The sequence below is a fragment of the Triturus cristatus genome, chromosome 8 (genome assembly GCF_964204655.1).
Source record: "Triturus cristatus chromosome 8, aTriCri1.1, whole genome shotgun sequence".
Lineage (NCBI taxonomy): Eukaryota > Metazoa > Chordata > Amphibia > Caudata > Salamandridae > Triturus > Triturus cristatus.
The window spans coordinates 992,069,801-992,358,158 of NC_140591.1; positions in this window are offsets into that span (position 1 = coordinate 992,069,801).

A 288,358-nucleotide genomic window follows, 5' to 3' on the forward strand; every position below is an offset into this window, starting at 1 on the left:
TCACATGCAATAGTCATTTACAGTCAAAAAATTAAACATTAAAAAATTACCATTGCTGACCTTCTGAAGAAAGTTCGACAGGTCACGGGTCATCGTTTTTCATCAGAAAATTGATTTTTTGGACTGTAGAAAAATTGATTCAAAATGTCATTTGGGTTGTGCCTCATGTTGAATAACTACTTTTCAATGCCTCAATGTGACCAAAATAGCCATTTTTACAGACTTTTTCTCCTACTCAGAAGCTTCTATTTCGACCAATTTCAGGCATTAAAATGACTCTAAACACAATTATTTTAGTTCCAAACATGATAATTCACATGCAATAGTCATTTACAGTCAAAAAACTTAAACATTAAAAAATTACCATTTCTGACCATCTGAAGAAAGTTCCACAGGTCACGGGTCATCGTTTTTCATCAGAAAATAGATTTTTTGGACTGTAGAAAATTGATTCAAAATGTAATTTGGATTGTGCCTCATGTTGAATAACTACTTTTCAATGCCTCAATGTGACCAAAATAGCCATTTTTACAGACTTTTTCTCCTACTCAGAAGCTTCTATTGCGACCAATTTCAGGCATTAAAATGACTCTAAACACACTTATTTTAGTTCCAAACATGATAATTCACATGCAATAGTCATTTACAGTAAAAAAATTAAACATTAAAAAATTAACATTTCTGACCATATGGAGAAAGTTCAACAGGTCACGGATCATCGTTTTTCATCAGAAAATTGATTTTTTGGACTGTAGAAAAATTGATTCAAAATTTCATTTGGATTGTGCCTCATGTTGAATAACTACTTTTCAATGCCTCAATGTGACCAAAATAGCCATTTTTACAGACTTTTTCTCCTACTCAGAAGCTTCTATTTCGACTAATTTCAGGCATTAAAATGACTCTAAACACACTTATTTTAGTTCCAAACATGATAATTCACATGCAATAGTCATTTACAGTCAAAAAATTCAACATTAAAAAATTTACCATTTCTGACCATCTGGAGAAAGTTCGACAGGTCACGGGTCATCGTTTTTCATAAGAAAACTGATTTTTTCGGACTGTAGAAAAATTGATTGAAAATGTCATTTGGATTGTACCTCATGTTGAATAACTAGTTTTTAAGGTCTCAATGTGACCAAAATGGCCATTTTTACAGACTTTTTCTCCTACTCAGAAGCTTCTATTTCGACCAATTTCAGGCATTAAAATGACTCTAAACACACTTCTTTTAGTTCCAAACATGGTAATTCACATGCAATAGTCATTTACAGTCAAAAAATTAAACATTAAAAAATTACCATTTCTGACCATCTGAAGAAAGTTCGACAGGTCACGGGTCATCGTTTTTCATCAGATAATTGATTTTTTGGACTGTAGAAAAATTGATTGAAAATGTCATTTGGATTGTGCCTCATGTTGAATAACTACTTTTCAATGCCTCAATGTGACCAAAATAGCCATTTTTACAGACTTTTTCTCCTACTCAGAAGCTTCTATTTCGACCAATTTCAGGCATTAAAACGACTCTAAAAACACTTATTTTAGTTCCAAACATGATCATTCACATGCAATATCATTTTCAGTCAAAAAATTAAACATTAAAAAATTACCATTGCTGACCTTCTGAAGAAAGTTCGACAGGTCACGGGTCATCGTTTTTCATCAGAAAATTGATTTTTTGGACTGTAGAAAAATTGATTCAAAATGTCATTTGGATTGTGCCTCATGTTGAATAACTACTTTTCAATGCCTCAATATGACCAAAATAGCCATTTTTACAGACTTTTTCTCCTACTCAGAAGCTTCTATTTCGACCAATTTCAGGCATTAAAATGACTCTAACCACACTTATTTTAGTTCCAAACATGATAATTCACATGCAATAGTCATTTACAGTCAAAAAATTAAACATTAAAAAATTAACATTTCTGACCATATGGAGAAAGTTCGACAGGTCACGGGTCATCGTTTTTCATCAGACAATTGATTTTTTGGACTGTAGAAAAATTGATTCAAAATTTCATTTGGATTGTGCCTCATGTTGAATAACTACTTTTCCATGCCTCAATGTGACCAAAATAGCCATTTTTACAGACTTTTTCTCCTACTCAGAAGCTTCTATTTCGACCAATTTCAGGCATTAAAATGACTCTAAACACTCTTATTTTAGTTCCAAACATGATCATTCACATGCAATAGTCATTTACAGTAAAAAAATTCAACATTAAAAAATTACCATTTCTGACCATCTGGAGAAAGTTCGACAGGTCACGGGTCATCGTTTTTCATCAGATAATTGATTTTTTGGACTGTAGAAAAATTGATTGAAAATGTCATTTGGATTGTGCCTCATGTTGAATAACTACTTTTCAATGCCTCAATGTGACCAAAATAGCCATTTTTACAGACTTTTTCTCCTACTCAGAAGCTTCTATTTCGACCAATTTCAGGAATTAAAATGACTCTAAAAACACTTATTTTAGTTCCAAACATGATCATTCACATGCAATAGTCATTTACAGTCAAAAAATTAAACATTAAAAAATTACCATTGCTGACCTTCTGAAGAAAGTTCGACAGGTCACGGGTCATCGTTTTTCATCAGAAAATTGATTTTTTGGACTGTAGAAAAATTGATTCAAAATGTCATTTGGATTGTGCCTCATGTTGAATAACTACTTTTCAATGCCTCAATGTGACCAAAATAGCCATTTTTACAGACTTTTTCTCCTACTCAGAAGCTTCTATTTCGACCAATTTCAGGCATTAAAATGACTCTAAACACAATTATTTTAGTTCCAAACATGATAATTCACATGCAATAGTCATTTACAGTCAAAAAACTTAAACATTAAAAAATTACCATTTCTGACCATCTGAAGAAAGTTCCACAGGTCACGGGTCATCGTTTTTCATCAGAAAATAGATTTTTTGGACTGTAGAAAAATTGATTCAAAATGTAATTTGGATTGTGCCTCATGTTGAATAACTACTTTTCAATGCCTCAATGTGACCAAAATAGCCATTTTTACAGACTTTTTCTCCTACTCAGAAGCTTCTATTGCGACCAATTTCAGGCATTAAAATGACTCTAAACACACTTATTTTAGTTCCAAACATGATAATTCACATGCAATAGTCATTTACAGTCAAAAAATTAAACATTAAAAATTTACCATTTCTGACCATCTGGAGAAAGTTCGACAGGTCACGGGTCATCGTTTTATATCAGATAATTGATTTTTTGGACTGTAGAAAAATTGATTGAAAATGTCATTTGGATTGTGCCTCATGTTGTATAAATACTTTTCAATGCCTCAATGTGACCAAAATAGCCATTTTTACAGACTTTTTCTCCTACTCAGAAGCTTCTATTTCGACCAATTTCAGGAATTAAAATGACTCTAAAAACACTCATTTTAGTTCCAAACATGATCATTCACATGCAATAGTCATTTACAGTCAAAAAATTAAACATTAAAAAATTACCATTGCTGACCTTCAGAAGAAAGTTCGACAGGTCACCGGTCATCGTTTTTCATCAGAAAATGGATTTTTTGGACTGTAGAAAAATTGATTCAAAATGTCATTTGGATTGTGCCTCATGTTGAATAACTACTTTTCAATGCCTCAATGTGACCAAAATAGCCATTTTTACAGACTTTTTCTCCTACTCAGAAGCTTCTATTTTGACCAATTTCAGGCATTAAAATGACTCTAAACACACTTATTTTAGTTCCAAACATGATAATTCACATGCAATAGTCATTTACAGTCAAAAAACTTAAACATTAAAAAATTACCATTTCTGACCATCTGAAGAAAGTTCGACAGGTCACGGGTCATCGTTTTTCATCAGATAATTGATTTTTTGGACTGTAGAAAAATTGATTCAAAATTTCATTTGGATTGTGCCTCATGTTGAATAACTACTTTTCAATGCCTCAATGTGACCAAAATTGCCATTTTTACAAACTTTTTCTCCTACTCAGAAGCTTCTATTTCGACCAATTTCAGGCATTAAAATGACTCTAAACACACTTATTTTAGTTCCAAACATGATAATTCACATGCAATAGTCATTTAGAGTCAAAAAATTAAACATTAAAAAATTACCATTTCTGACCATCTGAAGAAAGTTCGACACGTCACGGGTCATCGTTTTTCATCAGAAAATTGATTTTTTGGACTGTAGAAAAATTGATTCAAAATGTAATTTGGATTGTGCCTCATGTTGAATAACTACTTTTCAATGCCTCAATGTGACCAAAATAGCCATTTTTACAGACATTTTCTCCTACTCAGAAGCTTCTATTTCGACCAATTTCAGGCATTAAAATGACTCTAAACATACTTATTTTAGTTCCAAACATGATAATTCACATGCAATAGTCATTTACAGTCAAAAAATTCAACATTAAAAAAGTTACCATTTCTGACCATCTGGAGAAAGTTCGACAGGTCACGGGTCATCGTTTTTCATAAGAAAACTGATTTTTTCGGACTGTAGAAAAATTGATTGAAAATGTCATTTGGATTGTACCTCATGTTGAATAACTAGTTTTTAAGGTCTCAATGTGACCAAAATGGCCATTTTTACAGACTTTTTCTCCTACTCAGAAGCTTCTATTTCGACCAATTTCAGGCATTAAAATGACTCTAACCACACTTATTTTAGTTCCAAACATGATAATTCACATGCAATAGTCATTTACAGTCAAAAAATTAAACATTAAAAAATTAACATTTCTGACCATATGGAGAAAGTTCGACAGGTCACGGGTCATCGTTTTTCATCAGACAATTGATTTTTTGGACAGTAGAAAAATTGATTCAAAATTTCATTTGGATTGTGCCTCATGTTGAATAACTACTTTTCCATGCCTCAATGTGACCAAAATAGCCATTTTTACAGACTTTTTCTCCTACTCAGAAGCTTCTATTTCGACCAATTTCAGGCATTAAAATGACTCTAAACACTCTTATTTTAGTTCCAAACATGATCATTCACATGCAATAGTCATTTACAGTAAAAAAATTCAACATTAAAAAATTACCATTTCTGACCATCTGGAGAAAGTTCGACAGGTCACGGGTCATCGTTTTTCATCAGATAATTGATTTTTTGGACTGTAGAAAAATTGATTGAAAATGTCATTTGGATTGTGCCTCATGTTGAATAACTACTTTTCAATGCCTCAATGTGACCAAAATAGCCATTTTTGCAGACTTTTTCTCCTACTCAGAAGCTTCTATTTCGACCAATTACAGGCATTAAAATGACTCTAAAAACACTTATTTTAGTTCCAAACATGATAATTCACATGCAATAGTCATTTACAGTCAAAAAATTAAACATTAAAAAATTACCATTGCTGACCTTCTGAAGAAAGTTCGACAGGTCACGGGTCATCGTTTTTCATCAGAAAATTGATTTTTTTGGACTGTAGAAAAATTGATTCAAAATGTCATTTGGATTGTGCCTCATGTTGAATAACTACTTTTCCATGCCTCAATGTGACCAAAATTGCCATTTTTATACAGACTTTTTTTCCTACTCAGAAGCTTCTATTTCGACCAATTTCAGGCATTCAAATGACTCTAAACACACTTATTTTAGTTCCAAACATGATAATTCACATGCAATAGTCATTTACAGTCAAAAAATTCAACATTAAAAAATTACCATTTCTGACCATCTGGAGAAAGTTCGACAGGTCACGGGTCATCGTTTTTCATCAGACAATTGATTTTTTGGACTGTAAAAAAATTGATTTAAAATGTCATTTGGATTGTGCCTCATGTTGAATAAATACTTTTCAATGCCTCAATGTGACCAAAATAGCCATTTTTACAGACTTTTTCTCCTACTCAGAAGCTTCTATTTCGACCAATTTCAGGAATTAAAATGACTCTAAAAACACTTATTTTAGTTCCAAACATGATCATTCACATGCAATAGTCATTTACAGTCAAAAAATTAAACATTAAAAAATTACCATTGCTGACCTTCTGAAGAAAGTTCGACAGGTCACGGGTCATCGTTTTTCATCAGAAAATTGATTTTTTGGACTGTAGAAAAATTGATTCAAAATGTCATTTGGATTGTGCCTCATGTTGAATAACTACTTTTCAATGCCTCAATGTGACCAAAATAGCCATTTTTACAGACTTTTTCTCCTACTCAGAAGCTTCTATTGCGACCAATTTCAGGCATTAAAATGACTCTAAACACACTTATTTTAGTTCCAAACATGATAATTCACATGCAATAGTCATTTACAGTCAAAAAATTAAACATTAAAAAATTAACATTTCTGACCATATGGAGAAAGTTCAACAGGTCACGGATCATCGTTTTTCATCAGAAAATTGATTTTTTGGACTGTAGAAAAATTGATTCAAAATTTCATTTGGATTGTGCCTCATGTTGAATAATTACTTTTCCATGCCTCAATGTGACCAAAATTGCCATTTTTACAGACTTTTTCTCCTACTCAGAAGCTTCTATTGCGACCAATTTCAGGCATTAAAATTACCCTAAACACACTTATTTTAGCTCCAAACATGATAATTCACATGCAATAGTCATTTACAGTCAAAAAATTAAACATTAAAAAATTACCATTGCTGACCTTCTGAAGAAAGTTCGACAGGTCACGGGTCATCGTTTTTCATCAGAAAATTGATTTTTTGGACTGTATAAAAATTGATTCAAAATATAATTTGGATTGTGCCTCATGTTGAATAACTACTTTTCAATGCCTCAATGTGACCAAAATAGCCATTTTTACAGACTTTTTCTCCTACTCAGAAGCTTCTATTTCGACCAATTTCAGGCATTAAAATGACTCTAAACACACTTATTTTAGTTCCAAACATGATAATTCACATGCAATAGTCATTTAGTCAAAAAATTCAACATTAAAAAATTTACCATTTCTGACCATCTGGAGAAAGTTCGACAGGTCACGGGTCATCGTTTTTCATCAGATAATTGATTTTTTGGACTGTAGAAAAATTGATTGAAAATGTCATTTGGATTGTGCCTCATGTTGTATAAATACTTTTCAATGCCTCAATGTGACCAAAATAGCCATTTTTACAGACTTTTTCTCCTACTCAGAAGCTTCTCTTTCGACCAATTTCAGGAATTAAAATGACTCTAAAAACACTCATTTTAGTTCCAAACATGATCATTCACATGCAATAGTCATTTACAGTCAAAAAATTAAACATTAAAAAATTACCATTGCTGACCTTCAGAAGAAAGTTCGACAGGTCACCGGTCATCGTTTTTCATCAGAAAATTGATTTTTTGGACTGTAGAAAAATTGATTCAAAATGTCATTTGGATTGTGCCTCATGTTGAATAACTACTTTTCAATGCCTCAATGTGACCAAAATAGCCATTTTTACAGACTTTTTCTCCTACTCAGAAGCTTCTATTTTGACCAATTTCAGGCATTAAAATGACTCTAAACACACTTATTTTAGTTCCAAACATGATAATTCACATGCAATAGTCATTTACAGTCAAAAAACTTAAACATTAAAAAATTACCATTTCTGACCATCTGAAGAAAGTTCGACACGTCACGGGTCATCGTTTTTCATCAGAAAATTGATTTTTTGGACTGTAGAAAAATTGATTCAAAATTTCATTTGGATTGTGCCTCATGTTGAATAACTACTTTTCAATGCCTCAATGTGACCAAAATTGCCATTTTTACAAACTTTTTCTCCTACTCAGAAGCTTCTATTTCGACCAATTTCAGGCATTAAAATGACTCTAAACACACTTATTTTAGTTCCAAACATGATAATTCACATGCAATAGTCATTTAGAGTCAAAAAATTAAACATTAAAAAATTACCATTTCTGACCATCTGAAGAAAGTTCGACACGTCACGGGTCATCGTTTTTCATCAGAAAATTGATTTTTTGGACTGTAGAAAAATTGATTCAAAATGTAATTTGGATTGTGCCTCATGTTGAATAACTACTTTTCAATGCCTCAATGTGACCAAAATAGCCATTTTTACAGACTTTTTCTCCTACTCAGAAGCTTCTATTTCGACCAATTTCAGGCATTAAAATGACTCTAAACATACTTATTTTAGTTCCAAACATGATAATTCACATGCAATAGTCATTTACAGTCAAAAAATTCAACATTAAAAAAGTTACCATTTCTGACCATCTGGAGAAAGTTCGACAGGTCACGGGTCATCGTTTTTCATAAGAAAACTGATTTTTTCGGACTGTAGAAAAATTGATTGAAAATGTCATTTGGATTGTACCTCATGTTGAATAACTAGTTTTTAAGGTCTCAATGTGACCAAAATGGCCATTTTTACAGACTTTTTCTCCTACTCAGAAGCTTCTATTTCGACCAATTTCAGGCATTAAAATGACTCTAAACACACTTCTTTTAGTTCCAAACATGATAATTCACATGCAATAGTCATTTACAGTCAAAAAATTAAACATTAAAAAATTACCATTTCTGACCATCTGAAGAAAGTTCGACAGGTCACGGGTCATCGTTTTTCATCAGATAATTGATTTTTTGGACTGTAGAAAAATTGATTGAAAATGTCATTTGGATTGTGCCTCATGTTGAATAACTACTTTGCAATGCCTCAATGTGACCAAAATAGCCATTTTTACAGACTTTTTCTCCTACTCAGAAGCTTCTATTTCGACCAATTTCAGGCATTAAAACGACTCTAAAAACACTTATTTTAGTTCCAAACATGATCATTCACATGCAATAGTCATTTTCAGTCAAAAAATTAAACATTAAAAAATTACCATTGCTGACCTTCTGAAGAAAGTTCGACAGGTCACGGGTCATCGTTTTTCATCAGAAAATTGATTTTTTGGACTGTAGAAAAATTGATTCAAAATGTCATTTGGATTGTGCCTCATGTTGAATAACTACTTTTCAATGCCTCAATATGACCAAAATAGCCATTTTTACAGACTTTTTCTCCTACTCAGAAGCTTCTATTTCGACCAATTTCAGGCATTAAAATGACTCTAACCACACTTATTTTAGTTCCAAACATGATAATTCACATGCAATAGTCATTTACAGTCAAAAAATTAAACATTAAAAAATTAACATTTCTGACCATATGGAGAAAGTTCGACAGGTCACGGGTCATCGTTTTTCATCAGACAATTGATTTTTTGGACTGTAGAAAAATTGATTCAAAATTTCATTTGGATTGTGCCTCATGTTGAATAACTACTTTTCCATGCCTCAATGTGACCAAAATAGCCATTTTTACAGACTTTTTCTCCTACTCAGAAGCTTCTATTTCGACCAATTTCAGGCATTAAAATGACTCTAAACACTCTTATTTTAGTTCCAAACATGATCATTCACATGCAATAGTCATTTACAGTAAAAAAATTCAACATTAAAAAATTACCATTTCTGACCATCTGGAGAAAGTTCGACAGGTCACGGGTCATCGTTTTTCATCAGATAATTGATTTTTTGGACTGTAGAAAAATTGATTGAAAATGTCATTTGGATTGTGCCTCATGTTGAATAACTACTTTTCAATGCCTCAATGTGACCAAAATAGCCATTTTTACAGACTTTTTCTCCTACTCAGAAGCTTCTATTTCGACCAATTTCAGGAATTAAAATGACTCTAAAAACACTTATTTTAGTTCCAAACATGATCATTCACATGCAATAGTCATTTACAGTCAAAAAATTAAACATTAAAAAATTACCATTGCTGACCTTCTGAAGAAAGTTCGACAGGTCACGGGTCATCGTTTTTCATCAGAAAATTGATTTTTTGGACTGTAGAAAAATTGATTCAAAATGTCATTTGGATTGTGCCTCATGTTGAATAACTACTTTTCAATGCCTCAATGTGACCAAAATAGCCATTTTTACAGACTTTTTCTCCTACTCAGAAGCTTCTATTTCGACCAATTTCAGGCATTAAAATGACTCTAAACACAATTATTTTAGTTCCAAACATGATAATTCACATGCAATAGTCATTTACAGTCAAAAAACTTAAACATTAAAAAATTACCATTTCTGACCATCTGAAGAAAGTTCCACAGGTCACGGGTCATCGTTTTTCATCAGAAAATAGATTTTTTGGACTGTAGAAAAATTGATTCAAAATGTAATTTGGATTGTGCCTCATGTTGAATAACTACTTTTCAATGCCTCAATGTGACCAAAATAGCCATTTTTACAGACTTTTTCTCCTACTCAGAAGCTTCTATTGCGACCAATTTCAGGCATTAAAATGACTCTAAACACACTTATTTTAGTTCCAAACATGATAATTCACATGCAATAGTCATTTACAGTCAAAAAATTAAACATTAAAAATTTACCATTTCTGACCATCTGGAGAAAGTTCGACAGGTCACGGGTCATCGTTTTATATCAGATAATTGATTTTTTGGACTGTAGAAAAATTGATTGAAAATGTCATTTGGATTGTGCCTCATGTTGTATAAATACTTTTCAATGCCTCAATGTGACCAAAATAGCCATTTTTACAGACTTTTTCTCCTACTCAGAAGCTTCTATTTCGACCAATTTCAGGAATTAAAATGACTCTAAAAACACTCATTTTAGTTCCAAACATGATCATTCACATGCAATAGTCATTTACAGTCAAAAAATTAAACATTAAAAAATTACCATTGCTGACCTTCAGAAGAAAGTTCGACAGGTCACCGGTCATCGTTTTTCATCAGAAAATGGATTTTTTGGACTGTAGAAAAATTGATTCAAAATGTCATTTGGATTGTGCCTCATGTTGAATAACTACTTTTCAATGCCTCAATGTGACCAAAATAGCCATTTTTACAGACTTTTTCTCCTACTCAGAAGCTTCTATTTTGACCAATTTCAGGCATTAAAATGACTCTAAACACACTTATTTTAGTTCCAAACATGATAATTCACATGCAATAGTCATTTACAGTCAAAAAACTTAAACATTAAAAAATTACCATTTCTGACCATCTGAAGAAAGTTCGACAGGTCACGGGTCATCGTTTTTCATCAGATAATTGATTTTTTGGACTGTAGAAAAATTGATTCAAAATTTCATTTGGATTGTGCCTCATGTTGAATAACTACTTTTCAATGCCTCAATGTGACCAAAATTGCCATTTTTACAAACTTTTTCTCCTACTCAGAAGCTTCTATTTCGACCAATTTCAGGCATTAAAATGACTCTAAACACACTTATTTTAGTTCCAAACATGATAATTCACATGCAATAGTCATTTAGAGTCAAAAAATTAAACATTAAAAAATTACCATTTCTGACCATCTGAAGAAAGTTCGACACGTCACGGGTCATCGTTTTTCATCAGAAAATTGATTTTTTGGACTGTAGAAAAATTGATTCAAAATGTAATTTGGATTGTGCCTCATGTTGAATAACTACTTTTCAATGCCTCAATGTGACCAAAATAGCCATTTTTACAGACATTTTCTCCTACTCAGAAGCTTCTATTTCGACCAATTTCAGGCATTAAAATGACTCTAAACATACTTATTTTAGTTCCAAACATGATAATTCACATGCAATAGTCATTTACAGTCAAAAAATTCAACATTAAAAAAGTTACCATTTCTGACCATCTGGAGAAAGTTCGACAGGTCACGGGTCATCGTTTTTCATAAGAAAACTGATTTTTTCGGACTGTAGAAAAATTGATTGAAAATGTCATTTGGATTGTACCTCATGTTGAATAACTAGTTTTTAAGGTCTCAATGTGACCAAAATGGCCATTTTTACAGACTTTTTCTCCTACTCAGAAGCTTCTATTTCGACCAATTTCAGGCATTAAAATGACTCTAACCACACTTATTTTAGTTCCAAACATGATAATTCACATGCAATAGTCATTTACAGTCAAAAAATTAAACATTAAAAAATTAACATTTCTGACCATATGGAGAAAGTTCGACAGGTCACGGGTCATCGTTTTTCATCAGACAATTGATTTTTTGGACAGTAGAAAAATTGATTCAAAATTTCATTTGGATTGTGCCTCATGTTGAATAACTACTTTTCCATGCCTCAATGTGACCAAAATAGCCATTTTTACAGACTTTTTCTCCTACTCAGAAGCTTCTATTTCGACCAATTTCAGGCATTAAAATGACTCTAAACACTCTTATTTTAGTTCCAAACATGATCATTCACATGCAATAGTCATTTACAGTAAAAAAATTCAACATTAAAAAATTACCATTTCTGACCATCTGGAGAAAGTTCGACAGGTCACGGGTCATCGTTTTTCATCAGATAATTGATTTTTTGGACTGTAGAAAAATTGATTGAAAATGTCATTTGGATTGTGCCTCATGTTGAATAACTACTTTTCAATGCCTCAATGTGACCAAAATAGCCATTTTTGCAGACTTTTTCTCCTACTCAGAAGCTTCTATTTCGACCAATTACAGGCATTAAAATGACTCTAAAAACACTTATTTTAGTTCCAAACATGATAATTCACATGCAATAGTCATTTACAGTCAAAAAATTAAACATTAAAAAATTACCATTGCTGACCTTCTGAAGAAAGTTCGACAGGTCACGGGTCATCGTTTTTCATCAGAAAATTGATTTTTTTGGACTGTAGAAAAATTGATTCAAAATGTCATTTGGATTGTGCCTCATGTTGAATAACTACTTTTCCATGCCTCAATGTGACCAAAATTGCCATTTTTATACAGACTTTTTTTCCTACTCAGAAGCTTCTATTTCGACCAATTTCAGGCATTCAAATGACTCTAAACACACTTATTTTAGTTCCAAACATGATAATTCACATGCAATAGTCATTTACAGTCAAAAAACTTAAACATTAAAAAATTACCATTTCTGACCATCTGAAGAAAGTTCGACAGGTCACGGGTCATCGTTTTTCATCAGATAATTGATTTTTTGGACTGTAGAAAAATTGATTCAAAATTTCATTTGGATTGTGCCTCATGTTGAATAACTACTTTTCAATGCCTCAATGTGACCAAAATTGCCATTTTTACAAACTTTTTCTCCTACTCAGAAGCTTCTATTTCGACCAATTTCAGGCATTAAAATGACTCTAAACACACTTATTTTAGTTCCAAACATGATAATTCACATGCAATAGTCATTTAGAGTCAAAAAATTAAACATTAAAAAATTACCATTTCTGACCATCTGAAGAAAGTTCGACACGTCACGGGTCATCGTTTTTCATCAGAAAATTGATTTTTTGGACTGTAGAAAAATTGATTCAAAATGTAATTTGGATTGTGCCTCATGTTGAATAACTACTTTTCAATGCCTCAATGTGACCAAAATAGCCATTTTTACAGACATTTTCTCCTACTCAGAAGCTTCTATTTCGACCAATTTCAGGCATTAAAATGACTCTAAACATACTTATTTTAGTTCCAAACATGATAATTCACATGCAATAGTCATTTACAGTCAAAAAATTCAACATTAAAAAAGTTACCATTTCTGACCATCTGGAGAAAGTTCGACAGGTCACGGGTCATCGTTTTTCATAAGAAAACTGATTTTTTCGGACTGTAGAAAAATTGATTGAAAATGTCATTTGGATTGTACCTCATGTTGAATAACTAGTTTTTAAGGTCTCAATGTGACCAAAATGGCCATTTTTACAGACTTTTTCTCCTACTCAGAAGCTTCTATTTCGACCAATTTCAGGCATTAAAATGACTCTAACCACACTTATTTTAGTTCCAAACATGATAATTCACATGCAATAGTCATTTACAGTCAAAAAATTAAACATTAAAAAATTAACATTTCTGACCATATGGAGAAAGTTCGACAGGTCACGGGTCATCGTTTTTCATCAGACAATTGATTTTTTGGACAGTAGAAAAATTGATTCAAAATTTCATTTGGATTGTGCCTCATGTTGAATAACTACTTTTCCATGCCTCAATGTGACCAAAATAGCCATTTTTACAGACTTTTTCTCCTACTCAGAAGCTTCTATTTCGACCAATTTCAGGCATTAAAATGACTCTAAACACTCTTATTTTAGTTCCAAACATGATCATTCACATGCAATAGTCATTTACAGTAAAAAAATTCAACATTAAAAAATTACCATTTCTGACCATCTGGAGAAAGTTCGACAGGTCACGGGTCATCGTTTTTCATCAGATAATTGATTTTTTGGACTGTAGAAAAATTGATTGAAAATGTCATTTGGATTGTGCCTCATGTTGAATAACTACTTTTCAATGCCTCAATGTGACCAAAATAGCCATTTTTGCAGACTTTTTCTCCTACTCAGAAGCTTCTATTTCGACCAATTACAGGCATTAAAATGACTCTAAAAACACTTATTTTAGTTCCAAACATGATAATTCACATGCAATAGTCATTTACAGTCAAAAAATTAAACATTAAAAAATTACCATTGCTGACCTTCTGAAGAAAGTTCGACAGGTCACGGGTCATCGTTTTTCATCAGAAAATTGATTTTTTTGGACTGTAGAAAAATTGATTCAAAATGTCATTTGGATTGTGCCTCATGTTGAATAACTACTTTTCCATGCCTCAATGTGACCAAAATTGCCATTTTTATACAGACTTTTTTTCCTACTCAGAAGCTTCTATTTCGACCAATTTCAGGCATTCAAATGACTCTAAACACACTTATTTTAGTTCCAAACATGATAATTCACATGCAATAGTCATTTACAGTCAAAAAATTCAACATTAAAAAATTACCATTTCTGACCATCTGGAGAAAGTTCGACAGGTCACGGGTCATCGTTTTTCATCAGACAATTGATTTTTTGGACTGTAAAAAAATTGATTTAAAATGTCATTTGGATTGTGCCTCATGTTGAATAAATACTTTTCAATGCCTCAATGTGACCAAAATAGCCATTTTTACAGACTTTTTCTCCTACTCAGAAGCTTCTATTTCGACCAATTTCAGGAATTAAAATGACTCTAAAAACACTTATTTTAGTTCCAAACATGATCATTCACATGCAATAGTCATTTACAGTCAAAAAATTAAACATTAAAAAATTACCATTGCTGACCTTCTGAAGAAAGTTCGACAGGTCACGGGTCATCGTTTTTCATCAGAAAATTGATTTTTTGGACTGTAGAAAAATTGATTCAAAATGTCATTTGGATTGTGCCTCATGTTGAATAACTACTTTTCAATGCCTCAATGTGACCAAAATAGCCATTTTTACAGACTTTTTCTCCTACTCAGAAGCTTCTATTGCGACCAATTTCAGGCATTAAAATGACTCTAAACACACTTATTTTAGTTCCAAACATGATAATTCACATGCAATAGTCATTTACAGTCAAAAAATTAAACATTAAAAAATTAACATTTCTGACCATATGGAGAAAGTTCAACAGGTCACGGATCATCGTTTTTCATCAGAAAATTGATTTTTTGGACTGTAGAAAAATTGATTCAAAATTTCATTTGGATTGTGCCTCATGTTGAATAATTACTTTTCCATGCCTCAATGTGACCAAAATTGCCATTTTTACAGACTTTTTCTCCTACTCAGAAGCTTCTATTGCGACCAATTTCAGGCATTAAAATTACCCTAAACACACTTATTTTAGCTCCAAACATGATAATTCACATGCAATAGTCATTTACAGTCAAAAAATTAAACATTAAAAAATTACCATTGCTGACCTTCTGAAGAAAGTTCGACAGGTCACGGGTCATCGTTTTTCATCAGAAAATTGATTTTTTGGACTGTATAAAAATTGATTCAAAATATAATTTGGATTGTGCCTCATGTTGAATAACTACTTTTCAATGCCTCAATGTGACCAAAATAGCCATTTTTACAGACTTTTTCTCCTACTCAGAAGCTTCTATTTCGACCAATTTCAGGCATTAAAATGACTCTAAACACACTTATTTTAGTTCCAAACATGATAATTCACATGCAATAGTCATTTAGTCAAAAAATTCAACATTAAAAAATTTACCATTTCTGACCATCTGGAGAAAGTTCGACAGGTCACGGGTCATCGTTTTTCATCAGATAATTGATTTTTTGGACTGTAGAAAAATTGATTGAAAATGTCATTTGGATTGTGCCTCATGTTGTATAAATACTTTTCAATGCCTCAATGTGACCAAAATAGCCATTTTTACAGACTTTTTCTCCTACTCAGAAGCTTCTCTTTCGACCAATTTCAGGAATTAAAATGACTCTAAAAACACTCATTTTAGTTCCAAACATGATCATTCACATGCAATAGTCATTTACAGTCAAAAAATTAAACATTAAAAAATTACCATTGCTGACCTTCAGAAGAAAGTTCGACAGGTCACCGGTCATCGTTTTTCATCAGAAAATTGATTTTTTGGACTGTAGAAAAATTGATTCAAAATGTCATTTGGATTGTGCCTCATGTTGAATAACTACTTTTCAATGCCTCAATGTGACCAAAATAGCCATTTTTACAGACTTTTTCTCCTACTCAGAAGCTTCTATTTTGACCAATTTCAGGCATTAAAATGACTCTAAACACACTTATTTTAGTTCCAAACATGATAATTCACATGCAATAGTCATTTACAGTCAAAAAACTTAAACATTAAAAAATTACCATTTCTGACCATCTGAAGAAAGTTCGACACGTCACGGGTCATCGTTTTTCATCAGAAAATTGATTTTTTGGACTGTAGAAAAATTGATTCAAAATTTCATTTGGATTGTGCCTCATGTTGAATAACTACTTTTCAATGCCTCAATGTGACCAAAATTGCCATTTTTACAAACTTTTTCTCCTACTCAGAAGCTTCTATTTCGACCAATTTCAGGCATTAAAATGACTCTAAACACACTTATTTTAGTTCCAAACATGATAATTCACATGCAATAGTCATTTAGAGTCAAAAAATTAAACATTAAAAAATTACCATTTCTGACCATCTGAAGAAAGTTCGACACGTCACGGGTCATCGTTTTTCATCAGAAAATTGATTTTTTGGACTGTAGAAAAATTGATTCAAAATGTAATTTGGATTGTGCCTCATGTTGAATAACTACTTTTCAATGCCTCAATGTGACCAAAATAGCCATTTTTACAGACTTTTTCTCCTACTCAGAAGCTTCTATTTCGACCAATTTCAGGCATTAAAATGACTCTAAACATACTTATTTTAGTTCCAAACATGATAATTCACATGCAATAGTCATTTACAGTCAAAAAATTCAACATTAAAAAAGTTACCATTTCTGACCATCTGGAGAAAGTTCGACAGGTCACGGGTCATCGTTTTTCATAAGAAAACTGATTTTTTCGGACTGTAGAAAAATTGATTGAAAATGTCATTTGGATTGTACCTCATGTTGAATAACTAGTTTTTAAGGTCTCAATGTGACCAAAATGGCCATTTTTACAGACTTTTTCTCCTACTCAGAAGCTTCTATTTCGACCAATTTCAGGCATTAAAATGACTCTAAACACACTTCTTTTAGTTCCAAACATGATAATTCACATGCAATAGTCATTTACAGTCAAAAAATTAAACATTAAAAAATTACCATTTCTGACCATCTGAAGAAAGTTCGACAGGTCACGGGTCATCGTTTTTCATCAGATAATTGATTTTTTGGACTGTAGAAAAATTGATTGAAAATGTCATTTGGATTGTGCCTCATGTTGAATAACTACTTTGCAATGCCTCAATGTGACCAAAATAGCCATTTTTACAGACTTTTTCTCCTACTCAGAAGCTTCTATTTCGACCAATTTCAGGCATTAAAACGACTCTAAAAACACTTATTTTAGTTCCAAACATGATCATTCACATGCAATAGTCATTTTCAGTCAAAAAATTAAACATTAAAAAATTACCATTGCTGACCTTCTGAAGAAAGTTCGACAGGTCACGGGTCATCGTTTTTCATCAGAAAATTGATTTTTTGGACTGTAGAAAAATTGATTCAAAATGTCATTTGGATTGTGCCTCATGTTGAATAACTACTTTTCAATGCCTCAATATGACCAAAATAGCCATTTTTACAGACTTTTTCTCCTACTCAGAAGCTTCTATTTCGACCAATTTCAGGCATTAAAATGACTCTAACCACACTTATTTTAGTTCCAAACATGATAATTCACATGCAATAGTCATTTACAGTCAAAAAATTAAACATTAAAAAATTAACATTTCTGACCATATGGAGAAAGTTCGACAGGTCACGGGTCATCGTTTTTCATCAGACAATTGATTTTTTGGACTGTAGAAAAATTGATTCAAAATTTCATTTGGATTGTGCCTCATGTTGAATAACTACTTTTCCATGCCTCAATGTGACCAAAATAGCCATTTTTACAGACTTTTTCTCCTACTCAGAAGCTTCTATTTCGACCAAGTTCATGCATTAAAATGACTCTAAACACTCTTATTTTAGTTCCAAACATGATCATTCACATGCAATAGTCATTTACAGTAAAAAAATTCAACATTAAAAAATTACCATTTCTGACCATCTGGAGAAAGTTCGACAGGTCAGGGGTCATCGTTTTTCATCAGATAATTGATTTTTTGGACTGTAGAAAAATTGATTGAAAATGTCATTTGGATTGTGCCTCATGTTGAATAACTACTTTTCAATGCCTCAATGTGACCAAAATTGCCATTTTTATACAGACTTTTTTTCCTACTCAGAAGCTTCTATTTCGACCAATTTCAGGCATTAAAATGACTCTAAACACACTTATTTTAGTTCCAAACATGATAATTCACATGCAATAGTCATTTACAGTCAAAAAATTAAACATTAAAAAATTAACATTTCTGACCATATGGAGACAGTTGAACAGGTCACGGGTCATCGTTTTTCATCAGAAAATTGATTTTTTGGACTGTAGAAAAATTGATTCAAAATTTCATTTGGATTGTGCCTCATGTTGAATAACTACTTTTCAATGCCTCAATGTGACGAAAATAGCCATTTTTACAGACTTTTTCTCCTACTCAGAAGCTTCTATTTCGACCAATTTCAGGCATTAAAATGACTCTAAACACAATTATTTTAGTTCCAAACATGATAATTCACATGCAATAGTCATTTACAGTCAAAAAACTTAAACATTAAAAAATTACCATTTCTGACCATCTGAAGAAAGTTCCACAGGTCACGGGTCATCGTTTTTCATCAGATAATTGATTTTTTGGACTGTAGAAAAATTGATTCAAAATTTCATTTGGATTGTGCCTCATGTTGAATAACTACTTTTCAATGCCTCAATGTGACCAAAATAGCCATTTTTACAGACTTTTTCTCCTACTCAGAAGCTTCTATTGCGACCAATTTCAGGCATTAAAATGACTCTAAACACACTTATTTTAGTTCCAAACATGATAATTCACATGCAATAGTCATTTACAGTCAAAAAATTAAACATTAAAAAATTAACATTTCTGACCATATGGAGAAAGTTCAACAGGTCACGGATCATCGTTTTTCATCAGAAAATTGATTTTTTGGACTGTAGAAAAATTGATTCAAAATTTCATTTGGATTGTGCCTCATGTTGAATAACTACTTTTCCATGCCTCAATGTGACCAAAATTGCCATTTTTACAGACTTTTTCTCCTACTCAGAAGCTTCTATTGCGACCAATTTCAGGCATTAAAATTACCCTAAACACACTTATTTTAGCTCCAAACATGATAATTCACATGCAATAGTCATTTACAGTCAAAAAATTAAACATTAAAAAATTACCATTGCTGACCTTCTGAAGAAAGTTCGACAGGTCACGGGTCATCGTTTTTCATCAGAAAATTGATTTTTTGGACTGTGTAAAAATTGATTCAAAATATAATTTGGATTGTGCCTCATGTTGAATAACTACTTTTCAATGCCTCAATGTGACCAAAATAGCCATTTTTACAGACTTTTTCTCCTACTCAGAAGCTTCTATTTCGACCAATTTCAGGCATTAAAATGACTCTAAAAACACTTATTTTAGTTTCAAACATGATAATTCACATGCAATAGTCATTTACAGTCAAAAAATTAAACATTAAAAAATTAACATTTCTGACCATATGGAGAAAGTTCGACAGGTCACGGGTCATCGTTTTTCATCAGACAATTGATTTTTTGGACTGTAGAAAAATTGATTCAAAATTTCATTTGGATTGTGCCTCATGTTGAATAACTACTTTTCCATGCCTCAATGTGACCAAAATAGCCATTTTTACAGACTTTTTCTCCTACTCAGAAGCTTCTATTTCGACCAAGTTCACGCATTAAAATGACTCTAAACACTCTTATTTTAGTTCCAAACATGATCATTCACATGCAATAGTCATTTACAGTAAAAAAATTCAACATTAAAAAATTACCATTTCTGACCATCTGGAGAAAGTTCGACAGGTCAGGGGTCATCGTTTTTCATCAGATAATTGATTTTTTGGACTGTAGAAAAATTGATTGAAAATGTCATTTGGATTGTGCCTCATGTTGAATAACTACTTTTCAATGCCTCAATGTGACCAAAATTGCCATTTTTATACAGACTTTTTTTCCTACTCAGAAGCTTCTATTTCGACCAATTTCAGGCATTAAAATGACTCTAAACACACTTATTTTAGTTCCAAACATGATAATTCACATGCAATAGTCATTTACAGTCAAAAAATTAAACATTAAAAAATTAACATTTCTGACCATATGGAGACAGTTGAACAGGTCACGGGTCATCGTTTTTCATCAGAAAATTGATTTTTTGGACTGTAGAAAAATTGATTCAAAATTTCATTTGGATTGTGCCTCATGTTGAATAACTACTTTTCAATGCCTCAATGTGACGAAAATAGCCATTTTTACAGACTTTTTCTCCTACTCAGAAGCTTCTATTTCGACCAATTTCAGGCATTAAAATGACTCTAAACACAATTATTTTAGTTCCAAACATGATAATTCACATGCAATAGTCATTTACAGTCAAAAAACTTAAACATTAAAAAATTACCATTTCTGACCATCTGAAGAAAGTTCCACAGGTCACGGGTCATCGTTTTTCATCAGATAATTGATTTTTTGGACTGTAGAAAAATTGATTCAAAATTTCATTTGGATTGTGCCTCATGTTGAATAACTACTTTTCAATGCCTCAATGTGACCAAAATAGCCATTTTTACAGACTTTTTCTCCTACTCAGAAGCTTCTATTGCGACCAATTTCAGGCATTAAAATGACTCTAAACACACTTATTTTAGTTCCAAACATGATAATTCACATGCAATAGTCATTTACAGTCAAAAAATTAAACATTAAAAAATTAACATTTCTGACCATATGGAGAAAGTTCAACAGGTCACGGATCATCGTTTTTCATCAGAAAATTGATTTTTTGGACTGTAGAAAAATTGATTCAAAATTTCATTTGGATTGTGCCTCATGTTGAATAACTACTTTTCCATGCCTCAATGTGACCAAAATTGCCATTTTTACAGACTTTTTCTCCTACTCAGAAGCTTCTATTGCGACCAATTTCAGGCATTAAAATTACCCTAAACACACTTATTTTAGCTCCAAACATGATAATTCACATGCAATAGTCATTTACAGTCAAAAAATTAAACATTAAAAAATTACCATTGCTGACCTTCTGAAGAAAGTTCGACAGGTCACGGGTCATCGTTTTTCATCAGAAAATTGATTTTTTGGACTGTATAAAAATTGATTCAAAATATAATTTGGATTGTGCCTCATGTTGAATAACTACTTTTCAATGCCTCAATGTGACCAAAATAGCCATTTTTACAGACTTTTTCTCCTACTCAGAAGCTTCTATTTCGACCAATTTCAGGCATTAAAACGACTCTAAAAACACTTATTTTAGTTCCAAACATGATCATTCACATGCAATATCATTTTCAGTCAAAAAATTAAACATTAAAAAATTACCATTGCTGACCTTCTGAAGAAAGTTCGACAGGTCACGGGTCATCGTTTTTCATCAGAAAATTGATTTTTTGGACTGTAGAAAAATTGATTCAAAATGTCATTTGGATTGTGCCTCATGTTGAATAACTACTTTTCAATGCCTCAATATGACCAAAATAGCCATTTTTACAGACTTTTTCTCCTACTCAGAAGCTTCTATTTCGACCAATTTCAGGCATTAAAATGACTCTAACCACACTTATTTTAGTTCCAAACATGATAATTCACATGCAATAGTCATTTACAGTCAAAAAATTAAACATTAAAAAATTAACATTTCTGACCATATGGAGAAAGTTCGACAGGTCACGGGTCATCGTTTTTCATCAGACAATTGATTTTTTGGACTGTAGAAAAATTGATTCAAAATTTCATTTGGATTGTGCCTCATGTTGAATAACTACTTTTCCATGCCTCAATGTGACCAAAATAGCCATTTTTACAGACTTTTTCTCCTACTCAGAAGCTTCTATTTCGACCAATTTCAGGCATTAAAATGACTCTAAACACTCTTATTTTAGTTCCAAACATGATCATTCACATGCAATAGTCATTTAGAGTAAAAAAATTCAACATTAAAAAATTACCATTTCTGACCATCTGGAGAAAATTCGACAGGTCACGGGTCATCGTTTTTCATCAGATAATTGATTTTTTGGACTGTAGAAAAATTGATTGAAAATGTCATTTGGATTGTGCCTCATGTTGAATAACTACTTTTCAATGCCTCAATGTGACCAAAATAGCCATTTTTGCAGACTTTTTCTCCTACTCAGAAGCTTCTATTTCGACCAATTTCAGGCATTAAAATGACTCTAAAAACACTTATTTTAGTTCCAAACATGATAATTCACATGCAATAGTCATTTACAGTCAAAAAATTAAACATTAAAAAATCACCATTGCTGACCTTCTGAAGAAAGTTCGACAGGTCACGGGTCATCGTTTTTCATCAGAAAATTGATTTTTTGGACTGTAGAAAAATTGATTCAAAATGTCATTTGGATTGTGCCTCATGTTGAATAACTACTTTTCCATGCCTCAATGTGACCAAAATTGCCATTTTTATACAGACTTTTTTTTCCTACTCAGAAGCTTCTATTTCGACCAATTTCAGGCATTAAAATGACTCTAAACACACTTATTTTAGTTCCAAACATGATAATTCACATGCAATAGTCATTTACAGTCAAAAAATTCAACATTAAAAAATTACCATTTCTGACCATCTGGAGAAAGTTCGACAGGTCACGGGTCATCGTTTTTCATCAGACAATTGATTTTTTGGACTGTAAAAAAATTGATTTAAAATGTCATTTGGATTGTGCCTCATGTTGAATAAATACTTTTCAATGCCTCAATGTGACCAAAATAGCCATTTTTACAGACTTTTTCTCCTACTCAGAAGCTTCTATTTCGACCAATTTCAGGAATTAAAATGACTCTAAAAACACTTATTTTAGTTCCAAACATGATCATTCACATGCAATAGTCATTTACAGTCAAAAAATTAAACATTAAAAAATTACCATTGCTGACCTTCTGAAGAAAGTTCGACAGGTCACGGGTCATCGTTTTTCATCAGAAAATTGATTTTTTGGACTGTAGAAAAATTGATTCAAAATGTCATTTGGATTGTGCCTCATGTTGAATAACTACTTTTCAATGCCTCAATGTGACCAAAATAGCCATTTTTACAGACTTTTTCTCCTACTCAGAAGCTTCTATTTCGACCAATTTCAGGCATTAAAATGACTCTAAACACAATTATTTTAGTTCCAAACATGATAATTCACATGCAATAGTCATTTACAGTCAAAAAACTTAAACATTAAAAAATTACCATTTCTGACCATCTGAAGAAAGTTCCACAGGTCACGGGTCATCGTTTTTCATCAGAAAATAGATTTTTTGGACTGTAGAAAAATTGATTCAAAATGTAATTTGGATTGTGCCTCATGTTGAATAACTACTTTTCAATGCCTCAATGTGACCAAAATAGCCATTTTTACAGACTTTTTCTCCTACTCAGAAGCTTCTATTGCGACCAATTTCAGGCATTAAAATGACTCTAAACACACTTATTTTAGTTCCAAACATGATAATTCACATGCAATAGTCATTTACAGTCAAAAAATTAAACATTAAAAAATTAACATTTCTGACCATATGGAGAAAGTTCAACAGGTCACGGATCATCGTTTTTCATCAGAAAATTGATTTTTTGGACTGTAGAAAAATTGATTCAAAATTTCATTTGGATTGTGCCTCATGTTGAATAACTACTTTTCCATGCCTCAATGTGACCAAAATTGCCATTTTTACAGACTTTTTCTCCTACTCAGAAGCTTCTATTGCGACCAATTTCAGGCATTAAAATTACCCTAAACACACTTATTTTAGCTCCAAACATGATAATTCACATGCAATAGTCATTTACAGTCAAAAAATTAAACATTAAAAAATTACCATTGCTGACCTTCTGAAGAAAGTTCGACAGGTCACGGGTCATCGTTTTTCATCAGAAAATTGATTTTTTGGACTGTATAAAAATTGATTCAAAATATAATTTGGATTGTGCCTCATGTTGAATAACTACTTTTCAATGCCTCAATGTGACCAAAATAGCCATTTTTACAGACTTTTTCTCCTACTCAGAAGCTTCTATTTCGACCAATTTCAGGCATTAAAATGACTCTAAACACACTTATTTTAGTTCCAAACATGATAATTCACATGCAATAGTCATTTAGTCAAAAAATTCAACATTAAAAAATTTACCATTTCTGACCATCTGGAGAAAGTTTGACAGGACACGGGTCATCGTTTTTCATAAGAAAACTGATTTTTTCGGACTGTAGAAAAATTGATTGAAAATGTCATTTGGATTGTGCCTCATGTTGAATAACTAGTTTTTAATGCCTCAATGTGACCAAAATAGCCATTTTTACAGACTTTTTCTCCTACTCAGAAGCTTCTATTTCGACCAATTTCAGGCATTAAAATGACTCTAAACACACTTCTTTTAGTTCCAAACATGATAATTCACATGCAATAGTCATTTACAGTCAAAAAATTAAACATTAAAAAATTACCATTTCTGACCATCTGAAGAAAGTTCGACAGGTCACGGGTCATCGTTTTTCATCAGATAATTGATTTTTTGGACTGTAGAAAAATTGATTGAAAATGTCATTTGGATTGTGCCTCATGTTGAATAACTACTTTGCAATGCCTCAATGTGACCAAAATAGCCATTTTTACAGACTTTTTCTCCTACTCAGAAGCTTCTATTTCGACCAATTTCAGGCATTAAAACGACTCTAAAAACACTTATTTTAGTTCCAAACATGATCATTCACATGCAATAGTCATTTTCAGTCAAAAAATTAAACATTAAAAAATTACCATTGCTGACCTTCTGAAGAAAGTTCGACAGGTCACGGGTCATCGTTTTTCATCAGAAAATTGATTTTTTGGACTGTAGAAAAATTGATTCAAAATGTCATTTGGATTGTGCCTCATGTTAAATAACTACTTTTCAATGCCTCAATATGACCAAAATAGCCATTTTTACAGACTTTTTCTCCTACTCAGAAGCTTCTATTTCGACCAATTTCAGGCATTAAAATGACTCTAACCACACTTATTTTAGTTCCAAACATGATAATTCACATGCAATAGTCATTTACAGTCAAAAAATTAAACATTAAAAAATTAACATTTCTGACCATATGGAGAAAGTTCGACAGGTCACGGGTCATCGTTTTTCATCAGACAATTGATTTTTTGGACTGTAGAAAAATTGATTAAAAATTTCATTTGGATTGTGCCTCATGTTGAATAACTACTTTTCCATGCCTCAATGTGACCAAAATAGCCATTTTTACAGACTTTTTCTCCTACTCAGAAGCTTCTATTTCGACCAATTTCAGGCATTAAAATGACTCTAAACACAATTATTTTAGTTCCAAACATGATAATTCACATGCAATAGTCATTTACAGTCAAAAAACTTAAACATTAAAAAATTACCATTTCTGACCATCTGAAGAAAGTTCCACAGGTCACGGGTCATCGTTTTTCATCAGATAATTGATTTTTTGGACTGTAGAAAAATTGATTCAAAATTTCATTTGGATTGTGCCTCATGTTGAATAACTACTTTTCAATGCCTCAATGTGACCAAAATAGCCATTTTTACAGACTTTTTCTCCTACTCAGAAGCTTCTATTGCGACCAATTTCAGGCATTAAAATGACTCTAAACACACTTATTTTAGTTCCAAACATGATAATTCACATGCAATAGTCATTTACAGTCAAAAAATTAAACATTAAAAAATTAACATTTCTGACCATATGGAGAAAGTTCAACAGGTCACGGATCATCGTTTTTCATCAGAAAATTGATTTTTTGGACTGTAGAAAAATTGATTCAAAATTTCATTTGGATTGTGCCTCATGTTGAATAACTACTTTTCCATGCCTCAATGTGACCAAAATTGCCATTTTTACAGACTTTTTCTCCTACTCAGAAGCTTCTATTGCGACCAATTTCAGGCATTAAAATTACCCTAAACACACTTATTTTAGCTCCAAACATGATAATTCACATGCAATAGTCATTTACAGTCAAAAAATTAAACATTAAAAAATTACCATTGCTGACCTTCTGAAGAAAGTTCGACAGGTCACGGGTCATCGTTTTTCATCAGAAAATTGATTTTTTGGACTGTATAAAAATTGATTCAAAATATAATTTGGATTGTGCCTCATGTTGAATAACTACTTTTCAATGCCTCAATGTGACCAAAATAGCCATTTTTACAGACTTTTTCTCCTACTCAGAAGCTTCTATTTCGACCAATTTCAGGCATTAAAACGACTCTAAAAACACTTATTTTAGTTCCAAACATGATCATTCACATGCAATATCATTTTCAGTCAAAAAATTAAACATTAAAAAATTACCATTGCTGACCTTCTGAAGAAAGTTCGACAGGTCACGGGTCATCGTTTTTCATCAGAAAATTGATTTTTTGGACTGTAGAAAAATTGATTCAAAATGTCATTTGGATTGTGCCTCATGTTGAATAACTACTTTTCAATGCCTCAATATGACCAAAATAGCCATTTTTACAGACTTTTTCTCCTACTCAGAAGCTTCTATTTCGACCAATTTCAGGCATTAAAATGACTCTAACCACACTTATTTTAGTTCCAAACATGATAATTCACATGCAATAGTCATTTACAGTCAAAAAATTAAACATTAAAAAATTAACATTTCTGACCATATGGAGAAAGTTCGACAGGTCACGGGTCATCGTTTTTCATCAGACAATTGATTTTTTGGACTGTAGAAAAATTGATTCAAAATTTCATTTGGATTGTGCCTCATGTTGAATAACTACTTTTCCATGCCTCAATGTGACCAAAATAGCCATTTTTACAGACTTTTTCTCCTACTCAGAAGCTTCTATTTCGACCAATTTCAGGCATTAAAATGACTCTAAACACTCTTATTTTAGTTCCAAACATGATCATTCACATGCAATAGTCATTTAGAGTAAAAAAATTCAACATTAAAAAATTACCATTTCTGACCATCTGGAGAAAATTCGACAGGTCACGGGTCATCGTTTTTCATCAGATAATTGATTTTTTGGACTGTAGAAAAATTGATTGAAAATGTCATTTGGATTGTGCCTCATGTTGAATAACTACTTTTCAATGCCTCAATGTGACCAAAATAGCCATTTTTGCAGACTTTTTCTCCTACTCAGAAGCTTCTATTTCGACCAATTTCAGGCATTAAAATGACTCTAAAAACACTTATTTTAGTTCCAAACATGATAATTCACATGCAATAGTCATTTACAGTCAAAAAATTAAACATTAAAAAATCACCATTGCTGACCTTCTGAAGAAAGTTCGACAGGTCACGGGTCATCGTTTTTCATCAGAAAATTGATTTTTTGGACTGTAGAAAAATTGATTCAAAATGTCATTTGGATTGTGCCTCATGTTGAATAACTACTTTTCCATGCCTCAATGTGACCAAAATTGCCATTTTTATACAGACTTTTTTTTCCTACTCAGAAGCTTCTATTTCGACCAATTTCAGGCATTAAAATGACTCTAAACACACTTATTTTAGTTCCAAACATGATAATTCACATGCAATAGTCATTTACAGTCAAAAAATTCAACATTAAAAAATTACCATTTCTGACCATCTGGAGAAAGTTCGACAGGTCACGGGTCATCGTTTTTCATCAGACAATTGATTTTTTGGACTGTAAAAAAATTGATTTAAAATGTCATTTGGATTGTGCCTCATGTTGAATAAATACTTTTCAATGCCTCAATGTGACCAAAATAGCCATTTTTACAGACTTTTTCTCCTACTCAGAAGCTTCTATTTCGACCAATTTCAGGAATTAAAATGACTCTAAAAACACTTATTTTAGTTCCAAACATGATCATTCACATGCAATAGTCATTTACAGTCAAAAAATTAAACATTAAAAAATTACCATTGCTGACCTTCTGAAGAAAGTTCGACAGGTCACGGGTCATCGTTTTTCATCAGAAAATTGATTTTTTGGACTGTAGAAAAATTGATTCAAAATGTCATTTGGATTGTGCCTCATGTTGAATAACTACTTTTCAATGCCTCAATGTGACCAAAATAGCCATTTTTACAGACTTTTTCTCCTACTCAGAAGCTTCTATTTCGACCAATTTCAGGCATTAAAATGACTCTAAACACAATTATTTTAGTTCCAAACATGATAATTCACATGCAATAGTCATTTACAGTCAAAAAACTTAAACATTAAAAAATTACCATTTCTGACCATCTGAAGAAAGTTCCACAGGTCACGGGTCATCGTTTTTCATCAGAAAATAGATTTTTTGGACTGTAGAAAAATTGATTCAAAATGTAATTTGGATTGTGCCTCATGTTGAATAACTACTTTTCAATGCCTCAATGTGACCAAAATAGCCATTTTTACAGACTTTTTCTCCTACTCAGAAGCTTCTATTGCGACCAATTTCAGGCATTAAAATGACTCTAAACACACTTATTTTAGTTCCAAACATGATAATTCACATGCAATAGTCATTTACAGTCAAAAAATTAAACATTAAAAAATTAACATTTCTGACCATATGGAGAAAGTTCAACAGGTCACGGATCATCGTTTTTCATCAGAAAATTGATTTTTTGGACTGTAGAAAAATTGATTCAAAATTTCATTTGGATTGTGCCTCATGTTGAATAACTACTTTTCCATGCCTCAATGTGACCAAAATTGCCATTTTTACAGACTTTTTCTCCTACTCAGAAGCTTCTATTGCGACCAATTTCAGGCATTAAAATTACCCTAAACACACTTATTTTAGCTCCAAACATGATAATTCACATGCAATAGTCATTTACAGTCAAAAAATTAAACATTAAAAAATTACCATTGCTGACCTTCTGAAGAAAGTTCGACAGGTCACGGGTCATCGTTTTTCATCAGAAAATTGATTTTTTGGACTGTATAAAAATTGATTCAAAATATAATTTGGATTGTGCCTCATGTTGAATAACTACTTTTCAATGCCTCAATGTGACCAAAATAGCCATTTTTACAGACTTTTTCTCCTACTCAGAAGCTTCTATTTCGACCAATTTCAGGCATTAAAATGACTCTAAACACACTTATTTTAGTTCCAAACATGATAATTCACATGCAATAGTCATTTAGTCAAAAAATTCAACATTAAAAAATTTACCATTTCTGACCATCTGGAGAAAGTTTGACAGGACACGGGTCATCGTTTTTCATAAGAAAACTGATTTTTTCGGACTGTAGAAAAATTGATTGAAAATGTCATTTGGATTGTGCCTCATGTTGAATAACTAGTTTTTAATGCCTCAATGTGACCAAAATAGCCATTTTTACAGACTTTTTCTCCTACTCAGAAGCTTCTATTTCGACCAATTTCAGGCATTAAAATGACTCTAAACACACTTCTTTTAGTTCCAAACATGATAATTCACATGCAATAGTCATTTACAGTCAAAAAATTAAACATTAAAAAATTACCATTTCTGACCATCTGAAGAAAGTTCGACAGGTCACGGGTCATCGTTTTTCATCAGATAATTGATTTTTTGGACTGTAGAAAAATTGATTGAAAATGTCATTTGGATTGTGCCTCATGTTGAATAACTACTTTGCAATGCCTCAATGTGACCAAAATAGCCATTTTTACAGACTTTTTCTCCTACTCAGAAGCTTCTATTTCGACCAATTTCAGGCATTAAAACGACTCTAAAAACACTTATTTTAGTTCCAAACATGATCATTCACATGCAATAGTCATTTTCAGTCAAAAAATTAAACATTAAAAAATTACCATTGCTGACCTTCTGAAGAAAGTTCGACAGGTCACGGGTCATCGTTTTTCATCAGAAAATTGATTTTTTGGACTGTAGAAAAATTGATTCAAAATGTCATTTGGATTGTGCCTCATGTTAAATAACTACTTTTCAATGCCTCAATATGACCAAAATAGCCATTTTTACAGACTTTTTCTCCTACTCAGAAGCTTCTATTTCGACCAATTTCAGGCATTAAAATGACTCTAACCACACTTATTTTAGTTCCAAACATGATAATTCACATGCAATAGTCATTTACAGTCAAAAAATTAAACATTAAAAAATTAACATTTCTGACCATATGGAGAAAGTTCGACAGGTCACGGGTCATCGTTTTTCATCAGACAATTGATTTTTTGGACTGTAGAAAAATTGATTAAAAATTTCATTTGGATTGTGCCTCATGTTGAATAACTACTTTTCCATGCCTCAATGTGACCAAAATAGCCATTTTTACAGACTTTTTCTCCTACTCAGAAGCTTCTATTTCGACCAATTTCACGCATTAAAATGACTCTAAACACTCTTATTTTAGTTCCAAACATGATCATTCACATGCAATAGTCATTTACAGTAAAAAAATTCAACATTAAAAAATTACCATTTCTGACCATCTGGAGAAAGTTCGACAGGTCACGGGTCATCGTTTTTCATCAGATAATTGATTTTTTGGACTGTAGAAAAATTGATTGAAAATGTCATTTGGATTGTGCCTCATGTTGAATAACTACTTTTCAATGCCTCAATGTGACCAAAATAGCCATTTTTGCAGACTTTTTCTCCTACTCAGAAGCTTCTATTTCGACCAATTTCAGGCATTAAAATGACTCTAAAAACACTTATTTTAGGTCCAAACATGATAATTCACATGCAATAGTCATTTACAGTCAAAAAATTAAACATTAAAAAATTACCATTGCTGACCTTCTGAAGAAAGTTCGACAGGTCACGGGTCATCGTTTTTCATCAGAAAATTGATTTTTTGGACTGTAGAAAAATTGATTCAAAATGTCATTTGGATTGTGCCTAATGTTGAATAACTACTTTTCCATGCCTCAATGTGACCAAAATTGCCATTTTTATACAGACTTTTTTTCCTACTCAGAAGCTTCTATTTCGACCAATTTCAGGCATTAAAATGACTCTAAACACACTTATTTTAGTTCCAAACATGATAATTCACATGCAATAGTCATTTACAGTCAAAAAATTAAACATTAAAAAATTAACATTTCTGACCATATGGAGACAGTTGAACAGGTCACGGGTCATCGTTTTTCATCAGAAAATTGATTTTTTGGACTGTAGAAAAATTGATTCAAAATTTCATTTGGATTGTGCCTCATGTTGAATAACTACTTTTCAATGCCTCAATGTGACGAAAATAGCCATTTTTACAGACTTTTTCTCCTACTCAGAAGCTTCTATTTCGACCAATTTCAGGCATTAAAATGACTCTAAACACAATTATTTTAGTTCCAAATATGATAATTCACATGCAATAGTCATTTACAGTCAAAAAACTTAAACATTAAAAAATTACCATTTCTGACCATCTGAAGAAAGTTCCACAGGTCACGGGTCATCGTTTTTCATCAGATAATTGATTTTTTGGACTGTAGAAAAATTGATTCAAAATTTCATTTGGATTGTGCCTCATGTTGAATAACTACTTTTCAATGCCTCAATGTGACCAAAATGGCAATTTTTACAGACTTTTTCTCCTACTCAGAAGCTTCTATTTCGACCAATTTCAGGCATTAAAATGACTCTAAACACACTTATTTTAGTTCCAAACATGATAATTCACATGCAATAGTCATTTAGAGTCAAAAAATTAAACATTAAAAAATTACCATTTCTGACCATCTGAAGAAAGTTCGACAGGTCACGGGTCATCATTTTTCATCAGAAAATAGATTTTTTGGACTGTTGAAAAATTGATTCAAAATGTAATTTGGATTGTGCCTCATGTTGAATAACTACTTTTCAATGCCTCAATGTGACGAAAATAGCCATTTTTACAGACTTTTTCTCCTACTCAGAAGCTTCTATTTCGACCAATTTCAGGCATTAAAATGACTCTAAACACAATTATTTTAGTTCCAAACATGATAATTCACATGCAATAGTCATTTACAGTCAAAAAACTTAAACATTAAAAAATTACCATTTCTGACCATCTGAAGAAAGTTCCACAGGTCACGGGTCATCGTTTTTCATCAGATAATTGATTTTTTGGACTGTAGAAAAATTGATTCAAAATTTCATTTGGATTGTGCCTCATGTTGAATAACTACTTTTCAATGCCTCAATGTGACCAAAATAGCCATTTTTACAGACTTTTTCTCCTACTCAGAAGCTTCTATTGCGACCAATTTCAGGCATTAAAATGACTCTAAACACACTTATTTTAGTTCCAAACATGATAATTCACATGCAATAGTCATTTACAGTCAAAAAATTAAACATTAAAAAATTAACATTTCTGACCATATGGAGAAAGTTCAACAGGTCACGGATCATCGTTTTTCATCAGAAAATTGATTTTTTGGACTGTAGAAAAATTGATTCAAAATTTCATTTGGATTGTGCCTCATGTTGAATAACTACTTTTCCATGCCTCAATGTGACCAAAATTGCCATTTTTACAGACTTTTTCTCCTACTCAGAAGCTTCTATTGCGACCAATTTCAGGCATTAAAATTACCCTAAACACACTTATTTTAGCTCCAAACATGATAATTCACATGCAATAGTCATTTACAGTCAAAAAATTAAACATTAAAAAATTACCATTGCTGACCTTCTGAAGAAAGTTCGACAGGTCACGGGTCATCGTTTTTCATCAGAAAATTGATTTTTTGGACTGTATAAAAATTGATTCAAAATATAATTTGGATTGTGCCTCATGTTGAATAACTACTTTTCAATGCCTCAATGTGACCAAAATAGCCATTTTTACAGACTTTTTCTCCTACTCAGAAGCTTCTATTTCGACCAATTTCAGGCATTAAAATGACTCTAAAAACACTTATTTTAGTTTCAAACATGATAATTCACATGCAATAGTCATTTACAGTCAAAAAATTAAACATTAAAAAATTAACATTTCTGACCATATGGAGAAAGTTCGACAGGTCACGGGTCATCGTTTTTCATCAGACAATTGATTTTTTGGACTGTAGAAAAATTGATTCAAAATTTCATTTGGATTGTGCCTCATGTTGAATAACTACTTTTCCATGCCTCAATGTGACCAAAATAGCCATTTTTACAGACTTTTTCTCCTACTCAGAAGCTTCTATTTCGACCAAGTTCACGCATTAAAATGACTCTAAACACTCTTATTTTAGTTCCAAACATGATCATTCACATGCAATAGTCATTTACAGTAAAAAAATTCAACATTAAAAAATTACCATTTCTGACCATCTGGAGAAAGTTCGACAGGTCAGGGGTCATCGTTTTTCATCAGATAATTGATTTTTTGGACTGTAGAAAAATTGATTGAAAATGTCATTTGGATTGTGCCTCATGTTGAATAACTACTTTTCAATGCCTCAATGTGACCAAAATTGCCATTTTTATACAGACTTTTTTTCCTACTCAGAAGCTTCTATTTCGACCAATTTCAGGCATTAAAATGACTCTAAACACACTTATTTTAGTTCCAAACATGATAATTCACATGCAATAGTCATTTACAGTCAAAAAATTAAACATTAAAAAATTAACATTTCTGACCATATGGAGACAGTTGAACAGGTCACGGGTCATCGTTTTTCATCAGAAAATTGATTTTTTGGACTGTAGAAAAATTGATTCAAAATTTCATTTGGATTGTGCCTCATGTTGAATAACTACTTTTCAATGCCTCAATGTGACGAAAATAGCCATTTTTACAGACTTTTTCTCCTACTCAGAAGCTTCTATTTCGACCATTTTCAGGCATTAAAATGACTCTAAACACAATTATTTTAGTTCCAAACATGATAATTCACATGCAATAGTCATTTACAGTCAAAAAACTTAAACATTAAAAAATTACCATTTCTGACCATCTGAAGAAAGTTCCACAGGTCACGGGTCATCGTTTTTCATCAGATAATTGATTTTTTGGACTGTAGAAAAATTGATTCAAAATTTCATTTGGATTGTGCCTCATGTTGAATAACTACTTTTCAATGCCTCAATGTGACCAAAATAGCCATTTTTACAGACTTTTTCTCCTACTCAGAAGCTTCTATTGCGACCAATTTCAGGCATTAAAATGACTCTAAACACACTTATTTTAGTTCCAAACATGATAATTCACATGCAATAGTCATTTACAGTCAAAAAATTAAACATTAAAAAATTAACATTTCTGACCATATGGAGAAAGTTCAACAGGTCACGGATCATCGTTTTTCATCAGAAAATTGATTTTGTGGACTGTAGAAAAATTGATTCAAAATTTCATTTGGATTGTGCCTCATGTTGAATAACTACTTTTCCATGCCTCAATGTGACCAAAATTGCCATTTTTACAGACTTTTTCTCCTACTCAGAAGCTTCTATTGCGACCAATTTCAGGCATTAAAATTACCCTAAACACACTTATTTTAGCTCCAAACATGATAATTCACATGCAATAGTCATTTACAGTCAAAAAATTAAACATTAAAAAATTACCATTGCTGACCTTCTGAAGAAAGTTCGACAGGTCACGGGTCATCGTTTTTCATCAGAAAATTGATTTTTTGGACTGTATAAAAATTGATTCAAAATATAATTTGGATTGTGCCTCATGTTGAATAACTACTTTTCAATGCCTCAATGTGACCAAAATAGCCATTTTTACAGACTTTTTCTCCTACTCAGAAGCTTCTATTTCGACCAATTTCAGGCATTAAAACGACTCTAAAAACACTTATTTTAGTTCCAAACATGATCATTCACATGCAATATCATTTTCAGTCAAAAAATTAAACATTAAAAAATTACCATTGCTGACCTTCTGAAGAAAGTTCGACAGGTCACGGGTCATCGTTTTTCATCAGAAAATTGATTTTTTGGACTGTAGAAAAATTGATTCAAAATGTCATTTCGATTGTGCCTCATGTTGAATAACTACTTTTCAATGCCTCAATATGACCAAAATAGCCATTTTTACAGACTTTTTCTCCTACTCAGAAGCTTCTATTTCGACCAATTTCAGGCATTAAAATGACTCTAACCACACTTATTTTAGTTCCAAACATGATAATTCACATGCAATAGTCATTTACAGTCAAAAAATTAAACATTAAAAAATTAACATTTCTGACCATATGGAGAAAGTTCGACAGGTCACGGGTCATCGTTTTTCATCAGACAATTGATTTTTTGGACTGTAGAAAAATTGATTCAAAATTTCATTTGGATTGTGCCTCATGTTGAATAACTACTTTTCCATGCCTCAATGTGACCAAAATAGCCATTTTTACAGACTTTTTCTCCTACTCAGAAGCTTCTATTTCGACCAATTTCAGGCATTAAAATGACTCTAAACACTCTTATTTTAGTTCCAAACATGATCATTCACATGCAATAGTCATTTAGAGTAAAAAAATTCAACATTAAAAAATTACCATTTCTGACCATCTGGAGAAAGTTCGACAGGTCACGGGTCATCGTTTTTCATCAGATAATTGATTTTTTGGACTGTAGAAAAATTGATTGAAAATGTCATTTGGATTGTGCCTCATGTTGAATAACTACTTTTCAATGCCTCAATGTGACCAAAATAGCCATTTTTGCAGACTTTTTCTCCTACTCAGAAGCTTCTATTTCGACCAATTTCAGGCATTAAAATGACTCTAAAAACACTTATTTTAGTTCCAAACATGATAATTCACATGCAATAGTCATTTACAGTCAAAAAATTAAACATTAAAAAATCACCATTGCTGACCTTCTGAAGAAAGTTCGACAGGTCACGGGTCATCGTTTTTCATCAGAAAATTGATTTTTTGGACTGTAGAAAAATTGATTCAAAATGTCATTTGGATTGTGCCTCATGTTGAATAACTACTTTTCCATGCCTCAATGTGACCAAAATTGCCATTTTTATACAGACTTTTTTTTCCTACTCAGAAGCTTCTATTTCGACCAATTTCAGGCATTAAAATGACTCTAAACACACTTATTTTAGTTCCAAACATGATAATTCACATGCAATAGTCATTTACAGTCAAAAAATTCAACATTAAAAAATTACCATTTCTGACCATCTGGAGAAAGTTCGACAGGTCACGGGTCATCGTTTTTCATCAGACAATTGATTTTTTGGACTGTAAAAAAATTGATTTAAAATGTCATTTGGATTGTGCCTCATGTTGAATAAATACTTTTCAATGCCTCAATGTGACCAAAATAGCCATTTTTACAGACTTTTTCTCCTACTCAGAAGCTTCTATTTCGACCAATTTCAGGAATTAAAATGACTCTAAAAACACTTATTTTAGTTCCAAACATGATCATTCACATGCAATAGTCATTTACAGTCAAAAAATTAAACATTAAAAAATTACCATTGCTGACCTTCTGAAGAAAGTTCGACAGGTCACGGGTCATCGTTTTTCATCAGAAAATTGATTTTTTGGACTGTAGAAAAATTGATTCAAAATGTCATTTGGATTGTGCCTCATGTTGAATAACTACTTTTCAATGCCTCAATGTGACCAAAATAGCCATTTTTACAGACTTTTTCTCCTACTCAGAAGCTTCTATTTCGACCAATTTCAGGCATTAAAATGACTCTAAACACAATTATTTTAGTTCCAAACATGATAATTCACATGCAATAGTCATTTACAGTCAAAAAACTTAAACATTAAAAAATTACCATTTCTGACCATCTGAAGAAAGTTCCACAGGTCACGGGTCATCGTTTTTCATCAGAAAATAGATTTTTTGGACTGTAGAAAAATTGATTCAAAATGTAATTTGGATTGTGCCTCATGTTGAATAACTACTTTTCAATGCCTCAATGTGACCAAAATAGCCATTTTTACAGACTTTTTCTCCTACTCAGAAGCTTCTATTGCGACCAATTTCAGGCATTAAAATGACTCTAAACACACTTATTTTAGTTCCAAACATGATAATTCACATGCAATAGTCATTTACAGTCAAAAAATTAAACATTAAAAAATTAACATTTCTGACCATATGGAGAAAGTTCAACAGGTCACGGATCATCGTTTTTCATCAGAAAATTGATTTTTTGGACTGTAGAAAAATTGATTCAAAATTTCATTTGGATTGTGCCTCATGTTGAATAACTACTTTTCCATGCCTCAATGTGACCAAAATTGCCATTTTTACAGACTTTTTCTCCTACTCAGAAGCTTCTATTGCGACCAATTTCAGGCATTAAAATTACCCTAAACACACTTATTTTAGCTCCAAACATGATAATTCACATGCAATAGTCATTTACAGTCAAAAAATGAAACATTAAAAAATTACCATTGCTGACCTTCTGAAGAAAGTTCGACAGGTCACGGGTCATCGTTTTTCATCAGAAAATTGATTTTTTGGACTGTATAAAAATTGATTCAAAATATAATTTGGATTGTGCCTCATGTTGAATAACTACTTTTCAATGCCTCAATGTGACCAAAATAGCCATTTTTACAGACTTTTTCTCCTACTCAGAAGCTTCTATTTCGACCAATTTCAGGCATTAAAATGACTCTAAACACACTTATTTTAGTTCCAAACATGATAATTCACATGCAATAGTCATTTAGTCAAAAAATTCAACATTAAAAAATTTACCATTTCTGACCATCTGGAGAAAGTTTGACAGGACACGGGTCATCGTTTTTCATAAGAAAACTGATTTTTTCGGACTGTAGAAAAATTGATTGAAAATGTCATTTGGATTGTGCCTCATGTTGAATAACTAGTTTTTAATGCCTCAATGTGACCAAAATAGCCATTTTTACAGACTTTTTCTCCTACTCAGAAGCTTCTATTTCGACCAATTTCAGGCATTAAAATGACTCTAAACACACTTCTTTTAGTTCCAAACATGATAATTCACATGCAATAGTCATTTACAGTCAAAAAATTAAACATTAAAAAATTACCATTTCTGACCATCTGAAGAAAGTTCGACAGGTCACGGGTCATCGTTTTTCATCAGATAATTGATTTTTTGGACTGTAGAAAAATTGATTGAAAATGTCATTTGGATTGTGCCTCATGTTGAATAACTACTTTGCAATGCCTCAATGTGACCAAAATAGCCATTTTTACAGACTTTTTCTCCTACTCAGAAGCTTCTATTTCGACCAATTTCAGGCATTAAAACGACTCTAAAAACACTTATTTTAGTTCCAAACATGATCATTCACATGCAATAGTCATTTTCAGTCAAAAAATTAAACATTAAAAAATTACCATTGCTGACCTTCTGAAGAAAGTTCGACAGGTCACGGGTCATCGTTTTTCATCAGAAAATTGATTTTTTGGACTGTAGAAAAATTGATTCAAAATGTCATTTGGATTGTGCCTCATGTTAAATAACTACTTTTCAATGCCTCAATATGACCAAAATAGCCATTTTTACAGACTTTTTCTCCTACTCAGAAGCTTCTATTTCGACCAATTTCAGGCATTAAAATGACTCTAACCACACTTATTTTAGTTCCAAACATGATAATTCACATGCAATAGTCATTTACAGTCAAAAAATTAAACATTAAAAAATTAACATTTCTGACCATATGGAGAAAGTTCGACAGGTCACGGGTCATCGTTTTTCATCAGACAATTGATTTTTTGGACTGTAGAAAAATTGATTAAAAATTTCATTTGGATTGTGCCTCATGTTGAATAACTACTTTTCCATGCCTCAATGTGACCAAAATAGCCATTTTTACAGACTTTTTCTCCTACTCAGAAGCTTCTATTTCGACCAATTTCACGCATTAAAATGACTCTAAACACTCTTATTTTAGTTCCAAACATGATCATTCACATGCAATAGTCATTTACAGTAAAAAAATTCAACATTAAAAAATTACCATTTCTGACCATCTGGAGAAAGTTCGACAGGTCACGGGTCATCGTTTTTCATCAGATAATTGATTTTTTGGACTGTAGAAAAATTGATTGAAAATGTCATTTGGATTGTGCCTCATGTTGAATAACTACTTTTCAATGCCTCAATGTGACCAAAATAGCCATTTTTGCAGACTTTTTCTCCTACTCAGAAGCTTCTATTTCGACCAATTTCAGGCATTAAAATGACTCTAAAAACACTTATTTTAGGTCCAAACATGATAATTCACATGCAATAGTCATTTACAGTCAAAAAATTAAACATTAAAAAATTACCATTGCTGACCTTCTGAAGAAAGTTCGACAGGTCACGGGTCATCGTTTTTCATCAGAAAATTGATTTTTTGGACTGTAGAAAAATTGATTCAAAATGTCATTTGGATTGTGCCTCATGTTGAATAACTACTTTTCCATGCCTCAATGTGACCAAAATTGCCATTTTTATACAGACTTTTTTTCCTACTCAGAAGCTTCTATTTCGACCAATTTCAGGCATTAAAATGACTCTAAACACACTTATTTTAGTTCCAAACATGATAATTCACATGCAATAGTCATTTACAGTCAAAAAATTAAACATTAAAAAATTAACATTTCTGACCATATGGAGACAGTTGAACAGGTCACGGGTCATCGTTTTTCATCAGAAAATTGATTTTTTGGACTGTAGAAAAATTGATTCAAAATTTCATTTGGATTGTGCCTCATGTTGAATAACTACTTTTCAATGCCTCAATGTGACGAAAATAGCCATTTTTACAGACTTTTTCTCCTACTCAGAAGCTTCTATTTCGACCAATTTCAGGCATTAAAATGACTCTAAACACAATTATTTTAGTTCCAAACATGATAATTCACATGCAATAGTCATTTACAGTCAAAAAACTTAAACATTAAAAAATTACCATTTCTGACCATCTGAAGAAAGTTCCACAGGTCACGGGTCATCGTTTTTCATCAGATAATTGATTTTTTGGACTGTAGAAAAATTGATTCAAAATTTCATTTGGATTGTGCCTCATGTTGAATAACTACTTTTCCATGCCTCAATGTGACCAAAATGGCAATTTTTACAGACTTTTTCTCCTACTCAGAAGCTTCTATTTCGACCAATTTCAGGCATTAAAATGACTCTAAACACACTTATTTTAGTTCCAAACATGATAATTCACATGCAATAGTCATTTAGAGTCAAAAAATTAAACATTAAAAAATTACCATTTCTGACCATCTGAAGAAAGTTCGACAGGTCACGGGTCATCGTTTTTCATCAGAAAATAGATTTTTTGGACTGTTGAAAAATTGATTCAAAATGTAATTTGGATTGTGCCTCATGTTGAATAACTACTTTTCAATGCCTCAATGTGACCAAAATAGCCATTTTTACAGACTTTTTCTCCTACTCAGAAGCTTCTATTGCGACCAATTTCAGGCATTAAAATGACTCTAAACACACTTATTTTAGTTCCAAACATGATAATTCACATGCAATAGTCATTTACAGTCAAAAAATTAAACATTAAAAAATTAACATTTCTGACCATATGGAGAAAGTTCAACAGGTCACGGATCATCGTTTTTCATCAGAAAATTGATTTTTTGGACTGTAGAAAAATTGATTCAAAATTTCATTTGGATTGTGCCTCATGTTGAATAACTACTTTTCCATGCCTCAATGTGACCAAAATTGCCATTTTTACAGACTTTTTCTCCTACTCAGAAGCTTCTATTGCGACCAATTTCAGGCATTAAAATTACCCTAAACACACTTATTTTAGCTCCAAACATGATAATTCACATGCAATAGTCATTTACAGTCAAAAAATTAAACATTAAAAAATTACCATTGCTGACCTTCTGAAGAAAGTTCGACAGGTCACGGGTCATCGTTTTTCATCAGAAAATTGATTTTTTGGACTGTATAAAAATTGATTCAAAATATAATTTGGATTGTGCCTCATGTTGAATAACTACTTTTCAATGCCTCAATGTGACCAAAATAGCCATTTTTACAGACTTTTTCTCCTACTCAGAAGCTTCTATTTCGACCAATTTCAGGCATTAAAATGACTCTAAACACACTTATTTTAGTTCCAAACATGATAATTCACATGCAATAGTCATTTAGTCAAAAAATTCAACATTAAAAAAGTTACCATTTCTGACCATCTGGAGAAAGTTTGAAAGGTCACAGGTCATCGTTTTTCATAAGAAAGCTGATTTTTTCGGACTGTAGAAAAATTGATTGAAAATGTCATTTGGATTGTGCCTCATGTTGAATAACTAGTTTTTAATGCCTCAATGTGACCAAAATTGCCATTTTTACAGACTTTTTCTCCTACTCAGAAGCTTCTATTTCGACCAATTTCAGGCATTAACATGACTCTAAACACACTTCTTTTAGTTCCAAACATGATAATTCACATGCAATAGTAATTTACAGTCAAAAAATTAAACATTAAAAAATTACCATTTCTGACCATCTGAAGAAAGTTCGACAGGTCACGGGTCATCGTTTTTCATCAGATAATTGATTTTTTGGACTGTAGAAAAATTGATTGAAAATGTCATTTGGATTGTGCCTCATGTTGTATAAATACTTTTCAATGCCTCAATGTGACCAAAATAGCCATTTTTACAGACTTTTTCTCCTACTCAGAAGCTTCTATTGCGACCAATTTCAGGCATTAAAATGACTCTAAACACACTTATTTTAGTTCCAAACATGATAATTCACATGCAATAGTCATTTACAGTCAAAAAATTAAACATTAAAAAATTACCATTTCTGACCATCTGAAGAAAGTTCGACAGGTCACGGGTCATCGTTTTTCATCAGATAATTGATTTTTTGGACTGTAGAAAAATTGATTGAAAATGTCATTTGGATTGTGCCTCATGTTGAATAACTACTTTTCAATGCCTCAATGTGACGAAAATAGCCATTTTTACAGACTTTTTCTCCTACTCAGAAGCTTCTATTTCGACCAATTTCAGGCATTAAAATGACTCTAAACACAATTATTTTAGTTCCAAACATGATAATTCACATGCAATAGTCATTTACAGTCAAAAAACTTAAACATTAAAAAATTACCATTTCTGACCATCTGAAGAAAGTTCCACAGGTCACGGGTCATCGTTTTTCATCAGATAATTGATTTTTTGGACTGTAGAAAAATTGATTCAAAATTTCATTTGGATTGTGCCTCATGTTGAATAACTACTTTTCAATGCCTCAATGTGACCAAAATGGCAATTTTTACAGACTTTTTCTCCTACTCAGAAGCTTCTATTTCGACCAATTTCAGGCATTAAAATGACTCTAAACACACTTATTTTAGTTCCAAACATGATAATTCACATGCAATAGTCATTTAGAGTCAAAAAATTAAACATTAAAAAATTACCATTTCTGACCATCTGAAGAAAGTTCGACAGGTCACGGGTCATCGTTTTTCATCAGAAAATAGATTTTTTGGACTGTTGAAAAATTGATTCAAAATGTAATTTGGATTGTGCCTCATGTTGAATAACTACTTTTCAATGCCTCAATGTGACCAAAATAGCCATTTTTACAGACTTTTTCTCCTACTCAGAAGCTTCTATTGCGACCAATTTCAGGCATTAAAATGACTCTAAACACACTTATTTTAGTTCCAAACATGATAATTCACATGCAATAGTCATTTACAGTCAAAAAATTAAACATTAAAAAATTAACATTTCTGACCATATGGAGAAAGTTCAACAGGTCACGGATCATCGTTTTTCATCAGAAAATTGATTTTTTGGACTGTAGAAAAATTGATTCAAAATTTCATTTGGATTGTGCCTCATGTTGAATAACTACTTTTCCATGCCTCAATGTGACCAAAATTGCCATTTTTACAGACTTTTTCTCCTACTCAGAAGCTTCTATTGCGACCAATTTCAGGCATTAAAATTACCCTAAACACACTTATTTTAGCTCCAAACATGATAATTCACATGCAATAGTCATTTACAGTCAAAAAATTAAACATTAAAAAATTACCATTGCTGACCTTCTGAAGAAAGTTCGACAGGTCACGGGTCATCGTTTTACATCAGAAAATTGATTTTTTGGACTGTATAAAAATTGATTCAAAATATAATTTGGATTGTGCCTCATGTTGAATAACTACTTTTCAATGCTTCAATGTGACCAAAATAGCCATTTTTACAGACTTTTTCTCCTACTCAGAAGCTTCTATTTCGACCAATTTCAGGCATTAAAATGACTCTAAACACACTTATTTTAGTTCCAAACATGATAATTCACATGCAATAGTCATTTAGTCAAAAAATTCAACATTAAAAAAGTTACCATTTCTGACCATCTGGAGAAAGTTTGAAAGGTCACGGGTCATCGTTTTTCATAAGAAAGCTGATTTTTTCGGACTGTAGAAAAATTGATTGAAAATGTCATTTGGATTGTGCCTCATGTTGAATAACTAGTTTTTAATGCCTCAATGTGACCAAAATTGCCATTTTTACAGACTTTTTCTCCTACTCAGAAGCTTCTATTTCGACCAATTTCAGGCATTAACATGACTCTAAACACACTTATTTTAGTTCCAAACATGATAATTCACATGCAATAGTCATTTACAGTCAAAAAATTAAACATTAAAAAATTACCATTTCTGACCATCTGAAGAAAGTTCGACAGGTCACGGGTCATCGTTTTTCATCAGATAATTGATTTTTTGGACTGTAGAAAAATTGATTGAAAATGTCATTTGGATTGTGCCTCATGTTGTATAAATACTTTTCAATGCCTCAATGTGACCAAAATAGCCATTTTTACAGACTTTTTCTCCTACTCAGAAGCTTCTATTGCGACCAATTTCAGGCATTAAAATGACTCTAAACACACTTATTTTAGTTCCAAACATGATAATTCACATGCAAAAGTCATTTACAGTCAAAAAATTAAACATTAAAAAATTACCATTTCTGACCATCTGAAGAAAGTTCGACAGGTCACGGGTCATCGTTTTTCATCAGATAATTGATTTTTTGGACTGTAGAAAAATTGATTGAAAATGTCATTTGGATTGTGCCTCATGTTGAATAACTACTTTTCAATGCCTCAATGTGACCAAAATAGCCATTTTTACAGACTTTTTCTCCTACTCAGAAGCTTCTATTTCGACCAATTTCAGGCATTAAAACGACTCTAAAAACACTTATTTTAGTTCCAAACATGATCATTCACATGCAATAGTCATTTACAGTCAAAAAATTAAACATTAAAAAATTACCATTGCTGACCTTCTGAAGAAAGTTCGACAGGTCACGGGTCATCGTTTTTCATCAGAAAATTGATTTTTTGGACTGTAGAAAAATTGATTCAAAATGTCATTTGGATTGTGCCTCATGTTGAATAACTACTTTTCAATGCCTCAATATGACCAAAATAGCCATTTTTACAGACTTTTTCTCCTACTCAGAAGCTTCTATTTCGACCAATTTCAGGCATTAAAATGACTCTAACCACACTTATTTTAGTTCCAAACATGATAATTCACATGCAATAGTCATTTACAGTCAAAAAATTAAACATTAAAAAATTAACATTTCTGACCATATGGAGAAAGTTCGACAGGTCACGGGTCATTGTTTTTCATCAGACAATTGATTTTTTGGACTGTAGAAAAATTGATTCAAAATTTCATTTGGATTGTGCCTCATGTTGAATAACTACTTTTCCATGCCTCAATGTGACCAAAATAGCCATTTTTACAGACTTTTTCTCCTACTCAGAAGCTTCTATTTCGACCAATTTCAGGCATTAAAATGACTCTAAACACTCTTATTTTAGTTCCAAACATGATCATTCACATGCAATAGTCATTTACAGTAAAAAAATTCAACATTAAAAAATTACCATTTCTGACCATCTGGAGAAAGTTCGACAGGTCACGGGTCATCGTTTTTCATCAGATAATTGATTTTTTGGACTGTAGAAAAATTGATTGAAAATGTCATTTGGATTGTGCCTCATGTTGAATAACTACTTTTCAATGCCTCAATGTGACCAAAATAGCCATTTTTGCAGACTTTTTCTCCTACTCAGAAGCTTCTATTTCGACCAATTTCAGGCATTAGAATGACTCTAAACACACTTATTTTAGTTCCAAACATGATAATTCACATGCAATAGTCATTTACAGTAAAAAAATTCAACATTAAAAAATTACCATTTCTGACCATCTGGAGAAAGTTTGACAGGTCACGGGTAATCGTATTTCATCAGATAAATTGATTTTTTGGACTGTAAAAAAATTGATTTAAAATGTCATTTGGATTGTGCCTCATGTTGAATAACTACTTTTCCATGCCTCAATGTGACCAAAATTGCCATTTTTACAGACTTTTTCTCCTACTCAGAAGCTTCTATTGCGACCAATTTCAGGCATTAAAATTACCCTAAACACACTTATTTTAGCTCCAAACATGATAATTCACATGCAATAGTCATTTACAGTCAAAAAATTAAACATTAAAAAATTACCATTGCTGACCTTCTGAAGAAAGTTCGACAGGTCACGGGTCATCGTTTTTCATCAGAAAATTGATTTTTTGGACTGTATAAAAATTGATTCAAAATATAATTTGGATTGTGCCTCATGTTGAATAACTACTTTTCAATGCCTCAATGTGACCAAAATAGCCATTTTTACAGACTTTTTCTCCTACTCAGAAGCTTCTATTTCGACCAATTTCAGGCATTAAAATGACTCTAAACACACTTCTTTTAGTTCCAAACATGATAATTCACATGCAATAGTCATTTACAGTCAAAAAATTCAACATTAAAAAATTACCATTTCTGACCATCTGAAGAAAGTTCGACAGGTCACGGGTCATCGTTTTTCATCAGATAATTGATTTTTTGGACTGTAGAAAAATTGATTGAAAATGTCATTTGGATTGTGCCTCATGTTGAATAACTACTTTGCAATGCCTCAATGTGACCAAAATAGCCATTTTTACAGACTTTTTCTCCTACTCAGAAGCTTCTATTTCGACCAATTTCAGGCATTAAAACGACTCTAAAAACACTTATTTTAGTTCCAAACATGATCATTCACATGCAATAGTCATTTTCAGTCAAAAAATTAAACATTAAAAAATTACCATTGCTGACCTTCTGAAGAAAGTTCGACAGGTCACGGGTCATCGTTTTTCATCAGAAATTTGATTTTTTGGACTGTAGAAAAATTGATTCAAAATGTCATTTGGATTGTGCCTCATGTTGAATAACTACTTTTCAATGCCTCAATATGACCAAAATAGCCATTTTTACAGACTTTTTCTCCTACTCAGAAGCTTCTATTTCGACCAATTTCAGGCATTAAAATGACTCTAACCACACTTATTTTAGTTCCAAACATGATAATTCACATGCAATAGTCATTTACAGTCAAAAAATTAAACATTAAAAAATTAACATTTCTGACCATATGGAGAAAGTTCGACAGGTCACGGGTCATCGTTTTTCATCAGAAAATTGATTTTTTTGGACTGTAGAAAAATTGATTCAAAATTTCATTTGGATTGTGCCTCATGTTGAATAACTACTTTTCAATGCCTCAATGTGACGAAAATAGCCATTTTTACAGACTTTTTCTCCTACTCAGAAGCTTCTATTTCGACCAATTTCAAGCATTAAAATGACTCTAAACACAATTATTTTAGTTCCTAACATGATAATTCACATGCAATAGTCATTTACAGTCAAAAAACTTAAACATTAAAAAATTACCATTTCTGACCATCTGAAGAAAGTTCCACAGGTCACGGGTCATCGTTTTTCATCAGATAATTGATTTTTTGGACTGTAGAAAAATTGATTCAAAATTTCATTTGGATTGTGCCTCATGTTAAATAACTACTTTTCAATGCCTCAATGTGACCAAAATGGCAATTTTTACAGACTTTTTTCTCCTACTCAGAAGCTTCTATTTCGACCAATTTCAGGCATTAAAATGACTCTAAACACACTTATTTTAGTTCCAAACATGATAATTCACATGCAATAGTCATTTAGAGTCAAAAAATTAAACATTAAAAAATTACCATTTCTGACCATCTGAAGAAAGTTCGACAGGTCACGGGTCATCGTTTTTCATCAGAAAATAGATTTTTTGGACTGTAGAAAAATTGATTCAAAATGTAATTTGGATTGTGCCTCATGTTGAATAACTACTTTTCAATGCCTCAATGTGACCAAAATAGCCATTTTTACAGACTTTTTCTCCTACTCAGAAGCTTCTATTGCGACCAATTTCAGGCATTAAAATGACTCTAAACACACTTATTTTAGTTCCAAACATGATAATTCACATGCAGTAGTCATTTACAGTCAAAAAATTAAACATTAAAAAATTAACATTTCTGACCATATGGAGAAAGTTCAACAGGTCACGGATCATCGTTTTTCATCAGAAAATTGATTTTTTGGACTGTAGAAAAATTGATTCAAAATTTCATTTGGATTGTGCCTCATGTTGAATAACTACTTTTCCATGCCTCAATGTGACCAAAATTGCCATTTTTACAGACTTTTTCTCCTACTCAGAAGCTTCTATTGCGACCAATTTCAGGCATTAAAATTACCCTAAACACACTTATTTTAGCTCCAAACATGATAATTCACATGCAATAGTCATTTACAGTCAAAAAATTAAACATTAAAAAATTACCATTGCTGACCTTCTGAAGAAAGTTCGACAGGTCACGGGTCATCATTTTTCATCAGAAAATTGATTTTTTGGACTGTATAAAAATTGATTCAAAATATAATTTGGATTGTGCCTCATGTTGAATAACTACTTTTCAATGCCTCAATGTGACCAAAATAGCCATTTTTACAGACTTTTTCTCCTACTCAGAAGCTTCTATTTCGACCAATTTCAGGCATTAAAATGACTCTAAACACACTTATTTTAGTTCCAAACATGATAATTCACATGCAATAGTCATTTAGTCAAAAAATTCAACATTAAAAAAGTTACCATTTCTGACCATCTGGAGAAAGTTTGACAGGTCACGGGTCATCGTTTTTCATAAGAAAACTGATTTTTTCGGACTGTAGAAAAATTGATTGAAAATGTCATTTGGATTGTGCCTCATGTTGAATAACTAGTTTTTAATGCCTCAATGTGACCAAAATTGCCATTTTTACAGACTTTTTCTCCTACTCAGAAGCTTCTATTTCGACCAATTTCAGGCATTAACATGACTCTAAACACACTTCTTTTAGTTCCAAACATGATAATTCACATGCAATAGTAATTTACAGTCAAAAAATTAAACATTAAAAAATTACCATTTCTGACCATCTGAAGAAAGTTCGACAGGTCACGGGTCATCGTTTTTCATCAGATAATAGATTTTTTGGACTGTAGAAAAATTGATTGAAAATGTCATTTGGATTGTGCCTCATGTTGTATAAATACTTTTCAATGCCTCAATGTGACCAAAATAGCCATTTTTACAGACTTTTTCTCCTACTCAGAAGCTTCTATTGCGACCAATTTCAGGCATTAAAATGACTCTAAACACACTTATTTTAGTTCCAAACATGATAATTCACATGCAATAGTCATTTACAGTCAAAAAATTAAAAATTAAAAAATCAACATTTCTGACCATATGGAGACAGTTGAACAGGTCACGGGTCATCGTTTTTCATCAGAAAATTGATTTTTTGGACTGTAGAAAAATTGATTCAAAATTTCATTTGGATTGTGCCTCATGTTGAATAACTACTTTTCCATGCCTCAATGTGACCAAAATAGCCATTTTTAGAGACTTTTTCTCCTACTCAGAAGCTTCTATTTCGACCCATTTCAGGCATTAAAATGACTCTAAACACTCTTATTTTAGTTCCAAACATGATCATTCACATGCAATAGTCATTTACAGTAAAAAAATTCAACATTAAAAAATTACCATTTCTGACCATCTGGAGAAAGTTCGACAGGTCACGGGTCATCGTTTTTCATCAGATAATTGATTTTTTGGACTGTAGAAAAATTGATTGAAAATGTCATTTGGATTGTGCCTCATGTTGAATAACTACTTTTCAATTCCTCAATGTGACCAAAATAGCCATTTTTACAGACTTTTTCTCCTACTCAGAAGCTTCTATTTTGACCAATTTCAGGCATTAAAATGACTCTAAACACACTTATTTTAGTTCCAAACATGATAATTCACATGCAATAGTCGTTTACAGTCAAAAAACTTAAACATTAAAAAATTACCATTTCTGACCATCTGAAGAAAGTTCGACAGGTCACGGGTCATCGTTTTTCATCAGATAATTGATTTTTTGGACTGTAGAAAAATTGATTCAAAATTTCATTTGGATTGTGCCTCATGTTGAATAACTACTTTTCAATGCCTCAATGTGACCAAAATTGCCATTTTTACAAACTTTTTCTCCTACTCAGAAGCTTCTATTTCGACCAATTTCAGGCATTAAAATGACTCTAAACACACTTATTTTAGTTCCAAACATGATAATTCACATGCAATAGTCATTTAGAGTCAAAAAATTAAACATTAAAAAATTACCATTTCTGACCATCTGAAGAAAGTTCGACACGTCACGGGTCATCGTTTTTCATCAGAAAATTGATTTTTTGGACTGTAGAAAAATTGATTCAAAATGTAATTTGGATTGTGCCTCATGTTGAATAACTACTTTTCAATGCCTCAATGTGACCAAAATAGCCATTTTTACAGACTTTTTCTCCTACTCAGAAGCTTCTATTTCGACCAATTTCAGGCATTAAAATGACTCTAAACACACTTCTTTTAGTTCCAAACCTGATAATTCACATGCAATAGTCATTTACAGTCAAAAAATTAAACATTAAAAAATTACCATTTCTGACCATCTGAAGAAAGTTCGACAGGTCACGGGTCATCGTTTTTCATCAGATAATTGATTTTTTGGACTGTAGAAAAATTGATTGAAAATGTCATTTGGATTGTGCCTCATGTTGAATAACTACTTTTCAATGCCTCAATGTGACCAAAATAGCTATTTTTACAGACTTTTTCTCCTACTCAGAAGCTTCTATTTCGACCAATTTCAGGCATTAAAACGACTCTGAAAACACTTATTTTAGTTCCAAACATGATCATTCACATGCAATAGTCATTTACAGTCAAAAAATTAAACATTAAAAAATTACCATTGCTGACCTTCTGAAGAAAGTTCGACAGGTCACGGGTCATCGTTTTTCATCAGAAAATTGATTTTTTGGACTGTAGAAAAATTGATTCAAAATGTCATTTGGATTGTGCCTCATGTTGAATAACTACTTTTCAATGCCTCAATATGACCAAAATAGCCATTTTTACAGACTTTTTCTCCTACTCAGAAGCTTCTATTTCGACCAATTTCAGGCATTAAAATGACTCTAACCACACTTATGTTAGTTCCAAACATGATAATTCACATGCAATAGTCATTTACAGTCAAAAAATTAAACATTAAAAAATTAACATTTCTGACCATATGGAGAAAGTTCGACAGGTCACGGGTCATTGTTTTTCATCAGACAATTGATTTTTTGGACTGTAGAAAAATTGATTCAAAATTTCATTTGGATTGTGCCTCATGTTGAATAACTACTTTTCCATGCCTCAATGTGACCAAAATAGCCATTTTTACAGACTTTTTCTCCTACTCAGAAGCTTCTATTTCGACCAATTTCAGGCATTAAAATGACTCTAAACACTCTTATTTTAGTTCCAAACATGATCATTCACATGCAATAGTCATTTACAGTAAAAAAATTCAACATTAAAAAATTACCATTTCTGACCATCTGGAGAAAGTTCGACAGGTCACGGGTCATCGTTTTTCATCAGATAATTGATTTTTTGGACTGTAGAAAAATTGATTGAAAATGTCATTTGGATTGTGCCTCATGTTGAATAACTACTTTTCAATGCCTCAATGTGACCAAAATAGCCATTTTTGCAGACTTTTTCTCCTACTCAGAAGCTTCTATTTCGACCAATTTCAGGCATTAGAATGACTCTAAACACACTTATTTTAGTTCCAAACATGATAATTCACATGCAATAGTCATTTACAGTCAAAAAATTCAACATTAAAAAATTACCATTTCTGACCATCTGGAGAAAGTTTGACAGGTCACGGGTCATCGTATTTCATCAGAAAATTGATTTTTTGGACTGTAAAAAAATTGATTTAAAATGTCATTTGGATTGTGCCTCATGTTGAATAAATACTTTTCAACGCCTCAATGTGACCAAAATAGCCATTTTTACAGACTTTTTCTCCTACTCAGAAGCTTCTATTTCGACCAATTTCAGGAATTAAAATGACTCTAAAAACACTTATTTTAGTTCCAAACATGATCATTCACATGCAATAGTCATTTACAGTCAAAAAATTAAACATTAAAAAATTACCATTGCTGACCTTCTGAAGAAAGTTCGACAGGTCACGGGTCATCGTTTTTCATCAGAAAATTGATTTTTTGGACTGTAGAAAAATTGATTCAAAATGTCATTTGGATTGTGCCTCATGTTGAATAACTACTTTTCAATGCCTCAATGTGACCAAAATAGCCATTTTTACAGACTTTTTCTCCTACTCAGAAGCTTCTATTTCGACCAATTTCAGGCATTAAAATGACTCTAAACACAATTATTTTAGTTCCAAACATGATAATTCACATGCAATAGTCATTTACAGTCAAAAAACTTAAACATTAAAAAATTACCATTTCTGACCATCTGAAGAAAGTTCCACAGGTCACGGGTCATCGTTTTTCATCAGATAATTGATTTTTTGGACTGTAGAAAAATTGATTCAAAATTTCATTTGGATTGTGCCTCATGTTGAATAACTACTTTTCAATGCCTCAATGTGACCAAAATGGCAATTTTTATAGACTTTTTCTCCTACTCAGAAGCTTCTATTGCGACCAATTTCAGGCATTAAAATGACTCTAAACACACTTATTTTAGTTCCAAACATGATAATTCACATGCAATAGTCATTTACAGTCAAAAAATTAAACATTAAAAAATTAACATTTCTGACCATATGGAGAAAGTTCAACAGGTCACGGATCATCGTTTTTCATCAGAAAATTGATTTTTTGGACTGTAGAAAAATTGATTCAAAATTTCATTTGGATTGTGCCTCATGTTGAATAACTACTTTTCCATGCCTCAATGTGACCAAAATTGCCATTTTTACAGACTTTTTCTCCTACTCAGAAGCTTCTATTGCGACCAATTTCAGGCATTAAAATTACCCTAAACACACTTATTTTAGCTCCAAACATGATAATTCACATGCAATAGTCATTTACAGTCAAAAAATTAAACATTAAAAAATTACCATTGCTGACCTTCTGAAGAAAGTTCGACAGGTCACGGGTCATCGTTTTTCATCAGAAAATTGATTTTTTGGACTGTATAAAAATTGATTCAAAATATAATTTGGATTGTGCCTCATGTTGAATAACTACTTTTCAATGCCTCAATGTGACCAAAATAGCCATTTTTACAGACTTTTTCTCCTACTCAGAAGCTTCTATTTCGACCAATTTCAGCCATTAAAATGACTCTAAACACACTTATTTTAGTTCCAAACATGATAATTCACATGCAATAGTCATTTAGTCAAAAAATTCAACATTAAAAAAGTTACCATTTCTGACCATCTGGAGAAAGTTTGACAGGTCACGGGTCATCGTTTTTCATAAGAAAACTGATTTTTTCGGACTGTAGAAAAATTGATTGAAAATGTCATTTGGATTGTGCCTCATGTTGAATAACTAGTTTTTAATGCCTCAATGTGACCAAAATTGCCATTTTTACAGACTTTTTCTCCTACTCAGAAGCTTCTATTTCGACCAATTTCAGGCATTAATGTAATGTAATGTAAATGCCAATTTGTATCGCGCGGCAATCGCTCCAAGGAGCATCTAGGCGCCCAGAAAGGACCACCAGATGTTAGGTAGTCCCTATGCTTACTTGACCGAGAACCCGAATTACACTAGGCTTCTGGCAGTTATATCTTGGAGATTAAAGATCCAGGTTTTTAGATGTTTACGGATGTCTATTTCTTTATCCAGTAATCTCAACTGGGGGGGAAGAGTATTCCATGCTTTTGCTCCCAGTACCGCCAGGGATTTGCCCCCTCGAGTTTTGAGTCTAAAACTCGGGACGGTAAGCAGGTTGGCCGTTGAAGAACGCAGTGCTCTGGTTGGACAGTATCTGCTGAATTTTTTCCTCAGATAGGACGGGCCTAGGTTGTGAACAGCTCTAAAAGTAATTAACAGTACTTTAAACAAAACCCTTTTTATAATGGGCAGCCAATGTAATGCCTTGAGGGCTTTGGTTGCAGATGATCTTTTCGGCCATTTTAGAACCAGCCTCGCTGCTGCATGTTGCACCATCTGAAGTTTGTGTGTGACAACTTTATTTGTACCAGCATAGAGGCTGTTACAGTAATCGATGCGCGATGTTACAAGTGCAACCGTAACTGTTTTCCTTGCTTCAAGGGGCAAAAGATCAAAGAACTTTCTCAGTCCCTTTATTACCCCAAAGCACATGCCTGCCACTCTAGCTGCTTGTTGTCTAAAAGACAGGTCAGAGTCAAAATGCACCCCCAGATTACGGGCCGAGTTGGTTGTATGAGGTGGTATTTCAGCTTTTTCTGGCCACCATAATCGTGGGGTGAACTCATTTTTTGGGCCTATAGGCATGATCTCTGTTTTACCTGTGTTGCATTTCAGGTGATTTAGGTGCATCCATTCAAAGGTGGCCGTTAGGCAACCTTTGAGCTTATCCTCCCAGGCTTGGTTATCCTTATCCATTACCAGGATAAGTTGTGTGTCATCGGCATAGGCTATAGCGTCTATGCCAAATGACGATATTAGTTTTATCAGGGGTGCAGTATAAACATTAAACAGGGTCGGGCTCAGGCTCGAACCCTGCGGAACTCCCGTCAACAGCGCTTTTTCACTGGAGCAGAATTCCCCCAGGGTCACCACTTGCCTCCTGTCACTTAAAAAGTTTCTTATCCACTCAAGCACTGTCCCTGTGACACCAGATGTTATTAACCGGTCTAATAGGATGGCATGTGAGACCGTGTCGAAGGCCGCCGATAGGTCTAATAAAATCAGGACGGTATTCTTGCCTTGGTCTAGGGCTGAGCGGATAGTTTCTGTAGTGAACAGGAGGGCCGATTCGGTGGAATGTTGGGCCCTGAAACCTGCCTGGTTGGGGTGCCATACATCACTATCTTCCAAGAAACGAGTAAGTTGTTTATTTACAATTGACTCTGTGACTTTGCACAGAGCCGGAAGTAGTGAGATGGGTCGTAGGTTCGACAATGTGGTGGGGTCAGGGAGTTGTTTTTTTTGCAGTGGTTTCACCGCTGCCAGTTTCCACTCTGGGGGGACTTTGGCTGTGGACAGTGAGGTGTTGACAATGGCATTTATTATTGGATTGGCAATGTCCACAATGAGGTGTAAAAGTCTAACTGGGCATGGATCGAAGGGGGATCCGGATTTTGTTGCCAGAATTCCTCTTTTGGTATCCTCCAGGCTAACTGGAAGGAAAGTTGTCAACTGCGTGGCCCCTTGCCTCACTATATCATCCTCTGTTCTTGGCTCTAATATAGGGACATCGAAGTCCTTCGTCAGCCCCTGTACTTTTCCCTCAAAGAAATCTGCGATCTTATCACAGAGTGCCTGCGAGGGCGGGATATCCTGCGCTAAACATTTAGGCTTATTAAAGCCGTTTACAATTTTAAATATTTCCTTTTGTTTGCTGCTGGCTGTTTCTATTGCCAACGAGAAGTACCTTTTTTTAGCCTGTTTAATTAGCGCATGATAGGCATTTTTTATCCTTTTGTATTTGCTACGTTCTAGGCTAGAGTAGTATTTCCGCCAGCTACGTTCAGCTCTTCTAAGCTCCCCTTGTTTATCTTTGAGATCTCGATCGAACCAGGGTGCAGATGTTTTCTTTCTACCCTGCCTCATTCTGTTTTTTCCCTGCCCAACTGTACCTTTCAGATCATTCATCCATGTTCTGAAACTGATGGGATTTACAGGTACTACCAGCTGGGGTCTACAGTTCCTGGCTATAGTTATAAGTTCTGGGTGGGACAGTATCGTTTTCCATTCATCCCTTGTGACCTTGCTGTGTTCCTTTTTATGATCGTTTTCTCGGTAGGACATAAGGGGAAGCATAAAAGGAATCAGCATATGGTCAGTCCAAATTTGGGGTCTAAGGGGGTTAGTTGTCAAAGTGTCTAGGTTAGTGGCAATGCAGTCTATTGTATGCCCTGCCTCATGGGTGGCTAGGGTGTCTCGAATAGTGAGGCCCAAAACCTCCATGGTTTCCCGATAGGAGGCAGCAGGTGCATCGGTTGTGGACTCTAGGTGGATGTTTATGTCACCCATCAGAGTGAAATTAGAATATCTAAGTATCAATGGGCTGAGCACCTCTCCGATGTTACCCAGGAAGCCAGCACAGGGTCCTGGTGGGCGATAGATCAAAGCCCCCGAGAAGGAGAAGTTATCATTAATTTTAATTATGAAACCCATCCCTTCTGCATCTGTTAGCTCTTGCAGTGGTATCGTCGAGCAGCTGAGGTAGTCCCTATATATAATGGCCACTCCTCCCCCGCATTGTTCATTCTCTCTATCTACTCTTTGTATTTCATATCCAGGAGGCAGGGTGTGAACCACATCAGGGGTGCGCCAGGGTTTAAGCCATGTCTCCGTAATGAAGAGACAATCTAAATTGTCATCTATCAATAAGTCCTGGATATGCTGGGCATGCTTCGGTACAGATCTGGCATTTATTAGGGCTGCTTTAAAGCTATCCTGGGGTGTTGAGAAGGCCGAAACTTGGGACCACAGAAAAGTGTGGCGACAGGCCTGGCAGCTCACTGGGCCTGCCCAGTATGAGGGATCGAGTTTATTTGAGCCACAGCAGGGCTTTGTTTGTAAGGCAAGCAGATCTTGTCTATCATAGCACCTGGGTATGACATTTTTCACAGGGTCCCTGGCCCTGTGCCCGGCCTGTGCGCGGACGGGCGCAGACGGGCTGGACTCTGGCTTGACTCCGGCGTGAATGCGGCGTGCCCGCTGAGCGCGTCCGCTGCGCGGAGTCATAGCCGTCTATTTATATACTATCTAGCCCTACCCAAAATGGCCGCCGCCGTATTCCTTCCGTGTCCCGGCAAGACCACCCTGAACTGGCCGGTTGCTCTGGGGGGAGGCTGAGGTGCTGTCCGTGCAGCGCGGAATTCGGGGGGGTGCAGGAGGTAATTTTTAAAATATTAAACGAATCTATGCCTCCACCCTCATATTGGTGGAGACACGCGCTGCGATAAATCCGCGCGCTGTGCAGGGGGGGGTAGGACACAGAGGGAGTAATATCACACAAGAATATTTAAGAATCAAGTAAAAGCATCTGCCCGGCTCAAGCCTCAGGCATCAAGTGGCATGGTATCTCGAGAACGGAGTCCTTCTACTATTTTTATACTATCTAGCCCTACCGAAAATGGCCGCCGCCGTATTCCTTCCGTGTCCCGGCAAGACCGCCCTGAACTGGCCGGTTGCTCAGGGGGGAGGCTGAGGTGCTGTCCGTGCAGCGCGGAATTCGGGGGGGTGCAGGAGGTAATTTTTAAAATATTAAACGAATCTATGCCTCCACCCTCAAATTGGTGGAGACACGCGCTGCGATAAATCCGCGCGCTGTGCAGGGGGGGGTAGGACACAGAGGGAGTAATATCACACAAGAATATTTAAGAATCGAGTAAAAGCATCTGCCCGGCTCAAGCCTCAGGCATCAAGTGGCATGGTATCTCGAGAACGGAGTCCTTCTACTATTTTTATACTATCTAGCCCTACCCAAAATGGCCGCCGCCGTATTCCTTCCGTGTCCCGGCAAGACCGCCCTGAACTGGCCGGTTGCTCTGGGGGAAGGCTGAGGTGCTGTCCGTGCAGCGCGGAATTCGGGGGGGTGCAGGAGGTAATTTTTAAAATATTAAACGAATCTATGCCTCCACCCTCAAATTGGTGGAGACACGCGCTGCGATAAATCCGCACGCTGTGCAGGGGGGGTAGGACACAGAGGGAGTAATATCACACAAGAATATTTAAGAATCGAGTAAAAGCATCTGCCCGGCTCAAGCCTCAGGCATCAAGTGGCATGGTATCTCGAGAACGGAGTCCTTCTACTATTTTTATACTATCTAGCCCTACCCAAAATGGCCGCCGCCGTATTCCTTCCGTGTCCCGGCAAGACCGCCCTGAACTGGCCGGTTGCTCTGGGGGGAGGCTGAGGTGCTGTCCGTGCAGCGCGGAATTCGGGGGGGTGCAGGAGGTAATTTTTAAAATATTAAACTAATCTATGCCTCCACCCTCAAATTGGTGGAGACACGCGCTGCGATAAATCCGCGCGCTGTGCAGGGGGGGGTAGGACACAGAGGGAGTAATATCACACAAGAATATTTAAGAATCAAGTAAAAGCATCTGCCCGGCTCAAGTCTCAGGCATCAAGTGGCATGGTATCTCGAGAACGGAGTCCTTCTACTATTTTTATACTATCTAGCCCTACCCAAAATGGCCGCCGCCGTATTCCTTCCGTGTCCCGGCAAGACCGCCCTGAACTGGCCGGTTGCTCAGGGGGGAGGCTGAGGTGCTGTCCGTGCAGCGCGGAATTCGGGGGGGTGCAGGAGGTAATTTTTAAAATATTAAACGAATCTATGCCTCCACCCTCAAATTGGTGGAGACACGCGCTGCGATAAATCCGCGCGCTGTGCAGGGGGGGTAGGACACAGAGGGAGTAATATCACACAAGAATATTTAAGAATCAAGTAAAAGCATCTGCCCGGCTCAAGCCTCAGGCATCAAATGGCATGGTATCTCGAGAACGGAGTCCTTCTACTATTTTTATACTATCTAGCCCTACCCAAAATGGCCGCCGCCGTATTCCTTCCGTGTCCCGGCAAGACCGCCCTGAACTGGCCGGTTGCTCTGGGGGGAGGCTGAGGTGCTGTCCGTGCAGCGCGGAATTCGGGGGGGTGCAGGAGGTAATTTTTAAAATATTAAACGAATCTATGCCTCCACCCTCAAATTGGTGGAGACACGCGCTGCGATAAATCCGCGCACTGTGCAGGGGGGGTAGGACACAGAGGGAGTAATATCACACAAGAATATTTAAGAATCAAGTAAAAGCATCTGCCCGGCTCAAGCCTCAGGCATCAAGTGGCATGGTATCTGACTCTAAACACACTTCTTTTAGTTCCAAACATGATAATTCACATGCAATAGTAATTTACAGTCAAAAAACTTAAACATTAAAAAATTACCATTTCTGACCATCTGAAGAAAGTTCGACAGGTCACGGGTCATCGTTTTTCATAAGAAAACTGATTTTTTCGGACTGTAGAAAAATTGATTGAAAATGTCATTTGGATTGTGCCTCATGTTGTATAAATACTTTTCAATGCCTCAATGTGACCAAAATAGCCATTTTTACAGACTTTTTCTCCTACTCAGAAGCTTCTATTGCGACCAATTTCAGGCATTAAAATGACTCTAAACACACTTATTTTAGTTCCAAACATGATAATTCACATGCAATAGTCATTTAGAGTCAAAAAATTAAACATTAAAAAATTACCATTTCTGACCATCTGGAGAAAGTTCGACAGGTCACGGGTCATCGTTTTTCATCAGATAATTGATTTTTTGGACTGTAGAAAAATTGATTGAAAATGTCATTTGGATTGTGCCTCATGTTGTATAAATACTTTTCAATGCCTCAATGTGACCAAAATAGCCATTTTTACAGACTTTTTCTCCTACTCAGAAGCTTCTCTTTCGACCAATTTCAGGAATTAAAATGACTCTAAAAACACTTATTTTAGTTCCAAACATGATCATTCACATGCAATAGTCATTTACAGTCAAAAAATTAAACATTAAAAAATTACCATTGCTGACCTTCAGAAGAAAGTTCGACAGGTCACCGGTCATCATTTTTCATCAGAAAATTGATTTTTTGGACTGTAGAAAAATTGATTCAAAATGTAATTTGGATTGTGCCTCATGTTGAATAACTACTTTTCAATGCCTCAATGTGACCAAAATAGCCATTTTTACAGACTTTTTCTCCTACTCAGAAGCTTCTATTTCGACCAATTTCAGGCATTAAAATGACTCTAAACACACTTATTTTAGTTCCAAACATGATAATTCACATGCAATAGTCATTTACAGTAAAAAAATTAAACATTAAATAATTTACATTTCTGACCATATGGAGAAAGTTCAACAGGTCACGGGTCATCGTTTTTCATCAGAGAATTGATTTTTTGGACTGTAGAAAAATTGATTCAAAATTTCATTTGGATTGTTCCTCATGTTGAATAACTACTTTTCCATGCCTCAATGTGACCAAAATTGCCATTTTTACAGACTTTTTCTCCTACTCAGAAGCTTCTATTTCGACAAATTTCAGGCATTAAAATGACTCTAAACACACTTCTTTTAGTTCCAAACATGATAATTCACATGCAATAGTCATTTACAGTCAAAAAATTAAACATTAAAAAATTACCATTTCTGACCATCTGAAGAAAGTTCGACAGGTCACGGGTCATCGTTTTTCATCAGATAATTGATTTTTTGGACTGTAGAAAAATTGATTGAAAATGTCATTTGGATTGTGCCTCATGTTGAATAAATACTTTTCAATGCCTCAATGTGACCAAAATAGCCATTTTTACAGACTTTTTCTCCTACTCAGAAGCTTCTATTTCGACCAATTTCAGGCATTAAAATGACTCTAAACACTCTTATTTTAGTTCCAAACATGATCATTCACATGCAATAGTCATTTACAGTAAAAAAACTTCAACATTAAAAAATTACCATTTCTGACCATCTGGAGAAAGTTCGACAGGTCACGGGTCATCGTTTTTCATCAGATAATTGATTTTTTGGACTGTAGAAAAATTGATTGAAAATGTCATTTGGATTGTGCCTCATGTTGAATAACTACTTTTCAATGCCTCAATGTGACCAAAATAGCCATTTTTGCAGACTTTTTCTCCTACTCAGAAGCTTCTATTTCGACCAATTTCAGGCATTAGAATGACTCTAAACACACTTATTTTAGTTCCAAACATGATAATTCACATGCAATAGTCATTTACAGTCAAAAAATTCAACATTAAAAAATTACCATTTCTGACCATCTGGAGAAAGTTTGACAGGTCACGGGTAATCGTATTTCATCAGATAAATTGATTTTTTGGACTGTAAAAAAATTGATTTAAAATGTCATTTGGATTGTGCCTCATGTTGAATAAATACTTTTCAATGCCTCAATGTGACCAAAATAGCCATTTTTACAGACTTTTTCTCCTACTCAGAAGCTTCTATTTCGACCAATTTCAGGAATTAAAATGACTCTAAAAACACTTATTTTAGTTCCAAACATGATCATTCACATGCAATAGTCATTTACAGTCAAAAAATTTAACATTAAAAAATTACCATTACTGACCTTCTGAAGAAAGTTCGACAGGTCACGGGTCATCGTTTTTCATCAGAAAATTGATTTTTTGGACTGTAGAAAAATTGATTCAAAATGTCATTTGGATTGTGCCTCATGTTGAATAACTACTTTTCAATGCCTCAATGTGACCAAAATAGCCATTTTTACAGACTTTTTCTCCTACTCAGAAGCTTCTATTTCGACCAATTTCAGGCATTAAAATGACTCTAAACACAATTATTTTAGTTCCAAACATGATAATTCACATGCAATAGTCATTTACAGTCAAAAAACTTAAACATTAAAAAATTACCATTTCTGACCATCTGAAGAAAGTTCCACAGGTCACGGGTCATCGTTTTTCAACAGATAATTGATTTTTTGGACTGTAGAAAAATTGATTCAAAATTTCATTTGGATTGTGCCTCATGTTGAATAACTACTTTTCCATGCCTCAATGTGACCAAAATTGCCATTTTTACATACTTTCTCTCCTACTCAGAAGCTTCTATTGCGACCAATTTCAGGCATTAAAATGACCCTAAACACACTTATTTTAGCTCCAAACATGATAATTCACATGCAATAGTCATTTAGAGTAAAAAAATTAAACATTAAAAAATTACCATTGCTGACCTTCTGAAGAAAGTTCGACAGGTCACGGGTCATCGTTTTTCATCAGAAAATTGATTTTTTGGACTGTATAAAAATTGATTCAAAATATAATTTGGATTGTGCCTCATGTTGAATAACTACTTTTCAATGCCTCAATGTGACCAAAATAGCCATTTTTACAGACTTTTTCTCCTACTCAGAAGCTTCTATTTCGACCAATTTCAGGCATTAAAATGACTCTAAACACACTTATTTTAGTTCCAAACATGATAATTCACATGCAATAGTCATTTACAGTAAAAAAATTAAACATTAAATAATTAACATTTCTGACCATATGGAGAAAGTTCAACAGGTCACGGGTCATCGTTTTTCATCAGAGAATTGATTTTTTGGACTGTAGAAAAATTGATTCAAAATTTCATTTGGATTGTTCCTCATGTTGAATAACTACTTTTCCATGCCTCAATGTGACCAAAAGTGCCATTTTTACAGACTTTTTCTCCTACTCAGAAGCTTCTATTGCGACCAATTTCAGGCAATAAAATGACCCTAAACACACTTATTTTAGCTCCAAACATGATAATTCACATGCAATAGTCATTTACAGTCAAAAAATTAAACATTAAAAACTTACCATTGCTGACCTTCTGAAGAAAGTTCGACAGGTCACGGGTCATCGTTTTTCATCAGAAAATTGATTTTTTGGACTGTATAAAAATTGATTCAAAATGTAATTTGGATTGTGCCTCATGTTGAATAACTACTTTTCAATGCCTCAATGTGACCAAAATATCCATTTTTACAGACTTTTTCTCCTACTCAGAAGCTTCTATTTCGACCAATTTCAGGCATTAAAATGACTCTAAACACACTTATTTTAGTTCCAAACATGATAATTCACATGCAATAGTCATTTACAGTCAAAAAATTCAACATTAAAAAAGTTACCATTTCTGACCATCTGGAGAAAGTTCGACAGGTCACGGGTCATCGTTTTTCATCAGATAATTGATTTTTTGGACTGTAGAAAAATTGATTGAAAATGTCATTTGGATTGAGCCTCATGTTGAATAACTACTTTTCAATGCCTCAATGTGACCAAAATAGCCATTTTTACAGACTTTTTCTCCTACTCAGAAGCTTCTATTTCGACCAATTTCAGGCATTAAAATGACTCTAAAAACACTTATTTTAGTTCCAAACATGATAATTCACATGCAATAGTCATTTACAGTCAAAAAATTAAACATTAAAAAATTACCATTGCTGACCTTCTGAAAAAAGTTCGACAGGTCACGGGTCATCGTTTTTCATCAGAAAATTGATTTTTTGGACTGTAGAAAAATTGATTCAAAATGTCATTTGGATTGTGCCTCATGTTGAATAACTACTTTTCCATGCCTCAATGTGACCAAAATTGCCATTTTTATACAGACTTTTTTTCCTACTCAGAAGCTTCTATTTCGACCAATTTCAGGCATTAAAATGACTCTAAACACACTTATTTTAGTTCCAAACATGATAATTCACATGCAATAGTCATTTACAGTCAAAAAATTCAACATTAAAAAATTACCATTTCTGACCATCTGGAGAAAGTTTGACAGGTCACGGGTCATCGTATTTCATCAGAAAATTGATTTTTTGGACTGTAAAAAAATTGATTTAAAATGTCATTTGGATTGTGCCTCATGTTGAATAAATACTTTTCAATGCCTCAATGTGACCAAAATAGCCATTTTTACAGACTTTTTCTCCTACTCAGAAGCTTCTATTTCGACCAATTTCAGGAATTAAAATGACTCTAAAAACACTTATTTTAGTTCCAAACATGATCATTCACATGCAATAGTCATTTACAGTCAAAAAATTAAACATTAAAAAATTACCATTGCTGACCTTCTGAAGAAAGTTCGACAGGTCACGGGTCATCGTTTTTCATCAGAAAATTGATTTTTTGGACTGTAGAAAAATTGATTCAAAATGTCATTTGGATTGTGCCTCATGTTGAATAACTACTTTTCAATGCCTCAATGTGACCAAAATAGCCATTTTTACAGACTTTTTCTCCTACTCAGAAGCTTCTATTTCGACCAATTTCAGGCATTAAAATGACTCTAAACACAATTATTTTAGTTCCAAACATGATAATTCACATGCAATAGTCATTTACAGTCAAAAAACTTAAACATTAAAAAATTACCATTTCTGACCATCTGAAGAAAGTTCCACAGGTCACGGGTCATCGTTTTTCATCAGATAATTGATTTTTTGGACTGTAGAAAAATTGATTCAAAATTTCATTTGGATTGTGCCTCATGTTGAATAACTACTTTTCAATGCCTCAATGTGACCAAAATGGCAATTTTTATAGACTTTTTCTCCTACTCAGAAGCTTCTATTTCGACCCATTTCAGGCATTAAAATGACTCTAAACACACTTATTTTAGTTCCAAACATGATAATTCACATGCAATAGTCATTTAGAGTCAAAAAATTAAACATTAAAAAATTACCATTTCTGACCATCTGAAGAAAGTTCGACAGGTCACGGGTCATCGTTATTCATCAGAAAATAGATTTTTTGGACTGTAGAAAAATTGATTCAAAATGTAATTTGGATTGTGCCTCATGTTGAATAACTACTTTTCAATGCCTCAATGTGACCAAAATAGCCATTTTTACAGACTTTTTCTCTTACTCAGAAGCTTCTATTGCGACCAATTTCAGGCATTAAAATGACTCTAAACACACTTATTTTAGTTCCAAACATGATAATTCACATGCAATAGTCATTTACAGTCAAAAAATTAAACATTAAAAAATTAACATTTCTGACCATATGGAGAAAGTTCAACAGGTCACGGATCATCGTTTTTCATCAGAAAATTGATTTTTTGGACTGTAGAAAAATTGATTCAAAATTTCATTTGGATTGTGCCTCATGTTGAATAACTACTTTTCCATGCCTCAATGTGACCAAAATTGCCATTTTTACAGACTTTCTCTCCTACTCAGAAGCTTCTATTGCGACCAATTTCAGGCATTAAAATTACCCTAAACACACTTATTTTAGCTCCAAACATGATAATTCACATGCAATAGTCATTTACAGTCAAAAAACTTAAACATTAAAAAATTACCATTGCTGACCTTCTGAAGAAAGTTCGACAGGTCACGGGTCATCGTTTTTCATCAGAAAATTGATTTTTTGGACTGTATAAAAATTGATTCAAAATATAATTTGGATTGTGCCTCATGTTGAATAACTACTTTTCAATGCCTCAATGTGACCAAAATAGCCATTTTTACAGACTTTTTCTCCTACTCAGAAGCTTCTATTTCGACCAATTTCAGGCATTAAAATGACTCTAAACACACTTATTTTAGTTCCAAACATGATAATTCACATGCAATAGTCATTTAGTCAAAAAATTCAACATTAAAAAAGTTACCATTTCTGACCATCTGGAGAAAGTTTGACAGGTCACGGGTCATCGTTTTTCATAAGAAAACTGATTTTTTCGGACTGTAGAAAAATTGATTGAAAATGTCATTTGGATTGTGCCTCATGTTGAATAACTAGTTTTTAATGCCTCAATGTGACCAAAATTGCCATTTTTACAGACTTTTTCTCCTACTCAGAAGCTTCTATTTCGACCAATTTCAGGCATTAATGTAATGTAATGTAAGTGCCAATTTGTATCGCGCGGCAATCGCTCCAAGGAGCATCTAGGCGCCCAGAAAGGACCACCAGATGTTAGGTAGTCCCTATGCTTACTTGACCGAGAACCCGAATTACACTAGGCTTCTGGCAGTTATATCTTGGAGATTAAAGATCCAGGTTTTTAGATGTTTACGGATGTCTATTTCTTTATCCAGTAATCTCAACTGGGGGGGAAGAGTATTCCATGCTTTTGCTCCCAGTACCGCCAGGGATTTGCCCCCTCGAGTTTTGAGTCTAAAACTCGGGACGGTAAGCAGGTTGGCCGTTGAAGAACGCAGTGCTCTGGTTGGACAGTATCTGCTGAATTTTTTCCTCAGATAGGACGGGCCTAGGTTGTGAACAGCTCTAAAAGTAATTAACAGTACTTTAAACAAAACCCTTTTTATAATGGGCAGCCAATGTAATGCCTTGAGGGCTTTGGTTGCAGATGATCTTTTCGGCCATTTTAGAACCAGCCTCGCTGCTGCATGTTGCACCATCTGAAGTTTGTGTGTGACAACTTTATTTGTACCAGCATAGAGGCTGTTGCAGTAATCGATGCGCGATGTTACAAGTGCAACCGTAACTGTTTTCCTTGCTTCAAGGGGCAAAAGATCAAAGAACTTTCTCAGTCCCTTTATTACCCCAAAGCACATGCCTGCCACTCTAGCTGCTTGTTGTCTAAAAGACAGGTCAGAGTCAAAATGCACCCCCAGATTACGGGCCGAGTTGGTTGTATGAGGTGGTATTTCAGCTTTTTCTGGCCACCATAATCGTGGGGTGAACTCATTTTTTGGGCCTATAGGCATGATCTCTGTTTTACCTGTGTTGCATTTCAGGTGATTTAGGCGCATCCATTCAAAGGTGGCCGTTAGGCAACCTTTGAGCTTATCCTCCCAGGCTTGGTTATCCTTATCCATTACCAGGATAAGTTGTGTGTCATCGGCATAGGCTATAGCGTCTATGCCAAATGACGATATTAGTTTTATCAGGGGTGCAGTATAAACATTAAACAGGGTCGGGCTCAGGCTCGAACCCTGCGGAACTCCCGTCAACAGCGCTTTTTCACTGGAGCAGAATTCCCCCAGGGTCACCACTTGCCTCCTGTCACTTAAAAAGTTTCTTATCCACTCAAGCACTGTCCCTGTGACACCAGATGTTATTAACCGGTCTAATAGGATGGCATGTGAGACCGTGTCGAAGGCCGCCGATAGGTCTAATAAAATCAGGACGGTATTCTTGCCTTGGTCTAGGGCTGAGCGGATAGTTTCTGTAGTGAACAGGAGGGCCGATTCGGTGGAATGTTGGGCCCTGAAACCTGCCTGGTTGGGGTGCCATACATCACTATCTTCCAAGAAACGAGTAAGTTGTTTATTTACAATTGACTCTGTGACTTTGCACAGAGCCGGAAGTAGTGAGATGGGTCGTAGGTTCGACAATGTGGTGGGGTCAGGGAGTTGTTTTTTTTGCAGTGGTTTCACCGCTGCCAGTTTCCACTCTGGGGGGACTTTGGCTGTGGACAGTGAGGTGTTGACAATGGCATTTATTATTGGATTGGCAATGTCCACAATGAGGTGTAAAAGTCTAACTGGGCATGGATCGAAGGGGGATCCGGATTTTGTTGCCAGAATTCCTCTTTTGGTATTCTCCAGGCTAACTGGAAGGAAAGTTGTCAACTGCGTGGCCCCTTGCCTCACTATATCATCCTCTGTTCTTGGCTCTAATATAGGGACATCGAAGTCCTTCGTCAGCCCCTGTACTTTTCCCTCAAAGAAATCTGCGATCTTATCACAGAGTGCCTGCGAGGGCGGGATATCCTGCGCTAAACATTTAGGCTTATTAAAGCCGTTTACAATTTTAAATATTTCCTTTTGTTTGCTGCTGGCTGTTTCTATTGCCAACGAGAAGTACCTTTTTTTAGCCTGTTTAATTAGCGCATGATAGGCATTTTTTATCCTTTTGTATTTGCTACGTTCTAGGCTAGAGTAGTATTTCCGCCAGCTACGTTCAGCTCTTCTAAGCTCCCCTTGTTTATCTTTGAGATCTCGATCGAACCAGGGTGCAGATGTTTTCTTTCTACCCTGCCTCGTTCTGTTTTTTCCCTGCCCAACTGTACCTTTCAGATCATTCATCCATGTTCTGAAACTGATGGGATTTACAGGTACTACCAGCTGGGGTCTACAGTTCCTGGCTATAGTTATAAGTTCTGGGTGGGACAGTATCGTTTTCCATTCATCCCTTGTGACCTTGCTGTGTTCCTTTTTATGATCGTTTTCTCGGTAGGACATAAGGGGAAGCATAAAAGGAATCAGCATATGGTCAGTCCAAATTTGGGGTCTAAGGGGGTTAGTTGTCAAAGTGTCTAGGTTAGTGGCAATGCAGTCTATTGTATGCCCTGCCTCATGGGTGGCTAGGGTGTCTCGAATAGTGAGGCCCAAAACCTCCATGGTTTCCCGATAGGAGGCAGCAGGTGCATCGGTTGTGGACTCTAGGTGGATGTTTATGTCACCCATCAGAGTGAAATTAGAATATCTAAGTATCAATGGGCTGAGCACCTCTCCGATGTTACCCAGGAAGCCAGCACAGGGTCCTGGTGGGCGATAGATCAAAGCCCCCGAGAAGGAGAAGTTATCATTAATTTTAATTATGAAACCCATCCCTTCTGCATCTGTTAGCTCTTGCAGTGGTATCGTCGAGCAGCTGAGGGAGTCCCTATATATAATGGCCACTCCTCCCCCGCATTGTTCATTCTCTCTATCTACTCTTTGTATTTCATATCCAGGAGGCAGGGTGTGAACCACATCAGGGGTGCACCAGGGTTTAAGCCATGTCTCCGTAATGAAGAGACAATCTAAATTGTCATCTATCAATAAGTCCTGGATATGCTGGGCATGCTTCGGTACAGATCTGGCATTTATTAGGGCTGCTTTAAAGCTATCCTGGGGTGTTGAGAAGGCCGAAACTTGGGACCACAGAAAAGTGTGGCGACAGGCCTGGCAGCTCACTGGGCCTGCCCAGTATGAGGGATCGAGTTTATTTGAGCCACAGCAGGGCTTTGTTTGTAAGGCAAGCAGATCTTGTCTATCATAGCACCTGGGTATGACATTTTTCACAGGGTCCCTGGCCCTGTGCCCGGCCTGTGCGCGGACGGGCGCAGACGGGCTGGACTCTGGCTTGACTCCGGCGTGAATGCGGCGTGCCCGCTGAGCGCGTCCGCTGCGCGGAGTCATAGCCGTCTATTTATATACTATCTAGCCCTACCCAAAATGGCCGCCGCCGTATTCCTTCCGTGTCCCGGCAAGACCGCCCTGAACTGGCCGGTTGCTCTGGGGGGAGGCTGAGGTGCTGTCCGTGCAGCGCGGAATTCGGGGGGGTGCAGGAGGTAATTTTTAAAATATTAAACGAATCTATGCCTCCACCCTCATATTGGTGGAGACATGCGCTGCGATAAATCCGCGCGCTGTGCAGGGGGGGGTAGGACACAGAGGGAGTAATATCACACAAGAATATTTAATAATCAAGTAAAAGCATCTGCCCGGCTCAAGCCTCAGGCATCAAGTGGCATGGTATCTCGAGAACGGAGTCCTTCTACTATTTTTATACTATCTAGCCCTACCCAAAATGGCCGCCGCCGTATTCCTTCCGTGTCCCGGCAAGACCGCCCTGAACTGGCCGGTTGCTCTGGGGGAAGGCTGAGGTGCTGTCCGTGCAGCGCGGAATTCGGGGGGGTGCAGGAGGTAATTTTTAAAATATTAAACGAATCTATGCCTCCACCCTCAAATTGGTGGAGACACGCGCTGCGATAAATCCGCGCGCTGTGCAGGGGGGGTAGGACACAGAGGGAGTAATATCACACAAGAATATTTAAGAATCGAGTAAAAGCATCTGCCCGGCTCAAGCCTCAGGCATCAAGTGGCATGGTATCTCGAGAATGGAGTCCTTCTACTATTTTTATACTATCTAGCCCTACCCAAAATGGCCGCCGCCGTATTCCTTCCGTGTCCCGGCAAGACCGCCCTCAACTGGCCGGTTGCTCTGGGGGGAGGCTGAGGTGCTGTCCGTGCAGCGCGGAATTCGGGGGGGTGCAGGAGGTAATTTTTAAAATATTAAACTAATCTATGCCTCCACCCTCAAATTGGTGGAGACACGCGCTGCGATAAATCCGCGCGCTGTGCAGGGGGGGGTAGGACACAGAGGGAGTAATATCACACAAGAATATTTAAGAATCAAGTAAAAGCATCTGCCCGGCTCAAGCCTCAGGCATCAAGTGGCATGGTATCTCGAGAACGGAGTCCTTCTACTATTTTTATACTATCTAGCCCTACCCAAAATGGCCGCCGCCGTATTCCTTCCGTGTCCCGGCAAGACCGCCCTGAACTGGCCGGTTGCTCAGGGGGGAGGCTGAGGTGCTGTCCGTGCAGCGCGGAATTCGGGGGGGTGCAGGAGGTAATTTTTAAAATATTAAACGAATCTATGCCTCCACCCTCAAATTGGTGGAGACACGCGCTGCGATAAATCCGCGCGCTGTGCAGGGGGGGGTAGGACACAGAGGGAGTAATATCACACAAGAATATTTAAGAATCGAGTAAAAGCATCTGCCCGGCTCAAGCCTCAGGCATCAAGTGGCATGGTATCTCGAGAATGGAGTCCTTCTACTATTTTTATACTATCTAGCCCTACCCAAAATGGCCGCCGCCGTATTCCTTCCGTGTCCCGGCAAGACCGCCCTCAACTGGCCGGTTGCTCTGGGGGGAGGCTGAGGTGCTGTCCGTGCAGCGCGGAATTCGGGGGGGTGCAGGAGGTAATTTTTAAAATATTAAACTAATCTATGCCTCCACCCTCAAATTGGTGGAGACACGCGCTGCGATAAATCCGCGCGCTGTGCAGGGGGGGGTAGGACACAGAGGGAGTAATATCACACAAGAATATTTAAGAATCAAGTAAAAGCATCTGCCCGGCTCAAGCCTCAGGCATCAAGTGGCATGGTATCTCGAGAACGGAGTCCTTCTACTATTTTTATACTATCTAGCCCTACCCAAAATGGCCGCCGCCGTATTCCTTCCGTGTCCCGGCAAGACCGCCCTGAACTGGCCGGTTGCTCAGGGGGGAGGCTGAGGTGCTGTCCGTGCAGCGTGGAATTCGGGGGGGTGCAGGAGGTAATTTTTAAAATATTAAACGAATCTATGCCTCCACCCTCAAATTGGTGGAGACACGCGCTGCGATAAATCCGCGCGCTGTGCAGGGGGGGGTAGGACACAGAGGGAGTAATATCACACAAGAATATTTAAGAATCAAGTAAAAGCATCTGCCCGGCTCAAGCCTCAGGCATCAAGTGGCATGGTATCTCGAGAACGGAGTCCTTCTACTATTTTTATACTATCTAGCCCTACCCAAAATGGCCGCCGCCGTATTCCTTCCGTGTCCCGGCAAGACCGCCCTGAACTGGCCGGTTGCTCTGGGGGGAGGCTGAGGTGCTGTCCGTGCAGCGCGGAATTCGGGGGGGTGCAGGAGGTAATTTTTAAAATATTAAACGAATCTATGCCTCCACCCTCAAATTGGTGGAGACACGCGCTGCGATAAATCCGCGCGCTGTGCAGGGGGGGGTAGGACACAGAGGGAGTAATATCACACAAGAATATTTAAGAATCAAGTAAAAGCATCTGCCCGGCTCAAGCCTCAGGCATCAAGTGGCATGGTATCTGACTCTAAACACACTTCTTTTAGTTCCAAACATGATAATTCACATGCAATAGTAATTTACAGTCAAAAAACTTAAACATTAAAAAATTACCATTTCTGACCATCTGAAGAAAGTTCGACAGGTCACGGGTCATCGTTTTTCATAAGAAAACTGATTTTTTCGGACTGTAGAAAAATTGATTGAAAATGTCATTTGGATTGTGCCTCATGTTGTATAAATACTTTTCAATGCCTCAATGTGACCAAAATAGCCATTTTTACAGACTTTTTCTCCTACTCAGAAGCTTCTATTGCGACCAATTTCAGGCATTAAAATGACTCTAAACACACTTATTTTAGTTCCAAACATGATAATTCACATGCAATAGTCATTTAGAGTCAAAAAATTAAACATTAAAAAATTACCATTTCTGACCATCTGGAGAAAGTTCGACAGGTCACGGGTCATCGTTTTTCATCAGATAATTGATTTTTTGGACTGTAGAAAAATTGATTGAAAATGTCATTTGGATTGTGCCTCATGTTGTATAAATACTTTTCAATGCCTCAATGTGACCAAAATAGCCATTTTTACAGACTTTTTCTCCTACTCAGAAGCTTCTCTTTCGACCAATTTCAGGAATTAAAATGACTCTAAAAACACTTATTTTAGTTCCAAACATGATCATTCACATGCAATAGTCATTTACAGTCAAAAAATTAAACATTAAAAAATTACCATTGCTGACCTTCAGAAGAAAGTTCGACAGGTCACCGGTCATCATTTTTCATCAGAAAATTGATTTTTTGGACTGTAGAAAAATTGATTCAAAATGTAATTTGGATTGTGCCTCATGTTGAATAAATACTTTTCAATGCCTCAATGTGACCAAAATAGCCATTTTTACAGACTTTTTCTCCTACTCAGAAGCTTCTATTTCGACCAATTTCAGGCATTAAAATGACTCTAAACACACTTATTTTAGTTCCAAACATGATAATTCACATGCAATAGTCATTTACAGTAAAAAAATTAAACATTAAATAATTTACATTTCTGACCATATGGAGAAAGTTCAACAGGTCACGGGTCATCGTTTTTCATCAGAGAATTGATTTTTTGGACTGTAGAAAAATTGATTCAAAATTTCATTTGGATTGTTCCTCATGTTGAATAACTACTTTTCCATGCCTCAATGTGACCAAAATTGCCATTTTTACAGACTTTTTCTCCTACTCAGAAGCTTCTATTTCGACAAATTTCAGGCATTAAAATGACTCTAAACACACTTCTTTTAGTTCCAAACATGATAATTCACATGGAATAGTCATTTACAGTCAAAAAATTAAACATTAAAAAATTACCATTTCTGACCATCTGAAGAAAGTTCGACAGGTCACGGGTCATCGTTTTTCATCAGATAATTGATTTTTTGGACTGTAGAAAAATTGATTGAAAATGTCATTTGGATTGTGCCTCATGTTGAATAAATACTTTTCAATGCCTCAATGTGACCAAAATAGCCATTTTTACAGACTTTTTCTCCTACTCAGAAGCTTCTATTTCGACCAATTTCAGGCATTAAAATGACTCTAAACACTCTTATTTTAGTTCCAAACATGATCATTCACATGCAATAGTCATTTACAGTAAAAAAATTCAACATTAAAAAATTACCATTTCTGACCATCTGGAGAAAGTTTGACAGGTCACGGGTAATCGTATTTCATCAGATAAATTGATTTTTTGGACTGTAAAAAAATTGATTTAAAATGTCATTTGGATTGTGCCTCATGTTGAATAAATACTTTTCAATGCCTCAATGTGACCAAAATAGCCATTTTTACAGACTTTTTCTCCTACTCAGAAGCTTCTATTTCGACCAATTTCAGGAATTAAAATGACTCTAAAAACACTTATTTTAGTTCCAAACATGATCATTCACATGCAATAGTCATTTACAGTCAAAAAATTAAACATTAAAAAATTACCATTACTGACCTTCTGAAGAAAGTTCGACAGGTCACGGGTCATCGTTTTTCATCAGAAAATTGATTTTTTGGACTGTAGAAAAATTGATTCAAAATGTCATTTGGATTGTGCCTCATGTTGAATAACTACTTTTCAATGCCTCAATGTGACCAAAATAGCCATTTTTACAGACCTTTTCTCCTACTCAGAAGCTTCTATTTCGACCAATTTCAGGCATTAAAATGACTCTAAACACAAATATTTTAGTTCCAAACATGATAATTCACATGCAATAGTCATTTACAGTCAAAAAACTTAAACATTAAAAAATTACCATTTCTGACCATCTGAAGAAAGTTCCACAGGTCACGGGTCATCGTTTTTCATCAGATAATTGATTTTTTGGACTGTAGAAAAATTGATTCAAAATTTCATTTGGATTGTGCCTCATGTTGAATAACTACTTTTCCATGCCTCAATGTGACCAAAATTGCCATTTTTACAGACTTTTTCTCCTACTCAGAAGCTTCTATTTCGACCAATTTCAGGCATTAAAATGACTCTAAACACACTTATTTTAGTTCCAAACATGATAATTCACATGCAATAGTCATTTAGAGTCAAAAAATTAAAGATTAAAAAATTACCATTTCTGACCATCTGAAGAAAGTTCGACAGGTCACGGGTCATCGTTTTTCATCAGAAAATAGATTTTTTGGACTGTAGAAAAATTGATTCAAAATGTAATTTGGATTGTGCCTCATGTTGAATAACTACTTTTCAATGCCTCAATGTGACCAAAATAGCCATTTTTTCAGACTTTTTCTCCTACTCAGAAGCTTCTATTGCGACCAATTTCAGGCATTAAAATGACTCTAAACACACTTATTTTAGTTCCAAACATGATAATTCACATGCAATAGTCATTTACAGTCAAAAAATTAAACATTAAAAAATTAACATTTCTGACCATATGGAGAAAGTTCAACAAGTCACGGGTCATCGTTTTTCATCAGAAAATTGATTTTTTGGACTGTAGAAAAATTGATTCAAAATTTCATTTGGATTGTGCCTCATGTTGAATAACTACTTTTCCATGCCTCAATGTGACCAAAATTGCCATTTTTACATACTTTCTCTCCTACTCAGAAGCTTCTATTGCGACCAATTTCAGGCATTAAAATGACCCTAAACACACTTATTTTAGCTCCAAACATGATAATTCACATGCAATAGTCATTTACAGTCAAAAAATTAAACATTAAAAAATTACCATTGCTGACCTTCTGAAGAAAGTTCGACAGGTCACGGGTCATCGTTTTTCATCAGAAAATTGATTTTTTGGACTGTATAAAAATTGATTCAAAATATAATTTGGATTGTGCCTCATGTTGAATAACTACTTTTCAATGCCTCAATGTGACCAAAATAGCCATTTTTACAGACTTTTTCTCCTTCTCAGAAGCTTCTATTTCGACCAATTTCAGGCATTAAAATGACTCTAAACACACTTATTTTAGTTCCAAACATGATAATTCACATGCAATAGTCATTTACAGTCAAAAAACTTAAACATTAAAAAATTACCATTTCTGACCATCTGAAGAAAGTTCGACAGGTCACGGGTCATCGTTTTTCATCAGATAATTGATTTTTTGCGCTGTAGAAAAATTGATTCAAAATTTCATTTGGATTGTGCCTCATGTTGAATAACTACTTTTCAATGCCTCAATGTGACCAAAATTGCCATTTTTACAAACTTTTTCTCCTACTCAGAAGCTTCTATTTCGACCAATTTCAGGCATTAAAATGACTCTAAACACACTTATTTTAGTTCCAAACATGATAATTCACATGCAATAGTCATTTACAGTAAAAAAATTAAACATTAAATAATTAACATTTCTGACCATATGGAGAAAGTTCAACAGGTCACGGGTCATCGTTTTTCATCAGAGAATTGATTTTTTGGACTGTAGAAAAATTGATTCAAAATTTCATTTGGATTGTTCCTCATGTTGAATAACTACTTTTCCATGCCTCAATGTGACCAAAATTGCCATTTTTACAGACTTTTTCTCCTACTCAGAAGCTTCTATTGCGACCAATTTCAGGCAATAAAATGACCCTAAACACACTTATTTTAGCTCCAAGCATGATAATTCACATGCAATAGTCATTTACAGTCAAAAAATTAAACATTAAAAAATTACCATTGCTGACCTTCTGAAGAAAGTTCGACAGGTCACGGGTCATCGTTTTTCATCAGAAAATTGATTTTTTGGACTGTATAAAAATTGATTCAAAATGTAATTTGGATTGTGCCTCATGTTGAATAACTACTTTTCAATGCCTCAATGTGACCAAAATATCCATTTTTACAGACTTTTTCTCCTACTCAGAAGCTTCTATTTCGACCAATTTCAGGCATTAAAATGACTCTAAACACACTTATTTTAGTTCCAAACATGATAATTCACATGCAATAGTCATTTACAGTCAAAAAATTCAACATTAAAAAAGTTACCATTTCTGACCATCTGGAGAAAGTTCGACAGGTCACGGGTCATCGTTTTTCATCAGATAATTGATTTTTTGCGCTGTAGAAAAATTGATTCAAAATTTCATTTGGATTGTGCCTCATGTTGAATAACTACTTTTCAATGCCTCAATGTGACCAAAATTGCCATTTTTACAAACTTTTTCTCCTACTCAGAAGCTTCTATTTCGACCAATTTCAGGCATTAAAATGACTCTAAACACACTTATTTTAGTTCCAAACATGATAATTCACATGCAATAGTCATTTACAGTAAAAAAATTAAACATTAAATAATTAACATTTCTGACCATATGGAGAAAGTTCAACAGGTCACGGGTCATCGTTTTTCATCAGAGAATTGATTTTTTGGACTGTAGAAAAATTGATTCAAAATTTCATTTGGATTGTTCCTCATGTTGAATAACTACTTTTCCATGCCTCAATGTGACCAAAATTGCCATTTTTACAGACTTTTTCTCCTACTCAGAAGCTTCTATTGCGACCAATTTCAGGCAATAAAATGACCCTAAACACACTTATTTTAGCTCCAAGCATGATAATTCACATGCAATAGTCATTTACAGTCAAAAAATTAAACATTAAAAAATTACCATTGCTGACCTTCTGAAGAAAGTTCGACAGGTCACGGGTCATCGTTTTTCATCAGAAAATTGATTTTTTGGACTGTATAAAAATTTATTCAAAATGTAATTTGGATTGTGCCTCATGTTGAATAACTACTTTTCAATGCCTCAATGTGACCAAAATATCCATTTTTACAGACTTTTTCTCCTACTCAGAAGCTTCTATTTCGACCAATTTCAGGCATTAAAATGACTCTAAACACACTTATTTTAGTTCCAAACATGATAATTCACATGCAATAGTCATTTACAGTCAAAAAATTCAACATTAAAAAAGTTACCATTTCTGACCATCTGGAGAAAGTTCGACAGGTCACGGGTCATCGTTTTTCATCAGATAATTGATTTTTTGGACTGTAGAAAAATTGATTGAAAATGTCATTTGGATTGAGCCTCATGTTGAATAACTACTTTTCAATGCCTCAATGTGACCAAAATAGCCATTTTTACAGACTTTTTCTCCTACTCAGAAGCTTCTATTTCGACCAATTTCAGGCATTAAAATGACTCTAAAAACACTTATTTTAGTTCCAAACATGATAATTCACATGCAATAGTCATTTACAGTCAAAAAATTAAACATTAAAAAATTACCATTGCTGACCTTCTGAAAAAAGTTCGACAGGTCACGGGTCATCGTTTTTCATCAGAAAATTGATTTTCTGGACTGTAGAAAAATTGATTCAAAATGTCATTTGGATTGTGCCTCATGTTGAATAACTACTTTTCAATGCCTCAATATGACCAAAATAGCCATTTTTATACAGACTTTTTTCCTACTCAGAAGCTTCTATTTCAACCAATTTCAGGCATTAAAATGACTCTAAACACACTTATTTTAGTTCCAAACATGATAATTCACATGCAATAGTCATTTACAGTCAAAAAATTGAACATTAAAAAATTACCATTTCTGACCATCTGAAGAAAGTTCCACAGGTCACGGGTCATCGTTTTTCATCAGATAATTGATTTTTTGGACTGTAGAAAAATTGATTCAAAATTTCATTTGGATTGTGCCTTGTGTTGAATAACTACTTTTCAATGCCTCAATGTGACCAAAATAGCCATTTTTACAGACTTTTTCTCCTACTCAGAAGCTTCTATTTCGACCAATTTCAGGCATTAAAATGACTCTAAACACACTTATTTTAGTTCCAAACATGATAATTCACATGCAATAGTCATTTAGAGTCAAAAAATTAAACATTAAAAAATTACCATTTCTGACCATCTGAAGAAAGTTCGACAGGTCACGGGTCATCGTTTTTCATCAGAAAATAGATTTTTTGGACTGTAGAAAAATTGATTCAAAATGTAATTTGGATTGTGCCTCATGTTGAATAACTACTTTTCAATGCCTCAATGTGACCAAAATAGCCATTTTTACAGACTTTTTCTCCTACTCAGAAGCTTCTATTGCGACCAATTTCAGGCATTAAAATGACTCTAAACACACTTATTTTAGTTCCAAACATGATAATTCACATGCAATAGTCATTTACAGTCAAAAAACTTAAACATTAAAAAATTAACATTTCTGACTATATGGAGAAAGTTCAACAGGTCACGGGTCATCGTTTTTCATCAGAAAATTGATTTTTTGGACTGTAGAAAAATTGATTCAAAATTTCATTTGGATTGTGCCTCATGTTGAATAACTACTTTTCCATGCCTCAATGTGACCAAAATTGCCATTTTTACAGCCTTTTTCTCCTACTCAGAAGCTTCTATTGCGACCAATTTCAGGCATTAAAATGACCCTAAACACACTTATTTTAGCTCCAAACATGATAATTCACATGCAATAGTCATTTACAGTCAAAAAATTAAACATTAAAAAATTACCATTGCTGACCTTCTGAAGAAAGTTCGACAGGTCACGGGTCATCGTTTTTCATCAGAAAATTGATTTTTTGGACTGTATAAAAATTGATTCAAAATATAATTTGGATTGTGCCTCATGTTGAATAACTACTTTTCAATGCCTCAATGTGACCAAAATAGCCATTTTTACAGACTTTTTCTCCTACTCAGAAGCTTCTATTTCGACCAATTTCAGGCATTAAAATGACTCTAAACACACTTATTTTAGTTCCAAACATGATAATTCACATGCAATAGTCATTTAAAGTCAAAAAATTCAACATTAAAAAAGTTACCATTTCTGACCATCTGGAGAAAGTTCGACAGGTCACGGGTCATCGTTTTTCATAAGAAAACTGATTTTTTCGGACTGTAGAAAAATTGGTTGAAAATATCATTTGGATTGTGCCTCATGTTGAATAACTAGTTTTTAAGGCCTCAATTTGACCAAAATTGCCATTCTTACAGACTTTTTCTCCTACTCAGAAGCTTCTATTTCGACCAATTTCAGGCATTAACATGACTCTAAACACACTTCTTTTAGTTCCAAACATGATAATTCACATGCAATAGTAATTTACAGTCAAAAAATTAAACATTAAAAAAATTACCATTTCTGAGCATCTGAAGAAAGTTCGACAGGTCACGGGTCATCGTTTTTCATCAGATAATTGATTTTTTGGACTGTAGAAAAATTGATTGAAAATGTCATTTGGATTGTGCCTCATGTTGTATAAATACTTTTCAATGCCTCAATGTGACCAAAATAGCCATTTTTACAGACTTTTTCTCCTACTCAGAAGCTTCTATTTCGACCAATTTCAGGAATTAAAATGACTCTAAAAACACTTATTTTAGTTCCAAACATGATCATTCACATGCAATAGTCATTTACAGTCAAAAAATTAAACATTAAAAAATTACCATTGCTGACCTTCTGAAGAAAGTTCGACAGGTCACCGGTCATCGTTTTTCATCAGAAAATTGATTTTTTGGACTGTAGAAAAATTGATTCAAAATGTCATTTGGATTGTGCCTCATGTTGAATAACTACTTTTCAATGCCTCAATGTGACCAAAATAGCCATTTTTACAGACTTTTTCTCCTACTCAGAAGCTTCTATTTCGACCAATTTCAGGCATTAAAATGACTCTAAACACACTTATTTTAGTTCCAAACATGATAATTCACATGCAATAGTCATTTACAGTCAAAAAACTTAAACATTAAAAAATTACCATTTCTGACCATCTGAAGAAAGTTCGACAGGTCACGGGTCATAGTTTTTCATCAGATAATTGATTTTTTGGACTGTAGAAAAATTGATTCAAAATTTCATTTGGATTGTGCCTCATGTTGAATAACTACTTTTCAATGCCTCAATGTGACCAAAATTGCCATTTTTACAGACTTTTTCTCCTACTCAGAAGCTTCTATTTCGACCAATTTCAGGCATTAAAATGACTCTAAACACACTTATTTTAGTTCCAAACATGATAATTCACATGCAATAGTCATTTAGAGTCAAAAAATTAAAGATTAAAAAATTACCATTTCTGACCATCTGAAGAAAGTTCGACAGGTCACGGGTCATCGTTTTTCATCAGAAAATAGATTTTTTGGACTGTAGAAAAATTGATTCAAAATGTAATTTGGATTGTGCCTCATGTTGAATAACTACTTTTCAATGCCTCAATGTGACCAAAATAGCCATTTTTTCAGACTTTTTCTCCTACTCAGAAGCTTCTATTGCGACCAATTTCAGGCATTAAAATGACTCTAAACACACTTATTTTAGTTCCAAACATGATAATTCACATGCAATAGTCATTTACAGTCAAAAAATTAAACATTAAAAAATTAACATTTCTGACCATATGGAGAAAGTTCAACAAGTCACGGGTCATCGTTTTTCATCAGAAAATTGATTTTTTGGACTGTAGAAAAATTGATTCAAAATTTCATTTGGATTGTGCCTCATGTTGAATAACTACTTTTCCATGCCTCAATGTGACCAAAATTGCCATTTTTACAGACTTTCTCTCCTACTCAGAAGCTTCTATTGCGACCAATTTCAGGCATTAAAATGACCCTAAACACACTTATTTTAGCTCCAAACATGATAATTCACATGCAATAGTCATTTACAGTCAAAAAATTAAACATTAAAAAATTACCATTGCTGACCTTCTGAAGAAAGTTCGACAGGTCACGGGTCATCGTTTTTCATCAGAAAATTGATTTTTTGGACTGTATAAAAATTGATTCAAAATATAATTTGGATTGTGCCTCATGTTGAATAACTACTTTTCAATGCCTCAATGTGACCAAAATAGCCATTTTTACAGACTTTTTCTCCTACTCAGAAGCTTCTATTTCGACCAATTTCAGGCATTAAAATGACTCTAAACACACTTATTTTAGTTCCAAACATGATAATTCACATGCAATAGTCATTTACAGTCAAAAAACTTAAACATTAAAAAATTACCATTTCTGACCATCTGAAGAAAGTTCGACAGGTCACCGGTCATCGTTTTTCATCAGAAAATTGATTTTTTGGACTGTAGAAAAATTGATTCAAAATGTCATTTGGATTGTGCCTCATGTTGAATAACTACTTTTCAATGCCTCAATGTGACCAAAATAGCCATTTTTACAGACTTTTTCTCCTACTCAGAAGCTTCTATTTCGACCAATTTCAGGCATTAAAATGACTCTAAACACACTTATTTTAGTTCCAAACATGATAATTCACATGCAATAGTCATTTACAGTCAAAAAACTTAAACATTAAAAAATTACCATTTCTGACCATCTGAAGAAAGTTCGACAGGTCACGGGTCATAGTTTTTCATCAGATAATTGATTTTTTGGACTGTAGAAAAATTGATTCAAAATTTCATTTGGATTGTGCCTCATGTTGAATAACTACTTTTCAATGCCTCAATGTGACCAAAATTGCCATTTTTACAGACTTTTTCTCCTACTCAGAAGCTTCTATTTCGACCAATTTCAGGCATTAAAATGACTCTAAACACACTTATTTTAGTTCCAAACATGATAATTCACATGCAATAGTCATTTACAGTCAAAAAACTTAAACATTAAAAAATTACCATTTCTGACCATCTGAAGAAAGTTCGACAGGTCACGGGTCATCGTTTTTCATCAGATAATTGATTTTTTGCGCTGTAGAAAAATTGATTCAAAATTTCATTTGGATTGTGCCTCAGGTTGAATAACTACTTTTCAATGCCTCAATGTGACCAAAATTGCCATTTTTACAAACTTTTTCTCCTACTCAGAAGCTTCTAGTTCGACCAATTTCAGGCATTAAAATGACTCTAAACACACTTATTTTAGTTCCAAACATGATAATTCACATGCAATAGTCATTTACAGTAAAAAAATTAAACATTAAATAATTAACATTTCTGACCATATGGAGAAAGTTCAACAGGTCACGGGTCATCGTTTTTCATCAGAGAATTGATTTTTTGGACTGTAGAAAAATTGATTCAAAATTTCATTTGGATTGTTCCTCATGTTGAATAACTACTTTTCCATGCCTCAATGTGACCAAAATTGCCATTTTTACAGACTTTTTCTCCTACTCAGAAGCTTCTATTGCGACCAATTTCAGGCAATAAAATGACCCTAAACACACTTATTTTAGCTCCAAACATGATAATTCACATGCAATAGTCATTTACAGTCAAAAAATTAAACATTAAAAAATTACCATTGCTGACCTTCTGAAGAAAGTTCGACAGGTCACGGGTCATCGTTTTTCATCAGAAAATTGATTTTTTGGACTGTATAAAAATTGATTCAAAATGTAATTTGGATTGTGCCTCATGTTGAATAACTACTTTTCAATGCCTCAATGTGACCAAAATATCCATTTTTACAGACTTTTTCTCCTACTCAGAAGCTTCTATTTTGACCAATTTCAGGCATTAAAATGACTCTAAACACACTTATTTTAGTTCCAAACATGATAATTCACATGCAATAGTCGTTTACAGTCAAAAAACTTAAACATTAAAAAATTACCATTTCTGACCATCTGAAGAAAGTTCGACAGGTCACGGGTCATCGTTTTTCATCAGATAATTGATTTTTTGGACTGTAGAAAAATTTATTCAAAATTTCATTTGGATTGTGCCTCATGTTGAATAACTACTTTTCAATGCCTCAATGTGACCAAAATTGCCATTTTTACAAACTTTTTCTCCTACTCAGAAGCTTCTATTTCGACCAATTTCAGGCATTAAAATGACTCTAAACACACTTATTTTAGTTCCAAACATGATAATTCACATGCAATAGTCATTTAGAGTCAAAAAATTAAACATTAAAAAATTACCATTTCTGACCATCTGAAGAAAGTTCGACACGTCACGGGTCATCGTTTTTCATCAGAAAATTGATTTTTTGGACTGTAGAAAAATTGATTCAAAATGTAATTTGGATGGGCCTCATGTTGAATAACTACTTTTCAATGCCTCAATGTGACCAAAATAGCCATTTTTACAGACTTTTTCTCCTACTCAGAAGCTTCTATTTCGACCAATTTCAGGCATTAAAATGACTCTAAACACACTTCTTTTAGTTCCAAACCTGATAATTCACATGCAATAGTCATTTACAGTCAAAAAATTAAACATTAAAAAATTACCATTTCTGACCATCTGAAGAAAGTTCGACAGGTCACGGGTCATCGTTTTTCATCAGATAATTGATTTTTTGGACTGTAGAAAAATTGATTGAAAATGTCATTTGGATTGTGCCTCATGTTGAATAACTACTTTTCAATGCCTCAATGTGACCAAAATAGCCATTTTTACAGACTTTTTCTCCTACTCAGAAGCTTCTATTTCGACCAATTTCAGGCATTAAAACAACTCTAAAAACACTTATTTTAGTTCCAAACATGATCATTCACATGCAATAGTCATTTACAGTCAAAAAATTAAACATTAAAAAATTACCATTGCTGACCTTCTGAAGAAAGTTCGACAGGTCACGGGTCATCGTTTTTCATCAGAAAATTGATTTTTTGGACTGTAGAAAAATTGATTCAAAATGTCATTTGGATTGTGCCTCATGTTGAATAACTACTTTTCAATGCCTCAATATGACCAAAATAGCCATTTTTACAGACTTTTTCTCCTACTCAGAAGCTTCTATTTCGACCAATTTCAGGCATTAAAATGACTCTAACCACACTTATTTTAGTTCCAAACATGATAATTCACATGCAATAGTCATTTACAGTCAAAAAATTAAACATTAAAAAATTAACATTCCTGACCATATGGAGAAAGTTCGACAGGTCACGGGTCATTGTTTTTCATCAGACAATTGATTTTTTGGACTGTAGAAAAATTGATTCAAAATTTCATTTGGATTGTGCCTCATGTTGAATAACTACTTTTCCATGCCTCAATGTGACCAAAATTGCCATTTTTACAGACTTTTTCTCCTACTCAGAAGCTTCTATTTCGACCAATTTCAGGCATTAAAATGACTCTAAACACTCTTATTTTAGTTCCAAACATGATCATTCACATGCAATAGTCATTTACAGTAAAAAAATTCAACATTAAAAAATTACCATTTCTGACCATCTGGAGAAAGTTCGACAGGTCACGGGTCATCGTTTTTCATCAGATAATTGATTTTTTGGACTGTAGAAAAATTGATTGAAAATGTCATTTGGATTGTGCCTCATGTTGAATAACTACTTTTCAATGCCTCAATGTGACCAAAATAGCCATTTTTGCAGACTTTTTCTCCTACTCAGAAGCTTCTATTTCGACCAATTTCAGGCATTAGAATGACTCTAAACACACTTATTTTAGTTCCAAACATGATAATTCACATGCAATAGTCATTTACAGTCAAAAAATTCAACATTAAAAAATCACCATTTCTGACCATCTGGAGAAAGTTTGACAGGTCACGGGTAATCGTATTTCATCAGATAAATTGATTTTTTGGACTGTAAAAAAATTGATTTAAAATGTCATTTGGATTGTGCCTCATGTTGAATAAATACTTTTCAATGCCTCAATGTGACCAAAATAGCCATTTTTACAGACTTTTTCTCCTACTCAGAAGCTTCTATTTCGACCAATTTCAGGAATTAAAATGACTCTAAAAACACTTATTTTAGTTCCAAACATGATAATTCACATGCAATAGTCATTTACAGTCAAAAAATTAAACATTAAAAAATTACCATTGCTGACCTTCTGAAGAAAGTTCGACAGGTCACGGGTCATCGTTTTTCATCAGAAAATTGATTTTTTGGACTGTAGAAAAATTGATTCAAAATGTCATTTGGATTGTGCCTCATGTTGAATAACTACTTTTCCATGCCTCAATGTGACCAAAATTGCCATTTTTATACAGACTTTTTTTCCTACTCAGAAGCTTCTATTTCGACCAATTTCAGGCATTAAAATGACTCTAAACACACTTATTTTAGTTCCAAACATGATAATTCACATGCAATAGTCATTTACAGTCAAAAAATTCAACATTAAAAAATTACCATTTCTGACCATCTGGAGAAAGTTTGACAGGTCACGGGTCATCGTATTTCATCAGAAAATTGATTTTTTGGACTGTAAAAAAATTGATTTAAAATGTCATTTGGATTGTGCCTCATGTTGAATAAATACTTTTCAATGCCTCAATGTGACCAAAATAGCCATTTTTACAGACTTTTTCTCCTACTCAGAAGCTTCTATTTCGACCAATTTCAGGAATTAAAATGACTCTAAAAACACTTATTTTAGTTCCAAACATGATCATTCACATGCAATAGTCATTTACAGTCAAAAAATTAAACATTAAAAAATTACCATTGCTGACCTTCTGAAGAAAGTTCGACAGGTCACGGGTCATCGTTTTTCATCAGAAAATTGATTTTTTGGACTGTAGAAAAATTGATTCAAAATGTCATTTGGATTGTGCCTCATGTTGAAAACCTACTTTTCAATGCCTCAATGTGACCAAAATAGCCATTTTTACAGACTTTTTCTCCTACTCAGAAGCTTCTATTTCGACCAATTTCAGGCATTAAAATGACTCTAAACACAATTATTTTAGTTCCAAACATGATAATTCACATGCAATAGTCATTTACAGTCAAAAAACTTAAACATTAAAAAATTACCATTTCTGACCATCTGAAGAAAGTTCCACAGGTCACGGGTCATCGTTTTTCATCAGATAATTGATTTTTTGGACTGTAGAAAAATTGATTCAAAATTTCATTTGGATTGTGCCTCATGTTGAATAACTACTTTTCAATGCCTCAATGTGACCAAAATGGCAATTTTTATAGACTTTTTCTCCTACTCAGAAGCTTCTATTTCGACCCATTTCAGGCATTAAAATGACTCTAAACACACTTATTTTAGTTCCAAACATGATAATTCACATGCAATAGTCATTTAGAGTCAAAAAATTAAACATTAAAAAATTACCATTTCTGACCATCTGAAGAAAGTTCGACAGGTCACGGGTCATCGTTATTCATCAGAAAATAGATTTTTTGGACTGTAGAAAAATTGATTCAAAATGTAATTTGGATTGTGCCACATGTTGAATAACTACTTTTCAATGCCTCAATGTGACCAAAATAGCCATTTTTACAGACTTTTTCTCCTACTCAGAAGCTTCTATTGCGACCAATTTCAGGCATTAAAATGACTCTAAACACACTTATTTTAGTTCCAAACATGATAATTCACATGCAATAGTCATTTACAGTCAAAAAATTAAACATTAAAAAATTAACATTTCTGACCATATGGAGAAAGTTCAACAGGTCACGGATCATCGTTTTTCATCAGAAAATTGATTTTTTGGACTGTAGAAAAATTGATTCAAAATTTCATTTGGATTGTGCCTCATGTTGAATAACTACTTTTCCATGCCTCAATGTGACCAAAATTGCCATTTTTACAGACTTTTTCTCCTACTCAGAAGCTTCTATTGCGACCAATTTCAGGCATTAAAATTACCCTAAACACACTTATTTTAGCTCCAAACATGATAATTCACATGCAATAGTCATTTACAGTCAAAAAATTAAACATTAAAAAATTACCATTGCTGACCTTCTGAAGAAAGTTCGACAGGTCACGGGTCATCGTTTTTCATCAGAAAATTGATTTTTTGGACTGTATAAAAATTGATTCAAAATATAATTTGGATTGTGCCTCATGTTGAATAACTACTTTTCAATGCCTCAATGTGACCAAAATAGCCATTTTTACAGACTTTTTCTCCTACTCAGAAGCTTCTATTTCGACCAATTTCAGGCATTAAAATGACTCTAAACACACTTATTTTAGTTCCAAACATGATAATTCACATGCAATAGTCATTTAGTCAAAAAATTCAACATTAAAAAAGTTACCATTTCTGACCATCTGGAGAAAGTTTGACAGGTCACGGGTCATTGTTTTTCATAAGAAAACTGATTTTTTCGGACTGTAGAAAAATTGATTGAAAATGTCATTTGGATTGTGCCTCATGTTGAATAACTAGTTTTTAATGCCTCAATGTGACCAAAATTGCCATTTTTACAGACTTTTTCTCCTACTCAGAAGCTTCTATTTCGACCAATTTCAGGCATTAACATGACTCTAAACACACTTCTTTTAGTTCCAAACATGATAATTCACATGCAATAGTAATTTACAGTCAAAAAACTTAAACATTAAAAAATTACCATTTCTGACCATCTGAAGAAAGTTCGACAGGTCACGGGTCATCGTTTTTCATCAGATAATTGATTTTTTGGACTGTAGAAAAATTGATTGAAAATGTCATTTGGATTGTGCCTCATGTTGTATAAATACTTTTCAATGCCTCAATGTGACCAAAATAGCCATTTTTACAGACTTTTTCTCCTACTCAGAAGCTTCTATTGCGACCAATTTCAGGCATTAAAATGACTCTAAAAACACTTATTTTAGTTCCAAACATGATCATTCACATGCAATAGTCATTTACAGTCAAAAAATTAAACATTAAAAAATTACCATTGCTGACCTTCAGAAGAAAGTTCGACAGGTCACCGGTCATCATTTTTCATCAGAAAATTGATTTTTTGGACTGTAGAAAAATTGATTCAAAATGTAATTTGGATTGTGCCTCATGTTGAATAACTACTTTTCAATGCCTTAATGTGACCAAAATAGCCATTTTTACAGACTTTTTCTCCTACTCAGAAGCTTCTATTTCGACCAATTTCAGGCATTAAAATGACTCTAAACACACTTATTTTAGTTCCAAACATGATAATTCACATGCAATAGTCATTTACAGTAAAAAAATTAAACATTAAATAATTTACATTTCTGACCATATGGAGAAAGTTCAACAGGTCACGGGTCATCGTTTTTCATCAGAGAATTGATTTTTTGGACTGTAGAAAAATTGATTCAAAATTTCATTTGGATTGTTCCTCATGTTGAATAACTACTTTTCCATGCATCAATGTGACCAAAATTGCCATTTTTACAGACTTTTTCTCCTACTCAGAAGCTTCTATTTCGACAAATTTCAGGCAATAAAATGACTCTAAACACACTTCTTTTAGTTCCAAACATGATAATTCACATGCAATAGTCATTTACAGTCAAAAAATTAAACATTAAAAAATTACCATTTCTGACCATCTGAAGAAAGTTCGACAGGTCACGGGTCATCGTTTTTCATCAGAAAATTGATTTTTTGGACTGTAGAAAAATTGATTCAAAATGTCATTTCGATTGTGCCTCATGTTGAATAACTAGTTTTTAAGGCATCAATGTGACCAAAATTGCCATTCTTACAGACTTTTTCTCCTACTCAGAAGCTTCTATTTCGACCAATTTCAGGCATTAACATGACTCTAAACACACTTCTTTTAGTTCCAAACATGATAATTCACATGCAATGTTAATTTACAGTCAAAAAATTAAACATTAAAAAAATTACCATTTCTGACCATCTGAAGAAAGTTCGACAGGTCACGGGTCATCGTTTTTCATCAGATAATTGATTTTTTGGACTGTAGAAAAATTGATTGAAAATGTCATTTGGATTGTGCCTCATGTTGTATAAATACTTTTCAATGCCTCAATGTGACCAAAATAGCCATTTTTACAGACTTTTTCTCCTACTCAGAAGCTTCTATTTCGACCAATTTCAGGAATTAAAATGACTCTAAAAACACTTATTTTAGTTCCAAACATGATCATTCACATGCAATAGTCATTTACAGTCAAAAAATTAAACATTAAAAAATTACCATTGCTGACCTTCTGAAGAAAGTTCGACAGGTCACCGGTCATCGTTTTTCATCAGAAAATTGATTTTTTGGACTGTAGAAAAATTGATTCAAAATGTCATTTGGATTGTGCCTCATGTTGAATAACTACTTTTCAATGCCTCAATGTGACCAAAATAGCCATTTTTACAGACTTTTTCTCCTACTCAGAAGCTTCTATTTCGACCAATTTCAGGCATTAAAATGACTCTAAACACACTTATTTTAGTTCCAAACATGATAATTCACATGCAATAGTCATTTAGAGTCAAAAAATTAAACATTAAAAAATTACTATTTCTGACCATCTGAAGAAAGTTCGACAGGTCACGGGTCATCGTTTTTCATCAGAAAATAGATTTTTTGGACTGTAGAAAAATTGATTCAAAATGTAATTTGGATTGTGCCTCATGTTGAATAACTACTTTTCAATGCCTCAATGTGACCAAAATAGCCATTTTTACAGACTTTTTCTCCTACTCAGAAGCTTCTATTGCGACCAATTTCAGGCATTAAAATGACTCTAAACACACTTATTTTAGTTCCAAACATGATAATTCACATGCAATAGTCATTTACAGTCAAAAAACTTAAACATTAAAAAATTAACATTTCTGACTATATGGAGAAAGTTCAACAGGTCACGGGTCATCGTTTTTCATCAGAAAATTGATTTTTTGGACTGTAGAAAAATTGATTCAAAATTTCATTTGGATTGTGCCTCATGTTGAATAACTACTTTTCAATGCCTCAATGTGACCAAAATTGCCATTTTTACAGCCTTTTTCTCCTACTCAGAAGCTTCTATTGCGACCAATTTCAGGCATTAAAATGACCCTAAACACACTTATTTTAGCTCCAAACATGATAATTCACATGCAATAGTCATTTACAGTCAAAAAATTAAACATTAAAAAATTACCATTGCTGACCTTCTGAAGAAAGTTCGACAGGTCACGGGTCATCGTTTTTCATCAGAAAATTGATTTTTTGGACTGTATAAAAATTGATTCAAAATATAATTTGGATTGTGCCTCATGTTGAATAACTACTTTTCAATGCCTCAATGTGACCAAAATAGCCATTTTTACAGACTTTTTCTCCTACTCAGAAGCTTCTATTTCGACCAATTTCAGGCATTAAAATGACTCTAAACACACTTATTTTAGTTCCAAACATGATAATTCACATGCAATAGTCATTTAGAGTCAAAAAATTAAACATTAAAAAATTACCATTTCTGACCATCTGAAGAAAGTTCGACAGGTCACGGGTCATCGTTTTTCATCAGAAAATAGATTTTTTGGACTGTAGAAAAATTGATTCAAAATGTAATTTGGATTGTGCCTCATGTTGAATAACTACTTTTCAATGCCTCAATGTGACCAAAATAGCCATTTTTTCAGACTTTTTCTCCTACTCAGAAGCTTCTATTGCGACCAATTTCAGGCATTAAAATGACTCTAAACACACTTATTTTAGTTCCAAACATGATAATTCACATGCAATAGTCATTTACAGTCAAAAAATTAAACATTAAAAAATTAACATTTCTGACCATATGGAGAAAGTTCAACAAGTCACGGGTCATCGTTTTTCATCAGAAAATTGATTTTTTGGACTGTAGAAAAATTGATTCAAAATTTCATTTGGATTGTGCCTCATGTTGAATAACTACTTTTCCATGCCTCAATGTGACCAAAATTGCCATTTTTACAGACTTTCTCTCCTACTCAGAAGCTTCTATTGCGACCAATTTCAGGCATTAAAATGACCCTAAACACACTTATTTTAGCTCCAAACATGATAATTCACATGCAATAGTCATTTACAGTCAAAAAATTAAACATTAAAAAATTACCATTGCTGACCTTCTGAAGAAAGTTCGACAGGTCACGGGTCATCGTTTTTCATCAGAAAATTGATTTTTTTGGACTGTATAAAAATTGATTCAAAATATAATTTGGATTGTGCCTCATGTTGAATAACTACTTTTCAATGCCTCAATGTGACCAAAATAGCCATTTTTACAGACTTTTTCTCCTACTCAGAAGCTTCTATTTCGACCAATTTCAGGCATTAAAATGACTCTAAACACACTTATTTTAGTTCCAAACATGATAATTCACATGCAATAGTCATTTACAGTCAAAAAACTTAAACATTAAAAAATTACCATTTCTGACCATCTGAAGAAAGTTCGACAGGTCACGGGTCATCGTTTTTCATCAGATAATTGATTTTTTGCGCTGTAGAAAAATTGATTCAAAATTTCATTTGGATTGTGCCTCAGGTTGAATAACTACTTTTCAATGCCTCAATGTGACCAAAATTGCCATTTTTACAAACTTTTTCTCCTACTCAGAAGCTTCTATTTCGACCAATTTCAGGCATTAAAATGACTCTAAACACACTTATTTTAGTTCCAAACATGATAATTCACATGCAATAGTCATTTACAGTAAAAAAATTAAACATTAAATAATTAACATTTCTGACCATATGGAGAAAGTTCAACAGGTCACGGGTCATCGTTTTTCATCAGAGAATTGATTTTTTGGACTGTAGAAAAATTGATTCAAAATTTCATTTGGATTGTTCCTCATGTTGAATAACTACTTTTCCATGCCTCAATGTGACCAAAATTGCCATTTTTACAGACTTTTTCTCCTACTCAGAAGCTTCTATTGCGACCAATTTCAGGCAATAAAATGACCCTAAACACACTTATTTTAGCTCCAAACATGATAATTCACATGCAATAGTCATTTACAGTCAAAAAATTAAACATTAAAAAATTACCATTGCTGACCTTCTGAAGAAAGTTCGACAGGTCACGGGTCATCGTTTTTCATCAGAAAATTGATTTTTTGGACTGTATAAAAATTGATTCAAAATGTAATTTGGATTGTGCCTCATGTTGAATAACTACTTTTCAATGCCTCAATGTGACCAAAATATCCATTTTTACAGACTTTTTCTCCTACTCAGAAGCTTCTATTTTGACCAATTTCAGGCATTAAAATGACTCTAAACACACTTATTTTAGTTCCAAACATGATAATTCACATGCAATAGTCGTTTACAGTCAAAAAACTTAAACATTAAAAAATTACCATTTCTGACCATCTGAAGAAAGTTCGACAGGTCACGGGTCATCGTTTTTCATCAGATAATTGATTTTTTGGACTGTAGAAAAATTTATTCAAAATTTCATTTGGATTGTGCCTCATGTTGAATAACTACTTTTCAATGCCTCAATGTGACCAAAATTGCCATTTTTACAAACTTTTTCTCCTACTCAGAAGCTTCTATTTCGACCAATTTCAGGCATTAAAATGACTCTAAACACACTTATTTTAGTTCCAAACATGATAATTCACATGCAATAGTCATTTAGAGTCAAAAAATTAAACATTAAAAAATTACCATTGCTGACCTTCTGAAGAAAGTTCGACAGGTCACGGGTCATCGTTTTTCATCAGAAAATTGATTTTTTGGACTGTATAAAAATTGATTCAAAATATAATTTGGATTGTGCCTCATGTTGAATAACTACTTTTCAATGCCTCAATGTGACCAAAATAGCCATTTTTACAGACTTTTTCTCCTACTCAGAAGCTTCTATTTCGACCAATTTCAGGCATTAAAATGACTCTAAACACACTTATTTTAGTTCCAAACATGATAATTCACATGCAATAGTCATTTAGAGTCAAAAAATTAAACATTAAAAAATTACCATTTCTGACCATCTGAAGAAAGTTCGACAGGTCACGGGTCATCGTTTTTCATCAGAAAATAGATTTTTTGGACTGTAGAAAAATTGATTCAAAATGTAATTTGGATTGTGCCTCATGTTGAATAACTACTTTTCAATGCCTCAATGTGACCAAAATAGCCATTTTTTCAGACTTTTTCTCCTACTCAGAAGCTTCTATTGCGACCAATTTCAGGCATTAAAATGACTCTAAACACACTTATTTTAGTTCCAAACATGATAATTCACATGCAATAGTCATTTACAGTCAAAAAATTAAACATTAAAAAATTAACATTTCTGACCATATGGAGAAAGTTCAACAAGTCACGGGTCATCGTTTTTCATCAGAAAATTGATTTTTTGGACAGTAGAAAAATTGATTCAAAATTTCATTTGGATTGTGCCTCATGTTGAATAACTACTTTTCCATGCCTCAATGTGACCAAAATTGCCATTTTTACAGACTTTCTCTCCTACTCAGAAGCTTCTATTGCGACCAATTTCAGGCATTAAAATGACCCTAAACACACTTATTTTAGCTCCAAACATGATAATTCACATGCAATAGTCATTTACAGTCAAAAAATTAAACATTAAAAAATTACCATTGCTGACCTTCTGAAGAAAGTTCGACAGGTCACGGGTCATCGTTTTTCATCAGAAAATTGATTTTTTTGGACTGTATAAAAATTGATTCAAAATATAATTTGGATTGTGCCTCATGTTGAATAACTACTTTTCAATGCCTCAATGTGACCAAAATAGCCATTTTTACAGACTTTTTCTCCTACTCAGAAGCTTCTATTTCGACCAATTTCAGGCATTAAAATGACTCTAAACACACTTATTTTAGTTCCAAACATGATAATTCACATGCAATAGTCATTTACAGTCAAAAAACTTAAACATTAAAAAATTACCATTTCTGACCATCTGAAGAAAGTTCGACAGGTCACGGGTCATCGTTTTTCATCAGATAATTGATTTTTTGCGCTGTAGAAAAATTGATTCAAAATTTCATTTGGATTGTGCCTCAGGTTGAATAACTACTTTTCAATGCCTCAATGTGACCAAAATTGCCATTTTTACAAACTTTTTCTCCTACTCAGAAGCTTCTATTTCGACCAATTTCAGGCATTAAAATGACTCTAAACACACTTATTTTAGTTCCAAACATGATAATTCACATGCAATAGTCATTTACAGTAAAAAAATTAAACATTAAATAATTAACATTTCTGACCATATGGAGAAAGTTCAACAGGTCACGGGTCATCGTTTTTCATCAGAGAATTGATTTTTTGGACTGTAGAAAAATTGATTCAAAATTTCATTTGGATTGTTCCTCATGTTGAATAACTACTTTTCCATGCCTCAATGTGACCAAAATTGCCATTTTTACAGACTTTTTCTCCTACTCAGAAGCTTCTATTGCGACCAATTTCAGGCAATAAAATGACCCTAAACACACTTATTTTAGCTCCAAACATGATAATTCACATGCAATAGTCATTTACAGTCAAAAAATTAAACATTAAAAAATTACCATTGCTGACCTTCTGAAGAAAGTTCGACAGGTCACGGGTCATCGTTTTTCATCAGAAAATTGATTTTTTGGACTGTATAAAAATTGATTCAAAATGTAATTTGGATTGTGCCTCATGTTGAATAACTACTTTTCAATGCCTCAATGTGACCAAAATATCCATTTTTACAGACTTTTTCTCCTACTCAGAAGCTTCTATTTTGACCAATTTCAGGCATTAAAATGACTCTAAACACACTTATTTTAGTTCCAAACATGATAATTCACATGCAATAGTCGTTTACAGTCAAAAAACTTAAACATTAAAAAATTACCATTTCTGACCATCTGAAGAAAGTTCGACAGGTCACGGGTCATCGTTTTTCATCAGATAATTGATTTTTTGGACTGTAGAAAAATTTATTCAAAATTTCATTTGGATTGTGCCTCATGTTGAATAACTACTTTTCAATGCCTCAATGTGACCAAAATTGCCATTTTTACAAACTTTTTCTCCTACTCAGAAGCTTCTATTTCGACCAATTTCAGGCATTAAAATGACTCTAAACACACTTATTTTAGTTCCAAACATGATAATTCACATGCAATAGTCATTTAGAGTCAAAAAATTAAACATTAAAAAATTACCATTTCTGACCATCTGAAGAAAGTTCGACACGTCACGGGTCATCGTTTTTCATCAGAAAATTGATTTTTTGGACTGTAGAAAAATTGATTCAAAATGTAATTTGGATTGTGCCTCATGTTGAATAACTACTTTTCAATGCCTCAATGTGACCAAAATAGCCATTTTTACAGACTTTTTCTCCTACTCAGAAGCTTCTATTTCGACCAATTTCAGGCATTAAAATGACTCTAAACACACTTCTTTTAGTTCCAAACCTGATAATTCACATGCAATAGTCATTTACAGTCAAAAAATTAAACATTAAAAAATTACCATTTCTGACCATCTGAAGAAAGTTCGACAGGTCACGGGTCATCGTTTTTCATCAGATAATTGATTTTTTGGACTGTAGAAAAATTGATTGAAAATGTCATTTGGATTGTGCCTCATGTTGAATAACTACTTTTCAATGCCTCAATGTGACCAAAATAGCCATTTTTACAGACTTTTTCTCCTACTCAGAAGCTTCTATTTCGACCAATTTCAGGCATTAAAACAACTCTAAAAACACTTATTTTAGTTCCAAACATGATCATTCACATGCAATAGTCATTTACAGTCAAAAAATTAAACATTAAAAAATTACCATTGCTGACCTTCTGAAGAAAGTTCGACAGGTCACGGGTCATCGTTTTTCATGAGAAAATTGATTTTTTGGACTGTAGAAAAATTGATTCAAAATGTCATTTGGATTGTGCCTCATGTTGAATAACTACTTTTCAATGCCTCAATATGACCAAAATAGCCATTTTTACAGACTTTTTCTCCTACTCAGAAGCTTCTATTTCGACCAATTTCAGGCATTAAAATGACTCTAACCACACTTATTTTAGTTCCAAACATGATAATTCACATGCAATAGTCATTTACAGTCAAAAAATTAAACATTAAAAAATTAACATTTCTGACCATATGGAGAAAGTTCGACAGGTCACGGGTCATTGTTTTTCATCAGACAATTGATTTTTTGGACTGTAGAAAAATTGATTCAAAATTTCATTTGGATTGTGCCTCATGTTGAATAACTACTTTTCCATGCCTCAATGTGACCAAAATAGCCATTTTTACAGACTTTTTCTCCTACTCAGAAGCTTCTATTTCGACCAATTTCAGGCATTAAAATGACTCTAAACACTCTTATTTTAGTTCCAAACATGATAATTCACATGCAATAGTCATTTACAGTCAAAAAATTCAACATTAAAAAATTACCATTTCTGACCATCTGGAGAAAGTTTGACAGGTCACGGGTAATCGTATTTCATCAGATAAATTGATTTTTTGGACTGTAAAACAATTGATTTAAAATGTCATTTGGATTGTGCCTCATGTTGAATAAATACTTTTCAATGCCTCAATGTGACCAAAATAGCCATTTTTACAGACTTTTTCTCCTACTCAGAAGCTTCTATTTCGACCAATTTCAGGAATTAAAATGACTCTAAAAACACTTATTTTAGTTCCAAACATGATAATTCACATGCAATAGTCATTTACAGTCAAAAAATTAAACATTAAAAAATTACCATTGCTGACCTTCTGAAGAAAGTTCGACAGGTCACGGGTCATCGTTTTTCATCAGAAAATTGATTTTTTGGACTGTAGAAAAATTGATTCAAAATGTCATTTGGATTGTGCCTCATGTTGAATAACTACTTTTCCATGCCTCAATGTGACCAAAATTGCCATTTTTATACAGACTTTTTTTCCTACTCAGAAGCTTCTATTTCGACCAATTTCAGGCATTAAAATGACTCTAAACACACTTATTTTAGTTCCAAACATGATAATTCACATGCAATAGTCATTTACAGTCAAAAAATTCAACATTAAAAAAATTACCATTTCTGACCATCTGGAGAAAGTTTGACAGGTCACGGGTCATCGTATTTCATCAGAAAATTGATTTTTTGGACTGTAAAAAAATTGATTTAAAATGTCATTTGGATTGTGCCTCATGTTGAATAAATACTTTTCAATGCCTCAATGTGACCAAAATAGCCATTTTTACAGACTTTTTCTCCTACTCAAAAGCTTCTATTTCGACCAATTTCAGGAATTAAAATGACTCTAAAAACACTTATTTTAGTTCCAAACATGATCATTCACATGCAATAGTCATTTACAGTCAAAAAATTAAACATTAAAAAATTACCATTGCTGACCTTCTGAAGAAAGTTCGACAGGTCACGGGTCATCGTTTTTCATCAGAAAATTGATTTTTTGGACTGTAGAAAAATTGATTCAAAATGTCATTTGGATTGTGCCTCATGTTGAATAACTACTTTTCAATGCCTCAATGTGACCAAAATAGCCATTTTTACAGACTTTTTCTCCTACTCAGAAGCTTCTATTTCGACCAATTTCAGGCATTAAAATGACTCTAAACACAATTATTTTAGTTCCAAACATGATAATTCACATGCAATAGTCATTTACAGTCAAAAAACTTAAACATTAAAAAATTACCATTTCTGACCATCTGAAGAAAGTTCCACAGGTCACGGGTCATCGTTTTTCATCAGATAATTGATTTTTTGGACTGTAGAAAAATTGATTCAAAATTTCATTTGGATTGTGCCTCATGTTGAATAACTACTTTTCAATGCCTCAATGTGACCAAAATGGCAATTTTTATAGACTTTTTCTCCTACTCAGAAGCTTCTATTTCGACCCATTTCAGGCATTAAAATGACTCTAAACACACTTATTTTAGTTCCAAACATGATAATTCACATGCAATAGTCATTTAGAGTCAAAAAATTAAACATTAAAAAATTACCATTTCTGACCATCTGAAGAAAGTTCGACAGGTCACGGGTCATCGTTATTCATCAGAAAATAGATTTTTTGGACTGTAGAAAAATTGATTCAAAATGTAATTTGGATTGTGCCTCATGTTGAATAACTACTTTTCAATGCCTCAATGTGACCAAAATAGCCATTTTTACAGACTTTTTCTCCTACTCAGAAGCTTCTATTGCGACCAATTTCAGGCATTAAAATGACTCTAAACACACTTATTTTAGTTCCAAACATGATAATTCACATGCAATAGTCATTTACAGTCAAAAAATTAAACATTAAAAAATTAACATTTCTGACCATATGGAGAAAGTTCAACAGGTCACGGATCATCGTTTTTCATCAGAAAATTGATTTTTTGGACTGTAGAAAAATTGATTCAAAATTTCATTTGGATTGTGCCTCATGTTGAATAACTACTTTTCCATGCCTCAATGTGACCAAAATTGCCATTTTTACAGACTTTTTCTCCTACTCAGAAGCTTCTATTGCGACCAATTTCAGGCATTAAAATTACCCTAAACACACTTATTTTAGCTCCAAACATGATAATTCACATGCAATAGTCATTTACAGTCAGAAAATTAAACATTAAAAAATTACCATTGCTGACCTTCTGGAGAAAGTTCGACAGGTCACGGGTCATTGTTTTTCATCAGAAAATTGATTTTTTGGACTGTATAAAAATTGATTCAAAATATAATTTGGATTGTGCCTCATGTTGAATAACTACTTTTCAATGCCTCAATGTGACCAAAATAGCCATTTTTACAGACTTTTTCTCCTACTCAGAAGCTTCTATTTCGACCAATTTCAGGCATTAAAATGACTCTAAACACACTTATTTTAGTTCCAAACATGATAATTCACATGCAATAGTCATTTAGTCAAAAAATTCAACATTAAAAAAGTTACCATTTCTGACCATCTGGAGAAAGTTTGACAGGTCACGGGTCATTGTTTTTCATAAGAAAACTGATTTTTTCGGACTGTAGAAAAATTGATTGAAAATGTCATTTGGATTGTGCCTCATGTTGAATAACTAGTTTTTAATGCCTCAATGTGACCAAAATTGCCATTTTTACAGACTTTTTCTCCTACTCAGAAGCTTCTATTTCGACCAATTTCAGGCATTAACATGACTCTAAACACACTTCTTTTAGTTCCAAACATGATAATTCACATGCAATAGTAATTTACAGTCAAAAAACTTAAACATTAAAAAATTACCATTTCTGACCATCTGAAGAAAGTTCGACAGGTCACTGGTCATCGTTTTTCATCAGATAATTGATTTTTTGGACTGTAGAAAAATTGATTGAAAATGTCATTTGGATTGTGCCTCATGTTGTATAAATACTTTTCAATGCCTCAATGTGACCAAAATAGCCATTTTTACAGACTTTTTCTCCTACTCAGAAGCTTCTATTGCGACCAATTTCAGGCATTAAAATGACTCTAAAAACACTTATTTTAGTTCCAAACATGATCATTCACATGCAATAGTCATTTACAGTCAAAAAATTAAACATTAAAAAATTACCATTGCTGACCTTCAGAAGAAAGTTCGACAGGTCACCGGTCATCATTTTTCCTCAGAAAATTGATTTTTTGGACTGTAGAAAAATTGATTCAAAATGTAATTTGGATTGTGCCTCATGTTGAATAACTACTTTTCAATGCCTTAATGTGACCAAAATAGCCATTTTTACAGACTTTTTCTCCTACTCAGAAGCTTCTATTTCGACCAATTTCAGGCATTAAAATGACTCTAAACACACTTATTTTAGTTCCAAACATGATAATTCACATGCAATAGTCATTTACAGTAAAAAAATTAAACATTAAATAATTTACATTTCTGACCATATGGAGAAAGTTCAACAGGTCACGGGTCATCGTTTTTCATCAGAGAATTGATTTTTTGGACTGTAGAAAAATTGATTCAAAATTTCATTTGGATTGTTCCTCATGTTGAATAACTACTTTTCCATGCCTCAATGTGACCAAAATTGCCATTTTTACAGACTTTTTCTCCTACTCAGAAGCTTCTATTTCGACCAATTTCAGGAATTAAAATGACTCTAAAAACACTTATTTTAGTTCCAAACATGATCATTCACATGCAATAGTCATTTACAGTCAAAAAATTAAACATTAAAAAATTACCATTGCTGACCTTCTGAAGAAAGTTCGACAGGTCACCGGTCATCGTTTTTCATCAGAAAATTGATTTTTTGGACTGTAGAAAAATTGATTCAAAATGTCATTTGGATTGTGCCTCATGTTGAATAACTACTTTTCAATGCCTCAATGTGACCAAAATAGCCATTTTTACAGACTTTTTCTCCTACTCAGAAGCTTCTATTTCGACCAATTTCAGGCATTAAAATGACTCTAAACACACTTATTTTAGTTCCAAACATGATAATTCACATGCAATAGTCATTTACAGTCAAAAAATTAAACATTAAAAAATTACCATTGCTGACCTTCTGAAGAAAGTTCGACAGGTCACCGGTCATCGTTTTTCATCAGAAAATTGATTTTTTGGACTGTAGAAAAATTGATTCAAAATGTCATTTGGATTGTGCCTCATGTTGAATAACTACTTTTCCATGCCTCAATGTGACCAAAATTGCCATTTTTACAGACTTTCTCTCCTACTCAGAAGCTTCTATTGCGACCAATTTCAGGCATTAAAATGACCCTAAACACACTTATTTTAGCTCCAAACATGATAATTCACATGCAATAGTCATTTACAGTCAAAAAATTAAACATTAAAAAATTACCATTGCTGACCTTCTGAAGAAAGTTCGACAGGTCACGGGTCATCGTTTTTCATCAGAAAATTGATTTTTTGGACTGTATAAAAATTGATTCAAAATATAATTTGGATTGTGCCTCATGTTGAATAACTACTTTTCAATGCCTCAATGTGACCAAAATAGCCATTTTTACAGACTTTTTCTCCTACTCAGAAGCTTCTATTTCGACCAATTTCAGGCATTAAAATGACTCTAAACACACTTATTTTAGTTCCAAACATGATAATTCACATGCAATAGTCATTTACAGTCAAAAAACTTAAACATTAAAAAATTACCATTTCTGACCATCTGAAGAAAGTTCGACAGGTCACGGGTCATCGTTTTTCATCAGATAATTGATTTTTTGCGCTGTAGAAAAATTGATTCAAAATTTCATTTGGATTGTTCCTCATGTTGAATAACTACTTTTCAATGCCTCAATGTGACCAAAATTGCCATTTTTACAAACTTTTTCTCCTACTCAGAAGCTTCTATTTCGACCAATTTCAGGCATTAAAATGACTCTAAACACACTTATTTTAGTTCCAAATATGATAATTCACATGCAATAGTCATTTAGAGTCAAAAAATTAAACATTAAAAAATTACCATTTCTGACCATCTGAAGAAAGTTCGACACGTCACGGGTCATCGTTTTTCATCAGAAAATTGATTTTTTGGACTGTAGAAAAATTGATTCAAAATGTAATTTGGATTGTGCCTCATGTTGAATAACTACTTTTCAATGCCTCAATGTGACCAAAATATCCATTTTTACAGACTTTTTCTCCTACTCAGAAGCTTCTATTTCGACCAATTTCAGGCATTAAAATGACTCTAAACACACTTCTTTTAGTTCCAAACCTGATAATTCACATGCAATAGTCATTTACAGTCAAAAAATTAAACATTAAAAAATTACCATTTCTGACCATCTGAAGAAAGTTCGACAGGTCACGGGTCATCGTTTTTCATCAGATAATTGATTTTTTGGACTGTAGAAAAATTGATTGAAAATGTCATTTGGATTGTGCCTCATGTTGAATAACTACTTTTCAATGCCTCAATGTGACCAAAATAGCCATTTTTACAGACTTTTTCTCCTACTCAGAAGCTTCTATTTCGACCAATTTCAGGCATTAAAACGACTCTAAAAACACTTATTTTAGTTCCAAACATGATCATTCACATGCAATAGTCATTTACAGTCAAAAAATTAAACATTAAAAAATTACCATTGCTGACCTTCTGAAGAAAGTTCGACAGGTCACGGGTCATCGTTTTTCATCAGAAAATTGATTTTTTGGACTGTAGAAAAATTGATTCAAAATGTCATTTGGATTGTGCCTCATGTTGAATAACTACTTTTCAATGCCTCAATATGACCAAAATAGCCATTTTTACAGACTTTTTCTCCTACTCAGAAGCTTCTATTTCGACCAATTTCAGGCATTAAAATGACTCTAACCACACTTATTTTAGTTCCAAACATGATAATTCACATGCAATAGTCATTTACAGTCAAAAAATTAAACATTAAAAAATTAACATTTCTGACCATATGGAGAAAGTTCGACAGGTCACGGGTCATTGTTTTTCATCAGACAATTGATTTTTTGGACTGTAGAAAAATTGATTCAAAATTTCATTTGGATTGTGCCTCATGTTGAATAACTACTTTTCCATGCCTCAATGTGACCAAAATAGCCATTTTTACAGACTTTTTCTCCTACTCAGAAGCTTCTATTTCGACCAATTTCAGGCATTAAAATGACTCTAAACACTCTTATTTTAGTTCCAAACATGATCATTCACATGCAATAGTCATTTACAGTAAAAAAATTCAACATTAAAAAATTACCATTTCTGACCATCTGGAGAAAGTTCGACAGGTCACGGGTCATCGTTTTTCATCAGATAATTGATTTTTTGGACTGTAGAAAAATTGATTGAAAATGTCATTTGGATTGTGCCTCATGTTGTATAAATACTTTTCAATGCCTCAATGTGACCAAAATAGCCATTTTTACAGACTTTTTCTCCTACTCAGAAGCTTCTATTGCGACCAATTTCAGGCATTAAAATGACTCTAAAAACACTTATTTTAGTTCCAAACATGATCATTCACATGCAATAGTCATTTACAGTCAAAAAATTAAACATTAAAAAATTACCATTGCTGACCTTCAGAAGAAAGTTCGACAGGTCACCGGTCATCATTTTTCATCAGTTGGACTGTAGAAAAATTGATTCAAAATGTAATTTGGATTGTGCCTCATGTTGAATAACTACTTTTCAATGCCTTAATGTGACCAAAATAGCCATTTTTACAGACTTTTTCTCCTACTCAGAAGCTTCTATTTCGACCAATTTCAGGCATTAAAATGACTCTAAACACACTTATTTTAGTTCCAAACATGATAATTCACATGCAATAGTCATTTACAGTAAAAAAATTAAACATTAAATAATTTACATTTCTGACCATATGGAGAAAGTTCAACAGGTCACGGGTCATCGTTTTTCATCAGAGAATTGATTTTTTGGACTGTAGAAAAATTGATTCAAAATTTCATTTGGATTGTTCCTCATGTTGAATAACTACTTTTCCATGCCTCAATGTGACCAAAATTGCCATTTTTACAGACTTTTTCTCCTACTCAGAAGCTTCTATTTCGACAAATTTCAGGCATTAAAATGACTCTAAACACACTTCTTTTAGTTCCAAACATGATAATTCACATGCAATAGTCATTTACAGTCAAAAAATTAAACATTAAAAAATTACCATTTCTGACCATCTGAAGAAAGTTCGACAGGTCACGGGTCATCGTTTTTCATCAGAAAATTGATTTTTTGTACTGTAGAAAAATTGATTCAAAATGTCATTTCGATTGTGCCTCATGTTGAATAACTAGTTTTTAAGGCCTCAATGTGACCAAAATTGCCATTCTTACAGACTTTTTCTCCTACTCAGAAGCTTCTATTTCGACCAATTTCAGGCATTAAAATGACTCTAAAAACACTTATTTTAGTTTCAAACATGATAATTCACATGTAATAGACATTTACAGTCAAAAAATTAAACCTTAAAAAATTACCATTTCTGACCATATGGATAAAGTTCAACAGGTCACAGGTCATCGTTTTTCATCAGAAAATTGATTTTTTAGACTGTTGAAAAATTGATTCAAAATGTCATTTGGATTGTGTCTAATGTTGAATAACTCGTCTTTAAGGCCTAAATGTGACCAAAATTGCCATTTTTGCAGACTTTTTCTCCTACTGAGAAGCTTCTATTTCGACCAATTGCAGGCATTAATATGACTCTAAACACACTTATTTTAGTTCCAAACATGATAATTCACATGCAATAGTCATTTCCAGACAAAAAAAAAAAAACATTAAAAAATTACCATTTCTGACCATCTGGAGAAAGTTCGACAGGTCACGGGTCATCGTTTTTCATCAGATAATTGATTTTTTGGACTGTAGAAAAATTGATTGAAAATGTCATTTGGATTGAGCCTCATGTTGAATAACTACTTTTCAATGCCTCAATGTGACCAAAATAGCCATTTTTACAGACTTTTTCTCCTACTCAGAAGCTTCTATTTCGACCAATTTCAGGCATTAAAATGACTCTAAAAACACTTATTTTAGTTCCAAACATGATAATTCACATGCAATAGTCATTTACAGTCAAAAAATTAAACATTAAAAAATTACCATTGCTGACCTTCTGAAAAAAGTTCGACAGGTCACGGGTCATCGTTTTTCATCAGAAAATTGATTTTCTGGACTGTAGAAAAATTGATTCAAAATGTCATTTGGATTGTGCCTCATGTTGAATAACTACTTTTCAATGCCTCAATATGACCAAAATAGCCATTTTTATACAGACTTTTTTCCTACTCAGAAGCTTCTATTTCAACCAATTTCAGGCATTAAAATGACTCTAAACACACTTATTTTAGTTCCAAACATGATAATTCACATGCAATAGTCATTTACAGTCAAAAAATTGAACATTAAAAAATTACCATTTCTGACCATCTGAAGAAAGTTCCACAGGTCACGGGTCATCGTTTTTCATCAGAAAATAGATTTTTTGGACTGTAGAAAAATTGATTCAAAATGTAATTTGGATTCTGCCTCATGTTGAATAACTACTTTTCAATGCCTCAATGAGACCAAAATAGCCATTTTTACAGACTTTTTCTCCTACTCAGAAGCTTCTATTGCGACCAATTTCAGGCATTAAAATGACCCTAAACACACTTATTTTAGCTCCAAACATGATAATTCACATGCAATAGTCATTTACAGTCAAAAAATTAAACATTAAAAAATTACCATTGCTGACCTTCTGAAGAAAGTTCGACAGGTCACGGGTCATCGTTTTTCATCAGAAAATTGATTTTTTGGACTGTATAAAAATTGATTCAAAATATAATTTGGATTGTGCCTCATGTTGAATAACTACTTTTCAATGCCTCAATGTGACCAAAATAGCCATTTTTACAGACTTTTTCTCCTACTCAGAAGCTTCTATTTCGACCAATTTCAGGCATTAAAATGACTCTAAACACACTTATTTTAGTTCCAAACATGATAATTCACATGCAATAGTCATTTACAGTCAAAAAATTCAACATTAAAAAAGTTACCATTTCTGACCATCTGGAGAAAGTTCGACAGGTCACGGGTCATCATTTTTCATAAGAAAACTGATTTTTTCGGACTGTAGAAAAATTGATTGAAAATATCATTTGGATTGTGCCTCATGTTGAATAACTAGTTTTTAAGGCCTCAATGTGACCAAAATTGCCATTCTTACAGACTTTTTCTCCTACTCAGAAGCTTCTATTTCGACCAATTTCAGGCATTAACATGACTCTAAACACACTTCTTTTAGTTCCAAACATGATAATTCACATGCAATAGTAATTTACAGTCAAAAAATTAAACATTAAAAAATTACCATTTCTGACCATCTGAAGAAAGTTCGACAGGTCACGGGTCATCGTTTTTCATCAGATAATTGATTTTTTGCACTGTAGAAAAATTGATTGAAAATGTCATTTGGATTGTGCCTCATGTTGTATAAATACTTTTCAATGCCTCAATGTGACCAAAATAGCCATTTTTACAGACTTTTTCTCCTACTCAGAAGCTTCTATTTCGACCAATTTCAGGAATTAAAATGACTCTAAAAACACTTATTTTAGTTCCAAACATGATCATTCACATGCAATAGTCATTTACAGTCAAAAAATTAAACATTAAAAAATTACCATTGCTGACCTTCTGAAGAAAGTTCGACAGGTCACCGGTCATCGTTTTTCATCAGAAAATTGATTTTTTGGACTGTAGAAAAATTGATTCAAAATGTCATTTGGATTGTGCCTCATGTTGAATAACTACTTTTCAATGCCTCAATGTGACCAAAATAGCCATTTTTACAGACTTTTTCTCCTACTCAGAAGCTTCTATTTCGACCAATTTCAGGCATTAAAATGACTCTAAACACACTTATTTTAGTTCCAAACATGATAATTCACATGCAATAGTCATTTAGAGTCAAAAAATTAAACATTAAAAAATTACCATTTCTGACCATCTGAAGAAAGTTCGACAGGTCACGGGTCATCGTTTTTCATCAGAAAATAGATTTTTTGGACTGTAGAAAAATTGATTCAAAATGTAATTTGGATTGTGCCTCATGTTGAATAACTACTTTTCAATGCCTCAATGTGACCAAAATAGCCATTTTTTCAGACTTTTTCTCCTACTCAGAAGCTTCTATTGCGACCAATTTCAGGCATTAAAATGACTCTAAACACACTTATTTTAGTTCCAAACATGATAATTCACATGCAATAGTCATTTACAGTCAAAAAATTAAACATTAAAAAATTAACATTTCTGACCATATGGAGAAAGTTCAACAAGTCACGGGTCATCGTTTTTCATCAGAAAATTGATTTTTTGGACTGTAGAAAAATTGATTCAAAATTTCATTTGGATTGTGCCTCATGTTGAATAACTACTTTTCCATGCCTCAATGTGACCAAAATTGCCATTTTTACAGACTTTCTCTCCTACTCAGAAGCTTCTATTGCGACCAATTTCAGGCATTAAAATGACCCTAAACACACTTATTTTAGCTCCAAACATGATAATTCACATGCAATAGTCATTTACAGTCAAAAAATTAAACATTGAAAAATTACCATTGCTGACCTTCTGAAGAAAGTTCGACAGGTCACGGGTCATCGTTTTTCATCAGAAAATTGATTTTTTGGACTGTAGAAAAATTGATTCAAAATTTCATTTGGATTGTGCCTCGTGTTGAATAACTACTTTTCAATGCCTCAATGTGACCAAAATAGCCATTTTTACAGACTTTTTCTCCTACTCAGAAGCTTCTATTTCGACCAATTTCAGGCATTAAAATGACTCTAAACACACTTATTTTAGTTCCAAACATGATAATTCACATGCAATAGTCATTTAGAGTCAAAAAATTAAACATTAAAAAATTACCATTTCTGACCATCTGAAGAAGGTTCGACAGGTCACGGGTCATCGTTTTTCATCAGAAAATAGATTTTTTGGACTGTAGAAAAATTGATTCAAAATGTAATTTGGATTCTGCCTCATGTTGAATAACTACTTTTCAATGCCTCAATGAGACCAAAATAGCCATTTTTACAGACTTTTTCTCCTACTCAGAAGCTTCTATTGCGACCAATTTCAGGCATTAAAATGACCCTAAACACACTTATTTTAGCTCCAAACATGATAATTCACATGCAATAGTCATTTACAATCAAAAAATTAAACATTAAAAAATTACCATTGCTGACCTTCTGAAGAAAGTTCGACAGGTCACGGGTCATCGTTTTTCATCAGAAAATTGATTTTTTGGACTGTATAAAAATTGATTCAAAATATAATTTGGATTGTGCCTCATGTTGAATAACTACTTTTCAATGCCTCGATGTGACCAAATTAGCCATTTTTACAGACTTTTTCTCCTACTCAGAAGCTTCTATTTCGACCAATTTAAGGCATTAAAATGACTCTAAACACACTTATTTTAGTTCCAAACATGATAATTCACATGCAATAGTCATTTACAGTCAAAAAATTCAACATTAAAAAAGTTACCATTTCTGACCATCTGGAGAAAGTTCGACAGGTCACGGGTCATCATTTTTCATAAGAAAACTGATTTTTTCGGACTGTAGAAAAATTGATTGAAAATATCATTTGGATTGTGCCTCATGTTGAATAACTAGTTTTTAAGGCCTCAATGTGACCAAAATTGCCATTCTTACAGACTTTTTCTCCTACTCAGAAGCTTCTATTTCGACCAATTTCAGGCATTAACATGACTCTAAACACACTTCTTTTAGTTCCAAACATGATAATTCACATGCAATAGTAATTTACAGTCAAAAAATTAAACATTAAAAAATTACCATTTCTGACCATCTGAAGAAAGTTCGACAGGTCACGGGTCATCGTTTTTCATCAGATAATTGATTTTTTGCACTGTAGAAAAATTGATTGAAAATGTCATTTGGATTGTGCCTCATGTTGTATAAATACTTTTCAATGCCTCAATGTGACCAAAATAGCCATTTTTACAGACTTTTTCTCCTACTCAGAAGCTTCTATTTCGACCAATTTCAGGAATTAAAATGACTCTAAAAACACTTATTTTAGTTCCAAACATGATCATTCACATGCAATAGTCATTTACAGTCAAAAAATTAAACATTAAAAAATTACCATTGCTGACCTTCTGAAGAAAGTTCGACAGGTCACCGGTCATCGTTTTTCATCAGAAAATTGATTTTTTGGACTGTAGAAAAATTGATTCAAAATGTCATTTGGATTGTGCCTCATGTTGAATAACTACTTTTCAATGCCTCAATGTGACCAAAATAGCCATTTTTACAGACTTTTTCTCCTACTCAGAAGCTTCTATTTCGACCAATTTCAGGCATTAAAATGACTCTAAACACACTTATTTTAGTTCCAAACATGATAATTCACATGCAATAGTCATTTAGAGTCAAAAAATTAAACATTAAAAAATTACCATTTCTGACCATCTGAAGAAAGTTCGACAGGTCACGGGTCATCGTTTTTTATCAGAAAATAGATTTTTTGGACTGTAGAAAAATTGATTCAAAATGTAATTTGGATTGTGCCTCATGTTGAATAACTACTTTTCAATGCCTCAATGTGACCAAAATAGCCATTTTTTCAGACTTTTTCTCCTACTCAGAAGCTTCTATTGCGACCAATTTCAGGCATTAAAATGACTCTAAACACACTTATTTTAGTTCCAAACATGATAATTCACATGCAATAGTCATTTACAGTCAAAAAATTAAACATTGAAAAATTACCATTGCTGACCTTCTGAAGAAAGTTCGACAGGTCACGGGTCATCGTTTTTCATCAGAAAATTGATTTTTTGGACTGTATAAAAATTGATTCAAAATATAATTTGGATTGTGCCTCATGTTGAATAACTACTTTTCAATGCCTCAATGTGACCAAAATAGCCATTTTTACAGACTTTTTCTCCTACTCAGAAGCTTCTATTTCGACCAATTTCAGGCATTAAAATGACTCTAAACACACTTATTTTAGTTCCTAACATGATAATTCACATGCAATAGTCATTTACAGTAAAAAAATTAAACATTAAATAATTAACATTTCTGACCATATGGAGAAAGTTCAACAGGTCACGGGTCATCGTTTTTCATCAGAGAATTGATTTTTTGGACTGTAGAAAAATTGATTCAAAATTTCATTTGGATTGTTCCTCATGTTGAATAACTACTTTTCCATGCCTCAATGTGACCAAAATTGCCATTTTTACAGACTTTTTCTCCTACTCAGAAGCTTCTATTGCGACCAATTTCAGGCAATAAAATGACCCTAAACACACTTATTTTAGCTCCAAACATGATAATTCACATGCAATAGTCATTTACAGTCAAAAAATTAAACATTAAAAAATTACCATTGCTGACCTTCTGAAGAAAGTTCGACGGGTCACGGGTCATCGTTTTTCATCAGAAAATTGATTTTTTGGACTGTATAAAAATTGATTTAAAATGTAATTTGGATTGTGCCTCATGTTGAATAACTACTTTTCAATGCCTCAATGTGACCAAAATATCCATTTTTACAGACTTTTTCTCCTACTCAGAAGCTTCTATTTCGACCAATTTCAGGCATTAAAATGACTCTAAACACACTTATTTTAGTTCCAAACATGATAATTCACATGCAATAGTCATTTACAGTCAAAAAATTCAACATTAAAAAAGTTACCATTTCTGACCATCTGGAGAAAGTTCGACAGGTCACGGGTCATCGTTTTTCATCAGATAATTGATTTTTTGGACTGTAGAAAAATTGATTGAAAATGTCATTTGGATTGAGCCTCATGTTGAATAACTACTTTTCAATGCCTCAATGTGACCAAAATAGCCATTTTTACAGACTTTTTCTCCTACTCAGAAGCTTCTATTTTGACCAATTTCAGGCATTAAAATGACTCTAAACACACTTATTTTAGTTCCAAACATGATAATTCACATGCAATAGTCATTTACAGTCAAAAAATTAAACATTAAAAAATTACCATTGCTGACCTTCTGAAAAAAGTTCGACAGGTCACGGGTCATCGTTTTTCATCAGAAAATTGATTTTCTGGACTGTAGAAAAATTGATTCAAAATTTCATTTGGATTGTTCCTCATGTTGAATAACTACTTTTCCATGCCTCAATGTGACCAAAATTGCCATTTTTACAGACTTTTTCTCCTACTCAGAAGCTTCTATTTCGACAAATTTCAGGCATTAAAATGACTCTAAACACACTTCTTTTAGTTCCAAACATGATAATTCACATGCAATAGTCATTTACAGTCAAAAAATTAAACATTAAAAAATTACCATTTCTGACCATCTGAAGAAAGTTCGACAGGTCACGGGTCATCGTTTTTCATCAGAAAATTGATTTTTTGGACTGTAGAAAAATTGATTCAAAATGTCATTTCGATTGTGCCTCATGTTGAATAACTAGTTTTTAAGGCCTCAATGTGACCAAAATTGCCATTCTTACAGACTTTTTCTCCTACTCAGAAGCTTCTATTTCGACCAATTTCAGGCATTAACATGACTCTAAACACACTTCTTTTAGTTCCAAACATGATAATTCACATGCAATAGTAATTTACAGTCAAAAAATTAAACATTAAAAAAATTACCATTTCTGACCATCTGAAGAAAGTTCGACAGGTCACGGGTCATCGTTTTTCATCAGATAATTGATTTTTTGGACTGTAGAAAAATTGATTGAAAATGTCATTTGGATTGAGCCTCATGTTGAATAACTACTTTTCAATGCCTCAATGTGACCAAAATAGCCATTTTTACAGACTTTTTCTCCTACTCAGAAGCTTCTATTCCGACCAATTTCAGGCATTAAAATGACTCTAAAAACACTTATTTTAGTTCCAAACATGATAATTCACATGCAATAGTCATTTACAGTCAAAAAATTAAACATTAAAAAATTACCATTGCTGACCTTCTGAAAAAAGTTCGACAGGTCACGGGTCATCGTTTTTCATCAGAAAATTGATTTTCTGGACTGTAGAAAAATTGATTCAAAATGTCATTTGGATTGTGCCTCATGTTGAATAACTACTTTTCAATGCCTCAATATGACCAAAATAGCCATTTTTATACAGACTTTTTTCCTACTCAGAAGCTTCTATTTCAACCAATTTCAGGCATTAAAATGACTCTAAACACACTTATTTTAGTTCCAAACATGATAATTCACATGCAATAGTCATTTACAGTCAAAAAATTGAACATTAAAAAATTACCATTTCTGACCATCTGAAGAAAGTTCCACAGGTCACGGGTCATCGTTTTTCATCAGATAATTGATTTTTTGGACTGTAGAAAAATTGATTCAAAATTTCATTTGGATTGTGCCTCGTGTTGAATAACTACTTTTCAATGCCTCAATGTGACCAAAATAGCCATTTTTACAGACTTTTTCTCCTACTCAGAAGCTTCTATTTCGACCAATTTCAGGCATTAAAATGACTCTAAACACACTTATTTTAGTTCCAAACATGATAATTCACATGCAATAGTCATTTAGAGTCAAAAAATTAAACATTAAAAAATTACCATTTCTGACCATCTGAAGAAGGTTCGACAGGTCACGGGTCATCGTTTTTCATCAGAAAATAGATTTTTTGGACTGTAGAAAAATTGATTCAAAATGTAATTTGGATTCTGCCTCATGTTGAATAACTACTTTTCAATGCCTCAATGAGACCAAAATAGCCATTTTTACAGACTTTTTCTCCTACTCAGAAGCTTCTATTGCGACCAATTTCAGGCATTAAAATGACCCTAAACACACTTATTTTAGCTCCAAACATGATAATTCACATGCAATAGTCATTTACAGTCAAAAAATTAAACATTAAAAAATTACCATTGCTGACCTTCTGAAGAAAGTTCGACAGGTCACGGGTCATCGTTTTTCATCAGAAAATTGATTTTTTGGACTGTATAAAAATTGATTCAAAATATAATTTGGATTGTGCCTCATGTTGAATAACTACTTTTCAATGCCTCAATGTGACCAAAATAGCCATTTTTACAGACTTTTTCTCCTACTCAGAAGCTTCTATTTCGACCAATTTCAGGCATTAAAATGACTCTAAACACACTTATTTTAGTTCCAAACATGATAATTCACATGCAATAGTCATTTACAGTCAAAAAATTCAACATTAAAAAAGTTACCATTTCTGACCATCTGGAGAAAGTTCGACAGGTCACGGGTCATCATTTTTCATAAGAAAACTGATTTTTTCGGACTGTAGAAAAATTGATTGAAAATATCATTTGGATTGTGCCTCATGTTGAATAACTAGTTTTTAAGGCCTCAATGTGACCAAAATTGCCATTCTTACAGACTTTTTCTCCTACTCAGAAGCTTCTATTTCGACCAATTTCAGGCATTAACATGACTCTAAACACACTTCTTTTAGTTCCAAACATGATAATTCACATGCAATAGTCATTTAGAGTCAAAAAATTAAACATTAAAAAATTACCATTTCTGACCATCTGAAGAAAGTTCGACAGGTCACGGGTCATCGTTTTTCATCAGAAAATAGATTTTTTGGACTGTAGAAAAATTGATTCAAAATGTAATTTGGATTGTGCCTCATGTTGAATAACTACTTTTCAATGCCTCAATGTGACCAAAATAGCCATTTTTTCAGACTTTTTCTCCTACTCAGAAGCTTCTATTGCGACCAATTTCAGGCATTAAAATGACTCTAAACACACTTATTTTAGTTCCAAACATGATAATTCACATGCAATAGTCATTTACAGTCAAAAAACTTAAACATTAAAAAATTACCATTTCTGACCATCTGAAGAAAGTTCCACAGGTCACGGGTCATCGTTTTTCATCAGATAATTGATTTTTTGGACTGTAGAAAAATTGATTGAAAATGTCATTTGGATTGTGCCTCATGTTGAATAACTACTTTTCAATGCCTCAATGTGACCAAAATAGCCATTTTTACAGACTTTTTCTCCTACTCAGAAGCTTCTATTGCGACCAATTTCAGGCATTAAAATGACTCTAAACACACTTATTTTCGTTCCAAACATGATAATTCACATGCAATAGTCATTTACAGTCAAAAAATTAAACATTAAAAAATTACCATTTCTGACCATCTGAAGAAAGTTCGACAGGTCACGGGTCATCGTTTTTCATCAGAAAATAGATTTTTTGGACTGTAGAAAAATTGATTCAAAATGTAATTTGGATTGTGCCTCATGTTGAATAACTACTTTTCAATGCCTCAATGTGACCAAAATAGCCATTTTTTCAGACTTTTTCTCCTACTCAGAAGCTTCTATTGCGACCAATTTCAGGCATTAAAATGACTCTAAACACACTTATTTTAGTTCCAAACATGATAATTCACATGCAATAGTCATTTACAGTAAAAAAATTAAACATTAAAAAATTAACATTTCTGACCATATGGAGAAAGTTCAACAAGTCACGGGTCATCGTTTTTCATCAGAAAATTGATTTTTTGGACTGTAGAAAAATTGATTCAAAATTTCATTTGGATTGTGCCTCATGTTGAATAACTACTTTTCCATGCCTCAATGTGACCAAAATTGCCATTTTTACAGACTTTCTCTCCTACTCAGAAGCTTCTATTGCGACCAATTTCAGGCATTAAAATGACCCTAAACACACTTATTTTAGCTCCAAACATGATAATTCACATGCAATAGTCATTTACAGTCAAAAAATTAAACATTGAAAAATTACCATTGCTGACCTTCTGAAGAAAGTTCGACAGGTCACGGGTCATCGTTTTTCATCAGAAAATTGATTTTTTGGACTGTATAAAAATTGATTCAAAATATAATTTGGATTGTGCCTCATGTTGAATAACTACTTTTCAATGCCTCAATGTGACCAAAATAGCCATTTTTACAGACTTTTTCTCCTACTCAGAAGCTTCTATTTCGACCAATTTCAGGCATTAAAATGACTCTAAACACACTTATTTTAGTTCCAAACATGATAATTCACATGCAATAGTCATTTACAGTCAAAAAACTTAAACATTAAAAAATTACCATTTCTGACCATCTGAAGAAAGTTCGACAGGTCACGGGTCATCGTTTTTCATCAGATAATTGATTTTTTGCGCTGTAGAAAAATTGATTCAAAATTTCATTTGGATTGTGCCTCATGTTGAATAACTACTTTTCAATGCCTCAATGTGACCAAAATTGCCATTTTTACAAACTTTTTCTCCTACTCAGAAGCTTCTATTTCGACCAATTTCAGGCATTAAAATGACTCTAAACACACTTATTTTAGTTCCTAACATGATAATTCACATGCAATAGTCATTTACAGTAAAAAAATTAAACATTAAATAATTAACATTTCTGACCATATGGAGACAGTTCAACAGGTCACGGGTCATCGTTTTTCATCAGAGAATTGATTTTTTGGACTGTAGAAAAATTGATTCAAAATTTCATTTGGATTGTTCCTCATGTTGAATAACTACTTTTCCATGCCTCAATGTGACCAAAATTGCCATTTTTACAGACTTTTTCTCCTACTCAGAAGCTTCTATTGCGACCAATTTCAGGCAATAAAATGACCCTAAACACACTTATTTTAGCTCCAAACATGATAATTCACATGCAATAGTCATTTACAGTCAAAAAATTAAACATTAAAAAATTACCATTGCTGACCTTCTGAAGAAAGTTCGACGGGTCACGGGTCATCGTTTTTCATCAGAAAATTGATTTTTTGGACTGTATAAAAATTGATTTAAAATGTAATTTGGATTGTGCCTCATGTTGAATAACTACTTTTCAATGCCTCAATGTGACCAAAATATCCATTTTTACAGACTTTTTCTCCTACTCAGAAGCTTCTATTTCGACCAATTTCAGGCATTAAAATGACTCTAAACACACTTATTTTAGTTCCAAACATGATAATTCACATGCAATAGTCATTTACAGTCAAAAAATTCAACATTAAAAAAGTTACCATTTCTGACCATCTGGAGAAAGTTCGACAGGTCACGCACGGGTCATCGTTTTTCATCAGATAATTGATTTTTTGGACTGTAGAAAAATTGATTGAAAATGTCATTTGGATTGAGCCTCATGTTGAATAACTACTTTTCAATGCCTCAATGTGACCAAAATAGCCATTTTTACAGACTTTTTCTCCTACTCAGAAGCTTCTATTTCGACCAATTTCAGGCATTAAAATGACTCTAAACACACTTATTTTAGTTCCAAACATGATAATTCACATGCAATAGTCATTTACAGTCAAAAAATTAAACATTAAAAAATTACCATTGCTGACCTTCTGAAAAAAGTTCGACAGGTCACGGGTCATCGTTTTTCATCAGAAAATTGATTTTCTGGACTGTAGAAAAATTGATTCAAAATGTCATTTGGATTGTGCCTCATGTTGAATAACTACTTTTCAATGCCTCAATATGACCAAAATAGCCATTTTTATACAGACTTTTTTCCTACTCAGAAGCTTCTATTTCAACCAATTTCAGGCATTAAAATGACTCTAAACACACTTATTTTAGTTCCAAACATGATAATTCACATGCAATAGTCATTTACAGTCAAAAAATTGAACATTAAAAAATTACCATTTCTGACCATCTGAAGAAAGTTCCACAGGTCACGGGTCATCGTTTTTCATCAGATAATTGATTTTTTGGACTGTAGAAAAATTGATTCAAAATTTCATTTGGATTGTGCCTCGTGTTGAATAACTACTTTTCAATGCCTCAATGTGACCAAAATAGCCATTTTTACAGACTTTTTCTCCTACTCAGAAGCTTCTATTTCGACCAATTTCAGGCATTAAAATGACTCTAAACACACTTATTTGAGTTCCAAACATGATAATTCACATGCAATAGTCATTTAGAGTCAAAAAATTAAACATTAAAAAATTACCATTTCTGACCATCTGAAGAAAGTTCGACAGGTCACGGGTCATCGTTTTTCATCAGAAAATAGATTTTTTGGACTGTAGAAAAATTGATTTAAAATGTAATTTGGATTGTGCCTCATGTTGAATAACTACTTTTCAATGCCTCAATGTGACCAAAATAGCCATTTTTACAGACTTTTTCTCCTACTCAGAAGCTTCTATTGCGACCAATTTCAGGCATTAAAATGACTCTAAACACACTTATTTTAGTTCCAAACATGATAATTCACATGCAATAGTCATTTACAGTCAAAAAACTTAAACATTAAAAAATTAACATTTCTGACTATATGGAGAAAGTTCAACAGGTCACGGGTCATCGTTTTTCATCAGAAAATTGATTTTTTGGACTGTATAAAAATTGATTCAAAATTTCATTTGGATTGTGCCTCATGTTGAATAACTACTTTTCAATGCCTCAATGTGACCAAAATATCAATTTTTACAGACTTTTTCTCCTACTCAGAAGCTTCTATTTCGACCAATTTCAGGCATTAAAATGACTCTAAACACACTTATTTTAGTTCCAAACATGATAATTCACATGCAATAGTCATTTACAGTCAAAAAATTCAACATTAAAAAATTACCATTTCTGACCATCTGGAGAAAGTTCGACAGGTCACGGGTCATCATTTTTCATAAGAAAACTGATTTTTTCGGACTGTAGAAAAATTGATTGAAAATATCATTTGGATTGTGCCTCATGTTGAATAACTAGTTTTTAAGGCCTCAATTTGACCAAAATTGCCATTCTTACAGACTTTTTCTCCTACTCAGAAGCTTCTATTTCGACCAATTTCAGGCATTAACATGACTCTAAACACACTTCTTTTAGTTCCAAACATGATAATTCACATGCAATAGTAATTTACAGTCAAAAAATTAAACATTAAAAAATTACCATTTCTGACCATCTGAAGAAAGTTCGACAGGTCACGGGTCATCGTTTTTCATCAGATAATTGATTTTTTGGACTGTAGAAAAATTGATTGAAAATGTCATTTGGATTGTGCCTCATGTTGTATAAATACTTTTCAATGCCTCAATGTGACCAAAATAGCCATTTTTACAGACTTTTTCTCCTACTCAGAAGCTTCTATTTCGACCAATTTCAGGAATTAAAATGACTCTAAAAACACTTATTTTAGTTCCAAACATGATCATTCACATGCAATAGTCATTTACAGTGAAAAAATTAAACATTAAAAAATTACCATTGCTGACCTTCTGAAGAAAGTTCGACAGGTCACCGGTCATCGTTTTTCATCAGAAAATTGATTTTTTGGACTGTAGAAAAATTGATTCAAAATGTCATTTGGATTGTGCCTCATGTTGAATAACTACTTTTCAATGCCTCAATGTGACCAAAATAGCCATTTTTACAGACTTTTTCTCCTACTCAGAAGCTTCTATTTCGACCAATTTCAGGCATTAAAATGACTCTAAACACACTTATTTTAGTTCCAAACATGATAATTCACATGCAATAGTCATTTACAGTCAAAAAACTTAAACATAAAAAAATTACCATTTCTGACCATCTGAAGAAAGTTCGACAGGTCACGGGTCATAGTTTTTCATCAGATAATTGATTTTTTGGACTGTAGAAAAATTGATTCAAAATTTCATTTGGATTGTGCCTCATGTTGAATAACTACTTTTCAATGCCTCAATGTGACCAAAATTGCCATTTTTACAGACTTTTTCTCCTACTCAGAAGCTTCTATTTCGACCAATTTCAGGCATTAAAATGACTCTAAACACACTTATTTTAGTTCCAAACATGATAATTCACATGCAATAGTCATTTAGAGTCAAAAAATTAAACATTAAAAAATTACCATTTCTGACCATCTGAAGAAAGTTCGACAGGTCACGGGTCATCGTTTTTCATCAGAAAATAGATTTTTTGGACTGTAGAAAAATTGATTCAAAATGTAATTTGGATTGTGCCTCATGTTGAATAACTACTTTTCAATGCCTCAATGTGACCAAAATAGCCATTTTTTCAGACTTTTTCTCCTACTCAGAAGCTTCTATTGCGACCAATTTCAGGCATTAAAATGACTCTAAACACACTTATTTTAGTTCCAAACATGATAATTCACATGCAATAGTCATTTACAGTCAAAAAATTAAACATTAAAAAATTAACATTTCTGACCATATGGAGAAAGTTCAACAAGTCACGGGTCATCGTTTTTCATCAGAAAATTGATTTTTTGGACTGTAGAAAAATTGATTCAAAATTTCATTTGGATTGTGCCTCATGTTGAATAACTACTTTTCCATGCCTCAATGTGACCAAAATTGCCATTTTTACAGACTTTCTCTCCTACTCAGAAGCTTCTATTGCGACCAATTTCAGGCATTAAAATGACCCTAAACACACTTATTTTAGCTCCAAACATGATAATTCACATGCAATAGTCATTTACAGTCAAAAAATTAAACATTGAAAAATTACCATTGCTGACCTTCTGAAGAAAGTTCGACAGGTCACGGGTCATCGTTTTTCATCAGAAAATTGATTTTTTGGACTGTATAAAATATGATTCAAAATATAATTTGGATTGTGCCTCATGTTGAATAACTACTTTTCAATGCCTCAATGTGACCAAAATAGCCATTTTTACAGACTTTTTCTCCTACTCAGAAGCTTCTATTTCGACCAATTTCAGGCATTAAAATGACTCTAAACACACTTATTTTAGTTCCAAACATGATAATTCACATGCAATAGTCATTTACAGTCAAAAAATTAAACATTAAAAAATTACCATTGCTGACCTTCTGAAGAAAGTTCGACAGGTCACGGGTCATCGTTTTTCATCAGAAAATTGATTTTTTGGACTGTATAAAAATTGATTCAAAATATAATTTGGATTGTGCCTCATGTTGAATAACTACTTTTCAATGCCTAAATGTGACCAAAATAGCCATTTTTACAGACTTTTTCTCCTACTCAGAAGCTTCTATTTCGACCAATTTCAGGCATTAAAATGACTCTAAACACACTTATTTTAGTTCCAAACATGATAATTCACATGCAATAGTCATTTACAGTCAAAAAATTCAACATTAAAAAAGTTACCATTTCTGACCATCTGGAGAAAGTTCGACAGGTCACGGGTCATCATTTTTCATAAGAAAACTGATTTTTTCGGACTGTAGAAAAATTGATTGAAAATATCATTTGGATTGTGCCTCATGTTGAATAACTAGTTTTTAAGGCCTCAATGTGACCAAAATTGCCATTTTTACAGACTTTTTCTCCTACTCAGAAGCTTCTATTTCGACCAATTTCAGGAATTAAAATGACTCTAAAAACACTTATTTTAGTTCCAAACATGATCATTCACATGCAATAGTCATTTACAGTCAAAAAATTAAACATTAAAAAATTACCATTGCTGACCTTCTGAAGAAAGTTCGACAGGTCACCGGTCATCGTTTTTCATCAGAAAATTGATTTTTTGGACTGTAGAAAAATTGATTCAAAATGTCATTTGGATTGTGCCTCATGTTGAATAACTACTTTTCAATGCCTCAATGTGACCAAAATAGCCATTTTTACAGACTTTTTCTCCTACTCAGAAGCTTCTATTTCGACCAATTTCAGGCATTAAAATGACTCTAAACACACTTATTTTAGTTCCAAACATGATAATTCACATGCAATAGTCATTTACAGTCAAAAAACTTAAACATTAAAAAATTACCATTTCTGACCATCTGAAGAAAGTTCGACAGGTCACGGGTCATAGTTTTTCATCAGATAATTGATTTTTTGGACTGTAGAAAAATTGATTCAAAATTTCATTTGGATTGTGCCTCATGTTGAATAACTACTTTTCAATGCCTCAATGTGACCAAAATTGCCATTTTTACAGACTTTTTCTCCTACTCAGAAGCTTCTATTTCGACCAATTTCAGGCATTAAAATGACTCTAAACACACTTATTTTAGTTCCAAACATGATAATTCACATGCAATAGTCATTTAGAGTCAAAAAATTAAACATTAAAAAATTACCATTTCTGACCATCTGAAGAAAGTTCGACAGGTCACGGGTCATCGTTTTTCATCAGAAAATAGATTTTTTGGACTGTAGAAAAATTGATTCAAAATGTAATTTGGATTGTGCCTCATGTTGAATAACTACTTTTCAATGCCTCAATGTGACCAAAATAGCCATTTTTTCAGACTTTTTCTCCTACTCAGAAGCTTCTATTGCGACCAATTTCAGGCATTAAAATGACTCTAAACACACTTATTTTAGTTCCAAACATGATAATTCACATGCAATAGTCATTTACAGTCAAAAAATTAAACATTAAAAAATTAACATTTCTGACCATATGGAGAAAGTTCAACAAGTCACGGGTCATCGTTTTTCATCAGAAAATTGATTTTTTGGACTGTAGAAAAATTGATTCAAAATTTCATTTGGATTGTGCCTCATGTTGAATAACTACTTTTCCATGCCTCAATGTGACCAAAATTGCCATTTTTACAGACTTTCTCTCCTACTCAGAAGCTTCTATTGCGACCAATTTCAGGCATTAAAATGACCCTAAACACACTTATTTTAGCTCCAAACATGATAATTCACATGCAATAGTCATTTACAGTCAAAAAATTAAACATTAAAAAATTACCATTGCTGACCTTCTGAAGAAAGTTCGACAGGTCACGGGTCATCGTTTTTCATCAGAGAATTGATTTTTTGGACTGTAGAAAAATTGATTCAAAATTTCATTTGGATTGTTCCTCATGTTGAATAACTACTTTTCCATGCCTCAATGTGACCAAAATTGCCATTTTTACAGACTTTTTCTCCTACTCAGAAGCTTCTATTGCGACCAATTTCAGGCAATAAAATGACCCTAAACACACTTATTTTAGCTCCAAACATGATAATTCACATGCAATAGTCATTTACAGTCAAAAAATTAAACATTAAAAAATTACCATTGCTGACCTTCTGAAGAAAGTTCGACAGGTCACGGGTCATCGTTTTTCATCAGAAAATTGATTTTTTGGACTGTATAAAAATTGATTCAAAATGTAATTTGGATTGTGCCTCATGTTGAATAACTACTTTTCAATGCCTCAATGTGACCAAAATATCCATTTTTACAGACTTTTTCTCCTACTCAGAAGCTTCTATTTTGACCAATTTCAGGCATTAAAATGACTCTAAACACACTTATTTTAGTTCCAAACATGATAATTCACATGCAATAGTCGTTTACAGTCAAAAAACTTAAACATTAAAAAATTACCATTTCTGACCATCTGAAGAAAGTTCGACAGGTCACGGGTCATCGTTTTTCATCAGATAATTGATTTTTTGGACTGTAGAAAAATTTATTCAAAATTTCATTTGGATTGTGCCTCATGTTGAATAACTACTTTTCAATGCCTCAATGTGACCAAAATTGCCATTTTTACAAACTTTTTCTCCTACTCAGAAGCTTCTATTTCGACCAATTTCAGCCATTAAAATGACTCTAAACACACTTATTTTAGTTCCAAACATGATAATTCACATGCAATAGTCATTTAGAGTCAAAAAATTAAACATTAAAAAATTACCATTTCTGACCATCTGAAGAAAGTTCGACACGTCACGGGTCATCGTTTTTCATCAGAAAATTGATTTTTTGGACTGTAGAAAAATTGATTCAAAATGTAATTTGGATTGTGCCTCATGTTGAATAACTACTTTTCAATGCCTCAATGTGACCAAAATAGCCATTTTTACAGACTTTTTCTCCTACTCAGAAGCTTCTATTTCGACCAATTTCAGGCATTAAAATGACTCTAAACACACTTCTTTTAGTTCCAAACCTGATAATTCACATGCAATAGTCATTTACAGTCAAAAAATTAAACATTAAAAAATTACCATTTCTGACCATCTGAAGAAAGTTCGACAGGTCACGGGTCATCGTTTTTCATCAGATAATTGATTTTTTGGACTGTAGAAAAATTGATTGAAAATGTCATTTGGATTGTGCCTCATGTTGAATAACTACTTTTCAATGCCTCAATGTGACCAAAATAGCCATTTTTACAGACTTTTTCTCCTACTCAGAAGCTTCTATTTCGACCAATTTCAGGCATTAAAACAACTCTAAAAACACTTATTTTAGTTCCAAACATGATCATTCACATGCAATAGTCATTTACAGTCAAAAAATTAAACATTAAAAAATTACCATTGCTGACCTTCTGAAGAAAGTTCGACAGGTCACGGGTCATCGTTTTTCATCAGAAAATTGATTTTTTGGACTGTAGAAAAATTGATTCAAAATGTCATTTGGATTGTGCCTCATGTTGAATAACTACTTTTCAATGCCTCAATATGACCAAAATAGCCATTTTTACAGACTTTTTCTCCTACTCAGAAGCTTCTATTTCGACCAATTTCAGGCATTAAAATGACTCTAACCACACTTATTTTAGTTCCAAACATGATAATTCACATGCAATAGTCATTTACAGTCAAAAAATTAAACATTAAAAAATTAACATTTCTGACCATATGGAGAAAGTTCGACAGGTCACGGGTCATTGTTTTTCATCAGACAATTGATTTTTTGGACTGTAGAAAAATTGATTCAAAATTTCATTTGGATTGTGCCTCATGTTGAATAACTACTTTTCCATGCCTCAATGTGACCAAAATTGCCATTTTTACAGACTTTCTCTCCTACTCAGAAGCTTCTATTGCGACCAATTTCAGGCATTAAAATGACCCTAAACACACTTATTTTAGCTCCAAACATGATAATTCACATGCAATAGTCATTTACAGTCAAAAAATTAAACATTAAAAAATTACCATTGCTGACCTTCTGAAGAAAGTTCGACAGGTCACGGGTCATCGTTTTTCATCAGAGAATTGATTTTTTGGACTGTAGAAAAATTGATTCAAAATTTCATTTGGATTGTTCCTCATGTTGAATAACTACTTTTCCATGCCTCAATGTGACCAAAATTGCCATTTTTACAGACTTTTTCTCCTACTCAGAAGCTTCTATTGCGACCAATTTCAGGCAATAAAATGACCCTAAACACACTTATTTTAGCTCCAAACATGATAATTCACATGCAATAGTCATTTACAGTCAAAAAATTAAACATTAAAAAATTACCATTGCTGACCTTCTGAAGAAAGTTCGACAGGTCACGGGTCATCGTTTTTCATCAGAAAATTGATTTTTTGGACTGTATAAAAATTGATTCAAAATGTAATTTGGATTGTGCCTCATGTTGAATAACTACTTTTCAATGCCTCAATGTGACCAAAATATCCATTTTTACAGACTTTTTCTCCTACTCAGAAGCTTCTATTTTGACCAATTTCAGGCATTAAAATGACTCTAAACACACTTATTTTAGTTCCAAACATGATAATTCACATGCAATAGTCGTTTACAGTCAAAAAACTTAAACATTAAAAAATTACCATTTCTGACCATCTGAAGAAAGTTCGACAGGTCACGGGTCATCGTTTTTCATCAGATAATTGATTTTTTGGACTGTAGAAAAATTTATTCAAAATTTCATTTGGATTGTGCCTCATGTTGAATAACTACTTTTCAATGCCTCAATGTGACCAAAATTGCCATTTTTACAAACTTTTTCTCCTACTCAGAAGCTTCTATTTCGACCAATTTCAGGCATTAAAATGACTCTAAACACACTTATTTTAGTTCCAAACATGATAATTCACATGCAATAGTCATTTAGAGTCAAAAAATTAAACATTAAAAAATTACCATTTCTGACCATCTGAAGAAAGTTCGACACGTCACGGGTCATCGTTTTTCATCAGAAAATTGATTTTTTGGACTGTAGAAAAATTGATTCAAAATGTAATTTGGATTGTGCCTCATGTTGAATAACTACTTTTCAATGCCTCAATGTGACCAAAATAGCCATTTTTACAGACTTTTTCTCCTACTCAGAAGCTTCTATTTCGACCAATTTCAGGCATTAAAATGACTCTAAACACACTTCTTTTAGTTCCAAACCTGATAATTCACATGCAATAGTCATTTACAGTCAAAAAATTAAACATTAAAAAATTACCATTTCTGACCATCTGAAGAAAGTTCGACAGGTCACGGGTCATCGTTTTTCATCAGATAATTGATTTTTTGGACTGTAGAAAAATTGATTGAAAATGTCATTTGGATTGTGCCTCATGTTGAATAACTACTTTTCAATGCCTCAATGTGACCAAAATAGCCATTTTTACAGACTTTTTCTCCTACTCAGAAGCTTCTATTTCGACCAATTTCAGGCATTAAAACAACTCTAAAAACACTTATTTTAGTTCCAAACATGATCATTCACATGCAATAGTCATTTACAGTCAAAAAATTAAACATTAAAAAATTACCATTGCTGACCTTCTGAAGAAAGTTCGACAGGTCACGGGTCATCGTTTTTCATCAGAAAATTGATTTTTTGGACTGTAGAAAAATTGATTCAAAATGTCATTTGGATTGTGCCTCATGTTGAATAACTACTTTTCAATGCCTCAATATGACCAAAATAGCCATTTTTACAGACTTTTTCTCCTACTCAGAAGCTTCTATTTCGACCAATTTCAGGCATTAAAATGACTCTAACCACACTTATTTTAGTTCCAAACATGATAATTCACATGCAATAGTCATTTACAGTCAAAAAATTAAACATTAAAAAATTAACATTTCTGACCATATGGAGAAAGTTCGACAGGTCACGGGTCATTGTTTTTCATCAGACAATTGATTTTTTGGACTGTAGAAAAATTGATTCAAAATTTCATTTGGATTGTGCCTCATGTTGAATAACTACTTTTCCATGCCTCAATGTGACCAAAATAGCCATTTTTACAGACTTTTTCTCCTACTCAGAAGCTTCTATTTCGACCAATTTCAGGCATTAAAATGACTCTAAACACTCTTATTTTAGTTCCAAACATGATCATTCACATGCAATAGTCATTTACAGTAAAAAAATTCAACATTAAAAAATTACCATTTCTGACCATCTGGAGAAAGTTCGACAGGTCACGGGTCATCGTTTTTCATCAGATAATTGATTTTTTGGACTGTAGAAAAATTGATTGAAAATGTCATTTGGATTGTGCCTCATGTTGTATAAATACTTTTCAATGCCTCAATGTGACCAAAATAGCCATTTTTACAGACTTTTTCTCCTACTCAGAAGCTTCTATTGCGACCAATTTCAGGCATTAAAATGACTCTAAAAACACTTATTTTAGTTCCAAACATGATCATTCACATGCAATAGTCATTTACAGTTAAAAAATTAAACATTAAAAAATTACCATTGCTGACCTTCAGAAGAAAGTTCGACAGGTCACCGGTCATCATTTTTCATCAGTTGGACTGTAGAAAAATTGATTCAAAATGTAATTTGGATTGTGCCTCATGTTGAATAACTACTTTTCAATGCCTTAATGTGACCAAAATAGCCATTTTTACAGACTTTTTCTCCTACTCAGAAGCTTCTATTTCGACCAATTTCAGGCATTAAAATGACTCTAAACACACTTATTTTAGTTCCAAACATGATAATTCACATGCAATAGTCATTTACAGTAAAAAAATTAAACATTAAATAATTTACATTTCTGACCATATGGAGAAAGTTCAACAGGTCACGGGTCATCGTTTTTCATCAGAGAATTGATTTTTTGGACTGTAGAAAAATTGATTCAAAATTTCATTTGGATTGTTCCTCATGTTGAATAACTACTTTTCCATGCCTCAATGTGACCAAAATTGCCATTTTTACAGACTTTTTCTCCTACTCAGAAGCTTCTATTTCGACAAATTTCAGGCATTAAAATGACTCTAAACACACTTCTTTTAGTTCCAAACATGATAATTCACATGCAATAGTCATTTACAGTCAAAAAATTAAACATTAAAAAATTACCATTTCTGACCATCTGAAGAAAGTTCGACAGGTCACGGGTCATCGTTTTTCATCAGAAAATTGATTTTTTGGACTGTAGAAAAATTGATTCAAAATGTCATTTCGATTGTGCCTCATGTTGAATAACTAGTTTTTAAAGCCTCAATGTGACCAAAATAGCCATTTTTACAGACTTTTTCTCCTACTCAGAAGCTTCTATTTCGACCAATTTCAGGCATTAAAATGACTCTAAAAACACTTATTTTAGTTCCAAACATGATAATTCACATGCAATAGTCATTTACAGTCAAAAAATTAAACATTAAAAAATTACCATTGCTGACCTTCTGAAAAAAGTTCGACAGGTCACGGGTCATCGTTTTTCATCAGAAAATTGATTTTCTGGACTGTAGAAAAATTGATTCAAAATGTCATTTGGATTGTGCCTCATGTTGAATAACTACTTTTCAATGCCTCAATATGACCAAAATAGCCATTTTTATACAGACTTTTTTCCTACTCAGAAGCTTCTATTTCAACCAATTTCAGGCATTAAAATGACTCTAAACACACTTATTTTAGTTCCAAACATGATAATTCACATGCAATAGTCATTTACAGTCAAAAAATTGAACATTAAAAAATTACCATTTCTGACCATCTGAAGAAAGTTCCACAGGTCACGGGTCATCGTTTTTCATCAGATAATTGATTTTTTGGACTGTAGAAAAATTGATTCAAAATTTCATTTGGATTGTGCCTCGTGTTGAATAACTACTTTTCAATGCCTCAATGTGACCAAAATAGCCATTTTTACAGACTTTTTCTCCTACTCAGAAGCTTCTATTTCGACCAATTTCAGGCATTAAAATGACTCTAAACACACTTATTTTAGTTCCAAACATGATAATTCACATGCAATAGTCATTTAGAGTAAAAAAATTAAACATTAAAAAATTACCATTTCTGACCATCTGAAGAAGGTTCGACAGGTCACGGGTCATCGTTTTTCATCAGAAAATAGATTTTTTGGACTGTAGAAAAATTGATTCAAAATGTAATTTGGATTCTGCCTCATGTTGAATAACTACTTTTCAATGCCTCAATGTGACCAAAATAGCCATTTTTACAGACTTTTTCTCCTACTCAGAAGCTTCTATTGCGACCAATTTCAGGCATTAAAATGACCCTAAACACACTTATTTTAGCTCCAAACATGATAATTCACATGCAATAGTCATTTACAGTCAAAAAATTAAACATTAAAAAATTACCATTGCTGACCTTCTGAAGAAAGTTCGACAGGTCACGGGTCATCGTTTTTCATCAGAAAATTGATTTTTTGGACTGTATAAAAATTGATTCAAAATATAATTTGGATTGTGCCTCATGTTGAATAACTACTTTTCAATGCCTCAATGTGACCAAAATAGCCATTTTTACAGACTTTTTCTCCTACTCAGAAGCTTCTATTTCGACCAATTTCAGGCATTAAAATGACTCTAAACACACTTATTTTAGTTCCAAACATGATAATTCACATGCAATAGTCATTTACAGTCAAAAAATTCAACATTAAAAAAGTTACCATTTCTGACCATCTGGAGAAAGTTCGACAGGTCACGGGTCATCATTTTTCATAAGAAAACTGATTTTTTCGGACTGTAGAAAAATTGATTGAAAATATCATTTGGATTGTGCCTCATGTTGAATAACTAGTTTTTAAGGCCTCAATGTGACCAAAATTGCCATTCTTACAGACTTTTTCTCCTACTCAGAAGCTTCTATTTCGACCAATTTCAGGCATTAACATGACTCTAAACACACTTCTTTTAGTTCCAAACATGATAATTCACATGCAATAGTAATTTACAGTCAAAAAATTAAACATTAAAAAATTACAATTTCTGACCATCTGAAGAAAGTTCGACAGGTCACGGGTCATCGTTTTTCATCAGATAATTGATTTTTTGCACTGTAGAAAAATTGATTGAAAATGTCATTTGGATTGTGCCTCATGTTGTATAAATACTTTTCAATGCCTCAATGTGACCAAAATAGCCATTTTTACAGACTTTTTCTCCTACTCAGAAGCTTCTATTTCGACCAATTTCAGGAATTAAAATGACTCTAAAAACACTTATTTTAGTTCCAAACATGATCATTCACATGCAATAGTCATTTACAGTCAAAAAATTAAACATTAAAAAATTACCATTTCTGACCATCTGAAGAAAGTTCGACAGGTCACGGGTCATCGTTTTTCATCAGATAATTGATTTTTTGCGCTGTAGAAAAATTGATTCAAAATTTCATTTGGATTGTGCCTCATGTTGAATAACTACTTTTCAATGCCTCAATGTGACCAAAATTGCCATTTTTACAAACTTTTTCTCCTACTCAGAAGCTTCTATTTCGACCAATTTCAGGCATTAAAATGACTCTAAACACACTTATTTTAGTTCCTAACATGATAATTCACATGCAATAGTCATTTACAGTAAAAAAATTAAACATTAAATAATTAACATTTCTGACCATATGGAGAAAGTTCAACAGGTCACGGGTCATCATTTTTCATCAGAGAATTGATTTTTTGGACTGTAGAAAAATTGATTCAAAATTTCATTTGGATTGTTCCTCATGTTGAATAACTACTTTTCCATGCCTCAATGTGACCAAAATTGCCATTTTTACAGACTTTTTCTCCTACTCAGAAGCTTCTATTGCGACCAATTTCAGGCAATAAAATGACCCTAAACACACTTATTTTAGCTCCAAACATGATAATTCACATGCAATAGTCATTTACAGTCAAAAAATTAAACATTAAAAAATTACCATTGCTGACCTTCTGAAGAAAGTTCGACGGGTCACGGGTCATCGTTTTTCATCAGAAAATTGATTTTTTGGACTGTATAAAAATTGATTCAAAATGTAATTTGGATTGTGCCTCATGTTGAATAACTACTTTTCAATGCCTCAATGTGACCAAAATATCCATTTTTACAGACTTTTTCTCCTACTCAGAAGCTTCTATTTCGACCAATTTCAGGCATTAAAATGACTCTAAACACACTTATTTTAGTTCCAAACATGATAATTCACATGCAATAGTCATTTACAGTCAAAAAATTCAACATTAAAAAAGTTACCATTTCTGACCATCTGGAGAAAGTTCGACAGGTCACGGGTCATCGTTTTTCATCAGATAATTGATTTTTTGGACTGTAGAAAAATTGATTGAAAATGTCATTTGGATTGAGCCTCATGTTGAATAACTACTTTTCAATGCCTCAATGTGACCAAAATAGCCATTTTTACAGACTTTTTCTCCTACTCAGAAGCTTCTATTTCGACCAATTTCAGGCATTAAAATGACTCTAAACACACTTATTTTAGTTCCAAACATGATAATTCACATGCAATAGTCATTTACAGTCAAAAAATTAAACATTAAAAAATTACCATTGCTGACCTTCTGAAAAAAGTTCGACAGGTCACGGGTCATCGTTTTTCATCAGAAAATTGATTTTCTGGACTGTAGAAAAATTGATTCAAAATGTCATTTGGATTGTGCCTCATGTTGAATAACTACTTTTCAATGCCTCAATATGACCAAAATAGGCATTTTTATACAGACTTTTTTCCTACTCAGAAGCTTCTATTTCAACCAATTTCAGGCATTAAAATGACTCTAAACACACTTATTTTAGTTCCAAACATGATAATTCACATGCAATAGTCATTTACAGTCAAAAAATTGAACATTAAAAAATTACCATTTCTGACCATCTGAAGAAAGTTCCACAGGTCACGGGTCATCGTTTTTCATCAGATAATTGATTTTTTGGACTGTAGAAAAATTGATTCAAAATTTCATTTGGATTGTGCCTCGTGTTGAATAACTACTTTTCAATGCCTCAATGTGACCAAAATAGCCATTTTTACAGACTTTTTCTCCTACTCAGAAGCTTCTATTTCGACCAATTTCAGGCATTAAAATGACTCTAAACACACTTATTTGAGTTCCAAACATGATAATTCACATGCAATAGTCATTTAGAGTCAAAAAATTAAACATTAAAAAATTACCATTTCTGACCATCTGAAGAAAGTTCGACAGGTCACGGGTCATCGTTTTTCATCAGAAAATAGATTTTTTGGACTGTAGAAAAATTGATTCAAAATGTAATTTGGATTGTGCCTCATGTTGAATAACTACTTTTCAATGCCTCAATGTGACCAAAATAGCCATTTTTACAGACTTTTTCTCCTACTCAGAAGCTTCTATTGCGACCAATTTCAGGCATTAAAATGACTCTAAACACACTTATTTTAGTTCCAAACATGATAATTCACATGCAATAGTCATTTACAGTCAAAAAACTTAAACATTAAAAAATTAACATTTCTGACTATATGGAAAAAGTTCAACAGGTCACGGGTCATCGTTTTTCATCAGAAAATTGATTTTTTGGACTGTATAAAAATTGATTCAAAATTTCATTTGGATTGTGCCTCATGTTGAATAACTACTTTTCAATGCCTCAATGTGACCAAAATATCCATTTTTACAGACTTTTTCTCCTACTCAGAAGCTTCTATTTCGACCAATTTCAGGCATTAAAATGACTCTAAACACACTTATTTTAGTTCCAAACATGATAATTCACATGCAATAGTCATTTACAGTCAAAAAATTCAACATTAAAAAAGTTACCATTTCTGACCATCTGGAGAAAGTTCGACAGGTCACGGGTCATCATTTTTCATAAGAAAACTGATTTTTTCGGACTGTAGAAAAATTGATTGAAAATATCATTTGGATTGTGCCTCATGTTGAATAACTAGTTTTTAAGGCCTCAATGTGACCAAAATTGCCATTCTTACAGACTTTTTCTCCTACTCAGAAGCTTCTATTTCGACCAATTTCAGGCATTAACATGACTCTAAACACACTTCTTTTAGTTCCAAACATGATAATTCACATGCAATAGTAATTTACAGTCAAAAAATTAAACATTAAAAAATTACCATTTCTGACCATCTGAAGAAAGTTCGACAGGTCACGGGTCATCGTTTTTCATCAGATAATTGATTTTTTGGACTGTAGAAAAATTGATTGAAAATGTCATTTGGATTGTGCCTCATGTTGTATAAATACTTTTCAATGCCTCAATGTGACCAAAATAGCCATTTTTACAGACTTTTTCTCCTACTCAGAAGCTTCTATTTCGACCAATTTCAGGAATTAAAATGACTCTAAAAACACTTATTTTAGTTCCAAACATGATCATTCACATGCAATAGTCATTTACAGTGAAAAAATTAAACATTAAAAAATTACCATTGCTGACCTTCTGAAGAAAGTTCGACAGGTCACCGGTCATCGTTTTTCATCAGAAAATTGATTTTTTGGACTGTAGAAAAATTGATTCAAAATGTCATTTGGATTGTGCCTCATGTTGAATAACTACTTTTCAATGCCTCAATGTGACCAAAATAGCCATTTTTACAGACTTTTTCTCCTACTCAGAAGCTTCTATTTCGACCAATTTCAGGCATTAAAATGACTCTAAACACACTTATTTTAGTTCCAAACATGATAATTCACATGCAATAGTCATTTACAGTCAAAAAATTAAACATTAAAAAATTACCATTTCTGACCATCTGAAGAAAGTTCGACAGGTCACGGGTCATCGTTTTTCATCAGATAATTGATTTTTTGGACTGTAGAAAAATTGATTGAAAATGTCATTTGGATTGTGCCTCATGTTGAATAACTACTTTTCAATGCCTCAATGTGACCAAAATAGCCATTTTTACAGACTTTTTCTCCTACTCAGAAGCTTCTATTTCGACCAATTTCAGGCATTAAAACAACTCTAAAAACACTTATTTTAGTTCCAAACATGATCATTCACATGCAATAGTCATTTACAGTCAAAAAATTAAACATTAAAAAATTACCATTGCTGACCTTCTGAAGAAAGTTCGACAGGTCACGGGTCATCGTTTTTCATCAGAAAATTGATTTTTTGGACTGTAGAAAAATTGATTCAAAATGTCATTTGGATTGTGCCTCATGTTGAATAACTACTTTTCAATGCCTCAATATGACCAAAATAGCCATTTTTACAGACTTTTTCTCCTACTCAGAAGCTTCTATTTCGACCAATTTCAGGCATTAAAATGACTCTAACCACACTTATTTTAGTTCCAAACATGATAATTCACATGCAATAGTCATTTACAGTCAAAAAATTAAACATTAAAAAATTAACATTTCTGACCATATGGAGAAAGTTCGACAGGTCACGGGTCATCGTTTTTCATCAGATAATTGATTTTTTGGACTGTAGAAAAATTGATTGAAAATGTCATTTGGATTGTGCCTCATGTTGTATAAATACTTTTCAATGCCTCAATGTGACCAAAATAGCCATTTTTACAGACTTTTTCTCCTACTCAGAAGCTTCTATTGCGACCAATTTCAGGCATTAAAATGACTCTAAAAACACTTATTTTAGTTCCAAACATGATCATTCACATGCAATAGTCATTTACAGTCAAAAAATTAAACATTAAAAAATTACCATTGCTGACCTTCAGAAGAAAGTTCGACAGGTCACCGGTCATCATTTTTCATCAGTTGGACTGTAGAAAAATTGATTCAAAATGTAATTTGGATTGTGCCTCATGTTGAATAACTACTTTTCAATGCCTTAATGTGACCAAAATAGCCATTTTTACAGACTTTTTCTCCTACTCAGAAGCTTCTATTTCGACCAATTTCAGGCATTAAAATGACTCTAAACACACTTATTTTAGTTCCAAACATGATAATTCACATGCAATAGTCATTTACAGTAAAAAAATTAAACATTAAATAATTTACATTTCTGACCATATGGAGAAAGTTCAACAGGTCACAGGTCATCGTTTTTCATCAGAGAATTGATTTTTTGGACTGTAGAAAAATTGATTCAAAATTTCATTTGGATTGTTCCTCATGTTGAATAACTACTTTTCCATGCCTCAATGTGACCAAAATTGCCATTTTTACAGACTTTTTCTCCTACTCAGAAGCTTCTATTTCGACAAATTTCAGGCATTAAAATGACTCTAAACACACTTCTTTTAGTTCCAAACATGATAATTCACATGCAATAGTCATTTACAGTCAAAAAATTAAACATTAAAAAATTACCATTTCTGACCATCTGAAGAAAGTTCGACAGGTCACGGGTCATCGTTTTTCATCAGAAAATTGATTTTTTGGACTGTAGAAAAATTGATTCAAAATGTCATTTCGATTGTGCCTCATGTTGAATAACTAGTTTTTAAGGCCTCAATGTGACCAAAATTGCCATTCTTACAGACTTTTTCTCCTACTCAGAAGCTTCTATTTCGACCAATTTCAGGCATTAACATGACTCTAAACACACTTCTTTTAGTTCCAAACATGATAATTCACATGCAATAGTAATTTACAGTCAAAAAATTAAACATTAAAAAAATTACCATTTCTGACCATCTGAAGAAAGTTCGACAGGTCACGGGTCATCGTTTTTCATCAGATAATTGATTTTTTGGACTGTAGAAAAATTGATTGAAAATGTCATTTGGATTGAGCCTCATGTTGAATAACTACTTTTCAATGCCTCAATGTGACCAAAATAGCCATTTTTACAGACTTTTTCTCCTACTCAGAAGCTTCTATTTCGACCAATTTCAGGCATTAAAATGACTCTAAAAACACTTATTTTAGTTCCAAACATGATAATTCACATGCAATAGTCATTTACAGTCAAAAAATTAAACATTAAAAAATTACCATTGCTGACCTTCTGAAAAAAGTTCGACAGGTCACGGGTCATCGTTTTTCATCAGAAAATTGATTTTCTGGACTGTAGAAAAATTGATTCAAAATGTCATTTGGATTGTGCCTCATGTTGAATAACTACTTTTCAATGCCTCAATATGACCAAAATAGCCATTTTTATACAGACTTTTTTCCTACTCAGAAGCTTCTATTTCAACCAATTTCAGGCATTAAAATGACTCTAAACACACTTATTTTAGTTCCAAACATGATAATTCACATGCAATAGTCATTTACAGTCAAAAAATTGAACATTAAAAAATTACCATTTCTGACCATCTGAAGAAAGTTCCACAGGTCACGGGTCATCGTTTTTCATCAGATAATTGATTTTTTGGACTGTAGAAAAATTGATTCAAAATTTCATTTGGATTGTGCCTCGTGTTGAATAACTACTTTTCAATGCCTCAATGTGACCAAAATAGCCATTTTTACAGACTTTTTCTCCTACTCAGAAGCTTCTATTTCGACCAATTTCAGGCATTAAAATGACTCTAAACACACTTATTTTAGTTCCAAACATGATAATTCACATGCAATAGTCATTTAGAGTCAAAAAATTAAACATTAAAAAATTACCATTTCTGACCATCTGAAGAAGGTTCGACAGGTCACGGGTCATCGTTTTTCATCAGAAAATAGATTTTTTGGACTGTAGAAAAATTGATTCAAAATGTAATTTGGATTCTGCCTCATGTTGAATAACTACTTTTCAATGCCTCAATGTGACCAAAATAGCCATTTTTACAGACTTTTTCTCCTACTCAGAAGCTTCTATTGCGACCAATTTCAGGCATTAAAATGACCCTAAACACACTTATTTTAGCTCCAAACATGATAATTCACATGCAATAGTCATTTACAGTCAAAAAATTAAACATTAAAAAATTACCATTGATGACCTTCTGAAGAAAGTTCGACAGGTCACGGGTCATCGTTTTTCATCAGAAAATTGATTTTTTGGACTGTATAAAAATTGATTCAAAATATAATTTGGATTGTGCCTCATGTTGAATAACTACTTTTCAATGCCTCAATGTGACCAAAATAGCCATTTTTACAGACTTTTTCTCCTACTCAGAAGCTTCTATTTCGACCAATTTCAGGCATTAAAATGACTCTAAACACACTTATTTTAGTTCCAAACATGATAATTCACATGCAATAGTCATTTACAGTCAAAAAATTCAACATTAAAAAAGTTACCATTTCTGACCATCTGGAGAAAGTTCGACAGGTCACGGGTCATCATTTTTCATAAGAAAACTGATTTTTTCGGACTGTAGAAAAATTGATTGAAAATATCATTTGGATTGTGCCTCATGTTGAATAACTAGTTTTTAAGGCCTCAATGTGACCAAAATTGCCATTCTTACAGACTTTTTCTCCTACTCAGAAGCTTCTATTTCGACCAATTTCAGGCATTAACATGACTCTAAACACACTTCTTTTAGTTCCAAACATGATAATTCACATGCAATAGTAATTTACAGTCAAAAAATTAAACATTAAAAAATTACAATTTCTGACCATCTGAAGAAAGTTCGACAGGTCACGGGTCATCGTTTTTCATCAGATAATTGATTTTTTGCACTGTAGAAAAATTGATTGAAAATGTCATTTGGATTGTGCCTCATGTTGTATAAATACTTTTCAATGCCTCAATGTGACCAAAATAGCCATTTTTACAGACTTTTTCTCCTACTCAGAAGCTTCTATTTCGACCAATTTCAGGAATTAAAATGACTCTAAAAACACTTATTTTAGTTCCAAACATGATCATTCACATGCAATAGTCATTTACAGTCAAAAAATTAAACATTAAAAAATTACCATTTCTGACCATCTGAAGAAAGTTCGACAGGTCACGGGTCATCGTTTTTCATCAGATAATTGATTTTTTGCGCTGTAGAAAAATTGATTCAAAATTTCATTTGGATTGTGCCTCATGTTGAATAACTACTTTTCAATGCCTCAATGTGACCAAAATTGCCATTTTTACAAACTTTTTCTCCTACTCAGAAGCTTCTATTTCGACCAATTTCAGGCATTAAAATGACTCTAAACACACTTATTTTAGTTCCTAACATGATAATTCACATGCAATAGTCATTTACAGTAAAAAAATTAAACATTAAATAATTAACATTTCTGACCATATGGAGAAAGTTCAACAGGTCACGGGTCATCATTTTTCATCAGAGAATTGATTTTTTGGACTGTAGAAAAATTGATTCAAAATTTCATTTGGATTGTTCCTCATGTTGAATAACTACTTTTCCATGCCTCAATGTGACCAAAATTGCCATTTTTACAGACTTTTTCTCCTACTCAGAAGCTTCTATTGCGACCAATTTCAGGCAATAAAATGACCCTAAACACACTTATTTTAGCTCCAAACATGATAATTCACATGCAATAGTCATTTACAGTCAAAAAATTAAACATTAAAAAATTACCATTGCTGACCTTCTGAAGAAAGTTCGACGGGTCACGGGTCATCGTTTTTCATCAGAAAATTGATTTTTTGGACTGTATAAAAATTGATTCAAAATGTAATTTGGATTGTGCCTCATGTTGAATAACTACTTTTCAATGCCTCAATGTGACCAAAATATCCATTTTTACAGACTTTTTCTCCTACTCAGAAGCTTCTATTTCGACCAATTTCAGGCATTAAAATGACTCTAAACACACTTATTTTAGTTCCAAACATGATAATTCACATGCAATAGTCATTTACAGTCAAAAAATTCAACATTAAAAAAGTTACCATTTCTGACCATCTGGAGAAAGTTCGACAGGTCACGGGTCATCGTTTTTCATCAGATAATTGATTTTTTGGACTGTAGAAAAATTGATTGAAAATGTCATTTGGATTGAGCCTCATGTTGAATAACTACTTTTCAATGCCTCAATGTGACCAAAATAGCCATTTTTACAGACTTTTTCTCCTACTCAGAAGCTTCTATTTCGACCAATTTCAGGCATTAAAATGACTCTAAACACACTTATTTTAGTTCCAAACATGATAATTCACATGCAATAGTCATTTACAGTCAAAAAATTAAACATTAAAAAATTACCATTGCTGACCTTCTGAAAAAAGTTCGACAGGTCACGGGTCATCGTTTTTCATCAGAAAATTGATTTTCTGGACTGTAGAAAAATTGATTCAAAATGTCATTTGGATTGTGCCTCATGTTGAATAACTACTTTTCAATGCCTCAATATGACCAAAATAGGCATTTTTATACAGACTTTTTTCCTACTCAGAAGCTTCTATTTCAACCAATTTCAGGCATTAAAATGACTCTAAACACACTTATTTTAGTTCCAAACATGATAATTCACATGCAATAGTCATTTACAGTCAAAAAATTGAACATTAAAAAATTACCATTTCTGACCATCTGAAGAAAGTTCCACAGGTCACGGGTCATCGTTTTTCATCAGATAATTGATTTTTTGGACTGTAGAAAAATTGATTCAAAATTTCATTTGGATTGTGCCTCGTGTTGAATAACTACTTTTCAATGCCTCAATGTGACCAAAATAGCCATTTTTACAGACTTTTTCTCCTACTCAGAAGCTTCTATTTCGACCAATTTCAGGCATTAAAATGACTCTAAACACACTTATTTGAGTTCCAAACATGATAATTCACATGCAATAGTCATTTAGAGTCAAAAAATTAAACATTAAAAAATTACCATTTCTGACCATCTGAAGAAAGTTCGACAGGTCACGGGTCATCGTTTTTCATCAGAAAATAGATTTTTTGGACTGTAGAAAAATTGATTCAAAATGTAATTTGGATTGTGCCTCATGTTGAATAACTACTTTTCAATGCCTCAATGTGACCAAAATAGCCATTTTTACAGACTTTTTCTCCTACTCAGAAGCTTCTATTGCGACCAATTTCAGGCATTAAAATGACTCTAAACACACTTATTTTAGTTCCAAACATGATAATTCACATGCAATAGTCATTTACAGTCAAAAAACTTAAACATTAAAAAATTAACATTTCTGACTATATGGAGAAAGTTCAACAGGTCACGGGTCATCGTTTTTCATCAGAAAATTGATTTTTTGGACTGTATAAAAATTGATTCAAAATTTCATTTGGATTGTGCCTCATGTTGAATAACTACTTTTCAATGCCTCAATGTGACCAAAATATCCATTTTTACAGACTTTTTCTCCTACTCAGAAGCTTCTATTTCGACCAATTTCAGGCATTAAAATGACTCTAAACACACTTATTTTAGTTCCAAACATGATAATTCACATGCAATAGTCATTTACAGTCAAAAAATTCAACATTAAAAAAGTTACCATTTCTGACCATCTGGAGAAAGTTCGACAGGTCACGGGTCATCATTTTTCATAAGAAAACTGATTTTTTCGGACTGTAGAAAAATTGATTGAAAATATCATTTGGATTGTGCCTCATGTTGAATAACTAGTTTTTAAGGCCTCAATGTGACCAAAATTGCCATTCTTACAGACTTTTTCTCCTACTCAGAAGCTTCTATTTCGACCAATTTCAGGCATTAAAATGACTCTAAACACACTTATTTTAGTTCCAAACATGATAATTCACATGCAATAGTCATTTACAGTCAAAAAATTGAACATTAAAAAATTACCATTTCTGACCATCTGAAGAAAGTTCCACAGGTCACGGGTCATCGTTTTTCATCAGATAATTGATTTTTTGGACTGTAGAAAAATTGATTCAAAATTTCATTTGGATTGTGCCTCGTGTTGAATAACTACTTTTCAATGCCTCAATGTGACCAAAATAGCCATTTTTACAGACTTTTTCTCCTACTCAGAAGCTTCTATTTCGACCAATTTCAGGCATTAAAATGACTCTAAACACACTTATTTTAGTTCCAAACATGATAATTCACATGCAATAGTCATTTAGAGTCAAAAAATTAAACATTAAAAAATTACCATTTCTGACCATCTGAAGAAAGTTCCACAGGTCACGGGTCATCGTTTTTCATCAGATAATTGATTTTTTGGACTGTAGAAAAATTGATTCAAAATTTCATTTGGATTGTGCCTCGTGTTGAATAACTACTTTTCAATGCCTCAATGTGACCAAAATAGCCATTTTTACAGACTTTTTCTCCTACTCAGAAGCTTCTATTTCGACCAATTTCAGGCATTAAAATGACTCTAAACACACTTATTTTAGTTCCAAACATGATAATTCACATGCAATAGTCATTTAGAGTCAAAAAATTAAACATTAAAAAATTACCATTTCTGACCATCTGAAGAAGGTTCGACAGGTCACGGGTCATCGTTTTTCATCAGAAAATAGATTTTTTGGACTGTAGAAAAATTGATTCAAAATGTAATTTGGATTCTGCCTCATGTTGAATAACTACTTTTCAATGCCTCAATGTGACCAAAATAGCCATTTTTACAGACTTTTTCTCCTACTCAGAAGCTTCTATTGCGACCAATTTCAGGCATTAAAATGACCCTAAACACACTTATTTTAGCTCCAAACATGATAATTCACATGCAATAGTCATTTACAGTCAAAAAATTAAACATTAAAAAATTACCATTGCTGACCTTCTGAAGAAAGTTCGACAGGTCACGGGTCATCGTTTTTCATCAGAAAATTGATTTTTTGGACTGTATAAAAATTGATTCAAAATATAATTTGGATTGTGCCTCATGTTGAATAACTACTTTTCAATGCCTCAATGTGACCAAAATAGCCATTTTTACAGACTTTTTCTCCTACTCAGAAGCTTCTATTTCGACCAATTTCAGGCATTAAAATGACTCTAAACACACTTATTTTAGTTCCAAACATGATAATTCACATGCAATAGTCATTTACAGTCAAAAAATTCAACATTAAAAAAGTTACCATTTCTGACCATCTGGAGAAAGTTCGACAGGTCACGGGTCATCATTTTTCATAAGAAAACTGATTTTTTCGGACTGTAGAAAAATTGATTGAAAATATCATTTGGATTGTGCCTCATGTTGAATAACTAGTTTTTAAGGCCTCAATGTGACCAAAATTGCCATTCTTACAGACTTTTTCTCCTACTCAGAAGCTTCTATTTCGACCAATTTCAGGCATTAACATGACTCTAAACACACTTCTTTTAGTTCCAAACATGATAATTCACATGCAATAGTAATTTACAGTCAAAAAATTAAACATTAAAAAATTACAATTTCTGACCATCTGAAGAAAGTTCGACAGGTCACGGGTCATCGTTTTTCATCAGATAATTGATTTTTTGCACTGTAGAAAAATTGATTGAAAATGTCATTTGGATTGTGCCTCATGTTGTATAAATACTTTTCAATGCCTCAATGTGACCAAAATAGCCATTTTTACAGACTTTTTCTCCTACTCAGAAGCTTCTATTTCGACCAATTTCAGGAATTAAAATGACTCTAAAAACACTTATTTTAGTTCCAAACATGATCATTCACATGCAATAGTCATTTACAGTCAAAAAATTAAACATTAAAAAATTACCATTTCTGACCATCTGAAGAAAGTTCGACAGGTCACGGGTCATCGTTTTTCATCAGATAATTGATTTTTTGCGCTGTAGAAAAATTGATTCAAAATTTCATTTGGATTGTGCCTCATGTTGAATAACTACTTTTCAATGCCTCAATGTGACCAAAATTGCCATTTTTACAAACTTTTTCTCCTACTCAGAAGCTTCTATTTCGACCAATTTCAGGCATTAAAATGACTCTAAACACACTTATTTTAGTTCCTAACATGATAATTCACATGCAATAGTCATTTACAGTAAAAAAATTAAACATTAAATAATTAACATTTCTGACCATATGGAGAAAGTTCAACAGGTCACGGGTCATCATTTTTCATCAGAGAATTGATTTTTTGGACTGTAGAAAAATTGATTCAAAATTTCATTTGGATTGTTCCTCATGTTGAATAACTACTTTTCCATGCCTCAATGTGACCAAAATTGCCATTTTTACAGACTTTTTCTCCTACTCAGAAGCTTCTATTGCGACCAATTTCAGGCAATAAAATGACCCTAAACACACTTATTTTAGCTCCAAACATGATAATTCACATGCAATAGTCATTTACAGTCAAAAAATTAAACATTAAAAAATTACCATTGCTGACCTTCTGAAGAAAGTTCGACGGGTCACGGGTCATCGTTTTTCATCAGAAAATTGATTTTTTGGACTGTATAAAAATTGATTCAAAATGTAATTTGGATTGTGCCTCATGTTGAATAACTACTTTTCAATGCCTCAATGTGACCAAAATATCCATTTTTACAGACTTTTTCTCCTACTCAGAAGCTTCTATTTCGACCAATTTCAGGCATTAAAATGACTCTAAACACACTTATTTTAGTTCCAAACATGATAATTCACATGCAATAGTCATTTACAGTCAAAAAATTCAACATTAAAAAAGTTACCATTTCTGACCATCTGGAGAAAGTTCGACAGGTCACGGGTCATCGTTTTTCATCAGATAATTGATTTTTTGGACTGTAGAAAAATTGATTGAAAATGTCATTTGGATTGAGCCTCATGTTGAATAACTACTTTTCAATGCCTCAATGTGACCAAAATAGCCATTTTTACAGACTTTTTCTCCTACTCAGAAGCTTCTATTTCGACCAATTTCAGGCATTAAAATGACTCTAAACACACTTATTTTAGTTCCAAACATGATAATTCACATGCAATAGTCATTTACAGTCAAAAAATTAAACATTAAAAAATTACCATTGCTGACCTTCTGAAAAAAGTTCGACAGGTCACGGGTCATCGTTTTTCATCAGAAAATTGATTTTCTGGACTGTAGAAAAATTGATTCAAAATGTCATTTGGATTGTGCCTCGTGTTGAATAACTACTTTTCAATGCCTCAATGTGACCAAAATAGCCATTTTTACAGACTTTTTCTCCTACTCAGAAGCTTCTATTTCGACCAATTTCAGGCATTAAAATGACTCTAAACACACTTATTTGAGTTCCAAACATGATAATTCACATGCAATAGTCATTTAGAGTCAAAAAATTAAACATTAAAAAATTACCATTTCTGACCATCTGAAGAAAGTTCGACAGGTCACGGGTCATCGTTTTTCATCAGAAAATAGATTTTTTGGACTGTAGAAAAATTGATTCAAAATGTAATTTGGATTGTGCCTCATGTTGAATAACTACTTTTCAATGCCTCAATGTGACCAAAATAGCCATTTTTACAGACTTTTTCTCCTACTCAGAAGCTTCTATTGCGACCAATTTCAGGCATTAAAATGACTCTAAACACACTTATTTTAGTTCCAAACATGATAATTCACATGCAATAGTCATTTACAGTCAAAAAACTTAAACATTAAAAAATTAACATTTCTGACTATATGGAGAAAGTTCAACAGGTCACGGGTCATCGTTTTTCATCAGAAAATTGATTTTTTGGACTGTATAAAAATTGATTCAAAATTTCATTTGGATTGTGCCTCATGTTGAATAACTACTTTTCAATGCCTCAATGTGACCAAAATATCCATTTTTACAGACTTTTTCTCCTACTCAGAAGCTTCTATTTCGACCAATTTCAGGCATTAAAATGACTCTAAACACACTTATTTTAGTTCCAAACATGATAATTCACATGCAATAGTCATTTACAGTCAAAAAATTCAACATTAAAAAAGTTACCATTTCTGACCATCTGGAGAAAGTTCGACAGGTCACGGGTCATCATTTTTCATAAGAAAACTGATTTTTTCGGACTGTAGAAAAATTGATTGAAAATATCATTTGGATTGTGCCTCATGTTGAATAACTAGTTTTTAAGGCCTCAATGTGACCAAAATTGCCATTCTTACAGACTTTTTCTCCTACTCAGAAGCTTCTATTTCGACCAATTTCAGGCATTAACATGACTCTAAACACACTTCTTTTAGTTCCAAACATGATAATTCACATGCAATAGTAATTTACAGTCAAAAAATTAAACATTAAAAAATTACCATTTCTGACCATCTGAAGAAAGTTCGACAGGTCACGGGTCATCGTTTTTCATCAGATAATTGATTTTTTGGACTGTAGAAAAATTGATTGAAAATGTCATTTGGATTGTGCCTCATGTTGTATAAATACTTTTCAATGCCTCAATGTGACCAAAATAGCCATTTTTACAGACTTTTTCTCCTACTCAGAAGCTTCTATTTCGACCAATTTCAGGAATTAAAATGACTCTAAAAACACTTATTTTAGTTCCAAACATGATCATTCACATGCAATAGTCATTTACAGTGAAAAAATTAAACATTAAAAAATTACCATTGCTGACCTTCTGAAGAAAGTTCGACAGGTCACCGGTCATCGTTTTTCATCAGAAAATTGATTTTTTGGACTGTAGAAAAATTGATTCAAAATGTCATTTGGATTGTGCCTCATGTTGAATAACTACTTTTCAATGCCTCAATGTGACCAAAATAGCCATTTTTACAGACTTTTTCTCCTACTCAGAAGCTTCTATTTCGACCAATTTCAGGCATTAAAATGACTCTAAACACACTTATTTTAGTTCCAAACATGATAATTCACATGCAATAGTCATTTACAGTCAAAAAACTTAAACATTAAAAAATTACCATTTCTGACCATCTGAAGAAAGTTCGACAGGTCACGGGTCATAGTTTTTCATCAGATAATTGATTTTTTGGACTGTAGAAAAATTGATTCAAAATTTCATTTGGATTGTGCCTCATGTTGAATAACTACTTTTCCATGCCTCAATGTGACCAAAATTGCCATTTTTACAGACTTTCTCTCCTACTCAGAAGCTTCTATTGCGACCAATTTCAGGCATTAAAATGACCCTAAACACACTTATTTTAGCTCCAAACATGATAATTCACATGCAATAGTCATTTACAGTCAAAAAATTAAACATTGAAAAATTACCATTGCTGACCTTCTGAAGAAAGTTCGACAGGTCACGGGTCATCGTTTTTCATCAGAAAATTGATTTTTTGGACTGTATAAAATATGATTCAAAATATAATTTGGATTGTGCCTCATGTTGAATAACTACTTTTCAATGCCTCAATGTGACCAAAAACGCCATTTTTACAGACTTTTTCTCCTACTCAGAAGCTTCTATTTCGACCAATTTCAGGCATTAAAATGACTCTAAACACACTTATTTTAGTTCCAAACATGATAATTCACATGCAATAGTCATTTACAGTCAAAAAACTTAAACATTAAAAAATTACCATTTCTGACCATCTGAAGAAAGTTCGACAGGTCACGGGTCATCGTTTTTCATCAGATAATTGATTTTTTGCGCTGTAGAAAAATTGATTCAAAATTTCATTTGGATTGTGCCTCATGTTGAATAACTACTTTTCAATGCCTCAATGTGACCAAAATTGCCATTTTTACAAACTTTTTCTCCTACTCAGAAGCTTCTATTTCGACCAATTTCAGGCATTAAAATGACTCTAAACACACTTATTTTAGTTCCTAACATGATAATTCACATGCAATAGTCATTTACAGTAAAAAAATTAAACATTAAATAATTAACATTTCTGACCATATGGAGAAAGTTCAACAGGTCAAGGGTCATCGTTTTTCATCAGAGAATTGATTTTTTGGACTGTAGAAAAATTGATTCAAAATTTCATTTGGATTGTTCCTCATGTTGAATAACTACTTTTCCATGCCTCAATGTGACCAAAATTGCCATTTTTACAGACTTTTTCTCCTACTCAGAAGCTTCTATTGCGACCAATTTCAGGCAATAAAATGACCCTAAACACACTTATTTTAGCTCCAAACATGATAATTCACATGCAATAGTCATTTACAGTCAAAAAATTAAACATTAAAAAATTACCATTGCTGACCTTCTGAAGAAAGTTCGACAGGTCACGGGTCATCGTTTTTCATCAGAAAATTGATTTTTTGGACTGTATAAAAATTGATTCAAAATGTAATTTGGATTGTGCCTCATGTTGAATAACTACTTTTCAATGCCTCAATGTGACCAAAATATCAATTTTTACAGACTTTTTCTCCTACTCAGAAGCTTCTATTTCGACCAATTTCAGGCATTAAAATGACTCTAAACACACTTATTTTAGTTCCAAACATGATAATTCACATGCAATAGTCATTTACAGTCAAAAAATTCAACATTAAAAAAGTTACCATTTCTGACCATCTGGAGAAAGTTCGACAGGTCACGGGTCATCGTTTTTCATCAGATAATTGATTTTTTGGACTGTAGAAAAATTGATTGAAAATGTCATTTGGATTGAGCCTCATGTTGAATAACTACTTTTCAATGCCTCAATGTGACCAAAATAGCCATTTTTACAGACTTTTTCTCCTACTCAGAAGCTTCTATTTCGACCAATTTCAGGCATTAAAATGACTCTAAAAACACTTATTTTAGTTCCAAACATGATAATTCACATGCAATAGTCATTTACAGTCAAAAAATTAAACATTAAAAAATTACCATTGCTGACCTTCTGAAAAAAGTTCGACAGGTCACGGGTCATCGTTTTTCATCAGAAAATTGATTTTCTGGACTGTAGAAAAATTGATTCAAAATGTCATTTGGATTGTGCCTCATGTTGAATAACTACTTTTCAATGCCTCAATATGACCAAAATAGCCATTTTTATACAGACTTTTTTCCTACTCAGAAGCTTCTATTTCAACCAATTTCAGGCATTAAAATGACTCTAAACACACTTATTTTAGTTCCAAACATGATAATTCACATGCAATAGTCATTTACAGTCAAAAAATTGAACATTAAAAAATTACCATTTCTGACCATCTGAAGAAAGTTCCACAGGTCACGGGTCATCGTTTTTCATCAGATAATTGATTTTTTGGACTGTAGACAAATTGATTCAAAATTTCATTTGGATTGTGCCTCGTGTTGAATAACTACTTTTCAATGCCTCAATGTGACCAAAATATCCATTTTTACAGACTTTTTCTCCTACTCAGAAGCTTCTATTTCGACCAATTTCAGGCATTAAAATGACTCTAAACACACTTATTTGAGTTCCAAACATGATAATTCACATGCAATAGTCATTTAGAGTCAAAAAATTAAACATTAAAAAATTACCATTTCTGACCATCTGAAGAAAGTTCGACAGGTCACGGGTCATCGTTTTTCATCAGAAAATAGATTTTTTGGACTGTAGAAAAATTGATTCAAAATGTAATTTGGATTGTGCCTCATGTTGAATAACTACTTTTCAATGCCTCAATGTGACCAAAATAGCCATTTTTACAGACTTTTTCTCCTACTCAGAAGCTTCTATTGCGACCAATTTCAGGCATTAAAATGACTCTAAACACACTTATTTTAGTTCCAAACATGATAATTCACATGCAATAGTCATTTACAGTCAAAAAACTTAAACATTAAAAAATTAACATTTCTGACTATATGGAGAAAGTTCAACAGGTCGTTTTTCATCAGAAAATTGATTTTTTGGACTGTATAAAAATTGATTCAAAATTTCATTTGGATTGTGCCTCATGTTGAATAACTACTTTTCAATGCCTCAATGTGACCAAAATATCCATTTTTACAGACTTTTTCTCCTACTCAGAAGCTTCTATTTCGACCAATTTCAGGCATTAAAATGACTCTAAACACACTTATTTTAGTTCCAAACATGTTAATTCACATGCAATAGTCATTTACAGTCAAAAAATTCAACATTAAAAAAGTTACCATTTCTGACCATCTGGAGAAAGTTCGACAGGTCACGGGTCATCGTTTTTCATCAGATAATTGATTTTTTGGACTGTAGAAAAATTGATTGAAAATGTCATTTGGATTGAGCCTCATGTTGAATAACTACTTTTCAATGCCTCAATGTGACCAAAATAGCCATTTTTACAGACTTTTTCTCCTACTCAGAAGCTTCTATTTCGACGAATTTCAGGCATTAAAATGACTCTAAAAACACCTATTTTAGTTCCAAACATGATAATTCACATGCAATAGTCATTTACAGTCAAAAAATTAAACATTAAAAAATTACCATTGCTGACCTTCTGAAAAAAGTTCGACAGGTCACGGGTCATCGTTTTTCATCAGAAAATTGATTTTCTGGACTGTAGAAAAATTGATTCAAAATGTCATTTGGATTGTGCCTCATGTTGAATAACTACTTTTCAATGCCTCAATATGACCAAAATAGCCATTTTTATACAGACTTTTTTCCTACTCAGAAGCTTCTATTTCAACCAATTTCAGGCATTAAAATGACTCTAAACACACTTATTTTAGTTCCAAACATGATAATTCACATGCAATAGTCATTTACAGTCAAAAAATTGAACATTAAAAAATTACCATTTCTGACCATCTGAAGAAAGTTCCACAGGTCACGGGTCATCGTTTTTCATCAGATAATTGATTGTTTGGACTGTAGAAAAATTGATTCAAAATTTCATTTGGATTGTGCCTCGTGTTGAATAACTACTTTTCAATGCCTCAATGTGACCAAAATAGCCATTTTTACAGACTTTTTCTCCTACTCAGAAGCTTCTATTGCGACCAATTTCAGGCATTAAAATGACTCTAAACACACTTATTTTAGTTCCAAACATGATAATTCACATGCAATAGTCATTTACAGTCAAAAAACTTAAACATTAAAAAATTAACATTTCTGACTATATGGAGAAAGTTCAACAGGTCACGGGTCATCGTTTTTCATCAGAAAATTGATTTTTTGGACTGTAGAAAAATTGATTCAAAATTTCATTTGGATTGTGCCTCATGTTGAATAACTACTTTTCCATGCCTCAATGTGACCAAAATTGCCATTTTTACAGACTTTTTCTCCTACTCAGAAGCTTCTATTGCGACCAATTTCAGGCATTAAAATGACCCTAAACACACTTATTTTAGCTCCAAACATGATAATTCACATGCAATAGTCATTTACAGTCAAAAAATTAAACATTAAAAAATTACCATTGCTGACCTTCTGAAGAAAGTTCGACAGGTCACGGGTCATCGTTTTTCATCAGAAAATTGATTTTTTGGACTGTATAAAAATTGATTCAAAATATAATTTGGATTGTGCCTCATGTTGAATAACTACTTTTCAATGCCTCAATGTGACCAAAATAGCCATTTTTACAGACTTTTTCTCCTACTCAGAAGCTTCTATTTCGACCAATTTCAGGCATTAAAATGACTCTAAACACACTTATTTTAGTTCCAAACATGATAATTCACATGCAATAGTCATTTACAGTCAAAAAATTCAACATTAAAAAAGTTACCATTTCTGACCATCTGGAGAAAGTTCGACAGGTCACGGGTCATCGTTTTTCATAAGAAAACTGATTTTTTCGGACTGTAGAAAAATTGATTGAAAATATCATTTGGATTGTGCCTCATGTTGAATAACTAGTTTTTAAGGCCTCAATGTGACCAAAATTGCAATTTTTACAGACTTTTTCTCCTACTCAGAAGCTTCTATTTCGACCAATTTCAGGCATTAACATGACTCTAAACACACTTCTTTTAGTTCCAAACATGATAATTCACATGCAATAGCAATTTACAGTCAAAAAATTAAACATTAAAAAATTACCATTTCTGACCATCTGAAGAAAGTTCGACAGGTCACGGGTCATCGTTTTTCATCAGATAATTGATTTTTTGGACTGTAGAAAAATTGATTCAAAATTTCATTTGGATTGTGCCTCATGTTGAATAACTACTTTTCCATGCCTCAATGTGACCAAAATTGCCATTTTTACAGACTTTTTCTCCTACTCAGAAGCTTCTATTGCGACCAATTTCAGGCATTAAAATTACCCTAAACACACTTATTTTAGCTCCAAACATGATAATTCACATGCAATAGTCATTTACAGTCAAAAAATTAAACATTAAAAAATTACCATTGCTGACCTTCTGAAGAAAGTTCGACAGGTCACGGGTCATCGTTTTTCATCAGAAAATTGATTTTTTGGACTGTATAAAAATTGATTCAAAATATAATTTGGATTGTGCCTCATGTTGAATAACTACTTTTCAATGCCTCAATGTGACCAAAATAGCCATTTTTACAGACTTTTTCTCCTACTCAGAAGCTTCTATTTCGACCAATTTCAGGCATTAAAATGACTCTAAACACACTTATTTTAGTTCCAAACATGATAATTCACATGCAATAGTCATTTACAGTCAAAAAATTCAACATTAAAAAAGTTACCATTTCTGACCATCTGGAGAAAGTTCGACAGGTCACGGGTCATCGTTTTTCATAAGAAAACTGATTTTTTCGGACTGTAGAAAAATTGATTGAAAATATCATTTGGATTGTGCCTCATGTTGAATAACTAGTTTTTAAGGCCTCAATGTGACCAAAATTGCCATTCTTACAGACTTTTTCTCCTACTCAGAAGCTTCTATTTCGACCAATTTCAGGCATTAACATGACTCTAAACACACTTCTTTTAGTTCCAAACATGATAATTCACATGCAATAGTAATTTACAGTCAAAAAATTAAACATTAAAAAATTACCATTTCTGACCATCTGAAGAAAGCTCGACAGGTCACGGGTCATCGTTTTTCATCAGATAATTGATTTTTTGGACTGTAGAAAAATTGATTGAAAATGTCATTTGGATTGTGCCTCATGTTGTATAAATACTTTTCAATGCCTCAATGTGACCAAAATAGCCATTTTTACAGACTTTTTCTCCTACTCAGAAGCTTCTATTTCGACCAATTTCAGGAATTAAAATGACTCTAAAAACACTTATTTTAGTTCCAAACATGATCATTCACATGCAATAGTCATTTACAGTCAAAAAATTAAACATTAAAAAATTACCATTGCTGACCTTCTGAAGAAAGTTCGACAGGTCACCGGTCATCGTTTTTCATCAGAAAATTGATTTTTTGGACTGTAGAAAAATTGATTCAAAATGTCATTTGGATTGTGCCTCATGTTGAATAACTACTTTTCAATGCCTCAGTGTGACCAAAATAGCCATTTTTACAGACTTTTTCTCCTACTCAGAAGCTTCTATTTCGACCAATTTCAGGCATTAAAATGACTCTAAACACACTTATTTTAGTTCCAAACATGATAATTCACATGCAATAGTCATTTACAGTCAAAAAATTCAACATTAAAAAAGTTACCATTTCTGACCATCTGGAGAAAGTTCGACAGGTCACGGGTCATCGTTTTTCATCAGATAATTGATTTTTTGGACTGTAGAAAAATTGATTGAAAATGTCATTTGGATTGAGCCTCATGTTGAATAACTACTTTTCAATGCCTCAATGTGACCAAAATAGCCATTTTTACAGACTTTTTCTCCTACTCAGAAGATTCTATTTCGACCAATTTCAGGCATTAAAATGACTCTAAAAACACTTATTTTAGTTCCAAACATGATAATTCACATGCAATAGTCATTTACAGTCAAAAAATTAAACATTAAAAAATTACCATTGCTGACCTTCTGAAAAAGTTCGACAGGTCACGGGTCATCGTTTTTCATCAGAAAATTGATTTTCTGGACTGTAGAAAAATTGATTCAAAATGTCATTTGGATTGTGCCTCATGTTGAATAACTACTTTTCAATGCCTCAATATGACCAAAATAGCCATTTTTATACAGACTTTTTTCCTACTCAGAAGCTTCTATTTCGACCAATTTCAGGCATTAAAATGACTCTAAACACACTTATTTGAGTTCCAAACATGATAATTCACATGCAATAGTCATTTAGAGTCAAAAAATTAAACATTAAAAAATTACCATTTCTGACCATCTGAAGAAAGTTCGACAGGTCACGGGTCATCGTTTTTCATCAGAAAATAGATTTTTTGGACTGTAGAAAAATTGATTCAAAATGTAATTTGGATTGTGCCTCATGTTGAATAACTACTTTTCAATGCCTCAATGTGACCAAAATAGCCATTTTTACAGACTTTTTCTCCTACTCAGAAGCTTCTATTGCGACCAATTTCAGGCATTAAAATGACTCTAAACACACTTATTTTAGTTCCAAACATGATAATTCACATGCAATAGTCATTTACAGTCAAAAAACTTAAACATTAAAAAATTAACATTTCTGACTATATGGAGAAAGTTCAACAGGTCACGGGTCATCGTTTTTCATCAGAAAATTGATTTTTTGGACTGTAGAAAAATTGATTCATAAATTTCATTTGGATTGTGCCTCATGTTGAATAACTACTTTTCCATGCCTCAATGTGACCAAAATTGCCATTTTTACAGACTTTTTCTCCTACTCAGAAGCTTCTATTGCGACCAATTTCAGGCATTAAAATGACCCTAAACACACTTATTTTAGCTCCAAACATGATAATTCACATGCAATAGTCATTTACAGTCAAAAAATTAAACATTAAAAAATTACCATTGCTGACCTTCTGAAGAAAGTTCGACAGGTCACGGGTCATCGTATTTCATCAGAAAATTGATTTTTTGGACTGTATAAAAATTGATTCAAAATGTAATTTGGATTGTGCCTCATGTTGAATAACTACTTTTCAATGCCTCAATGTGACCAAAATATCCATTTTTACAGACTTTTTCCCCTACTCAGAAGCTTCTATTTCGACCAATTTCAGGCATTAAAATGACTCTAAACACACTTATTTTAGTTCCAAACATGATAATTCACATGCAATAGTCATTTACAGTCAAAAAATTCAACATTAAAAAAGTTACCATTTCTGACCATCTGGAGAAAGTTCGACAGGTCACGGGTCATCGTTTTTCATCAGATAATTGATTTTTTGGACTGTAGAAAAATTGATTGAAAATGTCATTTGGATTGAGCCTCATGTTGAATAACTACTTTTCAATGCCTCAATGTGACCAAAATAGCCATTTTTACAGACTTTTTCTCCTACTCAGAAGCTTCTATTCCGACCAATTTCAGGCATTAAAATGACTCTAAAAACACTTATTTTAGTTCCAAACATGATAATTCACATGCAATAGTCATTTACAGTCAAAAAATTAAACATTAAAAAATTACCATTGCTGACCTTCTGAAAAAAGTTCGACAGGTCACGGGTCATCGTTTTTCATCAGAAAATTGATTTTCTGGACTGTAGAAAAATTGATTCAAAATGTCATTTGGATTGTGCCTCATGTTGAATAACTACTTTTCAATGCCTCAATATGACCAAAATAGCCATTTTTATACAGACTTTTTTCCTACTCAGAAGCTTCTATTTCAACCAATTTCAGGCATTAAAATGACTCTAAAAACACTTATTTTAGTTCCAAACATGATAATTCACATGCAATAGTCATTTACAGTCAAAAAATTGAACATTAAAAAATTACCATTTCTGACCATCTGAAGAAAGTTCCACAGCTCACGGGTCATCGTTTTTCATCAGATAATTGATTTTTTGGACTGTAGAAAAATTGATTCAAAATTTCATTTGGATTGTGTCTCGTGTTGAATAACTACTTTTCAATGCCTCAATGTGACCAAAATAGCCATTTTTACAGACTTTTTCTCCTACTCAGAAGCTTCTATTTCGACCAATTTCAGGCATTAAAATGACTCTAAACACACTTATTTTAGTTCCAAACATGATAATTCACATGCAATAGTCATTTAGAGTCAAAAAATTAAACATTAAAAAATTACCATTTCTGACCATCTGAAGAAAGTTCGACAGGTCACGGGTCATCGTTTTTCATCAGAAAATAGATTTTTTGGACTATAGAAAAATTGATTCAAAATGTAATTTGGATTGTGCCTCATGTTGAATAACTACTTTTCAATGCCTCAATGTGACCAAAATAGCCATTTTTACAGACTTTTTCTCCTACTCAGAAGCTTCTATTGCGACCAATTTCAGGCATTAAAATGACTCTAAACACACTTATTTTAGTTCCAAACATGATAATTCACATGCAATAGTCATTTACAGTCAAAAAACTTAAACATTAAAAAATTAACATTTCTGACTATATGGAGAAAGTTCAACAGGTCACGGGTCATCGTTTTTCATCAGAAAATTGATTTTTTGGACTGTAGAAAAATTGATTCAAAATTTCATTTGGATTGTGCCTCATGTTGAATAACTACTTTTCCATGCCTCAATGTGACCAAAATTGCCATTTTTACAGACTTTTTCTCCTACTCAGAAGCTTCTATTGCGACCAATTTCAGGCATTAAAATGACCCTAAACACACTTATTTTAGCTCCAAACATGATAATTCACATGCAATAGTCATTTACAGTCAAAAAATTAAACATTAAAAAATTACCATTGCTAACCTTCTGAAGAAAGTTCGACAGGTCACGGGTCATCGTTTTTCATCAGAAAATTGATTTTTTGGACTGTATAAAAATTGATTCAAAATATAATTTGGATTGTGCCTCATGTTGAATAACTACTTTTCAATGCCTCAATGTGACCAAAATAGCCATTTTTACAGACTTTTTCTCCTACTCAGAAGCTTCTATTTCGACCAATTTCAGGCATTAAAATGACTCTAAACACACTTATTTTAGTTCCAAACATGATAATTCACATGCAATAGTCATTTACAGTCAAAAAATTCAACATTAAAAAAGTTACCATTTCTGACCATCTGGAGAAAGTTCGACAGGTCACGGGTCATCGTTTTTCATAAGAAAACTGATTTTTTCGGACTGTAGAAAAATTGATTGAAAATATCATTTGGATTGTGCCTCATGTTGAATAACTAGTTTTTAAGGCCTCAATGTGACCAAAATTGCAATTTTTACAGACTTTTTCTCCTACTCAGAAGCTTCTATTTCGACCAATTTCAGGCATTAACATGACTCTAAACACACTTCTTTTAGTTCAAAACATGATAATTCACATGCAATAGCAATTTACAGTCAAAAAATTAAACATTAAAAAATTACCATTTCTGACCATCTGAAGAAAGTTCGACAGGTCACGGGTCATCGTTTTTCATCAGATAATTGATTTTTTGGACTGTAGAAAAATTGATTCAAAATTTCATTTGGATTGTGCCTCATGTTGAATAACTACTTTTCCATGCCTCAATGTGACCAAAATTGCCATTTTTACAGACTTTTTCTCCTACTCAGAAGCTTCTATTGCGACCAATTTCAGGCATTAAAATTACCCTAAACACACTTATTTTAGCTCCAAACATGATAATTCACATGCAATAGTCATTTACAGTCAAAAAATTAAACATTAAAAAATTACCATTGCTGACCTTCTGAAGAAAGTTCGACAGGTCACGGGTCATCGTTTTTCATCAGAAAATTGATTTTTTGGACTGTATAAAAATTGATTCAAAATATAATTTGGATTGTGCCTCATGTTGAATAACTACTTTTCAATGCCTCAATGTGACCAAAATAGCCATTTTTACAGACTTTTTCTCCTACTCAGAAGCTTCTATTTCGACCAATTTCAGGCATTAAAATGACTCTAAACACACTTATTTTAGTTCCAAACATGATAATTCACATGCAATAGTCATTTACAGTCAAAAAATTCAACATTAAAAAAGTTACCATTTCTGACCATCTGGAGAAAGTTCGACAGGTCACGGGTCATCGTTTTTCATAAGAAAACTGATTTTTTCGGACTGTAGAAAAATTGATTGAAAATATCATTTGGATTGTGCCTCATGTTGAATAACTAGTTTTTAAGGCCTCAATGTGACCAAAATTGCCATTCTTACAGACTTTTTCTCCTACTCAGAAGCTTCTATTTCGACCAATTTCAGGCATTAACATGACTCTAAACACACTTCTTTTAGTTCCAAACATGATAATTCACATGCAATAGTAATTTACAGTCAAAAAATTAAACATTAAAAAATTACCATTTCTGACCATCTGAAGAAAGCTCGACAGGTCACGGGTCATCGTTTTTCATCAGATAATTGATTTTTTGGACTGTAGAAAAATTGATTGAAAATGTCATTTGGATTGTGCCTCATGTTGTATAAATACTTTTCAATGCCTCAATGTGACCAAAATAGCCATTTTTACAGACTTTTTCTCCTACTCAGAAGCTTCTATTTCGACCAATTTCAGGAATTAAAATGACTCTAAAAACACTTATTTTAGTTCCAAACATGATCATTCACATGCAATAGTCATTTACAGTCAAAAAATTAAACATTAAAAAATTACCATTGCTGACCTTCTGAAGAAAGTTCGACAGGTCACCGGTCATCGTTTTTCATCAGAAAATTGATTTTTTGGACTGTAGAAAAATTGATTCAAAATGTCATTTGGATTGTGCCTCATGTTGAATAACTACTTTTCAATGCCTCAGTGTGACCAAAATAGCCATTTTTACAGACTTTTTCTCCTACTCAGAAGCTTCTATTTCGACCAATTTCAGGCATTAAAATGACTCTAAACACACTTATTTTAGTTCCAAACATGATAATTCACATGCAATAGTCATTTACAGTCAAAAAACTTAAACATTAAAAAATTACCATTTCTGACCATCTGAAGAAAGTTCGACAGGTCACGGGTCATAGTTTTTCATCAGAAAATTGATTTTTTGGACTGTATAAAAATTGATTCAAAATGTAATTTGGATTGTGCCTCATGTTGAATAACTACTTTTCAATGCCTCAATGTGACCAAAATATCCATTTTTACAGACTTTTTCTCCTACTCAGAAGCTTCTATTTCGACCAATTTCAGGCATTAAAATGACTCTAAACACACTTATTTTAGTTCCAAACATGATAATTCACATGCAATAGTCATTTACAGTCAAAAAATTCAACATTAAAAAAGTTACCATTTCTGACCATCTGGAGAAAGTTCGACAGGTCACGGGTCATCGTTTTTCATCAGATAATTGATTTTTTGGACTGTAGAAAAATTGATTGAAAATGTCATTTGGATTGAGCCTCATGTTGAATAACTACTTTTCAATGCCTCAATGTGACCAAAATAGCCATTTTTACAGACTTTTTCTCCTACTCAGAAGCTTCTATTTCGACCAATTTCAGGCATTAAAATGACTCTAAAAACACTTATTTTAGTTCCAAACATGATAATTCACATGCAATAGTCATTTACAGTCAAAAAATTAAACATTAAAAAATTACCATTGCTGACCTTCTGAAAAAGTTCGACAGGTCACGGGTCATCGTTTTTCATCAGAAAATTGATTTTCTGGACTGTAGAAAAATTGATTCAAAATGTCATTTGGATTGTGCCTCATGTTGAATAACTACTTTTCAATGCCTCAATATGACCAAAATAGCCATTTTTATACAGACTTTTTTCCTACTCAGAAGCTTCTATTTCGACCAATTTCAGGCATTAAAATGACTCTAAACACACTTATTTGAGTTCCAAACATGATAATTCACATGCAATAGTCATTTAGAGTCAAAAAATTAAACATTAAAAAATTACCATTTCTGACCATCTGAAGAAAGTTCGACAGGTCACGGGTCATCGTTTTTCATCAGAAAATAGATTTTTTGGACTGTAGAAAAATTTATTCAAAATGTAATTTGGATTGTGCCTCATGTTGAATAACTACTTTTCAATGCCTCAATGTGACCAAAATAGCCATTTTTACAGACTTTTTCTCCTACTCAGAAGCTTCTATTGCGACCAATTTCAGGCATTAAAATGACTCTAAACACACTTATTTTAGTTCCAAACATGATAATTCACATGCAATAGTCATTTACAGTCAAAAAACTTAAACATTAAAAAATTAACATTTCTGACTATATGGAGAAAGTTCAACAGGTCACGGGTCATCGTTTTTCATCAGAAAATTGATTTTTTGGACTGTAGAAAAATTGATTCAAAATTTCATTTGGATTGTGCCTCATGTTGAATAACTACTTTTCCATGCCTCAATGTGACCAAAATTGCCATTTTTACAGACTTTTTCTCCTACTCAGAAGCTTCTATTGCGACCAATTTCAGGCATTAAAATGACCCTAAACACACTTATTTTAGCTCCAAACATGATAATTCACATGCAATAGTCATTTACAGTCAAAAAATTTAACATTAAAAAATTACCATTGCTGACCTTCTGAAGAAAGTTCGACAGGTCACGGGTCATCGTATTTCATCAGAAAATTGATTTTTTGGACTGTATAAAAATTGATTCAAAATGTAATTTGGATTGTGCCTCATGTTGAATAACTACTTTTCAATGCCTCAATGTGACCAAAATATCCATTTTTACAGACTTTTTCCCCTACTCAGAAGCTTCTATTTCGACCAATTTCAGGCATTAAAATGACTCTAAACACACTTATTTTAGTTCCAAACATGATAATTCACATGCAATAGTCATTTACAGTCAAAAAATTCAACATTAAAAAAGTTACCATTTCTGACCATCTGGAGAAAGTTCGACAGGTCACGGGTCATCGTTTTTCATCAGATAATTGATTTTTTGGACTGTAGAAAAATTGATTGAAAATGTCATTTGGATTGAGCCTCATGTTGAATAACTACTTTTCAATGCCTCAATGTGACCAAAATAGCCATTTTTACAGACTTTTTCTCCTACTCAGAAGCTTCTATTTCGACCAATTTCAGGCATTAAAATGACTCTAAAAACACTTATTTTAGTTCCAAACATGATAATTCACATGCAATAGTCATTTACAGTCAAAAAATTAAACATTAAAAAATTACCATTGCTGACCTTCTGAAAAAAGTTCGACAGGTCACGGGTCATCGTTTTTCATCAGAAAATTGATTTTCTGGACTGTAGAAAAATTGATTCAAAATGTCATTTGGATTGTGCCTCATGTTGAATAACTACTTTTCAATGCCTCAATATGACCAAAATAGCCATTTTTATACCGACTTTTTTCCTACTCAGAAGCTTCTATTTCAACCAATTTCAGGCATTAAAATGACTCTAAACACACTTATTTTAGTTCCAAACATGATAATTCACATGCAATAGTCATTTACAGTCAAAAAATTGAACATTAAAAAATTACCATTTTTGACCATCTGAAGAAAGTTCCACAGGTCACGGGTCATCGTTTTTCATCAGATAATTGATTTTTTGGACTGTAGAAAAATTGATTCAAAATTTCATTTGGATTGTGCCTCGTGTTGAATAACTACTTTTCAATGCCTCAATGTGACCAAAATAGCCATTTTTACAGACTTTTTCTCCTACTCAGAAGCTTCTATTTCGACCAATTTCAGGCATTAAAATGACTCTAAACACACTTATTTTAGTTCCAAACATGATAATTCACATGCAATAGTCATTTAGAGTCAAAAAATTAAACATTAAAAAATTACCATTTCTGACCATCTGAAGAAAGTTCGACAGGTCACGGGTCATCGTTTTTCATCAGAAAATAGATTTTTTGGACTGTAGAAAAATTGATTCAAAATGTAATTTGGATTGTGCCTCATGTTGAATAACTACTTTTCAATGCCTCAATGTGACCAAAATAGCCATTTTTACAGACTTTTTCTCCTACTCAGAAGCTTCTATTGCGACCAATTTCAGGCATTAAAATGACTCTAAACACACTTATTTTAGTTCCAAACATGATAATTCACATGCAATAGTCATTTACAGTCAAAAAACTTAAACATTAAAAAATTAACATTTCTGACTATATGGAGAAAGTTCAACAGGTCACGGGTCATCGTTTTTCATCAGAAAATTGATTTTTTGGACTGTAGAAAAATTGATTCAAAATTTCATTTGGATTGTGCCTCATGTTGAATAACTACTTTTCCATGCCTCAATGTGACCAAAATTGCCATTTTTACAGACTTTTTCTCCTACTCAGAAGCTTCTATTGCGACCAATTTCAGGCATTAAAATGACCCTAAACACACTTATTTTAGCTCCAAACATGATAATTCACATGCAATAGTCATTTACAGTCAAAAAATTAAACATTAAAAAATTACCATTGCTGACCTTCTGAAGAAAGTTCGACAGGTCACGGGTCATCGTTTTTCATCAGAAAATTGATTTTTTGGACTGTATAAAAATTGATTCAAAATATAATTTGGATTGTGCCTCATGTTGAATAACTACTTTTCAATGCCTCAATGTGACCAAAATAGCCATTTTTACAGACTTTTTCTCCTACTCAGAAGCTTCTATTTCGACCAATTTCAGGCATTAAAATGACTCTAAACACACTTATTTTAGTTCCAAACATGATAATTCACATGCAATAGTCATTTACAGTCAAAAAATTCAACATTAAAAAAGTTACTATTTCTGACCATCTGGAGAAAGTTCGACAGGTCACGGGTCATCGTTTTTCATAAGAAAACTGATTTTTTCGGACTGTAGAAAAATTGATTGAAAATATCATTTGGATTGTGCCTCATGTTGAATAACTAGTTTTTAAGGCCTCAATGTGACCAAAATTGCAATTTTTACAGACTTTTTCTCCTACTCAGAAGCTTCTATTTCGACCAATTTCAGGCATTAACATGACTCTAAACACACTTCTTTTAGTTCAAAACATGATAATTCACATGCAATAGCAATTTACAGTCAAAAAATTAAACATTAAAAAATTACCATTTCTGACCATCTGAAGAAAGTTCGACAGGTCACGGGTCATCGTTTTTCATCAGATAATTGATTTTTTGGACTGTAGAAAAATTGATTCAAAATTTCATTTGGATTGTGCCTCATGTTGAATAACTACTTTTCCATGCCTCAATGTGACCAAAATTGCCATTTTTACAGACTTTTTCTCCTACTCAGAAGCTTCTATTGCGACCAATTTCAGGCATTAAAATTACCCTAAACACACTTATTTTAGCTCCAAACATGATAATTCACATGCAATAGTCATTTACAGTCAAAAAATTAAACATTAAAAAATTACCATTGCTGACCTTCTGAAGAAAGTTCGACAGGTCACGGGTCATCGTTTTTCATCAGAAAATTGATTTTTTGGACTGTATAAAAATTGATTCAAAATATAATTTGGATTGTGCCTCATGTTGAATAACTACTTTTCAATGCCTCAATGTGACCAAAATAGCCATTTTTACAGACTTTTTCTCCTACTCAGAAGCTTCTATTTCGACCAATTTCAGGCATTAAAATGACTCTAAACACACTTATTTTAGTTCCAAACATGATAATTCACATGCAATAGTCATTTACAGTCAAAAAATTCAACATTAAAAAAGTTACCATTTCTGACCATCTGGAGAAAGTTCGACAGGTCACGGGTCATCGTTTTTCATAAGAAAACTGATTTTTTCGGACTGTAGAAAAATTGATTGAAAATATCATTTGGATTGTGCCTCATGTTGAATAACTAGTTTTTAAGGCCTCAATGTGACCAAAATTGCCATTCTTACAGACTTTTTCTCCTACTCAGAAGCTTCTATTTCGACCAATTTCAGGCATTAACATGACTCTAAACACACTTCTTTTAGTTCCAAACATGATAATTCACATGCAATAGTAATTTACAGTCAAAAAATTAAACATTAAAAAATTACCATTTCTGACCATCTGAAGAAAGCTCGACAGGTCACGGGTCATCGTTTTTCATCAGATAATTGATTTTTTGGACTGTAGAAAAATTGATTGAAAATGTCATTTGGATTGTGCCTCATGTTGTATAAATACTTTTCAATGCCTCAATGTGACCAAAATAGCCATTTTTACAGACTTTTTCTCCTACTCAGAAGCTTCTATTTCGACCAATTTCAGGAATTAAAATGACTCTAAAAACACTTATTTTAGTTCCAAACATGATCATTCACATGCAATAGTCATTTACAGTCAAAAAATTAAACATTAAAAAATTACCATTGCTGACCTTCTGAAGAAAGTTCGACAGGTCACCGGTCATCGTTTTTCATCAGAAAATTGATTTTTTGGACTGTAGAAAAATTGATTCAAAATGTCATTTGGATTGTGCCTCATGTTGAATAACTACTTTTCAATGCCTCAGTGTGACCAAAATAGCCATTTTTACAGACTTTTTCTCCTACTCAGAAGCTTCTATTTCGACCAATTTCAGGCATTAAAATGACTCTAAACACACTTATTTTAGTTCCAAACATGATAATTCACATGCAATAGTCATTTACAGTCAAAAAACTTAAACATTAAAAAATTACCATTTCTGACCATCTGAAGAAAGTTCGACAGGTCACGGGTCATAGTTTTTCATCAGAAAATTGATTTTTTGGACTGTATAAAAATTGATTCAAAATGTAATTTGGATTGTGCCTCATGTTGAATAACTACTTTTCAATGCCTCAATGTGACCAAAATATCCATTTTTACAGACTTTTTCTCCTACTCAGAAGCTTCTATTTCGACCAATTTCAGGCATTAAAATGACTCTAAACACACTTATTTTAGTTCCAAACATGATAATTCACATGCAATAGTCATTTACAGTCAAAAAATTCAACATTAAAAAAGTTACCATTTCTGACCATCTGGAGAAAGTTCGACAGGTCACGGGTCATCGTTTTTCATCAGATAATTGATTTTTTGGACTGTAGAAAAATTGATTGAAAATGTCATTTGGATTGAGCCTCATGTTGAATAACTACTTTTCAATGCCTCAATGTGACCAAAATAGCCATTTTTACAGACTTTTTCTCCTACTCAGAAGCTTCTATTTCGACCAATTTCAGGCATTAAAATGACTCTAAAAACACTTATTTTAGTTCCAAACATGATAATTCACATGCAATAGTCATTTACAGTCAAAAAATTAAACATTAAAAAATTACCATTGCTGACCTTCTGAAAAAGTTCGACAGGTCACGGGTCATCGTTTTTCATCAGAAAATTGATTTTCTGGACTGTAGAAAAATTGATTCAAAATGTCATTTGGATTGTGCCTCATGTTGAATAACTACTTTTCAATGCCTCAATATGACCAAAATAGCCATTTTTATACAGACTTTTTTCCTACTCAGAAGCTTCTATTTCGACCAATTTCAGGCATTAAAATGACTCTAAACACACTTATTTGAGTTCCAAACATGATAATTCACATGCAATAGTCATTTAGAGTCAAAAAATTAAACATTAAAAAATTACCATTTCTGACCATCTGAAGAAAGTTCGACAGGTCACGGGTCATCGTTTTTCATCAGAAAATAGATTTTTTGGACTGTAGAAAAATTTATTCAAAATGTAATTTGGATTGTGCCTCATGTTGAATAACTACTTTTCAATGCCTCAATGTGACCAAAATAGCCATTTTTACAGACTTTTTCTCCTACTCAGAAGCTTCTATTGCGACCAATTTCAGGCATTAAAATGACTCTAAACACACTTATTTTAGTTCCAAACATGATAATTCACATGCAATAGTCATTTACAGTCAAAAAACTTAAACATTAAAAAATTAACATTTCTGACTATATGGAGAAAGTTCAACAGGTCACGGGTCATCGTTTTTCATCAGAAAATTGATTTTTTGGACTGTAGAAAAATTGATTCAAAATTTCATTTGGATTGTGCCTCATGTTGAATAACTACTTTTCCATGCCTCAATGTGACCAAAATTGCCATTTTTACAGACTTTTTCTCCTACTCAGAAGCTTCTATTGCGACCAATTTCAGGCATTAAAATGACCCTAAACACACTTATTTTAGCTCCAAACATGATAATTCACATGCAATAGTCATTTACAGTCAAAAAATTTAACATTAAAAAATTACCATTGCTGACCTTCTGAAGAAAGTTCGACAGGTCACGGGTCATCGTATTTCATCAGAAAATTGATTTTTTGGACTGTATAAAAATTGATTCAAAATGTAATTTGGATTGTGCCTCATGTTGAATAACTACTTTTCAATGCCTCAATGTGACCAAAATATCCATTTTTACAGACTTTTTCCCCTACTCAGAAGCTTCTATTTCGACCAATTTCAGGCATTAAAATGACTCTAAACACACTTATTTTAGTTCCAAACATGATAATTCACATGCAATAGTCATTTACAGTCAAAAAATTCAACATTAAAAAAGTTACCATTTCTGACCATCTGGAGAAAGTTCGACAGGTCACGGGTCATCGTTTTTCATCAGATAATTGATTTTTTGGACTGTAGAAAAATTGATTGAAAATGTCATTTGGATTGAGCCTCATGTTGAATAACTACTTTTCAATGCCTCAATGTGACCAAAATAGCCATTTTTACAGACTTTTTCTCCTACTCAGAAGCTTCTATTTCGACCAATTTCAGGCATTAAAATGACTCTAAAAACACTTATTTTAGTTCCAAACATGATAATTCACATGCAATAGTCATTTACAGTCAAAAAATTAAACATTAAAAAATTACCATTGCTGACCTTCTGAAAAAAGTTCGACAGGTCACGGGTCATCGTTTTTCATCAGAAAATTGATTTTCTGGACTGTAGAAAAATTGATTCAAAATGTCATTTGGATTGTGCCTCATGTTGAATAACTACTTTTCAATGCCTCAATATGACCAAAATAGCCATTTTTATACCGACTTTTTTCCTACTCAGAAGCTTCTATTTCAACCAATTTCAGGCATTAAAATGACTCTAAACACACTTATTTTAGTTCCAAACATGATAATTCACATGCAATAGTCATTTACAGTCAAAAAATTGAACATTAAAAAATTACCATTTTTGACCATCTGAAGAAAGTTCCACAGGTCACGGGTCATCGTTTTTCATCAGATAATTGATTTTTTGGACTGTAGAAAAATTGATTCAAAATTTCATTTGGATTGTGCCTCGTGTTGAATAACTACTTTTCAATGCCTCAATGTGACCAAAATAGCCATTTTTACAGACTTTTTCTCCTACTCAGAAGCTTCTATTTCGACCAATTTCAGGCATTAAAATGACTCTAAACACACTTATTTTAGTTCCAAACATGATAATTCACATGCAATAGTCATTTAGAGTCAAAAAATTAAACATTAAAAAATTACCATTTCTGACCATCTGAAGAAAGTTCGACAGGTCACGGGTCATCGTTTTTCATCAGAAAATAGATTTTTTGGACTGTAGAAAAATTGATTCAAAATGTAATTTGGATTGTGCCTCATGTTGAATAACTACTTTTCAATGCCTCAATGTGACCAAAATAGCCATTTTTACAGACTTTTTCTCCTACTCAGAAGCTTCTATTGCGACCAATTTCAGGCATTAAAATGACTCTAAACACACTTATTTTAGTTCCAAACATGATAATTCACATGCAATAGTCATTTACAGTCAAAAAACTTAAACATTAAAAAATTAACATTTCTGACTATATGGAGAAAGTTCAACAGGTCACGGGTCATCGTTTTTCATCAGAAAATTGATTTTTTGGACTGTAGAAAAATTGATTCAAAATTTCATTTGGATTGTGCCTCATGTTGAATAACTACTTTTCCATGCCTCAATGTGACCAAAATTGCCATTTTTACAGACTTTTTCTCCTACTCAGAAGCTTCTATTGCGACCAATTTCAGGCATTAAAATGACCCTAAACACACTTATTTTAGCTCCAAACATGATAATTCACATGCAATAGTCATTTACAGTCAAAAAATTAAACATTAAAAAATTACCATTGCTGACCTTCTGAAGAAAGTTCGACAGGTCACGGGTCATCGTTTTTCATCAGAAAATTGATTTTTTGGACTGTATAAAAATTGATTCAAAATATAATTTGGATTGTGCCTCATGTTGAATAACTACTTTTCAATGCCTCAATGTGACCAAAATAGCCATTTTTACAGACTTTTTCTCCTACTCAGAAGCTTCTATTTCGACCAATTTCAGGCATTAAAATGACTCTAAACACACTTATTTTAGTTCCAAACATGATAATTCACATGCAATAGTCATTTACAGTCAAAAAATTCAACATTAAAAAAGTTACTATTTCTGACCATCTGGAGAAAGTTCGACAGGTCACGGGTCATCGTTTTTCATAAGAAAACTGATTTTTTCGGACTGTAGAAAAATTGATTGAAAATATCATTTGGATTGTGCCTCATGTTGAATAACTAGTTTTTAAGGCCTCAATGTGACCAAAATTGCAATTTTTACAGACTTTTTCTCCTACTCAGAAGCTTCTATTTCGACCAATTTCAGGCATTAACATGACTCTAAACACACTTCTTTTAGTTCAAAACATGATAATTCACATGCAATAGCAATTTACAGTCAAAAAATTAAACATTAAAAAATTACCATTTCTGACCATCTGAAGAAAGTTCGACAGGTCACGGGTCATCGTTTTTCATCAGATAATTGATTTTTTGGACTGTAGAAAAATTGATTCAAAATTTCATTTGGATTGTGCCTCATGTTGAATAACTACTTTTCCATGCCTCAATGTGACCAAAATTGCCATTTTTACAGACTTTTTCTCCTACTCAGAAGCTTCTATTGCGACCAATTTCAGGCATTAAAATTACCCTAAACACACTTATTTTAGCTCCAAACATGATAATTCACATGCAATAGTCATTTACAGTCAAAAAATTAAACATTAAAAAATTACCATTGCTGACCTTCTGAAGAAAGTTCGACAGGTCACGGGTCATCGTTTTTCATCAGAAAATTGATTTTTTGGACTGTATAAAAATTGATTCAAAATATAATTTGGATTGTGCCTCATGTTGAATAACTACTTTTCAATGCCTCAATGTGACCAAAATAGCCATTTTTACAGACTTTTTCTCCTACTCAGAAGCTTCTATTTCGACCAATTTCAGGCATTAAAATGACTCTAAACACACTTATTTTAGTTCCAAACATGATAATTCACATGCAATAGTCATTTACAGTCAAAAAATTCAACATTAAAAAAGTTACCATTTCTGACCATCTGGAGAAAGTTCGACAGGTCACGGGTCATCGTTTTTCATAAGAAAACTGATTTTTTCGGACTGTAGAAAAATTGATTGAAAATATCATTTGGATTGTGCCTCATGTTGAATAACTAGTTTTTAAGGCCTCAATGTGACCAAAATTGCCATTCTTACAGACTTTTTCTCCTACTCAGAAGCTTCTATTTCGACCAATTTCAGGCATTAACATGACTCTAAACACACTTCTTTTAGTTCCAAACATGATAATTCACATGCAATAGTAATTTACAGTCAAAAAATTAAACATTAAAAAATTACCATTTCTGACCATCTGAAGAAAGCTCGACAGGTCACGGGTCATCGTTTTTCATCAGATAATTGATTTTTTGGACTGTAGAAAAATTGATTGAAAATGTCATTTGGATTGTGCCTCATGTTGTATAAATACTTTTCAATGCCTCAATGTGACCAAAATAGCCATTTTTACAGACTTTTTCTCCTACTCAGAAGCTTCTATTTCGACCAATTTCAGGAATTAAAATGACTCTAAAAACACTTATTTTAGTTCCAAACATGATCATTCACATGCAATAGTCATTTACAGTCAAAAAATTAAACATTAAAAAATTACCATTGCTGACCTTCTGAAGAAAGTTCGACAGGTCACCGGTCATCGTTTTTCATCAGAAAATTGATTTTTTGGACTGTAGAAAAATTGATTCAAAATGTCATTTGGATTGTGCCTCATGTTGAATAACTACTTTTCAATGCCTCAGTGTGACCAAAATAGCCATTTTTACAGACTTTTTCTCCTACTCAGAAGCTTCTATTTCGACCAATTTCAGGCATTAAAATGACTCTAAACACACTTATTTTAGTTCCAAACATGATAATTCACATGCAATAGTCATTTACAGTCAAAAAACTTAAACATTAAAAAATTACCATTTCTGACCATCTGAAGAAAGTTCGACAGGTCACGGGTCATAGTTTTTCATCAGAAAATTGATTTTTTGGACTGTATAAAAATTGATTCAAAATGTAATTTGGATTGTGCCTCATGTTGAATAACTACTTTTCAATGCCTCAATGTGACCAAAATATCCATTTTTACAGACTTTTTCTCCTACTCAGAAGCTTCTATTTCGACCAATTTCAGGCATTAAAATGACTCTAAACACACTTATTTTAGTTCCAAACATGATAATTCACATGCAATAGTCATTTACAGTCAAAAAATTCAACATTAAAAAAGTTACCATTTCTGACCATCTGGAGAAAGTTCGACAGGTCACGGGTCATCGTTTTTCATCAGATAATTGATTTTTTGGACTGTAGAAAAATTGATTGAAAATGTCATTTGGATTGAGCCTCATGTTGAATAACTACTTTTCAATGCCTCAATGTGACCAAAATAGCCATTTTTACAGACTTTTTCTCCTACTCAGAAGCTTCTATTTCGACCAATTTCAGGCATTAAAATGACTCTAAAAACACTTATTTTAGTTCCAAACATGATAATTCACATGCAATAGTCATTTACAGTCAAAAAATTAAACATTAAAAAATTACCATTGCTGACCTTCTGAAAAAGTTCGACAGGTCACGGGTCATCGTTTTTCATCAGAAAATTGATTTTCTGGACTGTAGAAAAATTGATTCAAAATGTCATTTGGATTGTGCCTCATGTTGAATAACTACTTTTCAATGCCTCAATATGACCAAAATAGCCATTTTTATACAGACTTTTTTCCTACTCAGAAGCTTCTATTTCGACCAATTTCAGGCATTAAAATGACTCTAAACACACTTATTTGAGTTCCAAACATGATAATTCACATGCAATAGTCATTTAGAGTCAAAAAATTAAACATTAAAAAATTACCATTTCTGACCATCTGAAGAAAGTTCGACAGGTCACGGGTCATCGTTTTTCATCAGAAAATAGATTTTTTGGACTGTAGAAAAATTTATTCAAAATGTAATTTGGATTGTGCCTCATGTTGAATAACTACTTTTCAATGCCTCAATGTGACCAAAATAGCCATTTTTACAGACTTTTTCTCCTACTCAGAAGCTTCTATTGCGACCAATTTCAGGCATTAAAATGACTCTAAACACACTTATTTTAGTTCCAAACATGATAATTCACATGCAATAGTCATTTACAGTCAAAAAACTTAAACATTAAAAAATTAACATTTCTGACTATATGGAGAAAGTTCAACAGGTCACGGGTCATCGTTTTTCATCAGAAAATTGATTTTTTGGACTGTAGAAAAATTGATTCAAAATTTCATTTGGATTGTGCCTCATGTTGAATAACTACTTTTCCATGCCTCAATGTGACCAAAATTGCCATTTTTACAGACTTTTTCTCCTACTCAGAAGCTTCTATTGCGACCAATTTCAGGCATTAAAATGACCCTAAACACACTTATTTTAGCTCCAAACATGATAATTCACATGCAATAGTCATTTACAGTCAAAAAATTTAACATTAAAAAATTACCATTGCTGACCTTCTGAAGAAAGTTCGACAGGTCACGGGTCATCGTATTTCATCAGAAAATTGATTTTTTGGACTGTATAAAAATTGATTCAAAATGTAATTTGGATTGTGCCTCATGTTGAATAACTACTTTTCAATGCCTCAATGTGACCAAAATATCCATTTTTACAGACTTTTTCCCCTACTCAGAAGCTTCTATTTCGACCAATTTCAGGCATTAAAATGACTCTAAACACACTTATTTTAGTTCCAAACATGATAATTCACATGCAATAGTCATTTACAGTCAAAAAATTCAACATTAAAAAAGTTACCATTTCTGACCATCTGGAGAAAGTTCGACAGGTCACGGGTCATCGTTTTTCATCAGATAATTGATTTTTTGGACTGTAGAAAAATTGATTGAAAATGTCATTTGGATTGAGCCTCATGTTGAATAACTACTTTTCAATGCCTCAATGTGACCAAAATAGCCATTTTTACAGACTTTTTCTCCTACTCAGAAGCTTCTATTTCGACCAATTTCAGGCATTAAAATGACTCTAAAAACACTTATTTTAGTTCCAAACATGATAATTCACATGCAATAGTCATTTACAGTCAAAAAATTAAACATTAAAAAATTACCATTGCTGACCTTCTGAAAAAAGTTCGACAGGTCACGGGTCATCGTTTTTCATCAGAAAATTGATTTTCTGGACTGTAGAAAAATTGATTCAAAATGTCATTTGGATTGTGCCTCATGTTGAATAACTACTTTTCAATGCCTCAATATGACCAAAATAGCCATTTTTATACCGACTTTTTTCCTACTCAGAAGCTTCTATTTCAACCAATTTCAGGCATTAAAATGACTCTAAACACACTTATTTTAGTTCCAAACATGATAATTCACATGCAATAGTCATTTACAGTCAAAAAATTGAACATTAAAAAATTACCATTTTTGACCATCTGAAGAAAGTTCCACAGGTCACGGGTCATCGTTTTTCATCAGATAATTGATTTTTTGGACTGTAGAAAAATTGATTCAAAATTTCATTTGGATTGTGCCTCGTGTTGAATAACTACTTTTCAATGCCTCAATGTGACCAAAATAGCCATTTTTACAGACTTTTTCTCCTACTCAGAAGCTTCTATTTCGACCAATTTCAGGCATTAAAATGACTCTAAACACACTTATTTTAGTTCCAAACATGATAATTCACATGCAATAGTCATTTAGAGTCAAAAAATTAAACATTAAAAAATTACCATTTCTGACCATCTGAAGAAAGTTCGACAGGTCACGGGTCATCGTTTTTCATCAGAAAATAGATTTTTTGGACTGTAGAAAAATTGATTCAAAATGTAATTTGGATTGTGCCTCATGTTGAATAACTACTTTTCAATGCCTCAATGTGACCAAAATAGCCATTTTTACAGACTTTTTCTCCTACTCAGAAGCTTCTATTGCGACCAATTTCAGGCATTAAAATGACTCTAAACACACTTATTTTAGTTCCAAACATGATAATTCACATGCAATAGTCATTTACAGTCAAAAAACTTAAACATTAAAAAATTAACATTTCTGACTATATGGAGAAAGTTCAACAGGTCACGGGTCATCGTTTTTCATCAGAAAATTGATTTTTTGGACTGTAGAAAAATTGATTCAAAATTTCATTTGGATTGTGCCTCATGTTGAATAACTACTTTTCCATGCCTCAATGTGACCAAAATTGCCATTTTTACAGACTTTTTCTCCTACTCAGAAGCTTCTATTGCGACCAATTTCAGGCATTAAAATGACCCTAAACACACTTATTTTAGCTCCAAACATGATAATTCACATGCAATAGTCATTTACAGTCAAAAAATTAAACATTAAAAAATTACCATTGCTGACCTTCTGAAGAAAGTTCGACAGGTCACGGGTCATCGTTTTTCATCAGAAAATTGATTTTTTGGACTGTATAAAAATTGATTCAAAATATAATTTGGATTGTGCCTCATGTTGAATAACTACTTTTCAATGCCTCAATGTGACCAAAATAGCCATTTTTACAGACTTTTTCTCCTACTCAGAAGCTTCTATTTCGACCAATTTCAGGCATTAAAATGACTCTAAACACACTTATTTTAGTTCCAAACATGATAATTCACATGCAATAGTCATTTACAGTCAAAAAATTCAACATTAAAAAAGTTACCATTTCTGACCATCTGGAGAAAGTTCGACAGGTCACGGGTCATCGTTTTTCATAAGAAAACTGATTTTTTCGGACTGTAGAAAAATTGATTGAAAATATCATTTGGATTGTGCCTCATGTTGAATAACTAGTTTTTAAGGCCTCAATGTGACCAAAATTGCCATTCTTACAGACTTTTTCTCCTACTCAGAAGCTTCTATTTCGACCAATTTCAGGCATTAACATGACTCTAAACACACTTCTTTTAGTTCCAAACATGATAATTCACATGCAATAGTAATTTACAGTCAAAAAATTAAACATTAAAAAATTACCATTTCTGACCATCTGAAGAAAGTTCGACAGGTCACGGGTCATCGTTTTTCATCAGATAATTGATTTTTTGGACTGTAGAAAAATTGATTGAAAATGTCATTTGGATTGTGCCTCATGTTGTATAAATACTTTTCAATGCCTCAATGTGACCAAAATAGCCATTTTTACAGACTTTTTCTCCTACTCAGAAGCTTCTCTTTCGACCAATTTCAGGAATTAAAATGACTCTAAAAACACTTATTTTAGTTCCAAACATGATCATTCACATGCAATAGTCATTTACAGTCAAAAAATTAAACATTAAAAAATTACCATTGCTGACCTTCAGAAGAAAGTTCGACAGGTCACCGGTCATCATTTTTCATCAGAAAATTGATTTTTTGGACTGTAGAAAAATTGATTCAAAATGTAATTTGGATTGTGCCTCATGTTGAATAACTACTTTTCATAGCCTCAATGTGACCAAAATAGCCATTTTTACAGACTTTTTCTCCTACTCAGAAGCTTCTATTTCGACCAATTTCAGGCATTAAAATGACTCTAAACACACTTATTTTAGTTCCAAACATGATAATTCACATGCAATAGTCATTTACAGTAAAAAAATTAAACATTAAATAATTTACATTTCTGACCATATGGAGAAAGTTCAACAGGTCACGGGTCATCGTTTTTCATCAGAGAATTGATTTTTTGGACTGTAGAAAAATTGATTCAAAATTTCATTTGGATTGTTCCTCATGTTGAATAACTACTTTTCCATGCCTCAATGTGACCAAAATTGCCATTTTTACAGACTTTTTCTCCTACTCAGAAGCTTCTATTTCAACAAATTTCAGGCATTAAAATGACTCTAAACACACTTCTTTTAGTTCCAAACATGATAATTCACATGCAATAGTCATTTACAGTCAAAAAATTAAACATTAAAAAATTACCATTTCTGACCATCTGAAGAAAGTTCGACAGGTCACAAGTCATCGTTTTTCATCAGATAATTGATTTTTTGGACTGTAGAAAAATTGATTGAAAATGTCATTTGGATTGTGCCTCATGTTGAATAAATACTTTTCAATGCCTCAATGTGACCAAAATAGCCATTTTTACAGACTTTTTCTCCTACTCAGAAGCTTCTATTTCAACCAATTTCAGGCATTAGAATGACTCTAAACACACTTATTTTAGTTCCAAACATGATAATTCACATGCAATAGTCATTTACAGTAAAAAAATTCAACATTAAAAAATTACCATTTCTGACCATCTGGAGAAAGTTCGACAGGTCACGGGTCATCGTTTTTCATCCGATAATTGATTTTTTGGACTGTAGAAAAATTGATTGAAAATGTCATTTGGATTGTGCCTCATGTTGAATAACTACTTTTCAATGCCTCAATGTGACCAAAATAGCCATTTTTACAGACTTTTTCTCCTACTCAGAAGCTTCTATTTCGTTCAATTTCAGGCATTAAAATGACTCTAAACACACTTATTTTAGTTCCAAACATGATAATTCACATGCAATAGTCATTTAGAGTCAAAAAATTAAACATTAAAAAATTACCATTTCTGACCATCTGAAGAAAGTTCGACAGGTCACGGGTCATCGTTTTTCATCAGAAAATAGATTTTTTGGACTGTAGAAAAATTGATTCAAAATGTAATTTGGATTGTGCCTCATGTTGAATAACTACTTTTCAATGCCTCAATGTGACCAAAATAGCCATTTTTACAGACTTTTTCTCCTACTCAGAAGCTTCTATTGCGACCAATTTCAGGCATTAAAATGACTCTAAACACACTTATTTTAGTTCCAAACATGATAATTCACATGCAATAGTCATTTACAGTAAAAAAATTAAACATTAAATAATTTACATTTCTGACCATATGGAGAAAGTTCAACAGGTCACGGGTCATCGTTTTTCATCAGAGAATTGATTTTTTGGACTGTAGAAAAATTGATTCAAAATTTCATTTGGATTGTTCCTCATGTTGAATAACTACTTTTCCATGCCTCAATGTGACCAAAATTGCCATTTTTACAGACTTTTTCTCCTACTCAGAAGCTTCTATTTCGACAAATTTCAGGCATTAAAACTACTCTAAACACACTTCTTTTAGTTCCAAACATGATAATTCACATGCAATAGTCATTTACAGTCAAAAAATTAAACATTAAAAAATTACCATTTCTGACCATCTGAAGAAAGTTCGACAGGTCACGGGTCATCGTTTTTCATCAGAAAATTGATTTTTTGGACTGTAGAAAAATTGATTAAAATGTCATTTGGATTGTGCCTCATGTTGAATAAATACTTTTCAATGCCTCAATGTGACCAAAATAGCCATTTTTACAGACTTTTTCTCCTACTCAGAAGCTTCTATTTCGACCAATTTCAGGCATTAAAATGACTCTAAACACTCTTATTTTAGTTCCAAACATGATCATTCACATGCAATAGTCATTTACAGTAAAAAAATTCAACATTAAAAAATTACCATTTCTGACCATCTGGAGAAAGTTCGACAGGTCACGGGTCATCGTTTTTCATCAGATAATTGATTTTTTGGACTGTAGAAAAATTGATTGAAAATGTCATTTGGATTGTGCCTCATGTTGAATAACTACTTTTCAATGCCTCAATGTGACCAAAATAGCCATTTTTACAGACTTTTTCTCCTACTCAGAAGCTTCTATTTCGACCAATTACAGGCATTAAAATGACTCTAAACACACTTATTTTAGTTCCAAACATGATAATTCACATGCAATAGTCATTTAGAGTCAAAAAATTAAACATTAAAAAATTACCATTTCTGACCATCTGAAGAAAGTTCGACAGGTCACGGGTCATCGTTTTTCATCAGAAAATAGATTTTTTGGACTGTAGAAAAATTGATTCAAAATGTAATTTGGATTGTGCCTCATGTTGAATAACTACTTTTCAATGCCTCAATGTGACCAAAATAGCCATTTTTACAGACTTTTTCTCCTACTCAGAAGCTTCTATTGCGACCAATTTCAGGCATTAAAATGACCCTAAACACACTTATTTTAGCTCCAAACATGATAATTCACATGCAATAGTCATTTACAGTCAAAAAATTAAACATTAAAAAATTACCATTGCTGACCTTCTGAAGAAAGTTCGACAGGTCACGGGTCATCGTTTTTCATCAGAAAATTGATTTTTTGGACTGTATAAAAATTGATTCAAAATATAATTTGGATTGTGCCTCATGTTGAATAACTACTTTTCAATGCCTCAATGTGACCAAAATAGCCATTTTTACAGACTTTTTCTCCTACTCAGAAGCTTCTATTTCGACCAATTTCAGGCATTAAAATGACTCTAAACACACTTATTTTAGTTCCAAACATGATAATTCCCATGCAATAGTCATTTACAGTCAAAAAATTCAACATTAAAAAAGTTACCATTTCTGACCATCTGGAGAAAGTTCGACAGGTCACGGGTCATCGTTTTTCATAAGAAAACTGATTTTTTCGGACTGTAGAAAAATTGATTGAAAATATCATTTGGATTGTGCCTCATGTTGAATAACTAGTTTTTAAGGCCTCAATGTGACCAAAATTGCCATTCTTACAGACTTTTTCTCCTACTCAGAAGCTTCTATTTCGACCAATTTCAGGCATTAACATGACTCTAAACACACTTCTTTTAGTTCCAAACATGATAATTCACATGCAATAGTAATTTACAGTCAAAAAATTAAACATTAAAAAATTACCATTTCTGACCATCTGAAGAAAGTTCGACAGGTCACGGGTCATCGTTTTTCATCAGATAATTGATTTTTTGGACTGTAGAAAAATTGATTGAAAATGTCATTTGGATTGTGCCTCATGTTGTATAAATACTTTTCAATGCCTCAATGTGACCAAAATAGCCATTTTTACAGACTTTTTCTCCTACTCAGAAGCTTCTCTTTCGACCAATTTCAGGAATTAAAATGACTCTAAAAACACTTATTTTAGTTCCAAACATGATCATTCACATGCAATAGTCATTTACAGTCAAAAAATTAAACATTAAAAAATTACCATTGCTGACCTTCAGAAGAAAGTTCGACAGGTCACCGGTCATCATTTTTCATCAGAAAATTGATTTTTTGGACTGTAGAAAAATTGATTCAAAATGTAATTTGGATTGTGCCTCATGTTGAATAACTACTTTTCATAGCCTCAATGTGACCAAAATAGCCATTTTTACAGACTTTTTCTCCTACTCAGAAGCTTCTATTTCGACCAATTTCAGGCATTAAAATGACTCTAAACACACTTATTTTAGTTCCAAACATGATAATTCACATGCAATAGTCATTTACAGTAAAAAAATTAAACATTAAATAATTTACATTTCTGACCATATGGAGAAAGTTCAACAGGTCACGGGTCATCGTTTTTCATCAGAGAATTGATTTTTTGGACTGTAGAAAAATTGATTCAAAATTTCATTTGGATTGTTCCTCATGTTGAATAACTACTTTTCCATGCCTCAATGTGACCAAAATTGCCATTTTTACAGACTTTTTCTCCTACTCAGAAGCTTCTATTTCGACAAATTTCAGGCATTAAAATGACTCTAAACACACTTCTTTTAGTTCCAAACATGATAATTCACATGCAATAGTCATTTACAGTCAAAAAATTAAACATTAAAAAATTACCATTTCTGACCATCTGAAGAAAGTTCGACAGGTCACGGGTCATCGTTTTTCATCAGATAATTGATTTTTTGGACTGTAGAAAAATTGATTGAAAATGTCATTTGGATTGTGCCTCATGTTGAATAAATACTTTTCAATGCCTCAATGTGACCAAAATAGCCATTTTTACAGACTTTTTCTCCTACTCAGAAGCTTCTATTTCGACCAATTTCAGGCATTAAAATGACTCTAAACACTCTTATTTTAGTTCCAAACATGATCATTCACATGCAATAGTCATTTACAGTAAAAAAATTCAACATTAAAAAATTACCATTTCTGACCATCTGGAGAAAGTTCGACAGGTCACGGGTCATCGTTTTTCATCAGATAATTGATTTTTTGGACTGTAGAAAAATTGATTGAAAATGTCATTCTGATTGTGCCTCATGTTGAATAACTACTTTTCAATGCCTCAATGTGACCAAAATAGCCATTTTTACAGACTTTTTCTCCTACTCAGAAGCTTCTATTTCGACCAATTTCAGGCATTAAAATGACTCTAAACACACTTATTTTAGTTCCAAACATGATAATTCACATGCAATAGTCATTTAGAGTCAAAAAATTAAACATTAAAAAATTACCATTTCTGACCATCTGAAGAAAGTTCGACAGGTCACGGGTCATCGTTTTTCATCAGAAAATAGATTTTTTGGACTGTAGAAAAATTGATTCAAAATGTAATTTGGATTGTGCCTCATGTTGAATAACTACTTTTCAATGCCTCAATGTGACCAAAATAGCCATTTTTACAGACTTTTTCTCCTACTCAGAAGCTTCTATTGCGACCAATTTCAGGCATTAAAATGACTCTAAACACACTTATTTTAGTTCCAAACATGATAATTCACATGCAATAGTCATTTACAGTCAAAAAACTTAAACATTAAAAAATTTACATTTCTGACTATATGGAGAAAGTTCAACAGGTCACGGGTCATCGTTTTTCATCAGAAAATTGATTTTTTGGACTGTAGAAAAATTGATTCAAAATTTCATTTGGATTGTGCCTCATGTTGAATAACTACTTTTCCATGCCTCAATGTGACCAAAATTGCCATTTTTACAGACTTTTTCTCCTACTCAGAAGCTTCTATTGCGACCAATTTCAGGCATTAAAATGACCCTAAACACACTTATTTTAGCTCCAAACATGATAATTCACATGCAATAGTCATTTACAGTCAAAAAATTAAACATTAAAAAATTACCATTGCTGACCTTCTGAAGAAAGTTCGACAGGTCACGGGTCATCGTTTTTCATCAGAAAATTGATTTTTTGGACTGTATAAAAATTGATTCAAAATATAATTTGGATTGTGCCTCATGTTGAATAACTACTTTTCAATGCCTCAATGTGACCAAAATAGCCATTTTTACAGACTTTTTCTCCTACTCAGAAGCTTCTATTTCGACCAATTTCAGGCATTAAAATGACTCTAAACACACTTATTTTAGTTCCAAACATGATAATTCACATGCAATAGTCATTTACAGTAAAAAAATTCAACATTAAAAAAGTTACCATTTCTGACCATCTGGAGAAAGTTCGACAGGTCACGGGTCATCGTTTTTCATAAGAAAACTGATTTTTTCGGACTGTATAAAAATTGATTCAAAATATAATTTGGATTGTGCCTCATGTTGAATAACTACTTTTCAATGCCTCAATGTGACCAAAATAGCCATTTTTACAGACTTTTTCTCCTACTCAGAAGCTTCTATTTCGACCAATTTCAGGCATTAAAATGACTCTAAACACACTTATTTGAGTTCCAAACATGATAATTCCCATGCAATAGTCATTTACAGTCAAAAAATTCAACATTAAAAAAGTTACCATTTCTGACCATCTGGAGAAAGTTCGACAGGTCACGGGTCATCGTTTTTCATAAGAAAACTGATTTTTTCGGACTGTAGAAAAATTGATTGAAAATATCATTTGGATTGTGCCTCATGTTGAATAACTAGTTTTTAAGGCCTCAATGTGACCAAAATTGCCATTCTTACAGACTTTTTCTCCTACTCAGAAGCTTCTATTTCGACCAATTTCAGGCATTAACATGACTCTAAACACACTTCTTTTAGTTCCAAACATGATAATTCACATGCAATAGTAATTTACAGTCAAAAAATTAAACATTAAAAAATTACCATTTCTGACCATCTGAAGAAAGTTCGACAGGTCACGGGTCATCGTTTTTCATCAGATAATTGATTTTTTGGACTGTAGAAAAATTGATTGAAAATGTCATTTGGATTGTGCCTCATGTTGTATAAATACTTTTCAATGCCTCAATGTGACCAAAATAGCCATTTTTACAGACTTTTTCTCCTACTCAGAAGCTTCTCTTTCGACCAATTTCAGGAATTAAAATGACTCTAAAAACACTTATTTTAGTTCCAAACATGATCATTCACATGCAATAGTCATTTACAGTCAAAAAATTAAACATTAAAAAATTACCATTGCTGACCTTCAGAAGAAAGTTCGACAGGTCACCGGTCATCATTTTTCATCAGAAAATTGATTTTTTGGACTGTAGAAAAATTGATTCAAAATGTAATTTGGATTGTGCCTCATGTTGAATAACTACTTTTCATAGCCTCAATGTGACCAAAATAGCCATTTTTACAGACTTTTTCTCCTACTCAGAAGCTTCTATTTCGACCAATTTCAGGCATTAAAATGACTCTAAACACACTTATTTTAGTTCCAAACATGATAATTCACATGCAATAGTCATTTACAGTAAAAAAATTAAACATTAAATAATTTACATTTCTGACCATATGGAGAAAGTTCAACAGGTCACGGGTCATCGTTTTTCATCAGAGAATTGATTTTTTGGACTGTAGAAAAATTGATTCAAAATTTCATTTGGATTGTTCCTCATGTTGAATAACTACTTTTCCATGCCTCAATGTGACCAAAATTGCCATTTTTACAGACTTTTTCTCCTACTCAGAAGCTTCTATTTCGACAAATTTCAGGCATTAAAATGACTCTAAACACACTTCTTTTAGTTCCAAACATGATAATTCACATGCAATAGTCATTTACAGTCAAAAAATTAAACATTAAAAAATTACCATTTCTGACCATCTGAAGAAAGTTCGACAGGTCACGGGTCATCGTTTTTCATCAGATAATTGATTTTTTGGACTGTAGAAAAATTGATTGAAAATGTCATTTGGATTGTGCCTCATGTTGAATAAATACTTTTCAATGCCTCAATGTGACCAAAATAGCCATTTTTACAGACTTTTTCTCCTACTCAGAAGCTTCTATTTCGACCAATTTCAGGCATTAAAATGACTCTAAACACTCTTATTTTAGTTCCAAACATGATCATTCACATGCAATAGTCATTTACAGTAAAAAAATTCAACATTAAAAAATTACCATTTCTGACCATCTGGAGAAAGTTCGACAGGTCACGGGTCATCGTTTTTCATCAGATAATTGATTTTTTGGACTGTAGAAAAATTGATTGAAAATGTCATTTGGATTGTGCCTCATGTTGAATAACTACTTTTCAATGCCTCAATGTGACCAAAATAGCCATTTTTACAGACTTTTTCTCCTACTCAGAAGCTTCTATTTCGACCAATTTCAGGCATTAAAATGACTCTAAACACACTTATTTTAGTTCCAAACATGATAATTCACATGCAATAGTCATTTAGAGTCAAAAAATTAAACATTAAAAAATTACCATTTCTGACCATCTGAAGAAAGTTCGACAGGTCACGGGTCATCGTTTTTCATCAGAAAATAGATTTTTTGGACTGTAGAAAAATTGATTCAAAATGTAATTTGGATTGTGCCTCATGTTGAATAACTACTTTTCAATGCCTCAATGTGACCAAAATAGCCATTTTTACAGACTTTTTCTCCTACTCAGAAGCTTCTATTGCGACCAATTTCAGGCATTAAAATGACTCTAAACACACTTATTTTAGTTCCAAACATGATAATTCACATGCAATAGTCATTTACAGTCAAAAAACTTAAACATTAAAAAATTTACATTTCTGACTATATGGAGAAAGTTCAACAGGTCACGGGTCATCGTTTTTCATCAGAAAATTGATTTTTTGGACTGTAGAAAAATTGATTCAAAATTTCATTTGGATTGTGCCTCATGTTGAATAACTACTTTTCCATGCCTCAATGTGACCAAAATTGCCATTTTTACAGACTTTTTCTCCTACTCAGAAGCTTCTATTGCGACCAATTTCAGGCATTAAAATGACCCTAAACACACTTATTTTAGCTCCAAACATGATAATTCACATGCAATAGTCATTTACAGTCAAAAAATTAAACATTAAAAAATTACCATTGCTGACCTTCTGAAGAAAGTTCGACAGGTCACGGGTCATCGTTTTTCATCAGAAAATTGATTTTTTGGACTGTATAAAAATTGATTCAAAATATAATTTGGATTGTGCCTCATGTTGAATAACTACTTTTCAATGCCTCAATGTGACCAAAATAGCCATTTTTACAGACTTTTTCTCCTACTCAGAAGCTTCTATTTCGACCAATTTCAGGCATTAAAATGACTCTAAACACACTTATTTTAGTTCCAAACATGATAATTCACATGCAATAGTCATTTACAGTAAAAAAATTCAACATTAAAAAAGTTACCATTTCTGACCATCTGGAGAAAGTTCGACAGGTCACGGGTCATCGTTTTTCATAAGAAAACTGATTTTTTCGGACTGTAGAAAAATTGATTGAAAATATCATTTGGATTGTGCCTCATGTTGAATAACTAGTTTTTAAGGCCTCAATGTGACCAAAATTGCCATTCTTACAGACTTTTTCTCCCACTCAGAAGCTTCTATTTCGACCAATTTCAGGCATTAACATGACTCTAAACACACTTCTTTTAGTTCCAAACATGATAATTCACATGCAATAGTAATTTACAGTCAAAAAATTAAACATTAAAAAATTACCATTTCTGACCATCTGAAGAAAGTTCGACAGGTCACGGGTCATCGTTTTTCATCAGATAATTGATTTTTTGGACTGTAGAAAAATTGATTGAAAATGTCATTTGGATTGTGCCTCATGTTGTATAAATACTTTTCAATGCCTCAATGTGACCAAAATAGCCATTTTTACAGACTTTTTCTCCTACTCAGAAGCTTCTCTTTCGACCAATTTCAGGAATTAAAATGACTCTAAAAACACTTATTTTAGTTCCAAACATGATCATTCACATGCAATAGTCATTTACAGTCAAAAAATTAAACATTAAAAAATTACCATTGCTGACCTTCAGAAGAAAGTTCGACAGGTCACCGGTCATCATTTTTCATCAGAAAATTGATTTTTTGGACTGTAGAAAAATTGATTCAAAATGTAATTTGGATTGTGCCTCATGTTGAATAACTACTTTTCATAGCCTCAATGTGACCAAAATAGCCATTTTTACAGACTTTTTCTCCTACTCAGAAGCTTCTATTTCGACCAATTTCAGGCATTAAAATGACTCTAAACACACTTATTTTAGTTCCAAACATGATAATTCACATGCAATAGTCATTTACAGTAAAAAAATTAAACATTAAATAATTTACATTTCTGACCATATGGAGAAAGTTCAACAGGTCACGGGTCATCGTTTTTCATCAGAGAATTGATTTTTTGGACTGTAGAAAAATTGATTCAAAATTTCATTTGGATTGTTCCTCATGTTGAATAACTACTTTTCCATGCCTCAATGTGACCAAAATTGCCATTTTTACAGACTTTTTCTCCTACTCAGAAGCTTCTATTTCGACAAATTTCAGGCATTAAAATGACTCTAAACACACTTCTTTTAGTTCCAAACATGATAATTCACATGCAATAGTCATTTACAGTCAAAAAATTAAACATTAAAAAATTACCATTTCTGACCATCTGAAGAAAGTTCGACAGGTCACGGGTCATCGTTTTTCATCAGATAATTGATTTTTTGGACTGTAGAAAAATTGATTGAAAATGTCATTTGGATTGTGCCTCATGTTGAATAAATACTTTTCAATGCCTCAATGTGACCAAAATAGCCATTTTTACAGACTTTTTCTCCTACTCAGAAGCTTCTATTTCGACCAATTTCAGGCATTAAAATGACTCTAAACACTCTTATTTTAGTTCCAAACATGATCATTCACATGCAATAGTCATTTACAGTAAAAAAAATCAACATTAAAAAATTACCATTTCTGACCATCTGGAGAAAGTTCGACAGGTCACGGGTCATCGTTTTTCATCAGATAATTGATTTTTTGGACTGTAGAAAAATTGATTGAAAATGTCATTTGGATTGTGCCTCATGTTGAATAGCTACTTTTCAATGCCTCAATGTGACCAAAATAGCCATTTTTACAGACTTTTTCTCCTACTCAGAAGCTTCTATTTCGACCAATTTCAGGCATTAAAATGACTCTAAACACACTTATTTTAGTTCCAAACATGATAATTCACATGCAATAGTCATTTACAGTCAAAAAATTAAACATTAAAAAATTACCATTTCTGACCATCTGAAGAAAGTTCGACAGGTCACGGGTCATCGTTTTTCATCAGATAATTGATTTTTTGGACTGTAGAAAAATTGATTGAAAATGTCATTTGGATTGTGCCTCATGTTGAATAACTACTTTTCAATGCCTCAATGTGACCAAAATAGCCATTTTTACAGACTTTTTCTCCTACTCAGAAGCTTCTATTTCGACCAATTTCAGGCATTAAAATGACTCTAAACACTCTTATTTTAGTTCCAAACATGATCATTCACATGCAATAGTCATTTACAGTAAAAAAATTCAACATTAAAAAATTACCATTTCTGACCATCTGGAGAAAGTTCGACAGGTCACGGGTCATCGTTTTTCATCAGATAATTGATTTTTTGGACTGTAGAAAAATTGATTGAAAATGTCATTTGGATTGTGCCTCATGTTGAATAACTACTTTTCAATGCCTCAATGTGACCAAAATAGCCATTTTTACAGACTTTTTCTCCTACTCAGAAGCTTCTATTTCGACCAATTACAGGCATTAAAATGACTCTAAACACACTTATTTTAGTTCCAAACATGATAATTCACATGCAATAGTCATTTAGAGTCAAAAAATTAAACATTAAAAAATTACCATTTCTGACCATCTGAAGAAAGTTCGACAGGTCACGGGTCATCGTTTTTCATCAGAAAATAGATTTTTTGGACTGTAGAAAAATTGATTCAAAATGTAATTTGGATTGTGCCTCATGTTGAATAACTACTTTTCAATGCCTCAATGTGACCAAAATAGCCATTTTTACAGACTTTTTCTCCTACTCAGAAGCTTCTATTGCGACCAATTTCAGGCATTAAAATGACCCTAAACACACTTATTTTAGCTCCAAACATGATAATTCACATGCAATAGTCATTTACAGTCAAAAAATTAAACATTAAAAAATTACCATTGCTGACCTTCTGAAGAAAGTTCGACAGGTCACGGGTCATCGTTTTTCATCAGAAAATTGATTTTTTGGACTGTATAAAAATTGATTCAAAATATAATTTGGATTGTGCCTCATGTTGAATAACTACTTTTCAATGCCTCAATGTGACCAAAATAGCCATTTTTACAGACTTTTTCTCCTACTCAGAAGCTTCTATTTCGACCAATTTCAGGCATTAAAATGACTCTAAACACACTTATTTTAGTTCCAAACATGATAATTCCCATGCAATAGTCATTTACAGTCAAAAAATTCAACATTAAAAAAGTTACCATTTCTGACCATCTGGAGAAAGTTCGACAGGTCACGGGTCATCGTTTTTCATAAGAAAACTGATTTTTTCGGACTGTAGAAAAATTGATTGAAAATATCATTTGGATTGTGCCTCATGTTGAATAACTAGTTTTTAAGGCCTCAATGTGACCAAAATTGCCATTCTTACAGACTTTTTCTCCTACTCAGAAGCTTCTATTTCGACCAATTTCAGGCATTAACATGACTCTAAACACACTTCTTTTAGTTCCAAACATGATAATTCACATGCAATAGTAATTTACAGTCAAAAAATTAAACATTAAAAAATTACCATTTCTGACCATCTGAAGAAAGTTCGACAGGTCACGGGTCATCGTTTTTCATCAGATAATTGATTTTTTGGACTGTAGAAAAATTGATTGAAAATGTCATTTGGATTGTGCCTCATGTTGTATAAATACTTTTCAATGCCTCAATGTGACCAAAATAGCCATTTTTACAGACTTTTTCTCCTACTCAGAAGCTTCTCTTTCGACCAATTTCAGGAATTAAAATGACTCTAAAAACACTTATTTTAGTTCCAAACATGATCATTCACATGCAATAGTCATTTACAGTCAAAAAATTAAACATTAAAAAATTACCATTGCTGACCTTCAGAAGAAAGTTCGACAGGTCACCGGTCATCATTTTTCATCAGAAAATTGATTTTTTGGACTGTAGAAAAATTGATTCAAAATGTAATTTGGATTGTGCCTCATGTTGAATAACTACTTTTCATAGCCTCAATGTGACCAAAATAGCCATTTTTACAGACTTTTTCTCCTACTCAGAAGCTTCTATTTCGACCAATTTCAGGCATTAAAATGACTCTAAACACACTTATTTTAGTTCCAAACATGATAATTCACATGCAATAGTCATTTACAGTAAAAAAATTAAACATTAAATAATTTACATTTCTGACCATATGGAGAAAGTTCAACAGGTCACGGGTCATCGTTTTTCATCAGAGAATTGATTTTTTGGACTGTAGAAAAATTGATTCAAAATTTCATTTGGATTGTTCCTCATGTTGAATAACTACTTTTCCATGCCTCAATGTGACCAAAATTGCCATTTTTACAGACTTTTTCTCCTACTCAGAAGCTTCTATTTCGACAAATTTCAGGCATTAAAATGACTCTAAACACACTTCTTTTAGTTCCAAACATGATAATTCACATGCAATAGTCATTTACAGTCAAAAAATTAAACATTAAAAAATTACCATTTCTGACCATCTGAAGAAAGTTCGACAGGTCACGGGTCATCGTTTTTCATCAGATAATTGATTTTTTGGACTGTAGAAAAATTGATTGAAAATGTCATTTGGATTGTGCCTCATGTTGAATAAATACTTTTCAATGCCTCAATGTGACCAAAATAGCCATTTTTACAGACTTTTTCTCCTACTCAGAAGCTTCTATTTCGACCAATTTCAGGCATTAAAATGACTCTAAACACTCTTATTTTAGTTCCAAACATGATCATTCACATGCAATAGTCATTTACAGTAAAAAAATTCAACATTAAAAAATTACCATTTCTGACCATCTGGAGAAAGTTCGACAGGTCACGGGTCATCGTTTTTCATCAGATAATTGATTTTTTGGACTGTAGAAAAATTGATTGAAAATGTCATTTGGATTGTGCCTCATGTTGAATAACTACTTTTCAATGCCTCAATGTGACCAAAATAGCCATTTTTACAGACTTTTTCTCCTACTCAGAAGCTTCTATTTCGACCAATTTCAGGCATTAAAATGACTCTAAACACACTTATTTTAGTTCCAAACATGATAATTCACATGCAATAGTCATTTAGAGTCAAAAAATTAAACATTAAAAAATTACCATTTCTGACCATCTGAAGAAAGTTCGACAGGTCACGGGTCATCGTTTTTCATCAGAAAATAGATTTTTTGGACTGTAGAAAAATTGATTCAAAATGTAATTTGGATTGTGCCTCATGTTGAATAACTACTTTTCAATGCCTCAATGTGACCAAAATAGCCATTTTTACAGACTTTTTCTCCTACTCAGAAGCTTCTATTTCGACCAATTTCAGGCATTAAAATGACTCTAAACACACTTATTTTAGTTCCAAACATGATAATTCACATGCAATAGTCATTTACAGTAAAAAAATTCAACATTAAAAAAGTTACCATTTCTGACCATCTGGAGAAAGTTCGACAGGTCACGGGTCATCGTTTTTCATAAGAAAACTGATTTTTTCGGACTGTAGAAAAATTGATTGAAAATATCATTTGGATTGTGCCTCATGTTGAATAACTAGTTTTTAAGGCCTCAATGTGACCAAAATTGCCATTCTTACAGACTTTTTCTCCCACTCAGAAGCTTCTATTTCGACCAATTTCAGGCATTAACATGACTCTAAACACACTTCTTTTAGTTCCAAACATGATAATTCACATGCAATAGTAATTTACAGTCAAAAAATTAAACATTAAAAAATTACCATTTCTGACCATCTGAAGAAAGTTCGACAGGTCACGGGTCATCGTTTTTCATCAGATAATTGATTTTTTGGACTGTAGAAAAATTGATTGAAAATGTCATTTGGATTGTGCCTCATGTTGTATAAATACTTTTCAATGCCTCAATGTGACCAAAATAGCCATTTTTACAGACTTTTTCTCCTACTCAGAAGCTTCTCTTTCGACCAATTTCAGGAATTAAAATGACTCTAAAAACACTTATTTTAGTTCCAAACATGATCATTCACATGCAATAGTCATTTACAGTCAAAAAATTAAACATTAAAAAATTACCATTGCTGACCTTCAGAAGAAAGTTCGACAGGTCACCGGTCATCATTTTTCATCAGAAAATTGATTTTTTGGACTGTAGAAAAATTGATTCAAAATGTAATTTGGATTGTGCCTCATGTTGAATAACTACTTTTCATAGCCTCAATGTGACCAAAATAGCCATTTTTACAGACTTTTTCTCCTACTCAGAAGCTTCTATTTCGACCAATTTCAGGCATTAAAATGACTCTAAACACACTTATTTTAGTTCCAAACATGATAATTCACATGCAATAGTCATTTACAGTAAAAAAATTAAACATTAAATAATTTACATTTCTGACCATATGGAGAAAGTTCAACAGGTCACGGGTCATCGTTTTTCATCAGAGAATTGATTTTTTGGACTGTAGAAAAATTGATTCAAAATTTCATTTGGATTGTTCCTCATGTTGAATAACTACTTTTCCATGCCTCAATGTGACCAAAATTGCCATTTTTACAGACTTTTTCTCCTACTCAGAAGCTTCTATTTCGACAAATTTCAGGCATTAAAATGACTCTAAACACACTTCTTTTAGTTCCAAACATGATAATTCACATGCAATAGTCATTTACAGTCAAAAAATTAAACATTAAAAAATTACCATTTCTGACCATCTGAAGAAAGTTCGACAGGTCACGGGTCATCGTTTTTCATCAGATAATTGATTTTTTGGACTGTAGAAAAATTGATTGAAAATGTCATTTGGATTGTGCCTCATGTTGAATAAATACTTTTCAATGCCTCAATGTGACCAAAATAGCCATTTTTACAGACTTTTTCTCCTACTCAGAAGCTTCTATTTCGACCAATTTCAGGCATTAAAATGACTCTAAACACTCTTATTTTAGTTCCAAACATGATCATTCACATGCAATAGTCATTTACAGTAAAAAAAATCAACATTAAAAAATTACCATTTCTGACCATCTGGAGAAAGTTCGACAGGTCACGGGTCATCGTTTTTCATCAGATAATTGATTTTTTGGACTGTAGAAAAATTGATTGAAAATGTCATTTGGATTGTGCCTCATGTTGAATAGCTACTTTTCAATGCCTCAATGTGACCAAAATAGCCATTTTTACAGACTTTTTCTCCTACTCAGAAGCTTCTATTTCGACCAATTTCAGGCATTAAAATGACTCTAAACACACTTATTTTAGTTCCAAACATGATAATTCACATGCAATAGTCATTTACAGTCAAAAAATTAAACATTAAAAAATTACCATTTCTGACCATCTGAAGAAAGTTCGACAGGTCACGGGTCATCGTTTTTCATCAGAAAATAGATTTTTTGGACTGTAGAAAAATTGATTCAAAATGTAATTTGGATTGTGCCTCATGTTGAATAACTACTTTTCAATGCCTCAATGTGACCAAAATAGCCATTTTTACAGACTTTTTCTCCTACTCAGAAGCTTCTATTGCGACCAATTTCAGGCATTAAAATGACTCTAAACACACTTATTTTAGTTCCAAACATGATAATTCACATGCAATAGTCATTTACAGTCAAAAAATTCAACATTAAAAAAGTTACCATTTCTGACCATCTGGAGAAAGTTCGACAGGTCACGGGTCATCGTTTTTCATAAGAAAACTGATTTTTTCGGACTGTAGAAAAATTGATTGAAAATATCATTTGGATTGTGCCTCATGTTGAATAACTAGTTTTTAAGGCCTCAATGTGACCAAAATTGCCATTCTTACAGACTTTTTCTCCTACTCAGAAGCTTCTATTTCGACCTATTTAAGGCATTAACATGACTCTAAACACACTTCTTTTAGTTCCAAACATGATAATTCACATGCAATAGTAATTTACAGTCAAAAAATTAAACATTAAAAAATTACCATTTCTGACCATCTGAAGAAAGTTCGACAGGTCACGGGTCATCGTTTTTCATCAGATAATTGATTTTTTGGACTGTAGAAAAATTGATTGAAAATGTCATTTGGATTGTGCCTCATGTTGTATAAATACTTTTCAATGCCTCAATGTGACCAAAATAGCCATTTTTACAGACTTTTTCTCCTACTCAGAAGCTTCTATTTCGACCAATTTCAGGAATTAAAATGACTCTAAAAACACTTATTTTAGTTCCAAACATGATCATTCACATGCAATAGTCATTTACAGTCAAAAAATTAAACATTAAAAAATTACCATTGCTGACCTTCTGAAGAAAGTTCGACAGGTCACCGGTCATCGTTTTTCATCAGAAAATTGATTTTTTGGACTGTAGAAAAATTGATTCAAAATGTCATTTGGATTGTGCCTCATGTTGAATAACTACTTTTCAATGCCTCAGCGTGACCAAAATAGCCATTTTTACAGACTTTTTCTCCTACTCAGAAGCTTCTATTTCGACCAATTTCAGGCATTAAAATGACTCTAAACACACTTATTTTAGTTCCAAACATGATAATTCACATGCAATAGTCATTTACAGTCAAAAAACTTAAACATTAAAAAATTACCATTTCTGACCATCTGAAGAAAGTTCGACAGGTCACGGGTCATAGTTTTTCATCAGATAATTGATTTTTTGGACTGTAGAAAAATTGATTCAAAATTTCATTTGGATTGTGCCTCATGTTGAATAACTACTTTTCAATGCCTCAATGTGACCAAAATTGCCATTTTTACAAACTTTTTCTCCTACTCAGAAGCTTCTATTTCGACCAATTTCAGGCATTAAAATGACTCTAAACACACTTATTTTAGTTCCAAACATGATAATTCACATGCAATAGTCATTTACAGTAAAAAAATTAAACATTAAATAATTAACATTTCTGACCATATGGAGAAAGTTCAACAGGTCACGGGTCATCGTTTTTCATCAGAGAATTGATTTTTTGGACTGTAGAAAAATTGATTCAAAATTTCATTTGGATTGTTCCTCATGTTGAATAACTACTTTTCCATGCCTCAATGTGACCAAAATTGCCATTTTTACAGACTTTTTCTCCTACTCAGAAGCTTCTACTGCGACCAATTTCAGGCAATAAAATGACCCTAAACACACTTATTTTAGCTCCAAACATGATAATTCACATGCAATAGTCATTTACAGTCAAAAAATTAAACATTAAAAAATTACCATTGCTGACCTTCTGAAGAAAGTTCGACAGGTCACGGGTCATCGTTTTTCATCAGAAAATTGATTTTTTGGACTGTATAAAAATTGATTCAAAATGTAATTTGGATTGTGCCTCATGTTGAATAACTACTTTTCAATGCCTCAATGTGACCAAAATATCCATTTTTACAGACTTTTTCTCCTACTCAGAAGCTTCTATTTCGACCAATTTCAGGCATTAAAATGACTCTAAACACACTTATTTTAGTTCCAAACATGATAATTCACATGCAATAGTCATTTACAGTCAAAAAATTCAACATTAAAAAAGTTACCATTTCTGACCATTTGGAGAAAGTTCGACAGGTCACGGGTCATCGTTTTTCATCAGATAATTGATTTTTTGGACTGTAGAAAAATTGATTGAAAATGTCATTTGGATTGAGCCTCATGTTGAATAACTACTTTTCAATGCCTCAATATGACCAAAATAGCCATTTTTACAGACTTTTTCTCCTACTCAGAAGCTTCTATTTCGACCAATTTCAGGCATTAAAATGACTCTAAAAACACTTATTTTAGTTCCAAACATGATAATTCACATGCAATAGTCATTTACAGTCAAAAAATTAAACATTAAAAAATTACCATTGCTGACCTTCTGAAAAAAGTTCGACAGGTCATGGGTCATCGTTTTTCATCAGAAAATTGATTTTCTGGACTGTAGAAAAATTGATTCAAAATGTCATTTGGATTGTGCCTCATGTTGAATAACTACTTTTCAATGCCTCAATATGACCAAAATAGCCATTTTTATACAGACTTTTTTCCTACTCAGAAGCTTCTATTTCAACCAATTTCAGGCATTAAAATGACTCTAAACACACTTATTTTAGTTCCAAACATGATAATTCACATGCAATAGTCATTTACAGTCAAAAAATTGAACATTAAAAAATTACCATTTCTGACCATCTGAAGAAAGTTCCACAGGTCACGGGTCATCGTTTTTCATCAGATAATTGATTTTTTGGACTGTAGAAAAATTGATTCAAAATTTCATTTGGATTGTGCCTCGTGTTGAATAACTACTTTTCAATGCCTCAATGTGACCAAAATAGCCATTTTTACAGACTTTTTCTCCTACTCAGAAGCTTCTATTTCGACCAATTTCAGGCATTAAAATGACTCTAAACACACTTATTTGAGTTCCAAACATGATAATTCACATGCAATAGTCATTTAGAGTCAAAAAATTAAACATTAAAAAATTACCATTTCTGACCATCTGAAGAAAGTTCGACAGGTCACGGGTCATCGTTTTTCATCAGAAAATAGATTTTTTGGACTGTAGAAAAATTGATTCAAAATGTAATTTGGATTGTGCCTCATGTTGAATAACTACTTTTCAATGCCTCAATGTGACCAAAATAGCCATTTTTACAGACTTTTTCTCCTACTCAGAAGCTTCTATTGCGACCAATTTCAGGCATTAAAATGACTCTAAACACACTTATTTTAGTTCCAAACATGATAATTCACATGCAATAGTCATTTACAGTCAAAAAACTTAAACATTAAAAAATTTACATTTCTGACTATATGGAGAAAGTTCAACAGGTCACGGGTCATCGTTTTTCATCAGAAAATTGATTTTTTGGACTGTAGAAAAATTGATTCAAAATTTCATTTGGATTGTGCCTCATGTTGAATAACTACTTTTCCATGCCTCAATGTGACCAAAATTGCCATTTTTACAGACTTTTTCTCCTACTCAGAAGCTTCTATTGCGACCAATTTCAGGCATTAAAATGACCCTAAACACACTTATTTTAGCTCCAAACATGATAATTCACATGCAATAGTCATTTACAGTCAAAAAATTAAACATTAAAAAATTACCATTGCTGACCTTCTGAAGAAAGTTCGACAGGTCACGGGTCATCGTTTTTCATCAGAAAATTGATTTTTTGGACTGTATAAAAATTGATTCAAAATATAATTTGGATTGTGCCTCATGTTGAATAACTACTTTTCAATGCCTCAATGTGACCAAAATAGCCATTTTTACAGACTTTTTCTCCTACTCAGAAGCTTCTATTTCGACCAATTTCAGGCATTAAAATGACTCTAAACACACTTATTTTAGTTCCAAACATGATAATTCACATGCAATAGTCATTTACAGTCAAAAAATTCAACATTAAAAAAGTTACCATTTCTGACCATCTGGAGAAAGTTCGACAGGTCACGGGTCATCGTTTTTCATAAGAAAACTGATTTTTTCGGACTGTAGAAAAATTGATTGAAAATATCATTTGGATTGTGCCTCATGTTGAATAACTAGTTTTTAAGGCCTCAATGTGACCAAAATTGCCATTCTTACAGACTTTTTCTCCCACTCAGAAGCTTCTATTTCGACCAATTTCAGGCATTAACATGACTCTAAACACACTTCTTTTAGTTCCAAACATGATAATTCACATGCAATAGTAATTTACAGTCAAAAAATTAAACATTAAAAAATTACCATTTCTGACCATCTGAAGAAAGTTCGACAGGTCACGGGTCATCGTTTTTCATCAGATAATTGATTTTTTGGACTGTAGAAAAATTGATTGAAAATGTCATTTGGATTGTGCCTCATGTTGTATAAATACTTTTCAATGCCTCAATGTGACCAAAATAGCCATTTTTACAGACTTTTTCTCCTACTCAGAAGCTTCTCTTTCGACCAATTTCAGGAATTAAAATGACTCTAAAAACACTTATTTTAGTTCCAAACATGATCATTCACATGCAATAGTCATTTACAGTCAAAAAATTAAACATTAAAAAATTACCATTGCTGACCTTCAGAAGAAAGTTCGACAGGTCACCGGTCATCATTTTTCATCAGAAAATTGATTTTTTGGACTGTAGAAAAATTGATTCAAAATGTAATTTGGATTGTGCCTCATGTTGAATAACTACTTTTCATAGCCTCAATGTGACCAAAATAGCCATTTTTACAGACTTTTTCTCCTACTCAGAAGCTTCTATTTCGACCAATTTCAGGCATTAAAATGACTCTAAACACACTTATTTTAGTTCCAAACATGATAATTCACATGCAATAGTCATTTACAGTAAAAAAATTAAACATTAAATAATTTACATTTCTGACCATATGGAGAAAGTTCAACAGGTCACGGGTCATCGTTTTTCATCAGAGAATTGATTTTTTGGACTGTAGAAAAATTGATTCAAAATTTCATTTGGATTGTTCCTCATATTGAATAACTACTTTTCCATGCCTCAATGTGACCAAAATTGCCATTTTTACAGACTTTTTCTCCTACTCAGAAGCTTCTATTTCGACAAATTTCAGGCATTAAAATGACTCTAAACACACTTCTTTTAGTTCCAAACATGATAATTCACATGCAATAGTCATTTACAGTCAAAAAATTAAACATTAAAAAATTACCATTTCTGACCATCTGAAGAAAGTTCGACAGGTCACGGGTCATCGTTTTTCATCAGATAATTGATTTTTTGGACTGTAGAAAAATTGATTGAAAATGTCATTTGGATTGTGCCTCATGTTGAATAAATACTTTTCAATGCCTCAATGTGACCAAAATAGCCATTTTTACAGACTTTTTCTCCTACTCAGAAGCTTCTATTTCGACCAATTTCAGGCATTAAAATGACTCTAAACACTCTTATTTTAGTTCCAAACATGATCATTCACATGCAATAGTCATTTACAGTAAAAAAAATCAACATTAAAAAATTACCATTTCTGACCATCTGGAGAAAGTTCGACAGGTCACGGGTCATCGTTTTTCATCAGATAATTGATTTTTTGGACTGTAGAAAAATTGATTGAAAATGTCATTTGGATTGTGCCTCATGTTGAATAGCTACTTTTCAATGCCTCAATGTGACCAAAATAGCCATTTTTACAGACTTTTTCTCCTACTCAGAAGCTTCTATTTCGACCAATTTCAGGCATTAAAATGACTCTAAACACACTTATTTTAGTTCCAAACATGATAATTCACATGCAATAGTCATTTACAGTCAAAAAATTAAACATTAAAAAATTACCATTTCTGACCATCTGAAGAAAGTTCGACAGGTCACGGGTCATCGTTTTTCATCAGAAAATAGATTTTTTGGACTGTAGAAAAATTGATTCAAAATGTAATTTGGATTGTGCCTCATGTTGAATAACTACTTTTCAATGCCTCAATGTGACCAAAATAGCCATTTTTACAGACTTTTTCTCCTACTCAGAAGCTTCTATTGCGACCAATTTCAGGCATTAAAATGACTCTAAACACACTTATTTTAGTTCCAAACATGATAATTCACATGCAATAGTCATTTACAGTCAAAAAATTCAACATTAAAAAAGTTACCATTTCTGACCATCTGGAGAAAGTTCGACAGGTCACGGGTCATCGTTTTTCATAAGAAAACTGATTTTTTCGGACTGTAGAAAAATTGATTGAAAATATCATTTGGATTGTGCCTCATGTTGAATAACTAGTTTTTAAGGCCTCAATGTGACCAAAATTGCCATTCTTACAGACTTTTTCTCCTACTCAGAAGCTTCTATTTCGACCTATTTAAGGCATTAACATGACTCTAAACACACTTCTTTTAGTTCCAAACATGATAATTCACATGCAATAGTAATTTACAGTCAAAAAATTAAACATTAAAAAATTACCATTTCTGACCATCTGAAGAAAGTTCGACAGGTCACGGGTCATCGTTTTTCATCAGATAATTGATTTTTTGGACTGTAGAAAAATTGATTGAAAATGTCATTTGGATTGTGCCTCATGTTGTATAAATACTTTTCAATGCCTCAATGTGACCAAAATAGCCATTTTTACAGACTTTTTCTCCTACTCAGAAGCTTCTATTTCGACCAATTTCAGGAATTAAAATGACTCTAAAAACACTTATTTTAGTTCCAAACATGATCATTCACATGCAATAGTCATTTACAGTCAAAAAATTAAACATTAAAAAATTACCATTGCTGACCTTCTGAAGAAAGTTCGACAGGTCACCGGTCATCGTTTTTCATCAGAAAATTGATTTTTTGGACTGTAGAAAAATTGATTCAAAATGTCATTTGGATTGTGCCTCATGTTGAATAACTACTTTTCAATGCCTCAGCGTGACCAAAATAGCCATTTTTACAGACTTTTTCTCCTACTCAGAAGCTTCTATTTCGACCAATTTCAGGCATTAAAATGACTCTAAACACACTTATTTTAGTTCCAAACATGATAATTCACATGCAATAGTCATTTACAGTCAAAAAACTTAAACATTAAAAAATTACCATTTCTGACCATCTGAAGAAAGTTCGACAGGTCACGGGTCATAGTTTTTCATCAGATAATTGATTTTTTGGACTGTAGAAAAATTGATTCAAAATTTCATTTGGATTGTGCCTCATGTTGAATAACTACTTTTCAATGCCTCAATGTGACCAAAATTGCCATTTTTACAAACTTTTTCTCCTACTCAGAAGCTTCTATTTCGACCAATTTCAGGCATTAAAATGACTCTAAACACACTTATTTTAGTTCCAAACATGATAATTCACATGCAATAGTCATTTACAGTAAAAAAATTAAACATTAAATAATTAACATTTCTGACCATATGGAGAAAGTTCAACAGGTCACGGGTCATCGTTTTTCATCAGAGAATTGATTTTTTGGACTGTAGAAAAATTGATTCAAAATTTCATTTGGATTGTTCCTCATGTTGAATAACTACTTTTCCATGCCTCAATGTGACCAAAATTGCCATTTTTACAGACTTTTTCTCCTACTCAGAAGCTTCTACTGCGACCAATTTCAGGCAATAAAATGACCCTAAACACACTTATTTTAGCTCCAAACATGATAATTCACATGCAATAGTCATTTACAGTCAAAAAATTAAACATTAAAAAATTACCATTGCTGACCTTCTGAAGAAAGTTCGACAGGTCACGGGTCATCGTTTTTCATCAGAAAATTGATTTTTTGGACTGTATAAAAATTGATTCAAAATGTAATTTGGATTGTGCCTCATGTTGAATAACTACTTTTCAATGCCTCAATGTGACCAAAATATCCATTTTTACAGACTTTTTCTCCTACTCAGAAGCTTCTATTTCGACCAATTTCAGGCATTAAAATGACTCTAAACACACTTATTTTAGTTCCAAACATGATAATTCACATGCAATAGTCATTTACAGTCAAAAAATTCAACATTAAAAAAGTTACCATTTCTGACCATTTGGAGAAAGTTCGACAGGTCACGGGTCATCGTTTTTCATCAGATAATTGATTTTTTGGACTGTAGAAAAATTGATTGAAAATGTCATTTGGATTGAGCCTCATGTTGAATAACTACTTTTCAATGCCTCAATGTGACCAAAATAGCCATTTTTACAGACTTTTTCTCCTACTCAGAAGCTTCTATTTCGACCAATTTCAGGCATTAAAATGACTCTAAAAACACTTATTTTAGTTCCAAACATGATAATTCACATGCAATAGTCATTTACAGTCAAAAAATTAAACATTAAAAAATTACCATTGCTGACCTTCTGAAAAAAGTTCGACAGGTCATGGGTCATCGTTTTTCATCAGAAAATTGATTTTCTGGACTGTAGAAAAATTGATTCAAAATGTCATTTGGATTGTGCCTCATGTTGAATAACTACTTTTCAATGCCTCAATATGACCAAAATAGCCATTTTTATACAGACTTTTTTCCTACTCAGAAGCTTCTATTTCAACCAATTTCAGGCATTAAAATGACTCTAAACACACTTATTTTAGTTCCAAACATGATAATTCACATGCAATAGTCATTTACAGTCAAAAAATTGAACATTAAAAAATTACCATTTCTGACCATCTGAAGAAAGTTCCACAGGTCACGGGTCATCGTTTTTCATCAGATAATTGATTTTTTGGACTGTAGAAAAATTGATTCAAAATTTCATTTGGATTGTGCCTCGTGTTGAATAACTACTTTTCAATGCCTCAATGTGACCAAAATAGCCATTTTTACAGACTTTTTCTCCTACTCAGAAGCTTCTATTTCGACCAATTTCAGGCATTAAAATGACTCTAAACACACTTATTTGAGTTCCAAACATGATAATTCACATGCAATAGTCATTTAGAGTCAAAAAATTAAACATTAAAAAATTACCATTTCTGACCATCTGAAGAAAGTTCGACAGGTCACGGGTCATCGTTTTTCATCAGAAAATAGATTTTTTGGACTGTAGAAAAATTGATTCAAAATGTAATTTGGATTGTGCCTCATGTTGAATAACTACTTTTCAATGCCTCAATGTGACCAAAATAGCCATTTTTACAGACTTTTTCTCCTACTCAGAAGCTTCTATTGCGACCAATTTCAGGCATTAAAATGACTCTAAACACACTTATTTTAGTTCCAAACATGATAATTCACATGCAATAGTCATTTACAGTCAAAAAACTTAAACATTAAAAAATTAACATTTCTGACTATATGGAGAAAGTTCAACAGGTCACGGGTCATCGTTTTTCATCAGAAAATTGATTTTTTGGACTGTAGAAAAATTGATTCAAAATTTCATTTGGATTGTGCCTCATGTTGAATAACTACTTTTTCATGCCTCAATGTGACCAAAATTGCCATTTTTACAGACTTTTTCTCCTACTCAGAAGCTTCTATTGCGACCAATTTCAGGCATTAAAATGACCCTAAACACACTTATTTTAGCTCCAAACATGATAGTTCACATGCAATAGTCATTTACAGTCAAAAAATTAAACATTAAAAAATTACCATTGCTGACCTTCTGAAGAAAGTTCGACAGGTCACGGGTCATCGTATTTCATCAGAAAATTGATTTTTTGGACTGTATAAAAATTGATTCAAAATGTAATTTGGATTGTGCCTCATGTTGAATAACTACTTTTCAATGCCTCAATGTGACCAAAATATCCATTTTTACAGACTTTTTCTCCTACTCAGAAGCTTCTATTTCGACCAATTTCAGGCATTAAAATGACTCTAAACACACTTATTTTAGTTCCAAACATGATAATTCACATGCAATAGTCATTTACAGTCAAAAAATTCAACATTAAAAAAGTTACCATTTCTGACCATCTGGAGAAAGTTCGACAGGTCACGGGTCATCGTTTTTCATCAGATAATTGATTTTTTGGACTGTAGAAAAATTGATTGAAAATGTCATTTGGATTGAGCCTCATGTTGAATAACTACTTTTCAATGCCTCAATGTGACCAAAATAGCCATTTTTACATACTTTTTCTCCTACTCAGAAGCTTCATTTTCGACCAATTTCAGGCATTAAAATGACTCTAAAAACACTTATTTTAGTTCCAAACATGATAATTCACATGCAATAGTCATTTACAGTCAAAAAATTAAACATTAAAAAATTACCATTGCTGACCTTCTGAAAAAAGTTCGACAGGTCACGGGTCATCGTTTTTCATCAGAAAATTGATTTTCTGGACTGTAGAAAAATTGATTCAAAATGTCATTTGGATTGTGCCTCATGTTGAATAACTACTTTTCAATGCCTCAATATGACCAAAATAGCCATTTTTATACAGACTTTTTTCCTACTTAGAAGCTTCTATTTCAACCAATTTCAGGCATTAAAATGACTCTAAACACTCTTATTTTAGTTCCAAACATGATCATTCACATGCAATAGTCATTTACAGTAAAAAAATTCAACATTAAAAAATTACCATTTCTGACCATCTGGAGAAAGTTCGACAGGTCACGGGTCATCGTTTTTCATCCGATAATTGATTTTTTGGACTGTAGAAAAATTGATTGAAAATGTCATTTGGATTGTGCCTCATGTTGAATAACTACTTTTCAATGCCTCAATGTGACCAAAATAGCCATTTTTACAGACTTTTTCTCCTACTCAGAAGCTTCTATTTCGACCAATTTCAGGCATTAAAATGACTCTAAACACACTTATTTTAGTTCCAAACATGATAATTCACATGCAATAGTCATTTAGAGTCAAAAAATTAAACATTAAAAAATTACCATTTCTGACCATCTGAAGAAAGTTCGACAGGTCACGGGTCATCGTTTTTCATCAGAAAATAGATTTTTTGGACTGTAGAAAAATTGATTCAAAATGTAATTTGGATTGTGCCTCATGTTGAATAACTACTTTTCAATGCCTCAATGTGACCAAAATAGCCATTTTTACAGACTTTTTCTCCTACTCAGAAGCTTCTATTGCGACCAATTTCAGGCATTAAAATGACTCTAAACACACTTATTTTAGTTCCAAACATGATAATTCACATGCAATAGTCATTTACAGTAAAAAAATTAAACATTAAATAATTTACATTTCTGACCATATGGAGAAAGTTCAACAGGTCACGGGTCATCGTTTTTCATCAGAGAATTGATTTTTTGGACTGTAGAAAAATTGATTCAAAATTTCATTTGGATTGTTCCTCATGTTGAATAACTACTTTTCCATGCCTCAATGTGACCAAAATAGCCATTTTTACAGACTTTTTCTCCTACTCAGAAGCTTCTATTTCGACCAATTTCAGGCATTAAAATGACTCTAAACACTCTTATTTTAGTTCCAAACATGATCATTCACATGCAATAGTCATTTACAGTAAAAAAATTCAACATTAAAAAATTACCATTTCTGACCATCTGGAGAAAGTTCGACAGGTCACGGGTCATCGTTTTTCATCAGATAATTGATTTTTTGGACTGTAGAAAAATTGATTGAAAATGTCATTTGGATTGTGCCTCATGTTGAATAACTACTTTTCAATGCCTCAATGTGACCAAAATAGCCATTTTTACAGACTTTTTCTCCTACTCAGAAGCTTCTATTTCGACCAATTTCAGGCATTAAAATGACTCTAAACACACTTATTTTACTTCCAAACATGATAATTCACATGCAATAATCATTTAGAGTCAAAAAATTAAACATTAAAAAATTACCATTTCTGACCATCTGAAGAAAGTTCGACAGGTCACGGGTCATCGTTTTTCATCAGAAAATAGATTTTTTGGACTGTAGAAAAATTGATTCAAAATGTAATTTGGATTGTGCCTCATGTTGAATAACTACTTTTCAATGCCTCAATGTGACCAAAATAGCCATTTTTACAGACTTTTTCTCCTACTCAGAAGCTTCTATTGCGACCAATTTCAGGCATTAAAATGACTCTAAACACACTTATTTTAGTTCCAAACATGATAATTCACATGCAATAGTCATTTACAGTCAAAAAACTTAAACATTAAAAAATTAACATTTCTGACTATATGGAGAAAGTTCAACAGGTCACGGGTCATCGTTTTTCATCAGAAAATTGATTTTTTTGGACTGTAGAAAAATTGATTCAAAATTTCATTTGGATTGTGCCTCATGTTGAATAACTACTTTTCCATGCCTCAATGTGACCAAAATTGCCATTTTTACAGACTTTTTCTCCTACTCAGAAGCTTCTATTGCGACCAATTTCAGGCATTAAAATGACCCTAAACACACTTATTTTAGCTCCAAACATGATAATTCACATGCAATAGTCATTTACAGTCAAAAAATTAAACATTAAAAAATTACCATTGCTGACCTTCTGAAGAAAGTTCGACAGGTCACGGGTCATCGTTTTTCATCAGAAAATTGATTTTTTGGACTGTATAAAAATTGATTCAAAATATAATTTGGATTGTGCCTCATGTTGAATAACTACTTTTCAATGCCTCAATGTGACCAAAATAGCCATTTTTACAGACTTTTTCTCCTACTCAGAAGCTTCTATTTCGACCAATTTCAGGCATTAAAATGACTCTAAACACACTTATTTTAGTTCCAAACATGATAATTCACATGCAATAGTCATTTACAGTCAAAAAATTCAACATTAAAAAAGTTACCATTTCTGACCATCTGGAGAAAGTTCGACAGGTCACGGGTCATCGTTTTTCATAAGAAAACTGATTTTTTCGGACTGTAGAAAAATTGATTGAAAATATCATTTGGATTGTGCCTCATGTTGAATAACTAGTTTTTAAGGCCTCAATGTGACCAAAATTGCCATTCTTACAGACTTTTTCTCCTACTCAGAAGCTTCTATTTCGACCAATTTCAGGCATTAACATGACTCTAAACACACTTCTTTTAGTTCCAAACATGATCATTCACATGCAATAGTCATTTACAGTCAAAAAATTAAACATTAAAAAATTACCATTGCTGACCTTCAGAAGAAAGTTCGACAGGTCACCGGTCATCATTTTTCATCAGAAAATTGATTTTTTGGACTGTAGAAAAATTGATTCAAAATGTAATTTGGATTGTGCCTCATGTTGAATAACTACTTTTCATAGCCTCAATGTGACCAAAATAGCCATTTTTACAGACTTTTTCTCCTACTCAGAAGCTTCTATTTCGACCAATTTCAGGCATTAAAATGACTCTAAACACACTTATTTTAGTTCCAAACATGATAATTCACATGCAATAGTCATTTACAGTAAAAAAATTAAACATTAAATAATTTACATTTCTGACCATATGGAGAAAGTTCAACAGGTCACGGGTCATCGTTTTTCATCAGAGAATTGATTTTTTGGACTGTAGAAAAATTGATTCAAAATTTCATTTGGATTGTTCCTCATGTTGAATAACTACTTTTCCATGCCTCAATGTGACCAAAATTGCCATTTTTACAGACTTTTTCTCCTACTCAGAAGCTTCTATTTCGACAAATTTCAGGCATTAAAATGACTCTAAACACACTTCTTTTAGTTCCAAACATGATAATTCACATGCAATAGTCATTTACAGTCAAAAAATTAAACATTAAAAAATTACCATTTCTGACCATCTGAAGAAAGTTCGACAGGTCACGGGTCATCGTTTTTCATCAGATAATTGATTTTTTGGACTGTAGAAAAATTGATTGAAAATGTCATTTGGATTGTGCCTCATGTTGAATAAATACTTTTCAATGCCTCAATGTGACCAAAATAGCCATTTTTACAGACTTTTTCTCCTACTCAGAAGCTTTTATTTCGACCAATTTCAGGCATTAAAATGACTCTAAACACTCTTATTTTAGTTCCAAACATGATCATTCACATGCAATAGTCATTTACAGTAAAAAAATTCAACATTAAAAAATTACCATTTCTGACCATCTGGAGAAAGTTCGACAGGTCACGAGTCATCGTTTTTCATCAGATAATTGATTTTTTGGACTGTAGAAAAATTGATTGAAAATGTCATTTGGATTGTGCCTCATGTTGAATAACTACTTTTCAATGCCTCAATGTGACCAAAATAGCCATTTTTACAGACTTTTTCTCCTACTCAGAAGCTTCTATTTCGACCAATTTCAGGCATTAAAATGACTCTAAACACACTTATTTTAGTTCCAAACATGATAATTCACATGCAATAGTCATTTAGAGTCAAAAAATTAAACATTAAAAAATTACCATTTCTGACCATCTGAAGAAAGTTCGACAGGTCACGGGTCATCGTTTTTCATCAGAAAATAGATTTTTTGGACTGTAGAAAAATTGATTCAAAATGTAATTTGGATTGTGCCTCATGTTGAATAACTACTTTTCAATGCCTCAATGTGACCAAAATAGCCATTTTTACAGACTTTTTCTCCTACTCAGAAGCTTCTATTGCGACCAATTTCAGGCATTAAAATGACTCTAAACACACTTATTTTAGTTCCAAACATGATAATTCACATGCAATAGTCATTTACAGTCAAAAAACTTAAACATTAAAAAATTAACATTTCTGACTATATGGAGAAAGTTCAACAGGTCACGGGTCATCGTTTTTCATCAGAAAATTGATTTTTTGGACTGTAGAAAAATTGATTCAAAATTTCATTTGGATTGTGCCTCATGTTGAATAACTACTTTTCCATGCCTCAATGTGACCAAAATTGCCATTTTTACAGACTTTTTCTCCTACTCAGAAGCTTCTATTGCGACCAATTTCAGGCATTAAAATGACCCTAAACACACTTATTTTAGCTCCAAACATGATAATTCACATGCAATAGTCATTTACAGTCAAAAAATTAAACATTAAAAAATTACCATTGCTGACCTTCTGAAGAAAGTTCGACAGGTCACGGGTCATCGTTTTTCATCAGAAAATTGATTTTTTGGACTGTATAAAAATTGATTCAAAATATAATTTGGATTGTGCCTCATGTTGAATAACTACTTTTCAATGCCTCAATGTGACCAAAATAGCCATTTTTACAGACTTTTTCTCCTACTCAGAAGCTTCTATTTCGACCAATTTCAGGCATTAAAATGACTCTAAACACACTTATTTTAGTTCCAAACATGATAATTCACATGCAATAGTCATTTACAGTCAAAAAATTCAACATTAAAAAAGTTACCATTTCTGACCATCTGGAGAAAGTTCGACAGGTCACGGGTCATCGTTTTTCATAAGAAAACTGATTTTTTCGGACTGTAGAAAAATTGATTGAAAATATCATTTGGATTGTGCCTCATGTTGAATAACTAGTTTTTAAGGCCTCAATGTGACCAAAATTGCCATTCTTACAGACTTTTTCTCCTACTCAGAAGCTTCTATTTCGACCAATTTCATGCATTAACATGACTCTAAACACACTTCTTTTAGTTCCAAACATGATAATTCACATGCAATAGTAATTTACAGTCAAAAAATTAAACATTAAAAAATTACCATTTCTGACCATCTGAAGAAAGTTCGACAGGTCACGGGTCATCGTTTTTCATCAGATAATTGATTTTTTGGACTGTAGAAAAATTGATTGAAAATGTCATTTGGATTGTGCCTCATGTTGTATAAATACTTTTCAATGCCTCAATGTGACCAAAATAGCCATTTTTACAGACTTTTTCTCCTACTCAGAAGCTTCTCTTTCGACCAATTTCAGGAATTAAAATGACTCTAAAAACACTTATTTTAGTTCCAAACATGATCATTCACATGCAATAGTCATTTACAGTCAAAAAATTAAACATTAAAAAATTACCATTGCTGACCTTCAGAAGAAAGTTCGACAGGTCACCGGTCATCATTTTTCATCAGAAAATTGATTTTTTGGACTGTAGAAAAATTGATTCAAAATGTAATTTGGATTGTGCCTCATGTTGAATAACTACTTTTCAATGCCTCAATGTGACCAAAATAGCCATTTTTACAGACTTTTTCTCCTACTCAGAAGCTTCTATTTCGACCAATTTCAGGCATTAAAATGACTCTAAACACACTTATTTTAGTTCCAAACATGATAATTCACATGCAATAGTCATTTAGAGTCAAAAAATTAAACATTAAAAAATTACCATTTCTGACCATCTGAAGAAAGTTCGACAGGTCACGGGTCATCGTTTTTCATCAGAAAATAGATTTTTTGGACTGTAGAAAAATTGATTCAAAATGTAATTTGGATTGTGCCTCATGTTGAATAACTACTTTTCAATGCCTCAATGTGACCAAAATAGCCATTTTTACAGACTTTTTCTCCTACTCAGCAGCTTCTATTGCGACCAATTTCAGGCATTAAAATGACTCTAAACACACTTATTTTAGTTCCAAACATGATAATTCACATGCAATAGTCATTTACAGTCAAAAAACTTAAACATTAAAAAATTAACATTTCTGACTATATGGAGAAAGTTCAACAGGTCACGGGTCATCGTTTTTCCTCAGAAAATTGATTTTTTGGACTGTAGAAAAATTGATTCAAAATTTCATTTGGATTGTGCCTCATGTTGAATAACTACTTTTCCATGCCTCAATGTGACCAAAATTGCCATTTTTACAGACTTTTTCTCCTACTCAGAAGCTTCTATTGCGACCAATTTCAGGCATTAAAATGACCCTAAACACACTTATTTTAGCTCCAAACATGATAATTCACATGCAATAGTCATTTACAGTCAAAAAATTAAACATTAAAAAATTACCATTGCTGACCTTCTGAAGAAAGTTCGACAGGTCACGGGTCATCGTTTTTCATCAGAAAATTGATTTTTTGGACTGTATAAAAATTGATTCAAAATATAATTTGGATTGTGCCTCATGTTGAATAACTACTTTTCAATGCCTCAATGTGACCAAAATAGCCATTTTTACAGACTTTTTCTCCTACTCAGAAGCTTCTATTTCGACCAATTTCAGGCATTAAAATGACTCTAAACACACTTATTTTAGTTCCAAACATGATAATTCACATGCAATAGTCATTTACAGTCAAAAAATTCAACATTAAAAAAGTTACCATTTCTGACCATCTGGAGAAAGTTCGACAGGTCACGGGTCATCGTTTTTCATAAGAAAACTGATTTTTTCGGACTGTAGAAAAATTGATTGAAAATATCATTTGGATTGTGCCTCATGTTGAATAACTAGTTTTTAAGGCCTCAATGTGACCAAAATTGCCATTCTTACAGACTTTTTCTCCTACTCAGAAGCTTCTATTTCGACCAATTTCAGGCATTAACATGACTCTAAACACACTTCTTTTAGTTCCAAACATGATAATTCACATGCAATAGTAATTTACAGTCAAAAAATTAAACATTAAAAAATTACCATTTCTGACCATCTGAAGAAAGTTCGACAGGTCACGGGTCATCGTTTTTCATCAGATAATTGATTTTTTGGACTGTAGAAAAATTGATTGAAAATGTCATTTGGATTGTGCCTCATGTTGTATAAATACTTTTCAATGCCTCAATGTGACCAAAATAGCCATTTTTACAGACTTTTTCTCCTACTCAGAAGCTTCTATTTCGACCAATTTCAGGAATTAAAATGACTCTAAAAACACTTATTTTAGTTCCAAACATGATCATTCACATGCAATAGTCATTTACAGTCAAAAAATTAAACATTAAAAAATTACCATTGCTGACCTTCTGAAGAAAGTTCGACAGGTCACCGGTCATCGTTTTTCATCAGAAAATTGATTTTTTGGACTGTAGAAAAATTGATTCAAAATGTCATTTGGATTGTGCCTCATGTTGAATAACTACTTTTCAATGCCTCAGTGTGACCAAAATAGCCATTTTTACAGACTTTTTCTCCTACTCAGAAGCTTCTATTTCGACCAATTTCAGGCATTAAAATGACTCTAAACACACTTATTTTAGTTCCAAACATGATAATTCACATGCAATAGTCATTTACAGTCAAAAAACTTAAACATTAAAAAATTACCATTTCTGACCATCTGAAGAAAGTTCGACAGGTCACGGGTCATAGTTTTTCATCAGATAATTGATTTTTTGGACTGTAGAAAAATTGATTCAAAATTTCATTTGGATTGTGCCTCATGTTGAATAACTACTTTTCAATGCCTCAATGTGACCAAAATTGCCATTTTTACAAACTTTTTCTCCTACTCAGAAGCTTCTATTTCGACCAATTTCAGGCATTAAAATGACTCTAAACACACTTATTTTAGTTCCAAACATGATAATTCACATGCAATAGTCATTTACAGTAAAAAAATTAAACATTAAATAATTTACATTTCTGACCATATGGAGAAAGTTCAACAGGTCACGGGTCATCGTTTTTCATCAGAGAATTGATTTTTTGGACTGTAGAAAAATTGATTCAAAATTTCATTTGGATTGTTCCTCATGTTGAATAACTACTTTTCCATGCCTCAATGTGACCAAAATTGCCATTTTTACAGACTTTTTCTCCTACTCAGAAGCTTCTATTGCGACCAATTTCAGGCAATAAAATGACCCTAAACACACTTATTTTAGCTCCAAACATGATAATTCACATGCAATAGTCATTTACAGTCAAAAAATTAAACATTAAAAAATTACCATTGCTGACCTTCTGAAGAAAGTTCGACAGGTCACGGGTCATCGTTTTTCATCAGAAAATTGATTTTTTGGACTGTATAAAAATTGATTCAAAATGTAATTTGGATTGTGCCTCATGTTGAATAACTACTTTTCAATGCCTCAATGTGACCAAAATATCCATTTTTACAGACTTTTTCTCCTACTCAGAAGCTTCTATTTCGACCAATTTCAGGCATTAAAATGACTCTAAACACACTTATTTTAGTTCCAAACATGATAATTCACATGCAATAGTCATTTACAGTCAAAAAATTCAACATTAAAAAAGTTACCATTTCTGACCATCTGGAGAAAGTTCGACAGGTCACGGGTCATCGTTTTTCATCAGATAATTGATTTTTTGGACTGTAGAAAAATTGATTGAAAATGTCATTTGGATTGAGCCTCATGTTGAATAACTACTTTTCAATGCCTCAATGTGACCAAAATAGCCATTTTTACAGACTTTTTCTCCTACTCAGAAGCTTCTATTTCGACCAATTTCAGGCATTAAAATGACTCTAAAAACACTTATTTTAGTTCCAAACATGATAATTCACATGCAATAGTCATTTACAGTCAAAAAATTAAACATTAAAAAATTACCATTGCTGACCTTCTGAAAAAAGTTCGACAGGTCACGGGTCATCGTTTTTCATCAGAAAATTGATTTTCTGGACTGTAGAAAAATTGATTCAAAATGTCATTTGGATTGTGCCTCATGTTGAATAACTACTTTTCAATGCCTCAATATGACCAAAATAGCCATTTTTATACAGACTTTTTTCCTACTCAGAAGCTTCTATTTCAACCAATTTCAGGCATTAAAATGACTCTAAACACACTTATTTTAGTTCCAAACATGATAATTCACATGCAATAGTCATTTACAGTCAAAAAATTGAAGATTAAAAAATTACCATTTCTGACCATCTGAAGAAAGTTCCACAGGTCACGGGTCATCGTTTTTCATCAGATAATTGATTTTTTGGACTGTAGAAAAATTGATTCAAAATTTCATTTGGATTGTGCCTCGTGTTGAATAACTACTTTTCAATGCCTCAATGTGACCAAAATAGCCATTTTTACAGACTTTTTCTCCTACTCAGAAGCTTCTATTTCGACCAATTTCAGGCATTAAAATGACTCTAAACACACCTATTTTAGTTCCAAACATGATAATTCACATGCAATAGTCATTTAGAGTCAAAAAATTAAACATTAAAAAATTACCATTTCTGACCATCTGAAGAAAGTTCGACAGGTCACGGGTCATCGTTTTTCATCAGAAAATAGATTTTTTGGACTGTAGAAAAATTGATTCAAAATGTAATTTGGATTGTGCCTCATGTTGAATAACTACTTTTCAATGCCTCAATGTGACCAAAATAGCCATTTTTACAGACTTTTTCTCCTACTCAGAAGCTTCTATTGCGACCAATTTCAGGCATTAAAATGACTCTAAACACACTTATTTTAGTTCCAAACATGATAATTCACATGCAATAGTCATTTACAGTCAAAAAACTTAAACATTAAAAAATTAACATTTCTGACTATATGGAGAAAGTTCAACAGGTCACGGGTCATCGTTTTTCATCAGAAAATTGATTTTTTGGACTGTAGAAAAATTGATTCAAAATTTCATTTGGATTGTGCCTCATGTTGAATAACTACTTTTCCATGCCTCAATGTGACCAAAATTGCCATTTTTACAGACTTTTTCTCCTACTCAGAAGCTTCTATTGCGACCAATTTCAGGCATTAAAATGACCCTAAACACACTTATTTTAGCTCCAAACATGATAATTCACATGCAATAGTCATTTACAGTCAAAAAATTAAACATTAAAAAATTACCATTGCTGACCTTCTGAAGAAAGTTCGACAGGTCACGGGTCATCGTTTTTCATCAGAAAATTGATTTTTTGGACTGTATAAAAATTGATTCAAAATATAATTTGGATTGTGCCTCATGTTGAATAACTACTTTTCAATGCCTCAATGTGACCAAAATAGCCATTTTTACAGACTTTTTCTCCTACTCAGAAGCTTCTATTTCGACCAATTTCAGGCATTAAAATGACTCTAAACACACTTATTTTAGTTCCAAACATGATAATTCACAAGCAATAGTCATTTACAGTCAAAAAATTCAACATTAAAAAAGTTACCATTTCTGACCATCTGGAGAAAGTTCGACAGGTCACGGGTCATCGTTTTTCATAAGAAAACTGATTTTTTCGGACTGTAGAAAAATTGATTGAAAATATCATTTGGATTGTGCCTCATGTTGAATAACTAGTTTTTAAGGCCTCAATGTGACCAAAATTGCCATTCTTACAGACTTTTTCTCCTACTCAGAAGCTTCTATTTCGACCAATTTCAGGCATTAACATGACTCTAAACACACTTCTTTTAGTTCCAAACATGATAATTCACATGCAATAGTAATTTACAGTCAAAAAATTAAACATTAAAAAATTACCATTTCTGACCATCTGAAGAAAGTTCGACAGGTCACGGGTCATCGTTTTTCATCAGAAAATTGATTTTTTGGACTGTAGAAAAATTGATTGAAAATGTCATTTGGATTGTCCCTCATGTTGTATAAATACTTTTCAATGCCTCAATGTGACCAAAATAGCCATTTTTACAGACTTTTTCTCCTACTCAGAAGCTTCTATTTCGACCAATTTCAGGAATTAAAATGACTCTAAAAACACGTATTTTAGTTCCAAACATGATAATTCACATGCAATAGTCATTTACAGTCAAAAAACTTAAACATTAAAAAATTACCATTTCTGACCATCTGAAGAAAGTTCGACAGGTCACGGGTCATAGTTTTTCATCAGATAATTGATTTTTTGGACTGTAGAAAAATTGATTCAAAATTTCATTTGGATTGTGCCTCATGTTGAATAACTACTTTTCAATGCCTCAATGTGACCAAAATTGCCATTTTTACAAACTTTTTCTCCTACTCAGAAGCTTCTATTTCGACCAATTTCAGGCATTAAAATGACTCTAAACACACTTATTTTAGTTACAAACATGATAATTCACATGCAATAGTCATTTAGAGTCAAAAAATTAAACATTAAAAAATTACCATTTCTGACCATCTGAAGAAAGTTCGACACGTCACGGGTCATCGTTTTTCATCAGAAAATTGATTTTTTGGACTGTAGAAAAATTGATTCAAAATGTAATTTGGATTGTGCCTCATGTTGAATAACTACTTTTCAATGCCTCAATGTGACCAAAATAGCCATTTTTACAGACTTTTTCTCCTACTCAGAAGCTTCTATTTCGACCAATTTCAGGCATTAAAATGACTCTAAACACACTTATTTTAGTTCCAAACATGATAATTCACATGCAATAGTCATTTACAGTCAAAAAATTAAACATTAAAAAATTACCATTTCTGACCATCTGAAGAAAGTTCGACAGGTCACGGGTCATCGTTTTTCATCAGATAATTGATTTTTTGGACTGTAGAAAAATTGATTGAAAATGTCATTTGGATTGTGCCTCATGTTGAATAACTACTTTTCAATGCCTCAATGTGACCAAAATAGCCATTTTTACAGACTTTTTCTCCTACTCAGAAGCTTCTATTTCGACCAATTTCAGGCATTAAAACGACTCTAAAAACACTTATTTTAGTTCCAAACATGATCATTCACATGCAATAGTCATTTACAGTCAAAAAATTAAACATTAAAAAATTACCATTGCTGACCTTCTGAAGAAAGTTCGACAGGTCACGGGTCATCGTTTTTCATCAGAAAATTGATTTTTTGGACTGTAGAAAAATTGATTCAAAATGTCATTTGGATTGTGCCTCATGTTGAATAACTACTTTTCAATGCCTCAATATGACCAAAATAGCCATTTTTACAGACTTTTTCTCCTACTCAGAAGCTTCTATTTCGACCAATTTCAGGCATTAAAATGACTCTAACCACACTTATTTTAGTTCCAAACATGATAATTCACATGCAATAGTCATTTACAGTCAAAAAATTAAACATTAAAAAATTAACATTTCTGACCATATGGAGAAAGTTCGACAGGTCACGGGTCATCGTTTTTCATCAGAAAATTGATTTTTTGGACTGTAGAAAAATTGATTTAAAATGTCATTTGGATTGTGCCTCATGTTGAATAAATACTTTTCAATGCCTCAATGTGACCAAAATAGCCATTTTTACAGACTTTTTCTCCTACTCAGAAGCTTCTATTTCGACCAATTTCAGGCATTAAAATGACTCTAAACACAATTATTTTAGTTCCAAACATGATAATTCACATGCAATAGTCATTTACAGTCAAGAAACTTAAACATTAAAAAACTTACCATTTCTGACCATCTGAAGAAAGTTCCACAGGTCACGGGTCATCGTTTTTCATCAGATAATTGATTTTTTGGACTGTAGAAAAATTGATTCAAAATGTCATTTGGATTGTGCCTCATGTTGAATAACTACTTTTCAATGCCTCAATATGACCAAAATAGCCATTTTTATACAGACTTTTTTCCTACTCAGAAGCTTCTATTTCAACCAATTTCAGGCATTAAAATGACTCTAAACACACTTATTTTAGTTCCAAACATGATAATTCACATGCAATAGTCATTTACAGTCAAAAAATTGAACATTAAAAAATTACCATTTCTGACCATCTGAAGAAAGTTCCACAGGTCACGGGTCATCGTTTTTCATCAGGTAATTGATTTTTTGGACTGTAGAAAAATTGATTCAAAATTTCATTTGGATTGTGCCTCGTGTTGAATAACTACTTTTCAATGCCTCAATGTGACCAAAATAGCCATTTTTACAGACTTTTTCTCCTACTCAGAAGCTTCTATTTCGACCAATTTCAGGCATTAAAATGACTTAAACACACTTATTTTAGTTCCAAACATGATAATTCACATGCAATAGTCATTTAGAGTCAAAAAATTAAACATTAAAAAATTACCATTTCTGACCAGCTGAAGAAAGTTCGACAGGTCACGGGTCATCGTTTTTCATCAGAAAATAGATTTTTTGGACTGTAGAAAAATTGATTCAAAATGTAATTTGGATTGTGCCTCATGTTGAATAACTACTTTTCAATGCCTCAATGTGACCAAAATAGCCATTTTTACAGACTTTTTCTCCTACTCAGAAGCTTCTATTGCGACCAATTTCAGGCATTAAAATGACTCTAAACACACTTATTTTAGTTCCAAACATGATAATTCACATGCAATAGTCATTTACAGTCAAAAAACTTAAACATTAAAAAATTAACATTTCTGACTATATGGAGAAAGTTCAACAGGTCACGGGTCATCGTTTTTCATCAGAAAATTGATTTTTTGGACTGTAGAAAAATTGATTCAAAATTTCATTTGGATTGTGCCTCATGTTGAATAACTACTTTTCCATGCCTCAATGTGACCAAAATTGCCATTTTTACAGACTTTTTCTCCTACTCAGAAGCTTCTATTGCGACCAATTTCAGGCATTAAAATGACCCTAAACACACTTATTTTAGCTCCAAACATGATAATTCACATGCAATAGTCATTTACAGTCAAAAAATTAAACATTAAAAAATTACCATTGCTGACCTTCTGAAGAAAGTTCGACAGGTCACGGGTCATCGTTTTTCATCAGAAAATTGATTTTTTGGACTGTATAAAAATTGATTCAAAATATAATTTGGATTGTGCCTCATGTTGAATAACTACTTTTCAATGCCTCAATGTGACCAAAATAGCCATTTTTACAGACTTTTTCTCCTACTCAGAAGCTTCTATTTCGACCAATTTCAGGCATTAAAATGACTCTAAACACACTTATTTTAGTTCCAAACATGATAATTCACATGCAATAGTCATTTACAGTCAAAAAATTCAACATTAAAAAAGTTACCATTTCTGACCATCTGGAGAAAGTTCGACAGGTCACGGGTCATCGTTTTTCATAAGAAAACTGATTTTTTCGGACTGTAGAAAAATTGATTGAAAATATCATTTGGATTGTGCCTCATGTTGAATAACTAGTTTTTAAGGCCTCAATGTGACCAAAATTGCCATTCTTACAGACTTTTTCTCCTACTCAGAAGCTTCTATTTCGACCAATTTCAGGCATTAACATGACTCTAAACACACTTCTTTTAGTTCCAAACATGATAATTCACATGCAATAGTAATTTACAGTCAAAAAATTAAACATTAAAAAATTACCATTTCTGACCATCTGAAGAAAGTTCGACAGGTCACGGGTCATCGTTTTTCATCAGATAATTGATTTTTTGGACTGTAGAAAAATTGATTGAAAATGTCATTTGGATTGTGCCTCATGTTGTATAAATACTTTTCAATGCCTCAATGTGACCAAAATAGCCATTTTTACAGACTTTTTCTCCTACTCAGAAGCTTCTATTTCGACCAATTTCAGGAATTAAAATGACTCTAAAAACACTTATTTTAGTTCCAAACATGATAATTCACATGCAATAGTCATTTACAGTCAAAAAACTTAAACATTAAAAAATTACCATTTCTGACCATCTGAAGAAAGTTCGACAGGTCACGGGTCATAGTTTTTCATCAGATAATTGATTTTTTGGACTGTAGAAAAATTGATTCAAAATTTCATTTGGATTGTGCCTCATGTTGAATAACTACTTTTCAATGCCTCAATGTGACCAAAATTGCCATTTTTACAAACTTTTTCTCCTACTCAGAAGCTTCTATTTCGACCAATTTCAGGCATTAAAATGACTCTAAACACACTTATTTTAGTTACAAACATGATAATTCACATGCAATAGTCATTTAGAGTCAAAAAATTAAACATTAAAAAATTACCATTTCTGACCATCTGAAGAAAGTTCGACACGTCACGGGTCATCGTTTTTCATCAGAAAATTGATTTTTTGGACTGTAGAAAAATTGATTCAAAATGTAATTTGGATTGTGCCTCATGTTGAATAACTACTTTTCAATGCCTCAATGTGACCAAAATAGCCATTTTTACAGACTTTTTCTCCTACTCAGAAGCTTCTATTTCGACCAATTTCAGGCATTAAAATGACTCTAAACACACTTATTTTAGTTCCAAACATGATAATTCACATGCAATAGTCATTTACAGTCAAAAAATTAAACATTAAAAAATTACCATTTCTGACCATCTGAAGAAAGTTCGACAGGTCACGGGTCATCGTTTTTCATCAGATAATTGATTTTTTGGACTGTAGAAAAATTGATTTAAAATGTCATTTGGATTGTGCCTCATGTTGAATAAATACTTTTCAATGCCTCAATGTGACCAAAATAGCCATTTTTACAGACTTTTTCTCCTACTCAGAAGCTTCTATTTCGACCAATTTCAGGCATTAAAATGACTCTAACCACACTTATTTTAGTTCCAAACATGATAATTCACATGCAATAGTCATTTACAGTCAAAAAATTAAACATTAAAAAATTAACATTTCTGACCATATGGAGAAAGTTCGACAGGTCACGGGTCATCGTTTTTCATCAGAAAATTGATTTTTTGGACTGTAGAAAAATTGATTTAAAATGTCATTTGGATTGTGCCTCATGTTGAATAAATACTTTTCAATGCCTCAATGTGACCAAAATAGCCATTTTTACAGACTTTTTCTCCTACTCAGAAGCTTCTATTTCGACCAATTTCAGGCATTAAAATGACTCTAAACACAATTATTTTAGTTCCAAACATGATAATTCACATGCAATAGTCATTTACAGTCAAGAAACTTAAACATTAAAAAACTTACCATTTCTGACCATCTGAAGAAAGTTCCACAGGTCACGGGTCATCGTTTTTCATCAGATAATTGATTTTTTGGACTGTAGAAAAATTGATTCAAAATGTCATTTGGATTGTGCCTCATGTTGAATAACTACTTTTCAATGCCTCAATATGACCAAAATAGCCATTTTTATACAGACTTTTTTCCTACTCAGAAGCTTCTATTTCAACCAATTTCAGGCATTAAAATGACTCTAAACACACTTATTTTAGTTCCAAACATGATAATTCACATGCAATAGTCATTTACAGTCAAAAAATTGAACATTAAAAAATTACCATTTCTGACCATCTGAAGAAAGTTCCACAGGTCACGGGTCATCGTTTTTCATCAGGTAATTGATTTTTTGGACTGTAGAAAAATTGATTCAAAATTTCATTTGGATTGTGCCTCGTGTTGAATAACTACTTTTCAATGCCTCAATGTGACCAAAATAGCCATTTTTACAGACTTTTTCTCCTACTCAGAAGCTTCTATTTCGACCAATTTCAGGCATTAAAATGACTTAAACACACTTATTTTAGTTCCAAACATGATAATTCACATGCAATAGTCATTTAGAGTCAAAAAATTAAACATTAAAAAATTACCATTTCTGACCAGCTGAAGAAAGTTCGACAGGTCACGGGTCATCGTTTTTCATCAGAAAATAGATTTTTTGGACTGTAGAAAAATTGATTCAAAATGTAATTTGGATTGTGCCTCATGTTGAATAACTACTTTTCAATGCCTCAATGTGACCAAAATAGCCATTTTTACAGACTTTTTCTCCTACTCAGAAGCTTCTATTGCGACCAATTTCAGGCATTAAAATGACTCTAAACACACTTATTTTAGTTCCAAACATGATAATTCACATGCAATAGTCATTTACAGTCAAAAAACTTAAACATTAAAAAATTAACATTTCTGACTATATGGAGAAAGTTCAACAGGTCACGGGTCATCGTTTTTCATCAGAAAATTGATTTTTTGGACTGTAGAAAAATTGATTCAAAATTTCATTTGGATTGTGCCTCATGTTGAATAACTACTTTTCCATGCCTCAATGTGACCAAAATTGCCATTTTTACAGACTTTTTCTCCTACTCAGAAGCTTCTATTGCGACCAATTTCAGGCATTAAAATGACCCTAAACACACTTATTTTAGCTCCAAACATGATAATTCACATGCAATAGTCATTTACAGTCAAAAAATTAAACATTAAAAAATTACCATTGCTGACCTTCTGAAGAAAGTTCGACAGTTCACGGGTCATCGTTTTTCATCAGAAAATTGATTTTTTGGACTGTATAAAAATTGATTCAAAATATAATTTGGATTGTGCCTCATGTTGAATAACTACTTTTCAATGCCTCAATGTGACCAAAATAGCCATTTTTACAGACTTTTTCTCCTACTCAGAAGCTTCTATTTCGACCAATTTCAGGCATTAAAATGACTCTAAACACACTTATTTTAGTTCCAAACATGATAATTCACATGCAATAGTCATTTACAGTCAAAAAATTCAACATTAAAAAAGTTACCATTTCTGACCATCTGGAGAAAGTTCGACAGGTCACGGGTCATCGTTTTTCATAAGAAAACTGATTTTTTCGGACTGTAGAAAAATTGATTGAAAATATCATTTGGATTGTGCCTCATGTTGAATAACTAGTTTTTAAGGCCTCAATGTGACCAAAATTGCCATTCTTACAGACTTTTTCTCCTACTCAGAAGCTTCTATTTCGACCAATTTCAGGCATTAACATGACTCTAAACACACTTCTTTTAGTTCCAAACATGATAATTCACATGCAATAGTAATTTACAGTCAAAAAATTAAACATTAAAAAATTACCATTTCTGACCATCTGAAGAAAGTTCGACAGGTCACGGGTCATCGTTTTTCATCAGATAATTGATTTTTTGGACTGTAGAAAAATTGATTGAAAATGTCATTTGGATTGTGCCTCATGTTGTATAAATACTTTTCAATGCCTCAATGTGACCAAAATAGCCATTTTTACAGACTTTTTCTCCTACTCAGAAGCTTCTATTTCGACCAATTTCAGGAATTAAAATGACTCTAAAAACACTTATTTTAGTTCCAAACATGATAATTCACATGCAATAGTCATTTACAGTCAAAAAACTTAAACATTAAAAAATTACCATTTCTGACCATCTGAAGAAAGTTCGACAGGTCACGGGTCATAGTTTTTCATCAGATAATTGATTTTTTGGACTGTAGAAAAATTGATTCAAAATTTCATTTGGATTGTGCCTCATGTTGAATAACTACTTTTCAATGCCTCAATGTGACCAAAATTGCCATTTTTACAAACTTTTTCTCCTACTCAGAAGCTTCTATTTCGACCAATTTCAGGCATTAAAATGACTCTAAACACACTTATTTTAGTTACAAACATGATAATTCACATGCAATAGTCATTTAGAGTCAAAAAATTAAACATTAAAAAATTACCATTTCTGACCATCTGAAGAAAGTTCGACACGTCACGGGTCATCGTTTTTCATCAGAAAATTGATTTTTTGGACTGTAGAAAAATTGATTCAAAATGTAATTTGGATTGTGCCTCATGTTGAATAACTACTTTTCAATGCCTCAATGTGACCAAAATAGCCATTTTTACAGACTTTTTCTCCTACTCAGAAGCTTCTATTTCGACCAATTTCAGGCATTAAAATGACTCTAAACACACTTATTTTAGTTCCAAACATGATAATTCACATGCAATAGTCATTTACAGTCAAAAAATTAAACATTAAAAAATTACCATTTCTGACCATCTGAAGAAAGTTCGACAGGTCACGGGTCATCGTTTTTCATCAGATAATTGATTTTTTGGACTGTAGAAAAATTGATTTAAAATGTCATTTGGATTGTGCCTCATGTTGAATAAATACTTTTCAATGCCTCAATGTGACCAAAATAGCCATTTTTACAGACTTTTTCTCCTACTCAGAAGCTTCTATTTCGACCAATTTCAGGCATTAAAATGACTCTAAACACAATTATTTTAGTTCCAAACATGATAATTCACATGCAATAGTCATTTACAGTCAAAAAACTTAAACATTAAAAAACTTACCATTTCTGACCATCTGAAGAAAGTTCCACAGGTCACGGGTCATCGTTTTTCATCAGATAATTGATTTTTTGGACTGTAGAAAAATTGATTCAAAATTTCATTTGGATTGTGCCTCATGTTGAATAACTACTTTTCAATGCCTTAATGTGACCAAAATTGCCATTTTTACAGACTTTTTCTCCTACTCAGAAGCTTCTATTTCGACCAATTTCAGGCATTAAAATGACTCTAAACACACTTATTTTAGTTCCAAACATGATAATTCACATGCAATAGTCATTTACAGTCAAAAAATTCAACATTAAAAAAGTTACCATTTCTGACCATCTGGAGAAAGTTCGACAGGTCACGGGTCATCGTTTTTCATAAGAAAACTGATTTTTTCGGACTGTAGAAAAATTGATTGAAAATATCATTTGGATTGTGCCTCATGTTGAATAACTAGTTTTTAAGGCCTCAATGTGACCAAAATTGCCATTCTTACAGACTTTTTCTCCTACTCAGAAGCTTCTATTTCGACCAATTTCAGGCATTAACATGACTCTAAACACACTTCTTTTAGTTCCAAACATGATAATTCACATGCAATAGTAATTTACAGTCAAAAAATTAAACATTAAAAAATTACCATTTCTGACCATCTGAAGAAAGTTCGACAGGTCACGGGTCATCGTTTTTCATCAGATAATTGATTTTTTGGACTGTAGAAAAATTGATTGAAAATGTCATTTGGATTGTGCCTCATGTTGTATAAATACTTTTCAATGCCTCAATGTGACCAAAATAGCCATTTTTACAGACTTTTTCTCCTACTCAGAAGCTTCTATTTCGACCAATTTCAGGAATTAAAATGACTCTAAAAACACTTATTTTAGTTCCAAACATGATCATTCACATGCAATAGTCATTTACAGTCAAAAAATTAAACATTAAAAAATTACCATTGCTGACCTTCTGAAGAAAGTTCGACAGGTCACCGGTCATCGTTTTTCATCAGAAAATTGATTTTTTGGACTGTAGAAAAATTGATTCAAAATGTCATTTGGATTGTGCCTCATGTTGAATAACTACTTCTCAATGCCTCAGTGTGACCAAAATAGCCATTTTTACAGACTTTTTCTCCTACTCAGAAGCTTCTATTTCGACCAATTTCAGGCATTAAAATGACTCTAAACACACTTATTTTAGTTCCAAACATGATAATTCACATGCAATAGTCATTTACAGTCAAAAAACTTAAACATTAAAAAATTACCATTTCTGACCATCTGAAGAAAGTTCGACAGGTCACGGGTCATAGTTTTTCATCAGATAATTGATTTTTTGGACTGTAGAAAAATTGATTCAAAATTTCATTTGGATTGTGCCTCATGTTGAATAACTACTTTTCAATGCCTCAATGTGACCAAAATTGCCATTTTTACAAACTTTTTCTCCTACTCAGAAGCTTCTATTTCGACCAATTTCAGGCATTAAAATGACTCTAAACACACTTATTTTAGTTACAAACATGATAATTCACATGCAATAGTCATTTAGAGTCAAAAAATTAAACATTAAAAAATTACCATTTCTGACCATCTGAAGAAAGTTCGACACGTCACGGGTCATCGTTTTTCATCAGAAAATTGATTTTTTGGACTGTAGAAAAATTGATTCAAAATGTAATTTGGATTGTGCCTCATGTTGAATAACTACTTTTCAATGCCTCAATGTGACCAAAATAGCCATTTTTACAGACTTTTTCTCCTACTCAGAAGCTTCTATTTCGACCAATTTCAGGCATTAAAATGACTCTAAACACACTTATTTTAGTTCCAAACATGATAATTCACATGCAATAGTCATTTACAGTCAAAAAATTAAACATTAAAAAATTACCATTTCTGACCATCTGAAGAAAGTTCGACAGGTCACGGGTCATCGTTTTTCATCAGATAATTGATTTTTTGGACTGTAGAAAAATTGATTGAAAATGTCATTTGGATTGTGCCTCATGTTGAATAACTACTTTTCAATGCCTCAATGTGACCAAAATAGCCATTTTTACAGACTTTTTCTCCTACTCAGAAGCTTCTATTTCGACCAATTTCAGGCATTAAAACGACTCTAAAAACACTTATTTTAGTTCCAAACATGATCATTCACATGCAATAGTCATTTACAGTCAAAAAATTAAACATTAAAAAATTACCATTGCTGACCTTCTGAAGAAAGTTCGACAGGTCACGGGTCATCGTTTTTCATCAGAAAATTGATTTTTTGGACTGTAGAAAAATTGATTCAAAATGTCATTTGGATTGTGCCTCATGTTGAATAACTACTTTTCAATGCCTCAATATGACCAAAATAGCCATTTTTACAGACTTTTTCTCCTACTCAGAAGCTTCTATTTCGACCAATTTCAGGCATTAAAATGACTCTAACCACACTTATTTTAGTTCCAAACATGATAATTCACATGCAATAGTCATTTACAGTCAAAAAATTAAACATTAAAAAATTAACATTTCTGACCATATGGAGAAAGTTCGACAGGTCACGGGTCATCGTTTTTCATCAGAAAATTGATTTTTTGGACTGTAGAAAAATTGATTTAAAATGTCATTTGGATTGTGCCTCATGTTGAATAAATACTTTTCAATGCCTCAATGTGACCAAAATAGCCATTTTTACAGACTTTTTCTCCTACTCAGAAGCTTCTATTTCGACCAATTTCAGGCATTAAAATGACTCTAAACACAATTATTTTAGTTCCAAACATGATAATTCACATGCAATAGTCATTTACAGTCAAAAAACTTAAACATTAAAAAACTTACCATTTCTGACCATCTGAAGAAAGTTCCACAGGTCACGGGTCATCGTTTTTCATCAGATAATTGATTTTTTGGACTGTAGAAAAATTGATTCAAAATTTCATTTGGATTGTGCCTCATGTTGAATAACTACTTTTCAATGCCTTAATGTGACCAAAATTGCCATTTTTACAGACTTTTTCTCCTACTCAGAAGCTTCTAATTCGACCAATTTCAGGCATTAAAATGACTCTAAACACACTTATTTTAGTTCCAAACATGATAATTCACATGCAATAGTCATTTAGAGTCAAAAAATTAAACATTAAAAAATTACCATTTCTGACCATCTGAAGAAAGTTCGACAGGTCACGGGTCATCGTTTTTCATCAGAAAATAGATTTTTGGGACTGTAGAAAAATTGATTCAAAATGTAATTTGGATTGTGCCTCATGTTGAATAACTACTTTTCAATGCCTCAATGTGACCAAAATAGCCATTTTTACAGACTTTTTCTCCTACTCAGAAGCTTCTATTGCGACCAATTTCAGGCATTAAAATGACTCTAAACACACTTATTTTAGTTCCAAACATGATAATTCACATGCAATAATCATTTACAGTCAAAAAATTGAACATTAAAAAATTACCATTTCTGACCATCTGAAGAAAGTTCCACAGGTCACGGGTCATCGTTTTTCATCAGATAATTGATTTTTTGGACTGTAGAAAAATGTATTCAAAATTTCATTTGGATTGTGCCTCGTGTTGAATAACTACTTTTCAATGCCTCAATGTGACCAAAATAGCCATTTTTACAGACTTTTTCTCCTACTCAGAAGCTTCTATTTCGACCAATTTCAGGCATTAAAATGACTCTAAACACACTTATTTTAGTTCCAAACATGATAATTCACATGCAATAGTCATTTACAGTCAAAAAACTTAAACATTAAAAAATTTAAATTTCTGAACATCTGAAGAAAGTTCGACAGGTCACGGGTCATAGTTTTTCATCAGATAATTGATTTTTTGGACTGTAGAAAAATTGATTCAAAATTTCATTTGGATTGTGCCTCATGTTGAATAACTACTTTTCAATGCCTCAATGTGACCAAAATTGCCATTTTTACAAACTTTTTCTCCTACTCAGAAGCTTCTATTTCGACCAATTTCAGGCATTAAAATTACTCTAAACACACTTATTTTAGTTACAAACATGATAATTCACATGCAATAGTCATTTAGAGTCAAAAAATTAAACATTAAAAAATTACCATTTCTGACCATCTGAAGAAAGTTCGACACGTCACGGGTCATCGTTTTTCATCAGAAAATTGATTTTTTGGACTGTAGAAAAATTGATTCAAAATGTAATTTGGATTGTGCCTCATGTTGAATAACTACTTTTCAATGCCTCAATGTGACCAAAATAGCCATTTTTACAGACTTTTTCTCCTACTCAGAAGCTTCTATTTCGACCAATTTCAGGCATTAAAATGACTCTAAACACACTTATTTTAGTTCCAAACATGATAATTCACATGCAATAGTCATTTACAGTCAAAAAATTAAACATTAAAAAATTACCATTTCTGACCATCTGAAGAAAGTTCGACAGGTCACGGGTCATCGTTTTTCATCAGATAATTGATTTTTTGGACTGTAGAAAAATTGATTGAAAATGTCATTTGGATTGTGCCTCATGTTGAATAACTACTTTTCAATGCCTCAATGTGACCAAAATAGCCATTTTTACAGACTTTTTCTCCTACTCAGAAGCTTCTATTGCGACCAATTTCAGGCATTAAAATGACTCTAAACACACTTATTTTAGTTCCAAACATGATAATTCACATGCAATAGTCATTTACAGTCAAAAAACTTAAACATTAAAAAATTAACATTTCTGACTATATGGAGAAAGTTCAACAGGTCACGGGTCATCGTTTTTCATCAGAAAATTGATTTTTTGGACTGTAGAAAAATTGATTCAAAATTTCATTTTGAGGGGGGCGTGGTTAACGCCTTACGAAGATGGCGGCTCTTCCTTGACGCTCCCGGGGTCGGGAGGACAACGCCGACTTTTTCTCTCGTAATTACGAGTACGAGGATGCCACAAAGTGAGGACAGGCTGTCTGAACATCCGGAGCACTGAATTTTGCAGTCGCTATGTCAGTAAGCTGCATTTAATCCTCTTTAATTCCCTCGGAGGCCCCGTTTTCGGAACGGCCGCCATTTTGTTTTTTCGCCTGAGGAGAATGTAAGCTGTTGACTTGAAGAAGCATGCTGCAAAATTGGTTTCTCTCCCTTTTGGCTATTATTCTGCTCAACTCTGGCTTTTGTTTTCATTTCTTCACCAACTCTGGACAATCTCAATGACATATTTCTGGAGAATACGAAAGGTGCGTAGTTTGTGCAACGTCTTCTTCTTCGATTCAGCCGCCATTTTATGCACGCACTTCACGAGAGTGTTTTTCTGTACTGTTCTCCTCAGATAACACAGTTCTTCCTCATTCATGGCTGTTCTTGACGAGTGTTCTTGTCTCAGATATTGAAATGATTTTATGGAACTGCCTCATTTTTACGGATACGTCAATTCAATGACTATTTCTCTAACTCAGTTCAAACACGCGCTTCAATGAGGCTTTCTGATACTTGCTGGATCTGACAGTGAGGTTAACCATTTAACTAGTGATACTCTCCTTCTGGGTCACGTCTCTGCCCCTCTCGCTCACCTGGACTGTTGGACTTGCCTCTTATGGGGAGAACGAAAGGCTCACTTGCTAAACACCCTGCGCCCAAGTATACCCTTATCAAAAATTCAAAAGTTTTTACTGCCTTCTCCAAACTAGAGGATTCACTGTTATCCTCACAAGACCCCACGGAGAATATGGATCCCTCTCCCTCGCCAGTACCTGCTGTGAAGTCTGTCACCAAACGTCTAAAGCACAACCCACCTTCTCCTCCTAAATCGACCTCGCCTATTTCTATGGAAACACTACTGGAAGAAATCAGGGCCCTTCGTCCCTTTATGGAGGAAACAAATAATAAACTACAAGTCCTCACTGACTCTTGGGCTCAACTGGATACACGAATTACTGCAGTGGAAAGTCACATGTCTTCCTTTACGGACACTAACACCAATGTCTCTCACCTTCAATCTCAAGTGTCTGCCCTTCAACGCCAAGTCGAGGACCTTGAAAACCGTAATAGGCGGAACAACCTGCGTATTTATGGTCTGGTGGAGGGATCAGAGGGGTCGGACCCTCCTACTTTCTTTAAAACTTTCCTACCCAAGATTCTCCATATGCCAGAAGACACCGCTCTCAACATTCAGCGAGCCCATAGGTTAGGGCGTCTTCCATCGAGTGCATCTCCTTCACAGAGGCCGAGAGGTGTCATTTTGTACTTTTTGGAGTACACGGACTTGCTAAAGGTTTTGTCAGCGGCCAAATCCTCTCAACGAGTCACCTGGTCCGGTGCCACTTTGTTTTTCGCTCAAGATTATGCCAAGTCTACAGCCAACAGACGTAAGGCCTTTCTTGATATGAGACCTACTCTTCGTGCCATGGGAGCACGTTATGGTCTTTTTCACCCCTGCCTCTTTAAGGTCACGTTTAATAACAAGACAACATCCTATGAAGATCCGCAGCAGTTACAGAGTTTCATAAACTTTCACAGGACGGAGACCATGGAAGCTTCGGGACCCTCGTCGTCAAATGTTACTTGATGTTCTGATGATTTTTCTTATGGTTCTTTCATTCATTGTTTCTCTTTATCAACGTCCCTCATGTATTCTTTGGTGTTCTTTTTAGTTTGAATGGTCTTCTTAATTTAATTTGAGTTGGTACCTAATCGTTTTGCTCTGTTTTAACTCCCCTATTCCTCATCGCTTACTGTGCTAAATAGTTTTTAACGTTTTTGTTCTTTTGTTCCCTCTCGCATCCGTAGATATCCTATTTTATTGGCGTTTTCCCCCTCGTCCTCCGTCTGGTCAGCCTGGATGGGCTGTCTGTCTCGTGTGGCTTCTTCCCCTCCCCCTTGTTCTCTTGGATCTTCTTCATGTAAGTATGCCCTTTGTTCATATTCTACTTTTATGCTTTCTGTGCTGTTCTCTGTCATTGTTTCTCTTCTCCTCTTTTTCTTTTTCTTTTCTCCTTTTCTTTTCTTCCCGCTTTCACCTCCCTCTTTCTACCCCCTTCTCCCCTTCTTTGGTCATTTGCAAATCCATATTCCTTGCTTCTGTTCCTTATCCCTTATCGAATTTCTTAATACCATTGTTTTTAATCTCTTCCTCTCTTATCTTCTTCTTTGTACATTTCTGAGTTCTCATTTCTCTACTCTTTCCAATCTCAACCCTATTTATCGCATTGTATGTTCATGGTTTTTGAATTCAATCTTATCCAGCCAAGTTCAGAGTTATCACATGGAATGTTAAAGGATTGAACAATCCCATTAAAAGACAACGAGTTCTTTCCCACTTAGCAAAGTTAAAATCTGATGTTGCTTTCCTTCAGGAAACCCACCTTCCTGAGGCTGAAGCATCTAAATTAAAAAGATGTTGGGTAGGTAATGTGTTTTCTTCTCCAGCTTTAGGTAAGAAAAATGGTGTTCTTATTCTCACTCATAAAAAGTTTAATGTATCGGTGATTTCTCAAGAAACTGATTCTGAAGGTCGTTGGTTAATTGTTAAATTACTTATTGACAAAATACCAGTGGTTTTCTTCAACGTTTATGCTCCAGTTTCAGTTGACAATGTTTTTTGGTTGCATATTTCTGATAAGTTGCTCTCCCTTACAGATGAGTATATTGTTTTTGGGGGTGATTGTAATCAAGTTTGTGATCCCATTTTCGATAGGAATTCCCCAGTCAGATTTGTAAACAACAAAATGCACTCACAATTTGCTTCCACCATCCGTCAAAAGTCTTTAGTTGACATCTGGAGACTATGTCACCCTGAACTCCGTGAATATAGCTTTTTCTCCCCCCCGCACAAATCACAATCCCGTATTGACTACCTCTTTTTAAGTAAACCTCTAACGCAACACGTACTTCATTCAGAAATAGGCTCCATTTTAATTTCAGATCACGCCCCGGTTTCTGTTGATTTTGACCTTCTTCCTCACACCCCAGGTGCTGGACGTTGGCGTTTTAATAATTCGCTGCTTGCAGATCCTAATTTTTCCAGCCAGTTCAGTTCTTTTTCGTCAGAATTTTTCACCATAAACACTACTCATGATTCCTCCCCTGCTATGATTTGGGATTCTTTTAAAGCAGCTGCCAGAGGCTTTATTATTAACTTTGTTTCTCGGAAGAAAAAAGTTTTTGAGAAACAATCGGCTCAATTGCTTGCCAAAATTAAAAAATTAGAATACGCCTACTACCACTCGTACTCTGAAGCTTCTTTGAAAGATCTTATCACTGCCAAAATTACCTTCAACAAAGCATCCACAGAAGCGGCTTCTTCTTATCTCCTGAAGTGTAGTGCTCGTTACTATGGAGGTCAGAATAAAATGGGGAAGCTACTGGCCAACTATCTAAAATCTCGGCGAGACAGAACTAGGATAGAGTCTCTGAAGAATTCCAATGGTGACACTCTTCTCAAGGATGAAGATATCTTAAATGAGTTTGTCTCCTTTTATAAAACTCTCTACACCCCTGAGGCCCAACCTCTTCAATCTGATCTTTCCTCCTACTTCCAATCCATCCCTTCTCCTCTCTCGCAACATATTGATTTTGATTCACTGCAGTCAGATATCACACTAGCAGAAATTTCTCATGCCGTATCGGTCTTGAGGCGAGGGAAAACCCCTGGTCCTGATGGTTTTACCATCGAATTTTATGAACACTTTTCGAAACTCCTCCTCCCACAACTTCTTCTTTTGTTTACTTCTTTTATCGCAAACGGATCATCTCAAGGTACCTTTCAAGATGCTATGATCTGCCTCATCCCCAAAGAAGGCAAGGATTCCTCTTTCTGTAAAAACTATCGCCCGATATCTTTAGTGAACACGGATTATAAAATTTTTGCTAAAATTCTTGCCTTACGTATTGACCCAATTTTACCTGAGCTTCTTGGTTCGGAGCAATCGGGCTTTGTAAAAGGTCGCTTATCCTCTGATAATTCTAGAGTCTTTTTTAACATTCTTAGCAAGGCCTCTTCCTTAGACTACCCGCTTGCTGCCATAGCTTTAGACGCCGAAAAGGCTTTTGATAGGATTGGCTGGGACTTTATGTTCCGTGCTCTTCAATGGATAGGGTTTCCCTCTAAGTTAATTTCCTTTATTTCTCTCTTATACTCTGGTCCTAAAGCGTCTATTTTTGCTAATGGTAAGGTCTCCGATTATTTTTCTCTTTCAAGAGGTGTACGGCAGGGTTGCCCCCTATCCCCTCTCCTATTTGTAGTGGCATTGGAGCCTTTCCTTACCAAAATCAGACAGGACTCCCTAATTACAGGATTCCATTTAGGTACCCACCAAGTCAAAATGTCTGTTTATGCAGACGATATTCTGTTATACTGCTCCAATCCCGATACTTCTCTTCCTCCTTTCCTTTCCCAAGTAGATGCGTTTTCAAAACTCTCAGGATACCGCCTAAATCGTGATAAATGTGAAGTCTTGCCCCTCAATGTTTTGTGTCTTAAACACTATTTTGATCATACCGGTTTTTCCTGGCAATCCTCTAAATTAAAATATTTAGGATTATGGTTCTCCCCGTCTATTTCCGAAACTCTCAAACACAATTTTGATTACATTACTAAGAAGCTAAAGGACTCTATTACCAAGTGGCACCCTCTTTTTCTCTCTTGGTGGGGTAGGTTAGACTCCATTAAGATGATGCTTGCCCCCGTCATTTTATATTCTCTCTCAATGATTCCTGTACACATCCCAGATTATTACTTTAAGATATTAGACCGCACTTTACTAAAATTCCTCTGGAAAGGTAAACCCCCTCGGATAGCCTTATCTACTCTTAAAAAAGATAAATTAAATGGTGGGCTTAAGTTTCCTGACTTTAAATCTTATCACCACGCATTTTCCCTGAAACAAGCCTCTTCATGGCTTTCTTCGGACCTTCCTACCTATCCTCCAATTTGGCTTAACATCGAGAAGTTTTTTACTTCCCCCTTCGCCTTTTTGGAATCCCTTGCCTTCTCTGCGCACACTTCTTCTTTGCGTCACCCTGTTATCTCTCACACGCGAAAACTTTTAACTCCTCTCCTACCAGCCTCTTATCCCTCACGTGACTCACTTTCTCAACAACCTATTTGGCATAATAAGTTACTACGTATTAAAAATCGTGCTTTCTACTGGAAGATATGGCACTCCAAGGGCTTGAAATGGATTTCCCAACTCTTAATGGACGGTACACCTCTTCCCTTCTCAGTCCTCAAATCTGACTTTACCCTTCCTAATTCCTGTAAAAAACAATATGACCTTCTGCTTCCCTCTCTTCACCAATATCTCTCATCGCTCCCACCTTCTCCAAACCTCCCCACAACTTGCTCTACTTTGTTTCCATTGATAAACGCTTCCCCTTCTGCATCTTCCCTCTACAATGGTCTCTTATCTCGGGCAACGCGGTGCAAAACAAGGACTGAACTGGCATGGGAAAAAGATTTACTACATTCCTGGTCTGTCCCTTTGTGGGATAAGCTGTGGTTAAAGATTCATAAAACTTCGCGGGCGGCCAATACCACTCAGACTCTTTATTTTGTATACCACCGTGCATTATACTCACCCGCACAATTGGCTTCCTTTTCTTCCACCACTTCATCACACTGCTGGTCCTGCTCATGTTTAAAGGCTGACTTAAAACATATGCTATTTGATTGCCCTAACATTGCTAAATTCTGGCTCTTAGTTTGGTCTCAAATTAACAAGATATTTAACACTAAAGTTCCTTTTTCCCTTTCAAATATATTCCTTGGTTCCCTATCCCCCTCATGGCCTCATCCTTCACCACATTGTCAGTTAATAGATTTGTTAATTGCTATAGCCTTACATCTAATTACCCTGAATTGGAAACACGCGGATAAAGTCACTTACAGAGCCTGGTGGAACGCCATCTGTTTTAATCACAGACTTGACACCAACTATGTTACCCCTATTTCACTAGCAATTAAAAGGGATTTGTTATGGCTTCCTCTCACTACATATTTATCTGCTTCCCCCCCCCAAATACTCCCATTACTGTTATTGTGAGAACATCGGATGATGTCCGCAAACCGCCTTGATTTAATTTCGTTGTCTTTTGTTTGAATAATTTATTATTGTTCTTGTATACTGTACTCCTCCCTTTATATCACTATATGCGTTTTAGAGTTTTACAATACATGCAATGTAATGCTTCACTTTACCTCTTTTGTTGCCCTTGATTGCTCTGAACTCTCCCCAACGAAATTTTTATTGCTCCCTCCCCCTCCCTCCCCCTCTTTTCTTTTTCTCTCTCCCTTTTTCTTTTCTAGGTCACCATGTTTATTGTACCCTTTATGCCTAATATCCTTTATTGTTCATAACATAAGTACTCATGTTCTCTGACCGGATTTTCATTGTGTATTGTATTTTCTTGCTGGTCTCAATAAACTTAAACTTAAAAAAAAAATTTCATTTGGATTGTGCCTCATGTTGAATAACTACTTTTCCATGCCTCAATGTGACCAAAATTGCCATTTTTACAGACTTTTTCTCCTACTCAGAAGCTTCTATTGCGACCAATTTCAGGCATTAAAATGACCCTAAACACACTTATTTTAGCTCCAAACATGATAATTCACATGCAATAGTCATTTACAGTCAAAAAATTAAACATTAAAAAATTACCATTGCTGACCTTCTGAAGAAAGTTCGACAGGTCACGGGTCATCGTTTTTCATAAGAAAACTGATTTTTTCGGACTGTAGAAAAATTGATTGAAAATATCATTTGGATTGTGCCTCATGTTGAATAACTAGTTTTTAAGGCCTCAATGTGACCAAAATTGCCATTCTTACAGACTTTTTCTCCTACTCAGAAGCTTCTATTTCGACCAATTTCAGGCATTAACATGACTCTAAACACACTTCTTTTAGTTCCAAACATGATAATTCACATGCAATAGTAATTTACAGTCAAAAAATTAAACATTAAAAAATTACCATTTCTGACCATCTGAAGAAAGTTCGACAGGTCACGGGTCATCGTTTTTCATCAGATAATTGATTTTTTGGACTGTAGAAAAATTGATTCAAAATGTCATTTGGATTGTGCCTCATGTTGAATAACTACTTTTCAATGCCTCAATGTGACCAAAATAGCCATTTTTACAGACTTTTTCTCCTACTCAGAAGCTTCTATTTCGACCAATTTCAGGCATTAAAATGACTCTAAACACACTTATTTTAGTTCCAAACATGATAATTCACATGCAATAGTCATTTAGAGTCAAAAAATTAAACATTAAAAAATTACCATTTCTGACCATCTGAAGAAAGTTCGACAGGTCACGGGTCATCGTTTTTCATCAGAAAATAGATTTTTTGGACTGTAGAAAAATTGATTCAAAATGTAATTTGGATTGTGCCTCATGTTGAATAACTACTTTTCAATGCCTCAATGTGACCAAAATAGCCATTTTTACAGACTTTTTCTCCTACTCAGAAGCTTCTATTGCGACCAATTTCAGGCATTAAAATGACTCTAAACACACTTATTTTAGTTCCAAACATGATAATTCACATGCAATAGTCATTTACAGTCAAAAAACTTAAACATTAAAAAATTAACATTTCTGACTATATGGAGAAAGTTCAACAGGTCACGGGTCATCGTTTTTCATCAGAAAATTGATTTTTTGGACTGTAGAAAAATTGATTCAAAATTTCATTTGGATTGTGCCTCATGTTGAATAACTACTTTTCCATGCCTCAATGTGACCAAAATTGCCATTTTTACAGACTTTTTCTCCTACTCAGAAGCTTCTATTGCGACCAATTTCAGGCATTAAAATGACCCTAAACACACTTATTTTAGCTCCAAACATGATAATTCACATGCAATAGTCATTTACAGTCAAAAAATTAAACATTAAAAAATTACCATTGCTGACCTTCTGAAGAAAGTTCGACAGGTCACGGGTCATCGTTTTTCATCAGAAAATTGATTTTTTGGACTGTATAAAAATTGATTCAAAATATAATTTGGATTGTGCCTCATGTTGAATAACTACTTTTCAATGCCTCAATGTGACCAAAATAGCCATTTTTACAGACTTTTTCTCCTACTCAGAAGCTTCTATTTCGACCAATTTCAGGCATTAAAATGACTCTAAACACACTTATTTTAGTTCCAAACATGATAATTCACATGCAATAGTCATTTACAGTCAAAAAATTCAACATTAAAAAAGTTACCATTTCTGACCATCTGGAGAAAGTTCGACAGGTCACGGGTCATCGTTTTTCATAAGAAAACTGATTTTTTCGGACTGTAGAAAAATTGATTGAAAATATCATTTGGATTGTGCCTCATGTTGAATAACTAGTTTTTAAGGCCTCAATGTGACCAAAATTGCCATTCTTACAGACTTTTTCTCCTACTCAGAAGCTTCTATTTCGACCAATTTCAGGCATTAACATGACTCTAAACACACTTCTTTTAGTTCCAAACATGATAATTCACATGCAATAGTAATTTACAGTCAAAAAATTAAACATTAAAAAATTACCATTTCTGACCATCTGAAGAAAGTTCGACAGGTCACGGGTCATCGTTTTTCATCAGATAATTGATTTTTTGGACTGTAGAAAAATTGATTCAAAATGTCATTTGGATTGTGCCTCATGTTGAATAACTACTTTTCAATGCCTCAGTGTGACCAAAATAGCCATTTTTACAGACTTTTTCTCCTACTCAGAAGCTTCTATTTCGACCAATTTCAGGCATTAAAATGACTCTAAACACACTTATTTTAGTTCCAAACATGATAATTCACATGCAATAGTCATTTACAGTCAAAAAACTTAAACATTAAAAAATTACCATTTCTGACCATCTGAAGAAAGTTCGACAGGTCACGGGTCATAGTTTTTCATCAGATAATTGATTTTTTGGACTGTAGAAAAATTGATTCAAAATTTCATTTGGATTGTGCCTCATGTTGAATAACTACTTTTCAATGCCTCAATGTGACCAAAATTGCCATTTTTACAAACTTTTTCTCCTACTCAGAAGCTTCTATTTCGACCAATTTCAGGCATTAAAATGACTCTAAACACACCTATTTTAGTTACAAACATGATAATTCACATGCAATAGTCAATTAGAGTCAAAAAATTAAACATTAAAAAATTACCATTTCTGACCATCTGAAGAAAGTTCGACACGTCACGGGTCATCGTTTTTCATCAGAAAATTGATTTTTTGGACTGTAGAAAAATTGATTCAAAATTTCATTTGGATTGTGCCTCATGTTGAATAACTACTTTTCAATGCCTCAATGTGACCAAAATACCCATTTTTACAGACTTTTTCTCCTACTCAGAAGCTTCTATTTCGACCAATTTCAGGCATTAAAATGACTCTAAACACACTTATTTTAGTTCCAAACATGATAATTCACATGCAATAGTCATTTAGAGTAAAAAAATTAAACATTAAAAAATTACCATTTCTGACCATCTGAAGAAAGTTCGACAGGTCACGGGTCATCGTTTTTCATCAGAAAATAGATTTTTGGGACTGTAGAAAAATTGATTCAAAATGTAATTTGGATTGTGCCTCATGTTGAATAACTACTTTTCAATGCCTCAATGTGACCAAAATAGCCATTTTTACAGACTTTTTCTCCTACTCAGAAGCTTCTATTGCGACCAATTTCAGGCATTAAAATGACTCTAAACACACTTATTTTAGTTCCAAACATGATAATTCACATGCAATAGTCATTTACAGTCAAAAAATTGAACATTAAAAAATTACCATTTCTGACCATCTGAAGAAAGTTCCACAGGTCACGGGTCATCGTTTTTCATCAGATAATTGATTTTTTGGACTGTAGAAAAATGTATTCAAAATTTCATTTGGATTGTGCCTCGTGTTGAATAACTACTTTTCAATGCCTCAATGTGACCAAAATAGCCATTTTTACAGACTTTTTCTCCTACTCAGAAGCTTCTATTGCGACCAATTTCAGGCATTAAAATGACTCTAAACACACTTATTTTAGTTCCAAACATGATAATTCACATGCAATAGTCATTTACAGTCAAAAAACTTAAACATTAAAAAATTAACATTTCTGACTATATGGAGAAAGTTCAACAGGTCACGGGTCATCGTTTTTCATCAGAAAATTGATTTTTTGGACTGTAGAAAAATTGATTCAAAATTTCATTTGGATTGTGCCTCATGTTGAATAACTACTTTTCCATGCCTCAATGTGACCAAAATTGCCATTTTTACAGACTTTTTCTCCTACTCAGAAGCTTCTATTGCGACCAATTTCAGGCATTAAAATGACCCTAAACACACTTATTTTAGCTCCAAACATGATAATTCACATGCAATAGTCATTTACAGTCAAAAAATTAAACATTAAAAAATTACCATTGCTGACCTTCTGAAGAAAGTTCGACAGGTCACGGGTCATCGTTTTTCATCAGAAAATTGATTTTTTGGACTGTATAAAAATTGATTCAAAATATAATTTGGATTGTGCCTCATGTTGAATAACTACTTTTCAATGCCTCAATGTGACCAAAATAGCCATTTTTACAGACTTTTTCTCCTACTCAGAAGCTTCTATTTCGACCAATTTCAGGCATTAAAATGACTCTAAACACACTTATTTTAGTTCCAAACATGATAATTCACATGCAATAGTCATTTACAGTCAAAAAATTCAACATTAAAAAAGTTACCATTTCTGACCATCTGGAGAAAGTTCGACAGGTCACGGGTCATCGTTTTTCATAAGAAAACTGATTTTTTCGGACTGTAGAAAAATTGATTGAAAATATCATTTGGATTGTGCCTCATGTTGAATAACTAGTTTTTAAGGCCTCAATGTGACCAAAATTGCCATTCTTACAGACTTTTTCTCCTACTCAGAAGCTTCTATTTCGACCAATTTCAGGCATTAACATGACTCTAAACACACTTCTTTTAGTTCCAAACATGATAATTCACATGCAATAGTAATTTACAGTCAAAAAATTAAACATTAAAAAATTACCATTTCTGACCATCTGAAGAAAGTTCGACAGGTCACGGGTCATCGTTTTTCATCAGATAATTGATTTTTTGGACTGTAGAAAAATTGATTCAAAATGTCATTTGGATTGTGCCTCATGTTGAATAACTACTTTTCAATGCCTCAATGTGACCAAAATAGCCATTTTTACAGACTTTTTCTCCTACTCAGAAGCTTCTATTTCGACCAATTTCAGGCATTAAAATGACTCTAAACACACTTATTTTAGTTCCAAACATGATAATTCACATGCAATAGTCATTTAGAGTCAAAAAATTAAACATTAAAAAATTACCATTTCTGACCATCTGAAGAAAGTTCGACAGGTCACGGGTCATCGTTTTTCATCAGAAAATAGATTTTTTGGACTGTAGAAAAATTGATTCAAAATGTAATTTGGATTGTGCCTCATGTTGAATAACTACTTTTCAATGCCTCAATGTGACCAAAATAGCCATTTTTACAGACTTTTTCTCCTACTCAGAAGCTTCTATTGCGACCAATTTCAGGCATTAAAATGACTCTAAACACACTTATTTTAGTTCCAAACATGATAATTCACATGCAATAGTCATTTACAGTCAAAAAACTTAAACATTAAAAAATTAACATTTCTGACTATATGGAGAAAGTTCAACAGGTCACGGGTCATCGTTTTTCATCAGAAAATTGATTTTTTGGACTGTAGAAAAATTGATTCAAAATTTCATTTGGATTGTGCCTCATGTTGAATAACTACTTTTCCATGCCTCAATGTGACCAAAATTGCCATTTTTACAGACTTTTTCTCCTACTCAGAAGCTTCTATTGCGACCAATTTCAGGCATTAAAATGACCCTAAACACACTTATTTTAGCTCCAAACATGATAATTCACATGCAATAGTCATTTACAGTCAAAAAATTAAACATTAAAAAATTACCATTGCTGACCTTCTGAAGAAAGTTCGACAGGTCACGGGTCATCGTTTTTCATCAGAAAATTGATTTTTTGGACTGTATAAAAATTGATTCAAAATATAATTTGGATTGTGCCTCATGTTGAATAACTACTTTTCAATGCCTCAATGTGACCAAAATAGCCATTTTTACAGACTTTTTCTCCTACTCAGAAGCTTCTATTTCGACCAATTTCAGGCATTAAAATGACTCTAAACACACTTATTTTAGTTCCAAACATGATAATTCACATGCAATAGTCATTTACAGTCAAAAAATTCAACATTAAAAAAGTTACCATTTCTGACCATCTGGAGAAAGTTCGACAGGTCACGGGTCATCGTTTTTCATAAGAAAACTGATTTTTTCGGACTGTAGAAAAATTGATTGAAAATATCATTTGGATTGTGCCTCATGTTGAATAACTAGTTTTTAAGGCCTCAATGTGACCAAAATTGCCATTCTTACAGACTTTTTCTCCTACTCAGAAGCTTCTATTTCGACCAATTTCAGGCATTAACATGACTCTAAACACACTTCTTTTAGTTCCAAACATGATAATTCACATGCAATAGTAATTTACAGTCAAAAAATTAAACATTAAAAAATTACCATTTCTGACCATCTGAAGAAAGTTCGACAGGTCACGGGTCATCGTTTTTCATCAGATAATTGATTTTTTGGACTGTAGAAAAATTGATTCAAAATGTCATTTGGATTGTGCCTCATGTTGAATAACTACTTTTCAATGCCTCAGTGTGACCAAAATAGCCATTTTTACAGACTTTTTCTCCTACTCAGAAGCTTCTATTTCGACCAATTTCAGGCATTAAAATGACTCTAAACACACTTATTTTAGTTCCAAACATGATAATTCACATGCAATAGTCATTTACAGTCAAAAAACTTAAACATTAAAAAATTACCATTTCTGACCATCTGAAGAAAGTTCGACAGGTCACGGGTCATAGTTTTTCATCAGATAATTGATTTTTTGGACTGTAGAAAAATTGATTCAAAATTTCATTTGGATTGTGCCTCATGTTGAATAACTACTTTTCAATGCCTCAATGTGACCAAAATTGCCATTTTTACAAACTTTTTCTCCTACTCAGAAGCTTCTATTTCGACCAATTTCAGGCATTAAAATGACTCTAAACACACCTATTTTAGTTACAAACATGATAATTCACATGCAATAGTCAATTAGAGTCAAAAAATTAAACATTAAAAAATTACCATTTCTGACCATCTGAAGAAAGTTCGACACGTCACGGGTCATCGTTTTTCATCAGAAAATTGATTTTTTGGACTGTAGAAAAATTGATTCAAAATTTCATTTGGATTGTGCCTCATGTTGAATAACTACTTTTCAATGCCTCAATGTGACCAAAATACCCATTTTTACAGACTTTTTCTCCTACTCAGAAGCTTCTATTTCGACCAATTTCAGGCATTAAAATGACTCTAAACACACTTATTTTAGTTCCAAACATGATAATTCACATGCAATAGTCATTTAGAGTAAAAAAATTAAACATTAAAAAATTACCATTTCTGACCATCTGAAGAAAGTTCGACAGGTCACGGGTCATCGTTTTTCATCAGAAAATAGATTTTTGGGACTGTAGAAAAATTGATTCAAAATGTAATTTGGATTGTGCCTCATGTTGAATAACTACTTTTCAATGCCTCAATGTGACCAAAATAGCCATTTTTACAGACTTTTTCTCCTACTCAGAAGCTTCTATTGCGACCAATTTCAGGCATTAAAATGACTCTAAACACACTTATTTTAGTTCCAAACATGATAATTCACATGCAATAGTCATTTACAGTCAAAAAATTGAACATTAAAAAATTACCATTTCTGACCATCTGAAGAAAGTTCCACAGGTCACGGGTCATCGTTTTTCATCAGATAATTGATTTTTTGGACTGTAGAAAAATGTATTCAAAATTTCATTTGGATTGTGCCTCGTGTTGAATAACTACTTTTCAATGCCTCAATGTGACCAAAATAGCCATTTTTACAGACTTTTTCTCCTACTCAGAAGCTTCTATTGCGACCAATTTCAGGCATTAAAATGACTCTAAACACACTTATTTTAGTTCCAAACATGATAATTCACATGCAATAGTCATTTACAGTCAAAAAACTTAAACATTAAAAAATTAACATTTCTGAGTATATGGAGAAAGTTCAACAGGTCACGGGTCATCGTTTTTCATCAGAAAATTGATTTTTTGGACTGTAGAAAAATTGATTCAAAATTTCATTTGGATTGTGCCTCATGTTGAATAACTACTTTTCCATGCCTCAATGTGACCAAAATTGCCATTTTTACAGACTTTTTCTCCTACTCAGAAGCTTCTATTGCGACCAATTTCAGGCATTAAAATGACCCTAAACACACTTATTTTAGCTCCAAACATGATAATTCACATGCAATAGTCATTTACAGTCAAAAAATTAAACATTAAAAAATTACCATTGCTGACCTTCTGAAGAAAGTTCGACAGGTCACGGGTCATCGTTTTTCATCAGAAAATTGATTTTTTGGACTGTATAAAAATTGATTCAAAATATAATTTGGATTGTGCCTCATGTTGAATAACTACTTTTCAATGCCTCAATGTGACCAAAATAGCCATTTTTACAGACTTTTTCTCCTACTCAGAAGCTTCTATTTCGACCAATTTCAGGCATTAAAATGACTCTAAACACACTTATTTTAGTTCCAAACATGATAATTCACATGCAATAGTCATTTACAGTCAAAAAATTCAACATTAAAAAAGTTACCATTTCTGACCATCTGGAGAAAGTTCGACAGGTCACGGGTCATCGTTTTTCATAAGAAAACTGATTTTTTCGGACTGTAGAAAAATTGATTGAAAATATCATTTGGATTGTGCCTCATGTTGAATAACTAGTTTTTAAGGCCTCAATGTGACCAAAATTGCCATTCTTACAGACTTTTTCTCCTACTCAGAAGCTTCTATTTCGACCAATTTCAGGCATTAACATGACTCTAAACACACTTCTTTTAGTTCCAAACATGATAATTCACATGCAATAGTAATTTACAGTCAAAAAATTAAACATTAAAAAATTACCATTTCTGACCATCTGAAGAAAGTTCGACAGGTCACGGGTCATCGTTTTTCATCAGATAATTGATTTTTTGGACTGTAGAAAAATTGATTGAAAATGTCATTTGGATTGTGCCTCATGTTGTATAAATACTTTTCAATGCCTCAATGTGACCAAAATAGCCATTTTTACAGACTTTTTCTCCTACTCAGAAGCTTCTATTTCGACCAATTTCAGGAATTAAAATGACTCTAAAAACACTTATTTTAGTTCCAAACATGATCATTCACATGCAATAGTCATTTACAGTCAAAAAATTAAACATTAAAAAATTACCATTGCTGACCTTCTGAAGAAAGTTCGACAGGTCACCGGTCATCGTTTTTCATCAGAAAATTGATTTTTTGGACTGTAGAAAAATTGATTCAAAATGTCATTTGGATTGTGCCTCATGTTGAATAACTACTTTTCAATGCCTCAGTGTGACCAAAATAGCCATTTTTACAGACTTTTTCTCCTACTCAGAAGCTTCTATTTCGACCAATTTCAGGCATTAAAATGACTCTAAACACACTTATTTTAGTTCCAAACATGATAATTCACATGCAATAGTCGTTTACAGTCAAAAAACTTAAACATTAAAAAATTACCATTTCTGACCATCTGAAGAAAGTTCGACAGGTCACGGGTCATAGTTTTTCATCAGATAATTGATTTTTTGGACTGTAGAAAAATTGATTCAAAATTTCATTTGGATTGTGCCTCATGTTGAATAACTACTTTTCAATGCCTCAATGTGACCAAAATTGCCATTTTTACAAACTTTTTCTCCTACTCAGAAGCTTCTATTTCGACCAATTTCAGGCATTAAAATGACTCTAAACACACCTATTTTAGTTACAAACATGATAATTCACATGCAATAGTCATTTAGAGTCAAAAAATTAAACATTAAAAAAGTACCATTTCTGACCATCTGAAGAAAGTTCGACACGTCACGGGTCATCGTTTTTCATCAGAAAATTGATTTTTTGGACTGTAGAAAAATTGATTCAAAATGTAATTTGGATTGTGCCTCATGTTGAATAACTACTTTTCAATGCCTCAATGTGACCAAAATACCCATTTTTACAGACTTTTTCTCCTACTCAGAAGCTTCTATTTCGACCAATTTCAGGCATTAAAATGACTCTAAACACACTTATTTTAGTTCCAAACATGATAATTCACATGCAATAGTCATTTAGAGTCAAAAAATTAAACATTAAAAAATTAACATTTCTGACCATATGGAGAAAGTTCAACAGGTCACGGGTCATCGTTTTTCATCAGAAAATTGATTTTTTGGACTGTAGAAAAATTGATTCAAAATTTCATTTGGATTGTGCCTCAGGTTGAATAACTACTTTTCCATGCCTCAATGTGACCAAAATTGCCATTTTTACAGACTTTTTCTCCTACTCAGAAGCTTCTATTGCGACCGATTTCAGGCAATAAAATGACCCTAAACACACTTATTTTAGCTCCAAACATGATAATTCACATGCAATAGTCATTTACAGTCAAAAAATTAAACATTAAAAAATTACCATTGCTGACCTTCTGAAGAAAGTTCGACAGGTCACGGGTCATCGTTTTTCATCAGAAAATTGATTTTTTGGACTGTATAAAAATTGATTCAAAATGTTATTTGGATTGTGCCTCATGTTGAATAACTACTTTTCAATGCCTCAATGTGACCAAAATAGCCATTTTTACAGACTTTTTCTCCTACTCAGAAGCTTCTATTTCGACCAATTTCAGGCATTAAAATGACTCTAAACACTCTTATTTTAGTTCCAAACATGATAATTCACAAGCAATAGTCATTTACAGTCAAAAAATTCAACATTAAAAAAATTACCATTTCTGACCATCTGGAGAAAGTTCGACAGGTCACTGGTCATCGTTTTTCATAAGAAAACGGATTTTTTCGGACTGTAGAAAAATTGATTGAAAATGTCATTTGGATTGTACCTCATGTTGAATAACTAGTTTTTAAGGTCTCAATGTGACCAAAATTGCCATTTTTACAGACTTTTTCTCCTACTCAGAAGCTTCTATTTCGACCAATTTCAGGCATTAAAATGACTCTAAACACACTTCTTTTAGTTCCAAACATGATAATTCACATGCAATAGTCATTTACAGTCAAAAAATTAAACATTAAAAAATTACCATTTCTGACCATCTGAAGAAAGTTCGACAGGTCACGGGTCATCGTTTTTCATCAGATAATTGATTTTTTGGACTGTAGAAAAATTGATTGAAAATGTCATTTGGATTGTGCCTCATGTTGAATAACTACTTTTCAATGCCTCAATGTGACCAAAATAGCCATTTTTACAGACTTTTTCTCCTACTCAGAAGCTTCTATTTCGACCAATTTCAGGCATTAAAACGACTCTAAAAACACTTATTTTAGTTCCAAACATGATCATTCACATGCAATAGTCATTTACAGTCAAAAAATTAAACATTAAAAAATTACCATTGCTGACCTTCTGAAGAAAGTTCGACAGGTCACGGGTCATCGTTTTTCATCAGAAAATTGATTTTTTGGACTGTAGAAAAATTGATTCAAAATGTCATTTGGATTGTGCCTCATGTTGAATAACTACTTTTCAATGCCTCAATATGACCAAAATAGCCATTTTTACAGACTTTTTCTCCTACTCAGAAGCTTCTATTTCGACCAATTTCAGGCATTAAAATGACTCTAACCACACTTATTTTAGTTCCAAACATGATAATTCACATGCAATAGTCATTTACAGTCAAAAAATTAAACATTAAAAAATTTACATTTCTGACCATATGGAGAAAGTTCGACAGGTCACGGGTCATCGTTTTTCATCAGAAAATTGATTTTTTGGACTGTAGAAAAATTGATTTAAAATGTCATTTGGATTGTGCCTCATGTTGAATAAATACTTTTCAATGCCTCAATGTGACCAAAATAGCCATTTTTACAGAGTTTTTCTCCTACTCAGAAGCTTCTATTTCGACCAATTTCAGGAATTAAAATGACTCTAAAAACACTTATTTTAGTTCCAAACATGATCATTCACATGCAATAGTCATTTACAGTCAAAAAATTAAACATTAAAAAATTACCATTGCTGACCTTCTGAAGAAAGTTCGACAGGTCACGGGTCATCGTTTTTCATCAGAAAATTGATTTTTTGGACTGTAGAAAAATTGATTCAAAATGTCATTTGGATTGTGCCTCATGTTGAATAACTACTTTTCAATGCCTCAATGTGACCAAAATAGCCATTTTTACAGACTTTTTCTCCTACTCAGAAGCTTCTATTTCGACCAATTTCAGGCATTAAAATGACTCTAAACACAATTATTTTAGTTCCAAACATGATAATTCACATGCAATAGTCATTTACAGTCAAAAAACTTAAACATTAAAAAACTTACCATTTCTGACCATCTGAAGAAAGTTCCACAGGTCACGGGTCATCGTTTTTCATCAGATAATTGATTTTTTGGACTGTAGAAAAATTGATTCAAAATTTCATTTGGATTGTGCCTCATGTTGAATAACTACTTTTCAATGCCTTAATGTGACCAAAATTGCCATTTTTACAGACTTTTTCTCCTACTCAGAAGCTTCTATTGCGACCAATTTCAGGCATTAAAATGACCCTAAACACACTTATTTTAGCTCCAAACATGATAATTCACATGCAATAGTCATTTACAGTCAAAAAACTTAAACATTAAAAAATTACCATTGCTGACCTTCTGAAGAAAGTTCGACAGGTCACGGGTCATCGTTTTTCATCAGAAAATTGACTTTTTGGACTGTATAAAAATTGATTCAAAATATAATTTGGATTGTGCCTCATGTTGAATAACTACTTTTCAATGCCTCAATGTGACCAAAATAGCCATTTTTACAGACTTTTTCTCCTACTCAGAAGCTTCTATTTCGACCAATTTCAGGCATTAAAATGACTCTAAACACACTTATTTTAGTTCCAAACATGATAATTCACATGCAATAGTCATTTACAGTCAAAAAATTCAACATTAAAAAAGTTACCATTTCTGACCATCTGGAGAAAGTTCGACAGGTCACGGGTCATCGTTTTTCATAAGAAAACTGATTTTTTCGGACTGTAGAAAAATTGATTGAATATATCATTTGGATTGTGCCTCATGTTGAATAACTAGTTTTTAAGGCCTCAATGTGACCAAAATTGCCATTCTTACAGACTTTTTCTCCTACTCAGAAGCTTCTATTTCGACCAATTTCAGGCATTAACATGACTCTAAACACACTTCTTTTTGTTCCAAACATGATAATTCACATGCAATAGTAATTTACAGTCAAAAAATTAAACATTAAAAAATTACCATTTCTGACCATCTGAAGAAAGTTCGACAGGTCACGGGTCATCGTTTTTCATCAGATAATTGATTTTTTGGACTGTAGAAAAATTGATTGAAAATGTCATTTGGATTGTGCCTCATGTTGTATAAATACTTTTCAATGCCTCAATGTGACAAAAATAGCCATTTTTACAGACTTTTTCTCCTACTCAGAAGCTTCTATTTCGACCAATTTCAGGAATTAAAATGACTCTAAAAACACTTATTTTAGTTCCAAACATGATCATTCACATGCAATAGTCATTTACAGTCAAAAAATTAAACATTAAAAAATTACCATTGCTGACCTTCTGAAGAAAGTTCGACAGGTCACCGGTCATCGTTTTTCATCAGAAAATTGATTTTTTGGACTGTAGAAAAATTGATTCAAAATGTCATTTGGTTTGTGCCTCATGTTGAATAACTACTTCTCAATGCCTCAGTGTGACCAAAATAGCCATTTTTACAGACTTTTTCTCCTACTCAGAAGCTTCTATTTCGACCAATTTCAGGCATTAAAATGACTCTAAACACACTTATTTTAGTTCCAAACATGATAATTCACATGCAATAGTCATTTACAGTCAAAAAACTTAAACATTAAAAAATTACCATTTCTGACCATCTGAAGAAAGTTCGACAGGTCACGGGTCATAGTTTTTCATCAGATAATTGATTTTTTGGACTGTAGAAAAATTGATTCAAAATTTCATTTGGATTGTGCCTCATGTTGAATAACTACTTTTCAATGCCTCAATGTGACCAAAATTGCCATTTTTACAAACTTTTTCTCCTACTCAGAAGCTTCTATTTCGACCAATTTCAGGCATTAAAATGACTCTAAACACACTTATTTTAGTTACAAACATGATAATTCACATGCAATAGTCATTTAGAGTCAAAAAATTAAACATTAAAAAATTACCATTTCTGACCATCTGAAGAAAGTTCGACACGTCACGGGTCATCGTTTTTCATCAGAAAATTGATTTTTTGGACTGTAGAAAAATTGATTCAAAATGTAATTTGGATTGTGCCTCATGTTGAATAACTACTTTTCAATGCCTCAATGTGACCAAAATAGCCATTTTTACAGACTTTTTCTCCTACTCAGAAGCTTCTATTTCGACCAATTTCAGGCATTAAAATGACTCTAAACACACTTATTTTAGTTCCAAACATGATAATTCACATGCAATAGTCATTTACAGTCAAAAAATTCAACATTAAAAAAGTTACCATTTCTGACCATCTGGAGAAAGTTCGACAGGTCACGGGTCATCGTTTTTCATAAGAAAACTGATTTTTTCGGACTGTAGAAAAATTGATTGAAAATATCATTTGGATTGTGCCTCATGTTGAATAACTAGTTTTTAAGGCCTCAATGTGACCATAATTGCCATTCTTACAGACTTTTTCTCCTACTCAGAAGCTTCTATTTCGACCAATTTCAGGCATTAACATGACTCTAAACACACTTCTTTTTGTTCCAAACATGATAATTCACATGCAATAGTAATTTACAGTCAAAAAATTAAACATTAAAAAATTACCATTTCTGACCATCTGAAGAAAGTTCGACAGGTCACGGGTCATCGTTTTTCATCAGATAATTGATTTTTTGGACTGTAGAAAAATTGATTGAAAATGTCATTTGGATTGTGCCTCATGTTGTATAAATACTTTTCAATGCCTCAATGTGACCAAAATAGCCATTTTTACAGACTTTTTCTCCTACTCAGAAGCTTCTATTTCGACCAATTTCAGGAATTAAAATGACTCTAAAAACACTTATTTTAGTTCCAAACATGATCATTCACATGCAATAGTCATTTACAGTCAAAAAATTAAACATTAAAAAATTACCATTGCTGACCTTCTGAAGAAAGTTCGACAGGTCACCGGTCATCGTTTTTCATCAGAAAATTGATTTTTTGGACTGTAGAAAAATTGATTCAAAATGTCATTTGGTTTGTGCCTCATGTTGAATAACTACTTCTCAATGCCTCAGTGTGACCAAAATAGCCATTTTTACAGACTTTTTCTCCTACTCAGAAGCTTCTATTTCGACCAATTTCAGGCATTAAAATGACTCTAAACACACTTATTTTAGTTCCAAACATGATAATTCACATGCAATAGTCATTTACAGTCAAAAAACTTAAACATTAAAAAATTACCATTTCTGACCATCTGAAGAAAGTTCGACAGGTCACGGGTCATAGTTTTTCATCAGATAATTGATTTTTTGGACTGTAGAAAAATTGATTCAAAATTTCATTTGGATTGTGCCTCATGTTGAATAACTACTTTTCAATGCCTCAATGTGACCAAAATTGCCATTTTTACAAACTTTTTCTCCTACTCAGAAGCTTCTATTTCGACCAATTTCAGGCATTAAAATGACTCTAAACACACTTATTTTAGTTACAAACATGATAATTCACATGCAATAGTCATTTAGAGTCAAAAAATTAAACATTAAAAAATTACCATTTCTGACCATCTGAAGAAAGTTCGACACGTCACGGGTCATCGTTTTTCATCAGAAAATTGATTTTTTGGACTGTAGAAAAATTGATTCAAAATGTAATTTGGATTGTGCCTCATGTTGAATAACTACTTTTCAATGCCTCAATGTGACCAAAATAGCCATTTTTACAGACTTTTTCTCCTACTCAGAAGCTTCTATTTCGACCAATTTCAGGCATTAAAATGACTCTAAACACACTTATTTTAGTTCCAAACATGATAATTCACATGCAATAGTCATTTACAGTCAAAAAACTTAAACATTAAAAAATTAAAATTTCTGAACATCTGAAGAAAGTTCGACAGGTCACGGGTCATAGTTTTTCATCAGATAATTGATTTTTTGGACTGTAGAAAAATTGATTCAAAATTTCATTTGGATTGTGCCTCATGTTGAATAACTACTTTTCAATGCCTCAATGTGACCAAAATTGCCATTTTTACAAACTTTTTCTCCTACTCAGAAGCTTCTATTTCGACCAATTTCAGGCATTAAAATTACTCTAAACACACTTATTTTAGTTACAAACATGATAATTCACATGCAATAGTCATTTAGAGTCAAAAAATTAAACATTAAAAAATTACCATTTCTGACCATCTGAAGAAAGTTCGACACGTCACGGGTCATCGTTTTTCATCAGAAAATTGATTTTTTGGACTGTAGAAAAATTGATTCAAAATGTAATTTGGATTGTGCCTCATGTTGAATAACTACTTTTCAATGCCTCAATGTGACCAAAATAGCCATTTTTACAGACTTTTTCTCCTACTCAGAAGCTTCTATTTCGACCAATTTCAGGCATTAAAATGACTCTAAACACACTTATTTTAGTTCCAAACATGATAATTCACATGCAATAGTCATTTACAGTCAAAAAATTAAACATTAAAAAATTACCATTTCTGACCATCTGAAGAAAGTTCGACAGGTCACGGGTCATCGTTTTTCATCAGATAATTGATTTTTTGGACTGTAGAAAAATTGATTGAAAATGTCATTTGGATTGTGCCTCATGTTGAATAACTACTTTTCAATGTCTCAATGTGACCAAAATAGCCATTTTTACAGACTTTTTCTCCTACTCAGAAGCTTCTATTTCGACCAATTTCAGGCATTAAAACGACTCTAAAAACACTTATTTTAGTTCCAAACATGATCATTCACATGCAATAGTCATTCACAGTCAAAAAATTAAACATTAAAAAATTACCATTGCTGACCTTCTGAAGAAAGTTCGACAGGTCACGGGTCATCGTTTTTCATCAGAAAATTGATTTTTTGGACTGTAGTAAAATTGATTCAAAATGTCATTTGGATTGTGCCTCATGTTGAATAACTACTTTTCAATGCCTCAATATGACCAAAATAGCCATTTTTACAGACTTTTTCTCCTACTCAGAAGCTTCTATTTCGACCAATTTCAGGAATTAAAATGACTCTAAAAACACTTATTTTAGTTCCAAACATGATCATTCACATGCAATAGTCATTTACAGTCAAAAAATTAAACATTAAAAAATTACCATTGCTGACCTTCTGAAGAAAGTTCGACAGGTCACCGGTCATCGTTTTTCATCAGAAAATTGATTTTTTGGACTGTAGAAAAATTGATTCAAAATGTCATTTGGTTTGTGCCTCATGTTGAATAACTACTTCTCAATGCCTCAGTGTGACCAAAATAGCCATTTTTACAGACTTTTTCTCCTACTCAGAAGCTTCTATTTCGACCAATTTCAGGCATTAAAATGACTCTAAACACACTTATTTTAGTTCCAAACATGATAATTCACATGCAATAGTCATTTACAGTCAAAAAACTTAAACATTAAAAAATTACCATTTCTGACCATCTGAAGAAAGTTCGACAGGTCACGGGTCATAGTTTTTCATCAGATAATTGATTTTTTGGACTGTAGAAAAATTGATTCAAAATTTCATTTGGATTGTGCCTCATGTTGAATAACTACTTTTCAATGCCTCAATGTGACCAAAATTGCCATTTTTACAAACTTTTTCTCCTACTCAGAAGCTTCTATTTCGACCAATTTCAGGCATTAAAATGACTCTAAACACACTTATTTTAGTTACAAACATGATAATTCACATGCAATAGTCATTTAGAGTCAAAAAATTAAACATTAAAAAATTACCATTTCTGACCATCTGAAGAAAGTTCGACACGTCACGGGTCATCGTTTTTCATCAGAAAATTGATTTTTTGGACTGTAGAAAAATTGATTCAAAATGTAATTTGGATTGTGCCTCATGTTGAATAACTACTTTTCAATGCCTCAATGTGACCAAAATAGCCATTTTTACAGACTTTTTCTCCTACTCAGAAGCTTCTATTTCGACCAATTTCAGGCATTAAAATGACTCTAAACACACTTATTTTAGTTCCAAACATGATAATTCACATGCAATAGTCATTTACAGTCAAAAAACTTAAACATTAAAAAATTAAAATTTCTGAACATCTGAAGAAAGTTCGACAGGTCACGGGGTCATAGTTTTTCATCAGATAATTGATTTTTTGGACTGTAGAAAAATTGATTCAAAATTTCATTTGGATTGTGCCTCATGTTGAATAACTACTTTTCAATGCCTCAATGTGACCAAAATTGCCATTTTTACAAACTTTTTCTCCTACTCAGAAGCTTCTATTTCGACCAATTTCAGGCATTAAAATTACTCTAAACACACTTATTTTAGTTACAAACATGATAATTCACATGCAATAGTCATTTAGAGTCAAAAAATTAAACATTAAAAAATTACCATTTCTGACCATCTGAAGAAAGTTCGACACGTCACGGGTCATCGTTTTTCATCAGAAAATTGATTTTTTGGACTGTAGAAAAATTGATTCAAAATGTAATTTGGATTGTGCCTCATGTTGAATAACTACTTTTCAATGCCTCAATGTGACCAAAATAGCCATTTTTACAGACTTTTTCTCCTACTCAGAAGCTTCTATTTCGACCAATTTCAGGCATTAAAATGACTCTAAACACACTTATTTTAGTTCCAAACATGATAATTCACATGCAATAGTCATTTACAGTCAAAAAATTAAACATTAAAAAATTACCATTTCTGACCATCTGAAGAAAGTTCGACAGGTCACGGGTCATCGTTTTTCATCAGATAATTGATTTTTTGGACTGTAGAAAAATTGTTTGAAAATGTCATTTGGATTGTGCCTCATGTTGAATAACTACTTTTCAATGCCTCAATGTGACCAAAATAGCCATTTTTACAGACTTTTTCTCCTACTCAGAAGCTTCTATTTCGACCAATTTCAGGCATTAAAACGACTCTAAAAACACTTATTTTAGTTCCAAACATGATCATTCACATGCAATAGTCATTCACAGTCAAAAAATTAAACATTAAAAAATTACCATTGCTGACCTTCTGAAGAAAGTTCGACAGGTCACGGGTCATCGTTTTTCATCAGAAAATTGATTTTTTGGACTGTAGTAAAATTGATTCAAAATGTCATTTGGATTGTGCCTCATGTTGAATAACTACTTTTCAATGCCTCAATATGACCAAAATAGCCATTTTTACAGACTTTTTCTCCTACTCAGAAGCTTCTATTTCGACCAATTTCAGGCATTAAAATGACTCTAACCACACTTATTTTAGTTCCAAACATGATAATTCACATGCAATAGTCATTTACAGTCAAAAAATTAAACATTAAAAAATTAACATTTCTGACCATATGGAGAAAGTTCGACAGGTCACGGGTCATCGTTTTTCATCAGAAAATTTATTTTTTGGACTGTAGAAAAATTGATTTAAAATGTCATTTGGATTGTGCCTCATGTTGAATAAATACTTTTCAATGCCTCAATGTGACCAAAATAGCCATTTTTACAGACTTTTTCTCCTACTCAGAAGCTTCTATTTCGACCAATTTCAGGCATTAAAATGACTCTAAACACAATTATTTTAGTTCCAAACATGATAATTCACATGCAATAGTCATTTACAGTCAAAAAACTTAAACATTAAAAAACTTACCATTTCTGACCATCTGAAGAAAGTTCCACAGGTCACGGGTCATCGTTTTTCATCAGATAATTGATTTTTTGGACTGTAGAAAAATTGATTCAAAATTTCATTTGGATTGTGCCTCATGTTCAATAACTACTTTTCAATGCCTTAATGTGACCAAAATTGCCATTTTTACAGACTTTTTCTCCTACTCAGAAGCTTCTATTTCGACCAATTTCAGGCATTAAAATGACTCTAAACACACTTATTTTAGTTCCAAACATGATAATTCACATGCAATAGTCATTTAGAGTCAAAAAATTAAACATTAAAAAATTACCATTTCTGACCATCTGAAGAAAGTTCGACAGGTCACGGGTCATCGTTTTTCATCAGAAAATAGATTTTTGGGACTGTAGAAAAATTGATTCAAAATGTAATTTGGATTGTGCCTCATGTTGAATAACTACTTTTCAATGCCTCAATGTGACCAAAATAGCCATTTTTACAGACTTTTTCTCCTACTCAGAAGCTTCTATTGCGACCAATTTCAGGCATTAAAATGACTCTAAACACACTTATTTTAGTTCCAAACATGATAATTCACATGCAATAGTCATTTACAGTCAAAAAACTTAAACATTAAAAAATTACCATTTCTGACCATCTGAAGAAAGTTCGACAGGTCACGGGTCATAGTTTTTCATCAGATAATTGATTTTTTGGACTGTAGAAAAATTGATTCAAAATTTCATTTGGATTGTGCCTCATGTTGAATAACTACTTTTCAATGCCTCAATGTGACCAAAATTGCCATTTTTACAAACTTTTTCTCCTACTCAGAAGCTTCTATTTCGACCAATTTCAGGCATTAAAATGACTCTAAACACACTTATTTTAGTTACAAACATGATAATTCACATGCAATAGTCATTTAGAGTCAAAAAATTAAACATTAAAAAATTACCATTTCTGACCATCTGAAGAAAGTTCGACACGTCACGGGTCATCGTTTTTCATCAGAAAATTGATTTTTTGGACTGTAGAAAAATTGATTCAAAATGTAATTTGGATTGTGCCTCATGTTGAATAACTACTTTTCAATGCCTCAATGTGACCAAAATAGCCATTTTTACAGACTTTTTCTCCTACTCAGAAGCTTCTATTTCGACCAATTTCAGGCATTAAAATGACTCTAAACACACTTATTTTAGTTCCAAACATGATAATTCACATGCAATAGTCATTTACAGTCAAAAAATTCAACATTAAAAAAGTTACCATTTCTGACCATCTGGAGAAAGTTCGACAGGTCACGGGTCATCGTTTTTCATAAGAAAACTGATTTTTTCGGACTGTAGAAAAATTGATTGAAAATATCATTTGGATTGTGCCTCATGTTGAATAACTAGTTTTTAAGGCCTCAATGTGACCAAAATTGCCATTCTTACAGACTTTTTCTCCTACTCAGAAGCTTCTATTTCGACCAATTTCAGGCATTAACATGACTCTAAACACACTTCTTTTTGTTCCAAACATGATAATTCACATGCAATAGTAATTTACAGTCAAAAAATTAAACATTAAAAAATTACCATTTCTGACCATCTGAAGAAAGTTCGACAGGTCACGGGTCATCGTTTTTCATCAGATAATTGATTTTTTGGACTGTAGAAAAATTGATTGAAAATGTCATTTGGATTGTGCCTCATGTTGTATAAATACTTTTCAATGCCTCAATGTGACCAAAATAGCCATTTTTACAGACTTTTTCTCCTACTCAGAAGCTTCTATTTCGACCAATTTCAGGAATTAAAATGACTCTAAAAACACTTATTTTAGTTCCAAACATGATCATTCACATGCAATAGTCATTTACAGTCAAAAAATTAAACATTAAAAAATTACCATTGCTGACCTTCTGAAGAAAGTTCGACAGGTCACCGGTCATCGTTTTTCATCAGAAAATTGATTTTTTGGACTGTAGAAAAATTGATTCAAAATGTCATTTGGTTTGTGCCTCATGTTGAATAACTACTTCTCAATGCCTCAGTGTGACCAAAATAGCCATTTTTACAGACTTTTTCTCCTACTCAGAAGCTTCTATTTCGACCAATTTCAGGCATTAAAATGACTCTAAACACACTTATTTTAGTTCCAAACATGATAATTCACATGCAATAGTCATTTACAGTCAAAAAACTTAAACATTAAAAAATTACCATTTCTGACCATCTGAAGAAAGTTCGACAGGTCACGGGTCATAGTTTTTCATCAGATAATTGATTTTTTGGACTGTAGAAAAATTGATTCAAAATTTCATTTGGATTGTGCCTCATGTTGAATAACTACTTTTCAATGCCTCAATGTGACCAAAATTGCCATTTTTACAAACTTTTTCTCCTACTCAGAAGCTTCTATTTCGACCAATTTCAGGCATTAAAATGACTCTAAACACACTTATTTTAGTTACAAACATGATAATTCACATGCAATAGTCATTTAGAGTCAAAAAATTAAACATTAAAAAATTACCATTTCTGACCATCTGAAGAAAGTTCGACACGTCACGGGTCATCGTTTTTCATCAGAAAATTGATTTTTTGGACTGTAGAAAAATTGATTCAAAATGTAATTTGGATTGTGCCTCATGTTGAATAACTACTTTTCAATGCCTCAATGTGACCAAAATAGCCATTTTTACAGACTTTTTCTCCTACTCAGAAGCTTCTATTTCGACCAATTTCAGGCATTAAAATGACTCTAAACACACTTATTTTAGTTCCAAACATGATAATTCACATGCAATAGTCATTTACAGTCAAAAAACTTAAACTTTAAAAAATTACCATTTCTGACCATCTGAAGAAAGTTCGACAGGTCACGGGTCATAGTTTTTCATCAGATAATTGATTTTTTGGACTGTAGAAAAATTGATTCAAAATTTCATTTGGATTGTGCCTCATGTTGAATAACTACTTTTCAATGCCTCAATGTGACCAAAATTGCCATTTTTACAAACTTTTTCTCCTACTCAGAAGCTTCTATTTCGACCAATTTCAGGCATTAAAATGACTCTAAACACACTTATTTTAGTTACAAACATGATAATTCACATGCAATAGTCATTTAGAGTCAAAAAATTAAACATTAAAAAATTACCATTTCTGACCATCTGAAGAAAGTTCGACACGTCACGGGTCATCGTTTTTCATCAGAAAATTGATTTTTTGGACTGTAGAAAAATTGATTCAAAATGTAATTTGGATTGTGCCTCATGTTGAATAACTACTTTTCAATGCCTCAATGTGACCAAAATAGCCATTTTTACAGACTTTTTCTCCTACTCAGAAGCTTCTATTTCGACCAATTTCAGGCATTAAAATGACTCTAAACACACTTATTTTAGTTCCAAACATGATAATTCACATGCAATAGTCATTTACAGTCAAAAAACTTAAACATTAAAAAATTAAAATTTCTGAACATCTGAAGAAAGTTCGACAGGTCACGGGTCATAGTTTTTCATCAGATAATTGATTTTTTGGACTGTAGAAAAATTGATTCAAAATTTCATTTGGATTGTGCCTCATGTTGAATAACTACTTTTCAATGCCTCAATGTGACCAAAATTGCCATTTTTACAAACTTTTTCTCCTACTCAGAAGCTTCTATTTCGACCAATTTCAGGCATTAAAATTACTCTAAACACACTTATTTTAGTTACAAACATGATAATTCACATGCAATAGTCATTTAGAGTCAAAAAATTAAACATTAAAAAATTACCATTTCTGACCATCTGAAGAAAGTTCGACACGTCACGGGTCATCGTTTTTCATCAGAAAATTGATTTTTTGGACTGTAGAAAAATTGATTCAAAATGTAATTTGGATTGTGCCTCATGTTGAATAACTACTTTTCAATGCCTCAATGTGACCAAAATAGCCATTTTTACAGACTTTTTCTCCTACTCAGAAGCTTCTATTTCGACCAATTTCAGGCATTAAAATGACTCTAAACACACTTATTTTAGTTCCAAACATGATAATTCACATGCAATAGTCATTTACAGTCAAAAAATTAAACATTAAAAAATTACCATTTCTGACCATCTGAAGAAAGTTCGACAGGTCACGGGTCATCGTTTTTCATCAGATAATTGATTTTTTGGACTGTAGAAAAATTGATTGAAAATGTCATTTGGATTGTGCCTCATGTTGAATAACTACTTTTCAATGCCTCAATGTGACCAAAATAGCCATTTTTACAGACTTTTTCTCCTACTCAGAAGCTTCTATTTCGACCAATTTCAGGCATTAAAACGACTCTAAAAACACTTATTTTAGTTCCAAACATGATCATTCACATGCAATAGTCATTCACAGTCAAAAAATTAAACATTAAAAAATTACCATTGCTGACCTTCTGAAGAAAGTTCGACAGGTCACGGGTCATCGTTTTTCATCAGAAAATTGATTTTTTGGACTGTAGTAAAATTGATTCAAAATGTCATTTGGATTGTGCCTCATGTTGAATAACTACTTTTCAATGCCTCAATATGACCAAAATAGCCATTTTTACAGACTTTTTCTCCTACTCAGAAGCTTCTATTTCGACCAATTTCAGGCATTAAAATGACTCTAACCACACTTATTTTAGTTCCAAACATGATAATTCACATGCAATAGTCATTTACAGTAAAAAAATTAAACATTAAAAAATTACCATTTCTGACCATCTGAAGAAAGTTCGACAGGTCACGGGTCATCGTTTTTCATCAGATAATTGATTTTTTGGACTGTTGAAAAATTGATTGAAAATGTCATTTGGATTGTGCCTCATGTTGTATAAATACTTTTCAATGCCTCAATGTGACCAAAATAGCCATTTTTACAGACTTTTTCTCCTACTCAGAAGCTTCTATTTCGACCAATTTCAGGAATTAAAATGACTCTAAAAACACTTATTTTAGTTCCAAACATGATCATTCACATGCAATAGTCATTTACAGTCAAAAAATTAAACATTAAAAAATAACCATTGCTGACCTTCTGAAGAAAGTTCGACAGGTCACCGGTCATCGTTTTTCATCAGAAAATTGATTTTTTGGACTGTAGAAAAATTGATTCAAAATGTCATTTGGTTTGTGCCTCATGTTGAATAACTACTTCTCAATGCCTCAGTGTGACCAAAATAGCCATTTTTACAGACTTTTTCTCCTACTCAGAAGCTTCTATTTCGACTAATTTCAGGCATTAAAATGACTCTAAACACACTTATTTTAGTTCCAAACATGATAATTCACATGCAATAGTCATTTACAGTCAAAAAACTTAAACATTAAAAAATTACCATTTCTGACCATCTGAAGAAAGTTCGACAGGTCACGGGTCATAGTTTTTCATCAGATAATTGATTTTTTGGACTGTAGAAAAATTGATTCAAAATTTCATTTGGATTGTGCCTCATGTTGAATAACTACTTTTCAATGCCTCAATGTGACCAAAATTGCCATTTTTACAAACTTTTTCTCCTACTCAGAAGCTTCTATTTCGACCAATTTCAGGCATTAAAATGACTCTAAACACACTTATTTTAGTTACAAACATGATAATTCACATGCAATAGTCATTTAGAGTCAAAAAATTAAACATTAAAAAATTACCATTTCTGACCATCTGAAGAAAGTTCGACACGTCACGGGTCATCGTTTTTCATCAGAAAATTGATTTTTTGGACTGTAGAAAAATTGATTCAAAATGTAATTTGGATTGTGCCTCATGTTGAATAACTACTTTTCAATGCCTCAATGTGACCAAAATAGCCATTTTTACAGACTTTTTCTCCTACTCAGAAGCTTCTATTTCGACCAATTTCAGGCATTAAAATGACTCTAAACACACTTATTTTAGTTCCAAACATGATAATTCACATGCAATAGTCATTTACAGTCAAAAAACTTAAACATTAAAAAATTTAAATTTCTGAACATCTGAAGAAAGTTCGACAGGTCACGGGTCATAGTTTTTCATCAGATAATTGATTTTTTGGACTGTAGAAAAATTGATTCAAAATTTCATTTGGATTGTGCCTCATGTTGAATAACTACTTTTCAATGCCTCAATGTGACCAAAATTGCCATTTTTACAAACTTTTTCTCCTACTCAGAAGCTTCTATTTCGACCAATTTCAGGCATTAAAATTACTCTAAACACACTTATTTTAGTTACAAACATGATAATTCACATGCAATAGTCATTTAGAGTCAAAAAATTAAACATTAAAAAATTACCATTTCTGACCATCTGAAGAAAGTTCGACACGTCACGGGTCATCGTTTTTCATCAGAAAATTGATTTTTTGGACTGTAGAAAAATTGATTCAAAATGTAATTTGGATTGTGCCTCATGTTGAATAACTACTTTTCAATGCCTCAATGTGACCAAAATAGCCATTTTTACAGACTTTTTCTCCTACTCAGAAGCTTCTATTTCGACCAATTTCAGGCATTAAAATGACTCTAAACACACTTATTTTAGTTCCAAACATGATAATTCACATGCAATAGTCATTTACAGTCAAAAAATTAAACATTAAAAAATTACCATTTCTGACCATCTGAAGAAAGTTCGACAGGTCACGGGTCATCGTTTTTCATCAGATAATTGATTTTTTGGACTGTAGAAAAATTGATTGAAAATGTCATTTGGATTGTGCCTCATGTTGAATAACTACTTTTCAATGCCTCAATGTGACCAAAATAGCCATTTTTACAGACTTTTTCTCCTACTCAGAAGCTTCTATTTCGACCAATTTCAGGCATTAAAACGACTCTAAAAACACTTATTTTAGTTCCAAACATGATCATTCACATGCAATAGTCATTCACAGTCAAAAAATTAAACATTAAAAAATTACCATTGCTGACCTTCTGAAGAAAGTTCGACAGGTCACGGGTCATCGTTTTTCATCAGAAAATTGATTTTTTGGACTGTAGTAAAATTGATTCAAAATGTCATTTGGATTGTGCCTCATGTTGAATAACTACTTTTCAATGCCTCAATATGACCAAAATAGCCATTTTTACAGACTTTTTCTCCTACTCAGAAGCTTCTATTTCGACCAATTTCAGGCATTAAAATGACTCTAACCACACTTATTTTAGTTCCAAACATGATAATTCACATGCAATAGTCATTTACAGTCAAAAAATTAAACATTAAAAAATTAACATTTCTGACCATATGGAGAAAGTTCGACAGGTCACGGGTCATCGTTTTTCATCAGAAAATTGATTTTTTGGACTGTAGAAAAATTGATTTAAAATGTCATTTGGATTGTGCCTCATGTTGAATAAATACTTTTCAATGCCTCAATGTGACCAAAATAGCCATTTTTACAGACTTTTTCTCCTACTCAGAAGCTTCTATTTCGACCAATTTCAGGCATTAAAATGACTCTAAACACAATTATTTTAGTTCCAAACATGATAATTCACATGCAATAGTCATTTACAGTCAAAAAACTTAAACATTAAAAAACTTACCATTTCTGACCATCTGAAGAAAGTTCCACAGGTCACGGGTCATCGTTTTTCATCAGATAATTGATTTTTTGGACTGTAGAAAAATTGATTCAAAATTTCATTTGGATTGTGCCTCATGTTCAATAACTACTTTTCAATGCCTTAATGTGACCAAAATTGCCATTTTTACAGACTTTTTCTCCTACTCAGAAGCTTCTATTTCGACCAATTTCAGGCATTAAAATGACTCTAAACACACTTATTTTAGTTCCAAACATGATAATTCACATGCAATAGTCATTTAGAGTCAAAAAATTAAACATTAAAAAATTACCATTTCTGACCATCTGAAGAAAGTTCGACAGGTCACGGGTCATCGTTTTTCATCAGAAAATAGATTTTTGGGACTGTAGAAAAATTGATTCAAAATGTAATTTGGATTGTGCCTCATGTTGAATAACTACTTTTCAATGCCTCAATGTGACCAAAATAGCCATTTTTACAGACTTTTTCTCCTACTCAGAAGCTTCTATTGCGACCAATTTCAGGCATTAAAATGACTCTAAACACACTTATTTTAGTTCCAAACATGATAATTCACATGCAATAGTCATTTACAGTCAAAAAATTGAACATTAAAAAATTACCATTTCTGACCATCTGAAGAAAGTTCCACAGGTCACGGGTCATCGTTTTTCATCAGATAATTGATTTTTTGGACTGTAGAAAAATTTATTCAAAATTTCATTTGGATTGTGCCTCGTCTTGAATAACTACTTTTCAATGCCTCAATGTGACCAAAATAGCCATTTTTACAGACTTTTTCTCCTACTCAGAAGCTTCTATTTCGACCAATTTCAGGCATTCAAATGACTCTAAACACACTTATTTTAGTTCCAAACATGATAATTCACATGCAATAGTCATTTAGAGTCAAAAAATTAAACATTAAAAAATTACAATTTCTGACCATCTGAAGAAAGTTCGACAGGTCACGGGTCATCGTTTTTCATCAGAAAATAGATTTTTTGGACTGTAGAAAAATTGATTCAAAATGTAATTTGGATTGTGCCTCATGTTGAATAACTACTTTTCAATGCCTCAATGTGACCAAAATAGCCATTTTTACAGACTTTTTCTCCTACTCAGAAGCTTCTATTGCGACCAATTTCAGGCATTAAAATGACTCTAAACACACTTATTTTAGTTCCAAACATGATAATTCACATGCAATAGTCATTTACAGTCAAAAAACTTAAACATTAAAAAATTAACATTGCTGACCTTCTGAAGAAAGTTCGACAGGTCACGGGTCATCGTTTTTCATCAGAAAATTGATTTTTTGGACTGTATAAAAATTGATTCAAAATATAATTTGGATTGTGCCTCATGTTGAATAACTACTTTTCAATGCCTCAATGTGACCAAAATAGCCATTTTTACAGACTTTTTCTCCTACTCAGAAGCTTCTATTTCGACCAATTTCAGGCATTAAAATGACTCTAAACACACTTATTTTAGTTCCAAACATGATAATTCACATGCAATAGTCATTTACAGTCAAAAAATTCAACATTAAAAAAGTTACCATTTCTGACCATCTGGAGAAAGTTCGACAGGTCACGGGTCATCGTTTTTCATAGGAAAACTGATTTTTTCGGACTGTAGAAAAATTGATTGAAAATATCATTTGGATTGTGCCTCATGTTGAATAACAAGTTTTTAAGGCCTCAATGTGACCAAAATTGCCATTCTTACAGACTTTTTCTCCTACTCAGAAGCTTCTATTTCGACCAATTTCAGGCATTAACATGACTCTAAACACACTTCTTTTAGTTCCAAACATGATAATTCACATGCAATAGTAATTTACAGTCAAAAAATTAAACATTAAAAAATTACCATTTCTGACCATCTGAAGAAAGTTCGACAGGTCACGGGTCATCGTTTTTCATCAGATAATTGATTTTTTGGACTGTAGAAAAATTGATTGAAAATGTCATTTGGATTGTGCCTCATGTTGTATAAATACTTTTCAATGCCTCAATGTGACCAAAATAGCCATTTTTACAGACTTTTTCTCCTACTCAGAAGCTTCTATTTCGACCAATTTCAGGAATTAAAATGACTCTAAAAACACTTATTTTAGTTCCAAACATGATCATTCACATGCAATAGTCATTTACAGTCAAAAAATTAAACATTAAAAAATTACCATTGCTGACCTTCTGAAGAAAGTTCGACAGGTCACCGGTCATCGTTTTTCATCAGAAAATTGATTTTTTGGACTGTAGAAAAATTGATTCAAAATGTCATTTGGATTGTGCCTCATGTTGAATAACTACTTTTCCATGCCTCAATGTGACCAAAATTGCCATTTTTACAGACTTTTTCTCCTACTCAGAAGCTTCTATTGCGACCGATTTCAGGCAATAAAATGACCCTAAACACACTTATTTTAGCTCCAAACATGATAATTCACATGCAATAGTCATTTACAGTCAAAAAATTAAACATTAAAAAATTACCATTGCTGACCTTCTGAAGTAAGTTCGACAGGTCACGGGTCATCGTTTTTCATCAGAAAATTGATTTTTTGGACTGTATAAAAATTGATTCAAAATGTAATTTGGATTGTGCCTCATGTTGAATAACTACTTTTCAATGCCTCAGTGTGACCAAAATAGCCATTTTTACAGACTTTTTCTCCTACTCAGAAGCTTCTATTTCGACCAATTTCAGGCATTAAAATGACTCTAAACACTCTTATTTTAGTTCCAAACATGATAATTCACAAGCAATAGTCATTTACAGTCAAAAAATTCAACATTAAAAAAATTACCATTTCTGACCATCTGGAGAAAGTTCGACAGGTCACGGGTCATCGTTTTTCATAAGAAAACTGATTTTTTCGGACTGTAGAAAAATTGATTGAAAATGTCATTTGTATTGTGCCTCATGTTGAATAACTAGTTTTTAAGGCCTCAATGTGACCAAAATTGCCATTTTCACAGACTTTTTCTCCTACTCAGAAGCTTCTATTTCGACCAATTTCAGGCATTAAAATGACTCTAACCACACTTATTTTAGTTCCAAACATGATAATTCACATGCAATAGTCATTTACAGTCAAAAAATTAAACATTAAAAAATTAACATTTCTGACCATATGGAGAAAGTTCGACAGGTCACGGGTCATCGTTTTTCATCAGAAAATTGATTTTTTGGACTGTAGAAAAATTGATTTAAAATGTCATTTGGATTGTGCCTCATGTTGAATAAATACTTTTCAATGCCTCAATGTGACCAAAATAGCCATTTTTACAGACTTTTTCTCCTACTCAGAAGCTTCTATTTCGACCAATTTCAGGCATTAAAATGACTCTAAAAACACTTATTTTAGTTCCAAACATGATAATTCACATGCAATAGTCATTTACAGTCAAAAAATTAAACATTAAAATTTACCATTGCTGACCTTCTGAAGAAAGTTCGACAGGTCACGGGTCATCGTTTTTCATCAGAAAATTGATTTTTTGGACTGTAGAAAAATTGATTCAAAATGTCATTTGGATTGTGCCTCATGTTGAATAACTACTTTTCAATGCCTCAATGTGACCAAAATAGCCATTTTTACAGACTTTTTCTCCTACTCAGAAGCTTCTATTTCGACCAATTTCAGGCATTAAAATGACTCTAAACACAATTATTTTAGTTCCAAACATGATAATTCACATGCAATAGTCATTTACAGTCAAAAAACTTAAACATTAAAAAACTTACCATTTCTGACCATCTGAAGAAAGTTCCACAGGTCACGGGTCATCGTTTTTCATCAGATAATTGATTTTTTGGACTGTAGAAAAATTGATTCAAAATTTCATTTGGATTGTGCCTCATGTTGAATAACTACTTTTCAATGCCTTAATGTGACCAAAATTGCCATTTTTACAGACTTTTTCTCCTACTCAGAAGCTTCTATTTCGACCAATTTCAGGCATTAAAATGACTCTAAACACACTTATTTTAGTTCCAAACATGATAATTCACATGCAATAGTCATTTAGAGTCAAAAAATTAAACATTAAAAAATTACCATTTCTGACCATCTGAAGAAAGTTCGACAGGTCACGGGTCATCGTTTTTCATCAGAAAATAGATTTTTGGGACTGTAGAAAAATTGATTCAAAATGTAATTTGGATTGTGCCTCATGTTGAATAACTACTTTTCAATGCCTCAATGTGACCAAAATAGCCATTTTTACAGACTTTTTCTCCTACTCAGAAGCTTCTATTGCGACCAATTTCAGGCATTAAAATGACTCTAAACACACTTATTTTAGTTCCAAACATGATAATTCACATGCAATAGTCATTTACAGTCAAAAAATTAAACATTAAAAAATTAACATTTCTGACCATATGGAGAAAGTTCAACAGGTCACGGGTCATCGTTTTTCATCAGAAAATTGATTTTTTGGACTGTAGAAAAATTGATTCAAAATTTCATTTGGATTGTGCCTCATGTTGAATAACTACTTTTCCATGCCTCAATGTGACCAAAATTGCCATTTTTACAGACTTTTTCTCCTACTCAGAAGCTTCTATTGCGACCAATTTCAGGCATTAAAATGACCCTAAACACACTTATTTTAGCTCCAAACATGATAATTCACATGCAATAGTCATTTACAGTCAAAAAATTAAACATTAAAAAATTACCATTGCTGACCTTCTGAAGAAAGTTCGACAGGTCACGGGTCATCGTTTTTCATCAGAAAATTGATTTTTTGGACTGTATAAAAATTGATTCAAAATATAATTTGGATTGTGCCTCATGTTGAATAACTACTTTTCAATGCCTCAATGTGACCAAAATAGCCATTTTTACAGACTTTTTCTCCTACTCAGAAGCTTCTATTTCTACCAATTTCAGGCATTAAAATGACTCTAAACACACTTATTTTAGTTCCAAACATGATAATTCACATGCAATAGTCATTTACAGTCAAAAAATTCAACATTAAAAAAGTTACCATTTCTGACCATCTGGAGAAAGTTCGACAGGTCACGGGTCATCGTTTTTCATAAGAAAACTGATTTTTTCGGACTGTAGAAAAATTGATTGAAAATGTCATTTGTATTGTGCCTCATGTTGAATAACTAGTTTTTAAGGCCTCAATGTGACCAAAATTGCCATTTTCACAGACTTTTTCTCCTACTCAGAAGCTTCTATTTCGACCAATTTCAGGCATTAACATGACTCTAAACACACTTCTTTTAGTTCCAAACATGATAATTCACATGCAATAGTAATTTACAGTCAAAAAATTAAATATTAAAAAATTACCATTTCTGACCATCTGAAGAAAGTTCGACAGGTCACGGGTCATCGTTTTTCATCAGATAATTGATTTTTTGGACTGTAGAAAAATTGATTGAAAATGTCATTTGGATTGTGCCTCAGGTTGTATAAATACTTTTCAATGCCTCAATGTGACCAAAATAGCCATTTTTACAGACCTTTTCTCCTACTCAGAAGCTTCTATTTCGACCAATTTCAGGAATTAAAATGACTCTAAAAACACTTATTTTAGTTCCAAACATGATCATTCACATGCAATAGTCATTTACAGTCAAAAAATTAAACATTAAAAAATTACCATTGCTGACCTTCTGAAGAAAGTTCGACAGGTCACCGGTCATCGTTTTTCATCAGAAAATTGATTTTTTGGACTGTAGAAAAATTGATTCAAAATGTCATTTGGATTGTGCCTCATGTTGAATAACTACTTTTCAATGCCTCAATGTGACCAAAATAGCCATTTTTACAGACTTTTTCTCCTACTCAGAAGCTTCTATTTCCACCAATTTCAGGCATTAAAATGACTCTAAACACACTTATTTTAGTTCCAAACATGATAATTCACATGCAATAGTCATTTACAGTCAAAAAATTCAACATTAAAAAAGTTACCATTTCTGACCATCTGGAAAAAGTTCGACAGGTCACGGGTCATCGTTTTTCATAAGAAAACTGATTTTTTCGGACTGTAGAAAAATTGATTGAAAATGTCATTTGGATTGTACCTCATGTTGAATAACTAGTTTTTAAGGTCTCAATGTGACCAAAATTGCCATTTTTACAGACTTTTTCTCCTACTCAGAAGCTTCTATTTCGACCAATTTCAGGCATTAAAATGACTCTAAACACACTTCTTTTAGTTCCAAACATGATAATTCACATGCAATAGTCATTTACAGTCAAAAAATTAAACATTAAAAAATTACCATTTCTGACCATCTGAAGAAAGTTCGACAGGTCACGGGTCATCGTTTTTCATCAGATAATTGATTTTTTGGACTGTAGAAAAATTGATTGAAAATGTCATTTGGATTGCGCCTCATGTTGAATAACTACTTTTCAATGCCTCAATGTGACCAAAATAGCCATTTTTACAGACTTTTTCTCCTACTCAGAAGCTTCTATTTCGACCAATTTCAGGCATTAAAACGACTCTAAAACACTTATTTTAGTTCCAAACATGATCATTCACATGCCATAGTCATTTACAGTCAAAAAATTAAACATTAAAAAATTACCATTGCTGACCTTCTGAAGAAAGTTCGACAGGTCACGGGTCATCGTTTTTCATCAGAAAATTTATTTTTTGGACTGTAGAAAAATTGATTCAAAATGTCATTTGGATTGTGCCTCATGTTGAATAACTACTTTTCAATGCCTCAATATGACCAAAATAGCCATTTTTACAGACTTTTTCTCCTACTCAGAAGCTTCTATTTTGACCAATTTCAGGCATTAAAATGACTCTAACCACACTTATTTTAGTTCCAAACATGATAATTCACATGCAATAGTCATTTACAGTCAAAAAATTAAACATTAAAAAATTAACATTTCTGACCATATGGAGAAAGTTCGACAGGTCACGGGTCATCGTTTTTCATCAGATAATTGATTTTTTGGACTGTAGAAAAATTGATTGAAAATGTCATTTGGATTGTGCCTCATGTTGAATAACTACTTTTCAATGCCTCAATGTGACCAAAATAGCCATTTTTACAGACTTTTTCTCCTACTCAGAAGCTTCTATTTCGACCAATTTCAGGCATTAAAATGACTCTAAAAACACTTATTTTAGTTCCAAACATGATAATTCACATGCAATAGTCATTTACAGTCAAAAAATTAAACATTAAAAAATTACCATTGCTGACCTTCTGAAGAAAGTTCGACAGGTCACGGGTCATCGTTTTTCATCAGAAAATTGATTTTTTGGACTGTAGAAAAATTGATTCAAAATGTCATTTGGATTGTGCCTCATGTTGAATAACTACTTTTCAATGCCTCAATATGACCAAAATAGCCATTTTTATACAGACTTTTTTTCCTACTCAGAAGCTTCTATTTCGACCAATTTCAGGCATTAAAATGACTCTAAACACACTTATTTTAGTTCCAAACATGATAATTCACATGCAATAGTCATTTACAGTCAAAAAATTGAACATTAAAAAATTAACATTTCTGACCATATGGAGAAAATTCGACAGGTCACGGGTCATCGTTTTTCATCAGAAAATTGATTTTTTGGACTGTAGAAAAATTGATTCAAAATTTCATTTGGATTGAGCCTCATGTTGAATAACTACTTTTCCATGCCTCAATGTGACCAAAATTGCCATTTTTATACAGACTTTTTTTCCTACTCAGCAGCTTCTATTTCGACCAATTTCAGGCATTAAAATGACTCTAAACACACTTATTTTAGTTCCAAACATGATAATTCACATGCAATAGTCATTTACAGTCAAAAAATTCAACATTAAAAAATTACCATTTCTGACCATCTGGAGAAAGTTCGACAGGTCACGGGTCATCGTATTTCATCAGAAAATTGATTTTTTGGACTGTAAAAAAATTGATTTAAAATGTCATTTGGATTGTGCCTCATGTTGAATAAATACTTTTCAATGCCTCAATGTGACCAAAATAGCCATTTTTACAGACTTTTTCTCCTACTCAGAAGCTTCTATTTCGACCAATTTCAGGAATTAAAATGACTCTAAAAACACTTATTTTAGTTCCAAACATGATCATTCACATGCAATAGTCATTTACAGTCAAAAAATTAAACATTAAAAAATTACCATTTCTGACCATCTGAAGAAAGTTCCACAGGTCACGGGTCATCGTTTTTCATCAGATAATTGATTTTTTGGACTGTAGAAAAATTGATTTAAAATGTCATTTGGATTGTGCCTCATGTTGAATAAATACTTTTCAATGCCTCAATGTGACCAAAATAGCCATTTTTACAGACTTTTTCTCCTACTCAGAAGCTTCTATTTCGACCAATTTCAGGAATTAAAATGACTCTAAAAACACTTATTTTAGTTCCAAACATGATCATTCACATGCAATAGTCATTTACAGTCAAAAAATTAAACATTAAAAAATTACCATTTCTGACCATCTGAAGAAAGTTCCACAGGTCACGGGTCATCGTTTTTCATCAGATAATTGATTTTTTGGACTGTAGAAAAATTGATTTAAAATGTCATTTGGATTGTGGCTCATGTTGAATAAATACTTTTCAATGCCTCAATGTGACCAAAATAGCCATTTTTACAGACTTTTTCTCCTACTCAGAAGCTTCTATTTCGACCAATTTCAGGCATTAAAATGACTCTAAACACAATTATTTTAGTTCAAAACATGATAATTCACATGCAATAGTCATTTACAGTCAAAAAATTAAACATTAAAAAATTACCATTGCTGACCTTCTGAAGAAAGTTCGACAGGTCACGGGTCATCGTTTTTCATCAGAAAATTGATTTTTTGGACTGTATAAAAATTGATTCAAAATATAATTTGGATTGTGCCTCATGTTGAATAACTACTTTTCAATGCCTCAATGTGACCAAAATAGCCATTTTTACAGACTTTTTCTCCTACTCAGAAGCTTCTATTTCGACCAATTTCAGGCATTAAAATGACTCTAAACACACTTATTTTAGTTACAAACATGATAATTCACATGCAATAGTCATTTACAGTCAAAAAATTCAACATTAAAAAAGTTACCATTTCTGACCATCTGGAGAAAGTTCGACAGGTCACGGGTCATCGTTTTTCATAAGAAAACTGATTTTTTCGGACTGTAGAAAAATTGATTGAAAATGTCATTTGGATTGTACCTCATGTTGAATAACTCGTTTTTAAGGTCTCAATGTGACCAAAATTGCCATTTTTACAGACTTTTTCTCCTACTCAGAAGCTTCTATTTTGACCAATTTCAGGCATTAAAATGACTCTAACCACACTTATTTTAGTTCCAAACATGATAATTCACATGCAATAGTCATTTACAGTCAAAAAATTAAACATTAAAAAATTTACATTTCTGACCATATGGAGAAAGTTCGACAGGTCACGGGTCATCGTTTTTCATCAGATAATTGATTTTTTGGACTGTAGAAAAATTGATTGAAAATGTCATTTGGATTGAGCCTCATGTTGAATAACTACTTTTCCATGCCTCAATGTGACCAAAATTGCCATTTTTATACAGACTTTTTTTCCTACTCAGAAGCTTCTATTTCGACCAATTTCAGGCATTAAAATGACTCTAAAAACACTTATTTTCGTTCCAAACATGATCATTCACATGCAATAGTCATTTACAGTCAAAAAATTAAACATTAAAAAATTACCATTTCTGACCATCTGAAGAAAGTTCCACAGGTCACGGGTCATCGTTTTTCATCAGATAATTGATTTTTTGGACTGTAGAAAAATTGATTTAAAATGTCATTTGGATTGTGCCTCATGTTGAATAAATACTTTTCAATGCCTCAATGTGACCAAAATAGCCATTTTTACAGACTTTTTCTCCTACTCAGAAGCTTCTATTTCGACCAATTTCAGGCATTAAAATGACTCTAAACACACTTATTTTAGTTCCAAACATGATAATTCACATGCAATAGTCATTTACAGTCAAAAAATTCAACATTAAAAAAGTTACCATTTCTGACCATCTGGAGAAAGTTCGACAGGTCACGGGTCATCGTTTTTCATAAGAAAACTGATTTTTTCGGACTGTAGAAAAATTGATTGAAAATGTCATTTGGATTGTACCTCATGTTGAATAACTCGTTTTTAAGGTCTCAATGTGACCAAAATTGCCATTTTTACAGACTTTTTCTCCTACTCAGAAGCTTCTATTTCGACCAATTTCAGGCATTAAAATGACTCTAAACACTCTTATTTTAGTTCCAAACATGATCATTCACATGCAATAGTCATTTACAGTCAAAAAATTAAACATTAAAAAATTACCATTTCTGACCATCTGAAGAAAGTTCCACAGGTCACGGGTCATCGTTTTTCATCAGATAATTGATTTTTTGGACTGTAGAAAAATTGATTTAAAATGTCATTTGGATTGTGCCTCATGTTGAATAACTACTTTTCAATGCCTCAATGTGACCAAAATAGCCATTTTTACAGACTTTTTCTCCTACTCAGAAGCTTCTATTTCGACCAATTTCAGGCATTAAAATGACTCTAAACACACTTATTTTAGTTCCAAACATGATAATTCACATGCAATAGTCATTTAGTCAAAAAATTCAACATTAAAAAAGTTACCATTTCTGACCATCTGGAGAAAGTTTGACAGGTCACGGGTCATCGTTTTTCATAAGAAAACTGATTTTTTCGGACTGTAGAAAAATTGATTGAAAATGTCATTTGGATTGTGCCTTATGTTGAATAACTAGTTTTTAATGCCTCAATGTGACCAAAATTGCCATTTTTACAGACTTTTTCTCCTACTCAGAAGCTTCTATTTCGACCAATTTCAGGCATTAACATGACTCTAAACACACTTCTTTTAGTTCCAAACATGATAATTCACATGCAATAGTAATTTACAGTCAAAAAATTAAACATTAAAAAATTACCATTTCTTACCATCTGAAGAAAGTTCGACAGGTCACGGGTCATCGTTTTTCATCAGATAATTGATTTTTTGGACTGTAGAAAAATTGATTGAAAATGTCATTTGGATTGTGCCTCATGTTGTATAAATACTTTTCAATGCCTCAAAGTGACCAAAATAGCCATTTTTACAGACTTTTTCTCCTACTCAGAAGCTTCTATTGCGACCAATTTCAGGCATTAAAATGACTCTAAACACACTTATTTTAGTTCCAAACATGATAATTCACATGCAATAGTCATTTAGAGTCAAAAAATTAAACATTAAAAAATTACCATTTCTGACCATCTGGAGAAAGTTCGACAGGTCACGGGTCATCGTTTTTCATCAGATAATTGATTTTTTGGACTGTAGAAAATTGATTGAAAATGTCATTTGGATTGTGCCTCATGTTGTATAAATACTTTTCAATGCCTCAATGTGACCAAAATAGCCATTTTTACAGACTTTTTCTCCTACTCAGAAGCTTCTCTTTCGATCAATTTCAGGAATTAAAATGACTCTAAAAACACTTATTTTAGTTCCAAACATGATCATTCACATGCAATAGTCATTTACAGTCAAAAAATTAAACATTAAAAAATTACCATTGCTGACCTTCAGAAGAAAGTTCGACAGGTCACCGGTCATCATTTTTCATCAGAAAATTGATTTTTTGGACTGTAGAAAAATTGATTCAAAATGTAATTTGGATTGTGCCTCATGTTGAATAACTACTTTTCAATGCCTCAATGTGACCAAAATAGCCATTTTTACAGACTTTTTCTCCTACTCAGAAGCTTCTATTTCGACCAATTTCAGGCATTAAAATGACTCTAAACACACTTATTTTAGTTCCAAACATGATAATTCACATGCAATAGTCATTTACAGTAAAAAAATTAAACATTAAATAATTTACATTTCTGACCATATGGAGAAAGTTCAACAGGTCGCGGGTCATCGTTTTTCATCAGAGAATTGATTTTTTGGACTGTAGAAAAATTGATTCAAAATTTCATTTGGATTGTTCCTCATGTTGAATAACTACTTTTCCATGCCTCAATGTGACCAAAATTGCCATTTTTACAGACTTTTTCTCCTACTCAGAAGCTTCTATTTCGACAAATTTCAGGCATTAAAATGACTCTAAACACACTTCTTTTAGTTCCAAACATGATAATTCACATGCAATAGTCATTTACAGTCAAAAAATTAAACATTAAAAAATTACCATTTCTGACCATCTGAAGAAAGTTCGACAGGTCACGGGTCATCGTTTTTCATCAGATAATTGATTTTTTGGACTGTAGAAAAATTGATTGAAAATGTCATTTGGATTGTGCCTCATGTTGAATAAATACTTTTCAATGCCTCAATGTGACCAAAATAGCCATTTTTACAGACTTTTTCTCCTACTCAGAAGCTTCTATTTCGACCAATTTCAGGCATTAAAATGACTCTAAACACTCTTATTTTAGTTCCAAACATGATAATTCACATGCAATAGTCATTTACAGTCAAAAAATTAAACATTAAAAAATTACCATTTCTGACCATATGGAGAAAGTTCGACAGGTCACGGGTCATCGTTTTTCATCAGATAATTGATTTTTTGGACTGTAGAAAAATTGATTGAAAATGTCATTTGGATTGTGCCTCATGTTGAATAACTACTTTTCAATGCCTCAATGTGACCAAAATAGCCATTTTTACAGACTTTTTCTCCTACTCAGAAGCTTCTATTTCGACCAATTTCAGGCATTAAAATGACTCTAAAAACACTTATTTTAGTTCCAAACATGATAATTCACATGCAATAGTCATTTACAGTCAAAAAATTAAACATTAAAAAATTACCATTGCTGACCTTCTGAAGAAAGTTCGACAGGTCACGGGTCATCGTTTTTCATCAGAAAATTGATTTTTTGGACTGTAGAAAAATTGATTCAAAATGTCATTTGGATTGTGCCTCATGTTGAATAACTACTTTTCAATGCCTCAATATGACCAAAATAGCCATTTTTATACAGACTTTTTTTCCTACTCAGAAGCTTCTATTTCGACCAATTTCAGGCATTAAAATGACTCTAAACACACTTATTTTAGTTCCAAACATGATAATTCACATGCAATAGTCATTTACAGTCAAAAAATTGAACATTAAAAAATTAACATTTCTGACCATATGGAGAAAATTCGACAGGTCACAAGTCATCGTTTTTCATCAGAAAATTGATTTTTTGGACTGTAGAAAAATTGATTCAAAATTTCATTTGGATTGAGCCTCATGTTGAATAACTACTTTTCCATGCCTCAATGTGACCAAAATTGCCATTTTTATACAGACTTTTTTTCCTACTCAGAAGCTTCTATTTCGACCAATTTCAGGCATTAAAATGACTCTAAAAACACTTATTTTAGTTCCAAACATGATCATTCACATGCAATAGTCATTTACAGTCAAAAAATTAAACATTACAAAATTACCATTTCTGACCATCTGAAGAAAGTTCCACAGGTCACGGGTCATCCTTTTTCATCAGATAATTGATTTTTTGGACTGTAGAAAAATTGATTTAAAATGTCATTTGGATTGTGCCTCATGTTGAATAACTACTTTTCCATGCATCAATGTGACCAAAATAGCCATTTTTAGAGACTTTTTCTCCTACTCAGAAGCTTCTATTTCGACCAATTTCAGGCATTAAAATGACTCTAAACACTCTTATTTTAGTTCCAAACATGATCATTCACATGCAATAGTCATTTACAGTAAAAAAATTCAACATTAAAAAATTACCATTTCTGACCATCTGGAGAAAGTTCGACAGGTCACGGGTCATCGTTTTTCATCAGATAATTGATTTTTTGGACTGTAGAAAAATTGATTGAAAATGTCATTTGGATTGTGCCTCATGTTGAATAACTACTTTTCAATGCCTCAATGTGACCAAAATAGCCATTTTTGCAGACTTTTTCTCCTACTCAGAAGCTTCTATTTCGACCAATTTCAGGCATTAGAATGACTCTAAACACACTTATTTTAGTTCCAAACATGATAATTCACATGCAATAGTCATTTACAGTCAAAAAATTCAACATTAAAAAATTACCATTTCTGACCATCTGGAGAAAGTTTGACAGGTCACGGGTAATCGTATTTCATCAGATAAATTGATTTTTTGGACTGTAAAAAAATTGATTTAAAATGTCATTTGGATTGTGCCTCATGTTGAATAAATACTTTTCAATGCCTCAATGTGACTAAAATAGCCATTTTTACAGACTTTTTCTCCTACTCAGAAGCTTCTATTTCGACCAATTTCAGGAATTAAAATGACTCTAAAAACACTTATTTTAGTTCCAAACATGATAATTCACATGCAATAGTCATTTACAGTCAAAAAATTAAACATTAAAAAATTACCATTGCTGACCTTCTGAAAAAAGTTCGACAGGTCACGGGTCATCGTTTTTCATCAGAAAATTGATTTTTTGGACTGTAGAAAAATTGATTCAAAATGTCATTTGGATTGTGCCTCATGTTGAATAACTACTTTTCCATGCCTCAATGTGACCAAAATTGCCATTTTTATAAAGACTTTTTTTCCTACTCAGAAGCTTCTATTTCTACCAATTTCAGGCATTAAAATGACTCTAAACACACTTATTTTAGTTCCAAACATGATAATTCACATGCAATAGTCATTTACAGTCAAAAAATTCAACATAAAAAAATTACCATTTCTGACCATCTGGAGAAAGTTTGACAGGTCACGGGTCATCGTATTTCATCAGAAAATTGATTTTTTGGACTGTAAAAAAATTGATTTAAAATGTCATTAGGATTGTGCCTCATGTTGAATAAATACTTTTCAATGCCTCAATGTGACCAAAATAGCCATTTTTACAGACTTTTTCTCCTACTCAGAAGCTTCTATTTCGACCAATTTCAGGAATTAAAATGACTCTAAAAACACTTATTTTAGTTCCAAACATGATCATTCACATGCAATAGTCATTTACAGTCAAAAAATTAAACATTAAAAAATTACCATTGCTGACCTTCTGAAGAAAGTTCGACAGGTCACGGGTCATCGTTTTTCATCAGAAAATTGATTTTTTGGACTGTAGAAAAATTGATTCAAAATGTCATTTGGATTGTGCCTCATGTTGAATAACTACTTTTCAATGCCTCAATGTGACCAAAATAGCCATTTTTACAGACTTTTTCTCCTACTCAGAAGCTTCTATTTCGACCAATTTCAGGCATTAAAATGACTCTAAACACAATTATTTTAGTTCCAAACATGATAATTCACATGCAATAGTCATTTACAGTCAAAAAACTTAAACATTAAAAAATTACCATTTCTGACCATCTGAAGAAAGTTCCACAGGTCACGGGTCATCGTTTTTCATCAGATAATTGATTTTTTGGACTGTAGAAAAATTGATTCAAAATTTCATTTGGATTGTGCCTCATGTTGAATAACTACTTTTTAATGCCTCAATGTGACCAAAATGGCAATTTTTATAGACTTTTTCTCCTACTCAGAAGCTTCTATTTCGACCCATTTCAGGCATTAAAATGACTCTAAACACACTTATTTTAGTTCCAAACATGATAATTCACATGCAATAGTCATTTAGAGTCAAAAAATTAAACATTAAAAAATTACCATTTCTGACCATCTGAAGAAAGTTCGACAGGTCACGGGTCATCGTTATTCATCAGAAAATAGATTTTTTGGACTGTAGAAAAATTGATTCAAAATGTAATTTGGATTGTGCCTCATGTTGAATAACTACTTTTCAATGCCTCAATGTGACCAAAATAGCCATTTTTACAGACTTTTTCTCCTACTCAGAAGCTTCTATTGCGACCAATTTCAGGCATTAAAATGACTCTAAACACACTTATTTTAGTTCCAAACATGATAATTCACATGCAATAGTCATTTACAGTCAAAAAATTAAACATTAAAAAATTAACATTTCTGACCATATGGAGAAAGTTCAACAGGTCACGGATCATCGTTTTTCATCAGAAAATTGATTTTTTGGACTGTAGAAAAATTGATTCAAAATTTCATTTGGATTGTGCCTCATGTTGAATAACTACTTTTCCATGCCTCAATGTGACCAAAATTGCCATTTTTACAGACTTTTTCTCCTACTCAGAAGCTTCTATTGCGACCAATTTCAGGCATTAAAATTACCCTAAACACACTTATTTTAGCTCCAAACATGATAATTCACATGCAATAGTCATTTACAGTCAAAAAATTAAACATTAAAAAATTACCATTGCTGACCTTCTGAAGAAAGTTCGACAGGTCACGGGTCATCGTTTTTCATCAGAAAATTGATTTTTTGGACTGTATAAAAATTGATTCAAAATATAATTTGGATTGTGCCTCATGTTGAATAACTACTTTTCAATGCCTCAATGTGACCAAAATAGCCATTTTTACAGACTTTTTCTCCTACTCAGAAGGTTCTATTTCGACCAATTTCAGGCATTAAAATGACTCTAAACACACTTATTTTAGTTCCAAACATGATAATTCACATGCAATAGTCATTTAGTCAAAAAATTCAACATTAAAAAAGTTACCATTTCTGACCATCTGGAGAAAGTTTGACAGGTCACGGGTCATCGTTTTTCATAAGAAAACTGATTTTTTCGGACTGTAGAAAAATTGATTGAAAATGTCATTTGGATTGTGCCTCATGTTGAATAACTAGTTTTTAATGCCTCAATGTGACCAAAATTGCCATTTTTACAGACTTTTTCTCCTACTCAGAAGCTTCTATTTCGACCAATTTCAGGCATTAACATGACTCTAAACATACTTCTTTTAGTTCCAAACATGATAATTCACATGCAATAGTAATTTACAGTCAAAAAATTAAACATTAAAAAATTACCATTTCTTACCATCTGAAGAAAGTTCGACAGGTCACGGGTCATCGTTTTTCATCAGATAATTGATTTTTTGGACTGTAGAAAAATTGATTGAAAATGTCATTTGGATTGTGCCTCATGTTGTATAAATACTTTTCAATGCCTCAATGTGACCAAAATAGCCATTTTTACAGACTTTTTCTCCTACTCAGAAGCTTCTATTGCGACCAATTTCAGGCATTAAAATGACTCTAAACACACTTATTTTAGTTCCAAACATGATAATTCACATGCAATAGTCATTTAGAGTCAAAAAATTAAACATTAAAAAATTACCATTTCTGACCATCTGGAGAAAGTTCGACAGGTCACGGGTCATCGTTTTTCATCAGATAATTGATTTTTTGGACTGTAGAAAAATTGATTGAAAATGTCATTTGGATTGTGCCTCATGTTGTATAAATACTTTTCAATGCCTCAATGTGACCAAAATAGCCATTTTTACAGACTTTTTCTCCTACTCAGAAGCTTCTCTTTCGACCAATTTCAGGAATTAAAATGACTCTAAAAACACTTATTTTAGTTCCAAACATGATCATTCACATGCAATAGTCATTTACAGTCAAAAAATTAAACATTAAAAAATTACCATTGCTGACCTTCAGAAGAAAGTTCGACAGGTCACCGGTCATCATTTTTCATCCGAAAATTGATTTTTTGGACTGTAGAAAAATTGATTCAAAATGTAATTTGGATTGTGCCTCATGTTGAATAACTACTTTTCAATGCCTCAATGTGACCAAAATAGCCATTTTTACAGACTTTTTCTCCTACTCAGAAGCTTCTATTTCGACCAATTTCAGGCATTAAAATGACTCTAAACACACTTATTTTAGTTCCAAACATGATAATTCACATGCAATAGTCATTTACAGTAAAAAAATTAAACATTAAATAATTTACATTTCTGACCATATGGAGAAAGTTCAACAGGTCACGGGTCATCGTTTTTCATCAGAGAATTGATTTTTTGGACTGTAGAAAAATTGATTCAAAATTTCATTTGGATTGTTCCTCATGTTGAATAACTACTTTTCCATGCCTCAATGTGACCAAAATTGCCATTTTTACAGACTTTTTCTCCTACTCAGAAGCTTCTATTTCGACAAATTTCAGGCATTAAAATGACTCTAAACACACTTCTTTTAGTTCCAAACATGATAATTCACATGCAATAGTCATTTACAGTCAAAAAATTAAACATTAAAAAATTACCATTTCTGACCATCTGAAGAAAGTTCGACAGGTCACGGGTCATCGTTTTTCATCAGATAATTGATTTTTTGGACTGTAGAAAAATTGATTGAAAATGTCATTTGGATTGTGCCTCATGTTGAATAAATACTTTTCAATGCCTCAATGTGACCAAAATAGCCATTTTTACAGACTTTTTCTCCTACTCAGAAGCTTCTATTTCGACCAATTTCAGGCATTAAAATGACTCTAAACACTCTTATTTTAGTTCCAAACATGATCATTCACATGCAATAGTCATTTACAGTAAAAAAATTCAACATTAAAAAATTACCATTTCTGACCATCTGGAGAAAGTTCGACAGGTCACGGGTCATCGTTTTTCATCAGATAATTGATTTTTTGGACTGTAGAAAAATTGATTGAAAATGTCATTTGGATTGTGCCTCATGTTGAATAACTACTTTTCAATGCCTCAATGTGACCAAAATAGCCATTTTTGCAGACTTTTTCTCCTACTCAGAAGCTTCTATTTCGACCAATTTCAGGCATTAGAATGACTCTAAACACACTTATTTTAGTTCCAAACATGATAATTCACATGCAATAGTCATTTACAGTCAAAAAATTCAACATTAAAAAATTACCATTTCTGACCATCTGGAGAAAGTTTGACAGGTCATGGGTAATCGTATTTCATCAGATAAATTGATTTTTTGGACTGTAGAAAAATTGATTGAAAATGTCATTTGGATTGTGCCTCATGTTGAATAACTACTTTTCCATGCCTCAATGTGACCAAAATTGCCATTTTTACAGACTTTTTCTCCTACTCAGAAGCTTCTTTTGCGACCAATTTCAGGCATTAAAATTACCCTAAACACACTTATTTTAGCTCCAAACATGATAATTCACATGCAATAGTCATTTACAGTCAAAAAATTAAACATTAAAAAATTACCATTTCTGACCATCTGGAGAAAGTTTGACAGGTCATGGGTAATCGTATTTCATCAGATAAATTGATTTTTTGGACTGTAGAAAAATTGATTCAAAATGTAATTTGGATTGTGCCTCATGTTGAATAACTACTTTTCAATGCCTCAATGTGACCAAAATAGCCATTTTTACAGACTTTTTCTCCTACTCAGAAGCTTCTATTGCGACCAATTCCAGGCATTAAAATGACTCTAAACACACTTATTTTAGTTCCAAACATGATAATTCGCATGCAATAGTCATTTACAGTCAAAAAATTCAACATTAAAAATTTAACATTTCTGACCATATGGAGAAAGTTCAACAGGTCACGGATCATCGTTTTTCATCAGAAAATTGATTTTTTGGACTGTAGAAAAATTGATTCAAAATTTCATTTGGATTGTGCCTCATGTTGAATAACTACTTTTCCATGCCTCAATGTGACCAAAATTGCCATTTTTACAGACTTTTTCTCCTACTCAGAAGCTTCTATTGCGACCAATTTCAGGCATTAAAATTACCCTAAACACACTTATTTTAGCTCCAAACATGATAATTCACATGCAATAGTCATTTACAGTCAAAAAATTAAACATTAAAAAATTACCATTGCTGACCTTCTGAAGAAAGTTCGACAGGTCACGGGTCATCGTTTTTCATCAGAAAATTGATTTTTTGGACTGTAGAAAAATTGATTCAAAATGTCATTTGGATTGTGCCTCATGTTGAATAACTACTTTTCAATGCCTCAATGTGACCAAAATAGCCATTTTTACAGACTTTTTCTCCTACTCAGAAGCTTCTATTTCGACCAATTTCAGGCATTAAAATGACTCTAAACACACTTATTTTAGTTCCAAACATGATAATTCACATGCAATAGTCATTTAGTCAAAAAATTCAACATTAAAAAAGTTACCATTTCTGACCATCTGGAGAAAGTTTGACAGGTCACGGGTCATCGTTTTTCATAAGAAAACTGATTTTTTCGGACTGTAGAAAAATTGATTGAAAATGTCATTTGGATTGTGCCTCATGTTGAATAACTAGTTTTTAATGCCTCAATGTGACCAAAATTGCCATTTTTACAGACTTTTTCTCCTACTCAGAAGCTTCTATTTCGACCAATTTCAGGCATTAACATGACTCTAAACACACTTCTTTTAGTTCCAAACATGATAATTCACATGCAATAGTAATTTACAGTCAAAAAATTAAACATTAAAAAATTACCATTTCTTACCATCTGAAGAAAGTTCGACAGGTCACGGGTCATCGTTTTTCATCAGATAATTGATTTTTTGGACTGTAGAAAAATTGATTGAAAATGTCATTTGGATTGTGCCTCATGTTGTATAAATACTTTTCAATGCCTCAATGTGACCAAAATAGCCATTTTTACAGACTTTTTCTCCTACTCAGAAGCTTCTATTGCGACCAATTTCAGGCATTAAAATGACTCTAAACACACTTATTTTAGTTCCAAACATGATAATTCACATGCAATAGTCATTTAGAGTCAAAAAATTAAACATTAAAAAATTACCATTTATGACCATCTGGAGAAAGTTCGACAGGTCACGGGTCATCGTTTTTCATCAGATAATTGATTTTTTGGACTGTAGAAAAATTGATTGAAAATGTCATTTGGATTGTGCCTCATGTTGTATAAATACTTTTCAATGCCTCAATGTGACCAAAATAGCCATTTTTACAGACTTTTTCTCCTACTCAGAAGCTTCTCTTTCGACCAATTTCAGGAATTAAAATGACTCTAAAAACACTTATTTTAGTTCCAAACATGATCATTCACATGCAATAGTCATTTACAGTCAAAAAATTAAACATTAAAAAATTACCATTGCTGACCTTCAGAAGAAAGTTCGACAGGTCACCGGTCATCATTTTTCATCAGAAAATTGATTTTTTGGACTGTAGAAAAATTGATTCAAAATGTAATTTGGATTGTGCCTCATGTTGAATAACTACTTTTCAATGCCTCAATGTGACCAAAATTGCCATTTTTACAGACTTTTTCTCCTACTCAGAAGCTTCTATTTCGACAAATTTCAGGCATTAAAATGACTCTAAACGCACTTCTTTTAGTTCCAAACATGATAATTCACATGCAATAGTCATTTACAGTCAAAAAATTAAACATTAAAAAATTAAAATTTCTGACCATCTGAAGAAAGTTCGACAGGTCACGGGTCATCGTTTTTCATCAGATAATTGATTTTTTGGACTGTAGAAAAATTTATTGAAAATGTCATTTGGATTGTGCCTCATGTTGAATAAATACTTTTCAATGCCTCAATGTGACCAAAATAGCCATTTTTACAGACTTTTTCTCCTACTCAGAAGCTTCTATTTCGACCAATTTCAGGCATTAAAATGACTCTAAACACTCTTATTTTAGTTCCAAACATGATCATTCACATGCAATAGTCATTTACAGTAAAAAAATTCAACATTAAAAAATTACCATTTCTGACCATCTGGAGAAAGTTCGACAGGTCACGGGTCATCGTTTTTCATCAGATAATTGATTTTTTGGACTGTAGAAAAATTGATTGAAAATGTCATTTGGATTGTGCCTCATGTTGAATAACTACTTTTCAATGCCTCAATGTGACCAAAATAGCCATTTTTGCAGACTTTTTCTCCTACTCAGAAGCTTCTATTTCGACCAATTTCAGGCATTAGAATGACTCTAAACACACTTATTTTAGTTCCAAACATGATAATTCACATGCAATAGTCATTTACAGTCAAAAAATTCAACATTAAAAAAGTTACCATTTCTGACCATCTGGAGAAAGTTCGACAGGTCACGGGTCATCGTTTTTCATAAGAAAACTGATTTTTTCGGACTTTAGAAAAATTGATTGAAAATATCATTTGGATTGTGCCTCATGTTGAATAACTAGTTTTTAAGGCCTCAATGTGACCAAAATTGCCATTCTTACAGACTTTTTCTCCTACTCAGAAGCTTCTATTTCGACCAATTTCAGGAATTAAAATGACTCTAAAAACACTTATTTTAGTTCCAAACATGATCATTCACATGCAATAGTCATTTACAGTCAAAAAATTAAACATTAAAAAATTACCATTGCTGACCTTCTGAAGAAAGTTCGACAGGTCACCGGTCATCGTTTTTCATCAGAAAATTGATTTTTTGGACTGTTGAAAAATTGATTCAAAATGTCATTTGGATTGTGCCTCATGTTGAATAACTACTTTTCAATGCCTCAATGTGACCAAAATAGCCATTTTTACCGACTTTTTCTCCTACTCAGAAGCTTCTATTTCGACCAATTTCAGGCATTAAAATGACTCTAAACACACTTATAGTTCCAAACATGATAATTCACATGCAATAGTCATTTACAGTCAAAAAACTTAAACATTAAAAAATTACCATTTCTGACCATCTGAAGAAAGTTCGACAGGTCACGGGTCATAGTTTTTCATCAGATAATTGATTTTTTGGACTGTAGAAAAATTGATTCAAAATTTCATTTGGATTGTGCCTCATGTTGAATAACTACTTTTCAATGCCTCAATGTGACCAAAATTGCCATTTTTACAAACTTTTTCTCCTACTCAGAAGCTTCTATTTCGACCAATTTCAGGCATTAAAATGACTCTAAACACACTTATTTTAGTTACAAACATGATAATTCACATGCAATAGTCATTTAGAGTCAAAAAATTAAACATTAAAAAATTACCATTTCTGACCATCTGAAGAAAGTTCGACACGTCACGGGTCATCGTTTTTCATCAGAAAATTGATTTTTTGGACTGTAGAAAAATTGATTCAAAATGTAATTTGGATTGTGCCTCATGTTGAATAACTACTTTTCAATGCCTCAATGTGACCAAAATAGCCATTTTTACAGACTTTTTCTCCTACTCAGAAGCTTCTATTCCGACCAATTTCAGGCATTAAAATGACTCTAAACACACTTATTTTAGTTCCAAACATGATAATTCACATGCAATAGTCATTTACAGTAAAAAAATTAAACATTAAATAATTAACATTTCTGACCATATGGAGAAAGTTCAACAGGTCACGTGTCATCGTTTTTCATCAGAAAATTGATTTTTTGGACTGTAGAAAAATTGATTCAAAATTTCATTTGGATTGTGCCTCATGTTGAATAACTACTTTTCCATGCCTCAATGTGACCAAAATTGACATTTTTACAGACTTTTTCTCCTACTCAGAAGCTTCTATTGCGACCGATTTCAGGCAATAAAATGACCCTAAACACACTTATTTTAGCTCCAAACATGATAATTCACATGCAATAGTCATTTACAGTCAAAAAATTAAACATTAAAAAATTACCATTGCTGACCTTCTGAAGAAAGTTCGACAGGTCACGGGTCATCGTTTTTCATCAGAAAATTGATTTTTTGGACTGTATAAAAATTGATTCAAAATGTAATTTGGATTGTGCCTCATGTTGAATAACTACTTTTCAATGCCTCAATGTGACCAAAATAGCCATTTTTACAGACTTTTTCTCCTACTCAGAAGCTTCTATTTCGACCAATTTCAGGCATTAAAATGACTCTAAACACTCTTATTTTAGTTCCAAACATGATAATTCACAAGCAATAGTCATTTACAGTCAAAAAATTCAACATTAAAAAAATTACCATTTCTGACCATCTGGAGAAAGTTCGACAGGTCACGGGTCATCGTTTTTCATAAGAAAACTGATTTTTTCGGACTGTAGAAAAATTGATTGAAAATGTCATTTGGATTGTACCTCATGTTGAATAACTAGTTTTTAAGGTCTCAATGTGACCAAAATTGCCATTTTTACAGACTTTTTCTCCTACTCAGAAGCTTCTATTTCGACCAATTTCAGGCATTAAAATGACTCTAAACACACTTATTTTAGTTCCAAACATGATAATTCACATGCAATAGTCATTTACAGTCAAAAAATTAAACATTAAAAAATTACCATTTCTGACCATGTGAAGAAAGTTCGACAGGTCACGGGTCATCGTTTTTCATCATATAATTGATTTTTTGGACTGTAGAAAAATTGATTGAAAATGTCATTTGGATTGTGCCTCAAGTTGAATAACTACTTTTCAATGCCTCAATGTGACCAAAATAGCCATTTTTACAGACTTTTTCTCCTACTCAGAAGCTTCTATTTCGACCAATTTCAGGCATTAAAACGACTCTAAAACACTTATTTTAGTTCCAAACATGATCATTCACATGCAATAGTCATTTACAGTCAAAAAATTAAACATTAAAAAATTACCATTGCTGACCTTCTGAAGAAAGTTCGACAGGTCACGGGTCATCGTTTTTCATCAGAAAATTGATTTTTTGGACTGTAGAAAAATTGATTCAAAATGTCATTTGGATTGTGCCTCATGTTGAATAACTACTTTTCAATGCCTCAATATGACCAAAATAGCCATTTTTACAGACTTTTTCTCCTACCCAGAAGCTTCTATTTCGACCAATTTCAGGCATTAAAATGACTCTAACCACACTTATTTTAGTTCCAAACATGATAATTCACATGCAATAGTCATTTACAGTCAAAAAATTAAACATTAAAAAATTAACATTTCTGACCATATGGAGAAAGTTCGACAGGTCACGGATCATCGTTTTTCATCAGAAAATTGATTTTTTGGACTGTAGAAAAATTGATTCAAAATTTCATTTGGATTGTGCCTCATGTTGAATAACTACTTTTCCATGCCTCAATGTGACCAAAATTGCCATTTTTACAGACTTTTTCTCCTACTCAGAAGCTTCTATTGCGACCAATTTCAGGCATTAAAATTACCCTAAACACACTTATTTTAGCTCCAAACATGATAATTCACATGCAATAGTCATTTACAGTCAAAAAATTAAACATTAAAAAATTACCATTGCTGACCTTCTGAAGAAAGTTCGACAGGTCACGGGTCATCGTTTTTCATCAGAAAATTGATTTTTTGGACTGTAGAAAAATTGATTCAAAATGTCATTTGGATTGTGCCTCATGTTGAATAACTACTTTTCAATGCCTCAATGTGACCAAAATAGCCATTTTTACAGACTTTTTCTCCTACTCAGAAGCTTCTATTTCGACCAATTTCAGGCATTAAAAGGACTCTAAACACACTTATTTTAGTTCCAAACATGATAATTCACATGCAATAGTCATTTAGTCAAAAAATTCAACATTAAAAAAGTTACCATTTCTGACCATCTGGAGAAAGTTTGACAGGTCACGGGTCATCGTTTTTCATAAGAAAACTGATTTTTTCGGACTGTAGAAAAATTGATTGAAAATGTCATTTGGATTGTGCCTCATGTTGAATAACTAGTTTTTAATGCCTCAATGTGACCAAAATTGCCATTTTTACAGACTTTTTCTCCTACTCAGAAGCTTCTATTTCGACCAATTTCAGGCATTAACATGACTCTAAACACACTTCTTTTAGTTCCAAACATGATAATTCACATGCAATAGTAATTTACAGTCAAAAAATTAAACATTAAAAAATTACCATTTCTTACCATCTGAAGAAAGTTCGACAGGTCACGGGTCATCGTTTTTCATCAGATAATTGATTTTTTGGACTGTAGAAAAATTGATTGAAAATGTCATTTGGATTGTGCCTCATGTTGTATAAATACTTTTCAATGCCTCAATGTGACCAAAATAGCCATTTTTACAGACTTTTTCTCCTACTCAGAAGCTTCTATTGCGACCAATTTCAGGCATTAAAATGACTCTAAACACACTTATTTTAGTTCCAAACATGATAATTCACATGCAATAGTCATTTAGAGTCAAAAAATTAAACATTAAAAAATTACCATTTATGACCATCTGGAGAAAGTTCGACAGGTCACGGGTCATCGTTTTTCATCAGATAATTGATTTTTTGGACTGTAGAAAAATTGATTGAAAATGTCATTTGGATTGTGCCTCATGTTGTATAAATACTTTTCAATGCCTCAATGTGACCAAAATAGCCATTTTTACAGACTTTTTCTCCTACTCAGAAGCTTCTCTTTCGACCAATTTCAGGAATTAAAATGACTCTAAAAACACTTATTTTAGTTCCAAACATGATCATTCACATGCAATAGTCATTTACAGTCAAAAAATTAAACATTAAAAAATTACCATTGCTGACCTTCAGAAGAAAGTTCGACAGGTCACCGGTCATCATTTTTCATCAGAAAATTGATTTTTTGGACTGTAGAAAAATTGATTCAAAATGTAATTTGGATTGTGCCTCATGTTGAATAACTACTTTTCAATGCCTCAATGTGACCAAAATAGCCATTTTTACAGACTTTTTCTCCTACTCAGAAGCTTCTATTTCGACCAATTTCAGGCATTAAAATGACTCTAAACACACTTATTTTAGTTCCAAACATGATAATTCACATGCAATAGTCATTTACAGTAAAAAAATTAAACATTAAATAATTTACATTTCTGACCATATGGAGAAAGTTCAACAGGTCACGGGTCATCGTTTTTCATCAGAGAATTGATTTTTTGGACTGTAGAAAAATTGATTCAAAATTTCATTTGGATTGTTCCTCATGTTGAATAACTACTTTTCCATGCCTCAATGTGACCAAAATTGCCATTTTTACAGACTTTTTCTCCTACTCAGAAGCTTCTATTTCGACAAATTTCAGGCATTAAAATGACTCTAAACACACTTCTTTTAGTTCCAAACATGATAATTCACATGCAATAGTCATTTACAGTCAAAAAATTAAACATTAAAAAATTAAAATTTCTGACCATCTGAAGAAAGTTCGACAGGTCACGGGTCATCGTTTTTCATCAGATAATTGATTTTTTGGACTGTAGAAAAATTTATTGAAAATGTCATTTGGATTGTGCCTCATGTTGAATAAATACTTTTCAATGCCTCAATGTGACCAAAATAGCCATTTTTACAGACTTTTTCTCCTACTCAGAAGCTTCTATTTCGACCAATTTCAGGCATTAAAATGACTCTAAACACTCTTATTTTAGTTCCAAACATGATCATTCACATGCAATAGTCATTTACAGTAAAAAAATTCAACATTAAAAAATTACCATTTCTGACCATCTGGAGAAAGTTCGACAGGTCACGGGTCATCGTTTTTCATCAGATAATTGATTTTTTGGACTGTAGAAAAATTGATTGAAAATGTCATTTGGATTGTGCCTCATGTTGAATAACTACTTTTCAATGCCTCAATGTGACCAAAATAGCCATTTTTGCAGACTTTTTCTCCTACTCAGAAGCTTCTATTTCGACCAATTTCAGGCATTAGAATGACTCTAAACACACTTATTTTAGTTCCAAACATGATAATTCACATGCAATAGTCATTTACAGTCAAAAAATTCAACATTAAAAAATTACCATTTCTGACCATCTGGAGAAAGTTTGACAGGTCATGGGTAATCGTATTTCATCAGATAAATTGATTTTTTGGACTGTAGAAAAATTGATTGAAAATGTCATTTGGATTGTGCCTCATGTTGAATAACTACTTTTCCATGCCTCAATGTGACCAAAATTGCCATTTTTACAGACTTTTTCTCCTACTCAGAAGCTTCTATTGCGACCAATTTCAGGCATTAAAATGACTCTAAACACACTTATTTTAGTTCCAAACATGATAATTCACATGCAATAGTCATTTACAGTCAAAAAATTAAACATTAAAAAATTAACATTTCTGACCATATGGAGAAAGTTCAACAAGTCACGGGTCATCGTTTTTCATCAGAAAATTGATTTTTTGGACTGTAGAAAAATTGATTCAAAATTTCATTTGGATTGTTCCTCATGTTGAATAACTACTTTTCCATGCCTCAATGTGACCAAAATTGCCATTTTTACAGACTTTCTCTCCTACTCAGAAGCTTCTATTGCGACCAATTTCAGGCATTAAAATGACCCTAAACACACTTATTTTAGCTCCAAACATGATAATTCACATGCAATAGTCATTTACAGTCAAAAAATTAAACATTAAAAAATTACCATTGCTGACCTTCTGAAGAAAGTTCGACAGGTCACGGGTCATCGTTTTTCATCAGAAAATTGATTTTTTGGACTGTATAAAAATTGATTCAAAATATAATTTGGATTGTGCCTCATGTTGAATAACTACTTTTCAATGCCTCAATGTGACCAAAATAGCCATTTTTACAGACTTTTTCTCCTACTCAGAAGCTTCTATTTCGACCAATTTCAGGCATTAAAATGACTCTAAACACACTTATTTTAGTTCCAAACATGATAACTCACATGCAATAGTCATTTACAGTCAAAAAACTTAAACATTAAAAAATTACCATTTCTGACAATCTGAAGAAAGTTCGACAGGTCACGGGTCATCGTTTTTCATCAGATAATTGATTTTTTGCGCTGTAGAAAAATTGATTCAAAATTTCATTTGGATTGTGCCTCATGTTGAATAACTACTTTTCAATGCCTCAATGTGACCAAAATTGCCATTTTTACAAACTTTTTCTCCTACTCAGAAGCTTCTATTTCGACCAATTTCAGGCATTAAAATGACTATAAACACACTTATTTTAGTTCCAAACATGATAATTCACATGCAATAGTCATTTACAGTAAAAAAATTAAACATTAAATAATTAACATTTCTGACCATATGGAGAAAGTTCAACAGGTCACGGGTCATCGTTTTTCATCAGAGAATTGATTTTTTGGACTGTAGAAAAATTGATTCAAAATTTCATTTGGATTGTTCCTCATGTTGAATAACTTCTTTTCCATGCCTCAATGTGACCAAAATTGCCATTTTTACAGACTTTTTCTCCTACTCAGAAGCTTCTATTGCGACCAATTTCAGGCAATAAAATGACCCTAAACATACTTATTTTAGCTCCAAACATGATAATTCACATGCAATAGTCATTTACAGTCAAAAAATTAAACATTAAAAAATTACCATTGCTGACCTTCTGAAGAAAGTTCGACAGGTCACGGGTCATCGTTTTTCATCAGAAAATTGATTTTTTGGACTGTATAAAAATTGATTCAAAATGTAATTTGGATTGTGCCTCATGTTGAATAACTACTTTTCAATGCCTCAATGTGACCAAAATATCCATTTTTACAGACTTTTTCTCCTACTCAGAAGCTTCTATTTCGACCAATTTCAGGCATTAAAATGACTCTAAACACACCTATTTTAGTTCCAAACATGATAATTCACATGCAATAGTCATTTACAGTCAAAAAATTCAACATTAAAAAAGTTACCATTTCTGACCATCTGGAGAAAGTTCGACAGGTCACGGGTCATCGTTTTTCATCAGATAATTGATTTTTTGGACTGTAGAAAAATTGATTGAAAATGTCATTTGGATTGAGCCTCATGTTGAATAACTACTTTTCAATGCCTCAATGTGACCAAAATAGCCATTTTTACAGACTTTTTCTCCTACTCAGAAGCTTCTATTTCGACCAATTTCAGGCATTAAAATGACTCTAAAAACACTTATTTTAGTTCCAAACATGATAATTCACATGCAATAGTCATTTACAGTCAAAAAATTAAACATTAAAAAATTACCATTGCTGACCTTCTGAAAAAAGTTCGACAGGTCACGGGTCATCGTTTTTCATCTGAAAATTGATTTTCTGGACTGTAGAAAAATTGATTCAAAATGTCATTTGGATTGTGCCTCATGTTGAATAACTACTTTTCAATGCCTCAATATGACCAAAATAGCCATTTTTATACAGACTTTTTTCCTACTCAGAAGCTTCTATTTCAACCATTTTCAGGCATTAAAATGACTCTAAACACACTTATTTTAGTTCCAAACATGATAATTCACATGCAATAGTCATTTACAGTCAAAAAACTTAAACATTAAAAAATAGCCATTTCTGACAATCTGAAGAAAGTTCGACAGGTCAAGGGTCATCGTTTTTCATCAGAAAATTGATTTTTTGGACTGTATAAAAATTGATTCAAAATATAATTTGGATTGTGCCTCATGTTGAATAACTACTTTTCAATGCCTCAATGTGACCAAAATAGCCATTTTTACAGACTTTTTCTCCTACTCAGAAGCTTCTATTTCGACCAATTTCAGGCATTAAAATGACTCTAAACACACTTATTTTAGTTCCAAACATGATAATTCACATGCAATAGTCATTTACAGTCAAAAAACTTAAACATTAAAAAATTACCATTTCTGACAATCTGAAGAAAGTTCGACAGGTCACGGGTCATCGTTTTTCATCAGATAATTGATTTTTTGCGCTGTAGAAAAATTGATTCAAAATTTCATTTGGATTGTGCCTCATGTTGAATAACTACTTTTCAATGCCTCAATGTGACCAAAATTGCCATTTTTACAGACTTTCTCTCCTACTCAGAAGCTTCTATTGCGACCAATTTCAGGCATTAAAATGACCCTAAACACACTTATTTTAGCTCCAAACATGATAATTCACATGCAATAGTCATTTACAGTCAAAAAATTAAACATTAAAAAATTAACATTTCTGACCATATGGAGAAAGTTCAACAGGTCACGGGTCATCGTTTTTCATCAGAGAATTGATTTTTTGGACTGTAGAAAAATTGATTCAAAATTTCATTTGGATTGTTCCTCATGTTGAATAACTACTTTTCCATGCCTCAATGTGACCAAAATTGCCATTTTTACAGACTTTTTCTCCTACTCAGAAGCTTCTATTGCGACCAATTTCAGGCAATAAAATGACCCTAAACATACTTATTTTAGCTCCAAACATGATAATTCACATGCAATAGTCATTTACAGTCAAAAAATTAAACATTAAAAAATTACCATTGCTGACCTTCTGAAGAAAGTTCGACAGGTCACGGGTCATCGTTTTTCATCAGAAAATTGATTTTTTGGACTGTATAAAAATTGATTCAAAATGTAATTTGGATTGTGCCTCATGTTGAATAACTACTTTTCAATGCCTCAATGTGACCAAAATATCCATTTTTACAGACTTTTTCTCCTACTCAGAAGCTTCTATTTCGACCAATTTCAGGCATTAAAATGACTCTAAACACACCTATTTTAGTTCCAAACATGATAATTCACATGCAATAGTCATTTACAGTCAAAAAATTCAACATTAAAAAAGTTACCATTTCTGACCATCTGGAGAAAGTTCGACAGGTCACGGGTCATCGTTTTTCATCAGATAATTGATTTTTTGGACTGTAGAAAAATTGATTGAAAATGTCATTTGGATTGAGCCTCATGTTGAATAACTACTTTTCAATGCCTCAATGTGACCAAAATAGCCATTTTTACAGACTTTTTCTCCTACTCAGAAGCTTCTATTTCGACCAATTTCAGGCATTAAAATGACTCTAAAAACACTTATTTTAGTTCCAAACATGATAATTCACATGCAATAGTCATTTACAGTCAAAAAATTAAACATTAAAAAATTACCATTGCTGACCTTCTGAAAAAAGTTCGACAGGTCACGGGTCATCGTTTTTCATCTGAAAATTGATTTTCTGGACTGTAGAAAAATTGATTCAAAATGTCATTTGGATTGTGCCTCATGTTGAATAACTACTTTTCAATGCCTCAATATGACCAAAATAGCCATTTTTATACAGACTTTTTTCCTACTCAGAAGCTTCTATTTCAACCATTTTCAGGCATTAAAATGACTCTAAACACACTTATTTTAGTTCCAAACATGATAATTCACATGCAATAGTGATTTACAGTCAAAAAATTGAACATTAAAAAATTACCATTTCTGACCATCTGAAGAAAGTTCCACAGGTCACGGGTCATCGTTTTTCATCAGATAATTGATTTTTTGGACTGTAGAAAAATTGATTCAAAATTTCATTTGGATTGTGCCTCATGTTGAATAACTACTTTTCAATGCCTCAATGTGACCAAAATAGCCATTTTTACAGACTTTTTCTCCTACTCAGAAGCTTCTATTTCGACCAATTTCAGGCATTAAAATGACTCTAAACACACTTATTTTAGTTCCAAACATGATAATTCACATGCAATAGTCATTTAGAGTCAAAAAATTAAACATTAAAAAATTACCATTTCTGACCATCTGAAGAAAGTTCGACAGGTCACGGGTCATCGTTTTTCATCAGAAAATAGATTTTTTGGACTGTAGAAAAATTGATTCAAAATGTAATTTGGATTGTGCCTCATGTTGAATAACTACTTTTCAATGCCTCAATGTGACCAAAATAGCCATTTTTACAGACTTTTTCTCCTACTCAGAAGCTTCTATTGCGACCAATTCAGGCATTAAAATGACTCTAAACACACTTATTTTAGTTCCAAACATGATAATTCACATGCAATAGTCATTTACAGTCAAAAAACTTAAACATTAAAAAATGAACATTTCTGACTATATGGAGAAAGTTCAACAGGTCACGGGTCATCGTTTTTCATCAGAAAATTGATTTTTTGGACTGTAGAAAAATTGATTCAAAATTTCATTTGGATTGTGCCTCATGTTGAATAACTACTTTTCCATGCCTCAATGTGACCAAAATTGCCATTTTTACAGACTTTTT